The sequence below is a fragment of the Conger conger genome, chromosome 2 (assembly GCF_963514075.1).
Source record: "Conger conger chromosome 2, fConCon1.1, whole genome shotgun sequence".
Classification (NCBI taxonomy): Eukaryota; Metazoa; Chordata; class Actinopteri; order Anguilliformes; family Congridae; genus Conger; species Conger conger.
In genome coordinates this window covers 26600411-26888768 of record NC_083761.1, presented here as the reverse complement: position 1 = coordinate 26888768, position 288358 = coordinate 26600411, and the positions used below count along the sequence as shown (strand labels likewise).

The 288358-nt window shown below is 43.1% G+C and overlaps 2 protein-coding genes across 5 annotated transcripts; both read left to right on the top strand.

Moving 5' to 3' along the window:
- The first annotated feature begins 104957 nt into the window (after positions 1 to 104957).
- On the top strand, positions 104958 to 107400 carry LOC133111285 (piggyBac transposable element-derived protein 3-like). Of its 2 annotated transcripts, none has more exons than XM_061221488.1 (2): positions 104958 to 105004; positions 105704 to 107400. In XM_061221488.1, exon 2 carries the CDS (start codon positions 105918 to 105920, stop codon positions 107193 to 107195), a length of 1278 nt encoding a protein of 425 aa, XP_061077472.1. In that variant the 5' UTR covers positions 104958 to 105004; positions 105704 to 105917; the 3' UTR covers positions 107196 to 107400. The 2 variants fall into 2 exon arrangements, with proteins under 2 accessions (XP_061077472.1, XP_061077463.1); XM_061221479.1 differs by lacking the exon at positions 104958 to 105004 and adding an exon at positions 105363 to 105442.
- A 13808-nt stretch (positions 107401 to 121208) lies between these two features.
- Positions 121209 to 248754, top strand: LOC133121661 (thyroid hormone receptor alpha). 3 transcript variants are annotated; one of them, XM_061231020.1, is made up of 10 exons: positions 121209 to 121484; positions 186226 to 186298; positions 217591 to 217858; positions 227432 to 227493; positions 231814 to 231914; positions 232693 to 232840; positions 234685 to 234890; positions 244272 to 244418; positions 246878 to 247136; positions 247629 to 248754. In XM_061231020.1, exons 3-10 carry the CDS (start codon positions 217803 to 217805, stop codon positions 247877 to 247879), a joined length of 1230 nt encoding a protein of 409 aa, XP_061087004.1. In that variant the 5' UTR covers positions 121209 to 121484; positions 186226 to 186298; positions 217591 to 217802; the 3' UTR covers positions 247880 to 248754. The 3 variants fall into 3 exon arrangements, with proteins under 3 accessions (XP_061087004.1, XP_061087006.1, XP_061087005.1); XM_061231022.1 differs by lacking the exon at positions 121209 to 121484 and adding an exon at positions 149951 to 150057; XM_061231021.1 differs by lacking the exon at positions 121209 to 121484 and adding an exon at positions 174448 to 174497.
- The last annotated feature ends 39604 nt before the right edge of the window (positions 248755 to 288358 follow it).

Sequence of the window (288358 nt, the reverse complement as noted above, 5' to 3'; positions counted from 1 at the left end):
TGTATTACTAAATCTAAATCATTGAAACATGAGAGTACATGCATTGAAAGTATATATTTCTCCCATATGTTTGAACTTGGGGTGGCATGGATGGTGCAGTGGGATGGTGCACTGCCGCCTCACAGCAAGGTCCTGGGTTCGAAACCCGTTCGGCCTCTCTGTGTGGAGTTTGCATGTTCTTCCCGTGTCTGCGTGGGTTTCCTCTGGGTAGTCCGATTTCCTCCCACAATCTAAAGATATGCAGGTTAGGCTGATTGGAGAGTCTAAATTGCCCATGCCCTGCGATGGACTGGCGACCTGTCCAGGGTGTATTCCTGCCTTTCGCCCAATGTATGCTGGGATAGGCTCCAGCCCCCCATGCGACCCTGTTCAGGATAAGTGGGTTAGGATAATGAATGAATGAATTAATGAATGTTTGAACTTATAGATAGAATATAGATCATTATTCATGTTGTTTATTTTGTGCAGCCTTTTCTCCATTTTTATTAAGGGTGCCAATAATTCAGGAGCTCACTCTATATTGTCAGAAGATGGCAACACAAGGTGCAGTAGGGTGGATATTGCAGTTGGATTGGCTTTACCTGCACTCTAACTTCACTCCTCACACTTCTTTGCTGCAAAATCTGCCCAATCCACCTTGTAGATGTTCTAATGTCTCCTGCTGATGTTTATCCTAAAATATGGTTGTCAAATATTGAAATATAATTGGCTTACATAGAGGTGTTAATTTCCACTTACCTTGTTACAGTGTCTTGGGTGCTATGCTGTATTTATACAATATTTTCCACCTGTATGTTTAATTCTGTCTTTTTTCATATGCCTCTCTCTCCCAAATGGCTGGAAGATAATAACTGAGGAAACCAGTCAGCGTGGGCCCAGCCTGTTCCAGATGATCACACGCACTGCAGCAGCAGCAGACGTCACAGACAGCAGATCGATTACTCCTGCCTGCACAGTCTGCGGGCTCTATGCCCAGTGCCCTGGTGGGGTTCAGATCCAGCACTGCAACTGCCATCATGTCCTACCTGCACCAGGCAGCATAGTGAGGATCTCACACCCTTAATGACAAACACTCATGCACATGCACACACAACACACACAAGGTATAGATATATACATGTACACCCTTGCAGAAAACAAGCACACAGACATACAAGAATACATGTGCACTGATATGAGACCCACACACATCCTTCCAGGCACACTGAATACAATATGCACACCTGCATTGAAACACACAGACACATTTTTGTTAACCCCTATGATGCAGTTTGTCAATTATTTTAGTTGAATAATACATTTTGGTTTTGTCACATGTCAATTTTGTATCTAAGTTTTATTTCTGGTGGTGGTATGACTTATTGACATGCACCCATGTGTCTGGGATAGAGTGCAAAAGCATGAATCATAGCTTCTGTAAATTATGCGCAGCACACCAGAACCCACTGCAGTACATCTGAGGCATTAAATATCTGCAGTAACACATTTCTGTCAAGCCATCTGGATTTTCTCAAGACATCTATTGCGCACATATTGTATATTAAGCAATACTTACCCCAGCCTTTGACTCGTTAAAGAACTCTCTATTGTATAAATCCATCATTTCTGTGGACAAGGAAGGTACTTATTGCTGGCTCCTTTGTATTATGATGCCACACTTGAAATGAAAACAAGGCATGGACATGCTTGATGAGTGTGAAATCATCACTCATTAGATTAGAAACAGTTCATTCATGAATTATGTTCCTGAGTTGACAAATTAACATTGACCCAAAGTGGAAGTGACAAACGTATAGTATGAGTATGAGTACTCTACTGGCTTTATAAACCAGACATCGGAGCATATCCATTAAATCACTTGATGAATATTTGTGTAAAGCACTCATGTTAAGAAAAGAATCCTGAGATTTGTTCATGGAAAGAAATCTATCAGTATTGTAAAGGCCTCATTGAGAGCTGAGAACTTAAGTTCACAACAGAATAATCTGAAAGCATAACAGATGGAGTAAAGGGTAAATGTCTGAATGGGCATCTCAGCGATACCAACAGTGGGCTTACATGATCCTATTCATGTAACTTCCCATGAAGCTGCAATCTTTGTCCTTACACTCACACAAAGACACTGCCACGCAGGTCCGTATTCCCTTGACCTTGATAGACTGGAGGAGCAAACATGCCAGGGTTTATCTGAGGCAGGGGTAGACCTAAGGTGATTCTGCAACTCACCCCAGTGCAACCCCCCTTGAATACTAAGCAGAAATTTAATAAAAGGATGAGGGGAGGCATTTCAGCAAGAGGCGCTGAGAAATAAAGACCACATATCCCTGTCACCTCGCCTTCACTTCATTAAAGAGAAAAGACAACAAAAAACTTTGATGCATGGATTAAAGTCTGAAACTGAAGGTGGGGAGCTCAGAGAAATCGGTGGGTGCAGGGTGTAATGAAGGCAGTGCCAGCCAGGTGGCAAATTACTGTGGTATATGCTGTACTCATGGACTCCATCCATCCATCCATTATCTTAACCCGCTTATCCTGAACAGGGTCGCAGGGGGGCTGGAGCCTATCCCAGCATACATTGGGCGAAAGGCAGGAATACACCCCGGACAGGTCGCCAGTCCATCGCAGGGGCCACACACCATTCACTCACACACTCATACCTACGGGCAATTTAGACTCTCCAATCAGCCTAACCTGCATGTCTTTGGACTGTGGGAGGAAAACGGAGGAAACCCACATGAACACAGGTAGAACATGCAAATTCCACACAGAGAGGCCCCGGCCGACCGGGATTCGAACCCAGGACCTCCTTGCTGTGAGGCGGCAGTGCTACCCACTGCACCATCCATGCCGCCCCAAGTTCAAACATATGGGAGAAATATATACTTTTATTTCAATGCATGTACTCCCATGCCGCCCTGTACTCATGGACTTCCACACAAAAATATTTAAGCAACTGCAGGAGTCCCGGGAGAAGGAGGAACATGTCTGGACAACAGAAAAATGAATGATACATGTAATCATCTTAATGTGAATGTGTGTGGGGAGTGAGTGTCTGAATTTTCTGTGTTCACACAGCTGTTACCTGTTTTCTCCAGGGGCTTAGTAGGGAAAAACATGTTTCTAGAAAATCTGGTATCATGGGGTAAGTCTTACATTCTCCTTTTTTCAAAGCAGTTAGCCAATGCGTAAAATGCGTTTCAGCAATTCCTGAATCCAGTAGTTATAACATTGGTAATTATTATGAAATATATAAATTATCAATTAAATTGTCAAATTCAGTGATAGGCAGACCTGTTAGATCAACCTTTATCAAAATAAATAACTTGCAACCAGGATGCAATTTCAAATTCAAACCAAAAATGTAAAAGCCCGGTCTGTTGTAAAGTTTGGGATCTTAAAACAGGGTGTCAGCCTGAGATCTGCTAGTCCACCCCCCCCCCCCATTGAGAGACACACACACACATGGCTGACCCCGCCAGTTCTGTTTCCTATCTCTAGACCAGGTCTTTGAAGTTCCTTATGGCCCAATGGTGAAATAGTGACATTAAATCGGCCCATTAACAACTTGTTCATTGTCACGTTTCATGTCTGACACGCCATGTTTCATGTTTAGTCATTGTCTTAGTTACGTTATTGTCATGTCACGTATTATTTTAGTCAAGTCTTGCCACGTTTTTATATTTTATTTCTTGTTACGTTTCATTGTCATGTCATGTTATGTTTCATGTTTAGTTCTTGTATTTATTTCTTAGTCTTGCCATGTCATGTTATATAGTTTATTGTCATAATTTCACAAACTTGTTATGTCATGATTTATGTTTGTTTCATGTTATGTTCTGTTCATTGATTAGCATACACTTTTTCGTGTCTTTCTGCAAACCTTGCATTCCTGGTTTCTCTCTCTCCCTTTCTGTCACTCACACCCTAATCGTTTCAATTTCCATTGTCTTCTTACTAATCTACTAACTTTAGATCAGGATTGGGTAATACTAACATTCTAACCATGTGTTCATGTTACCTTACGTTTCTTGTGCATGTCATTTACTAATTTACTAACGCTAGGGCAGGATAGGTATGGACATTCCCTGAATAAAGCCCTGATGGGACTTTATTACACCCCTGTTTCTGAGTCGTGCATTTTGGGTCCAACCCCCCATGCATCTGTCTCATTCATCACAGTCTTTAATTTTATGTATTTGATTGCTATGTAGCATAACAAGCATAAACTGTTACTAACAGTTCCCGTTAGACAGTAAATCCTCAGCCAAAAATGAACCTGAACTTCACACCTGTTTGTCATTTCATTTATACCTCCCTGTTTCCCTTTGTTCCCTGCTAGGTTGTTATGTGTTGTTCCATTGTACCATTCATTCCAGTGTTTTTCGACCTGTTTCGTGTACCCCTACCTCCGCCTTTTGGACTATCCTTCCGTTTGTATTTGACACGCTGTTACCGGACCCTGATTGGACTTTTGTTTACTGGGTATTGGATTTCGTTTTGTACCTCTGCCTGCTCTGTTGTGAAAGTTTACTTTCTGTGTACAAGTTTTGCCTGTGACCTTCACTACTCTGTGGATTATCCCTGCTGTGTTTGGTAGCCCTGTGTATGAACTTTTGCCTGATCCTTTGACTACAAACTTGGTGATCTCTGAAATTCCTGTTTGCCTGTGTATGACTATTTAGCCTGTCTGGCCTGTCCTCCAATTAATAAAAACCTTTCAGTCTATTTCTTGGTTCCTTTGTTCTGAAGCCAGAAGGTGTCCTTCCACACCTCATACATATGTGACAACGTCTATTTGTTTTTCTGTTATTGAATCATATAAAAAAAGCTGGTGCCCACACAATGCTACTTTATAATTGCCCTTGCTTTTACCAAGTATATCCATCCATATATACTTTGCTCAGTTCATAAATTGTTATTGACCAAAATTTGAGAACTACAAGTTTTACTTTACAAAGGACCAAATTAGTACAGCCCCCTCCTTATCTGCTACTGCTGCAGTGGATTTCCGGTCACCAACTGATCTGGATTTCTGGTCAACAGGGTAAGCAATTTAAGGATCAGCTCCTCCCTCCTTCCTGGAGAAGTGCCACCTGAGACATTTCAACCCAGTTCTTTAAACATGGCAGCTTAAAGCCATGCATGGACATAAAACTGTACAGCAAATGCATCTCAGGGTAAAGTGACCTTCCCTGACCCCCTTCCTTGTTTCCTCTGTTATGTACTCGTTGCTCAGGGAAACAGAGAGGACTCCATCATAGAACAGTTTCGCCCACTACAGCAGTCAAAGAACAATCATTCAATGTCATCTAAGGCCTCACACAGACAAAACAAAGCTGTGTACGCAGAAAATTTACACCTAATAATTTCTAACGGCTGTAGTTGGCCAACTGTTATTCAGTCACCTCTTCATCATAATAGCCCCCATTATTTGCTGAACATTCACAACAGCAGTTGGATTTCAGCTAAGAATAAATATATGGGGGAAAAACACATACAATACCAATGGTAATTTAATGATTTTAGTCTTTTGAACAAACTGTAATGTTCCTGAGTTTTGTCTGTTAGTTTATTTGTGATTCTTGTAATTTATTATTTTTCATTCATATCTGATTATCGGTTTGTTCATCCATTCTGTCACGCCCCCCTGCTGCATTTTAACACTTTCCCCTTATGCCTCCCAACAGGATGATTGGTGGGCGTGGTCCCTCTACACGCGGCACCTGGAGTGAGTTTAATTCCGGGTTAAAGGAGCTCCAGTGTGGCTGCTTGGGGGGGCCGAATAGCATGTCGAGTACCGGTCGTTGGACTGACGGTGTTTTGTTATAGTTTTTGCACTCACAACATTGCTACTCCTACTACATGCAACACTACAGTCATACTAATCCTTCACACCCCATGATAATTTACTTTAAAATAAAGAAATCGTTATCTCGTAAGCCTGTTGTCGCGTGTCTCATTTTCCTGCTCACGACTTGAACGAGTCAGTCGTAACAGGAAAGTGGGGGCTCGTCCGGGATATGATGCACATTCCCTTTGCTTATTTAGATTATTTTTGTTTTGCGACCGTGAGTTTCGGATGTCTGACTTCCTACGGGTATCCGTGATTCTATACGTGGGAAGTAGAGTCCTTGTTCGATTTAACTGTCGCAAGAGACACGCACTTAAAAATAAATAAGGAATAACCTGAACTTTTGGACACTTGATGGTGAGTATCCAGGGTGCTGACATGCAAATTGTTTTGGAGCTGTGTTTATAAACCCCTGTTAGGTTGTAGCGACGTATCCTGTTTTAGGGTATCGTTGAGCACGGGTAACTTGTTTGTTGTTTTTGTGTGATTTCGCAGTTAATGGCATTTGTCCTGGGTTCACTTCCATTGTGTGGAACATGGTTTATCAATTGAACTGTGCGACATACGATTGGGTTATGTGATTAAATGATCCCGCTGCAACGTTACATGAAGACTAGGGTCGAGAAAATAGTTAGTTTGATTACTATCAGTTAGTTTGGGGTTGCTCCGGTTGCTGTGTCTTCACTACTCTGCATATCGCTCATCAGTCATACTTGTCCAAATACCGCGAATAAAAAGAGATTACGAAGTTGGTTTTGGTACGGTGGTTCAGCAATAAAATTAATAGTAAGAAAATAAACCGTTGTCTTAGTTCGTCTGTCACAATGGCTGGTGATCTCGACCTAATTGAAAGTGAGAAGGTAAAAACTTTTTTGAGGGAACCCTCGAATAGTATTTTTCTGTCCTTTAATGTGCTAGAACTGAGGCAGCTTGTGGTGTATTGGGATGGTAATCCCCACGGGCTGAGAAAAGCGGAGTTGCAACAAATGGTTCGACGATTAGCCATTTGTAATGACTTTCCATTTGAGGCTGTAGATGTACCGGTTGAGGGTACAGACATTCCGCCCAGTGACAAAAGCTGGGAATTGGCTTTACGCGAAATGGCGTTAAAAGAACGCGAAATGGCGTTAAAAAAAATGGCTTTAGAAAGGGAATTGACCTTAAAGGAAAAAATTGCAACCGAAAATTTGGAAATGGAATGGGATAAATTGCTTGAACGACGTCAATCCCGTGCAACTTTGTTGGCAAGGCCAGACTTGGATATAGCAATGGTGGGTTCCTTGTTGATGGAGGATGGTTCCATCTCACGTGGTCCGTTTATGCCTGACCTCACACGCAACTTGCGCTTACTCCCTAAATTTAGTGAGAAGGACCCTGACACCTTCTTTGTCCTATTTGAATGGTTGGCTACATCTCGTAGGTGGCCAGAGGAGGACCAAGTAGTCATGCTGCAGTCTGTACTGACAGGCAAGGCCCAAGAGGCATACTCTAGTCTTTCCCCAGAACAGACGCTGTCCTTCTCTGCTGTGAAAGCTGCTGTCCTCAAAGCCTATAAGCTTGTTCCAGAAGCTTACCGTCAAAGGTTTCATAGTTGGAGGCGGGCTGAAAAACAGTCGCATGTTGATTTTGCCCGAGAATTACTACTCCAATTTTCACGTTGGCGTACTGCAACCGGTGCCGACACATTTGAGAAACTCTGTGATCTGATAGCGCTGGAACAGTTTAAAAGTTCAGTTCCTGATTCTGTTGCAATTTATGTTACTGAACGACAAGCGCATACAGCGTCTGACGCTGCAGTGTTTGCGGACGAATTTATGTTGATTCGCCGCGGTGGGTTCGCTAATAGCCGTTCACGAAACGATGCATTTCAGAATTATTCTCCTCGTGCTCGCTCCTTTAAGCCCCTTGCTGGGGGTAGGGGTGGCCCAGGGAAAGATGTTGCTGGCACAAATGGGAAGCTTGATCCTACACAGGTTTGCTATACATGTCATCATCGAGGGCACTGGAAAGGTGAGTGTCCAAAATTTGGCCAGCCTGTTAAACCAGTGGGTTTGGCAGCAGCAACATACTGCCCTAAGCCTAACCTGTCAGAACCAAAACTTTCAGTTGGGACAAAACCGCAAGATAAGCTTGCAGACTCTGACTATTCACCATATACCTCTGGTGGTTTCATATCTTTGGTAGGTCAGACCGCAAAACAACCTATTAAAATATTGCGGGACACGGGAGCTTCACAGTCTCTAATATCCGCAGAGGTTTTGCCCTTCTCTGCTGATTCCTTCACTGGGAACAGCGTGCTTATCCGCAGTGTTACAGGTCATATAACTGTGCCTTTGCATATAGTCAGCCTTGAGTCTGAGTGGGTCCAAGGTAATGTGGCGCTTGGTGTTTGTCCTGAGATACCTGTTGATGGTGTTGCCCTATTACTTGGAAATGATTTGGCGGGATCGTCAAAGTTGGTTGACTCACCACCTCCAGTGGTATCTTCAGAACCCCTTGTATGGGGAATGCCCGATGAAATGGGGGTAAAGTTCCCCGAGGTGTTTGTTTCATGCGCAGTCACTCGGTCGATGACTCATGGAAAAGCCATGGCTGAACGTGACCGTGTGAAACGGGAGTCAGTCATTTTCTGATCTTGGGAACACGTTTTTCGCAAATCTTGAGTCTGGTGTACCCTTCAAGACCATCTGCTCTGTCGAAAATGGGTGTTTCGGAAAGACAATTTTGTTGGTGATGACATCATACAGGTTGTTGTCCCTACAAAATTTAGAAATGAGGTACTATACATTGCCCATAATGGTACTGCGGGTCATACTGGAGTGAAAAAAACATACAACCGTGTTTTGCGGAATTTTTTCTGGCCTCATTTGAAGCATGATGTGGCCCAGTATATAAAAACATGCCATATCTGTCAGCTCACGGGCAAACCAAACCAAATGATACCGGTTGCTCCCCTGTGTCCCATTCCGGTGGTAGCCAATCCTTTTGAGCATCTGATTGTGGACTGCGTAGGTCCACTTCCTCCGTCAAAAGCTGGGCGTTGTTATTTATTGACTGTTATGTGTCAGGCCACACGTTATCCCGAGGCATATCCTCTGCGTTCTATCACCACAAAGTCTGTACTGAAGGCTTTGACCACATTTATGTCCACCTTTGGTATTCCAATGGTCATTCAGTCTGACCAAGGGTCTGATTTTACATCTAAGCAGTTTGCTAAGGCTCTTAAACAACTGAGAACACCACATAATGTCTCGAGTGCACGCCATCCGCAAAGTCAAGGGGTTTTAGAGCGTTTTCATCAAACGCTAAAGTCACTTTTGCGTTCATATTGCACGGAACTCTGTCGTGACTGGGAAGAAGGCCTCCCTTGGCTGTTGTTGGCCATTAGAGAGGTTGCCCAAGAAAGCACAGGATTCAGTCCAAATAAGCTTGTGTTTGGTCATACTGTCCGCGGTCCAGTGGCAATAGTTGCGGATGAGTGGCGGACCAAAGAGCCCCCTGAGAATGTTTTGGATTATGTTAGTGGTTTTCGGCTACGTCTGTATCAAGCTCAGGCTGCAGCCCAGAAGGCACTGGGTAACGCCCAGTCAAAAATGAAACGTCTGTTTGACCGAGGTGCAAAACGTCGAAGTTTTAAGTCCGGTGATCAGGTACTGGCCTTGTTACCGGTCCTGGGAAGCCCTTTCCAGGCTAAATTTGCAGGTCCATATGTTGTGGACCGTTGTCTATCAGATTTGAACTATTTGATTCGCACTCCTGACCGTAGGAGGAGTGTTCAGCTTTGTCACGTTAATTTGCTGAAGCCCTATTACAGTTCCACTACTTTAGAAACTGTAGCCAATGGTGCTGCAAAACCTCCAGGTCTGCCTCCTGAAACTGGTGTAGTTTCCTCACCTGAAGTGTATGGTAAAACTGTTAATTTGCCTGTGCTGCCTGTTACCTTAAGTGTTGCAGGTCTCGTGTCTAAGTTTGTCCAAGACGGTAGAAGGGTGGAGGAGGACATCAGAATGCCAGCGGAGGGTGGTTTCAGGACCTCTTGTACTGCAATGCACTGTATTATATTGTTTATTTGACCCTGTTGGGTTTGAGGAGGGTCACCCTTGGGCGCCCCTTTTAAGGGGGGGGGTGTCACGCCCCCCTGCTGCATTTTAACACTTTCCCCTTATGCCTCCCAACAGGATGATTGGTGGGCGTGGTCCCTCTACACGCGGCACCTGGAGTGAGTTTAATTCCGGGTTAAAGGAGCTCCAGTGTGGCTGCTTGGGGGGGCCGAATAGCATGTCGAGTACCGGTCGTTGGACTGACGGTGTTTTGTTATAGTTTTTGCACTCACAACATTGCTACTCCTACTACATGCAACACTACAGTCATACTAATCCTTCACACCCCATGATAATTTACTTTAAAATAAAGAAATCGTTATCTCGTAAGCCTGTTGTCGCGTGTCTCATTTTCCTGCTCACGACTTGAACGAGTCAGTCGTAACAATTCATAGTTCATTGCATTCATCTTCCCCTTTGATGTCTGAGTCTTAATGTATTCTGAGCCCGAGTCCCTGTCTTCGTGATTCACTATTCAGGTGGTTTCGGAATTTTGATTTCGATACTGCTCTATAACTCCACCTCTCTGTTCTATCTCTAATTGCTTGCCTTGATTCAGTGAAGTATTCGCACCTGCTCTCCACTATCACTACATTCTTTGACTCCAATTGTCTACTCCCTAGTCCGGAGCCATTTGTATTACATTGTGAATCCAGTCCGTTTCCCCTTGTTATTGTATTACTACCCATTCATGTTTTTCACCTGATGTTTATGTTAGATCATCCTCACTCCCTCAAGGCAACACCCACTGGGTTAAACCTGAAGCCACTAGCCAGTCCAGATGAGAGAGAGCAATGTGGGAGAATATCTACCGTGCTGCATAAGTCACATGGCATCGCAGTGAAGGGAAGCTCCCTTAAGCCCTTAAGTATTGCCTATTTTCTTGACACAAGCTTAAAAATTGCATACCCAAAATAAAATGTGCAAAGTTCACTCATTATAAAAGTACCCAAATGGAACACAATATCTACAATACTTTTGTAATAGGTCTAGGATAGGAGTATAGGAGTTTTATACCAGACTGTCATCACAGTCTCTTCTGTAAGATTGTCCACAATTTTATTTTCAAAAAATATATTTTTTATATTTGACTCTGTAAAGCTGTTTACTGTAAAACTTCCAGTTAATGGTAGTCACAAATTAGCTGGGATGGAAATCATATCTTTTTGCAAATTAACACCAGTCTCTAGTCAACCCCCGAAGAGGAATAGAAAATAATGGAGTTCCAACCATGAATAGACCATACATATCTGGCTATCCAAACTACTGGTATACGACATGAAACTAAATTCAGTAGCCAACCGTATATGTGAGCTGATCATATTCTTGTTAATGGGTGTGATAGGATTTCAACTAGACAGCTAGCTATTTAGCCATTTCAGCTGGACAAGGCAGACCTAGCTAGATAAATAGCTTGTTAAAAACTAAGTATGGAGTTAGTGAACCAGAAAAAACATTTACACATTTTCCTAGCAATTTTGCAATGAAATGAATACTAATACATAACATTATAGACAGAGCATGAATGTGGAAGACGTCATAAAATATCTGTTTACTATCTATCATTAGTAGCCAAAAATATATAACCTACAACTTTTTCTGAGTTTTTAAGGCTGCTGGGTGTAACATTTGGGGGTTCTCACAACTTGCATAATGCTGGCTGATGTAATAACAGCTGGTGCATTTGGTCGCAGAAGCAAAGAAATGCCCCAGCGATTATTATTATTAGTTTTTGTCTATTTTCATTAGATAATGAATTCAAAGGCAAAGCTAATGATAACAAACTTAGCCAAACATACATAGTGTTAATAATGATCAAATAAATAAAACAACTTAACAAATAATTAAAATGACTTCAACAAATGAAATGGGTACCTACTGATTAACCTCAGGCTTTCACTTGATCAAAGTTACAATATGCGATTAGACAAAAACATTTATTGGCCATAAGGTCTGGGAATTATTTCTTGATGTCATGAAGGACCATGAACCAATAGCTCAGAGCAGGGTTTCTGGTACATTCAAACAGTGGCATTGGCACGCCGCTACAAGATCCTCACTGCTGCTGCTATCAAGTGCAATTATTATCAAATTTCTCATCAATAAACTGTGTCAAATAAACTATATGTTCAAACATTTGGAAAAATTATAGTGTTTCAATACATTTAGTCTCATGTTTCAATGTTTTTCAATTTTTCTTGACAATTATTGGTATCCCTAACCATTATTGTAAATAAAATCGAAGAAAGTTAAATTGGCAATACAATTTTAGTGAATCTCACCCAAAGGAACTATATTGTGCCAGTCCATCACTTCCTTATATCACTAGAGAAATGAGGTGACAAGAATGCTAAATTCCAAGTCTATGTCCACTTTTTGAAGCTGCAAACTTATATAGCATAAGAATAGTATTCCAGAAATTAGCCATAAATACAGTTTCCAGTTTATCTAATTTTACATAATACTAGTGTGCTGGCCTAGCCTAGCTAGGAGTCAGCTCGACAGCACCACCGAATGTGACTTTAATGTTAAGTCAGTATGGATATTCGAAAAACTTGCCCCACCTACACTCACAGAGGACTTTATTAGGAACATTTTTACTTTATTACACCTACTTATTCATGCGATTATCTAATCAGCCAATTTTGTGGCAGCAGTGCAATGCATACAATCATGTAGATACAGGTCAGGAGCTTTAGTTAATGTTGACATCAACCATCAGAATGGGGAAAGTCCAAGTGACTTTGATGGTGGAATGATTGTTGGTGGTTTGAGTATCTCAGAAACTGCTGATCTCCTTGGATTTTCACGCACAATAGTCTCAAGTCTGCAAAGAATGGTGCAAGAAAAAAAGAAAAGAAAAAAAACAGTGAGCAGCAGTTCTGCAGACAGAAACACCTTGTTAATGATAGACGTCAGAGGAGAATGGCCAGACTGGTCAAAGCTGAAATACCTAATAAAGTGCTTGGTGAGTGTATGTGTAGATGCAGATCTGAATGTATACAAAAATCAAAATACTTTCCTGCCTCTGGACTGCCGGCCTCTATGCTGTTTACAGCTACTAAGTTTTGAGAATGGGCAGCACAAGGCACATAATGGATTAATGGGTAAAAACTTTCCACTGTCTTACCTTGCTTGCTAACAAATCTAAAGATAAATGTTAACTGATCTACATGAGGTAGGTCAGGAGTTGAATCTACAATAACAGATAAATATTTTCCATCACAAAGCTCTTCTGCAATTACTTGTTTTTTCTCCCATTAACTCAATGAACTCTTCACATGTTGTTAACGATAAGTACGAGACGCTCCTTCCACTCCCTATTCTCGCTAGTTGTCCATTAGGCAATCGACTGCACAACCTGTCACTTGTTAATGAACAAACCTGACCACCTATTCCACAGTCTCATCTCGATGCGGAGTATTTTGCACGTCTGTTGTAAAACAAAGAGGCCCCTCTTTCAATGAGAATCGTTTTTATTTTGTCACTGGATATATTTCTTCCCACACTGCAGGATCCGTCAAAGTCTCACATGTGGAGTAGTCTTCATCCCTCTTCTGATGTATTGCACTCCGGTCAGGTTCATGTTTGACCGATTGGCAATCTTTTTCCACCACAGGCAATGTGAGAGGGCACAGCCAACTTCGCTCTGTGCCCAGGCTGGTAGTGCTAGCTTTACCCGCTGTGACGTAAGTAGGAGGCAGTGCTGCTCCACCACTATCACACATCTCAATGCTGCAGTCTTTCTGTGAACTTGGATTCACAATGCAGACATTAGCATCCAGGTCATCCCCAGGAGGCAGCACTGTAGTAGTACAGCAGTAACATTATCACCTTCCACCTGTTTTTTGGTGAAAAATGTTGAAATAGAGGGTATTTGTTGTACCAAAGCGGCATCTTTAGTTTCTTTTTCTTTTTTTAGTTTACACATTGCCAACTCGCTAAGCGCGTGTTTCTCTGAAATTGATATTTGATCTATAGCCGACGTCAATACGATATTATATGATTTTTGTTCATTGATTGATTGTGATAATTTACAAAACATCTGCTCCAGGGTACGTGCCCACTTTGCCCATGCTCTAATCTGTTTGACAGATTTTTTGGTTCATGATTTCAATTGTCCATTCTTGGACATTGAATTTGGATCATCGATGAATGGACTACTTTAAGTACACAGAAACATGGAGTATGAAGTGGTGGAAGGAGGAAAAAAGAAAAGGTAAAAAGGAAATTGAAAATGAAGATAAAGTGTTGAAAACACAGCTAAGGCTTGTTTAAGGTTGACTTTTCAGCAGGGTTATCCACCATATGCTGGGACTAGTGAATGATGGACCTGGTCTCTGAGCACAAACCTAGACTGCATGTGGAAATGTCCAACCCTCCACTGACAGTATTTCTGGTTCCTGCCTCCCCCTCAGGCGGAGATGACTGCCGCTGTCAGTGCACCCCTTTAAATATTAACTGTGCAGGTGGCTTTTATTCCCTTGCCACACATGACTCATCCGAGCCTGGTCCTCCTTAATGGTGGTGCACCTTTAGTAACTCCATACTAAACTTGGTGAAACCCAGTGTACTGATAACTGGAAAAGAAATATATTTGTTCAAAAATAAAATAACATTTTAAATATTTGACTTGGAAATTGTATATTTCTCCAGATATGCTAAATTTGACTACTAATCTATATGTCCCTGTCTCAGTTGGCTTGGAACTGCAGCACCCCCAAGTATAGTACAACGTTTTACACAGAAAACACTTTTTGTCAAATCCAACAGCCAGAGGGAAGTATTTTTAATGAATGTATTTGCAATACACATTTGAAATACAAAATAGTATGTTTGCAATTTGCATTTTATGGTGGAGGAAAAAATCTCCAAGTAATTTGTATCAAAATACTTTTTTGTATTTTTGCATTTTCAAAATACCAAAATTACTTTTCACGCCCATCCTCAAAACTGTTATTAGTCTCCTTTCCACTGAGGGCCAAACCTAGGACCTGAACTTAATTCCAGGGTTCCCCAGCCCTTTCCACTTTTCTGGGCTTGGCTTAAATAGGGGTCATCCAGGAACTCATGTCCGAGTACAAGCACTCTCATGGCCAGGGTCATGTACACTGAGCCAGTATAGAGGTAGTTGGAGGACTGAATTGCTTTTAGTCTGGAAAGGCATTCAGTTACCTCTTTAGCATTGTTGGGTGGTTCCCCTGGACCTTCCTTATTTTGGTTGCTAAAGCCCTCTTCAGTTTAGAGGAGCGAGTTTGCCTCTGGGGTTTAGCCTCATCGAGACTCATCCATTGAGGAATCTTGTTTTTCCCTGACAGTTATCTCTCAGGTCAATTTTCTGTTGGCGAATTGCTGGGGTTCCCCTTTTCAGTTATTTTTTCACATGAGACTCGCACGTTTCTTTGGGCATTCCGTGCTAGTTTGCACATACCCTGTTCGACTGATTTTGCGGTTTTGTTTCAGTCGGCATTTCACCAGGGAGTTTCTTTCCCGTTTTCAGTTTTTTTACCCCTCTCCTCTGACCGCACAGTGGTCGCACACATTCTTAAGGGGTTCCTAGATTATTTCAGTGGTTATCCGACTTATTGTTGGTAACTTCGTGATCCCGTCGCTCTTGGTCTCCCGCCCCTGCTCCCTCACACTAATGCTTTCTAACCAACCTGCATCACATTTAAAATGGAACTTTATTTAAAAATTAGGTTAACCCGTGCCCCATTAGCCAGTACAATTACAGGTTGTAAGTTAAAATCCTGTAACTGTCTGTTTGGAACACATGAGTTTACATTTGAAACTTCAACCCATGCACGCGCTGAAAAAACTGTCCTCCACTATTAACATATCCTACAGTAATGTATGCACAACAGCTGGATAAATACCCCCAGGATAAGCAATAAAAAAATAGCTTGACAGCGATATAGCCCATTCCTGTAGTGAAAACACTATATTCTGCGCAGATTTATGATTTGCCCACAACGCAAACACTCATTGGATGTTGACACACATCTGCATATTCCGTTACAAGTAGGCCAACGACCACTGGCGCTAACTGACAGTAGTTAAACTAACAGAGTTTCAAATAATCAATATGGCGGCCGGCTGTCTTGTGAAGTCACAAATTCTATGAATAGGCTATTCATTCTAAATTTGATAAGTATTGGGAGGCCTCTGCTGTTTTGCTGAATTCTAAAACAGCTGGAGCCTCCTGATACTTTTTAAAATTCTGGTGAGTAGGGCTGCGACATGGACTGAAGTAAAAACAATCCTGATCCGGATTCACTCTGAACTTCCAGCTAACTCGGTAATCCTGCTTCATGATATGTCACCCTGGTCCACTTCAAGCAATAAACTGAGCAAAAAGAATAAAATGGTCTATGGCAGACACCCTTTGGACATGGATGTTAAAATAGGCTATGTGACATGTATAGGAGGCATGCACTGCTCATGAGTGAGAACTAGCACTTGGACCAAATACTTGTAAGTTTAGAAATGTCAAATTATACTGCATGCCTTATGACATATATCAAATTATGATGTATTTTAATTTGAATAAATGTATTGGGACAATTTAAAAACTATCCATATAGTTATCCATATATATCTATATATATATTTTTTTTTACTTATAAAAAGAGTATGGGACTACCTGCTCTGACCAGCCTAAAACATTACATAAAAGGAAAACTATGAATAATTTGGAAATGCATGAACAATGTCGATGAGCTTTATGTCTGTTCTTTTAAGCTGTGTCCCAAATGATCTTTGTCCCAAATTATCTAACATTGTGTTCCTAAAACCAAGAGTAGACATTCAGAACTATTTATTGTTTAGCCAATCAATTTAACTGGACACATCTGGGCAACAGGAAACACCTGTCAGTCACATGTTCCAATACTTTTGCTCACCTACAAATTGGGTGGTCTGATACAAAAGGTGATATGTTCTAAGATGCTTAACAAATCTAGATAAAAATACCTATAAATAAAAGCTGAAATTCAGATCTTCTAAGACTGATGGTGAGGGCAGACTCAGAAACTGAATTGACAAAAAGTTTCCCAGATTACCTGAATTCACCCTATCTGACTTGTTATTTTAAGTTTCGCATTCTGGCCATTAAATTCTATGAAATGCCATGTATAACCTAAATTTGACTGAAATACACATACAAATGGGTAGAATAGCCCGTCCCAATTTACAGTATGTATTTCCTCCCTCTTTCTCCCCATAGCAGAGGTCATTTGACCACAAGCTGCTGTTCTAATGTGGGTTGTTTGAGTCCAGCAGTGTTAAGTGTTAACAGACAGCTATGGTAACAGAGTGTTAACAGAGCAGTGATTCCTAAACTCAGTCCTGGAATGCCCTTGTGTATGCTGGTTTTCGTTCCAACCACAATTGCACTTTTAAGAAGCTGTTATTTTTTAAAATTATGTGCTTTTCATGTTCAGAGGGACTACTTGCCCTCAGAAACAACAGAAAGTGGTTTATGTCAGATAGCTATGCATACCATAAAGAATACAATTCCCATGTTCATATTGTGCTAATCGTGCTATATTGCAAACAATGCATACATTTTGCAATACAATTGCATAAAAAATGGTAAATGATTTTTAACTGATCAAATTAAAGACTGAAGTGAATCAGTTGGCTCCTAATTGGTGAATGTGTTTACACCTGGCCACCAAACCTAACCATTTGGAAGATAATGAAGAAAGCAAAGCAAACAAAAACAAGACAAAGCTGAACTGTTTTGATACATTTAAGGAAAACAATTACAAATGAAATTAAATAAATGTTTAACGACATAATTATGAGCCTATTAGTTAACCTCAGTCTTTAATTTGTTACTTATTCTCATATAATTGTTTACAAAATGGTGAAATAGGCACAACATTAACTTGGTCATTGTATTCTTCATGGCATTACAAAGCTATTATTGGCCTAATGTGGTTTCAGGTAAATAATACATCTAAAGATGAAAAGCACCTAATTAAGAAAGATTAACAGGTTGTTAAAATTATTCAATGGCAATTGGGGTTGGAACAAAAACGAGCATACACACAGTGGTACTCCTGTACTGAGTTTGGGAACCACTGGATTAGACACATTTGCCACCTTGTGGTGGTTTTATGAACACCATGTTCCCAACCCCCAAGGTGAGTTTAACAGTTTTGAGCCTGTTCTAAACTTAGTTTCTTTTTCTTTTTTTGCTTGGGCATGCACGGTAAGGGATGGATCTCCAAGATTTTGATGCATGTTTGACATGTTGGACCCTTTGGTACCCACTTTTTGTTTTCAGCTATTCATCTTCAACAACTCCCTGGTCATTTTTTAAGATATCAAAAATGCTCTACTATTGTCCCCTCTCTGTACACTAATGTTCTTTTAACAAAGGGTTGTGCTTTTGACTGGATACATCGATGATGCCCTGTGCATATTATACTTTTTCTGATTGAGTTGAGTTGATATTTAGGCCTACTGTCTAATTGCTGTGTTTTGGTTTTAAGATTGCTTCATCTAATAAACATTTACTAAACATTAAGCCCTAGTAATAAAACATTCTCAATAATGAGCGTAATTTACCAATTTAACTTTCTATCATTGGCATGATTAATTCCATGAGAATTTAATTCTAGTTTATCAATCGTTTCCATCCCTTCAGCCTGCAAACCTGCAGGAATGTTCAATGATCATATATTAAATGCAGTTGACATTTGCCTGTTCCTCTTCCTCATGATAAATTAAAGAACATGTTTTACCCAGAATTGGCTTATGTTTACATTTGAAGCCACTGACCCACCTGAGATAAATGAACACAAATGAATTATCCCCCAACCCCTTTCTTTCGTGCTTCTTTTCCACGAATAAACAATTATTCTTCCTCACTAATCCAGCTGTCCTGGGTGAGGCCCAGAGTGCATGAAACCCCCTTCCCACACACACACAAATTGCGATGTCACCCCTCCCCCACACCTCTAGCTTCAGAGAGATCTCATTGCATCATAGAACTCTCACTCAGAGCTCTCCCACATATGCCTCATCTTGCCTAATTTGTAGGTTGTCTTCCTCCCCTCTGGCTGTAGACAATGTGGCAATGTGGAAAAGGCGCAGATACACACAAGTGGTGTAGATACACACTGAAAACGGAGATCAGTCCTGAAACCTTGCTAGTCCACCACCTTTGTTTTACTCTTCCTTCCCCAAACCTCTCCAACCCAGATTTGGCACTCCGTCATGATTGGACTCCTTCCCTCTCCCTGTCTGTATCACATCCACTGTTTACATTCAATAGAGATTTTGTTGACTTTATAAAATTACTGAGATTTTGCCAAAGCAACTTCAATAAACAGGAAACGACTAACATATGTCACCGGCCCATCCACACCCCACCCCCCTCTGCCTCAACCCCCTCTTCCTGTCCTCCTCTCATCCAAAATGTCATTTTAAACATGTAGTATATTGGATTCCCAGTTGAATTTGTGATGAGCCAAAATGTTACGCTACTTGTGGAAAAACACTGCATTTTCTCCACTGTTGGAGGAGGTCATCTCTACCTCCTGCTGAGCAGGAGATTTCATAAGTTATATCAACAAGCTCTGGGAAATAACTGCTCTCTTAGTGTCTGAAATAAAGTTTAGATTGATGATAGCAATTTTGTTCTGCACCTTTGTGTGGTTCTGCACAAAACAACATACACTCAGTGACCACTTTATTAGGTAGACCTGTACACCAGCTTGCAAATATTTAATCAGCCAATCTTGTGGCAGCAAGTGAATGCATAAAAGCATGCAGTGTGGTCAAGAGGTTCAGCTGTTTTTCAGACCAAATGGGGAAGAAATTAGATCTAAGTGACTTTGACTGTGGAATGATTTTTGGTGCCAGATGGGGTGGTTTGAGTATCTCAGAAACTGCTGATCTTCTGGGATGTTCACGCACTGCAGTCTCTAGAGTTTGCAGAGAATGGTGAGGGAAAAAAAACATCCAGTGAGTATGTAGAACGCTTACAGTAATATTTTAAGCACAGAGAGAGAGGCTTTTGTGCGCTGCACAATGGGTACAAATGTGTCTTGTCAATCATTAGTGATATCATCATCTGGATATTCCAATCTTGACCTAATTTCAGTTTCAGAATGTCAGCTGTCGCCATAGCATAGAAAGGTTTGCAAAGTTTACTTTTAATTCAAACAGTCTAATTTTGCCCTGTGGAAAATGCAACTTCAAGTTTCCAACTTCCATTGTACAATAACATGAGGTATGTGTAAAAGAGTATACATGACATCTCAATTCAGTAGTTGAGTTGTCATGAAATTCAACAGATATACTGTGAATGTGTAAAATGTGGGCAACCCTAGTCAAAAAGCCGCAAAAAACCATGAATGCACAATTTTCTCCGAAATAACTTGAAACTGACAAAAGTAATAGGCATCCACCATTGTTTATTCCATATTTAATAGAAATCAAACTTTGCTTTTGATTTTTATTTCAACATTATATTGTAAATATTCAGTCCCATCCAGTCCGGCGTCAAGAGTGGCCACTCCACTGAGACCGCCCTATTCACATTCACCAAGGCACTCCACTCTGCGAGAGCCGAATCCCTCTCGTCTGTCCTCATCTTCCTTGACCTGTCGGCCGCCTTTGATACAGTCCCGTAGGGCTCAGATCTTGGGCCTCTCCTCTTCTCTCTATACACCATGTCTCTTGGTTCTGTTATCTCTTCCCATGGCTTTTCTTACCACTCTGTCAATGACACTCAACTTTTTATTTCCTTCCCTCCCAATACGCAGGTCACCACAAAGATCTCTGCCTGCTTGGCTGATATCTCTGCGTGGATGACTTCCCACCACCTGAAGCTAAACCTTGGCAAGACTGAGCTTCTCTACATCCATGCTAAGTCCTCTCCGACAATCAACCTCTCACTGATTGTCAAAGACTTTGTAGCATCCTCCTCCTGTACGGCCAAGAATCTGGGGGTGACCCTTGATAACCACCTCACCCTCGCTCCACATATATCCTCCACTGCCAGAACCTCTTCCTCTATAATATACAACGTATCCATCATCTCCTGACAGAGAAAGCCACCCAGCTACTAGTCCAGGCGCTCGTCATCTCCTGCTGGGATTACTGCAACTCCCGGTCTCCCAGCTCGTGCCATCAAGTCCTTCAAGTTCGTCCAGAATGCTGCAGCCCGCCTGACCACCAGTCACCCCAGGTAGGCTCATGTCACCCCGCTCCTCTACCAACCACCACCTAAGGTAAACGTTACAATAAAGACTTATTTAAATTCAGCAACTTCACCATTTTAATAGCTAAAAATTAATTCAGTAGCATGATTATTAAAACAATGCACTTATAAGTATGATTGATTTCTTTAACAACCCTGATCGGAGAATGCAGTAAGTCTGGAGATAGGAAGCTCACTCCATATGTGCTGCCATTCATGCTTTGAAATGTTTTGCCGTTATGGCAGACATCCCAAGCTGACGAAACTGATTTCAGGGAGAGACTGTCATGGACGCAGCAAACCAACTGGGGACTGCTACCACCATCACTGCAATCTCATTTAAACAAAAACTGCTCCAATAAGCTCATTATCTCTTATTATTAGTATAACCCTATTTACCACAGCTCTTTAATAGGAGATCATTATGAACATAGGCCTATATCCTACCTATGCCTAGCATCTCTGTTCCTAAAATGTCAGTCACATTTCGTTGTCTGTGCACTTTGAGTATCGTTTCCCATGTATGCTAATGATAAGACTTTGATTTCCTTGTTTTCTAATAATGTAAGCACAATGCAACATTAAATAATAAAATGGCGGTGGCAATACATTACATTAATGGCATGCAAAGTGCATACCCATAGCCAGGGATAAGTCGTATTAATAAAATCGTAAATTCATAACCAATAACTAATGCAGCTTATTGGACAAGTGGTTAACCTTGCAGGACATTTGGTAAATCTATGGAAACATTTGCGAGAGGGAAAAATACAGTATCTGCACGGTTTGCTTAATTTTGCAATGTGCAGTTTAATTAATTACTGAAGGCAATGATTCCCTCCATGTCTGGGTCTGTCTTCCCAGTTCACCAGTCCATTGTAAAATCAATCAATACACAAACAAGCACAAAAAGGTTTTTAGCTATGGTGGTATATTCTTTACCACTGCAGTGGTAACTTTGAACTTTTACCGGCCACTACAGATAACATTACATATGACATTTGTTAACTAGCAGTGGTGTGAGGCTTACCTCAATATCTTTTACAGTCGTTTAGAGTCTTTTACAGTCATCCTTCTCTGTTGGGCAATTGAAAAGGCTTGGAGTTTGAGTAAGGTTGAAAACCTTTACAGAAAACCAATAAAACAAATAAATTCAGTAACTCATATCAGCTGCTTTCATTATTAACATTAAGTCTTTTTTACTCCACAAATAAATGAAAATATATACAACTAGTTATTATAATTTAATCACACATTTTCTGTCATTTAAACATCATTAACCAACTGCACCTCAAATATCCCTTCACATTTTAGATGGCATAATAATATCATTGAAACAGCAAACACCACAAATCTCAGTACTCTTAATACAACCCCATCTGCATCATATCTAAAATAATTTAGATTTTATTGGACGCAGTGCCTTAATAGCAAAACCCAGAAATAAAGTCCTGGCAACCTGCGCAGTGTGCACCGCCTTTATTTTTGCGATCAAGCGGCTACTTTGTTTCATGCTTAATTGCTTAATTACCTCCGCTGATCAATGTAGAAACGTGAATGATTATACTAAATGCAATGTAGGTTTTCTTTAGCATTGTCAAACGTTGCATTCATAAGGTTTTATATTTACAAGTGGAGGTATACCGTAACAGTTCTCAAATGTGCGGAAACATCAGCAGTTTCTTTAAAAAAAAAAAAAAGGGGAAATCACATTTTCTAAATTAACATCGTAAGGTTATACCAAATAATAACCAATACTTTACATTACATTACATTACATTACATGGAATTTAGCAGACGCTCTTATCCAGAGCGACGTACAATGAAGTGCAAATCAAACACAAGTATGAGTGCTAAGAGGACCTGAGAGGACAGTAAAGTTCCGAGTCCTAGTGTAAACATACAGATAATCAGAACCCTTGAAGAGTACAATCAACTTCCAAACTAGCATACCACAGTTGGCAGCTAGAATACCCTGAATACAACAATACAACAGCCAATAAAAAACAACAATATCTGTACAAGTAACAATATCTATACAATCTATACAAAAGTGCCATTACAGTCTAAGGCTAATCATGGTGGTGAGTTAGGGAGGGAAAGGTATAGCCGGAAGAGATGAGCCTTCAGTCTGCGCTTGAAGGAGGTCAGAGACTCTGCCGTTCTGACATCCACCGGGAGGTCATTCCATCACCGTGGGACCAGGACAGACAGCAGTCGTGAGCGTGAAGTGCAGGTGTGGCGAGGGGGAGGCGCCAGACGGCACGAAGTGGCAGAACGGAGGGGTCTTGTTGGTGTATAGGTCTTGATAAGGGATTGAATATATACAGGGGCTGATCCCTTAACTGCCTGATATGCGAGCACCAAAGTTTTAAATTTGATGCGAGCCATAACAGGCAGCCAGTGTAGGTTGCTGAGCAGGGGGGTGACATGTGAATGTCTGGGAACATTGAATACCAGACGGGCTGCAGCATTCTGGATCAGTTGTAGGGGTCTGATGGCAGATGCTGGAAGGCCAGCCAGCAGAGAATTTCAATAGTCCAGGCGGGTCAGGAGCATTGCTTGGACAAGGAGCTGAGTAGAGTAGGTGGTGAGAAAGGGTTGGATTCTCCGGATGTTGTACAGGAAGAACCTGCACGCCCGGGTCACCGTAGTGATGCTCTCGGAGAAGGACAGCCTGTTGTCCATCACCACTCCAAGGTTTCTTGCACTAGGGGATGAGGTCACTGTGGTATCCCCTAGTGGGATGAAAAAATCGGAGAAGGGAGAGGTTAGAGCAGGGATGAAGATTACCTCTGTCTTACCCGGGTTGAGCTTTAGATGGTGGTTGCCCATCCAGCTCTGGATGTCTCTCAGGCAGGCGGAGATACGGGTAGAGACCTGTGTGTCTGATGGGGGGAAGGAGAGAAAGAGTTGGGTGTCATCGGCATAACAATGATATGAGATGCCATGAGCAGAGATAACGGGGCCAAGGGATCTTGTGTAAATGGAGAAGAGGAGGGGTCCAAGGACTGAGCCCTGGGGGACTCCTGTAACAAGGGGGCGAGGGGTTGACACTCCTCCAGCCCAGGACACCTGGGAGGACCGGCCAGAGAGATAAAATTTAATCCACTCTAAGGCAGTGCCACAGATCCTTGTATATGCCAGGGAGGCTAATAGGATGGAGTGGTTGACCGTGCCGAACGCCGCAGAGAGGTCAAGAAGGATCAGGACAGAGGAGAGAGAGGTTGCTCGTGCAGCCTGAAGGGACTCATTGACGGAGAGGAGTGCGGTCTCCGTCGAGTGGTCAGGTCTGAAGCCAGACTGGTGGGGGTCCAGCAGTTTATTCTGTGAGAGGAAGGAAGACAGTTGGTTGGAGGCAGCTCATTCAATGGATTTGGATAGAAAAGGAAGGAGAGATACCGGACGGTAGTTTTGGGTTGTGGGAGTGGGTTTCTTTAGGAGTGGGGTGATGTAGCCCTCTTGAATGATGAGGGAAAGCAGCCAGAGGACAGAGAGGAGTTAACAAGGGAGGTGACAAAGGAAGGATGTCAGGCGTGATTGCCTGAAGGAGGTTTGAGGGGATTGGGTCCAGGGCACAAGTAGTAGGGCGGTGGGAGCGCAGGAGGTGAGACATCAGCATTTGTAAGGGGACAGAAAGAGGAGAAACAGGGGGCAGACACAGAAAGAGAGGCAGGTATGGTGGTGGAAGTGGTGGTGGTCGCGAAGGTGCTGCAGATATCTGCAACCTTCTCGTCAAAAAATACCGCAAAGTCATCAGCAGTGAGTGAGGACTGAGATGGTGGGGGAGATGTGCTGAGGAGAGAAGAGAAAATGGAGAACAGTTGACGGAGGTTAGAAGAGGAGCAGTTCCTCAGAAAGATCAGGTTGAGATCTTACCAATAGCATCTCTGAGGTAGTCTATGCGATGAGTTAAACCCTATCTCTGTGACTTGTTCCCTGCAGGAATATCTACTTCACTCATTCAAACAGGACCCGTTTGCTTGTTTAACTCTACTTTATTGTAAAGTTTGCCGTGCACCTGGTTCATTGGAAGCATGTGTAATTGATCAGACCTCTGACAAAATAAATTGAAAAGATTTAAACATAAGTACTCCTTATGGGGTGTGCTACCTTACTCATTTTTGAGTGACAGTGTCTTTGAGATGAAGATTTGAGATTTCGAATCTTACCCTTAACATGATCTGATTGGTTTTAGGATTGATGAAAGGGGAGCCATCAAAGCACGGATCAAAAAGCCTACTGGAGCCTGCATGTAACTGACAGAATGCAAGTAGAATTTGTAGCCTACAGTAGGCAACTTGTATTTCAATTCAGGGAGGCAATAAATAGCTAAATGGTGCTACGCAAGATTCTCACTCCTAGTCCGGGAGTCTGGGACCGAGTATTCGGGATGTCTGTTATGGGTTTATTCAGTGCAGTAATCCTGCTTTGTGAAATACCAGCAGTTCAGATTGTGAGCTAGCTAGCTACAGCAGATACTGTAGCTGAAATGCTATACATACATATAGCAACAACAGCAATAAGCCAACAGGGTCCACCAAGATGAGTGTTAACGTTATACTTCACCGACTGTGAGATGAACTAACATGATTTAGAAACGGAGGCGTTGAGTAGTTAAAAGTAGGCGAAGAATGGCTAGACATCAATGATTTTCAGGCATCCTCACCCATTAAAGTGTGTTCAGACCACTTCAGATGACAGGTAATGTCACCAGAAAAATCGGTAGTACATAAGAAGCAAGCTCAAAGGTTAGCTAGCTACATTAACATTACAGCAATCTAAAAAATCCACCACAAGCAACATCCCCACAAACAATTTCAAAAAACAAATCAAGCTGATGGTAATCGCCCACACGTCACAGCTATGCTCAGCAAAATCACAGTACCTAGCTAGCTGGTGAGTAAACATGTTTAAAAGTGAATAACTAAATCACTACCAGAATAAGTGAAATTGACTAAATGTGGTACCTTGCCTTTAGGTGAAATGTCCACAAAATCGCGACAACATCCTCGATCGTAAAGTTAGTTCTGTACTGTTTGTTTGAAGCACATGGCTATGTGCTTACAACGTGTCATTTGACGTGTGAGGTGGGGTTTGGAGTACAGTGTACAGTCTATGGTCTCTCCACACACACACACATACACACATTAATCTAATGAGTAGGGCTGCAATGATTAGTAGACATCTGTGATGACGTCAACCATGTAATTTCTTCATATTCATAACCAACAGGGCAGCCTGTAGCGTAGTGGTTAAGGTACATGACTGGAACCTGCAAGGTCGGCGGTTTGATCCCCGGTGTAGCCGCAATAAGATCCGCACCGCCGTTGGGCCCTTGAACAAGGCCCTTAACCCTGCATTGCTCCAGGGGAAGATTGTCTCGTGCTTAGTCTAATCAACTGTACGTCGCTCTGGATAAGAGCCAAATTCCAATAATGTAATGTAACACGTCGTATTATTTTAAACATGGCAGCTGAGAGTGTGGAAGAGAGTTGGGAATTCTACTCAATAATATTGTGCTTGCTTGCTGATACCCGAAACAGTAGATCACAGCAGCACGACAGCCATGCCCAAACACCTTAAAAGAAAGCATCCAGAAGCTGTGTATCTAGTTTGCAGTTGTTATGCATATGTAGCTTTGTAACCTTTTCAACATTGCTATTCTCAGACATGTCATTGAAAGAGCTGTATTAAATGATAGTGTGTTGATTGCGTGATTCCTGTGAAATTAACCTAAAACCCCATGCATCTCTGAAATCTAGCCAGAGCTCTCGTATTAATGTAAATACAGCCATGATAATTGTTGGACTTGTTATAACGCTACAGTTACACTAAGGTTACAAAGCCCTCTTTCCGCTGCTGAGTTATGATAGCTCCAGCCACTTAACGTTATGCATACCGGTAGCAATATTAGGCTACTGTGTAACTGTGCAAATTGAATCAATTGCTTAATTAATCTGTTTGATTAATTGACTAATTGATACCAAAATAATCGTTAGTTGCAGCCATACTAATGAGTAAGTTTGCTGAAGCAATTCTGATTTTGCAGTGTTTAATGTAATACTAATCTTTTCTAAATATTGATTTATCCGGCATAGGGGTCAACACCACCAGTAAGATTTTTTTCTTTTCTTTGCTGTCCCTGTTATATTTGCTTTTACTTTTCTTGACTTTAGCAATTCAATGACTGTGGATTCCGGGTTTTGTGAAAAAGGAGGCCAATTCTCCAATTACGGATAATGCATCCAATTACTCGTACAACACTCATATTCGTAAAAAAGTTAGTAATCGTGACGAGTACTCATCTGAAACGAATACTCAGCTCACCCCTATGCATTCTGGTTTGGGATTATGTGGCAGCTGGAGCCACAGGAAATATTGTGCGAGTGGAAGGAAGAATTGATTCCACCATCCATCCATCCATTATCTTAACCCGCTTTTCCTGAACAGGGTCACAGGGGGGCTGGAGCCTATTCCAGCATACATTGGGCGAAAGGCAGGAATACACCCTGGACAGGTCGGCAGTCCATCGCAGGGCACACCATTCACTAACACACTCATACCCACGGGCAATTTAGACTCTCCAGTCAGCCTAACCTGCATGTCTTTGGACTGTGGGAGGAAACCGGAGTACCCGGAGGAAACCCATGCGACACAGAGAGAATATGCAAACTCAACAGAGAGACCTCGGCTGACCGGGATTCGAACCCAGGACCTCCTTGCTGTGAGGTGGCTGTGCCACCCACTGCACCATCCGTGCCGCCCCTTGATTCCACCAAATATTAAGAAATTCAAGAGGTTGATGTTCAAAGGTCAGTCCAAACATTGAAGTTGAAGAGAGGTTGGGTATTCCAGCAAGACCATGATCCCCAAAGCATACCTGAAAATCAACCATGAAGTACCTCCAGGATTACTGAGCACCCTAACTAGCGAATAGGGTAGGTTAATGTGCATTCCGGTATCTGGTTTGCTGACGCACGTATTAATAATTTCTGGGGGCCTATAAATAGGCTGCAACAACTAGTTACAAGGAAATGCCTTACCTGTTGGGATTCTTCTTCCCTATTTTTGTGCAGGTTCATGTCTGGCTTCAAGGTATGTTGCAGTTTGCTCTGTTACTTGCAGCCACGTAATGTTCCATGTAAACCTGATGAAAATTGTTATTGTAGGTCACCATCGACAAAATGGTAGAGCTTGAGGCTCTGCACGTGCATAGCCTGTTGAGGTATTTCTTGTAATCTTTTAATCATTTAGCCATTTTCTGCCATTATAGGACATTGCTAGCTGCTGTTTTGCTGACATTAGTAATTCGCATTTATCACGTAGGCTCATTAAAGAGCTAAGGAACGTGGATAGCGGGGCTCCAATTCTATAAATATGCCGGTAACTGGCTATGTTGGGCATTTTCCCTGGGCTTCCGTATTTATTTGTAGTTTTAATATATCCGTACTACTGACAAACCAACTGTTGATCGAGTTGGGGCTTTGGGGCGGCTTACTGTTTACGTTGCAGTGCGTGGTTTGGGATCTGGTTTGGCGTGGAGGTCGCTACGGTGCCATTGGAAGTGGTGCCGTTCTTTTCACTGCATGTTATAGCGTGTGTGTAGAAATAGAATATTTGATTCACCGTGTCCGTATCTCACCGATTTACAGTGCGTGTGTGTGTATGTCTGCTGGCACCTTCACGAGTGGTGTTATACCAGGTCACACATACATGCTAGGAGGCCGAATAATATTTCTAGAGGGAGAATGGGGAAAAAATCCAAAAGCAAGAATTTAAAGACTCTTTGCTGGCTACAGGTGTTTACAAGCTGTTATAGTTGCCCAGGGTTCCTAAACTTTTGCACGGGGCCTTTTTCACCTTTTTATTATTTTTAAACTGTAAATGTAAAAAGTTATCTTGCTTTAAAATGTGAAGAAATGTGTCATATTTAATTGTACCATTTATAGGTCAGGTTTGTTGCTGTTCACTTAGATATTAATTCTAAAAGGCTTTTTTACCACGGGTGCCCACATTTTTGCACACTACTGTAACAGGTAGCCTGGTCATGCCATGTTATTTTCAGCATCTCAAAGGCCCAAACTGCTCTCATTTTACAAGCCCTATGTAAAACAAGATCCTATTGCCAATAAATTTGCATGCAATAGTGTGCCCCAGTACCTTAATTAGTTTAGTGTATTTCCCCTGACAGACAACAGTGTCTCCTCGGTTGGGTATGAGCTGTCCTGTCCTAGCTCCATCCTTGGTAATCCCACTCCCAAGGGACCCTCTGGGTTATTTTGGCACACATATTGTGTACAACTCTCTACAGTGGGCTGCTATTCTTGCTGGCATGACATGTAAAGCAAAGCTTCTTTGAGCACTCTGCATCCCCGCTGTCTCTGGGCAGCTTTGCATTCACCCTTGTGTTTCTGCTCATTTTTATTTAAGTATTCTAATCTGCATTTATTATTTTGCTATATCCACCTTCTTTTGCATTGTTGTTTCTTCAATTTCGTTTTTTTCTGGTTGACCCATAAGTATCGTAGTGCAAACACAAACACCTAACAAGCAATCATCAGACACCTGACTTCTATAAGCTCCTGGAGGAATGCACTGTAGTCTGTAACTGTGTGCACATGGCCATGCTTCAAACTCAAAAGTATTACTTTTCTAGTATTTTATGTTTTCTTTTGGCTCATTCCAATCACTTAACCTTTTTCTTGCTATGTTATTTACTACTACCTCCGCCCATCAGGAGAGGCAAGGAAAAGTGGTGAGAAAAATAAATGAAGACAAGGAAATTGAGAAAATGTGAATTAGGCAAATGGAATGTCCTTGCTCCTTCAAATGTCAGTTCAAAGCCACGTCAATTACAGATATGGCAGATACTTCCGCAAAGGACGCGCTGATGTTTTCTTGCTCAAGGGAAAGATTTGGAGTCCCTAACTTCTACTTCTAGCTCTAGGAATATTTAACAGGTTGGAATGTCCTTAAAGATGACATACCTTGATTGATTTCCAGGTCAGGAGCAAGTATAAGGAAAAAGAGGAGAAAATAAGCGATTGGAATGAGCCCATCATCTGCTCTGCATCTTGCACCGTGAACCTGCCAAAAGTACATAGGGGCGCCTCTCCCTGTGGAATGCATTCATGAACCCACCCAAACAAGGGAAGCCTGATGAAACCATGTCAGTCTATGGGGAGGTGCCAGGAGTCCTCTCCATTGGTCAGTATTGACCACATTGAATAGATCATGTGGCGGAGTTAAACTAGACCCCTGCTAATTGCAATACAGTCACTTACCAGTGCAAGTAGGCAAACTGAAGGGGTTGTGTTCACTTTGTCAGGGGTCACTACATCAATGCAGAACTGTTTGGTTCAGTGCCAGAGTGTTCTCATATTACCTGCCTGCTGTCTACAACACACATTCACGGAACAGCATGACAATGCTGACAGGCAATTAAAAACTGGAAGGAAAAAAATATCAAATTTGGAGAAAAGATCTCTGATCTTCTTGTACATGAACATGGACATGAGATGAATAGAAAGCATAGAATACTGGTGGGGGTAGGAAGTATATATTGTTGATGAGGTGATGCCACGGGTTTCAGTGATCCTGTATGAAATTTATGAGCAGATGCATGCATTATTATGAGTTTTCAGTCTCTGGGGTATTGTAAACTGCAGTTGCTACACTCAGGCTTGGATTATGTGCACAGTATGAGGACTTTGAGGTGAACCTGTGAATCTGTGCCCTCTTCAGCCCATCTTAGAAGGCTGCTTAGCTGTTTGGTTGTGTACATTCAGCAATGTGATTGCCTTTTATTTAAAACAGACAAGATACCGTCATATCCGTGCCCCTGTTTTTAGTTTGTTTCCCTGTTCCTCAATTTCCATGTATTTTCTAAGTCTGTGTTCCATTTCGTGTTTCTACATTTGCACTGAACCTGTTCCCTAATCACACTCCCCGTACCTGTTACATGTTTCCTAATGTGTAATCACACTCCACTGAATCCCATTGTGTCTCCTTACCTGTGTATATAGTCTGTCTGTTGTCTTCTGTGCATTGCCAGATTGTTATGTACCCTGCTTCATGCTTGCCATACTCTCCTGTGTTTTTGTTCTGTTACCTGCTTCTGTGTTCCTGGTTCCGTGTCCCATCCTGTCTCCAGCCCTCTACCTCTTTGCCCCTGACCAGCTCCTTCCCCACTCCTGCCCCATCGGACTGACTTTCTGGTATTGCTCACTCTTGATATCGTTCTGCCTGCTCTACATTGCCCTGTCTGCCCGGCTTCTGACCATCGCCTGTCCAATTGTTATGAACTGCCTTGTCCGTGTAGCTTCTGTTTGCTGGCTATTGACCTTGAACTGTTTGACTGTGTAACTAAGGCTACGTATTCTGCCATTTACAAGTCTGTGCTTGGTTTCAGCTTTGCCTGTCCTTGCACATGCACAATGAAATGGACAGAGACAGAGCCTGTTCTGTACACAGAGCAGAGCCACTCCTGCTGTACCTTCAGTGGTAGCTGATCCTCTGTGGTGGTTGACAGATACTGAAAACTTTCCCTTAAACTAATGAATTGGACTCAACCTGTTTTCAATGATTTTTATTTATTCTCTGCAAATTTAAAGATAGCCTAGACTTTATTGCAGGTTGTGCTGAAAGCTAACACAGTAGTTCCATATTTTCTCTTTTTTTTCTCTCAATTGAATGTATCTTTTAATCTCCTTAGCATGATGTGAAGAAAGAAGCTGTGTGTTTATTTGCTAATCGATTATTCAGATCATTGCGATACGTGTATCACTGTCACAGACACTGTGACATACAGAATTACAGCGAACACTTTTTGGAAATACGGTCATCTTGTGGTAGACTATCAAGTTAAGTCATGGATTTAACATATGCTTAAAGTGTGCTGTTAATTAAGTTTGTTCAAATTTGTGCTTTGTACATGCTCTTTTGCAATGGTTCTGGAGCCTGGGACAGATCCAGAGGCAGGACCTGGGAGGGAGCCAAAGATGGTGCCCTGGATGGGGTCCAGGGAGGCGTTGGGGACAGAGCCTTGGACGGATCTGGCAACGGGGACAGAGCTTGGTGCAGAGGCTGGAATGGAACTGAGGACAGGACCTGAGAGGGAGCTGGACAAGGAGCACTGGACGGGATGTAGAGGGATTTGGGGTTTCTACTCCTTCATTCAATATACATTGTTACTTTCATTTACCCAAGTGTCTACCTTTTTGGCAACTACCTGTATGTGTAAATCAAACATGTAGTTTGGAAAGACATCACATGCCACCATAATGAACAGCTAGAGCATCCATTTTAATTCATGCATAAATGAGGCAAAATCAGCGTATAGTGATCAATTAACTTGACAAAATAATACTTTTTAGTACCTAAGATCCAGACCATAATAGAATCTGTTTTGTTCAGGATTAAGGAATGTCTCCAAACTCAAATGTTTAGCTTTCAGGACATACTGATCTCTGATTTTGTTTTCAGGTTGGACATTATGATGTCATCATTCTCAAGTTTTACATTGTTCAAATTTGCAGCAGTCTGCCATGACATTGACGATGTCCGTGTCTCTGTCAATAAAGCTGGGGCCTTGGTTGTACAGAGATTTGTGTGTGCTCCAACGACCCCCTCCTCACCATCCCAACCCCCACCAAAATAAATGTTACAAAATACACCCCTGCAAAAATAATGATGGAGGAAATGGTTAAGGAAAATGTCAGGGGATTTGGATGGATGGATCTACAAAGAGAGTGAACTAATATATAAGGCAAAATACAACACTGAAAAAACGGTTAATAACACGGTGGGGCCCTCCTTCCACGGGGCTCACTGAGGAGGATCACAACAGGACAGAGGGATTTGGAGCCTGGGGAGATCTCAAGTGAAGCTGAGCAATCCTTCCTTTATGATGCCCACTCCTCTGCGGCTCAAGAATGCTAGTTGCTGTGAGGTGCACACAAGGAAAAAGGGAGCCAGATTGCTGGTGCAAGCTTCTTTGCGCCTTCATTTTGAGTCTTTTCCAGATACTCTCTCCCTGATTTATCTACTGCTATTAGCCCATTGCAGGGATTTACTGAGTGCCTCCACTGTACAGTAACTGGACTAGATCCAAGATAAGAGCTCTGGAATATAAAGCTCTTAAAAGCCATTGCAGGGGCTGCCCTCTGATTTATCTGAGAGCAACGTTAGAAATGCCCGAGTATAAGTTTAGAGAATATAAGCATGGGTTATGAAGCATGTCAGCCCCCACATTCTAAGAACTGGAGTTTTCTTGCTTTCTTTTTTTTTGGGCGGGGGGAGGGCTAGATTATGAGGCACAGTGAAGAACTAGCACCAGAACTGGACTGCTTTTTTTTTGCTTTGATCAAGTCTTGGACTGTTGATTGCTGGAGCAAGACCATCTTTTGGGGCCAGTGATGGGCAAAGCCTTCAGAAGGTTACAATGTATTGGCTAGGCCGCTGCCAATGAAAAGCATCATGAGTAAGGCATTAGGGGAAAGCAAAGTTACATTCCTCAGAATTCAATTAGGATGAGTGATGACGGAAAACCTGATGGCATGTCAAAGAATTCAGTGACGTGATGATTGTACCTAATATGTAATATGTTCCGCATATTGAAATCGAGAGATCATTCAGGCAGGATTTATGTGGCACCAGATTGTTCAAAGAGAATGACATGGTTCCTTTTTGGGGAAAATAAAAAATGATCAAACACTAATCCTGCAGTGATGCCTCCACAGAGTGAGATCAGAGGCTGAACTCTTCACCCACCTCCGCATGAAGCCTGATCCGAGCAGTAAGGCGATTGCCATCCAGCCTCTCCAACACACTGGAGATTAATGGGGGCTATGGATGGATATAGGGGAAAAGACATAGACCAATAGTCCATAAATATGCATAAATTGCTAAAGTATTCTGTAACAAAAAATATATGTCTTTGTACTATGAGGCCACAGTTTGACTTAAGTCAGTAGCATACATTCCACCAGACGATAAAAAAACATATTGGCACATTGCTGCTGACAACATGAAGGGATCTACCTGACAAATTCAACCAAATAAAAAAGTATCAAGACGTTTGTTGTATAACCAATCACCTATCCAATGACAACTGGAAAACAGTTTTAATATTGTTGATGAGATTTCCTATGAACAGTCAGTGGTCCCTTTATTAGGTAGACCTGTACACCAACTTATTAATGCAAATATTTAATCAGCCAATCATGTGGCAGCACACAAATAAAATCATGCTGACGTGGTCAAAAGGTTCACCTGTTTTTCAGACCGAATTTCAGAATGTGGAAGAAATGTGATCTAAGTGACTTGGACCGTCAAATGATTGTTGGTGCCAGACAGGGTGGTTTGAATCTCAGAAACAGCTGATCTCCTGGGATTTTCACGCACAACAGTATCTAGACATCCAGTGCACAGCAGTTCTGCGGGCAGAAATGTGTTGTTAATGAGAGCGGTCAGAAAAGAAGGGCCAGACTGGTTAAAGCTGACAGGAAGGTGACAGTAACGCAAATACACACTCATTACAACAGTGGTATGCAGAAGAGCATCTCTGAACACGTGCATCAAACCTCTAAGTGGATAGGTTAGAGCAGCAGAAGGCTTAATATGTCAAAAAAAATATGTCTAATAAAGTGCTCACTGAGTGTATATACCAGTATGACGTAACTAAGGTGAAACATCTAAAATTCAGAATTTCTATGAAGAAATATAAGTATTTTAATCAGTGAAACAGTGACACATTTTAGCTGTGCAACCCATTAGTTGAGCAGTGCTGTCAGATGCTGCTCAGGTGTCCAGACAAATTGCTCTTCTGACTTAGACATAGACAGTCCCATCAGCTGAAACCCAGCATAACCCTTAACATAGGGTCATTAAATTGTTGGAATGGTTCTATTCATTATTAGGTGCTGGTGAATATAAGCAAAACCAAGGCAGCCATGTTCTTGTGGAATTCCTTCTTTCTCTTTTTGCTGTGAAGCTAGAGGCTGCTGTGATTTTAACATACCACGCAATTATTGATGTTTGGATTCCATATGTGATTGCTATGTTAAAAATCTATAGAATTTATGACCAATGCAGCAATTCTTTATCTGTGGGTTAGACATTTTGTGCTCTGGAGAGAGTGTGCATTATTCACACTCGTGCGTCTCATTCTTGCCCACTGTGAGTGTGACTTGGGTCAGAAACAGCAAGCTGTTGACTCATTCCAATGAATTTATTGCTTGTAAACCCAAGGGTCTCTTGTAATAAAGAGGAAAGGTGTTTGTGGTTACTGGATGAAGGTCATTTGTCAAAACAGTCCTCCACATAGCGTCTCCTGGCTTCACTAATCCCCCTTTTCTCATCTGGTCTTCAACTTTTGAGACACCCCCCAGAAAAATAGTGTGATGAAATAAAGGCAGAGAGTCATAAATCTGGTGCTTTGTCACACTGTGTAGTTGTTCATGAGTATTGACAGGCATTCAAGATTTTGTTGCTCCTGGAGGAGTTATTTGCCCCCCTGTGACTCTTGGCTCCACTTTGTTTTCCCTTTGAGAGGAAGCTAAAGGAAGCTAAAGAAAAGCACACTCTGTCCTACTTTGTGTTCTTTTTAAGTCTCTCATTTCCATTCTGTCGGATGCATTTTTTCAGTGGGATATTATTTTAATCAAAGGCCTGCGGGTAGTTTCTGGACACCCTGGAAACCCATGAATAATTTTCCAGTTAATATTTACAATTATAGTGAGGTTTATTTATAATTCAAATGAAAACTATGTAATTTCCCTTCGCAAGTAAATAGTCTATTCAAAATGAAGTTTGATGGGACTAATAATTGAACTATATTTTTGCATTAAAAATCTATTTCCAGCAAGTGTCTGGGCGTGTGGTAAACCCCAAGTCAGTGCTTCATGTTTCTGTAACTTTGTTACAAGACTGCATGCAATGAACAGAGGCTATTCACTTTTTTTTCACTGCTCCTATTTGTGAGACTGAAGGACATTTTTGGGACAAAGGAAGCACAATTTAAAGTGGGTCTTCTTAATGCATCCCTTCCTCTGAAGCCATTCTTCAGTGTACCTTGTAGTTTCATGAAGAATGCTGCCATAGCTGTTCAGCTGAAAAGGTGGCTTTTGTTTACTTTCACAAAACGCATGGCCTTTGCAGGGAACAGGGAACAGCTTGACCTTGAATCTTTCAAACTCATTTTATGTCTTTCATATAAATTCTGATTTAAAAACGAACAAACGCACAACTTCCTGCTGGAATGCCTTCCCTGGGTTTTCTCTGTGTCCTCAGAAGCAGATGTGTATCATTTCTTCAACTACAAAGAGAGAGGGAGGAGACCCGGGAGAAGGGGGTAAGCCTGAAAGAGTGGTGTGGAAACGGAAAGGCTTAATGAAAATGAGAGACCAGGGAATAGTCATTATTTCAGACAGATTCCAGACGTGAGCACCATGTCAGAGAATTGCTTGATCCTCGCCATGAATGTTGAACACGACCACTGCCCTGGTCATGCAACGTCAAATCACTTCCACCTGCAGCGACTGACTGGTAAGGCAAACAAGATGCAGACTTTGATCTATGCAGCAAATTAAATAAAGCAGTTATCGTTATAGCCTAGGGTGAAGGCACAGGTGTTGTTACTGTTTTTGCAGTGCAGAATTACACCACAATATACACTCAGTGACCACTTTATTAGGAAGACCTGTGCGCCAGCTTGTTAATGCAAATATTTAATCAGCCAATCATGTGGCAGAAACTAAATGTATAAAAGTGGTCAAGAGGTTCAGCTGCTTTTCAGACCAAATATACATAAAATAGCGTAGAAATGTGATCTAAGTGACCTTGACCATGGCATGTTCGTGCCAGACATTTACATTTACATTTTAGTCATTTGGCAGACACTTTTAATCCAAAGTAACTTACAAGTGCATAGGTTCTTCCACAAGTTAAAGCATCACATCTATAACTAGTAAAATACACATGAAATGCTGTTCTAAACAACTTTTTTGGGTTACACAAGAAGGATATCGGAAAAGGGGGGGGGGGGGGGGGTGAAATCAGGAGGGAGGACTAAGGTACAGTTTGAAAAGGTGTGTTTTTAGTCTGCGTCAAAATAGGGGGAGGGATTCTGCTGTCCTGACAGTGGTAGGCAGGTCATTCCACCACTGAGGAACAAAAAGGAAAGCAGGTGTAAACGTGCAGCTCGACCGTCAGGTGCTCGAAGTGAGGGAACCATAAGGCGACCAGAGCTGGCAGAGCGGAGTGGTCTTGCTGGGGAGTAGGGAGTGATTAAGGATTGTATGTAAGGTGGGGCAGTCCCCTTAGCAGCCTGAAATGCCAACCCTAGACCCTTGAAGCGGATGCATGCGGCAATAGGAAGCCAGTGGAGGCCAATGAGGAGTGGGGTGACATGAGCCGACCTGGGCTGACTGGTGATCAGGTGGGCTGCAGCATTCTGGACCAGCTGGAGGGGCTTGATGGCACAAGCTGGGAGACCGGCTAGGAGGGATTTCCAGTAATCCTGGCGGGAAATGATGAGCGCCTGGACTAAGAGTTTGGGTGGCTTTCTCCGTCAGGAGATGACGGATACGGCGTATATTGTAGAGGATGAACCTGCAGGTTCTGGCAGTCGGAGGATGGCAGTGGAGGATGTTGGTGCCAGACAGGGTGGTTTGAGTATCTTCTGGGATTTTCAGGCACAAGAGTCTCTAGAGTTTGCAGAGAATGGTGCGAAAAACAGAATATATCCAGTGAGCAGCAGTTCTGCTGGCAAAAATGTGTTGTTAATGAGAGAGGTCAGAGGTCAGAGGAGAAGACTAGTCAAAGCTGACAGGAAGGTGACAGTAACGCATTATAGCAGTGTTACACAGAAGAATATCTCTCAACACACAACGTGTAACACCTCTAAGTGGATAGGCTACAGCAGCAGAAGACCAATAAGTCTAAAAAATACCTAATAAAGTGTCCACTGAGTTCATACATATGCCTGTGGGAGTTATGCTCATCTTTATCCTCATGAATGTGCGGGGGCTGCTATCTGCTCACAAATGCTTCCATGACATGTAAGGTCATGGTTATGACCATGTGAATGCGAGATTGTGTCTGTGTGTGGGCAAATTATTGACTGATACTGACTCTGTGTTCCATGCATTTTTTCCCCATGCACTTACACATGTTGACTAAGGACAATTACGTGTGTGTGTGTGTATCTATAGTGGACTCCAGAATTATTGGTACCTTAGATGTCATTTACATGGGGGACCCGCCCCAAATATATAAGAAAGCCTTCTCAGTCTGCTGCAATGTTCGGCCCCTATTCAAATTGGACCAGATGTGCCCCCTTTCCCTTCTCCCCCAAGCTAGGTTCAAGGCAAGCTAGTTGCTTTTACTTCCTGACGTTAACAATAAACGCAAACATGGTGCAAGAACATTATTAATCCAGTAGGCTACTGAAGCAGTTACTGATCTATAGCCTAATATACTGTCAATACAACACATATCAGCTTCATGGTTATTCACTTAAAAATATTAATAAATAAAATAAAACACTATTAAATGTAATTATCTGTGATATTTTCTTTGAAAACAGTAGCCTATTTTCTTCTTTTCTGATAGGCAAAGACTTCTGGGAAACCTGTTGTTGGTTGTTCTTGTCAAGTATTTTTTAATATATTATGATGATGCAGAATGATGTAGCTAACTTAGTTAGCGGTGAAATGTGAACGTCTAGCTAGTTTGCATTTCTACTATGGTTGGGATCCCTAACTACCTAACTAACGACAGAGAAAGAGGAATGGGTGCCGGAATAGGGGGGGCAAGGGGGCCATTGTCTTCCCCACTTTTACTTCCCTGTGTGCCCAGTAATTCCATGAAGTTGCAACACTTACTGTACAAAGATGTTGTGTGCATGTCTGTCCACTCTGAGATGAGATGAAAATGAAAATAATTCCAGTTAGTTTTTTGTCTTTTTGAGCCAGACTTGGTTAATGTTATCACACGGAGCTACCAGTAGCTATAGGCCTATTGCAATCACATGAAAAACATCAAACAAACCAGATCATAAGAAAGCTGAATAAAATGAAGCTGCTGTAAAATATTTCTCACCAAGTGAGGTTTGAGAGTAAGCAGGATATATGGTTTCTCAAGAAAAAAATCAGTAGTCAAATGCCGGCAAAAACATATGAAACATATAATATCTAAACAGGCTAAAGCTAAGTACCCAAAATAAAGTAATTATTCCAACCAGTCAGGTGTTTCTGTACCACACAAAAGTGAATTCAGGAGATTTAAGGAGAAATTAATGAAATAAATTAATTCAATTAATTGAATTAATCTTGCTGGATTACTGCGTTTAAACCACTTCTTCCCAGTTTCACTGAGGTTGCCATGGAATTTAAGCTCTTTCTTAGAATTACTGGGACTGGCATCTGCAGATAGATTGTTTTCAAAACTGAAACTAGGGTGTCTCGGTGGCGCAGCCTGTAGAGCACTGACCGCATGCTCATTGCAAGCCGCGACGTCAGCGGTTCGAATCCGACCGTCTGACAATTTGTCGCATGTCTTTCCCTCTCTCTCGCCCCCATTCTTCCTGTCTCTATATACTGTCCAATAAAGCTGAAAAAGGCCTAAAAAATATCTTAAAAAAAAAAACTGAAACTATTCAAGAACTAGGCCAGCATACCTTAGAATAGTGGTTCTCAAAATGTGGTCCGCAGACCCCGCAAAGGATTAAAAGTGGTCCAGGAGTTTATTTACAGATTTAAAAAAAACCTGGTACATAGATTTTGCCTAGTATACAGCCGTTCAGCTGTGCTAAAAGTCAACTATTATTTAGCCCTGATTTGGGGTGTTAGGTGGTCTGCAATTTGTTTTTGGTAGGCCACCAGAAAAAGTCTGAGAACTACTGACTTCAAAAAACACGTCAGAGTTGTCAGTAGACTACAGAAGGCCATCGAAAACCGCACTGATACTAAGAGACAAGAGGACAGGCTACAAGCAATTCTCAAGTGGGACTAGATTCAATTTATTTATATTTATCTTGATTGTATTGCTTTGCAGTACATTTATGTACTGTAGGCTAATAGCCAGAAAAAAAACGATTTATATCATGAAGACCGAGAGTGATTGAATTTATCTTATAGCCATGTTATCACTGTCGGTGTTAAATAGCAAGGCGACTAAGTAACTATGCCGAGCCGGGTTTCGCCCATGCACAATAACATGGAACAATGCACAACGACATCCCCCAATTTACAATTTACAAGCAAGTGAGCTAGCAAGAGTGATTGGGAAAAAAAGAATCCTTTGTCTATTTCGCTCAGTTGTACAGCTGAATGCCGCAGACGACATGTTTGAAACAAAACTACAGCAAGCTACTACAGAAGCTCTCTCTGTGCTAGGCAGGCAGCCAGGATGGGGCGTGATCTGATAGGCTCATATGGTAATGTGAGAAGCCACATTGCATGCAAAAAATTTATGTTATATTTCCATAGAGAATATCTTCCTCTTTTCAGACTTTCCCCATTGGCTTACAATGGGAAGGCGGGGTTGCAGTTCACTCTTTAGCAACTTGGAGATAGGGCTTCACTTTCAGAGGCTTGTTATTGCACTTCATCTGACCACATCGCTCTTGGGATAAGGTTAGAGAACACATTCAACCATTCCATACAGAACCTTTCCGAATCATTGATATCCTTGGGTTTGCGCTTATACACCCCCCTCTTCAGTTCAGACCACAGATAGTTGATGAGCTTTAGGATAATCTACCTATGACAAAGTCTCAGCTTCCTAGCAGGGACAAATGTCAAGTGTGTGGGACAGAGGAACCAAGCGCAGACTCAGGGACAATGTGAAAATGGCTGATCCAGGCAAGCAGAGGTCGAAAACTAGCAAACAGGTACAGTTGTGTTCAAATAAATAGCAGTGCGTTAAAGAAAAGTGAATAAAGTGCAAATATTTTTTCATAGCTTTTAGTTCAATATTTCAAATGTAGAGGAAACATTACACATTCAATTCCAAATCAAACCATTAGCAAATTTTATCATGTCTGTGTTACGCTTTTACAGGAAGCAAAGAAAAGGAAAATTAATCTGTTCAAAAAAATCAGTTTTTCTCTTCAAACTGTATGAACTGAAGAAATCTTTTCATCAATTACTGATTTAAAGTTTGCATTATTTAGTTGCATTGTTTACTAATTTAGTTGCATTGTTTTTGATAACTGCTGCGCATCTGTGCTGCATTGAGTCAACCAACTTCTGGCTCCTAGAAACAGGTATTTCAGCCCAGGATGAACAAACTACATTCCACAGTTCCTGTGAATTTTTAGGTTGTGCTTCAGAAACTGCATTTTTAATGTCACCCCACAAGTTTTCAATGGTTCTTGTGGTCGGGGGATTGAGCTGGCCACTCCATTACCTCAATCCTTTTTGTCTGGAACCAAGATTCTCGCTTACTCGTATGTTTGCAGTCGATGTCTTGTTGAAACACCCATTTCAGAAAACACCGTAGTATGAAAAACATCCCCATAACATTTTTGCGCCACCATGCTTCACTGTCTTCACTGTGTACTGTGGCTTGAATTCAGTATCTGGGGGTCATCTGATGTACTGTCGACTGTGTACTGTTGGTTGGCAAATTTTAACCGATTCTACACATGCCATTTTTTCAACAATGGTGCTTTACAGGGGCTTCTTGCTGATAGCTTAGCTTCGATCAAACGTCTTCTGTCTGTAACAGCACTTACAGATAATTGTAGATAATCTTTGATCTTTCTGGAGCTGATGAATGGCTGAATCTTTGCCATTTTGACTATTCTTCAATCCGTTTTAACAGTAGTTGCTTGTTTTCTTCTGCTGGTTTTGGGTTTTTGTTGCATTTGAGATCATTTTAGCTGAGCATTGTATAATTTGCTGCACTTCTTTATGTTTTCCCCTCTCCAATCAACTTTTTAATCAAATAACGTTTTTCTTCCGAACAGTGTTTGGAACAGCCCATCTTACTTAGCAATTCAGTAGGGAATATATTTTATAACAAATGTGTGAAACATTTGCTTCACTTCTTCCTTAATAAAGGACAATTAATGACACCTGTGTTTTCACAGAATGAATGAATTCCAACTCCACACTGCTATTAACACGCCCCTTTCAATTAATGAGTCAATTACTCAGAACAAGCAGCGTGCATGTCATGACAGTTGGGTCTGTTGTTTTTCTATTACACTACAAGTAAAGTATTTCCCATGCAGAAATATCACTACTACTAATAACAGTGGTTCATCAGGTTACTGATGTTGTACTGCTATTCTCTTGAACACAGCTGTATATCAAGGGACATCAAGAGCTTAAAGGTAAAACAGGCAGATTTCGGTAACAGGTAGGCAGTCCACACAGGAGAAAGTTCAAAAACAATCCAGAAGCAGAATACAAATAATCCAGGCAGGGGTCATGAACAGGAAATCCAAAACAGAACAATAAACACCACACAGGTAAAGGAAATGGATGCCGGAACCAGGGACAGGAAAATAACATGTAAAGAGTCAAGTACAGGATAAGTCGAACTAGCAACAAGAACGGAAAAGGATAGGCTTAATATATAAATACAAAACTAGCAAGCATACAACGAATAACAGGTAAAATGAATGACAAGAGACAGGAAGGAGTGGATTGCGGGGACACAGGTGAAAAGAATGAACAGGCAGAACAGAATGGACTACGGAAAGAGAACAAGGACATAAGACACAAAATGCAAAGGAAACAGAAAAATGTTAGGAAGGGGACCTGGGGTAGAGCCAGTGCAGGAGCCAGATTCTTGGCGTGAGATCGGGCATCAGGGACAGAGCCTGGAACGGATCCGAGGACGAAACCAAAATTGAAGCCTATTATTCCATGATTAATCTGATCATCATTCATCCATTAACCTCCAGTCTTGGAGTGAGGCACGGACATTAAAGACACACTGAAATGGAAGTTAGAGCAGCACTAGCTTCTGCGATATGAAACTGATCTTTTGAGGATAATTTTTGACAGGTCGCTTTTACAGACATCAAATGAGGAGGGGGAAATTCAAAAAGGAAAAAGAATTTAGATTTCAGCCTGTCTTTACGTTTACATACCTTGTTCATATTAAGTTTACATTTCGGTAAAGCTGCTCTGGTGCTCACCTTCTCTTGTTTAATAGTTCCAAGAGAATTATATCAGCTGACGCTGCCAAAAAACAGCAGAAATGCAAATATTGTGTATATATAACACAACACATATTTGGAGGTATGAGAAATGTGTATTGTCTAGCTAAGCAAGTTCATTCTGTGCATGCCAAAATGTTTTATTTTGATTAAATACTTGGGGCATGTAAACACACACCTTAATCCAGGGGTGTCAGCATGAGAGATACATTTCAAAGTCTTTCATTGACTAAAGAGTCCACACACCTTGTTCTCAAGGCCTTAATTGGCTGCTGATTGAAGGGAAACCACAAATACCAGCAGACACTGTGGCCCTCCAGGACAGGAGTTTGACACCCCTGCCTTAATCAAATCAATTTATTCAGTGTGAATGTTAATCAGTTGGTCAGGAATCTTCAATCGGAACAATGTATTCAGAATGAAGAACAATTCAGCATTATTCTGCGTATAAACATGGCTACTGTCCCAATACTTGAACATTTAACTCTCACAATAACTGTAAGTGTCTGCATGTGTATTCATGTGTGCCTGCTTGTATGTTGGTGAATGAACAGGACAGAGCCTTTGCATATCAGGCCCTTCTCTCTCAAAGTGCTAAAGCTAACAGGCTACATTGCATCCCTCCATGCAGCACCCAAAATTCTCCTTGACTTGGACTTGATTCTCGGTCAGCAGGGTTGTATGTTTGTCATGGACCATTCCTGGAGAAGCACAGCTGTGGCAGAAGTGGTTTTTTGGACGTGTCTATGTGGGCATATGCTTTGTGCCACTTTCTGGATCGCTCTGCTTGAAGTGCACACTTGAATAAGCTCAGTTTGGCACAGGAAGAAAGGCAGTGACAGAAGGACGATCGGGGAATGTGTATGTGTGTGTTGTGAGTCTGCATGCTTGCGCCTATGTATGTGTGTGCATGCGTGTTTGTAGGAGGGAGGGAAGAGCTGAATATTAATATAACCCTCTTCATTCTAACTAATTGCACTAAAGCATGGAGCAGGAGGTGGATTCAAAGTCTCAATCTCAATCTATGCATCTGCATGGGCGTGCACACACAAACAAATAAAAACCAACAAAACCCTACTGTCCCAGATGTTGTTGGTAAGGACACAGTACTCTACACTGAATGTATGTTGTGCATTTTATAGACACAGGCATCTGAGATTGCCTGTGAGGAAATGGTACTATCACATTGAATAGCCTGTGGCTGCATTACCTGATTAATTGCCAATCTGTTATGCTGGCTGAACAACTCTGGACTTACTCTGGATTCACTATCACATTTAAGAAATAGAAGCCAAATGTAAAATGGCCTGATTTGTACTAAATTTCTGGTCTTGCACACAGACATAAGAATACACAACGAGACTTAAGCTATATACAGAAAATAACTGCTTAAACCATATCTCTGTCTATATATTTATCAGAATCTCACCTCTCCACTGCCAAAATCCAGTCTCTGCTCCCTGCATATCACCTGCTGAGTTACAAACAAATTTACTCAACTAGCCATATTGTTTTTTACTGGAGGCAGGTCAAACTTTCAAATTGTAATGCAACCATGATGGGCATTTTCCAAAGCAAAATTGAAAATTTAGATGGTCGTATTGAAATATACACTCAGTGAACACTCTATTAGGTAGACCTGTACACCAACTTGTTAATGCAAATATTTAATCCGCCAATCATTTGGGAGTAACTACATGTATAAAAGCATGCAGACGTGTTTCAGCTGTTCAAATGTGATCTAAGTGACTTTGACCATGGAATGATTGTTGGTGCCAGACAGGGTGGTTTGAGTATCTCAGAAACTGCTGATCTCCTGGGATTTTCAAGGGCAACAGTCTCTAGAGTTTGCAGAGAATGGTGCAAAAAACAAAATCTGCTGAGCAGCAGGTCTGTGGGAAAAAACTGAGAGAGGTCAGAGGAGAAGGGTGAGACTGGTCGAAGCTGACAGGAAGGTGATAGTCACGCAAATAACCACGCATTACAACAGTGGTATGCCGATGAGCATCTCTGAACACACAATGTGTCACAAAGTGGATAGGCTACAACAGTAGAAGACTTAATAAGTCTAAAAAATAAGTCTAATAAATACCTAATAAAGCACTCACTGAGTGTATTTAAAATATGACTAAAATAAAGCTTTCCAGATATATACAGCACCTTGATATGTACTCTATTTCAGTTTTTAGCGAATAACATCACAAGTCATCATGCGCAGCCTTCTGCATAGCCTATGCACGACAATAGATTTTATATGCAACAGCACTGCAGTGACATCTGAGAGATAAATTAGGCAATAAGTTAATCTTATGGAAAAGCAATGTATTTGGCCACAATACGTAGCCTATGTTATAATGACAGATTTCCAGGCTTGATCGCTGGGCTATGAGTTCCAGTTAGCTGCGGCAGGTAGCAAGCTATGTGTGCGTGGGCAGCTACCTTTGTCACCTATGCTAGAAACTGCTACTGTAACCAGAAAACATAGCAGATGGGTATCTCTGATCCTGGTCCATGTTGACATGATAGCATCATGCAGTTGCTGTAGATTTGTCAACTGCACATTCATGCTGCTAATCTCCTGCTCCACCACATCCCAAAGTGGTCTATTGGATTAAGATTGGGTGACCGTGGAGGGTGTTGGAGTATACACTGAACTCAATGTCATTTTCGTGGCACCAGCATGAGATGATGTGTGCTATGTGACATTGCGTGTTATCCTGCTGGAGATAGCTATCAGAAGTTAGGTAGACTGTGGCCATAAAAGTATGCACATAGTAAGCAACAATACTCAGGTAGGCCGTGGCATTCAAGCAATGCACAAAGAAAACATGCGTTGTTATTTAAGTTACTGTCGCCTTCCTGTCAGCTTGAAACAGTCTGGTTACTCTCTTCTGACCTCTCACATTAACAAGGTGTTTTCGCCCACAGAACTGATGCTGAATGGACGTTTTTGTTTCTCGCACCATTCTTTGTAATCTTGAGAGAATGTTGTGCATGGATCAGCAGTTTCTGAGGTACACAAACCACTCCGTCTGGCACCAACAATCATTCCACAGTCAAAGTTACTTAGATCACATTTATTCCCCATTCTGATGTTTAGTCTGAACAACAAGTGAACCCCTTGACCTGCATGCTTTTATGCATTTAGTTGCTGCCACATGATTTCTTATTAGATATTTGCATTAACGACCTGCTGTACAGATGTACAAGTGTTATGTAGACAGTTTACGAAATAATATAACCTTTGTCTACAAAGGATAATTGGCAATGTTTAGTTGATGCAACTCAATTGCTTAGTGTCCCACTGGCAAGGGGGCCTCTTGCTGGCTAAAGGTGTAATTTAGCATAACCTGCATTATACCGTATTTAATTGATGAATATTAATGCATATCCTCCAAGGATGACTTTTTTTTTTCCCTAAAAACACTCATCGTCTAACTTGAATGAAACACGTTTATACCCAAGAACCCACAATGATCACCAGCAAATATACTCACAATGATCACCAGCTCTCAAGTTAAAATGAGGTTTTCCACTCATAGCTGTTTTTTCAGGACATGATAGCAGCAGGTATCTGCTCAGATCGTGATTCCCAGCTGGATCTGTGCCGAATCCGGCCCAGCAGTGTTGACTTCAGGCCAAATTCGCCGAATCACAAAATTAGAAACTTTTTTGTGACTGCTGTGTGTTACAAAATGAAACACAGCAGTGAGATGTTACACTTGAGACAGGCAAAATATTACCTCACATTTCCATCACCTCACTTAGCATTAGCAGCACAGCAGTTTGCACAGAACAGGAATTAAATATAATGGGTCCTAGATGATTTTAACAACCAATGCAGATTGTTAAATTAAATTTGTGTACTGTAGAAAAGGATTATCATGCATGAGTGTGTAGGTGTCTTTTCTCCTGCTCCTGTGCTGAAAATTAGAAAATGCCTGCAGCAGTGCAAATTTGGAACTTTTTTGGGTCACTAAATAATGGATAAACTTTTAGATATTAATTTCTTCCCTATGTATTTTGAAAGACACATTAAGTTCTGATTAAATTAAATGTACAAAAAAGAATTAATTTGTTTTTTAAAAACCTGTGTTAAATGTCACCCCATATGAGGTACCCCATGTTTATGAATAACAGAATTGTCTTGCATGACAATGTAAGCCTTCATTGTTGTGGAAAAGCTGCTGCTAACTTCAATGAATAACATAACCCTTACATCTAGTGGGAAGTCAGGTCTGCTTTGCTGTACCCTGTTGGGCTGCATGTTTCTCACAGAGGAGAGAAGGAACATTTGGGAAGCTGAGGAGTTCTGCGGACAAGATTGTCTCTACTTAAAATGTTTTAAATAAAAAATGAGCAAATTGCTTGATAGACTATGAAATTAATTTATAATTGGCAATACAAAGCTTTGCGTAACCAAGGGACCACTTGTATAAGCTGTAGGAGTTCCTGCTCAAAGGCTTGATTTGATGTTGGCAAGTTTGAACGGTGTGAAATTTGTCCATGTGTGTTCAGTTTATTTGTTATTGGTGTACATCAGCAAGGGGGAGGGAGGGAGAGTACAGTTTGTCCTTCTTTATGCTATTATAATGTTTGCCAACTGCTATATAGAATTGGAAAAGGAATGATGCATCAGAAATAATAAAAAACAAAAAAGTTAGTACATAGGAACTACAGTACATAGGAAATACAACACTGCTGAATTTGGATCAAAATGTACAGTACAGAATGTACAGTGCCCTTCATAACATTTGGGACATTTATTTATATGCCTCTGTACTCCATAATTTCAGTGGTTGAAGTGCACTTTGTCAGATTTTAATAAGGGCATTTATATACATTTTGGTTTCACCATGTAGAAATTACAGCAGTGTTTATACATAGTTTCACCATTTCAGGGCACCTTAATGTTTGGGACACAGCAATGTTATGTAAGTAAAATCAGACATGGTTAGTATTTAGTTGATTTCCTGATTTCTGTGACCTATCAACATTTTCAGGTTGTCCGACAAGAAATACTAAAACTGCATTTGAATGGATCCTCTATGGGGAATTGGGGGGGTTGGTATAGATTCAGCTGTACATTATGCGGATACAGTGTGGAACACATTTGTTGGCTAAATGGCTCTAAGTCATCAAGGGTCTAAGGTATCAATTAAGCGTTATGGAAGGAGAACCCATGGTCTATCGTGGTTATTGGCAGCGCTAGCGGGGTGGTTAGGCACGACGCGAAGCGAACTGAAGCGAACTGAAGAGGGGGGTATCCCAAGGATGTCAATGATTCTGAAAAGTTCTGCATGCAGCAATGGTCAAAAATCCCTCCAAATGTTCTCTAACCTCATCACACATTATAGGAAAAGACTCATGGCTGTCATCTTTGCCAGGGGTGTTTGCAAAATGTTTTTTTTAATTGAATCATTACTAAAGCACACAGCTTTACACAAATAACGCTTATGTCAATAAATGTATAATTATTTTTTAGTTTAGAGCATTTTCTGTGCATATTTATCAAGGTTGTCAATAATACTGGAGCCCACTGTATGTGCTCCAGGGCTGCCTTCTGTCAACGTGGAACGTAGAAGATTCTTTTCTCACTGAAAATATTTTCTGTTTCTGGCTGGATAAACACTCAGTGAGGCTTTTATTAGGTATTTATTCCATCCATCCATCCATTATCTGAACCCGCTTATCCTGAACCGGGTCGCAGGGGGGCTGGAGCCTATCCCAGCATACATTGGGCGAAAGGCAGGAATACACCCTGGACAGGTCGCCAGTCCATCGCAGGGCACACACACCATTCACTCACACACTCATACCTATGGGCAATTTAGACTCTCCAATCAGCCTAACCTGCATGTCTTTGGACTGTGGGAGGAAACCAGAGTACCCGGAGGAAACCCACGCAGACACAGGGAGAACATGCAAACTCTGCACAGAGAGGCCCTGGCCGACGGGGATTCGAACCCAGGACCTCCTTGCTGTGAGGTGGCAGTGCTACCCACTGCACCATCCGTGCCGCCTAGGTATTTATTAGACTTATTTATTTGATTTATTGGTCTTCTGCTGCTATAGCCTATCCACTCAGTTGTGTCCCCCCAATGTTACAATGAAACCTATGCCCTTTATGGTAATGCCTGTCCAGCTTCATACTACAGAGTACAGTATAGGATGACGACTGCAAGCAATTGAACAGCACCATGGAAAAAGGTTTGTGACCAAAGCAGTCTGAGAGGAACAACAGAGTATTGGATATATTTCCATCAGTTTTTAAGAATGGTAGGACATCACAGCGGAGAATCTCCATTCATAATTTGATTTAATCTACGCTGTAGGACTAGGTTTAATCTGAGTCTGTGAAAGTCACATGTTTAGCTCCATAATCTAATCCTCTTAACATGGCTGCCCGCCCAGTCCCCACATGCCAGTTAACATAGTCCTTCTTGTTTTTGTCCCTGAAATCTGCATTGGATTTAGTTAGGCAACATACGTTTGACAGACTCGTGACAGGTTTCAATTACATCTTAATGGAGGTCTGAACCTGAGATGTGTGATGAGTGCCAAACGTGGAAAAAATGACCCACTCCCAAATGTGTCAGGAACACTGCCAGGGAACACACAGCACTTCCTTACAAGACACATGGGAAACCCAGGGTGTGGCTCCTTCTCTCATTGGTGGGTAAGCAATTTTTTTAGTTCATCTCTGCTGCTGCCCATCATTTCCACTCTGCTCCCTTTCACAGAGACCGCTCTGCCCTTGTTTCAGCCCTTGTGTTTCTATTAGATGCACCTTGCCTGGAGAAAGCATACACAATCTAAGGAGCACACTGCTGAAAAGCTGCAAAAGAGTGAATGCTTAATTTTTCCCTGCCTCCCAGCCTTTTGAACAACTTGTGGATACACAGTAAATGTCCAGTGTTAATTATACTAAAGTAAGAGTAGAGTACATATTAGTCCCCTGCTGAAATAAACAGCCCAAGCTAGGTTTTGAAACAGCTGTTAGCTGGGTGATCAATTCAGACAAGATCCCAGTTCGACATGATTTAGCTGGTTGACCAGTTCAGAGTAGCTCCCAGCTTGTTTTGTTTTGACCAGCTAAAACTATGTATTGAAACAAGCTCAGACAAGATACCAGCACTAGCTGGTTGACCCCCCCATACCCAGCTGGACCAGCTTGGTCATGCTGGTTGACCAGCTCATACCCAGCTAGACCAGCCTATGACCAGCTTGACTGTGGCATGATTGTTGGTGCCATATGGGCTGGTTTGAGTATTTCTGTAACTGCTGATGTCCTGGGATTTTCACGCACAACAGTCCCTAGAGTTGGTTGGTAGAGAATGGTGCAAAAACCAGTGAGCAGCAGTTCTGCAGGCAGAAATGTTTTGTTAATGAGAAAGGTCAGAGGAGGAGAGTGTCACACTGGTCAAGGCTGACAGGAAGGTGACAGTAACCACGCATTACAACAGTGGTAAGAAGAGCATCTCTGAACACACATCAAACCTCGAAGTGGATAGGCTACAGCAGCAGAAGACGTAAAGAGTACGTTCAGTGATCGCGCACAAAGGCGTATTTCGACGCTTCATATCCTATTATTAAACATTAAAGTGTTCCCAAGACATAGTTTACACACATTGCATAGCTTTAAGTGTTTAAAGTCAAGCATCACTCGACAGGAGATAAAAAATGGCGCAGGCACTGTGACGTTAGTTATTCTGCTTATTATTACAACCATACGCCTTGCGCTCTGCCATTTTGCACTCAAATGTCCCCGCAATACCAGCGATAAAATAAGCGGCACCTGGCTCACAACGACTTGACATCACAATGAGCTTAACCTCCATCAAGAATTTGGCAATATGTCTGCTCACTGAAGTGTTAGGGGACTGATGTAGTCTGATAATGTAATGTTTCAGAACGGTGACCCCAGTACCACAGAGTAAAGTTCAAGGTCTTTGTTAGCTTCAAAGCAGGGAAGTTTGAGAACCAGCAAACAGCTGTAACATAGAATGTACAGTTCGGAAGAGATAATCCACGCAGGGGTCCGATAGCCAGGCAAACAGATACAACAAAGAAAATCCAAAGAGTAGTCGAGGTGACAGGCAGAGGGTCGAAAAACAACAAGGCAGTCCAACCTGGCAGATAAACAGAAACAAAACACAGTGGGTTGATAATGTACAGACTGGAAATCCAGGAAGCAGAAGCAGAAAAAAACTGGTCGATATGCAGGTAATCAGACAAGAAAAACCACTGGAAGGTATGGCTAAAGCACATGACAATCTGGCAACGAAAGACAGAAACAAATATGTTTAAATGCACAGCTAACAAGGGGAAAATAATAATCAGGAAGTGAAAACAGGTGAAACGAAAGAATAGGGATGACTGGGGAGACATACTGTCACGTTTCAGGTCTGTCTCGCCATGTTTTATGTTTATTCATGTTGTCTTAGTCACGTAGTGTCTTATCATGTATTATGTTAGTCTAGGTTCGTCATGTTGTTTAGTAATGTTTCGTTACGATTTATTTTCTTGTCATGTCTAGTTATGTTTTGTACGATTATATTACCTTGTTATGTTGAGTGGTTATCATCTTAGTTTCGCTTTGTGTTATGTTTTGATTTATATTTATTGTTACGTTAACTGGTCGTTGTTTATGCATACACTTTTACATGTCTTTCCGCAAACCTTGCGTTCCGCCTTTTCTCTCTCTCTCTTTCTGTCATTCACTCCCTAATTGTTTTCCATTTGTCTATTTACTAAAACTACTAACGCTAGATCAGGATTGGGTAGAAACTAACAAACTAATCATGTGTTCATGTTACCTTACGTTTCTCGTGCATGTCATTTACTAATTTACTAATGCTAGGGCAGGATAGGTTTATTACTAACGATTACTAATCTCCTTGTTAAACTTGTCATCCACCGCACCTGTTTTACATTTCCTTGCTACGCTCTAACTAATTGTCTACACCTGTCTACACCCGCATTTATAGCCCAGTCGCGCAACTGTTCTTCGCGAAATTGTCTGCCTCTGTTTACCACGCAACTCTTGAGCATTCTTTACTGTTTTGATTACACGTTACGATCCAAGCCTGTTCCCGACCATTGATTATTGATTTCTGTTTTGTGACCATCGTTTGTTTTTGACCACGTCCTCGCCTACCGTTTTTGTACTTCTGCTTCGCTGATTGTTTCATGGTTTTGACTCCCGCTTCGCCCACGACTACGCCTCTGCCTGCCGTCCGCCTGTTCATCTGCCCCGCTGACAGCTCTCCTGCTACCGGACCTCCCTGCACGTCTACCGACTACGAGCTTGCCTCTTCCCTCGGCACCGTGCTTCTTGTTTGTTTACTATTTGTTTGGCTGGATCTACGTGCATGGACTTTGCTTGTTTTGACTACGCTCCTGGGATTCGTCCCGAATAAAGCCCTGAGGGGTCTTTATATAACTATTGTTTCTGAGTCGTGCATTTTGGGTCCAACCCCCACGCACCCGTCTCACATACAGACTATAGAAAGGGCAGAGGGAAACAAAAGGCGAAAACGCTGGGGACTTGGACATAAAACAGAAAACACAGATCATGACAGTTTTTCATGTTGTCATGCGTGACTTATTAGGTTATGAGAATGGGAAAAGTTATTTTTATGATATATTGAACAGATCCAGGCATATGCTTATTTGAGGTACAGGTACGCTTTAGTAAGTCAAAGAAATAAGTCTAATAAATACCTAATAAAATGTTCACTGACTGTATATCATTTGGGGAAATACATTTTTGGGACCCAGATTGGTGTTTCAAACCCCAGTGTAGCCACAATAATATCTGCACAGCTGTTGGGCCCTTGAGCAACGCCCATAACCCGCATTGATCCAGAGGGGATTGTCCCCTTCTTAGTCTTATCAACTGTAAGTTTTTTACTCCTAAAATCTGGCTGAATTGCCATTTCTAGGTGGAAGGTTATAACTGGGAAATCGGCTAGAATAACTGCACAACTCCTGCTAATCTTCAGCTTCTCACTCTCTCTTCCTCTGAATTTGATATGCAAAGCTGTGAAACATGTTCCCAGCTAAGAGTGGAGCAGGAGGATGCCATTGAATAAATCTGCTTTGAGGAATTAAACATGAATTTGATGGTTGCTCTGTGTGATGAGCGGAGTAAATGCTAGTGCGATGGCACATGGATGCCTAAGGAAAGCAGGCGGTGGGATTGGGGGAGAGTGGACTGAGGTCAGCTAATGAGCATACGTGAAGGAATGACAATGCAAGGTGAATGGGTGATGCAAGGTGAACGTAAGTAAGAGAGAAAAAAATAGGGGATGGATGCAGATAGAGATCACAAGGGAGAAAAGGAGAATGGCATTGGAGAGAGAGAGAGAGAGAGAGAGAGAGAGAGAATACTAAATACTGCCTTGGCTCTTTTTTTCATTTCAATTGAATTTACTTGTGTTTCGCCTTATATTCCCCCAGTCTCTAGAACATTCTGTCAAAAGGTGGTGATAGAAGAAAGAAGGACAGGCCATCTTTTTAACTGCATGCTGATTGGCAGTAGTCTTAAAATTAAATTCCATTGTAATGGGCACTGCTCTGGTAGCGTGGGAATGATTGTAACTAGATAAATATTTGTCTTCTTTAAGGATCATGACAGCATAATAAGTGTAATAGAGGATGGAGGAATTGTACAATATAACCAGATGCACACATACAATCACAGGAACATATCCACTTACAGTACATAAACTACTCACTCAGACATTCACAGACATCCACTACAGCAAAGAAATGGTAACACATGGGCTAACATAAACACTTGGATGGAAATGCTGACATTGACAGTACAGTGTAGACTAACAAAGTGCTCTCTGTCACACAGAATAACACAAACAGATATCAGCACCCCACATATGCGGACCACACTCTCTCTCTTTATTCCTCTCTCTCACTCTCTCTCACACATATGCAGTGTGTGCAGATACATGTGCACACACATACAGTACATATGCACAGCTTGAGATTCTCTCACTGTAATGCACAAACATAAACAGAATGAACATTGACATTTATATTTCTGCCCAGGAAAACTCAAGCATGAGGTACGATCCCCCATCTATACTTCAAAGCATAATATGAGTAGAAATATGCCTATTGAATATTCCAATTTCATAAAATGTTGTTTTTCAAAATAATGTTTAGCATTTTCTACAGAATGGAAGTCTGAAGGCAGGGCACAGATGATATTTCACCCCACTGTATCTCCCATCATTTGGCACATATTCTTCTTGGATTATAAAGTGAGACAGGCCCTTTGGCTAACCAGAGCCCCACCATTGTTTCCTCTGATTAAATTTTGACCAGAATAAACATGTTTAAATCTTACCCTTGTTCAAGTTGGAGTACAATTACATACAATAGCAATAACAAAAAAATCGAATTTATCATGGCATCGTATACAATGTGTCACAGGTCATTGTACCTGTACACATTCATGTTGTCAATCACCCTGTACAACTGGTCATATAATTATGCCCTAGTTTAATTGGTTAAATATCCCTTGCCTCTCTACCTCAGCTGATGTGTGGTGATGATTCTGGCATAAAATGGCTGCCATGTATTTCCCCAGTGGACACTGTCTTGTTTGAGGTTCCAACTTCATATATATAAGCAGAAGTCGGTAGTAACATGTTACATTTACGTCATTACATTTGCTTTTACTATTTCAAATGGGGATACTTTTGACACCACAGGAATAAGCTAACAGTGTACTAACAACTACTGTATGACACCTTCCATACATTCACTCACTAATGGCAAAACATAATTTATGTTCCGCACACAGCATCATTTTTCAGTAACACCATGCCATTTTGAAACTCGGTAATCATTTCAGAGGTTTCATTTATAGATATGATATTTCAGCGGCAATGTAGCCAACTAACTACATTGCCAAGTAGCACTTGGTAATTTTAAGATTTGGTCGTTGATAATCCGCTCATCTTCTTGGCAATGACTTTATGTCCATAACAGCAGTTAGGATATAATGTTAGTGATCATGGTGCCACACCATTTATTAGCTGATGTTGGAAGTAGTAGCTAATTAAGCCTCTAGTAGGGAGGGCAACTGAAAAATGTATTTCCGGAAATCAATATGAATATTGTGATTCAAATATCAGTTTAACCTTAAATGATCGTGTTGTAGACAATAATTGTCCTTATGTCAACATTTTATGTGATAAATTGAATGTTTTCAAAAGGCACAAGTAGAATTCCATAAATGATAAGTGCCGGAGCCGACAGCACCGAAAAACAAACAGATTTCACTGAACATTCCATTGTTTACATTTATGGAGTTTGAAAACGATGATATAACGATGGCTCTTGCTGGTTGATTTTACATACTCCTGTGTGGCAGTTGGTGCCAGTTCGAACTCTCAGAATTCTGTCAGGGGCCTCATTACCTAACTGCTTGTCCTATCTTAACTTAAGTTTCAAAGACAAGAAAAATCCTGTCTTCCTATTACAGAAGCACTTCCTAAACTCATGGCTATGTCTTTCCTATCTCAGACCTCCTATCGTATCTTAACTTAAGAAATCCTAACTCTAACTGTAAATTAGATTTTTCAATCGGCAGTCGTCCTGTCATGCCTGTATCTTGTATCAGTAGGCTGCTCAAGATTAATATCAAGGGCTCTCAACATATTAACTGTCACTGCAAAAAAATGTACAAAAAAAACTTGGGCATATAATTTTAGCCAGGAGGAGTTGAAAGCTTCCCATTAATCGGGAGGTTTTCTTCTTAATTGACATCCCAGGTCAAAGAAAAGAGGTGGTGGATGCTATCACATCTATATGTGGAGTGTTGAGAACTGCGTATGCAGTAAAAAAAAAAAGGTTCACCATCACCAGCGGAGCAAAGAAGGGGGGCGCTTTATTTAAAAAGGATCAAGGGAAGAGAGGTGGAGGCCAGCCAGAAGTGAGGCCACTGACTACCTCGGAGGAAAGGATCCTTGCTGTGATGGTAAAGGTCTATACGGAAGGTAGGTTAACATGGAAATTAACATTAACTAGCTAGCTAAAACGAGAATGCTAAGTCAAGCAAGCTAGGCTTAACATAACAAAAATTGCCCTATAAGATGACAGTGAGTGTAGGCCTATAAACATACCAATTATAAGTGCCGTGTTATTTTTTGGAGGGGGGAAAGGGATTTTTTTTGGAATAAAGGGGCTTTCACCTACGCAGCTAGCATAGTGTAGCCTACGTGAATGGGTGTTCATTAATTTAGAACTCACAGCTAACAACAAAGTACGTCACTTTTGTACAAAGGATCTCCAATGGCTCTGAGGTCGGACTGCCAGAGCCAACTCCTGAACCGTGGACAGTGTCAGCTGAGCCAGAGGTCATCCTAATGCCGGTGTCAAATTGTGAGGACAATGGGACATTGCCACCAGCAATTGTGACGTCACTTCCAATCACAGGGTAAGTTGGTTTTGTCAATAATGACTAACTCTATATCTTTTGAAAATGTGTTGTTCATAAAGCAGGGTAAGAAATAAGCACCAGCCACCAGCCAAATGCTGGTAAAATATGAAAGTGGCCGGTAGATTTCAGACACAAAATAATTATTTGCTATTGAGTGGCTGGTAGATTTTTTTTTTTACATTACATTACATGTCATTTGGCTAACGCTTCTATCAAAAGCGACTTACAGTTGATTAGACTAAGCAGGAGACAATCCTTCCCTGGAGCAATGCATGGTTAAGGGCCTTGCTCAAGGGCCCGACGGCTGTGTGGATCTTATTGTGGCGACACGGGGGATCGATTTCCCACCCTGGCATAAAATGTTTTGGGCTATCTGCTCCAACTGCATTCGATTGGCTCTGTAGGCTTCTGCACAATAATGTTAAATATAGCCTAGGTCTATTCCCATAGTATCATGTTGCATTTGTTTCTGTTCTCTATCGCCTCTATCGCCTTATCGCCATCACTTACAGGACTCTCTATAAAATGCTAATTTGAAAATGCTAATGAAGGAACAGTTGGCAATAGAAAAGGAGAGACTAAAATTGGACAGGGCGAAATTTTTAATCATGAAGGCACATTGTAAAAGACAGGAAGCTAGAGGGTGTGACAATTTAGATTTATTTGAAATGTAGGATAATATATTTTGTTGTAGACATTGTATTTTATTGATAATTAATATATGTATGTCTTCATCCTGAATTCAATGTTTTAAATCAAATGAAAGTTCATTGTCCAATTTTCTAGTCTAATTTACTTCATAGAAACATATTTCACTAGATAATTAAGTTTCTGGTGTTCCTGCCAGTCTGTGGACAATCATTGTCTTCCTCATCCTCTTCAACTATGGCAGGGATGTTATCGGGGTCTGGAACATTTCGCCATTCTGCAAATATTGTGCAACACTGCAGTGGACATGAACATCGCCACCTTCTCTGGGGCATACTGCAGATATCCACACCTCATATCGTGGCATCTCCATCTACAATACAATCTACAAAAAAGGATTATTATTATTTGTAGTATTAATAGTGGTAGGGTTAGTAGTATTCTTAGTATAATTGGTATTTTCATCATCATCATTGCAATACTTTCAGGGCGTGTTTTATTATAAATTATTTGTGTAGTATTGGGGTATACTGGGCACTATACCCTCTTCTTCAGAGGCAATATGTCCACCTCCTCAGAAGTAACCTCTTCTACAATTAAGATTACACCATAAGTAGCAATGTGTCCGCAGTATTTGCCTCACCTTCCTTTCCAGATGCCATACAGTCTGCTACGGCACTTATGAGCCATATTATATCTCCTCTCTGCCTCTGTCCGTTCATCAGATAGGATTTCAGAGGGTATCCCGAATCCCCCAAAAGCCAGCCACTTGTTGTACCCTCACTTGTATGTATGTTTAATTTAAAATGGAGTAGAGCCAAAATAATGAAAGACTGCACTGTAGTCCCCCATTTCAGGACACCATCATTTTTGGGATATATTAAGGTTATGTAAAATAAAGTGGTTTACTACTTTGTCACATATCTTCTCTGGTGATGATTTTCCAGGTCTGTACTGCATCGTCAGATTCTACCTTTTCTGGTGGTTAGTTGCATTAAGTCCGATTCAGCATATGAAAGGCTTGTGCAAAGAATTTCATTGGGAAGTATTTAAAATTAAAATGTGCATTTCAGATGTCACATCCATAACACTGGAAAAATAAATATTTTCAAAATTGCTATTTTTATATTCAGCCAACATCCTACATTACTTGGATATCGAACGTTCCGCATTAGACTTATATACACTTTATTAGGAACACCTGGGGAAGAAACCATCATACATTTGATCTAGGATCAGTTCTGTAATGTGCGTATGTGTGATTCAGAGAAAATGAACACAAGCCCAAAAAAACGTGCGTTCACCACTCTCCCAGATATGAAATCTATAAATCCCAAATGATCTTGAAATTGTGCGCAGCTGAATGGTTTTAGATCTCTGCCTTTTTGTGTTCCACCAAACACAGATTATATGAAGCTACATATTATTACTTCTCAGGCAGCTTCAATATATTTGTATGAAATGTATCTGTATCTATGTTGCTGACTTAACTAATCATGACGAGTTTACCAAAATAGCTAACTCATTCTACAAGCAGTTGCCTTCCAGGATTTACTGAGGGAAGGAAAGTACAGGGCTGGAGGAACGCATTGGCAAATTATAGGAGACGTCGCTATCTGGAATCACACCGGACAGTGACAGAAATAGCCTATACGTTTTTAAGGAGGTGTCACAAACAAAGGGGTTATGTTGCCATTCGCCAAATCTTCTAATAAAGCAGTAAATGTAATGTAAAGAGAGGTCAACCATAGCAATGAAGCCTAATGCTGCTTCATTCACATATTGGAATGACTGAATTACCACCTGGGAACAGTTCACTTCCACCTCTGACATTAAACGTGAGACAAAAACGAAACTCATAAATCAAGTTTATCAGCCACATGCCACACCACTTCTATACCATGATGTTTGACCAGGTGTAAACTTAACATTGAAGTTGAACTTGCCATTATTGTTAGTTATTGAGCCTCACCAAAAATATCAGCTCGGTCTTGCACTCTTTCTGAACTAGGCTATGCCATGCCCCAGATATTCTAATAGACTAAAGCAATAAATGTACATGTAATGTAAAGAGAGGCCAGCCATTTAAACAGTCTAAGCAGGCTACGCCCTATTTATAGCAAACTTTTAGATTTGTAGGCTACGGCCTATTTATAGCAAACTTTTTAATGTGTTTTATGGAATTTATCCACTTAAGCATGAATTAATCAAGATAGCCGGAATTAAACATCACCAATTTTAATGTTGAATCCTGTTGTTTTATATAATAAATAATTATAATATTCAGTTGGCTTATTAAAACAATTTTGCCGCTCTAAATCAAAATAAAGTAAAAATTAATGCAATAATAAACGCACAAAACACGCTTTACAACCTTCGCATCAATACAAACAGCTGAGACCACTCGTGAAGTTAATTTGGCTCCTACCAAAAATATGACATCCGAAAACTTTGATAAAACACACATTTTCTGCGAATGCATTTCCAATTCATGGTCAAATTTGTTCGGCTCACGTTTGATAAATGAGGCCCAATGATCCCAAGCATATCTCGAAAACAAACATGAAGTACCACCTGGAGAGACAGACAAAGGTTTTGGAATGGCCACCACAGTCCCCAGACTTGAATATTATTGAAAATCTGTGGAAAAAATCTCAAACATGCTGTGCATGCCAGGAGGCCGAATAATATTTCTGAGCTAGAGGTGTTCTGCCAGGAAGAATGTGGGAAAATTCCAAAAGCAAGAATTGAAAGACTCTTAGCTGGCTACAGAAAGTGGTTGCAAGCTGTTATAGTTGGCTGAGGAGGAGTTACAAAGTACTAACTGACAGGGTTCCCAAACTTTTGCACAAGGCCATTTTTTATTTTATTTTGAAACTTTAATTGTTTAATTTTGTACCATTTAGAGGTTGTGTTCTGTTCACCTCTGTTCAAGGTTTTAATTGTAATTTTTGCCAGCTTGTTAATGCAAAAATCTAAAAAAAAGCGTGCAGACATGGTCAAGAGGCTCAGATTTTTCAGAACATACAGAAAAATGCTGTAAAATAATAATGCTTTCAAAAATAGAAATGTTAATAGTTTATCTTTATCAATTAACAAGATGCATGAACAGAAGAAGTGAATGAACAGAAAAACAGAACAGAAAAATCTAAATAAAATCAATATTTGGTGTGACCGCCCTTTAGCATCAATTCTAGGTATACTTGCACACAGTTTTTGAAGGAATTTGGCAGGTAAGTTGTTCCAGTTGGTCCAACTCGATGATGTTGCGATCAGGGCTCTGTGGGAGCCATACCATCACTTACAGGACTTGGCTGTATTTTTGGGGTCGTTGTCCTGCTGCAGAATACATTTCAGATGTCTCCCTGATGGTATTGCATGATGGAAAAGTATCTGCCTGTAGTTCTCAGCATTGAGGAGACCATTAATTCTGACCAAATCACCAACTCCATTTGCGGAAATGCAGCCCCAAACTTGCAAGGAACACCCACCATGCTTCACTGTTGCCTGGAGACAGTCATTCTTGTACCGCTCTCTCCAACAAACAAACTGCCTTCTGCTACAGCCAAATATTTCAAATTTTGACTCATCAGTCCAGAGAACCTGCTGCCATTTTTCTGCATCCCAGTTTCTGTGTTCTCGTGCATAGTTGAGCCGCTTGGCTTTGTTTCCATGTCGGAGTTATGGCTTTTTGGCCGCAATTGTTCCATGAAGACCACTTCTGACCAGACTTCCGCACAGTAGATGGGTGTACCTGGGTCCCACTGGTTTCTGCCAATTCTGAGCTGATGGCACTGCGGGACATCTTCCAATTTCGAAGGGAAGTAAACATGATGTTTCATCTGCTGCAATTTCCTTGGCCGACCACTGTGTACAGTCCTCAACATTGCCTGTTTCTTTGTACTTCTTCAACAGAGCTTGGACAGCACATCTGGAGACCCCTGTCAGCCTTGAAATTTCTGCCTGGGAGAGACCTCGCTGATGCAGTATAACTACCTTGTGTCTTGTTGCTGTGCTCAGTCTTGCCATGGTGTAGGTCTTCTGACATTAAACTGTCTTCAGCAACATCATCTTGGAAGCAGAGTTTGGCTGTTCCTCATCCAGTTTTAACCCTCTTGCACAGCTGTTTCTGTTTCAGTTAATGATTGTGTTTCAACCTACATATTAAATTGATGATCATTAGCTTCTGTTTGTCATAATTGGTTAATCACTCACTCAAAATCCCTGACTTTGTGCAAGTGTACCTAGAAGAATTGATGCTGGTTTGAAGGCAAAGTGTGGTCACACCAAATATTGATTTGATTTAGATTTTTCTTCTGTTCACTCACTTTGCATTTTGTTAATTGATAAAAATGAACTATTAACATTTCTATTTTTGAAAGCATTCTTACTTTACAGTATTTATTCACTCTTGCCTAAAACTTTTGCACAGTACTGTAGTCACTTCAGAAAGTGCTATCAATCACTGAAAATGTGTATGTGTATGTGTATGCATCGTTGAGAAAGGAGAGTAGCTGAATGAATGGGATTTATGTGAAGTTGATAAGGATGGAATAGTGTAGAACATCACTGTGTGTCAAACTTGAATAAACTGCTGTTCCAACGGCAATCAAAATATTCAACATTGAACAAATGTGACCCGTTCTATCATAATCAGTCGTAAGGCGCAAAGGCCAATTTTAATCTTAATTTTGTAGAACAATATTTTGGCTTTCATAATCTGCATGTCTTCATGCCAAATTGAGGGTAAAAATTTGATTTTTAATCTTCAGCTAGCATCTATAATTGGAATAGATAGGGTACAATTGCCTACCAAATTGGGAGAAAATGGGAAAAATTTTAAACAAATATAAAAAAAAATCAAAAGAGTGAATGTTCAGAGTAAAAATATAGTCTTCAAGGGTTCATATATATTTCATGACGAGTTATAGCACCAGAGTTTCGTTAGCCCTGTGTCGGTAGTCTCCCAGCCTCATGTAACTCTTGCAGTGAAACTTTGAAGCCGTTTTTCTCTAAATCATGGTTTAGTGGCACTCAAAATGCAACAGGATACAACTCCCTTGATATCTGGTGTAGATAGATAACTTTGGTATCGAAAGCTTACATTCACCTCTTTCGAGTACTTTCTAAAACTCTAAATACGTTTTGGGGTCAATGCGAATGATTTTGATAAGCCAGGTCACAAATAAGTAGCCGTTAGACAGTTAGACAGGATTTATGTACACAAAGCTTGCAGCGGGTGTTGGTGTGATTGCAGTCTGCCTGAAATTAACGTCTTATTTACGAAGCTCATTACATAATTAGCAGATATAACCACCTACGAATCGCCATGCAGTAATTAAACAATGCAGTTAAAACACATGTTTAGTGCATTGAATAGCTTCACTGCATGTGGCAAAATCCATGTATCAACTGCCATGGAAAACCATATCCAGTGCAGGATAAAATGTGTACATATTCCAGCTGTGGCAGGTATTGACATTTCCTTGACACATTTTATTTCTCCCAGAAGCACGATTATTGTATGGCTGGTTGTTTGTCACTGAATTCTTTCCTTGTTCCTTTTACCCATTTTTATTATTTTAGCAATGACAGTTGTGCACGCTCTGTTTCTAATAATATTCTGTTAAAGGCAAAAAGTATGTATTTCAATGATTGACAAAAGCGATTAAAAGCAGCATATCAATGCATTCAGCCTACTCATATTCTTTACTAGTGGGAACAATTTTTTAAACTTGTTACTGTCACTATGGTTGAGCACATTATTTCAGTTATCCCCCACTGCTTTGCATGAGATATTGCTTAATTTAATAAATTATACCCTGACAAACACCCAGCCTTAACTAATGCTTAGCTGCAATCATGAATTAATATTTAATATAAATAATCTGTTTGATGATTTCTTGGAGTTGGAATAATCCGATTTTTGTCGCAAATATTATTTCAGTGCAAAGTTATTTCAAGATTCGGAGCCTGTATCTCTGTTTAGCTTGCACCTCAGTTTATACCTTTAGAGGCGGAGAAATTTCATGCATACATAATCAGTCACACATAATATCTCCGCCCTTTATTTGCGCAATCCACCCTTAAAAGAATATGCATTAAGGAGAGAAGTGCATCTTGTGATGACTCATCTAGATCAGTGGTTCCCAAACTCAGTCCTGGGAGCCCCCTGTGTATGCTGGTTTTTGTTCCAACCATAATTGCAGACTTTTTAACAAACAGTTCATTTGGCTTAATTATGTGTTTAGAGGGGTTATGTTAGCCACATTATGTCAGATATAACTATGGATGCAATAGCAATTCAGATATAGCAATTCCCAAGTTCATATTCTGCTTATTGTGCTATTTTGCAAACAACTGCATAAAAAGTTAAATTAATTAAATTAAAGCCTGAGTTCAATCAATATCCTCCTAATTGATGGGAAAGCCATTAAAACTTACCATCAGGAAGATAATTTAAAAAATCAAGACAAAGAAAATGATAAAGAGCCAAACCTGTATGGAGTTAATTATTAATTAAATAAAACATTAACCTAAATAGGAGCATATTGATTAGCCTCAGTCTTTTATTTGATCAAAAAATGTATTTATGTTCATGTAATTGTTTCCAATATAGTGCAATAAGAACTTGGGAATGTTATAGCTCATGGCATGCATAGCTACAGTGGTGTGAAAAAGTCCAAGCCTACATGGCCCTGTGTGAAAAAGTGATTCCCCCCCCCTGTTAAAACATAACTTAACTGTGGTTTATCAAACCTGAGTTCAATTTCTCTAGCCACACCCAGGCCTGATTACTGCCACACCTGTTCTCAATCAAGAAATCACTTAAATAGGACCTGCCTGACAAAGTGAAGTAGACCAAATGATCCTCAAAAGCTAGACATCAAAGAAAGAAAGAAAGAAAGAAAGAAAGAAAGAAAGAAAGAAAAGAAAGAAAGAAAGAAAAGAAAGAAAGAAAGAAGAAAGAAAGAAAGAAAGAAAGAAAGAAAGAAGAAAGAAAGAAAGAAAGAAAGAAAGAAAGAAAGAAAGAAAGAAAGAAAGAAAGAAAGAAAGAAAGAAAGAAAGAAAGAAAGAAGAAAGAAAGAAAGAAAGAAGAAAGAAAGAAAGAAAGAAAGAAAGAGAAGAAAGAAAAAAGAAAGAAAGAAAGAAAGAAAGAAAGAAAGAAAGAAAGAAAGAAAGAAAGAAAGAAAGAAAGAAAGAAAGAAGAAAGAAAAAGAAGAAAGAAAGAAAGAAAGAAAGAAAGAAAGAAAGAAAGAAAGAAAGAAAGAAAGAAAGAAAGAAAGAAAGAAAGAAAGAAAGAAAGAAAGAAAGAAAGAAAGAAAGAAAGAAAGAAAGAAAGAAAGAAAGAAAGAAAGAAAGAAAGAAAGAAGAAAGAAAGAAAGAAAGAAAGAAGAGAAAGAAAGAAAGAAAGAAAGAAAGAAGAAAGAAAGAAAGAAGAAAGAAGAAAGAAAGAAAGAAAGAAAGAAAGAAAGAAAGAAAGAAAGAAAGAAAGAAAGAAAGAAAGAAAGAAAGAAAGAAAGAAAGAAAGAAAGAAAGAAAGAAGAAAGAAGAAGAAAGAAAGAAAGAAAGAAAGAAACTTCCCAGGAGTGGCCAGCTGACCAAAATTACCCCAAGAGCGCAGCGACGACTCATCCGAGAGGTCACAAGAGACCCCACAACAACATCCAAAGAACTGCAGGCCTCACTTGCTTCAGTTAACGTCAGTGTTCATGACTCCATTATAAGAAAGAGACTGGGCAAAAATGGCCTGCATGGCAGAGTTCCAAGACGAAAACCACTGCTGAGCAAAAAGAACATTAAGGCTCGTCTCAGTTTTGCCAGTAAACATCTTGATGTTCCCCAAGACTTTTGGGAAAATACTCTGTGGTCTGACGAGACAAAAGTTGACCTTTTTGGAAGGTGTGTGTCCCATTACATCTGGCGTAAAAGTAACACCGCATTTCAGAAAAAGAACATCATACCAACAGTAAAATATGGTGGTGGTAGTGTGATGATCTGGGGCTGTTTTGCTGCTTCAGGACCTGGAAGACTTGCCGTGATAAATGGAACCATGAATTCTGCTGTCTACCAAAAAAATCCTGAAGGAGAATATCCGGCCATCTCTTCGTGACCTCAAGCTGAAACGAACTTCGGGTTCTGCAGCAGGACAATGATCCAAAACACACCAGCAAGTCCACCTCTGAATGGCTGAAGAAAAACAAAATTTGGAGTGTCCTAGTCAAAGTCCTGACCTGAATCTTATTGAGATGCTGTGGCATGACCTTAAACAGGCGGTTCATGCTCGAAAACCCTCCAATGTGGCTGAATTACAACAATTCTGCAAAGATGAGTGGGCCAAAATTCCTCCACAGCGCTGTAAGAGACTCATTGCAAGTTATCGCAAACGCTTGATTGCAGTTGTTGCTGCTAAAGGTGGCCCAACCAGTTATTAGGTTTAGGGGGCAATCACTTTTTCACACAGGGCCATGTAGGTTTGGATTTTTTTTTCTCCCTTAATAATAAAAACCTTCATTTAAAAACCGCATTTTGTGTACTTGTGTTGTCTTTGACCTGAAACATTTAAGTGTGACAAACATGCAAAAAAAAAATAAGAAATCGGGAAGGGGGCAAACACTTTCACACCACTGTATTTCTTACACAATCCCTTTAAACCTGAAGCACCTAATTAAGCCAAATTAACTGGTTGTTCAAATTCTGAAATTGCAATTATGGTTGGAATGAAAACCAGCATACACATGGGGCCCCCAGGACCGAGTTTTGGAACCACTGATCTAGATGGCACGCATACTGCGGTTCCCTTGTGCCAGTTTAATACATACAATGCATGCTTCCTGGGCAAAATGCTTCATTATGGGCTCAGTAAATCTAGCCCCATGTTTCTTAACCCTGAGTTCAAGAAAGCCCTATGCATGCTTTTTGTTCTAAATGATCCATTGATTAATCAAGACTGATCCAGCTGTTAAAAGAATACTGATTTCAGCTTGGGATTGCTTGTGAGCTACTGTAGGTAACATTGCTCAATCCTAACTCAACTGTTACCATACTAAATTAAGGTGGAATGGTGCATGCTTGTTGCACCTGCTATACTATACCGTATACATCTATTTAATTTTACACACACTGCACAGCTAATAGGTCAGCATATACACAATGAATAGTATATTTGAACATAAAAAATACCATCACAGCATTGTCCTTTAGGTCTGTAGTTATGCCATAAATCCATTTGCTTCAATTTTAAATTGAGTTGAAATTTGTACTGTCAATCAATTCCTGGATGAAGAGCTGAGAGTACAATCCATCAAATACAATACAGCACACTAATGTCTAATGTACACACATGACTTTAATCAGATTTTTTCCTAATCTCACTCCTTGTTAGATTCACCAAATTGATTATGCACTGATTAGCTCCTTCCCTTGGGGGGTAGGTGAGTGTGCTTGATGGGGGGGCTGCCACCTGCTGGTGAAGTGTGACTGCGCAGCACTGCACACAGACCTGTGTTAACTAACTTGCCACCTTGAATTACTGATTCTGAAAACAGACACGCACTAAACTAGACCTTGGGGTCATTGGAATTATTGCATTGGTACTAGTGGAAATATCACAATACTGTTTAGAAATTAACCTTTATATATTTTTTACCGGTGATGGAAGTGATGAGCATGAGGTTTACCTACCTGTTTTATTAAAAGAGAACCAAGGCTGCTGAAAACGCTTTCCCCACTCTACTGACTGAAAAAAAAAAAAAACAAGAAAGTGCAGGCCATAAGTATTTGGACAGTGCTACAATTTCTGTTCTTTTGGCTCTGTACTCCAGCACATTGTATTTCAAATGAAACAATATGATGTTAATGTACAGATTGTCACCTTTAATTTGCACACTGTATATTGTTTTAAATGCCTGATATAATTTTTCACAAACCTCTTCACAAGCATTGTTTTGTGAAACTATACATTCATGAAAATTGGTGAATTCACAACTGCAATTGCACTTTTGATGTGAATTTGAACCTATGCATTTCCATTGCTATTTCACTGTAAGTGAAAGAAGTGTTCTGCATGGAAACCTAGGAAACCAGAAATGTCACCTTGGGGAAATAATTATGTTGTAAATTGAAAAGCATTCCCATTTAATATGTAGGTTGTTCTACTCCAATGAATTCTGGGAAATTAAATTAAATTATGTTAAATAGTGCTATGTGATAGTGTGAGTGACAGAAGCCACCATCTTCCCTTAGATGCCCCTGGAGGCCTGGACTGTTTTGAGTTATGCTTTTGTTGGGCAGGCCATGCAGGTGTAACAACGAAATGTCCAAGCTCTTATTGCTTGGTTTTCTCATTAGAGAGATATGAGCCTGTTTGCCTGATATATGTCTGAGCCACCTTGTGAGGTCTGGAATATTTCTGCAAAAGTAATGCCCATGAAGCTGAGCCACGAGGATTATGTTGGCCAATACGTCTGTGAGAAAGGAAAGTGACTTACTGTAGAGGTGGATATAAAAGCCCACCCAACCCCCTGGAGGAGCCTGCACAAATGGCTTCAGCTCCATAATTTTGATCCTTTTGTTCGCCGCTTCCTTATTTCGCGTTTCATGGGGTGTCCTCATCACCTCCCTGCTGCCTCCCCACACCGCTATCTTCCAGGGTGGCTTTGTGCCTTTTGCCTGCATCCCCAGCGGGGCTTGGGGCTGTATTTACTTTTTATAGCTTCTCTTCCCATGGGGAGCGTGGCTTTGCGAACATCCATAATGCACCATCAAGCTGGGCGCAGCTAATAACTGGTAAATGGCGGACGCCGGTGCCGGAAACACGGCGGATTGCGGCGTGCATTTCAAAGGTCCCTCTCTCATGCCACCCGCATCCATTTTGATCATGCTCCACAGGGATTTTGTATTCCCCGTCTCGTCTCATGCACTGTGAACCAGTCAGAATCTGCCTCAGTCGTTGAGCAATCTCGACTGTAATGAGATTTGAGGAACATCAAAGTTTTTTTTTCTCCTTTAAGGGCTAGGTTTGAAATGCAAATCTATTACTGCTATGGAAAAACCTGCCCTGAAAAAGAATATAATAAATAAGGTTGCGATGAATAAAGTGGGGATATTAATCAAAACACAGATCTTCAAGAAGAATGACGTTACCATGCTAAACAGTGATTTGCTGCACGCATACTGCTTGTCATGGAGACCTTCTACAGATTTGCTCGGGAATTTTTTTTTCACAATGAATCATAATTTCTCATCCACACTTAAACATCTGCTCCCTTCTTGGTAGATGGAGAAACTGTGTGGTGAAGCCCTTTCAGCAGCAAAATCATTATCCGTGGAATCCTGCCGCAAGATTACTTCCTTAAAAAGAGGCGATTTAGGGCCAACACCATTTCTCATAAGTGAAAAATGTAATCGATACTGTGAAGCATGGCATTTTGGTTATTGGTTTCATATGGAATGTGACCCCAATTCATTTGGAAGGTATCTTCCCCAGAGATCAGTGAAGATAACGCTGTGGTTACAACAGTTGCTGTCCTTTAGAATTTGTTTCATGGCTCTAATCTAGGGCAGCTATAGCAAGGTCTGATTTGCTGTCTGTACTTTTGACCCCAAATGGACTGGACTCTTGCTCCAGTGATCATGGGTATTCACCTGAAATGCTCCGATAATAATCCAGCTGTTTATGTGGAAGTCATTGAACATAAGTAAGGTAAGTCTCGCAGCATATTTTATTAACCAAACTGATATAGAATTAGACATGCCTGCTGATGCTGTCACATGAGTAGCCTGCGAATGCTTCAAAGCCCCCCAGATATTCATTATTTACAGTGAAGAACAGGGGCTTGTTTCACGTAGAAATCGCAATTGCAAGCCTCAAATGCATGTCGCAAGTGCATCCAATCAGTAAATGGGCTATCGTTCTCACCCGCCTGCTTCCTTTTGGTTTTCTATGTTTTGCATTGGTGCACAGCTCTTAAGCAAAGTGGCCTGGCCATGGGTGTCAGACGTCGATATTTCAAAGCCAGTATCCAAAAGGTGAAAAATTAATCTTGTAGTCAGATTAAAGAAATATCTAGTTATGTTGTAAAATAAAAATATAATTTTAATGGTTTGTTTTATTTGAAGTATTAGGCTACGTCTACCTGATACACCTAATATCATAGCCTACACTTTATAGTAACGTCAGGTGTTTTCTTATTTGTAATATCCTAATGAAACCTCACTGTCACCTAGACGCCATCCATTAGTAACACCACCTGTGACGAAGCGGTGACCCAAATCACAGTTGCTTCAAATGTAACTGCTGTGTGTGCTCCCAGTTTATTTAACCACAGCATGTAATAGCATACGCTGTAAGGGGCATCACATAGGATATGCCTTTTGTGATAGAGATTTTTACAGTTTGATGAGTGTCTTGCCTCCATTTTGTAGAGAACAGAAATCCAATTGTTTAAAAAAGAAAATCTAATTGTTTTGTTTGAGTCACACCTCAATCTGCAATGTGGCTGCAGGTTGAAAACTAACTAACTAACTCCCGAACTCTGCCCCTCTTGTTGATTGATCTGTAGGACTGTGTAGATCCAGTCGGCAAGAGTGGACATGCCCACAAAAAGTCATAATCCCTCCAGGTTCAAGACCCAAGGGGGTAAGTGTGGTGGTGTTTCCATAGGAAATAAACAAAACGGTCAGTTACAAGTCTGTAAACGAGTGCAAAATGTAGTCATCTGTATATTGAAATCAAAAATCAAAAATCAAAAATAAAAATTTATTTTAAAAAACATAAAAAATACGACGTTTTTAAAAGCGGGTGAAAATCAGATTATAATAATGCAAATTTCCTGGATAAATCCTTCATTATAATTTAAAAAATTGTCCTTTTAATCGTAGGCTTTGTTAATGTAACTGCACATTTAATGATGTTCTCACAGTACTTGGGAATCCTGTTTAGTCCCTTAAACTGCACAACCAGAGTGCATTTATTTCCATTCAATTATTTTTAAGAGTGAAAGCAATAAAACTAACGGTTCTATTTGTATACACTATTTTACGCTACCATTGTTTTAGCAACGGTTCCTTATTTTATAACATGTGCGGAGACAACAAGCATGGGAGGACCTCAACTTCTATGCATTTTAGAACTTCACAGACGACATGAATCAGGCTTTTAGGGGAGACATAGGGGTGTCAGGGTTGGAGGTAGTACTGGTTGTGGCCATCAGGGGGCTTATTACTTTCACCTGGTGGTCATTAGTGCTTACGTGATGTCTACCTCCTGAAGGTACTTAAAGCCCGCATTTCCCCTCAGTCTTCGCTTCGGTGTCACTGTTCGCTCTGCCACCTAAAGCCGGTATTTGGCACATGGTAGACTCAAAGCTACTAGTCGGGTATTGTGCTGGTTCGCTCGTATTCCAGAAAAGAAGGGTAAGGAAGGGGTCTGCGTGCGAAGTGTGTGTACACTGCGACCGCTTTCCGTTTGCTTCTTTTGGTTCTTTGTTTCTCTTTATTTTCGGCTCGTGTGAGTCCGTGGGTGAGGGACGTTGTCCCCGGTATTTTGTATTTTCATTTGTGTTATTTCGGAGCTGCGTCTCCTGTATCTTTATTTTTGTTTCGCCCAGTCTTTTATACTGGGTTGTACTTTTACTTTGGGTTTTCCCCGGTCCAGGAGAGAAGTGCTAGCATTTACGCAGTTATTTTTGGTTTGTGATTTTCGCCCTAGTTTTGTAGGGTAGTTTTATTTTCAGAGCCGTTATTTGGGGCTCTTCCTTTTATTTGTGCGGAGTTTTCTCCGTGTCTCAGAGCTGTCTCCCCTACCCCCCGGGGTCTTAGTGGCGGGCACGTTTGTGTGTCCGCTTACAAGGGATTACCCCTTAGTCGCACCTGGCTCTCCGCACCTCCTCAACCTTACAAGGGGATCCGAACAACGATTCCTTTTCGATTCCAGGGCCAAAGCTGCTAATTATATAACATTCAACTTAACGACTTAGCTGGTTTCTGCTGCCAAAACTAAGACCCCTTAGGCATTTGCTTCCTTTATTGCACCAAAGAAAATTACATTAACTCCCTTGTACAACTGGCTTTTCTTCGTGACCATGCTTTCTTTCAAAATGCACACACAACCAAAAACACCACTCACACACCCAGCGGCCTCACATACACACACGGACAAATCAGAACACTCAAAACAGAAACAATCCCCATGATTCCCACTCCTAAAGCTGCATACCCTCATTTCCCAGCAATGGCAATGATCCAGAGACCCAAATCCAAATAGATTTTTATTCCAAAAACATTTAGGAGAAACATCAATTAAGATCTAATCTAAAATATGGGCAAAAATTTGTTTAGTCCGAACTGTCCTTTTTTAAAAATCTGGGAATTTATCGGGGGAAATGATGAGCCTTGATTATAATGTAGTTCAAGTGGGATTTAATAAGATTAATTAATCTTTTTTCATTTGCTTTTGATCATTCTTTTGACGCGTTTGACGCTTTGCCAACTGCTCTACTGACACCCCCACCTTGTTCCAAATTGCATCTTTTAAAATTATGCAGTGGGCGGAGACTGGGAAAAAGATGGTGTTTCATTACCCTTTAACGAGGCGTATTCGCTCACAGAACTTCCGCTCTCTGATTGTTTTTTGTTTTTCTCATTCTCTGTAAACTCAAGAGACTGCTTTGCTTGAAAATCCCAGGAGATCAGCAGTGTTTCTGAGACACTCAAACCACCCTGTCCTAGCACCAATGATCATTCCACAGTCAGTCTAACAACAGTCACTCAGATCACATTTCTTCCCCATTCTGGTCTTTGGTCTGAACTATGACTGAACCTCTTGACCATGTCTGCTTTTATACATTGAGTTGCTGCCACATGATGATGAGATATTTCCATTAACAAGCAGGTGTACATGTGTATACATAGTATATATATGCCTAGCCATAACTATCAGGGTCACTAGCAGACACTGCATTGTGGTGGATATTGCAATTTCTGCTCTGTTCCAGCTTTCAAAGCTTCCCAAAACATTACCACAGTAGATAGAGGTTTGCTCACACTCCCCTGAGAAGCATGAAGCATGGTGTACCTCATTACCATAATGCCTATAGAACCAAACACTGTGTATGTGTGTGTATGTCTGGATGTGTGCACTTCTGCCTTTTAATTTAGCTGTACACATCTGGGTATGCAAGTTTGAGTTGTACACTTTGTATGACCCTTCTGTACATATGTTGCGTGAGTGACCTGGTGTTTTTTGTTTTTCAGCACATGTGTGTGAGGGGAGTGTAGAGGTTGCATGTGCTGCTGCAGCATCCCCTGGCTAAGCCTTTAGACATTTGCTGCACTTACCTTGACCCTCATACCCCACCCCCGACCTGCTGTGAGTGTTAGGGCCTTCCTATTGAGATGAGAGGAGACTGTACCTTATCATCAAGCACCGTGTACAGAGCTTGAAGTACAGTCCTGGCTGTGGGATTATCTCAGGCAGCCCACCTCTTTCAAAATTGAATCCTCACACCACACCTACTACAGGCTTCCCTGGGCAGGTTGACCCCAAGAAAACCAGAAGGTTCCACACATTTTTCAGCTTTTTCAGCTCAGTTATTCAAAAAGCATTGTACTTTCTGATAAAATAAAGTACAAAAAAGACCAACTGTCGGTAGCAGAGCAGTTGAGCAAGGCTTTAAAGCTGAGCAAAAGGTTGCATAAAATACCCGGACCCTTTCCTCAGCCCAAATGTTCATAAATGGTAAAGATGGCCACATAATGTCATGGTTCTGGTAGGGATTCGGCTAGGTTTTCCAGACATTACTTTTTTACTGCTAGATGACGCCATTGTCACATTCAGGCCTATCTTGGTAATTAATTCCACTTTGGCAATGAATGGCGGTTAGGTAATCAATGCCCTCGTGCTGACGAATGATTATAATTGCCTGCTGCGTGGGATCTGATTACGGATCAAGGCTAGCTACGTGCCTGTCTATTTAAGCCCTGTTTCTCTTTGAATCGGGGCTTGTTTGTTGCATTCATGATAGCATGTTATTTTAGTTTCATTTGTGCATTATGTGAGGGGAGATTGATGATTCTTCCTTACCTTTTGTGACGGAGTCTATGGGAGCTAAACACGTAGCTATTCTCCTTCAACTTAGGGTAGTGAGGAAAGTCTACCACATCTTCACTTTCACATTTTATTTTGGTGTACAAATGTTAGACATAGTACCATGGGAAGACGGGATTCCTCTGGGAGTTTGAGACCCCGTTCACAGATTCCTACGGTCTACACCAAGGGTTAGATTGTTGAGGTTATTGCACCCTTGCCGCACGCTTTCTCTCATTGGCTATTTGTCCATATAGTTTGATTCCACCTTGTTTAACAACTACCTTTGGGAAGTAAGGAGCTTTAGGCTAACTAAAATTGGATCCAGGAATACTGAGACCCGCAGGAAATTAAGATTCCCTACAGTTTTTATTAAGCGTAAGGGGAGGTCAATATTTTCTCTATCCGTGGGTGGATATTGGTCTTGGTGCCATTATGTGTCTTTTCAGTAGAGTGCGGTTTCCCAGTTTTGCAACCAGCTGACGTTTACTTTTGTATAGCGAGGTATTTTGTTTTGTTTTGCGAACTCATCGATAAGCTTGGGGTTTCATGACTGAGATCCCCATTGCTGTTTTGTGTACACTTCCTACCTCTGTGTTAGTATTCCTGCATCGTCAGTTGAATTAGAGGGTTAATGTGTTTCATGTATTCCCGTATCCTTTTTAAAAGTAACCCTGCGTCGTCAGGAGAATTAAATAGTAAATATTGTTGTTTATTATAATGTATGTCGGTAAGACTGCTTCCTCAATCAAATTAAATTGTAAATGTTGGTAGGACTGATTCCTCAGTCAAATTGAATTGTAAATGCTTCAGTGTATTCTAGTATTAGGGGCCGTGTTCCTGCTTTGTCAGTGGAGTAGGAGACGGGATGTCTTGTTTGTCTTTTGTATTCACTTTGCCATTCCCGGTTTTAGGTATGCTATATCGCAGTTTGGGGCCTGCATAGTTTTCCTCCCTGGCCCAGTTTGCATAGGCTACCTTTGTCATAGTTTTTCCTTGCATGTCTCAGATGAAAATTGTAGACAGGTTATTATGGGTTGTTTTCTTCGTTGGCTAATTGCCGGGGAGTTATTAAGTCCCTTTATTGTTTACCCCTTCCTCTTCTGGGGTGTGCGTCCCTGGTCTCTAGGGATGCCCCCAGAAAAAACTCAGTGGCTCTCTCACGTCTTGTAGAACCCTACTTGTCGTGTTTGGACCTCTGATCCCACTCCCTTACACAGAAGTCTATATATTGCAGGAGTCCTGATGAGCTACTGAGAACGGCATAGAAAATCTGCCATTGTTAGGACCATGCTCAAATGACAATGACAGCTCATCTCCACCCACATGCTTCGCAGAGAAGACAATAGATGAGCGTGGTAAAAATAGGTGTGGCAGTTGTGGCCTTGTGGCTCCTATGAGATAAGGCAGTATTATATTGTACACAGAGTAATCTGAGCCACCAATTTGTACTAACACAAAGCCACTGGCCAAATCTATTTTGAGCAGAAAAGAACTTTAACCAAACATAACAGAACATAATGATCCCCCAGTTCAACAGTTTAACAGAAACTACACATTTTCAGTTTTCCTTACTTAAAAATCACATTACTTTTGACTTCATAAAAAAGATTAATAGGATGTTAATAGTCGTTTCCTCTTCTGATGATTTTCCATCTGCTATGAGGTTATCTTCCAACATATACAGTGCTTCTGGTTTTAAACTTTCCACCATATGACTATGCACCAACATTTTATTATACACAAAAATACCTATCACAAACAGACAGTAGATTCTTAGTTATTTTTTGACTGCTTTTTAGCTGTGACCCTGGTGAGAATCTACTGTACAGTATACAGTATAACACTTTAAATGCAATGGGCCAGAATCACTAAGCCTTTTGTGGTGATTTTCAGGCGCAGAAATGACTCATTCTACCCTGGAAACATGCATTGCATGAATCAAACTGGCGCACCGGGCTGGGACCACAGCTATCTAGGTGAGTCATCGCAAGGCGCGCTTCTCTCCTTTATGCATATGCATTTAAGGGTGGATTGTGCAAATAAAGGGCAGAGATATTATAAATGCGGTTGATTTTTGTATTCCGTTGAATTAACTAGTTTACCCAATTAACGAGGATCAACCCGAGGCACAAGCAAGGCCGAGGCTCCGAAGATGCACTGAAAGATGCAACTCCCTAAAACGTAAAACAGATTATTAATAACAAATATTAATGAATGATTGCAGCCAAGCAATAATTAAGGCTGTTTGTCACAGAAAATATTTACAAAAACTGTATTAAATTAACCAATGTCATTCGAAGCAGTGGGAAGAAACTGAAATAACATGCTCAACTGTAGTGACAGTAACAAGTGTCTTAAGTTTACAAAAGTGTCGCCGCTGGTCAAAAAGTATGAGAAGACTAAATGCATTGACATCACTTTTTTCCATCATGGAAAGACCTTGTGTTTGTTTTGATTAGTTATCCTCCAAAACAAATGCGGAAAAGAAACGGGGAATTCAAGGGACTGCCAAAAAAGAGAAAATCACTCGTGACAAACACCCAGCCATACAAATAACTACACTTCTGGGAGAAATAAAAGATGTTCTGGAACCTCACACACAACTTTCTAATTCTATCCCACCGCAGCTGGATTATCTACACATTTCAGTCAGACAACTCACGATGAATTAAGCACATATTTATTGAGGTTTAATGTAAACGCAAACTTTGGCATGAAGGCTTTGGCGTGAAGGCTCTGCCTCTCATCACTCCCTGATGAGAGCAGAGCTCACAGGTGGATGCTGGGGTGGTGGTGGGGCTGCAAAAAAAGGCATAATTTAGGAATAAGCATGATAATCAGAGAAAATGCAGCTAGCAAATGCGGCAATAGCAGGCAATATGAGCAATGGCAGCATATGAGTGACAGCATTATACAAACAATGCAGCAGCATTCAGGCAGTGCTATGGCTTTAGCATGCAGAATGAACCAGGCAGCAGCACAAAATGAGCGACAGCCTGTTGATTTATATAGCCTCTCCCATTAGATGTAAGGATCATGTGAGGGGGCGGCGCTTCTCGAGTTATCTACCCAGACAAGCTCCGCAGGCTTTGCATCAATTTTGCCTGCGCAGGATAGCCTTTTACATGGCACCAGATACATGGCTATCGCCACATGCAGTGAAGATATTCAGTGCACTTAACAGGTGACCTTAATTTCAGGCAGACTGCGACCACACCAATATACCATTGTCAGGCTGCCTTTTGCGCTGCAAATTTCATGTACCTAAATCTGTGTCTTTGTGTCATAGACTAACTAAATGCTACCATAGAGGTCACTCTTAGACCAGGTGAAAATTTAAGTGTGTGAAGATAATGGTACTGTTCAATAAATGTTATAAGAAGGGTATACCTTTACTCACAATTTCAACAATACATACACACAGAAACTTTACATATAATAAATTAAGTACAGTATGTGAAGATTAAGATACTTGTCAGTATGCAGATGTGTCATAAATGTTATAACAGAAATATAAAGTAAAACCACTGTACACAGCCTTCTTCAGAAGTATATATTTTCTTTGTGAATATTTATTTCCAAGATCCACATATGCACTGTGACAATACTTGACCAAGGCACTATGTGGCTATTGTCCCTGTATAATATCCAGCAATTGTAATGACTTACTTAGCTGCTAACTGTATTTTAGTTTTAACGTTAAATGGTAGGCCTAATAAAGATTACATTATATTTACGCACATGGTTTAAAATATACTGATCTAAAATAATTTAAAATGACGTATTTAAAATATTGTTTATTGTTATCAGTAAACAACTTTGGTAAGGTATACCTTTCCACTCTTCGTAAAATGCTAAGAGACACCGTTATCAGGAAACGCGGTCCTCAGCCTTTTAACAACAAAGGAAAATGAAGTTACTCTGTAACTGAAATTCCAGCTCTAGTCTAAAGGGGCAGCACTGAGTACTGAAGTTACACAAAACACACAACCGATCCCCTCTTGGTCATTTTCATAACAATTCACTGAGGGGGGTCAACTAAAAAATTTAACATGATTTAAAGCATTTGCCAAGAGGGTCCCCTCTTTATGGATGTAGGTAGACACACACAGACACTCACCACTCACACACAGCGTAGCAAAGGGAATTGTTTCCCAGTTTGTAATCTGATCTCCCAGTTGCTACTCCTGAGATGTGAGGTCATCTTGTTTATAGGTTTTTTTCTTCATAGATGTTTTCGCAAAGCTATGAATGTACGCTACACCAACCTTTTATGCTTTCATCATAAAACACTGTAGCCTTCATGAAAGTGCTTCCAGTACAATACTATATAACATGTTTTTACAAGAAACAGAGGTGGTTAGTGGAAAGTCTTATGAAGACTTTCTTTATAAGTCTAGCAGCTACCATGGAGGCTTCAATAGGTCTGTGGGTAGTTATACAGGGATTTTCCATTCCAATCCATTTTTGGACCCCTAGATATTTCCCCTGCTTGGAAATGATGCAGATTCAATGTCATGAATCAAAAGAGTTGATTTGTAGTAAAATATTCTGTATGGTTTACACTTGATCAAGGAGTTTATGATTCAGAAGGATGACCTGTTTGATTTATTTTTTTGATTCTCAGTATTTCATTGCAAAATGGATTGGGAGTCAGTGTGAAGGGGTTAACATTTACTGTACTGTGAACGACTATGTTTGAACTCACTGACTCCCTAACTAATTAATGAGGAATGCCTTCTGTGTAAATAGGAAGTGAGTATGAGATTAAGGTGAACTGACACTAAATCATTTATATAACACACACACATGCACATATACGGTCCTCCAGGTTTTAAGCTGACTCTGTTTTGTCTAATGCATTTTCCTTCATCTTAATTTTTTATCGATTTATCAGCTCTGAATGATGAAATGTAAATCAATCTGAAGCCTGGAGAAATTTTGAATCTTTTCCAGGAAGCCCAGATTGAGGTGATTTATGAGGATGGAAAAGTGGAATGGTCAAGAGAAAAGCTCTATTCAGATCTGCTGAGTTCAAAGAGCCTTCATGCGTTCTATATTGTTTTTCATCCATTCCTTCCTTGACCTGTTGGCATACTTCTTTACATTTTTAGTCGCTCTCCCCATGACACCATAAATGTCCTATTGCCTCTATATCTGGTGTTATTCACTTTTATAGTGTTCCTGCAAATGTTGAAAAACAGCACTGTTGAATATAAAGATATATCTGAGAGCTATGTGCTGTTTTTCAAAATTAAGGCAGCCCCTCTTCTATTTCTTAAAACTGGTTTGAGCACCAGCTCTTGGGTAAACCAACACTGATTTATACACCGGACAAGGGAACTTTAAAGCGGCATGAGTTATAAGATCCAGTGACATGCCATTAAGTTCACTGAAGAACATTTTGAAGAAAATAGCTGAACTACAGCTCAACAAATAAGGATAAGTGAACAATCTGGCATCCCAGCTAACCAAAAAAAAAAAAAAAAGTTGTCATCATTGTCATATATAAATATAAATTTGAGGCCATGTGGTCACATGGTTTTTACAATGTCAAAATGAAGGATGTCAAAAGTTTGTGAGAACATACTTGCGCAACATGATTTGAATGTTGTGTGACTACTTTCTATGAAGTGATAAGGTTGTGACAACAAAAGTCGGTCTCTGGCTAGCTAGATAACTGTCAGGCTTTGGAACACTGGAACCAGTAGCGAACTCATGGTATTTCCAATAAAAGTCAGGTTCAACAGGCAGAGATCAGTGGCCAGCAAACAGGATAGTAGAAGATAACACAGTTCATAGTCAATAGTCCAGGCAGGGCCTCAGAACCTGGGTTGAAAAAGACACAGCAAAGGAAATCTGAAACGTAATCGCAGTTACAGGCAAAAGTTTGTACACGAGAAGGCAGTCCAAACAGGAAGGTAAACAAAAACTAAATCTAAATCACTTTGTCCAAACAAAGTGCAAGCACAGCATGTAAATTAATCAATCAATCAATTTTTTATTGTACAGTGCTTTTAACAAAGGGCTTTGTCACAAAGCAGCTTTACAGAGAACCAGCCCCCAAGACTATGCCTTGGGCAACAGTGGCAAGGAAAAACTCCCTGGCTAACAGGAAGAAACCTTGAGCAGAACCTGACTCAGTGGGGGAACCCATCTGAAGCTGGTTGACACCGGTTTATTGTAAAAGTGGTTGTAAATAAACAGATTAATTATAGTACATAAATGTCCAATCCAAATTAATTGAGTCCAAGCAGAGATGACTCCGGTGACATGGAGCGATGGCAGGAAGACCAATGGGTGGCACTGTCAGGCAAGGGGACAGGCTTGATGCTACAGCTGAATCAACAGTGGCAGGACATTGTTAGGGGGTTCAGATGGTAATTGTTCAATCGCAGCAGGAGGGAGAGGTGCCTGTGTGTGTTCAGGAAAACCCCAGCAGAATAAGGCTTTGGCAGCATAGCAAAGTAAAACAGAGGCAATAGCCAACACAGCCATGAGGGCCGGCTTGAGACAGTTGAACATGACCAGAAGGAAAATCCAAAAGGCGGTGGTAGGGGTACACAAAATAGGTCAAACCACAGGCAGATCAGCCAGAAGCACCACTGGTGAGAATGACAGGAGCACATTACAATCAGGCACTGAACTTACAAAACAGACAGGTTTAAATAGACAGATAATGAGGGGAAATGATAATCTGCTGTGCACGATAATCAGGGAATAAGAAACAGGTGAAATTCATGAATGAACACAAAATAGAACTACGGAAAGCAAAGTTGGAAACAAAAGGCGAAACGCTGGGGGCTTAGAATACAGAGACAGAAAATCACAGATCATGACAGATAACACAAGAAACGCTATATAACATTACATGAAGAAATGAAACCAAGTGGAAATGGAATATTGCTTTTGAAAAACCATTTACGTATATATCCTTCTCGCCAGCTGACCAATTGTGGGAATTGTTAATGACTTAACCTTAGTTGTCAAAGTAACACAACCTGTGGGGGTATGTTGGTAAGCAAATGTAACTCAGAACCTCAAGTTTAGAAACTCTCTTGGAGATCAAAAGCTACTTACAGTTAATTGGACTAAGCAATGTGCAGTTTGGGGCCTGGAGCAATGTGGGGTTTAGGGCCTTACTCAAGGGCCCAACAGCTGTGCGCATCTTATCGTGGCTACAGCAGAGATTGAACCGCCAACCTTGCAGGTCCCAGGAATATACCTTATATAGCATAATTATACAGCATAATTATACAGCTAATTAGCAGCTACCTGGGAATCCTTTAGAAGATGCCACCACTTCAGATTTTTAAAAGTACATTTTCGGTTCATTTCAAATAACTGTTGTAAGAGATCTAACATGACTTTTTTTACAATGTTGAATATTGACTGATTTGCTGGTAGGGTATGGTCAGAATTGTTTTCCACATAGGCCTGCTTCCTCATAGGTAGCTTAAGCTGCCTTTCCCTGAGTTACAATGCTGACATGCGTGGGGAAGAGAAGCGACAGATAAGAGGGCGATTTTCACTGCCGAAGATGAAAAGGCCAGGAAGTCTTGGCCAATTAGAGCCAGCTTGTTATGTGGTGACTCATGCAACAGTTTCTCTCTCCACCTGCAGAGAGCTACATCTACTTTCATTAGTTTCACAGAGCACAGCTTGCATTGACAAATGATGTTGTGATCTGTGTTGGGGGGGGTACCAAACGGGCAAAAGCCTGATGTGTGCTCAATGGTAAGGTCAGGACAGTGAATCATGGCTGTAAATTGGATGGTGGGTGCACCAGGCTCATCCAAAGTCTCATTTGGGTCATAAAGAGGTCACGACTGTGTAGCATGCCTGCTACATAGGTGTACGCCAGACATAGACTATGCATTTTATGTCCTTTTAAGGAGCAGCCAAATGTTCACACCAAAAACAATTCTCTGTTTCATTATATAGAGACACTCATGTACAGAAATAATATGTTCCTGATCCATTTTTAAAACTCTTTTAAAATAGTTGATAGACAGTGTGATTGCATTCAATTTATAGATAGATGGAACAAGATATAGATTTAACAAGATTTTATAGAGCTTTGAGCGACACCGTGAAAATGTAATCACAAAGGGTGCTGAATGAAATAAGACTTGGTTGAATTATTCAAGAATACTATTATTTCACATTTGGATTAATACTTTATTAGATCTCTAAATGAATGACAAGTGTGCATAAATTAATGATTGGGTCACAATTTGGGCAGCATCACAATGGGGGGATTTCAGGGAGGAATACAGTAAATACAGAGTAAGCATTTGGAAAGATAGGGTGGGTACAGTGTATGGTGTTTGCCAACACAGAGTACTGATATGGCAACAGGAAAATAAGAACAAGAAAGAGAATTTAGGCACAGCTATGGATATATTGGAAAAAACAGAACAGTATATAAGCACAGATACTTGAAAAGGTTCAAGAGTAACAGATGATCACAAACTGCATAGATGGTACTCCTTCCAAAAAGACAAATTGAGGACATGAATAGACCAAGATAGATAGATAGAACACTAGGCACTAGGGCTAGCACTAGCACGGGGACTCTACCAGACTCATTGGTGACTGTGTATATCTGTTTGTTTGAAAATATGTTTCCTCAGATTTCTCTGAACTCCAGAAGTCCCACATTCCATTCCATTTGGTCATAATATCAGAAAGAATATACTGTAGTGGATATATATGTATATACTGTGGTGCAACCTCGTGGAGTTGGCATGGAATGGCCCTTATGATTCCTGACACAGATGCAACCACCTGGGATTCGGATTTGGAAGGACTACATGTTATGTTGACAAAGGTTAAACGTTGCTGGTCAGACAAAACAGTGGCTTAATTATTTACATTTTAATAGCCTTGTGCTTCAGTTTTTTTAATTAAAAGCTACGTAAAAGCTATCTTGCTATTAATATCCAAAATAGAGGCATTAGCACTTCATATGGGGGCTATTAAATTAGTATCATTAAATATTTATGTGACAGGTAGTGGCTTAGATTGGAAGCTAATTTATTATGAAAAGCACATAGATAAGCGTGGGATGCATAGTGCAGAAGAAGACGATTTGGAAACAGGATATATTTGGCAGGAAATTACAAGTGTAATCACAGGGAAAACAAAATTCTCACTTGTAGCACGAGTAATATGCATGAGGTGAAAGCTGTCATTCAGCCTAATGCAGTTTGAACATTTCAGTTGCATTTCACGGCTGTTCCACTCCAGTGCATTTTCCCAAGACTGAAGTTAAATACAGTTCTCCCCACACTGATTGTACCCCCCTTTGTCTCTTTTCAGGGGTGCCTGCATTCGATCTGGCATAATTGGATGCTGTTGCACATCCTGACACTCCAGCAATTTGTGAGTGGATGAGGAGGACCGGAGAGATGGGTGACATTGTGAACAATTGCTGCTCTCCAATGTCAGTTGTTGTCAGGTGGTGACTGCAAATGTCACGCCTAGAATTTGATGCCTGTCTGCTTATATTTTTAGTCAGCTTATATTTTTCATTGACAACCTAGAAAAATCGAAGAGATAGATAACCTTTGGCAATTGGCTGTGCAACTGTCCTGATATCACTTCATGGTGGTTTTGCCTCTAGTCCTTAAAGGGCAATAATTTGTTTTATTAAGAAAAGAACATTCATGCATTTTAAAATGTAAGATATTTTCCTTGCAGTAAAAGTGATAGGAATGCCTGCCATATTGTGGAAAGGCTTGAATGGTTTGAGTATGAAAATGATGTGAATCATTGTGACGGAACCGAGCGGGTTACGAAACACAAAAGTTGTGGGTTTGGCCAAGGACGCAGAGGCAGTAGTAGTTTCGGACAATGCTTTAATAAGTAGGCTTGCAACATACAAGCAATTCTGGTCCAAAAGATGAAAACGCAAAAGTAGACAAAATTAAGTTTAGCAAACAAAATACAGAAATAATAATAAAGAACTACAGGCAGTTCCAAAGCAACCTATTGCCGGTTCTGCTGTAGCCTCAGTCAGTGAGGACTACAGCTCTCAGAGAAACAAGTCATGCTTCACAAGTGTGTCTCACTACACATCACCAGACCCTCCTCCCCTACAACAACCAGGGGGTAGACATATACCAGGTGGCCAGCACCATTATGAACACACAGAGGAACATTAAACAAACAATTACACAATGACAACAAATAACACTCTGAGACTAGACATATAAGTATTGCACCTGCCAACAACCATTACTATACAATATTCATATTACAACATTTACTGTATGAAAAGACATTCCTCAAAGTCGGCTTGATCAAGGCCTACTCTACCCGGAAAACCTCCCCATAATAAAACGTGATGTTGGTGCGGATCCAATCACGCACGGAACCAATAAACACAACTCTGTTTCTCATTGGCACCCTTTGCCCGCCGATACAGGAGCCAAACGAGACAGCAGCTGGTAAACATTTTCCTATTCTGTTAACTTACGCATTGCATGTACCTAAGCTAACAAAATAAATGTGCAACATGTATTGAAGTACTTTCATTGTTTTGTCGTTCTTTACAAAAGTTAAAATGTCCATGACGTTTGTCAAACTCGCAGAATAAAGTGCAGATGTTGTTGCGGTAACCGCATAGCTCTTGCCAGTAGCTTGTGCGTCTTCCCGTTGGCACAAGTCCATGCGTTTGTGTTATCAGTAAAGTGTATCGGGTCTTCACATATCCATTGGAGCAATCCCATAATTTGAGTATCGCGTAATATCAGTATATATGTAAGACCCTTCATGTATGTAGCGTGAAGGTGAGTCAGTGTAGCAGCTGAGTTGGGCATTTGTTCAAATTTTGTTCAAATTTTTATTAATGGATAACCCCTAGAGATGAGCCATCTCGTTTTCGAGGGGGTCCAACACAGAACATACAATACAATACAATACAATAGTAGAGTACAACAAACACAGTCACGTACACCATACATACACAGAGGCTCTCATTTACCGATCCAGCCCGCACATCGTTCCCATAAACCCGCAATACCACACAAAATAAGTAGGAGGTAGGTACAACAGAATGTGTCGATGACAATGATAGTAGTAGTAATAATAATAATAATGGTAATAATGATGATAATAATAATAGTAACAAAATAACCAACAAGCAAATACAGTGATGCAATGGTAAAGGAGCAGGAAGACAGTAGCATTAAAAGCAGCAACATGACGTTTTAAGAAAGGGCAATAATGAGTTCTTAAATATACTTAGTGAGATAATTGTTCTGATGTTGACGGGTAGATTGTTCCAGTCGGAGGGAGCTTTGAATTTGAAGGCGCGTCTGCCAATTTCTTTCTTGGTTTTGGGAACAGAGAAGAAAGGTTGCTGTATATGTCAGAGAGTATGAGGATATGTGGGTACTAGATAATGCTTTAGGTAAGAGGGATAGTTAAAGTGGATGCATTTGAAAATGCATTGAAGCCAATGGTAATGTCTTCGAGCATTGAGGGGTAACCAGTTCAGAGTTTCATACATAGAGCAATGATCAGTTTGATAGGGACACCTTAGAATAAATCAACAGAGACTATTGTAAATAGAAGATGTGTTTCGAAGGTGTTCTGATAAACAATGTCAGCATAATCCAATATTGGCAATAACAACTGTGTAACGATTCTGTTTCTCATCTCAAAAGTAAAGCAATTTATGCAGCGATACAGTATGCCCAAATTGCGACTTAGTTTGTTAGTTATAGTCTCAATATGTTGTTTAAAAGAAAGCACTGGGTCGATCCAAAGTCCAAGGTATTTATAAGAAGTCACATGTTCAAGAGGTGATCCATCATTAAAAGAAATAGTCAGGTCTGGGGCATCACTCAGACCGTGTCTGGTGCCAAGCAACATACTACATGACTTCCTTTTGTTGAGCAGTAGTTTGTTGAGTGAGAACCACTTCTGAACAGAGGCAAACTCACGTTGCAAGGATCTCTCAATTGCAGATCTGTTAGTGCTAGATGTGTAAATTGCAGTGTCGTCGGCATATAGTTGTACTTGACAGTCAGAGCAAATTTTAGGAAGGTCATTAATAAAAATGGAGAAAAGGAGTGGACCTAATGATGAGCCTTGTGGTACTCCCTTCTCGACAATTAAGTAATCGGATTGACTTCCATTGAGACTGACGCACTGGCGTCTATTGTGAAGATATGAGTTAAACCATAGTAGAGCAGTCTGAGAGACACCAATGGAATACAGTTTATCAAGAAGTAAATAGTGATCAACAATGTCGAATGCCTTGGTTAAGTCAAGAAAAATTACACCAGTGAGTTTGCCATTCTCAGAAGCAGTAAACACGTCGTTTGTAAATTTTAAGAGAGCTGTTGTTGTTGAGAAGTTAGGCCTGAAACCAGACTGGCATGGGGACAAGATGTTCAGATCAGTAACATAGCGTGATAATTGATTGAAGATTAGTTTCTCAAAGATTTTGGCTATAGAATTTATGATAGAAATAGGACGGTAGTTATTAATGTCATGGGGGTCACCTCCCTTATGAAGTGGAGTAACTATGGCACATTTCCAGGTGGAAGGGAGGGCACAGGTTGATAATGAGAGGTTAAATAAGTCACAGAGTGGATACATCAAGATATGAGCCGCTAACTTGATAAATTTAGTCTCAATGCCATCTGGTCCAGTTCCACAGTCATCTTTTAGTGCATTGATTGCACATTGGACTTCGACAGGTAGAATCTTTCGAAAGGAAAATGAACTTGTACAGGTAGAGCTACTAGAAGAATCACATGCCATGGGTGGGTCAAATACACAAGAGCTACCTATAGAGGAAAAATGCTGATTAAAAACATTTGAGATAGTGGAGGGATCGTGGATAATGTTGTTGTTGAATCGAATCTGGGTGCTGGTATTTTTGTTTGATTTATTGAGAATATTGTTCATAGTTTTCCAGAACTGTTTAGGATTATGCATATCATCAGATAGTTGTTTTTTGTAAAAGTCTGATTTAGCATTGCGTGTTTTTGTTGTACATATGTTCCTTAGAGATCTATATTTGTCCCAGTCAGCAGGATCCTTGGTTTCTCTGGAGATCCTCCAAGTTTTATCCCGTTGTTTAAAGAGACTAATCAGGTCAGAGCTGATCCAGGGTAAGTGTTTACCCTTGACCCTGATTTCCCTCCAGGGGGCATGTTTATCAATGACTCTAGCGAGTTCAGAATGTAAATAATTCCAGGCATCTTCAGCATAAGGTATAAGTGAAAACCTGTCCCAGTTTATTGAAATCAAATCATGTGTGAAATTATCAAAGTGAATGTTCTTGCATTGCCTAACTCTAATGCATTTTGGAGGAAGACTGAGAGATTTAATCTTCCATACACAGAAGATAGCTGAGTGATCACTAAAGCAGTCAGATAAAACACCAGAGTTTTTAATTCTGTCAGGATGCGTAACAAGGATCCAGTCTAGTAAAGACTTAGATCTGGTGTGGACTCTGGTAGGCTCATTGATCAACCGGGTCAGGTTTACACTTTTAAAAAGGGTTTTATCATTTGATGAAGAGAGGTCGAGCCAGTTGCTGTTGAAGTCGCCCATGATAATCATTTAGTTGAGTCGGGATGGACAGGTGGAGGTCTATAGATGCTACCAATGGTGAGATGTTTATTTTCATGGAGTTTTAACTTAACAAAAAGACATTCAAAAAATGACGGGATTACTTTAGGAATGGTAAGTTCAGATACAAAGTGCAGGGAAACATATATAGCCACACCTCCTTCTCTTGTACCCCTGTCTGTTCTGAATAGCATATAATTATCAAGTTTGATCTCATTGTCACATATCTTGCTGTGCAACCATGTTTCTGAGAAAGTAAGTACATCAGGTTTGTGCTGAGCAACCCAGACTCGAATTAAGTCAATTTTTGGGAGAAGGCTCCTTATATTCAAGTGCATAATTTTTAGACCTTTAGCTGTATCAATTATCGATCAAGGAGGTTGAAGGGTCTGAGAGAGGAAGGCAGGAGAGCCATAGCACGCACCACATACACACACACACACACACACACACACAAAGGATAGAGCAAATCAAGTGGCAACATAAAAACAAACAGCTCAGTCTGCATATCTCATGAACAAGAAAATAAATTAAGGGCCCCAAGACCTTTGAGAAATAATATAGGCCAAAGGAAATAGATAAATTATGAATTAAATAAGATAATAATAATAATAATAATAATAATAATAATAATAGAACATGGCCTGTGCATCCATCATCCAGAACATTCCAGGATAAACTTTGGATGCCTTCATATTTTTATATTATTCTGACAAGTTTTAATATTTGAGTCTTCATAACTAAGATAAATTAACAGTTACTCATTCTTTTTCTTCACTTCCCCATTTGTTTTTACTTCAGTCCTTTTACATTAAGCCTACGTTTTGCGGCATCTGCAACTGCTTTACGGCAAACAAACAGGCTCCGTGTGCAGGCTCGGTATAGTAGCTATGGCAGCGAAAGTTAACCGGCCTGTGATCAACAACATGCAACATAGACTATTACAAGTTGTTTGTAGTTCTTGGCATTACAAGGAGGAGCAGTCGAAATTACAGTCAATCCAAAAAGTACAAATGAGACGAGAGAAGACAAGTCCTCCCTCCTGATTTCCCCTGCCCCTCCTTTCTGATATCCCTATCCTTGTCTAACCATCCCCCCCCCCCCCCCCAAAAAAAAAACAGAACGTGCATTTCATGTGTATTTTGCTAGTTCCTGGATGTGATGCTCTGACTTATGGTAGAACCTATGCACTTGTAAGTCGCTTCGGATTAAAAGCGTCTGCCAAATGACTAAAATGTAAAATGAAGAGCAGAGAGAGAGAGAGAAGAAAAAAAATATATATATATTATCAGTATCGGTAGGCTATAGCACTACTTGGATATTATGGAGAATCAACGGAGAACTCGGCTAGAAAAACCTCAACCTCTTCAGGGGAGCGAAACAGTTTGGTCTTACCGTCGCGGACCACTTTCAGCGTGCAGGGAAAGATCATTGTGTATGTACAGTCCAGGTCTCGTAGCCTCTTCTTAAGTGGGTCAAACTGTCGGCGTTTCTGGACTAGTCCTGCGCTGAAGTCCGGGTAAATGTGGACTCGTGTTCCGTTGTACACAAGCTCCTTCTTTTCCCTGGAGAGCTTCATAATCTTCAACTTCTCCTGGAAATGGAGAAACTTCACCAGGATTGGTCTTGGTCCGGCTCTGGAGTTTTGCTTGAGGAAGGTTGGAGAACGATGGCAACGCTCAATGACCAGAGGAGTAGGGAAATTCGCCTCGCCCAGGAGCTGCGGGATCAGACGCTTCATGAAGCCGAGGATATCCTTACCCTCGGACTTCTCGGGGACAGAGATAAAGCGTAGGTTGGAGGCCCGGCTTCTGTTCTCAGGGTCCTCGGCACATTCTTTCAAGTGAGCATTGTCTTTTTCAAGCTGTTTAATGCGTTGGGTCGGGTCCTGTAGGTTATCCTCATTAAAACCAACTCTCTGCTCAAGTTCATCAACATGCTCACCCAGTGTGGCAAGAGAACCCTCAATTTTATTGAGGCTGGCCTTGATGGTATCATGTTTTAAGTCCATATGGGAAATCATTTCGATTTTCATTTGGCGCATACCTTCCAGAATGGTTTGGAGGGAGATTGGGTTTTGATCCATTTGATCCATTTGTAAGCCTACCAGGTTGTTCTTCTTAAAGGACGAATATTTGAGCAGGCAGACTGGAGCTTGTTGCAGGACTCACACCACGGCGACCATCTTGGACCATCTCCTGTGCGGCCCTCTGGACCGACACAATCATATGCTATGGTCTATGGGAGATCATCAAAAAACCAAATGAGGGAATATCTTTTGGAAGAATGGTATTCCATCCCTCCAGTAGAGTTCTAGAGACTTCTACTAGAATCTATGCCATGGCACACTGAAGCTGTTCTGGCAGCTTGTTGTGGCCCAACACCTTACTAAGAAATGTATTTTTATTTTCCAGAATCAACTTTGTGGTGGCACGGATGGTGCAGTGGGTAGCACTACCGCCTCACAGCAAGGTCCTGGGTTCGAATCCCCTGTGTGGAGTTTGCATGTTCTCCCCGTGTCTGCGTGGGTTTCCTTCGGGTACTCCGGTTTCCTCCCACAGTCCAAAGACATGCAGGTTAGGCTGATTGGAGAGTCTAAATTGCCCGTAGGTATGAGTGTGTGAGTGAATGGTGTGTGTGCCCTGCGATGGACTGGCGACCTGCCCAGGGTGTATTCCTGCCTTTCGCCCAATGTATGCTGGGATAGGCTCCAGCCCCCCTGCGACCCTGTTCAGGATAAGCGGGTTAAGATAATGGATGGATGGATGGAATCAACTTTGCATGGCGCATTAGTGCAGTCACCTGGCAAAGTGAATGGCGTACTGGCTATGGCTACTGAATAATTTTCCAAAGTTAAGCAGGGGGCACCTTGATTTGTTCATATCCAATCAAATGAACTGTTTTCAACCATTAAGATCCATGGATATTGTGCCAAAATGTTTATTATGGGCTAGTTTTTTAAATTCCCCATTAAACCTGTAGCTCAATATTTTAAAAGCGCTATTCTATAGCCTAACTAAGAAATACTGAGACGTTTTTGAAGTATTTCTTAAGTTTAACTAAAAATAAAACCAGGGAAGATAATATTTGCTGCTATTTGCAGCAGTGAATGACTCAGTATGAACTGTTGCTGTCACGTCCGTGCCCTTCTATTCGTTTTTCCCTTTTCTATGTTCTCTGCTTTTTATTCTCTCCTCATTACGTGTCTCCGCCCCCCACTCCTTATATGTATTTCCTTCCTGTCTTGTCCCAGCTGTTTCTCATTGTCTTTCATCATCTGTTCCCCAGCACCCACACACCTGTTTACCATTTAGTTTATTGGTTAGTATATGTAAGCCTGCCTGTTTTGTTCTTTTGTTGAGTTTGTCAGTTCTGTTTCCCTTGTGTTAGGTTTTGCTCTGTTCAGTTCTAGCCTCTGTTTTCCTGTCCCGTTATTCTGTTGGTGTTTTGTCATGTTGGTGTTCTGTTCTGGATTTCTTGTTTATGACCCCTGCCTGCTCTTTGGATTCTGTCTCTTTCTGGATCATGTTTTTGGGCTTTCGCCTGTTTGGACTGACTACTGACTGCCTGTTCATTGAATTATACTCTGTCTACCCCTTATCTGCCTATGTCATTAAACCTGCTATTTTCTTGTTACCCCTGAGTCTGCACTTGGTTCCTCTGTCCCCCAAACCTGACAGTTGCTCAAACAACCGTTGAGCACAACCGGATGACATTAGCGAGGATGATATGCTCAGAGATAACTAATGCACTAAATGCAGCTTGAATATACAGTACTGGCATAAATAAAACACTGTGCAGTTTAGTTCTCTGCTATTAACTTATATTACATTTATTACATATGACTGATTATGCCAAGAGAGAAAATGTAGCAAAATATCAGATTACTAGTCAAACAGAGTTTGCAAATGCAGTCTATTCGTAATGTGTTCCAGCAAGTGCTACCGTAGCTACCATTTTAAATAATGTTACTGTCACGTAATTTAAATGAAAAGATTGTTGAAATTGCGTTATGCCATTCTTCTCACTATAGGCGGGTGTAAGAAAAAGATTGAAATACCACCCAAGCGATTGCAGTCTACAGTGATAAAACAATTAAAACGGAAATAAATAGAGGAATTAAAATTATAAAGAAGAAAAAAAAACAGTGAACAATAAATACAATCCAACCAATGCATTTTCCTGATTGTGGGATTTAGCAATATCAAAGACAAAATGAACAACATAATATCAATGAAAACTGTTAACCCTATCCCCCTTGTGGTTGAGTCATCGACATCTCAAATCATTGTTGCATTCATATTTATATCATTTAGTCATAAAAAAACTGACTAAATAAAACTGCAAAAACGGGGATGCCAGATTGTTAAAAGACTTGCCGCTAGCGATAACAGTAGTTTAGATGCTTATCTGCCTCTTATTTGCAAAGCAGGGCAATAAAACCTCCCCCTTGCCACGCTCATGGTTTACATCCCTCCTCTCAGACAATAATAGGCATATTCTAACAATCCTTCATACCGTTTCTCTACATCAATAAAATCACGTTCCAATATAAGAACAAATGCACAATTCCATTCAATGTACTTCTTCATTTTTTTCTTCGTTTACTTTTATTCTACGTCCAACTGACATTTTCGGTTCGGTAGAAATATAAATTTGTTTCACAAATTATTTGATACAGTCATATTTCTGGAACCAAATATCCCACCTGGTTATGAAGCTTTGACTGTTGTCTGACTAATGTTGAAGTTTATTTCCAGTAGTTGGGTAGAGTAGGTGGTGAGGGTGAGGAATGGGTGGATATGTTGTAGAGGGACTTGCATGTCCTGCTCACTGCCATATTTTGTGCAGTGTTGCAAAGTTTGTCATCTAGTGTCACTACCTGCTATCCAGGGTGAGAGAGAGGTCACACAGGGGACAGATGTGCCAGGGATCACAGTCTTTGCCATCTAGTTAAGATTTAAGCGGAGATTTTGATCATGCTAGTAATGAAAATGTTAGTAATCGAAAAAGCGTACATGAACCCCCTCCTATGCATCAATCAAATGCATGGCAGGTGGTAGGGTGGGCTCATGCAACCTCACTAACCAATCAAATCTGTAAATATTGTACCTGGGGTGAAATGACTGTCAAGTCAGATAACCTGCTTACAATGGCTTAATTAAACCCCCCCAAAAGTGGTGATTAAGCACCAACAAGCCATGTGCCCAATTCCTCAAGGAAATTAAATTGGGATCAGAGATTTTGATGAAACACAGCTGGAGGCTTAGGCCAAATGTTCTGCAATGTTTGTTCACATAAAATGTCTCCACTGAGAGAGGTTACTTTTGTTTGTGCCTTGGGGAAAGGAGAATGAGGAACGTTTTAGTATACGTATGTATTCTTGTCTTCTGTGATGCATGACCTCCTCTGTGAATCGAGCTTGGATTCCATCCTTACTTTCCTTCTGGGTTGAGGGAAATCTTTCCAGATTTTTCCTGGGCAGACTAAGCTCTGAGTAGCCCAAGAGATGTTATCCCTAGCACTCCCCCAAGATTGTTATAAGTAATCCAGATACCCTCCTGGTCTTTCCACTTAACTACAGTTAATGCTCTGACTGCATAGAGGCAGATGGCAACAAGAGCATAAACATTCAAAACTGCAAGACAGTGCTCAAGAGGCCAGCGGTTTTACTTTAGCCCCACCTGCAAGGTGCTCATAGTCAGTTATTGATTCATGAAGTCATTATGAGAAAACAAAAAAAAGCTAAAGAGTAAGTGATTTGAACTAATTGGTTGGATATCAGGACATCCTTGGACACCTTTTCAAAACCCTGTTGATCTTCTAAATGAGTTAGTTGTTAGTTAGTTTTGCTCTTCAATCCCTCTCCCTCTCCTTCACTATCTCTTCACTGAAGGTACACTTTTGCCAATGTCCATGTTAACACAAAGGTTGTGTTTGGTACAGAAATCTGATTGCTCATAGCTATGATTTTTTTTTTTAAGAAATGAAAAGCTGCATATCAATCATTTCCTGATGTTACAAGGCCTTGCATAATGATTTAAAAGTACAAAAGGTAAGATTTTTGTGTTAAAACATTGTTACAAGACCATTTAAAAACCCTTCCTATCATTGAAAAAGATTCAGTGACATGTTGACTTGCCCCTTTAAATTCAGGTTTCAAAGAGTACATTTGTCGGGCCGTCACTCTGTATCAAAACATTGTACAGCTATACAACAATTCAAGCTCATTAGCTGAAAATTGGTTCTAACTGCCACAGCCAATGGCGTGGGGGCTAATTCTTATTGTTTGTGTAGCTGCCAAAATTGCACTCCAGGCAAGCGATCACTGAAACTCTGCATACTATGGCTTATTACCAAGCGAAGACTACATCTAGTTATAAAACAATTCCAGTTTGTTATCGGTAGCAACAAGCTAATTAGCTATAGCAAGCTTGATGAATTTAAAAATATCCACTTACGATAAAATATAGGCAATACAAACATAGTAGCGATTGCACAAGCGTTATGCTTCAAGTGAATATTTGATTGAGTTTCAGTGATCGCTTGTCTGGAGTGCAATTTGGGCAGCTACAGGTCCTTTTATCTCTTTACGTGTTCAATCATCCGTGTTTAATCATCCGTGTTTATTTCTCTCAAACTGTAAGTTACAGTTCAATTGTTTGTGGTAGACGTAGATCATATCTTAGTTATATATATATATATATATATATATATATATAGTACATGTATAGAAATTGACACTAACGCAATGCATATTTGGCTCATTGCCATTTGCTTCCCTCATTGTCTATCAAATGATTTAAGCTGTGTCAAACTGCGTGCTACCGTGCTCTGAGTGCACATACTTAGCACGCATCCATCTTGGAGTGCAAGTCCAAACCAAGTCTGGAAGTGTCAGCACAGATAAAGTACCTGGGTTCACACACCATTTGTTCAATATTTGGAGCGCATATCGTTGCATAGTCCGATGACAGGAAAAAAAATCCCAGAATTAATTTTGAGAAAACTGTCAAGACAAGAAATTTGTCTCATAATGGCGGATGACAGCAGCAAGATCGCAGACTCAAGTCCCTCTATATTATACTTGTAAGCAGTTCATATATTTTTCATGTTAACTTTTTGACAAGTTAAAAAATATGTGGCACGCCATTTAGTGTATTAATACAGAGCTAGCTGAATAATTTAGCTATTTTTAGCTGCCTTAGTAATGTCAGCTGTTAACAGTATTGCAATGCAATTTGCTGTAGCTAATGTTTGGACACAGTGTCGACTGCCAAATCTCAATGTGACTGTAAATCTCATTCTCAGAGTAGAGTGTGTTCCTATCTTGGGGCCACCCTTGTGTGTCAGCCCAGGGCCACCAAACCCCTTAATGTGGGCCTACTGTGCAGGCTCCGAGCCATCATCTGGTAATGACACAGCACAGAGTGAGCTACCATAAATCTAAGCTCTATGACTCAATCTGCGCGTGAAGTGAAAACTTTTACTACCTACTGTAGATCACACAGAAACCCAGTGGTGTAGTTTTTTTTGGGACCCCCCCTCTATAGAACCTTTTCAGCCCTACAAGGAAATGTTATGTTTTTTTATTTATTGATCATAGGCATCACTAAATGCATAATCTTAGAATTGGATATGCATACACTGATTTCAATGGATGATGCATCCCACTCAATATCTGAGAAATACTTATTTCCCCCCTTTAATATTTATGTCCCTACATTGAAGCTGGGTCAGATGGTCATTACAGAAATACACGGCGAAGACAGGACACAGCTTTTAGGGCCAAGCCGTTGGAAAATTGTTTCACATTTAACCGCATAATGGTGTGATTTTATTGGCCAGGTATACGGTGAGACATCCGTCGGTGGTGTACGGCATGCCCCGAGTGTCAAAAAGTAAATCCTGCGACCATTCCCAAAGCACCTGATATCCGGAGGCGGTCCCTCTCCACAATATATATGCCAAGGCTATTGCTGACTAGGTGCTGTTTCATTTTTTCTCCTGTGTCAAAATCCCAAGGAACAGGAACCTTCTTAGCTAAGCACTGAAATAGTGATATAAATCGTATCTACCGCCCTAAAACTGACAGTCTGGTGGAATGGTTCAATAAGGCGCTGAAGACAATGATTTGTAAGTTTGTTTTTATCGATATCCAAAATAGGGATAAACTAATTGGATCCCTGTTGTTTGCCGTAAGAGAGGTTCCCCAAGATCCAAGCCAAACTAAAAATCAAAATTACTTGCCATCTGGCAAGGGCCTTTTGACATGGCTTATAGGGGATGTAGACTATGAGGTCATTCTAATATGAAAGGGGCATGTCAGATCTGCCATCTCAATTTACTAAAGTTGTGGAGAGATAGATCGTACCTTACTAGCCACATCGGATTCCATGTCAGATGAGATTCCCAATCTGACTAAATCAAACCAAACTACAGCTTTTCAACTCCCCTTTTACAAATACCTCTCTCTCTTGGGTTCCCCATTCTCAGCCACCTACTGTGGAAAGTAGCACACCTTTTAAAAGCCTGGAATGATTTGCAATGTAGTCCAGGTGTGTGCCTACTTAACCAGTAGGTGTGGTCCTCGGATTTGTAATGTTTCTGTATTTGTTCTGTATGTTTTTCATGTTTATTCTTGTTTATCATTCAGTTCTCATAGTACCTGGTTTATGTTTTCCCATTACAGTTCTCTATTGTCCTCCCCTGTTATGTCTACGTCTGAATGTTTATCAGTCTAGTCACTCCCCTGTCTGCGTGCCCCACTATTCGGGTGGTTACGGTAGTTTTCGGGGTTCAACATTTTTTCTTAACTCGCGATTCTTACTTCCTGCCTTTTCTTGATAGTTAAATGTTGTAAAGCACGATTCTTACTAACTACTACTAATCTAGATTTTGTACAGTACTAATCCGATTAATACACTTACTGTCTGTCTAACTAACTAACTAACAATCACTTTTATTAGGTAGTTTAGAAATATTCACGTAACTAACTCACTAACGCTATCTCTTAGTATTTCTGCACTGTTCTATAACTCCGCCTCCCTATGCTATCCCTGATTACTCGTTTAGTTTCAGCAAAGTACGCACCTGTCTCTAACTATCACTACGTCTTCTAACTATGCAAATGTCTACTCCCTAATCCGGAGCCGTATGTTTTACATGTTTTGTTTCGTGCATCCAGTCCGCGTTTTCGTCTCCCTCCCGTTATTATGTTATTACCCTATTGTGTTTCCCCACCTGTTGTCCATTTGTTTAGCCCACCTTTTCCTCTACCCCGCCTAGATTGTCACCTTCCCTGTTGTATTTAAACCTCAGTCTCAGTATGCTTCGTTGTCAGAACGTTGATCTTGATAAGTGCCGATTGTTTGTAAGCCTTGTTATAGAGATTCTTGAAAGACACCCCTTTGCCTTGACTTCGACTTTGCTTTTGCCCTGCTGTACCTTCGCCCTGCTGTACCTTCGCTTGTTTTTTCGACCATTCTTTTGCTTTTCGTTTTTGGCTGTGTTTTGGATCTCTTGGCTTGTGACTACTGGACATTAAAACTACTCTTTTGGATTATCCTGTGGTCTGCGTCTGGGTTCCCTGCACCGTACATAACAGGATTGCCCTGCTTCCTTCTCGCAAACCACACCCTTGCCATAGACAGAACAGATAAGCAACTTTAAAATGCTGCCATTATGTACATTTTTTATTATTTGATTTAAATGATAAAGATGCCTAGCTTTAACATATGCTCACAGTTGTCTGTATGCTAGCTTACAAAGCAAAAATTGTTCAATTATGCTGCCACAATGAGTTTGTAGCCTAAATTACACTCACCGCTACATGTGAATTTGACAGTGTTACACCACTCACATCTGTTGCCTTGAGCTACTCAAGCAATCTGTAACTAGGTACAAAGCAAAAATAAATGTTTAACGAAATAATAAAACCACTTATTTTTCAGCTTCATATTATGTTGAATTAGTAAACCCTGCTGAACAAGTCTGCCTTTCTCGGTCTCAGTCTGACGACCAGGTCTCATCGGGGTTACAATATGTGCTAGAGTTATAGCTGAGCTGTTGTGGGCAGGACGGGTCGGGGCTTTGGATAGGCTGTACATCCGGAAGTATGCTACTGTGTACTTCTCAAAACAGAGCTGCACACAGTAACGATGTCCAAATTATTTACAAGAAATTGGATAACTTTATGCACATACTTGCAGCGGCGGTGAGAATCTTCTTGCTGCGGGCTGCCGCTACTGAATGAATGTAGTGGAAACACTGACTTGTTCCTTGCTACCTGGCTAGCTATAATCTGTAAATTATACAAATTGGATAAAGCTAATAAGCATCTTTTCCATAAGATTAAGTTATTGCCTTGTTTACCACAAAGAAAAAACTTCAGTGCTGTTGCATGTAAAACCAATTGTCTAAGCCTTGTGTTCCCTCCCCGGAACAAAAGGCTTAGCCTCCCCAAAGCTAAAATCCTAGCTACACCCCTGCAGAAACCCTTGCCAACAGCAATGGCTTCATAAAAAATATTGCAAGAATTGCAGGGTTATTCACATGGCACTTTTTTAAAGTGAGATCATAGGTAAGGAATGGAAGGGCTTGCTGGCATACATGGCTATCACTGACTCATACAAAAGGGACTAACAAATGTCCATCTCTGTTACTCTTTGGTTGTGTGAAGAATATTTTTATGTTAGTTCACCCTCTGACCACTGACCTATCCTGGGAGAGTAATACAGTGTGTTTGAAAAGTTATATTTATTGAAATTCCTTATGGGAAATATTATACACTGTACACAGTACAGATTGTCTTTGTCGCTCACTTCAGCTTGCCTTAAATTTCAGTTTGTCCAGGTTTATACTGTTACTTGCGCAACATTGTGTAAGTGTATATGTAATTGTGTAAGTATTAACTAAAACTCATGTTGCTGGACAGCATCTGTTCTTGAGATGTGACAGCTGGATTGCCAGTCAGACCGCATTTCCTAAACTCCCCACATAGGCGGGCCATGTGTGAAGATGTGAGTAAAACAGGAGGAACCCAAAGTGAAAGGCCTTGCATGCTAAGCTCAGAAACTGCATTGTACTGGTTTCGTTTCATGTACAGAAGAAATAGATGGCCCTGACTTGAGTGAATTAATGCAATGCTGTGTTATACAGTATACTAGTTTATTGTGAAATGGAAGACTATTATATCATGCAGCATGTATCTCCATTTTCGCTGTGAATTTAAAGAAAAATAATAGAATATACGATAATAGAAATAAAGTATCTTAAAGTATATTCTGCTTATTGTATCAATCTTTTAAAATGGAGGTCCATGCAGACATGACTTGTTATTTTGAGCATTATGATTACAGACTAATTTCAATGTGTGTTCTCATGCCTTTCAGTCTTTATTGAGTGAGTTTAGTTTTAGACAGAAGACTTTGTTGATGATGAGAGCTGAATCCTTGCTTCTCCGCAGTGGGGTTTCAGAATCTCTGAAGTGCCCGTCCTGGAGCAAGCCTCTATGGATCAAGAGGGGAGATGTTTGTCAAGAGTGAGATTAACTGCCGACTGCTGGCGTCTGACAGCTGCAGCCTGGCTGTGTGATTACTAGAGCAAAGTCGTGAAAACCCCCTTCCAATATGAAATGTTTTCCCCTGCACAGTTTCCTGTTGGACATTTTTCCTTCTGCTAAATTGAACCATTCTTGTTTTTATTCCTCAGAAGGAATAATAGCTGTGAGATTAAGAGGCTGGAGTGGCTCATTAGAGGCAGCATTGCAGTATCTATCACAATTGCAGGTTGAGTCTTTTCAAGAACCTATCAGGGGGTTGTTTGGTAGGCTGTTTGAGGACAGGTGGGAGTTTGTTGTCAAATTCAATTCTAATTAAATTTGACTTCTTGAAGTTAACACCTCAAATTCAGGCTACTTTATAGGAAGGGCACTGCAGTCAGTGCACCAAAGGCAATGACTCAGTTGTACTGCGCGAAGGAGGAGACCAAGATGGGTACTGTACATTTGCAGAGGAGCTGTACGTATCTCTCTTCCTGTGAGACTGCGGCTCCATGTGGAGGTTCATGACTAGGGGCTGCTGCATTATTGTATATTCACTCTGCAGTCAGTCAGCCACCCCGTTTAGCTGCTTGGACACAGTGGGAGGGTAATGAGAAAAAACCTCACATCACGGGACAAGCTTTTCCAGTACCTGCCAATTCTGCTGAGAAAAAAGGAGATGCATGGCTACTCCTGGGGAGAAAACAATACCCTGGTGAAATCTGATATCCTTTTGGGTTGCACATTTCACAGCCGTGCTGCTAATTTCATTGACGAACGCTCAAAGCAAAGGTTACAGTAGCAGCAGCCAGTCGGAAACGGAGCTTATGTATTTATGGGAGACGTTTGCCTGAGTAATGCAGTGATACTGTACTTCATGTTTTATATTTATACTGTGAAAATGTGCTATATACTGTACTCTGCTGTCTCATTCAGCCCAAATTGATGCTCTGTGATACCTCCTTCCTGCTGTAGAGCTGGAATCTAGTAGACATATTGTAAGGTGGAGTCAAATCTGGCGGGAACAGTAGTAATGCTTTCCTTTTGCATTTTCCACTGTCAGAGCTGTAGCTTGTGTTGCACTGCTTTCCATTTTTTTGATGATCTAAAAGCTTGCGTCTGCTAAAAGCTACTCCATTTTTCCCTGGGCTCAGGAAACAATGCTGATTTTGCCTGTAACATCTGTGTATGCTCATTATCACTACAATATTCAAATTTATTCTGTAAATGCAAACATGGCAATGCACTAGCTCTCGCAACAAGCCAGCCAGAAAATGTAAAAGAGCTGGATTTGGTCGATGGGCCATGGTTTGGAGACCTTTGAGTTTGAACACCCAATAATGAATGCACATACTGTACACTCAGCGACCACTTTATTAGGTAGACCTGTACACCATCTTGTTAATGCCAATATTTCATTAGCCAATCATGTAGCAGCAACTAAATGCATAAAAGCAGGCAGATGAGGTCAAGAGGTTCAATTGTTTTCAGACCAAATGTCAGTATGCAGAAGAAATGTGATCTCAGTGACTTTATTCATGGCATGATTATAAACTTACTAACTTGCTAGACTAGAAACTGCTCGACCAACGTTATCACGCACATGCAATTACCCTTGCAATGATACGAACCAAGCAATCAATTCAGTAAAGATCAACAGTCATTATCACTTACGTAAATTAAAAAATATGATTTCATAGTTTGGCTTTGTTACATATAAGTCAGTCCTATGTCTTCATATTATATGTTTTATATATATACATATTTTTCATCACAAAATGACTGTGGGTTTGGGGGAGGGGGGGCTTAGGGGGGGCTCAGCCTGTTTCAGGAGGAGCTCAACATGCTAGCCCCTCCCTCCCACCGCCACTGGTTACAGTACATGGCAAATTCAACTTCAGGTAAGTATTTTAATACCCTAACACTAAACCTTTTTAAATGTAGAAATAATGACCAAGAAAAGAGATATGCAAGGGTGGATTTCTTAATGAAGCAGCAAACTATCGAGAGCCATTTGTAAAATGTTTTGCATGTTTCAATAAAATTTTATTGTAAATGTAAATGTTAAATGTAAATCTAGATTTGAAAACAAAATACATTGAATGCCAAAGACGCTATGTGCAATGTCAGTATTTTGCATTGCAGATGGCAGTCTCAACCATATCCGCACAAATCTATACCATTAGTAACAGCAGCAGCTTAAAACACACATTTCTCTTGCAAAAGAGCTATTAATGGTTGCAAGTGAGAGTCACTATAGTATCTAGTGGGAAATGGATCAAGAGAATAAGCTGAAGAACTCATGCATAACAGTTTTGTTAACTCATGTCCTGTTATCATCTGATATATTGCACATTCATACTTGTTCTCAAATAAGAGGGATGAGCAATTAACATGGAGCTATTTCTATTCTATAATAAAGGATAGTTGCTGGCTTATGTATTAATTGCCACTTAATTCATTTATTATAATTCAGTATAATACCCTTGAGCGATGGTCTATTAATATGTAATAATGAAAGACTTTATATTTCCTTTCATTATATTTCCTTTTCTGTACTCATACTTGACTTCCCTGTTTTTTAGTTGCCTGGGGAGTATTACTCTAGAGAACTTTTTTTTTCTTTGCTGGAACTAGACTGTCAAGAGGTGAATTACAAATAATTATATTAACCAGTTGAGAAAAGCCCCTATGGTGAATATGTTTGTGAACACACCAAGGAGGATGGTGTCCAGGGTTTTTAAACAGGGGTGAGATGCAAGGGTTTGAAGATCGTACAGACTAACATGGCAATATGATTTACTACCCTCTGTTCTGTGAAACATCAGTGGCAAAAATATCTTGAATTATCACTTGAAGAGCTTGAAGAGTTTCATGAGGGTTTCCTGAGGGTTTCCTGAAAGCTGGTTTGGCCCACATAATATGTAGATGTGTTGTGAGATCTTCTGACATGTTTTGAGATTTCATCAATCTCTTGAATATGATAGTACTTACATTCAAGCAGAATGGTTAACACAGTATCCAAGAACAGAAAAGCTATGAAAAAACATCATACATGAAATAAATAGTCAGGTCTGCGGACCAGAGGAACCAAGCGCAATGTTCAAAAACCGGGTGGTCAGTCCAAACAGGGCAGATGTACAGAAATTGCAATCCAAAGAGAACAAAGAGCCACCAGGAGTCGACAAACAAAGACCAGAGTGAAAGCAGAGAAAAGGAAAAACAACAGGAAAAGGGGCATGGACATGACATAAATATATTACGACTACTAATATACTAGTCCAAATGGGAGGAAGCTGCAATCTCTTTCATATAGCGCCTTTATCCAAAGCGCTGTAGAATTGATATTCTCATTCACCCATATACACACACACCAACGGCGATTGGCTGCCATGCAAGGCACCATCCAGCTCATCCGGAGCAATTGGGGGTTAGGTATCTTGCTGAGGGACACACCCAGGGCGGGCTCGAACCGGCAACCCTCCGGCTGTTCTTACCTCCTGAGCCAATGTCACCCCCTACATACTTGACTTGCCTGTTTTTTAGTTGCCTGGGGAGTTGCTAATGAGATGACGAACACTTCCAACCCACTGCATTAGACAAATAAAGAACAGCTCAGCTCTCTCAATGCCTGAACTAAGGACCTCCAGCAGCCCTTCATGCTCATTCTAATCAGACTATAATGATACAGATATGCCATAAATCCATAATCTATATCCCTGTACAGGCTTCACATGTGTATGTGTGTTACACCTAGCTACTCTGTTTCAGGCGGCACGGTGGCATAGTGATTAGCACTGCTGTCTCGTAAAGGTTTGCATGTTGTATTCCATGGCCCAAGGATGGATCAAATGCAGGGGAGATCATATTTCTTCCCCATTCTGATATTTGGTCTGAAAAACTGCTGAACCTCTTTACCACATCTGCATGCTTTTATGCACTTAGTTGCTACAATATGATTGGCTGAATAATTACAGTATAAGCATTAACAAGCTGGTGTACAGGTCTACCTAATAAAGTGATCATTGAGTGTACACATATCTTGATATAATTCATTCAAAAGGAAACCCCAGCCATTGAAAGGAACTAATTGATATTCCCTAAGTACATATAATAACTTGCACACTAAACTCCGCTCTCTGGATGTAGATTGCCTTGAAGTCACCCTTTACCTTCCCTTAGGCTAATCATTCAGAAAGTTCTTAACTCTTTCCAACTAAATTACTCAAGTAGCTTGCCACTAGCTTGTAGTCTGATGGCATCAATATCACCGTTTATAATTTAAACACATATCCCCTTGGACTCTGGAAGATCTCATCTGAGGTTTCAGCACATGGAAGTAATTATAGGCCTGTGGTCATTGCAGATGGTTAAATTGAAACCATAAAGGGATTTGTGAAATTACTGCACTCTGAGTGGTAGTCATTGCCTCTTTATACACCTGAATAATTATTTCCTGCAGTCAAAAGTGATTAGTACATCAAGCAAATGGGTTGTTCAAACCCACCCTTTGTACATTGCCAAAAGGTAACTTCCAGTCCGTACACCAAAGACTCACAATACGCAATCAAATCAGTTTATGTTGAATATGCGGTTGCTACAATTATTTGAAAATCTGGTGTTTCATCGTATGATCAATTCCATTGCACAAAACAGAAAAAGCGTCAAAACAGAAGATCATGTTCACAGTAAAGGCAAATGTCATGCTCTACCAGTATCACAAGGCTCTGGCCAGTTAAGATGTGTTAAGACGTATCAATATTGTTCTAAATACTTGTCTAGAGGCGGTAGTGCATCTGCAGCACAGTTGTAAAAGAGCTTGCTGTGAGAAAAATAAAACTGAGTACGGTGAAGGTTTGGACTCATTCTAGGCACATGAGATACAAATAGGTATCACATACAGTTGTGTGCAAAAAACCCTGGTCAAAAAGCCTTTTACAATTAATATCTCAGTGAACAGAAACAAACCTGACCTCTAAATGGTACAATATTAAACATAGCACTTTTCTTCAAATTGTGAAGCAAGATTACTTTTTATTTTAATTTTTTACAGTTTGAAAATAATAAAAAAGGCCCTGTGAAAAAGTTTTGGAACCCAGTCAATTAGTACTTTGTAACTCCTCCTTGGGCTACTATAACAGCTTGTAAATGCTTCCTCTAGCCAGTGAAGTGTCTTTCAATTCTCGCTTGCTAGAATACCCAACCTCTCTTCAACTTCAATGTCTGGACTGACCTTTGAACATTAGCCTCGAGACAAAGGCTTGACCCTTTTTCACCAAACGTACCTTCTTTGGTGGTGGCAAAAAAGTTACATTTTTGGTTCGTCAGTCCAAAGCACATTGTTCCAGAAGGTTTTCAGATGCTTAATTTTGTGTTGAGGTCATTATATCTAGAAACTCTGCCATGTAGGTCTTTGTTGTTTAAGGTACGTTTTCTGCTACTCTTTTTTGCAATTATTTTGCAGTGATGTGTGGGTTCTTCTGAACATTTCTCACCAGGTCTCTGGCCATTCTATCTTTTCTATCTATCTTTCACGGTCTTCCACACCATGCCTTGACTTCAACTGTTCCATTTATCTTCCATTTTCTAATAATGTTTCTGAGAGTGGAAATAGGCAGTTTGAAACATTAAGCTTTATGTAGCCCTCTCTTTTTTGGTGGTAATGAGGTGGAAACACTGGATGTTTTTTGTGTTTCGCACCATTCTCTACAAACTAGAGACTGTTGTATGTGAAAATCCCAGGAGATCAACAGTGTCTGAGATACTCAATCCGCCCTGTGTGGCACGAACAATCATTCCACAGTCAAAGTCACTTAGATCACATGTCTTCCCCATTCTGACATTTGGTGTGAAAAACAGCTGAACCACTTGACCACGCCTGCATGCTTTTATGCATTTAGTTGCTGGCTGATTAAATATTTGTATTAACAAGCTGGTGTACAGGTCTACCTAATTCAGTAATTACTGAGTGTATGTCAGTGCGTGTATTGTAGTGTATTACTATTACAGAGAGTCTGCGTTCCCCAATGCTGAGTCCTGGCACTGGGTCAGTTAACGCTAGAAGGATATGGATATATCCTCCTGAGAACTGGCCCATTCATTTGTGTCCTTTATAATGGACATTTTGTTAACCTGTATTTTCCTTAAGTATTTGGAGTTACCCTATCAAACCCTATTTCATTCTGTAGAGGACATCCTGGGCTTTCCAGTGATGTGTCATGTGATGGGTTTGCATGCTGGCAACTTTACTTTTTTTCCAATCAAAATGGCCGCCATACCAACAACCACATTTTATGGAAAGAGGAGAGGTAAGTCAAATATTCTTTATCTACTGCTATTTTTACCATGATAATTATATATATTCTTGTTTATCAACATGTCAGTAACAATATTTTTACATCTGAAAACAGTTTTATAATTTCTGTTTTGAAATAACAGTCCTTTTATGAATGTCAACTGTAGTGGACACCGGGACCATTTCAGTGTATTTAATGACTGCACATTGTTGTAGCAGAAACAAGTGAAGCAGAGAGGATTCTATACCGGATAGTAGAGGGAGATTCAGATTTGGAGCTGTCAGATGAGGAAAAGGATAAGGATGAGGATGAGGATGAGTATCAGCCTGTGATAGGGGAAGATGGTGATGAAGGAGGAGAGGAAGAAGATGCAGGAGAATCTGATGAGACAGAGTCAGAGCCAGAGAGGGAGCTGGAAAGTCGTCGTGCTCTGTGGGCCAGGACTAACTTGTATGTTTTATTTAGTTTCAGGCTAATGTATTCAATTCTATTATCATGTTAGATTATTGTTGTATTTGTACTATGTGTTACTGCTGTTAAATATATGCAAATTGCCTAAAAATATGCTTATGAGGTTGGTTAATAGGGAGTCATATCACATCGATGACACTGAAATTACTGCATTAATCAAAATAGATGTGTAAAAGATTAACTGTTACTCCTTTTATAAACTGGAATTTATTTGTGTTTTTTTTACATTCATCATAATAGATTCACACCTGTGCTACCTGGGCTTCCTGTCTATCAAGATGACCCTAAAATCCGTGAATACTGGAGTCCAATCGAGTACTTTTCACAGTACATCAACAACAAAATCTTTGAAGATCTGGCAGCTTTTACTAATCAAAGACAGCTGCAAACTACAGGAGTGTCACTGAATACTACTGCCCAAGAAATCAAAATTCTCTTCGGCATATCAGTACACATGGCCTGCCTTGGCTATCCCAGAGTCAAAATGTTTTGGGCTAAAAAAACTAAAGTGCCAGTTATTAGCAGGAAAATGACAAGGGATAGGTTCTACAAGCTGAGAAGCTCACTCAAGATTGTCAATGACCTGGATGTAACTGAAGAGACAAAAGAGTCAGACATTCTTTGGAGAGTCAGACCATTGCTTGACCGTGTGAGGCAAGGTTGTCTCAGCCTTCCAAGGTGTGACAAGGTGTGCGTTGATGAGCAAATCATCCCGTTCACAGGCCGCTGCCCAGTCAGGCAGTATGTGCCAGGAAAGCCAAACCCTACTGGCCTAAAGGTTTTTGTGCTTGCCTCGCCAAACGGTCTGGTCCTGGATTTTGAGGTCTATCAGGGCAAGAACACATTCAGGGGCCAAAGACTGGGAGTTGGAGCTGCAGCAGTCTTGCGAATGGTCGAGTCTGTTCCTACAGGAACTTACGTGTTCTTTGATCGATATTTCACAACGATTGATCTCATGAACACTTTGCGCTCAAAGGGTCTTCCAGCAACTGGAACTATTATGAAGAACAGGGTTCCAAAGCAATGCCAGCTGCCAGGAGATAAGCAGCTGAGAAAAGAAGGGAGAGGAGCTTCAGTGACGGTGGTCCGGAAGGGGCCTGAGCTGGCAGTCACAAAATGGTTTGACAATAAACCAGTTCTGATGGCTTCCACTGTGTATGGGAGAGATCCAGAGGATATCTGTAGCAGATGGTCCAAAAAAGAAAAAGGTCACGTCCAGGTGAGACGGCCAGCAGTGATCAGGGAATATAATGACAACATGGGTGGCGTAGACCTGTGTGACCGAATGCTCAGCTTCTACCGCATGTCAACCAGGACCAAGAAGTGGACATCACGTGTGATCATGCATTTCTTTGATGTTGCCATCACAAACGCTTGGATCCAGTACAAGGCTGACAGTAAAGCGCTGAATCGACCAGCTAAGAACACCCAGCAGTACCTGGACTTCAAAATGCACCTGGCTGAAGAGCTGCTGGATAGTCCATCATTTGATGACAGCAGTGAAGACAGTGAGGAAGAGTATCAGCCACCAACCAAAACAAGGATCCCACAACCAGAGCCATCTGTACGCAGACTAGGAGCCAGGCACATGCCAGAGATGATGGACATCAAACATGCAGAAAGGTGCAGGAATAAGGGCTGCAATGGCAAGACATACATGAGGTGCATCAAATGCAAGATGTTTCTCTGCATCACCAAAAAGAAAACATGCTTCCAGGATTATCACCGCTAAAATATCCAGAGGAAGAAGAAATGTATAAATGCATAAATGTTCTATGTTTATGTTCTATGTTTATGTTCTTTTGTCCTTGCAAGCAACAAGCAACAGAAGAATGCTAAAGATGAAATGAATTTGATCAAATGAAATGTATTCTTGGGTTAATATCACTCTAAAGACAAAATCTGCTAATTTTTTTATTTTCTAAATTCAGTTGTATTTTCACACGGAAATCGTCCTGTTGTCCTCTACAGTGGACATGCTGTGAAATTAAAATTAAAAATATGTTCAAAAAAATTTAAATTGTAAGGTGTTTTTTTAGGCCCAAATAGATAGGAAATCACACAAAAAAAGAAATTGTAAGACACTTTTTTTCTTTGGTTCTCAGGAGGATATATATATATATATATATATATATATATATATATATATATATATATATATATACTGTATACTATATTAAGTATTTGTCCCGTTTTCTTCTATTATTGCACATTTGTCATACTGAACGATTTCAGATCGTTAGGTCAAAAGTCATGTTAGACGAAGGTAAACACAAAAGAATTTTTTAAAATTACTATTTCATTTATTTGATAAAAAAAGCATTCTCAATCACCCATATCACCCCTGTGAAAAAGTTATGGTCCCCTTAAACGACATTAGCTCAGGCAGTAAGAGCAGTTGTCTGGCAATCTGAGGGTTGCCAGTTTGATCCCCCGCCCGGGGTGTGTCGAAGTGTCCCTGAAAATGCTTCTGACAAGCTGGTTGTTGCCTTGCATGGCAGCCAATTCCTGCTGGTGTGTCAGTGTGTGTGTGAATGGGTGAATGAGAAGCATCAATTGTACAGCACTTTGGATAAAGGCGCTATATAAATGCCAGCCATTTACCATTTACCATTTAAACATAATAACTGGTTGCACCACCTTTAGCAGCAAAAATTGCAACCAAACGCTTCCTCTAATTTGATATCAGTCTTTTACTTTGCTGTGTAGGAATTTTAGCACTCTTCTCTGCAGAACTGATTTAATTCCTACAAACTAGTCGGTTTCCAAGCATGAACTGCTCGTTTCAGATTCTGCCACTCCATCTCTATTGGGTTATTTTCACCCATTCAGATTGTTCTTCTGCATAACCCAATTACACTTCAGCTTCAGCTCATGGACTGATGGCTAGACATTCTCTACAGTACAGCACATAACTCATGCTACCTTCAATAATTTCAATGACAAGTTGCCCAGGTCATCACACCATCACATTACCACCACCATGTTTGACTGTTGGATGATGTTCTTACTGTGAAATGCTGAATTTGCTTTATGCCAGACAAAGGGACTTGTGTCCACTTTTGACTCATCTATCCATAGAACGTTATACCAGAGGCTTGGGGATCATCCAGATACTTTTTTGCAGATATGAGATGAGCATTTATGTTTATGTTTTTATACTGTGGAGTCATGTATACTGGCCTCATTTGAGACTAGAGAGGTCTGCAGTTTTTCTGATATTTTTCTGGGATTGTTTGCATTTTACGGAAGAGATGTAATTTGAGATGAGATGGAATTTTGATGACATGAGATTTTGGCAGGCTGGGCAATCGAGGGAAGATTCCAAGTGTTAATGGCTTTCACTTGGTTTGTCCCAGAGCCTTTGGTGTTACCAAGTCAAAGTCTTCACTTGAACCCAATAGAGATGCTGTGGTAGGGCATGAGTTATTTGTTGACTAGCTGGCTACAGTAGTTCAACATCTGTGACACATTTTGACATTTGGTCATTGGTGATCAAACCAGGCCATTCGTTGTGTAAATGGGCAAGCTTGTCAAATATCAGATAACCCCACATACAGTTCCTCACCTGCGCCATATGCAGTACATGCTGCCTTTACAGTACATATGCTTTTCTATTTGCAAGAGAGCAACTGCATGCATACAAAGGTAGCTGTCTCCAAAGGCAGCCTACCTGGGGAACAAGGCAGCTGACCAAGTTCATAATGCAATATAGCGAATATGAGTGAACAAACAACTGTATTCTAAAGGGATTCTCAAGTGGAAGTGACAAGTGGAAGTGTGTAAGGGCATATCTTTAAAATATTGAAGCCCCATATCTTCTCCAGTGATACAGTGAAGAGCCCTAGAGCATCCAGTAATTCACCTCTTCTACTACTGAAGTACATTTATTTATAGGAAAATGTGTCCTCTTTCCATATTGCAGTTGAAATGCAATTGGATACGTAATCCATTTTGCAGATACGAGAACATTCAAGTTAGCAAAATCTAGTAAAATACATGTTGCCCACAATGCCTTGTTTAGCTCACTGAAACTACTATACCCCAAACAACAATGCACCGGGGAACACCCTACTCTTTGCAAAGAGTGTCAGGGGATCTTTAATGACCACAGGCGTCTCTTACAGCACAGTGTCCCCATCACTGTGCTGGGGCATTGGGCATAATTTTACCAGCGATGATGCCCAATGCCCCAGCAATTGATTGGCCCACCAACACTTCTTCCAGCAGCAACTTAGTTTTCCCAGGAGGTCTCCCATCCAAGTACTAACCAAGCCCAAACCTGCTTAACTTCAGCCATTTGGCAGGAGTTGGGTGCATGATGGTACGGATGCTGTCAATTGATGCATTTTTTTTATCTAGTTAATCATGTTAGGCCATTATTAATTATAATTCATCACAAATTTAAAACATACTAAAATTTAAACTACTTTTTTATTAAATGTAAAATATCTTTGTGATGAAGAATAACTTTCTTTCATTTATCTGGTTGCGCAGGCAGGCTAGTCATTCTGAAATCTTCTGCACAATATGTTCTGTTTAGGATGCTCAGTATTTCATGGGGCACTGTGGTGGCAGGTTTGGCCAGGTATTCCTGGGCCAGCATACCATGGGCACCTGCACATGCAGACCTCCATTGTAGTTGTTCTCTATGGTGATACTGGTCTGCTCTGAGACCAATGCCTCGTCATCAGACTCTGACTGATGCCATTAGGCGGAGGACCATTTTTGGTAGCTCTGTCTGGTTCCACTTCTCTAAAGGGTTGTGGAACTCTATCATTCAGGATCTCACCCATCCATGAGCTATGAGATGTTGCCGTTCTCCTTCCACTTAGCTTGATCCTTTGTGAATGCAGATTTTTTATGGTATTCCACACAAGCTGAGTCATGAATCTGGTAGCAACATCATGCAAGAAAGGTGGCAGAGTGCATGCAGCTCCAAAAAGTAGGACACATACTTCAGACATCAGTGACATACCTATAGCAAAGATAAACAGGAAACGTATTATCAGGACAGGCCTACATTTTTTTAAAGCGCAGAGACAATACCAGAAAACATAATACGGTCTTTTCATTGTCAGAAATGGGAAATTATCTTACAATGATGGTTCCAGCAGGTCAGCTGAGGTTAGCTTCTGCTATTGCTATTGTTGCCTTCAGTGGATCTTTGTTGCCTTGGACCTGCTTGATCATCTCTAGTGTGGAATTCCACTGATGGGGAACATCCTGGACTTGTGGCTCTTCCTCATGTCCATGAGAAGTTGGCTGAACTCTCAGCTCTGCTGCGTTTGCTAGACTGTGCTTGAAATGTCTGACTAGTTTACCACACTTGACCAAGAATTTAGCACAGAGAGACTCACTATCACAGAGCTCAAATGGAAGCTTTTGAGGTGCTGTGATCATATTGAGAGCCTAGTCTGTTCTTGTAGTGAAGTGTAGTGTTCTTGACTCATTTTCAACAATAAGAAACAACAGAGGGTAGGCATGAGTTCAGCTGCTACTGGATGGGGTGTGCTATAAAATAAGCCAACTGTAGACCTGCATTAACATTTTGGTGGTAAAACAAAATGTGCCGGAATCTCTGAGAAATTGTAGACACTTTACCTGTAGCCCTTTTTTTCTTAAAGAAGGTCTGACTGTAATATTATGATTTACGTAACCTCAGGTGAAGTGTGAATACGCAATTGGGTGGAATTGTTGTTGGTTTTGAAACCATTGGATGTAATGTGAAAACCAGACTATTTCGTATAACATTTTATAAATGTTGAAATTTATATTTTGTGTTTTTCAAAATCCTTTGTTGAGATTGAACATTGTTAGAATAACTGGCATTTTATTTGATTTACTAATTGATTGATTCAATATACAGTATTCAGTATTTTCTTACAAAATATATTTTGACTGGAAAGCAAAAGGCAATCCTGTTTTGTACTGTATGTGATGATATAAAACTACATATGCTTTGTATTATATTCAGTCTTTAATATTATATAAGATATTTGCAATAATTGGCCTTTTACTGCACAGCAGGATTGATCAACTTTAAGTGGAAATATATGACCTTCCATCATGTCATTGTGTTGCAAGAATAGTCCTACTCAGCCTTATATCAGCAATTTAGCCATTTTCTTCTTTCACTGTCTCTGTCTTGGAATGTAAAGTTTAATTGGCAACTTCATACACTGAAAGCCAGGTTTCTCTAAGCAGTAGATACAGAAATATCACTATATTTTTTCATCATGAAAGGAAGGCACTTGAGCTGAACATTGTATATCAAAAAATAAATGAGAGCTGATTCACAAGCTGTGTTATGATGTGTAGAAAAAACTGGTTTTAATTTAATTTGATGTACTTATGTAATTGAATTCACTGAAAATAAAATAATGTAATTACATTTAAAATGATTCTTTTTTCATTACTAGTACCGATATGTCCCATATGATTTATATTACGAGTAACTATTTATTTCAGTGGTCATGTACATAGATGTTTGGTATTTTGCATTGACATTTGTGGGGTTTTTCTTTCCAATTTGGAATAGCAAAGTTGTCTGTTTTTGACCATTGCTGCTATTCTCTATGTCAATCCAGGACAGAGCAGACAGGTGTGTTTCCTCTGAAACCTGTGACGTCTTGTCACTGCTTCTTATCACTCTGCAGTCCATCAGTAGACATAGACATTCAGCCAGATGCGAACATTGCATTGCACCTTACACAGGCAGAATGTGGGCACCCAATTGACCAGAGGGGGCTGCTGGACTAAGCCACTTGCTTTTAGGAGAGAAATGGGGTTTTCTTGAACATTTGACCTGGGAAACATTTAACTTGTATTTCAGTTCTTATCATCCAGGGTTCATAGTAGACATTCTGATTGTTGTACGTAGTGAAAAGAACATAAGCACTCATATAATTAAGGACTAACTGAAGAGCTTTTTTGGGGAAGGGTACAGATATCAAAACCAAGGGTGTCTAACATCGCAAAAGAGTGGGTGGCAGGTTTTTGTTCTAGCCCAATGCAGAAGTACCCGATTCAACTATTTATACTGAATAAATAAATATATTCCATCTGGTGAGTTGCGAACTGAACTGCTGCTGATTTCGATTTCGCATCTGGTAATTTCAGGACTCCATGCGTCACAGTCGGAGGAGAGCTGCTGCTCGGGGCGTCAGTCAAGTTCAAGCAGCTCATTGCGATTTTGGTTTAGCTTATTGCAAAGAACGTTTTAGGAAACACGCTGAAATGTTAAGGTACAGCTTCAGGTATAACTTACCTTACGACGTAGCGTTAAGAAGGCTTTGAGAAACGCAGCCCAGTTCAGCTTGGTAGGCGATATCATTCATGTGAATTAATTATTTAATTGTATGTTATAATAGTTTTTTCATTTGAGCAACAGTTCATACTGAGTCATTCACTGTTGTGAATGACTTGGTAGTCTGTTTTAAGTATTGAGCTACAGGTTTAATGAGGAATTAAAACAACAATAATAAACGTTTAGGCGATGTTTTATTGAAATTCTGGCAAATATGTTGGATGTATTTTCAAATGGATTTCTCTCATTTATTTAGAAATCACATAGATACAAGTCTGTATCTGCCGCAATATTACCCACTGATAATATTGTGAGCTTAATCCAGCCCATTTTCCACCTGTGCCATCTGATCTTTTCTCAGTGCGCCCCGAGATTAACTTCGGAAAACGGCAAGATTCAGTAGCCACGCTCCGTACACCACACACCTCGCCCGGTGACTGCGCCAATGTGCCGTTGATTCCGGAAAATATGACCCGTGGTGTCATTTATTCAGAGACATCAGGAAACCACAGCAACTAAACCACAAGGCATATACATTCAGTGAGCACTTTATTAGGTATTTATTAGACTTTATTAGATTTATTCGGTCTTCTGTTGCTGTAGCCTATCCACACGTTGTGTATTCAGAGATGCTCTTATAATGTTATAATGCATGGTTATTGCATTACTGTCACCTTCCTGTCAGCTTCAACCAGTCTGACCTTCCTCCACTGACCTCTCTCATTAACAACGCATTTTGTCCCACAGAAGGCTGTTCTCTGGATGATTTTTGTTCACTCCATTCTCTGCAAACTCTGGAGACTGTTGTGCATGAAAATTCAAGGATATCAGCTGCTTCTGAGACACTCAAACCACCCTACCCTGGCTGGCACTAACAATCATTCCACAGTCAAAGTTACTGAGTGTACGTATAGGTTTATAGAAAGTGTCATAACCCATAACCATTGATTCCAGTGCAACCCCACCCAGCTACACACCTGCAATTAGTCATTTAGTGTAATCAGTGTATTTAATTAATGTAAAACATCATACTATTTTTATCTGCCAAACTCTGCATGCCTGTTCTTGGTCAACTAAAAACAATTCAACTCTTTGCCCTAATTCTTTATTGTTTTTGATGTGAAGATTTCATCTTAATATTAATTTGTGGTTGCTTGTGAAAATCAGAAAATAGATATTTGAAAAAATAATTGCAATGTTCTTCTGATTACACTAGGGATATGTAATACCAGATATTGTTTGGTATAAGCATATTTGTCTGTGTATGGAGTTTATAATTAGCATGTGCAGAATAGGTTTGGTAGGATGCTAGAGTTTTGTTGTAAATTCTTCCCAGAGGAACAAGAATTTGAGTTACTGGAGCTATGTGATGGGATCATTGTCAATGGAAAGTGACAGGATAATCTACTGGGTGGTGTCACAGTCATGAATGTGATTTTGCCATTTGTCATTGTCTCCCAGTGTAATAAAAAAGTGTATAGTGACACTTTTGTGAAATATGCTATGTAAATAACATTTTATTGCTTGATTTAAATATTTTATATTTATAAAATATTATATTTTATATTTTTTATATATATGTGTATTCATATTATTTAACAGTTTATACACGTTGTATTTGAGTGAAGCTTTCATATGTATCTTCTGTTTTCCAAGGCTTTTCAATGGGCCAGCCATCTTATAATGTGAATTTTGAGGGTCATAAGGGATAGTGAAAGTAATTATATGAAATACTTTAAGAAGTACTCAGGAGGAAAATAACTTTCATTGGATAAAACAAAGATTGCACACGATGGTCATCTGAATTACATTTTGAGAAACTAGGCCAAAATAGTAATTTAATTTCTTGTGGACATTTTTGTTGTTGGTTTGTTAAAATTTCCTTTTGCTTGTGGTAGGCTGTTTTATGGCTCTCCAGCCTCGGTTCTCAGTGCTAATTGCATTATAGTTTACGAGATGTAGTCATTTGGGTTAAGTATTAACAGACTCCGTTTGACTGTTGACAAAACTTGTGGGATTCTGTGTTCCCTTAGGGGGAAGCGCAGTGGGAGAACAAATCCAAACATTTTCTCTATTATATGTTCTTTCCCCACTCTTTGTGTACTTTCTTGTTTTCATGGCCATAGGTGTCATATAGGAAATGGTTCAATAGTTTGCATTTCACATGTACTACACCTTCCTTTCTGCAGAGCACACAGCAAGCTAAAGCCTATTTTCTGTTAGAAGGTAGTGGAAAGTCAATTTCTCTACCTCAAGTCTTCACAACATAAAAAAAGGCAAAGTAGGCTCATAGTCCAAGATAATGCCTCTCTTAGCAAAGCTACAATATCTTTTTTAATCTCTCAAGGAAGCAGACAGTAGTCTTAAAAACTTGAAAGCAGTTCTATCCCCAAGCCCTCCATTTTTAGCACTCAAAAGTTGAAATATCTCATTTACACTCTCAGCATGCTCCTGGTCGCTCTGCATTTTGGGACATGCAGTTGTGTCAGAGATTTTTCTGAAAAATGTATCAAAGCTGTTATTGATCTGTGACATTGAGGAAATCTTCACAAACTGCACTTAAATATGCCCTCAGACAATTGCACTGTTGTTGCACCACCAGTAACATTATTCATGTCCAGGATCTCTCTATGCCTCCTGCTTGAGGATTGTGGAAAAACCCATCATTTTTTTGTTATGTAATTTCTGATGTAGTTGATGGAATTGTTGGTAGATCAGTCTCACTTTCAATAAAGTCAAGTTTCAATAATCATGTCATGTAGCCTTTATTTCTTCTGTGTCACTAATTTAGGTCCATAGCAGGAGCGGGTCTACAGATGGGCTGGGAGAGGCCTTGCCCACCCAGAGGAATCATCTGCCAATCCTATACTTGAAAAAGTAAAAAAGAAAATCACTGTTATAGCTATTTTTTGGGCATTTTATTAGTTTTCTATAATTTTGTCATTGGTCATCAAAAATGCACTGCTTTCCTATTGGCCATTTTGAAGGTCTGGGTGTGCACAGACGTAGTGACAGACGTAAGCTGCTTTGGGAGGCAGTTTAAACGCCTCTACGGTTTGCTCTAGTAACCTACCTATTTTCTATGCTAGATAATTTTGATGATGATGTAGGCCTATAGACACATGCATGTTACGTCCCTGGACATGCATGCGGCCGGCTTCTTCGGTTACAGCCGATTAATTGATTAATTGATTGGTAATTGTGTTCAGTTGCAGAAAAGGAATAAAAGGATTGAAGTTGCTGCAGTTTGAAGAAAGAGACTTGGGAATAATCAGTTTTGAAGGTACCTTTGGAAGTACTGTGGGTTTTCTTTTTTTTGGACCTATATTTTATAGTTTCAGTTAAGGGTTTTGTGTCTTGTTTTTTTTAATTCTTTTGTAAAGTGTTTTTTTTGTATTGTGATTTTGGACTTCGGTTTTATTAATTTGCTATAGGTTGCGGTCCAACTGTGCCCCCCATACTCCATGGAAGAGGTTGGGCTGTAACAGGCAGCACAGCCAGTAAAATTATGTCTTCAGCTGAAGAGCTTCATTTTGACTAAATTTGACAAAAACTAAGCTCCTTACCCTGCCAATTGAGTTGACATGCAATGATACGTGTAATGTGCAATTAGACAAACAGAAAGACAAAATGAACAATAATAACCCCCTTCTAGAGTTCTACATTCCTTCAGACACACAAACAAAACAAATAGAAAATGGTAAAGAAATATCTAAAAATTGAAAGTAATTTAAAAAATGTAATTGAATTTCATTGCAATCATATTAGGCCTTCACATTGTTCTGTCCTAGGCAGAACTATCCTAGTTCATCATACAGATGTTCATCATACAAGAACTGCTGCCTGTCCCTGTGCATTCTATTCTATTGGAGCCTACTGAAGATCCAAACCTTCCTCTCTAGTTCATCATACACATGCTCATCATAAAATCTAAATCTAAATTTGACAATTTAATTATTTTCTTTTTCACAGGGTAATGGCTCCTAAAAAAATGTGATGCTGTAATTGTTGCCCACCCAAATAATCCAAATGCCCACCCAAAGATGACATCCTAGTAATACCTCTGGTCCACAGAGGGCTTTTATGCTGCCCTCTTTGTAACTGACAAGAAGGAATCCATCCATCCATCCATTATCTGAACCCGCTTATCCTGAACAGGGTCGCAGGGGGGCTGGAGCCTATCCCAGCATACATTGGGCGAAAGGCAGGAATACACCCTGGACGGGTCGCCAGTCCATCGCAGGGCACACACACCATTCACTCACACACTCATACCTATGGGCAATATAGACTCTCCAATCAGCCTAACGTGCATGTCTTTGGACTGTGGGAGGAAACCGGAGTACCCGGAGGAAACCCACGCAGACACGGGGAGAACATGCAAACTCCGCACAGAGAGGCCCCGGCCGACGGGGATTCAAACCCAGGACCTCCTTGCTGTGAGGCGGCAGTGCTACCCACTGCACCATCCGTGCCGCCCACAAGAAGGAATGTTGAAGTGAAATAACAGTTAAATCTTAATTGGACTCATTAGACCTTCCAACACAAGGCGTTTGAAGGACCATACAAAACCAACAGTGTATTTGGGATTCACTGAGGTATGTGTTAAATGTATCCCACTTGTTTTTAATTGCTATGCAATGGATCAAGAGGATTCATACCATTCATGGCCTCTCATGATCAGCGCCTGCTTATCTGCCTGGAATGAATGGATTTTGACACATAATTTCAATTCTCCCTGGAAGCACTTTGATGTGACTAGGGGAATGCAAGGACTATTATTCCCTCTAATCTCTGTGCCCGATTATACTATAACAGTGAGAACAAGGTGAGCACAAGAGATCACATCTTTACATACACAAGGATGTGTTATCTGTCTGCCTGGTACAGGCACAACCTTGCTGGTTATTGGGTATTAATGTGGTGGAAGATTCATCTCAATATTATCAGTAGCTGCAGTTGTGTTTCAGGAAAGTAAACATTCCTAGAGATCAACAGAAAGATCAAATTAGTCAGCATGAACAGATGTTCAGAAGCTAAAAGACCCTTGGGTCAGAGGTTAATTTGCCTCTGCTCACTGAAGGCTGATTGTTTGTTTGTTTCATTAAGCCACAAAAGCATTTAAGGATATTATCCAGATTCCTGAAAATAAATAAATGGTTTTAAAACTTTCATGAACAATACTACATTCCAGTGTGGTTAGCAAATCAGCTGCCAATCATACTGGATGATGACAGGTCAACTCGGTCTATAGGACAAAATGATTTGAATGTATTCAGCATTGAGTAGCAATTAAACAAAGCCCAGTGTCCTGTGCATCATTTGACTGTACTGATATCCATTTCAAGTTTAATTACACCCTAGATCAAACTTTTTTAGCTGTAAACATGTTTGTATGCCTACATTTTAATCCAGGCCATTATTGCAACATTTTTTGTCTTAAGAAAAACAGGTCAAAGTGTGTTCTGCTGCCTGTTCCACTATAAAATCCACTCTGGCCCTGCCTGAATCATGACGTCCTCTTACTCTTTTCACGGTATGGTGATGTCATTGATAGTTGTCAATCAGATATCCAGTTGTTGACACCCACAGATTTGTCAGTTTAATTTAAGGGCTCGTCGGCAAACCAGCTGTTGTGGATGAATACGAAACAGAACACTTCTGGCACCTGATTGGCTAGATAATAATTTATTCGAATGAGATGGAAACATCACTTGAATGTGCAGAAAACATTTTTTCAAAATTGTGTAGAAGGTGGAGCTAGGCTGAAACAGCGAATGCTATTACTCTAAATCGCCGAATCATCTATCACCTAAAAGTAAGCCATTTTAAGCTTCCAGATTAATGCAATGTGAGGTCATGAGCGGTACCTTCGAAGACCACTGGGTGCATCAGCAGCACCTGTACCGTATACACCATCTCCAAAGCACAGAGAATGAAGACTTACAATGATGGCTTACAATAATGGTGTATAATGGGCCTCATTTATCAAACGTGAGCCAAATCAATTTGCCCGTAAATCATTCAGAAATGCATTTACACAAATAACGTGGGATTTATCTACGATGTCAGTTTTTTAGTAGGATCCGAACAGACTTCACAAGTGTTCTCAGCTGTTTGTATTGTGTGCTGAAATGAAAGCGCATGATTGTAAAGCTTGTTTTGTTCTTTTATTATTCCATTTATATTCATATTTTATTTTGATTTAGATTGCCAAAATAAATGAGGCCCAATATGTCTATATGCTCACACAGACATGCATACACATACACATACACATACACACACACACCCACACCCACACACACACACACGTACGCACACCAGACCTGGGTCAAATACATAATTGTTTTGGATTCAAGTACTTTTCAAGTATCTTCTCTGCTGCAATTGAGCAAACCATGAGGGCCCGAAAGCAGGGGCTGCACTTTTTGTCAGTTTTTCATAAGTTCCAATATACCAGACAAGCTCAGTCAAGTGTATAAAAGTATTTGAATCCAAAACAATTATGTAATTCACACACACACACACACACACTATGAACCCTTGTACCCACTGTACATCATCTCCAAAGATTAGAGAATGACGATAAATACTCATTGAGCACTTTATTAGGTATTTATTACTTATTTTTTTATGCTTCTACTGCTGTAACCTATCCACTTAGAGCTATGATGCAGTGTGTGCTCAGAGATGCTCTTCTGCATACCACTGTTGTAATGTGTGGTTATTTGCATTACTGTCACCTTCCTGTTAGCTTTGACCAGTCTGGCCATTCACCTCTGATGTCTCTCATTAACAAGGCAGTTCTGTCTGCAGATTAACTGAAGCTCCTGACCTGTATGTACATGATTGTACGCATTGCACTGCTGCCACAAAATTGGCTGATTAGATAATCGCATGAATAAGTAATGTGTAATAATATAAAAATGATCCTAATAAAGTGCTTGGTGAGTGTATGTCCAATAATGGCAATTAGAAAGAAGTAATGGAGTAATGCATTGGCATACTTGTTACTACAAGACTGGCAATGCTCTCAGAGAAGGGAACTTTGTGGGTGGTCACCAGTATTGGAAGATGTGGTAACACTTAACTTGAACGCCTCGCCATAAGCCTGACATAATACTGTCATATACATGACATAACAGCTGTCACAAGATGGCATAACAGATGATGTCAGGTTATGTCAAATGATATAAAACTGTCATACTTGTTGCTGTAAATTTTAAGACCTAACATCTGTTATAACATTTACAGATAAAAGTATGACAGTTTTGTATCTTTTGACATTGATTGATATTATCTGTTATGCCCTTTTGTGACAGCTGTCATGTCATGTCTATGGCAGTGTTGTCAGCCTTCTGGCGAGGGGTTCGAGTAAAGTGTTACCGAAGATGTTGATACAAGTCAGTGTTCAAATAAATGTAGTCATGAAAATGCATAGTAAGCTGAAATTAGAGTAAATCATGTATCATAAAAATATTTTTAATGCATTCACCCCAATCAATTTAGCTAGGTTTACACAAATGCAAAAGCATAAAAGCTCAGCATAATCATATTACAGTATATTGCAGATGTTTAGTATGGTGTGTGTGTGTACCTGTGCATTTTTACAGTAATTATATTTTTGGATGGGACAGGTGGATGGCGGAGAAGAGGATGCTAGTGTCCCCTCCTCAGATCTGCGCTGATTGAAGCTGCAGAAAAATGACTGCCTGATTAAATCTACACATTTATATTCCACATACACTTGTTTGATGGCTCTGTCAATCCTCATTATCCCCTCTGCTTTCATTCATTCAGCCAGGGTAAATAAATATTTACAGTGACAATACAGCCATCATCTAGTTTTCTGTACAAATATACACTTAATAAGAATAAGTTTAATTTTGTATAATCTGGTCATTTCGATTTTGTACTTCATGTTTCATAAAAACACTTGACGAGAAATATTTCATTCGTTGCTACCACTTCTTAACTCAAGTAATTTTCATTTAATTTAGATAATAATTGCACATTGGAGGTCGACATCGTTGTATTGTTGTGAATTTGTACGCTACATCTGTAGGCCTATTCGTTCTTCCATGTAGAAAGTCACAATATAGGGCGCAGTACGTGTGAAAAACTACCGTCATAGTTACAAATAACGGGAGAAATAAGGGAGAGCTCAGGTGATTTTGTGAATAGCCTAAACATTAAATATTTATTTTATGTGCTGAACACGAGTACAGTACACTCCAATTGTATTTTGTCATAAAGTCCTGATCTATAATAAAGTATTTTACAATGTCAGCCCTGTAGAGAGCAGTAGATAGTTTGATTAAATTCTTTTTATATAGGCCTCGAGCGGTGCGCGCCCACATACTGTACATACGCGAGGGGAGGGAGGAGCAATTGTAGTATTTCTGTTGATTTCACTCCCTGTCCTGGCAGCAGACGAACACGACCGGAGCACATTTTCCCCAATCACAAAGAGTAATTTAAATAATAAGCATACAGTGACTTAGTTTATGAGTTAGACGTGAACTCCATGAAATATTAGCTAATTTGACAGCACGCTGCGCCCTGCGGAGAATTTAGCTCGAATATCCTTGTGCAGAGTGTACAACTAGCTAGCTACTACACTGGTGCTGGATACGGAGACTGCTTGGACTTCTTTAATAAATTCTGTCTTAAAATAATTTCGACCCTCAAAGACCGAAGAACCATACAGTGAGTATTAATGAATTCATACGCGCAAATCCAGATGTTTACAGCGAAGGTTGCATTTTGCATGTATGCGTTTAGCTAATGTGTCCAAGCTAGCCAACGCCAGAATACTCCAGCTAGCTACGTGGTTTTGACAGATCAGTAACAGAAAGGTATTTCTTGCAGTTTGGCTTCTTGAGTTCGCTTGTGTAGATCATAACAAAAACATTATCAATTTGTATATTTGTTTGCCGTTCTCTCTGTGATTGTGCTGTTACTTTATATGTTTTGTTTTGATCAACATTATGCCGTGGACGCGGTCAGGGTTATTTTCTTTGCAATCACTGTGCAAGCTAGGAAGCTCACAACCAGCTCGATGTGACACAGCTTGCAAGCCATATAATGTATAGACACATAATTCTGAAGCAATAGTTCCGTAGTATAATATTTATCCAAAATGTAATATATAATTTCCCCCAAAATGTCTCGGATTCGATTTGTTAATGGACACATTCATTCTTTTCTAATGCAATATTCTCTGCATTGTACAGGTAAGTTTGTAAACAGAGTCAATGTATCTCCTTGGGTACTGTTATGTTCGATTCTATTTGGAACTCCTGCAGCATTTTCTACATTCATTAACGTGACGACAAATGTATCAATACGGTCTTGTAGTGTCTAGTTGGCTATATTGCTTCCATTGCGTTTGGGAATTTGGTGCATTGATGATGGCTCATTCGAAAACACGAAAAGCCCGTGCACTGCAAGCAGGTATTTGGATACTCTCCAGGTACTTCATAATTAGTTGTTTTTCAGAAATTTGTATAATTATTGTACCATATATATATATTCTGCTGAATTACTAGCTTTGTCGCCGGTGAGGATTTTAAACATGCGTCTCTGGTCTCACACAATGTGAGGGTAGACGGTGATAAGTTCTTTCATTTGATTTGGCACATACCATTAAATAATATTTCACTGTCGCGATGTGGACATGTCTGTACGATTTTAATGTCAGAGCTCGGGAAAAACCAAACCGAGAAGGGACAGGTGTATTCCGAGTCGAAGACATAGTGACTGACATAGTGTGTTTTATTTGTGCATTTACACCTTCATTTCGGCTGTGAAATTATTAAGCGCTGCATCAGCTGATAACCTTGATATATGCATAAATTATATAGCTTATTATTTTTAAAAACTGTGGTAGGTATTTTTCAACAACACTGTTGTTATTTGTTGTAGGTTTTTTTTTTTATAAATGCATGTTAATGTTAGCATTGCTTTTATTGTTGTTAGGACTGGTCATAAGGGATGTTGTGCTTGATATTAATTAATTTGTCTTGAATGAAAAACATGTATTTATCCAGTTGTAACCAAATATTGTTTTCTTTTAGACACTTACAACACTTACCAAAAAAGAAAGATTAAACCCCAGCAGTTAACAAACTCAACTTGGTATTTCAAAAGATTGATAAAGGCTAGCATTAACTGTGAGGCATTTAACTTCACATTGGCTATGCTCCAAAAGCAAACCCTACACTGAATTAATCATTATCCATTTGCTTATCGCATCGTGCTTAGTGGTCTGTACTCCTAGCTTTGTAGATTATTAAGCCTTGGCAAAAGCAGGTCTAATCACGCACTATAAATGTTCCTTCTTTTTTGGGCATGCACCATTACATGGCGCTGCAGTAGGGAGACAGGGATTCCCTGATCGCATAATGGAATGAATTGGGCTGATAGCGAGAGTGGCTACGTGCAAAGCAGCAGCCTTTCTGTAACAGGCAAATGAAAATAAGATTGAATGGGATACAAAAGGTGTCTCAGTCAGCAGGAGGTCCTGTGTCCTGGATACCACTGTCAGAGGTTGACTGGGGATCATCTAGCCCCCAGTCATGCTGGAACTCCGTCTGACCCTCCCTGCCTTTTCCGTTAAGGTTTTTTCAGATGACTGAGGCTTGTTTGGAGGGCAGAGGTGACCTTCCCTAGCCTTTCAAAGCAGCCTGCCACTCTGTCCCACTCTGGAGGGGCAACGCTGCTGGATACTCGAAAAATGTGAAAAAGAGTTCAGTTATATAACCAGGCTGTGCAGCTGATGTCCTGAACTGAATTCACTGTATTATGATGTCAGAGCCTGGAGAGAACAGGCCGGGTAGTTAACCCCATCTGTGCATTCCGGAACAGTCTGGCTGAATGTGCACTGTGGAGCAAGACTGGACTTTGTAAATGTTCAATTTCTTGCTCTCTTGTTTTCCTCCAGGAATGAACATACTCAGTCTTTTGTGGTCGTTTGATCTCTCATTTTTTAAAATTTGTCCTTTGATGTGTCCACTGTAACTATGAAGGCGCATAGTGCACCATGGGAGTTCGCAGTGCGTTGTTCATGTGGTGAGCCAAGCAGAATTGTGATTTTCCTCCCCCCCTTTTTTTCTGTCATCTTATGCCTCATTCTTTGCATTTTGTTCAGTTCATATTGTGTCAAGGTGAAACTGGCCAAGCGGCGCATATTTGTCACGTGTCGACTGCATTCCAGACCGAATCCCTGTACTTCATCAATAAAATGGCAGCTACTGGCAAAGCACAGGAGGCAGCAGTTTCATTCAGTGTTTGCCAGTATTTATAAAATAAGATTACTATGAGGTTAGCCAATGAATAGCTGACTGAACTCAAGACTGTTGCAACAGAGTTTTATCTCTGCAATTAGCGGGCCAAACGAGACAACAATAAAGCACTTTTCTAACTTTCCTAAACAATGCCGTCATTTTCTTTTGTTTCACACTCAGTGTAACTCTACTGAACTTTGTGCTTAACTGAGTGAGGAATTTCAAAGTGTTAATTGGTTTCAGCATGTGAGCAATGTCATGAGAAACCATTTCACCTCCGTCAGGACAGAATATGAACTGTGTAAAGATTTTCAGAAGTAATGCGACACAATTTTTTATTCCAGAAGTGTCCGACAAACTTAGCTGAGCTCTTTATGAATCTTCACCTTATCACCTGATCCATAACAGTACAGTATTTCCATTATAATTCAATGTAAAAGTTGTAAACTGTACAAACAAGTGAAAGTTGCCAATGATAAAGCATCCATACCTTAATAATTTAATAGAATAATGTCTATTTAGTGTTTCATTTGATGTTAACTTGCCGTTAAATGTCAGTAATCCATGCTTTATCTAACTTATTTATGATTTAAGACAAGCTGTGTGCTTATTGCATTTTTTGTAGCCTATATTTGAAAACTTTTTGGCAGCCTTAGCAGGAGCAGAAAGGTTTGAAGGGGAGGTAACCGAAAAGACAGGAAATCTTGCTTTAAAATGAGCAGGTTTTACGAGTTTCCCATTTGCATCCGACAGCCTCCGCTCCAGTGTTGAGGGTGGCAGAAAAAGCCTTTCGGAAGTGGTCTGCAAGGACATTAGCACCTATTGAAACAAAGTGGGGCCCAGGAGTCACAGCTCCAACGTAATAAGCTCAATTTCTCACTAATCTCATTTTGTGGATATAAATAAGACTTTTTCTCGCCAGGTTTTCATTTTGCTCGGGCGTAAATTGTTCTCTGTGACATCGAGTCATTTGAGTTCTATTAAGGCAAGCACCGGAGAACATCAGCATTGCATTAGATTCTTAATCAGTTCATTCGACATTTTCAAATAGCTCACCACTGAAAATAACACGCCGTCCCTACAATTAGTTTAGTTTTGTGTTTCCCGTTGCCTCTCCGTGTGAAGAAACCTTCAGCTTATTGATTTTGCATTAGTGCCCTGGGGGTCTGTGACAATTTGTTAACAAAACTGTTCTGTCAACAGTTCTCTTTGGAGTGGATTTTTTTTCCCCCGAACAGAAATAGAATATGTTACCATAAACGATTGGCCAAGTGGTGGGTGAGTTCCTGAGTGTGTCCTGGGGACGGTGCAGTTTGGGCACTGATAAGCTGGACGTTTTATGAAACCCGATGGTATTTATCGGTGTTAGGTTCGATCCCCAAAGTGGGACCCAACTGAAGCTCTGGTCTCTTTAAGATAACGAAACGGTGCGTGCCAGCATTTTAGCTCTTTTTTTCTGTTCAGGGTCTGTAGCCGTGTACGAGTGTTGGCATTCTCATGCTCTGTCATCGCACTCAGGGCTGGTTCTAGGCATTCGGTAGGGTTAGGCAATATAGGTGCCTGGTTGGGCTGCATCTGTATGTGGGGCGCTAACTATCTTGGGGGGTGGCAAAGAGAGGGGAAAAAAATGGAAATGGAACACACACACATACTCTCCTGTCCTTAATCGTTAACCACCCCCCCCCCCCAACTCCACTGCTTTCAGGGGGTCTTTTAGAACGGTTTCTGAGGTTTCTTCGCAGGTGGTAGCTAGCGATCCCAGCTGCAAGCAAGACTTTTTGAAAGCCTCCGCCGGTTTCCCAACGGCTTGTCCTCGCAAAGATCTAATAGAGGAAAAATAAATAGATGTAAAATGCATTTTATTGGATTTCAGAGTGAGGGACGGTTTTATGTGACCGCACTTCACTCTTATTAACAGTGCTGCTTCTAATATTACCTTTCTGGAGCAGGGGCAGGCTTTCCGCAGTTCTTTATTGGACATGGACACGCTTTGGCTCTTATTTATGGGCTTCAATTCACCAGTCCTGTTGCACTGTCTGTGGCAGAGTGGTTAGCAAGTGGGAACCCGCCTTACGCTTTCTTGGCATGGTGATATTGCGGTGAGGGTTGCTTTTGTTTGTTTAGCCAAATGAAAATAAAATTTCTCTATGGATCGGTGCATTTGTATTTCTTTAAAGGTTTTTATGAAAGATAGTTGATCTGGATGGTTTTCTCCTCCTGACATAGACCTGAAGAGCAGTAGTACAACATAAGAAATCTCATTTTCAAAGGAACATCGTAAACATAGTGATTTAAGGGTTTATAGACGATGTGTATGCATGCATCTATATACACTCCGTGATCACTTTATTAGGTAGAACTGTACACCAGCTTATTAATGCAAATATTTAATCAGCCAATCATGTGGCAGCAACTAAATGCATAAAAGCATGCCGACGTGGTCAAGAGGATCAGCTGTTTTTCAGACCAAATGTCAGAATGGGGAATAAATGTGATCGAAGTGACTTTGACCGTGGAATGATTGTTGGTGCCAGACAGGGTGGTTTGAGTATCTCATAAACTGCTGATCTCATGGGATTTTCACGCACAACAGTCTCTCGAGTTTGCAGAGAATGGTGCGAAAAACAAAAAACATCCATTGAGCAAAAATTCTGCGGGCAGAAACACGTTGTTAATGACAGAGGTCAGAGGTGAAGGGCTCCTCAAAGCTGACAGGAAGGTGACGGTAATGCAAATAACCTCGCATTACAACAGTGGTATGCAGAAGAGCATCTCTGAACACACAACGCGTCAAACCTGTTAAGTGCATAGGCTACAGCACCAGAAGACTTAATACGTCTAAAAAATAAGTCTAATAAATACCTAATAAAGTGCTCACTGAGTATTAATTGAACATATACAGAGAAACTAGACAGAACATTTGCCAATATGTCTGTATGTGAAAATACAATAAAATTTTTGAATGGTCAAAGTACAGTTTGTTCACCATATAAGACTGATTCTTAATAGTGTTCTGTCCTCTTCTTCAGTGATATTTTTATTTAACAGTTTTATGCTTTCAATGTCTTTATGAATTCATGTAGCCTAACCAAACATCCTACTTGAAATTCATGAGCTTTGACAGCCATGATTGTTTTATTTTAGCTTCCTTGAATTTTGATAGTAACCCCTTAAGGAGTAAGATCACAAATATGTGATTAGAATGAGATTTGAAGAGCATTTTTTATATTGCAGAGTCCTGCATAACTCCCACATAATGTTATTAACAATGAGCTCACAGGTGAGAAAAGCATGGAAGCAGAATCTAGTTTATCTGGTTCACGAGCCGACTGGTTATAGAAAGGTTCAGGAACACTCAAAGTTATATCCATGTGCTGCGTTCACATTTTCTCTAAAGAGGACTGCCCCTCAGCCTTCTGTGGCCATTAAAATTTATAACAAACCATTTCAGTTCTATGATAGTTTGATACACTGACAATTTTTATATTGGATAGAGCATAATCCCAATTTTTATTACTTAGGTAATACAGATGAAATTTGAATGACTGAATTAATTGAATTCTGGTGAAATAGTTTATGAATTCATTTATTATGGTCACCAGATCATGTACCCCGTTACCCAAAGCCTATATGTGCTTCAGGTTAGTTTGTATTTCCATCCATGAGGAAGGAATTCCCCAGGTAGAAAGTGGCTCTTTTCAGGTTTTTCCTTTGTTTCTCTTTCTCGGCCTGCTGTTCTGACTGTGGTCAGCCATTTTGAAAATGGAAGACACCAAGTACATTTGTACATGCAAGTTTTGATGAAATTGTACATACAAGTTTTGATTATTGCCAGCAATAACTTAATTTGGGAGTGATTTCGTACTAATGCATGTGTACTTCCTGTGAAGTTCAGATTATTATCAGTCTATATGTACTTCCCTCTTATTTTATTTGTTAATATGATTCCATATTGTTTATCATACTGTTTCCATGCATTCTTCTGTTTTGTTTTTGTTTTTACTGTACTGTGCTGCCTTTAATGGCTTAAATGTTTTTTGTAATCTTAAACTCTATTTCCAAGGGCAATTATGTAATGCCATTATTGATTATGCATTGGTTTAGAATCATATTTACCTGCAGCCTTGAAGCCTTTTAATGGATTTCAAGAAAAACCATTGGAGTGCATCAGCATGTCCACTGATTGTTCTCATATCAACTGAATCAGTGGAGAGGGCCATGAATATAGAAAATAAAAAAATGTGAACAAGGAGGATTAGGTAAGCTAGGCTGTGGTTACAAAACAAAATGTTGCTTTTGTAAAGCCTCATTACTCCAGCAGCTGCATTTCAGGGTTAAGAACTGAAATAAACAGACCATTTCAGTGTAGGTGCACTGTTCTAGTGCAATATTTGTCATTTTTAAATCTTATAGTAGATTCTTTTTATGGACAAAATCCAGGAGCTGAGGGTTTGGCACCATTGAATTCTCTTTTCTTTTGCTTTTAATTTTAAGCATGCTGCTTACACCAGAGGCCTATTTTTAACATATAATAGCTGAATTTACAAGGCCAAATAAGACCTCCTTGTTGGTACGGGTAAGCCCAAAATAGAAGCCTGTGGTATTGCATCAGAATAATTACACTTCAGTAGTCGTGCTGGAAATGGTGGAATGAAAAGACACAGGGAGAGAGGGAGAGTTTGTAGAGTTTGTAGTTATGTTAATCCTGGTGAGAAAATGGGGGCAGTATTTTTAAATGCCCTATTAAGTTTCCTGTGTGCTATGACTGGCATCCACTGGCCTGCCTGCTTGTGGCTTATGTATTCATTTACAGCAAACTGTCTCAAATGGCCTCTTCAGTGCAGCACATGTCCACTGAAGCTTTGCTCCATTTTACTGGTCATTTGAGGCCTCCACTCTATTAATTTGTGCTGCGAGTCAGAATCACTTGACACAGCCAGCCCAGTTTACACAAAACATTTTAAGAACACTGGGAAACATTCGCTTCCCATTTCATTGTGAATGAAAATATTTGCAAAATGATCTTAAAATGTCTGTTGTTACAAACATATTCTGTCAGTCAAAGGAGTATTTTCCAGCGAAATTGCATATGTTCATTTAGCATATACATATATTTTACACTGTTTTTTTTCTTTTTGATTCAAGTAAATAGTTTAGGTCGATCCAATAAAGCAGTGTTCTCAGTGTAAAAAAAAAACATGGAGGATACATATCAATGTCATTAACATACCGGTAGAAACTAAGGGCCAGTTTCATGGACACGGTCTAAGCTTAGCCCTGAACTGAATTGTGTTTTGTATGTATAATCTCCATTGAAAATGGATTTTTAGTAATCTGTGTCTGCGGAACTGACCGAAATGTTCATGCTTATATTAAGCTATATGTCATTATAATGAAAGTAATTGATTATATACAAAGTTAACGCATATACTGGCAAAATTTGTGCTATGACCTCTGAAGTGAAACATCAATGTTCTTTTTGAATGGCGGAACACACTGTGTGCCAAACGACCTTTGATTTTCGAAAACACTATTTGATGTTTCAAGTGCTGTAGTCATGAAAAATGTGCTGAGTCTATGGTGCCTTTTGTCAAGGCATATTGAAGAGACACATGTGTCTGCTGCCTACTAGCTCATGCGTCCTCGCAATTGTTTTGTTTTTTTAATTGTCACTAAATTGTATAGATCATTAAGCATGAATTAATTGCTTCCTTAATGCCAGACAAAACCTTGATTCATTCATTGAATCTTTGATGCAAAATATGAACTATTAAACCCCAGCCCCCACCAGACTCTTGAGGGCAAAGGCCCGGTACCCTATAGTTACCCTTTAACCTTGTACAGAAATTGTTGTACCTACGTTTTGTGTTTTTGGTATTGATGATTGTCTAATACATTTCTCTGGATTTCATGTTGAAATAACACCATTTCGTGGCAATACTCCAGCTTGAATTTGAATGTGTAAAACAAATTGAATCCGCTCTGGATAAGGGCTGGCTGAGACAATGAATTTGGAAGCAGTTGTTTTTGGGAGACTGCACTGGGAGTAGCTGGAGAATTCCCTCATCAGATTAGCACCACGCTAGTGAGCGCAGAGGGGCCCTGCATGGAGGAAACAGGAAACTCAACAGAACAACTTTTCCCCATTTGTTGATGCTTCTGGTGTCAATTTGACTCCATTAGTCAACACATTGCTATCCTCCTTGGAACACCTGTTGTATGTGTAACAGAGAATATGCACGTGCAAGTTTGTGTGGGTGTTCATGCATGCTTAAGTGTGAATTTGTTGGCAGGGTTGCAAAATCTGCTCACGTGGATGCGTTAGATCAAATCAACAAATCAGGAAGTTTAACGTAAACACTACACTCTGAAGTGTATGCAAACATTGATACAGGTTTCATTTTCAAATTAGTACATTTTTTCAGTAGAATGCCATTGATATCCAAAGCTGTAACATTATAGCATACTCGGGTGAGTACAGAAAGCATGCATACTGAATACTACTACAAGTAAGACAAGGCCTGCTGACAGCTGACGCAGTGATCATTTGAAAGGTGGCCAGTTGGACAGCTTAGGAGTATTTAACCCTCTGTTGGCCTTTTGTGAGCCCGCAATCTTAAACACAAATCCCTGTAGTGTTTTGCTTTTGGGTGTTATAGCTACAAGGGTCAAGACCCTTTGTCTGTAGCCATCTAATTACTCCTGTGTAGAACCTGACATACCTGTTTATGGAAATTCAGAGCAGGTGCAAATCATTCAAACTGTTTGCATGCGAATTCCAGTGGTTTGTCGTTTGAACTTTTCACAGAAGTCGCAACTTCGGCGTCATGCACAAAAGGTTTTTTTCCTTTTTACCAACCGCATGCTTCTTGCTCCTTAATTTAGCGTCTCTCTGCATCGTTTCTTAGTAAAGAGGCAATGCTCGGTCTCTTGCGTAACAAGCAGAAAGAAAAGGAGAAATGAGTCTACAAAAAATGGAGGGAGGCCAACCGCCCCCCCCCCCCTCCCTCCCTCCCCCAGAAACTGCGGTTAGCTCAGTGTTACAGAGTACGATGTTAGTGCGAATGGTGGCGCAGATCCTGCAACTGCCTTCCGGGGAGAGCCTGGCGTGGGGCCAGATGGCCAGCGCACCTTCGCTGGCTTCAGAGCGGGGCGTCGGGCCACCGCGTCCCGTCTGGCGGTCACGTGGCCGCACGGCCCCGGTCGCAGAAGTCTCCCTGCGAGAGCCGACCTGAGCGAGGAGACATCAGCCAGCTGGCCGGCAGGTCCATTAGTGCTCGGGCCTCAGAAAGCTGACTCATTGCTCCTGTTGCTTTGATAGGCATGCAGGGGCTGTGCGTCTGGCCCCGGGGGTCAAGTCCATGCTCCTGCAGATACATGCCTGTCAGCATGGCAGTATTATTGATGGATATCGGTATGAGGAACGCGTCACTTTTACCTCAATGGCTACTTTGACCCCGTGCGAGTACATAGTGTACTCAAGAAATATGTGTGGCAGCATTTGACCTCGAGCATGCATGCACGCAGACTGTCTTACCCCTCCCCCTTCTGTCTCTCTCGCTTTCTCTCTTCCTCGCTCTCTCACGCACACATGAAAATGCACACTCACCTCATTGTGCACTGACTGACTTGTGCGTTTACTGGAGGATCCTGCTTTCTACTTCTTTTTCTAAATGGAAAAAATAAGGTTGGAGATGGGACTTCTTTTGAAGTCAGGTTCTCTGAGCATTCCTTCTCAATCCTCAGGTTTAATACTGACCACAACACCACCCTCCCAACCCCTACCTTGGTCTGTAATGCTAGGGTTAGCAGGAAGGGTCGCTCTCATGCACTCAGTCAGACACAACCCCTTTTTTTACAGGCTAGTTTCATCCATTTCATGGTTTTATGAGACACAGATTGCACCAATAAAATGGAATGAGACAGAATGTATAGAGCTCAGTCTTCTTTTCCCTCGCAGGAGCATTGTGGGATACACAATAACCTTTTAACAAATAATCCCTCGTACATGGTGTACAGTCACGCTCCAGGCAGCTCGTGCAGTCATTTACAGACACAGGGCTAAGCCATATACTTTGTTTATGGAGATATCTGCCACTGTGGAAAAAGTCACTGGCCTTTGCATTTGCTGGTGTGGTATTTCTGTGGAATATGTTTTAAAATGAACATTTTTGAGCTCCTCTGTGTTGTGTTGGCTTAATGGATCATCTTAGCTGACATGAGTGAGCTCATGTTTATTGTTTGTCAAGATATCTGCATTCTTTTATGTTACTTGGACATTTTGATGTTAGCTGTGCCATATTCAGCTAACAGCTTGTGAATAATATGGAAACTTTAAAAGAAAAACGCAGGGTTTTTAGTAAAAGACCAATACTATTCATGTCTGGAATGTACCTTAAAATTCAAAGTGCTGTTTTTCTGGCAAGAAAAATTTTCAAAAATGTGCCATGGCAATCACCAACTAGATATGGATCGACGAGAGATGTAATCAATCTTTGATTCACGATCAGATCGACTATCGTTTCATCCCTAATTCACACAAAAAATATCAGTACCTCCCAGCCTTTTTATCAGCCCAAGACTATTTTAGCATCGTGTTAGAATTGTATGCTTTTCCAGGGCAGGATTTGGGCTTCAGATTTGGTGATTCCTGGTGAAAGCCAGGCTTTTGCTGTTCAGAACTGCTCCATACCTCCTACTCCTTCAGTGAGAGAAGCAACCCTGCTGTTCTAACATCGAAAAAAAGAAACAATGGCTGTGTTCGAAACCACATACTAGCATACTACTCATACTAAATTTCAGGCTGATTTTCATTGAAATGTAGTATGAGTAGCATGCCAAGTATGCGCTTTCAAACACCGCCAGGGTGAACCTCCCACACCCTATCCAGTCTTAGATTCTGTCACACACATCCCGCCCCGCTTCCCTGGATTCTCCATCTGGAACGATCGTGTGCCGGGGTCGGCCTCCTTCCCAGAGAGGAGCTGTCACCCCCCCCCCACACGTGTTCAGGCGCTCCAATTTAGCAGGGGTTAGGAGGCCGGAATCCAAATCGCATGCCCGAATTCTGGACAGCTGTGCGTCAGGGCCAGGTCGTCTGGGCGAATATGCCAACCGTTGCCAGTCTGCAGCCTCTTCCCTCGTCTGTCGATGCAGCGGAGGTCTAGGGTGCCCTGTGGCTGACTCCTGCCTGTGCTCAAAGGCAGAGTTTAACCTGCAGAAACAGGTTTGTTTCATTTTGTTTATAACAATACTAGGGATTATATTATTGGATATGCACAGTGGTGACAACTGTGGAGGCTAAGGAGGGATAATGGAGAAGTTTGAGCCAAGTAATAATTGATTGAGGATTAAAACTTCCAGGTACACTTGGAGTTGAATGAAAGAAAACAATCCGTTATTGTTAAAACCACTATGTTTCAGCTTATGGCCTTGGTCGTGTTCTATTGCTTCTACTGCCTGTTTTTTTGCCTTGGTAGTTTAGCGATGTGGCTCCAGAGCTCTCTGTTTTTCTTAGTCTTCATCGATTACCAGAGTGGTGCAAGAAGCTTTTAACAAAAGCATCTGTATTCATAACGACTGCGTATGGTCATACTGCTCATTTCATAATATCTCTGCAGAAAAGATTGCCAAGGAAATGATAGCTCAATTAATCAGAATTAAGCCTGTAGTTTAAAACGCTGTAAAAAATGATCTGTGTTCTTAACACTATAACAGCCACCCTAGTCTTCATATGTGCATTACTAGCCTAATAGTATGCCATTAAAATAGCAATGAAACTGCAACATGACTTAAGACCATGTTTTTGATGGTCACCATGCAAGTCCATTCAGCTGCATCGAAATAGCAATATGGCCAGAATGACCGGGACCACACCTCACTGAAAGACCTACCCGCTGATGCATGGTCGTTTGCCATTTTAACATTGACGGCATGGAAAGGAAACTGAGATAACTATGAATAAATAAGTACAGATGTGTACAGTCAATATGTATGATATATGCAGTTGTGGGGGCCCTGAGGTAGGCAGTCAGTATGAGGTAGTTGGAGGGGAGGAGAAGGGGGATGGGGGTTGACACTCGTGGTCAAAGTTCATTTGGCGTTGGGGAGTAGTGCGAACAGTGAGATTCAGTGTTCTGCAGGGTGACAGCTGTGGGGAAGAAGCTGTTCCTGAACCTGCTGGTGTGGGAATGATGGCTTGAGGTTCAGGTTGTTGTTAACGCCACCGCGGCGCCAGGTGCTGGAGCTCCTCCATGTACGCTGACGTGTCATTGTTGCTGATCCCGCCTATCGACATGGTTGGCCAGGAAGTCCAGGGTTCAGTTGCGGAGGGAGTTGCCGATGCTAAGCTCACCGTGTTTTGACCACCAGCTTGGAGGGGATGATGGTGTTGAATGCATAGGTGGTATTGTTGTCCAGGTGGGTCAGGGTGAAGAGTAGTGCCATCCTCTGTTGACCGGTTTTGGTGGTAGGCAAACTGGTGGGAATCCAGTGTGGGAGGTAGGCAGGATTTCAGGTGAGCCAGGACCAGCTTCTCGACGCAGTTCATGATGGTGGGGGTGAGTGCAGCAGTGCAGAAATAGTTCAGGCTCCCTCCAGACGATTATTTTGATACTGGCACGACGGTTGTGGACTTGAGGCATGTGGGAACAAACGCCTGGGCTAGTGACAGGTTGAAAATGTCAGAGAAGACCCCAGCCAGCAGGCCAGCGCAGACCCCAGCATGCGGCCAGGGATGCTATCAGGTCCAGCTGCTTTATGTGTATTCACCCTGCTCAGTACTGAATACACATCGGTGGTGGAGAGTGTGTGGTTGTTCGTCTGGATGGAGTTCAGCTTTGATGGCTGGTTCTCTGCTGTCTCGGTCGAAGCAAGCATGGAAGTGGTTTAACTTGTTCAGGAGGGAGGCGTCGCTGGTTGCGGGTGATGTGTTTTTGGGTTTGGCCTGGATTCCCTGCCACATGCGTAGGGGATTAGAGTTATTGTGGAAGTGCTCCTCAATCTGAAGTTTGTAGTGGTGTTTGGCTCTCCTGATGCCCCTCTTCAGGGTAGCCCTGGATCAGCTGTAGGCCTCCATGTCGCCAGATCTAAAGGTGGCATCACCTGCCTTCAGCAGTAGTTGGACCTCGCTGTTCATCCAAGGCTTCCGGTTGGGGAAAGTCCTTATCTGTTTTTGGGTGGTGATGTTGTCAACACATGTGCTGATGTAGTCCAGGAGAGAGGAAGCATACGTGTCAATGTCCATGTGGGAGTCTGGGGTGGCCTGAATGGCAAACATACTCCAGTCAGTGTGGTGAAGCTGCTGCTGTACTATGGAGTCTGCCCCCTCTTGCCACATCTTTTGGGCAAGAGGGGGCAGTAAGGCGACATGGCTCAGGCAGTAAGAGCAGTCGTCTGGCAGTTGGAGGGTTGCCGGTTCGATCCCCCGCCCGGGCTGTGTCGAAGTGTCCCTGAGCAAGACACCTAACCTCTAAATGCTCCTGACGAGCTGCTCGGTGCCTTGCATGGCAGCCAATCGTTGGTGTGTGAGTGTGAGTGTGTATATGAATCGGTGAATGAGAAGCATCAATTGTACAGCGCTTTGGATAAAGGCGCTATATAAATGCCAACCATTTACCATCTTTGTTGTCCTCACCAATGGTTTCAGACGTCTGATGAGTGGTGTGCATTTGGGGAGTAGGAACAATGAGAGGTGGTCAGATTGTCCCAACATAGTCCAAAGGGTTATCTCCTCTGGTTGGGCATTTTGGTGAAATTTGGGGAGAACCGTTTTTTAAATTAGAGTGGCACCATCAGGGTGTGCAGTTTGCTAAGGTCTACATTTGATCACCAAACATTCCAGATTGGCCGAGCAATGACTCACAGCTACAGTAGTGTTCATGCACCAGTCTTTCTTGGCACAAACGCGCAGTGCCCTGCCTTTGCTCTTTCCGGAGTCCTCTGCAGTTCTGTCTGCCTGAAAGACGTTGCGACCCTCTAGCTCAATGGCGCTATTCGGGATGTCGTTGTTAAGCCTTGCTTCCATGAAAATCATGACGCTGCAGACCGTAATACCTTTTTGTGAGGTGATCCGAAGTCGAAACGTCCATTTTGTTTGCCTGGGACCATACATTGGTGAGGAAGATGCTAGGTGGTGGTGGCTGATGGGGATGTAGCTAGCGTGGATGCCTCCCCGTATTTGTTTATGGTCTCTACACCGGTGACGAGCAATTCCGGTTGGAGGGGCTGGTTCAGTAGACCGCGGTGTCTTAGTGATTGCTTGGATGAGCTGAGGATTGTCAAATACACTGTCACTGCGTCAAGATCCTATGTCCAGTAGTTCTTGTTGGTTGGACGAAGTGTCTGCAAGGCTGTTCTGATTGAACAAACTTGAAACTAATAGGCAAATAACTACTAAATTGCAAAAAAATAGGGAAACGTTTTGCAAGCGCCGTCATCTTGGTCGTACGATTGTTACTGCATTTATCCTTATTTTTCTACAATTCCAGTATATTTCAGTTGACTTCTCGTGTAATTTGTATTTGAAAACCAAATACTGTGATGCCATCAATAATATAAAAAATACCATGATATGATATTTCAGCCTTATCACTCTGTGTTGTATCCTTTTCAATAGTGCATGCATTTACTCATTTACCATGTCTTCCAAGCGAATGGAAGAGCAAGAGGCACTGGCAATGCTCCAACATTTGGAGGAAATGGAGTCATATATCTGCATTTACTTCTTTCTATAAAATACCATTGTTCCTCTTTTCATGCATAGCACTTTTATTATGTAGTTCCCAGTACGAATATATCATTTTCATTATTTGCTGTAAATTGATCCACTGTGTAAATATGTATCTTTCAGTGTGTCCTATATCATGCCTAAACAGAACAAATGTGTTATTTTTGCAATGTTTTTGCATGCAATTACACCGTTTAACATGCAAACACTTAAGGCGTCACTTTGCCAATATACTGTAGGTGGAACAAAATCATGGCCATTATAGTGCTAAGAGACAGCGATGGTACTTATACTTTATTACTGGTACTGTTGAGATACAAATGTTCAAATGTGACTTTAGCAATTTGATAATTAAAAGACTAAGTGAGTGGTGCACTGCAGCCATTAACATTTAATTTAAATTGTGCTGTGGCTAAGTGTTATATTCTATGTCTGCTTGCTGGATGACTTTAGAAGATTTTTGTGATGTCCCTGGTACAATTACTATTCACAATTGATTGAATTAATACAAATAGCATACTGTAGCATCTATGCTGTTCCAACCTTTAAGTATCAATCCATAATCTTTTAATTTAAAAATAACACATTATCATTTTTGTTAATTTCTCCTTTATGCTGTATGCCTTTTTAAACTAGTCTGTGTCAGGTGCGACATTCCAGCCTTGTGTTAATTTGTAATGAGCTAGATAGCTAGAGATTTTAAAATAAAAAATTTGAATCATTTTGCTTTCAAATCCAACTCAACACAGTACAGCTTTCACTTATAAAGCTGTGTTTGTATTGAATACCTTTTTTTTTTTTTTTAATTAAATCCAGGGATTTGTCTTTATTCTGAGTCTGTTCTGTTGTCTCTCCAAGTTTATTTCCTGAACACAGGGCTAACATACGAGTTGACTAACATTTTATGAATACCACATTGCTGTTTCTCACATATTAACTTTTATTTTATTCTCACATCTGTTTTTTATGGTCGCCATGTTCTTGTGTTCTATTTTGATCTTTCCTACAGCAATCACAATGCTTGATGTCAAGACCGACTAAAATTTAGAGGCTCTCCTATTCCGTATGGCTAAATTGTCTTGGGGTTACTGTCATATCTGTTTGCATGGATTTATTTTCCGCGAGGGATTGAAATCGGCAAACATTCCTTCAACACCGCCCCCTTTTCTTTGTCCTCCTGCATGCATGTAGATGATAGAAAATGGATCCAGAGAATGCTACAGGCTCGCCGCCGTTATGGCTGTCTGCTGTTTATGTATTCCTTCTGTCGATGTTAAATAAATCACTCACACAGTTTCTCCCACACCCTTAGCTGAGCGGGGTTAGGTCCTCTTTGCATCAGATCCAGTGATTATGCGTCCAATAAAGCGAGGGGGGAAAAGAAGGGCTTGATGGGGCACTCGGCTCGTTTAACGGGATCGTCGTAAACCGTGCCAAGCATGCGGAGCAGCTCGCCCACATCGGGAAGGGCAACGCGCCCACCGACGCTCCGGAGGGCGAGGGATTTATGGTCCGAGCGGACCAGACCAGACCCCAGAGGTGCTGAAACTGATTTAAAAAAATTGAATAAATTGGGCGATTAGCTAAGCAGCGATAGCCACCGTAAATGCTCCGCCAAGCTGAATTTACGATAAGGTGGGATTTCTGTTCCTGTCTCCCCTCACTCCTGCGTACCAAGCATGTGTGTGGATTTCAGAAGCGTAGCATCTACATAAGCTATGCACAGAGAGCCAACAGAAATCTCTACAGACCCAAGCTTAAAACGGCATGTAAAACGTTTTTTTTTGTCCGGAGTTCTGGAGAGTAATGAAGAAGGAAAGGCAGCACATAGTCATAAAATAATTTTTTATTCTATGACTAAAAATGAAAAAATTATGGTCATGTCATGACCAAAGAAATAATAATAAAGCAAGGCTAGCCCAACAAACTCAAATAAACAGTCAGTGTATGCAGGACAGTTTGCACATTTTACCAATTTACTCATACCAGTTTTGGTCGTGCGGCCCGTTTCCTGTTGGGTTTTAACTGACCAGACTGGACCTGCTCTGGTCTCTCACTGCCCCAGATCTAAGCCCATGAATGACTGTTAACAATCTGAAATCCTGTGTGCTGGCAGTGGAAAATGTGTGCTGGCAGGGTACCTGAATGAGAGGTGGTACAGCCCCATTTACCAGCCAGCCTGGTCCAACTGTAACTGAGACCTGAAAGCCGATACAGCTGCACTCTATACAGGCACACAGTTCTAATGCAGCCACCATGTTTTCATGAAACTGGTACGTACATATTTATAGTGCAAGGGCGGCCATTTTTGTTCAGCCTAAAAGCACTGTGCATTATCAAGTACAGTATCAGGGGAAACAAGCATAGCAGTATACTTGTTCCATTTCAGAACAATGCATTTTGTTATTGCCCAGTTCTTCCAGAAATGTCTTTGTTTCCAAACCCCCAGAATTTCATTGACTTAATGAAATTCTTCCAAGTTGTAAAACGTCGAATATTTTTTAAACCGGAGCAGCCGAGCAAGCCATTTTTAAAATGTAGGAAGTACAGTAAATCTCCGCAGTCAGTGCCAGACCATCCTCGTTTGGTTTGTGCATCGCTAAGGAGGAGGATTTATTTTCTGTATTTGCATTAGCCCGTTTGGCGCGGCGTTGGTCTATTTGAGTCACCCCCTCGGAGGCTGCAGCTGCGGAGAGAGGGAAGCTTACGGGAGAGCAGCGCTCCATTTATCACATGAAAGAGTCAGTGTGTTCGTCGGTGTACTCGGCACGTGCTTGCGGTATCGCCATTCAGGACCGTCGCCCGCCTCGTCAGGCTCTTCTACGAGGCGGCTTTTGGCAACCGTGGAAGACCACGGGCTGTCCGCATGCTCCCTCCCACTTTACCCTTCACACTCACACTCGCACACACGCGTGCACGAGCGCGCCGCGGAGGCAGCTCTTGGCAGGCTGGCGCTTTCGCGGGGCGGCTCTGGGATAGGTTTGCGCTACGCTTGCCAGAGCAGCAGGAAGGCTGCAGGCAGGAAGCCCAGAAACTGACTGTCAAAGGCCCAAAAGCGCTTTGAGTAACCCCCCCGCAACCGCCCCCACCCTGCTCCAATCTCCCATCTTTGTTTGATTCCGTGCCGTCGATGAGCATGAGCACCAGAACCGATCACGGACTGGGCGTTCCCGGCTTTTCCCGCGGAGTGAGAGAAGGTGAAGTCGGAACCAGGTGTAGCGAGCGCAGGCATCCCCACTGCGGTGCCCTCAAGTGAAAGCGGTGCCCGTAAATCCCTGCCCTTGTTCTCTATGGTGCTGAGCCAGCGAGCGCATTTTTCCCAGGCAGCCGTGCCAAAGACGGGCCCCATTTTGGCTCCATCCCTGGTCAATCAATCTACATACTGACCCTAGCTGTTTCAGACCAGAAAGCCTCCATTATGGCTCCTGCAGTAAGTACGTGCAGAGTATATCTGTAGAGAACAGAAGGTCAGGAGATAAAAGATTGCAGCTAAATGAAGAAAACCAGACAGTCGAATGGAATATGACATCTCGTAAGACTGTTCGCCTGCCAGGGGGGTTTCCTTTTTTGTTCTTCCTCAGGTATCGATTATTTCATTCCTATCATGAATTGGATGTCAGCACGTATTTTGTCAGTAATCTGTATACTACTGGCTCAAGTTTAGCTTTCATTATTGCTGGTGAAAAGCTCTAGCATCTCCCGGACAAGTGTAAGCCTACTGCCTAGAAGGACCAACATGTGACCCTGGTGGTAAATACAACAGTTTGCCTGCAATAGCACTGTTCATCAGCTAAGTTCCCGGGAAAAATCCTTGTGTGTGTGTGTGTATTGGTGTGTGTATCGGTGTCTTGAGTATGTTTGTGTGTATGTGTGTGTCTGCATGTGTGTGTGTGTGTCTGCATGTGTATATGTGTGTGTCTGCATGTGTATGTGTGTGTCTGCACGTGTGTGTGTGTCTGCACGTGTGTGTGTGTGTCTGCATGTGTGTATGTATGTGTCTGCATGTGTGTATGTGTGTCTGCATGTGTGTATGTGTCTGCATGTGTGTGTGTCTGTGTGTGTATGTGTGTGTCTGCATGTGTATATGTGTGTGTGTGTCTCAGTTCACAGGGGCCGTACAGAGACCGAAGTAGATTAGTTCTTTTCAGGCCCAGCTCAGTTGCTTTCATGGCAATGTGAATGCTGCGGTCCAGGCGAGAATTATAGTGCCATATTAGGTTTTTAGCAGCGTTCCTGCGGTGTGCCTGATTGTTATTCACTGGCTGGGATTAGGACAAGCACTGAAGGGAAAGTGGCTGCCTTATGGATGAGAAGTATCCCTTAGCCAGATTTACCTATTCATTTTCTCTCTCTCCACCCCCGACGGTTAGAGCGCCGGCAGGTCGTAGACCTCCCTCCCTCCCTTCACGGGGTCCACGCCCGGCGCTGACAGCGACGCTCTGTTCCCTGGCCGCCATGATCCTGTCTGCTCCTCCCGAGCCGCGTCGCAGCTAAGCTCTTCCCACATGGCGGTGGGGGACACGAGGGGGTAGTCGCGAACGGGATCAGGTGGCAGCGTCGCTTTCGGAAAAAACAGCTGGTGTCTGTCCTTAATCTACAGGGACGAGCAGCGATATAGCTGCAGGCCTGAATCACGCATGCGCGCGGCCGTTAGCGTTAGCGGGCGTGCAGAGTCATTCTCACAGCGCGCTGAAAGGTGTTGCAGATTTCCTCCCCCCCTTGAAGCATGCTGTCAGCTATGTCGACCGATAAGGGGCGGTGCTCTGAAGTGTATACCCCCCAATGCAATGCAATGGCAAAGCCCGAGAAGCCTGGAAAAGATTTCTGTACCTCCCCATCACACACACACACACACACACACATACTCTCAAACATGCAGATAAACTTTGCGTTCCCTGACGAAAGAAGTAGCGCAATTGTGTGGCTTCTGCTATACTCCCGGCAACAGTGAGTCCAAGCCTGTCAGCTGGTTGCTGCCCAGATCGTTGCCATAACTAAACAAAGGAGTGAGATAATGGTGTTGACTTTACTCCTGAGATGGGCTGTTCTCCTTTTGCCGTGTTGCCAGCATACACAATGCCACAGGAAGCGCAGGGAGCCCGTTGCTGGAGTGACAGCCATCCTAGGGAGCGGTATTGCGACCGAGCTGCTGTTTTTTTTACTGCACCTTGCGCTTTTAACCCCTCACAGTGATGGGACAAACGAGATACTGCAGCCCAAAGATGAATACCCACTTCTTAAGATCCTAGATCTTAAGAAGATTCTTACAATTTACTGCAGTTTGAAAAGCCAGTTTTCAGTCTCATCGGCCTGCCCACATCACAGACCGAGCTCTGTAGCTTCAGACACTTTGAAGCCTTTTTGAAGAAACTGGGAATGTCTTCCAGCTAATTTTCACATGAGAATATTCAAGTACAAATGAATCTGGTTCTTATCCCAAACTTCTTTGTTGTTGTTCCCCCATTTGCCATGTGAATAGAAACAGCAGTGGGATATAAACAGCGCTCATCTTTTGCAGCTATAGCTGGAGAAGATGGCCGCGGCTGTTTGTCTGGTTAAAGGGGAGGCTGGGCACCTGGGCAGAATGGGCCCTGCTCTGTGGATGGAAGGTATAAATCTGTTCTGAACTGGGAAAAACGAGGCCCCCTTGGATCCGCCTTAGTTTTGCTTGGCTCTGTGACAACCGCCGCTAGAGTGTGGGAAGCAGAAGGCTTTAAAAAGAGAGGCCAGGACTGCGGACCCACCTCCGGTTTGGGCACTGCCGTGCCGGGTGCCTCAAATGTGCCCGTGCCAGCCTGAGGTGAAACCCTGGCAGCCTGTCGCACGGCCGGTCGTGGGAGAGCTGTCAAAATCCACCACCCTCCTGCAACGGGAAACCTTTCCCTCCCACCCCCCCCCCACCGCCAGCTACTTAAACATCTCTCCTTTTACCCCTTTACCCATTCATCCTTTCCCAGCAACACACCAGCAGTGTTCCAGGTGGGAGTCATTTTGGCAATTTAACTATGGCCCACTGGACTCTTCCGCCATGGAAAGATGTTCTCTCGGCCATTGAATAATGTCATCTGTTTGCAAGCAGCGGGATGGTGTTGTAATGCTTTGTAATGGATGTATGTACTTAAGAATATTTGTTCATCTGCCTGCATGCTGTTCCTCCCCTCCCCACCTCCCCGAAGGTGGTATTCATCCAAAACATTTTGTCCTTTGTAAACCTGTTTATCTTGTATCTCTTTGTCGAGACGGTACGCGAGTTAGGGAGGGAGAGCAGTGCGGCTCTACAGGGGAGATGAGAAGTATGCATCTTGGGTTTTATGTTAATGGATACTGGAGAGAAGGTGCGGAGGGAGAGGATAGGCACACAAAAAAAAACTCCCCGGTGTTAGCGCAGCCACGAGGACCAGTGTTTCCAACAGTGGTGTCCGGTGACAAAATGGGTGGACACGGAACTCGCTGAGCTGACCTAGATAGTTTAACCCGATACACGGCCTTTCCTCCCTGTCTGACGGTAACTCGAAGCTCCTGTTGGCCCTGGCTGCGCTGGAAACCAGGACCGCGGTGGGGCGGTCGCCACTAGATAGCCATGCTTTGTTCTTTCAGGTTGCCGCCCACAGACCTTGCTGACATCACCGAATGCCCTTCGTCGCATTGCATCTGTCTGACTGCGACGCTCACTGCGAAAAAGGTTTGCGGTGTACAGTGCTGTAGTCTGCTGGCACAGCGTGATGCATGCAATGGCACTATGCACTTGGATTACCACACAGACCCACAGGCCTGAATCTTCTACACACACTACTTTTACCTCACTCCAATATTGCACTAGCTAGAGTCATCACCTGCTCGGCAAATAGACTAGGTGAGAAATTCTGAAAGGCTATTATTGTACAATATGGTTGTAGAGCCTGAGACCCTTTGCTAGCATTACAAAGGAAAAATGGAAAATGGAGAACAGCTTTCCAATTAGTTTGTTTCCAACATGTTTTCTGAGGAGGACTGAGAGAAAGGGACAGAGAAAAAGGTATGGATGAGAGAAAGACATAGAGAGTGATACAGAAAGAGGGGAAAAAGACAGAGATAAGAGACAGATAGAAGGGGATGGAGAGAAGAGGTGCCTTCACTCTCCACACGTCAAGTCATATGGAAGATCAAGGCTGGCGTATTCTCTTCCTTTATCGATATCTCTGAATGTCATCAGAGCTTGGAAGAAAAAGAGGCAAAGCGGACGATTGCACTGGGAACAAAAGAAGGGAATAGCTCACAGGTTTTGTGTGCCGTAATGAAAAACAACAGATGGGAGAACTACACTACAGCATCTGCCAAATCAGATACTGGTTCATAAAATCCAAGCCATATAAATTTTTCCGCTGCATCTTGATCGCTTTAGATGATTTTCTCCGTGGAGTGCTTGGTCTTTTCCACTGCAAAAGCCTGCTGCAGGCATGCAGATCGAATCTGAAACTGATACTGCTCATTTGCTTGCAAGCGTAATCACAAAAAAACAACAACAAACGAATAGTACTGCGCAGAGATTTAAGAGTGTTTTAAAAGTAAAGTTCAAATCGTATTATTTGAAATGAGCAGAGGGGTCCGTGGCAGTCGTGAGGCACTGTCACAATAGCGTCATTGTTGAAACACGGCATCTGTTTCACAGATTGCAGAGCAGACCATATAGGTATCTTTTTCAGCTTGGTTATATTGATGTTTTCCAGGAATGCATTAGAGTGACTGACTCCTTAATGTTCAGCGACTTGCCACTTTCTCTATCACATTTCCTTTGTTAAGAGCGCTGTATCAAATAAGGCTGGCTCGTCTGCCAGGTGAAACGCCAGCCAGACGTCTGCTAAGCACTTTGGTTCCCTGTGGAACAGGCTGGGCTCCCAGTAGTAGACTTTGGATGTTATTGCAACCACAAGGTCTGGATGACTGCTTTGGCTGGGATTTTCTGACAGCCGGGAGTCAACCGGCATGGGCTAGGCTGTTCTTTCGTAACACTACGGAAAACAGTGGGACCTCACGCTTGACATTTGTTGGTGGGATTAAGGGCAGGAAAATCTTTCCTCCGCCCTCCGCCGTGGTGAAACTGGCTTGGGGGCTTGCTGCCTCCCCGCCCAGTCCCTCTTGCCGCCGGATTAGAGTTAATCCCGCCACGACTTCCCCTCGGTCCGGGGTCACAGGGAGAGTCACACAAGGACATGGCAGATTGCAGGTTGAGTCAGTGCGCACTCTGGAATGTTCTCGCACGCCCCCGGATTCTGACGGAACCCTCCATTCTGTTCAGGGCTCGAGGTACATCACCAGACTGAGCTACGCCGGGGGGCGGATGACAGGCAGTTTTACGGCACGTCAGCCTGTGAGATCTTGTACGTGTCAGTTCCCCGCTGGTCTCCTGCACAAGCCTTTGAGCTAACACCTGCACCGTACAGCCCCTTAGCATTGGTGCATGTAAAGGACCCTATCCCGCCTCTCCTTTCTCTGCCCTGACCTCGGACCGGGGCTCCCAAAACAAAACACACACACATTTGTTCAAATGATCAGGGTCTGAATGCGTGTCTGTTGTCATTGGACATTATTTCCACCTTTAATGGGATCTGAAGCAGTTTGGCCACTTTGCAAAGCTGTTAGGCAGCCATTGTTCTGCCATTGACCCCAGGCGCCTTGTTTAAGCAACACAAACTGGGACACAGCTTGACCTTTAGCACACTGAAGCAGCAGGCATTATATCTGAAGTAATACTGCAGGCCCAGGCCAGGGTTATTTATGCTCTCTTGGCAGGTCCTGGAGAGCTGTCTGTGAAGGCTGGCCCTCCAGACACTCCAGTATGTAGCCACGTAAGGTTACGTAAGTTCGGGTTGCCTTTTTTAACCCTCAAAAAGATTGTTAAAGGAATTGCCACTCTGTATTACCACATACCATACACTAACAATACTTATTTTACAAACATGTAGAACATGTAGTCAATACGTGTGCTGTTTATGTACACGTAGTGATTTTTTCTTACTTTGAATATTGGTGTGATTAATAAAATGAGGTTTGTGTGTGTGAGATTTGTGAGGTAAGATGATGTGCTGTTACAAAGAAATTTGTCTAGTTACATCGTTATGCCTGCTCACTGCACAGACGCAAGTGCTATGCTTAGCATGTCTGTTTTTTGTCCCCTTTTATGTGCGTATGCACGATCCATGAGTTCAGACAGAGGCTGGCCAGATTTCTCATGTTGACAGGAGTAAATGGACACATTAGTGCAGCAGCACAACAGGTGAGCTGCACAATTGTAAAGCTGCTGGCTGAGGCCTAACAGCCTTCAGCCGCTGTGAACCCGCTCCACCGCGGTACAGCTTCCCTGCGTCATAGAGTGCGCTCAAAACACGCACGTCTTCGGGGGGGTTTAGCCCTGCTGTGTGTAAGGAACCCTTAGGAATTGTTACCAAGGAAAACAGAAACTGCCCTGCTCCATTGGCTACTGCCTCTAAGGACACAGACAAGCGACTTCTCATACAGTAAGCACCGTGTAAATCCCTATTTACAAAGTTTTGTAGTATTTGTACATTCATGAAGTGAAAAAAAAGTTTTATATAAAATTTCTCATTTTAAATTTGCCCACAGTTGTATAAAATATGGTTTTGTATGAGTAGGCTTGTTATGGTGTTATTTTGACACCTGTGTATTGCCCTCTAAAACCCTGTTGATACCAGTGTCATGGGTGTAAAACTTCCCTTTAAAATGATCATTAGAAACCTGTTTTCTTTCATTTTCCTTGACTAACAAGGGTGCCAACAATCTGAATAATCCATTGGCAGGACACTGATCTTCACATCATGCTAGAGAAATTAAATTCAGTTTGGAAAAATCAGTTTTCATCACTAAGGAAAAATATACACCACTTTTAACTACCGCATTAACTTGCTATCAAACAGAATGTACACTCAAAATCTTAATCTGCGCATTGTAGATCTTTTCCATGAATATTCTCCCAGTGTAAGTGTGGAGAATGAAGAGCACACGTTACTACAAAAATACATAATGTTGATAAAATGTTGGTATGCAAATAGTGATATATGCAATTTTATAACATGCCTAATTGCCTGATTGAGAAGAACTGGCTATAAATAATGGTATTGAGTGGTATGTACATGCAGTATAATGTGCACATATTCATTTAATTATGTTGAAGCTCTGCAAATGCACATTTATTTATTTTAAAAAATCGTAATTAAGTGTGTGTGGTGTTGGCTCATGCCACCAATTAAACCAAACACCGCGATTAGGAGGGGTGACTCGACTAGTCAGAAAATTCTTCTGGGCTGAGCGAGGTGTCTTGAAAATGCACAATATACTCAACGCACAATTTCACGACAGCTCAACAACAAACAATAACGGCGAGTTAAAGTTCAAGATTATTTTAAGAACACATCACAGCATAGAAGACGTTAAATCCTAAATAAGTTTTAATATACATTTTAATGTTCGCAAAGACAAGTTACAAAGTAGCTGTAGCACACAGTCGTATAATTATAAACCAAAAATGAGATCATGTGTAGGCTACACAGTATTTTTGTCTATTCTCGGCCATCTCTTTAAATTGATTGAAATTCAGTTCTGTGGTCGTTTTAAGGGGCGTCAGTCTTACGTTTTGTGCACGTGCTTTTTGTTTACAATTGGTTGGTATTCATCAATATACACACGTGAATACAAAAAATGGTGTGTCTACTCCTGTTTGATAAATCCCATTGTGGTTTTTTTTATGATTACAACTGCTGTTCCACTACTACACACCAATATACAATACATGGTCAAACACATTGCATTTTCACTAAAGTAATATGTTAGGCGATTGTATACCGTGCTGAATGGCACACAGCCTTCAAGCTGCCACGTGATAGCCAAGGGCCCTGCCTCCATACAGTAGACACCGTGGCTTTCATTTCTTCTTGCCCCTTCTTGCCAAGCGCCTGTGTCTCTCGCAACCTGGCTCCGTTGGAGACTTGGAGTACGATCGGTTGCTCGCATTCTAGGATATAGTATACCTAATGATGCATGCATGCGTGAGCCTTTATGACTGGCTGGCTGCCTTCGAGAATAATCTACTTAATTAAGAACGAAGATCAATTAAGTAAAATACAAGAGGCATGAGCAGAAGTGAATGTGATACTTACACTTACATATCGGTGCAATGGAACAGCACATTGTCCTTTGTGTCGAACTCCTTACCTCTGGTGCTGCTGTGCACGGAATGGTGCATTCATTGTTTCCTGTTCTTCACTCTTGCATCTGTATAACGATGCTCACGTGCTACAACAACACCAGAACCACCTTTTTGGCAACTAGGGCTAAACTCGATCCAACCACAACAATGGCAGTTGGCTCAGGAGTCGCAGCAAGCATGTGTATGAGCAATATGAACTTATGAACTTGGCTGTGCCTGATGTCTAGAGAAGGTGACAACTGACATTAAATAAACTGGTGCACTCAGTGAATCACAATGATGAGCCATATCAACATGTCATGTTCCACACACATCTACAGTCGGCTCCAGAATTATTGGCATCCCTGACTAGCAATGCACAAAAAAATAGAACTATACGATTACTGAGAAACTGGACATGTAAGAAATACTGCACTTTATTTGTGTTTCAATGGACCAAACAAAAGCAAACATTCATTTAATAAAATATATATTTGGATGCAGCAAGTAATAAAGCAGGGGTGTAAATAATTATGGAACCTTGATTTGGTTAAATTAATGTTTGATTTTGGTTGGTTCCATTGAAACATTCATAAAGTATAGTATTTTTCACATGCTCAGCATTTTGAGCTAATATCAATAATCATATTGCTTATTTTCTGAAGTTTTTTTTTGTGCATTGCCAGACAGGGGTGCCAATAATTCTGGGGCCCACTGTATGTCATTGGAAATAAGTGACTTACTGATGACTATGAATTAATTTAGGCCTCTACAATCTTATGTGGGCCCCACTTAGTGTCGGTCGTTTGAAGCAGCGGGGCTAGGTAGGGGCAGCATGTTGAAGATGACATGTGTTGGATGGGAGTATTCCTTTCTTGGATCCACTGGCACAGGATAAGTAGTCAGCACTGTTCACATGTGTAGGAGGAGTCCTGCTGACAGAGCAGTGACACTGATATCTTGTACACGCTGATCTAGTGTCGGTATATGGCTCAGCACTGAAAATGTCAGTCACCTGGCCTGCCACCTGGAATATGCTGGCATACTGTTGAAAGATAATATTGCTAATACTATATTTTTTAGCTTTCTGGGTTCCACAATGTTCTGTCAATGATAGGTAGAATCAAAGCATGCGGAAACATGCCTTTGTGTCTCAGACTAGCGCTGCTCCTCTGAAGTGGAATGCAGAGTTGTTCTGAGTGTCAGACTGCTTTTTAAGCTCGGTTCCCCACTAGTCATTTCAGAGCAGAGCGCCGCTGAGGTCACATGCTTTTCCAACCTTGACACCATCTTGAGAGAAATTAATTTTGAGGTGAAACATTGAGCTTTGACTTTAGCTCATTCAGTTATAGAATTGAGCCTCTGGAAGACTCTCTGACATTTAAGCTTGGCTTGTTAAATTGACTAAGCCAAATGCATTTATGACATTTACGAAATTGTTCTTTCATATTTTCCTCTGGTTGTTCTGTTTTAATGAGCAGTTTCAGTTCTAAATCAGTTTCCAGATCCAGTCACTCACTAACCATTTTTGCAGCGTGGGAGGGAAGTAGATTTGTAATTAACAATGGAGAGACCATGCAAATGAAGGTGGTGTTAATTAGAGTAATTAGGAAAGAACATCCTTCAAAATATTCATGAACATACTCGAAATCAACAGACATTTTAAATCGGCAAAAACTGGTTTCGTTTCCCAGCACTAATCAGTTAACCTAATTCTGTCAAGAGAGGATTTATATGCTGGGGTGGGGTGGGGGGGATTTGTCCTTTCTTGCATTGTCTCAGTCTGATTTGGTTAAGGTGAGACGTTCAGCACATCTTGGCTGCAGGCATATATACTTCAGCGTGGCAGCCTCCTTGTTTCCCACAATGCTTTGCAGTAGCTAAACCTCAGACTATGTAGAAGGTTTTGGGGTGCCACGGAGGCTGCATCACGCTTGGGACGGAAGTGGTTTCACTCAGACAACAATCACGAGGACACTTTGTTCTCACGCACGTTTGCTTGTCTCTCATTCTCTTTTCTTTTTCATGTTTATCAGCTGTGTGAGTGCAGTTTTTGTTCTGGTTCAACCTGATGGCCTGAAGCAAAGGGTAAGGGTGGAATGCAGGTTTTCAGAGCATGTTCTCTGTAGCTAGGTATTGTGTAATACATTTTTTCTCTGATAATTTACTGAAGTTTGTACTGTAGTCTGGATTAGTCATCTTTAATGGCCTAGGTGCAGATTCAATAAATATTGAGGGGCATGGAGGTTGTTTAAAATAATATTATAATAAAATATTTAATCAGCCAATCATGTGGCAGCAACTAAATGCATAGAAGCATGCAGACGTGGCTCAGCTGTTGTTCAAACCAAATGTTAGAATTGGGAAGAAATGTGATCTAAGTGATTTTCACGCACAGCAGTCTCTAGAGTTTGCAGAGAATGTTGCGAAAAACAAAAAAACATCAAGTGAGAAGCAGGTCTGCAGGCAAAAACACACTGTTAATGAGCGAGATCAGGGGAGAATGGCCAGACTGGTCGAAGCTGGCAGGAAGGTCACAGTGACAGCAAATAACCACGCATTACAACAGTGATATGCAGAAGAGCGTCTCTGTGGATTGGCTACAGCAGCAGAAGACCAATAAGTAAAAAAATAGGTGTAATAAATACCTACAAAAGTGTATGTAGTAATGTATATGAAGGCATTGAATGAATTTTCCAGTCTTGTTTTGTGAAAATGTTTTGAAGGTTATATTGGGTTGTGGGAGAATGAGATCAGTGGTGTTGCTTGAGTGTTTCATTAGCATTGTGCAATGAGAACCTCTAAACTGCAGTTCAGAAAAGGCAACTGTAAAATTCATTTAATTGAGTACTGAGAACTGGTTTGAAACTTCAGTGTATAGCAGCTACGGTAGATTATACACTGCAGATGATTGGGAAAGCTCTTTGAAGATCAGATGGTGGTATCCACGTATTGCAGCTTTGCTCCCTGCAGCTGAAAACAGTGGCATGAATGGGGACCCTGCCAGTTAACTATCACTGCCCTGTTGAAAAAAACAGCTCAAGCTGGGTTTTGAAACAGATGGTAGCTGGTTGACCAGTTAAGACCAGTTCCATACTCGACATGGTTTGACGTTTGACCAACTCAATGTTTCAGAATATGTTTTGAAACAGCTAGTAGCTGGAATTTTCTGGTAGCTGGATTTTACTCCAGAGAGATACAGTTAAATAAAACAGTGTCCATGATTTTGTGAATATTCAGCCTAGAAACGTCTGATCAGCAGGAGCAGGAAACAATAAATGAACCGAAACTTAACATCTTTTCATTTCAACTGGGGAGTAAAAAATGTATGAGACACGCTTGTGTCCCACTGAAAGCGTGTTACCGTACTCTACTGGTTTGCACTTGACAGCTTGGCAAAGCGAAGTAGCTGCAAAATGGCTACTGTAAGAAGAACTGCTCTGTCTAAATGGCATTTTCAGAGGTTACAATTTCAGTGATTGTTGTTTTGTACTGCATGCAGTATGAGATGCAATTGAAAAAACTTTTCATGAATGAGTTTGTCAGGTGGGTATGGTAAGCTTTTCAATTATGTTTCTGACGACCTGTTTGCTTATAATGGTACTGTATTATTGAAAGCAGTTGGAAATGGGACACATTTATGGCACTTGTGGCTCTGAGGCTTTGTCAGTCTCACAGCTATGAACATTTAATCATTGGGGTGGTCATTATGGACTATAAATCAAATGGCTTGGCATTCGCATCTTAGTCTCCAGACTTCAAGATCCTTCAGATCCATTGGTCTGTTCTTGTGGACTGCCCCTTTCAATTCAAATCAGAAGCGGATCAAAGGATCTGAAGGGTCTTAAAAGATTTTGTTGAAAGGAATGGTCAATGATCCCCAGAGTGTGTTCATCAATCTCATGAAACACTTTTGTTGACGACTAAATGGTTGTATCCATTCGAAGGAAGTTGGGGTTTTGACACCTATCATTTTGGAAACTAAAATTGCTACAGTTTCTCTCTGAGCAATTATTTAAGTGTAAAATAATCATCTAAATACATTTTGTTCAAGCATGCTAAACATGTTAATGCATTATGTATATTTCCTGAGAATTTGGGTTGATAATGGTTAGATGCCTTGACACAGATCTCACTTCTTGTTAATTCTAGCGTAGATTCTTCTAGTGGTCGAGTTGCATATTGTTGTGTCACTGTTTCTAAAAATTATTTTAATGTTTGAGCAAGTGAATGAAAACTTTCTCTAGTGAATGAAACAGTGAATGAAAACTTTTGTGTTTTTAAAATAAACATCTTCTGCACTCTCAGGAGATCAGCAGTTTCTGAGATACTCAAACCTCCCTGTCTGGCACCAACCATTCCATGGTCAAAGTCACTTAGATCTCATTTCTTCCCCATTCTGATGCTTGATGTGAACATTAACTGAATCTTCTGGCCCATACCGGCGTGATTTTATGTATTGCACTGCTGCCAAAGATTGGCTGATTAGATAATCGTGTGAATATGTGTAAAGGTGTCCCTAATAAAGTGCTTAGTTAGTGTATGTCCACAATTACTGATCACCTACTGTTGTTCCACTGAAGTACCAAGCTGTATTTAGGCACATAGCTGCTGGGTTTTAGGCACATAGCTGCTGTAAGAGCTCATGAGGTTTTATGTGACTCTTCTCTGCTCTCTCAATTTGGCTGAGATTGGTCACAATGAGGCTTTATTGAAAAACTGATGTCACAGCCATTCTCAGCTGTAACTATAGCAGAATTATTTAATCGAATAGAAATTCTATTCAGCAAATTCTCTTCCTTAGCAGAAGATGTTTGCAGGTCAACTTGTGAAGGCCACTATTGCTGTCATTACCTTAACACTGTAAGGTACTATCACAGATCTTCGATCCCAACAATACCCAGCATCCCCAGAACAGGTCTATCTGTAGACTGATATGTACATCCGGCTGCTTTGGATGGTAGAGTTGAGACCTTTCTCAGAGGTCTGAAGCCACAGTGAGCCCATCTATGCTGGATGTCACAGAGCGATTAGGCGATTGATGTATTGATTGGGGTGCTGTTGGGTGGTGCCTGCATGCATAATGAAAGGGTCAAATCAGGTCACTTTAGCAGGTTGCAGCCCACTGAGCATGACATGGCATTTGTCTGAGTGGCGTGACCTGACTGTCACCCTGGGGCCTGGTCACCATGCATTTGAGAAGACTCTTTTTCATCCCTGTTCCTCCAGGTCATTGTGGTTAAGCAACGTCACAGAGAGAGTCAACCTCTGTTACCCTAATGCCACTTTAATGTGGGAAACCGTTTATAATGGACCTTTCTAATTGAGTGGAGTGGTGGCAATGCAGTGGCCAGTTAACCCCAAATTGAGAACTATTCCTAATGACTATTTTGGCAGACCAGGGTTGTCCTCTTGTGCACTTGCCTGGGGCAAGTAAAACCAGGTCTCTGTTCAGCCATTTGCCTGATCAGGGAAGTGAGGATTTAGGGATAATTCTCTGTTCTATTTTGTTCAAATCTCCATCTGGCCAGGCAAAGTGTAAGAGGTAAATGAATAGAGGTATGGCGTCACATTACCTCACATTAGTTGATATTGTATCTTAAGGGTGAGGCTAAACTAACTTTTTTGACCTGGCAAATGTAAAACAAATATAAAACAAATGTAAAAGAAAATGCTTTAGCATGTCATTGTCTACATTGTCTCACATCATTACCTGAGCTAACGCTAATATAATGTTAGTAACATTATATTACTTCACAAAATAACAATAACTAATCTAGCTACATGGTATGGTAACATGAGTTAGTAGTTTTTGTTTTAACCTGACCAAGAACTGCAGATAAAAATGAGCTCAATAGCTAACTGTGGCACATGTAGGTGAATGTAAAAATCTAAATTTTGATGCATTGGGGAAGGTATTGTTCCGTTAACTAAATTACGTAATGTTATTGAATCAGAAATACTTTTTTTCCAGTGAATGTATTGTCAATGTAATGACGGGCAAGCAATTCGCCATGTTGTCGTTTATGATTTTTGACTCTCTAGTGATCATAGTGACATAAGCACTATCACAAGTTGTAGCTAACTGTCACTACTATTAATGTAAATTGTTTGTTGTAGTCTCAATTACAAAACATATTGCTTACTCTAATGATTTCTACCATTGTTTCTATATATGAAACACCAGCTAATTATTGCCCTTAGTACACTAGTTATTACAGAGACTTTGTTTTGCTAATGAACTTTATATTAAAAGTAAACTTTTCCAATACTGGGTAAGTATGAGTCAGTATGACTTCTTATCAACTTGTTTGAACAAGTAAATACAGAAAAAAATCATAATGTTAAATCCTGCAGTACAGCCCTGAAAACAATGATAAGGCACCATTAACTTTGACATATGCTTTTATGATAATTGAGAGATGCAATGCTGTGTGATGAAAACAGTAAAGAAAAAAGCACTTTAACATATTACAGGGGAATTTCTCCAGGGAAGCCTGCATTCATTTATCAGTCCCTTACCAAACTAATAATATTCCAAAACAGTTTAGGCTTGACAGATAAAATGTGGTTTTCTGGAATGAGTGTTTGTCTGTGACTGAATGGCCATTTGCTTCAGAACTGATGATAGGCCATGTTTGAAAATAAGAACATTCTGTCATTTGTAAATGTATGTCACAGGTTATACTGTGCCAAACAGTTTATTAATTTGAAATTTGAATAGTCTATTGGTCTGCATTACCACATGTATAATAATAATAATAATAATAATAATAATAATAATAATAATAATAATATGTATAAAAATAATAGTACGTTTTCCTCCCACACTGTATAAAACTGAATCTGTGAAAATAATGGTCTCTTAATAAAGGAGCTTGGCACTAAAATGAAAGGATTTATCAGGAATTTCAGAGGTAATTTAACAGCAAAATGAATGATATCAGCATTTTTTTTGGTCTCAGGCTCTACCTTCTGAATATTTATGAGAGAATAAAACTTATTCTTGGATTCTTCTTGGTTTTGTATTAATGAAAAGCATTTGAATACTAATGCAAGTGATCGCTGGTCTCTCAGTTGAAGATTAAAAAAAGAAAACATTCAGCAGCCTCCTACATTCCATGGTTGGCATTCATTTCACCTTGGTAATATATTAATCCCCTGCACCAAATACATTTATTAATGCATTTTTTGGAGGGGACTTTGGGCGGCCTACAGTGATAGACGGAAATAGTGAGTGAAAATAGTTTAATGCAGCAGTCAAAAAATGAAGCAGATCCAGTCAGCCCGCTGTTACAGTATCGTCTAACGATGGCCCGATGAGCAGTTTCATGAAAGATCAGTCCAGGTGCGTTATTGCAGAAGTGCAGTCTCATTGTAGCTAATCAATTCCGGCAGGAACAGCAGTATTAAGAAACCTGCAGACATTCTTCTCTTCCCAGACAATCCTCATTCCAGTTTTCACATGGTAAACTAGCTTATTGCAAAATTGTGGTTTTCATCTACCAATAATCCCCCTAATGGGGAAAATGTGACATTTTCAAAATTATATTAATATAAATCTCAATAAGAGGCTCAGTCAGAGGCATCAACAAATACCTCTTTTTAGCCTGCATCTGTGTCCAGTTCAGTAGCAGCCTGTGAATTTGCTTCTTGGCATTCAGAAAAAGGGAATATTGTACCTTTGTAATGTGCGTTGAGTTGATATAAGAGACTTGGTTATGATAATCATGGACAGTGGCTCGTCTCGTGGTCGGTCATGTGGAAGATTTAAGTGGTTGGTGTCTATTTTTATCTGCGCCTTCTCACAGTGCTTTGTTATTAAAGACGAGATCAAATTATGCACACTTAATTGATAATATTCCAAATTCCTGCCTGCTGTGGTTCTTGCGTTGATTGCTATTCAGTAAGCCAAACAACCAGGTTCTTTTTGAAGGAAAATAAATAGTCACTGAAAACCACAAATGCCAGAAAGAACTGAATGTAAGTTGTGCTGAAGCTTTAAAATTGGCGCATGGATGTCCACAGCCACTCCCACAAATACAATGACACAGTGATTGAAGACCATTTTGATTGTAAGGAATTATTATCGGACTGCAGTTTCCAAAGACTAGCATCTGCAATCAGACAGTACCTATGTTTGAATTATAGGAGTGCTTATACTGACCGATAAAGGTGATAATGTGGTCTGTATTCAATCAGTATTTGTCCTTAACTAACTACATTTACATGGACACAATATTCTGGTTATTGCCATTATTATAAATAAGCTATTATACCGAATAAGCTGTTTACATGGCTACTAAGGAAAAAATGTTTTTTAAATATTCCTATTTATTTATATAAATGTGCGATCAATCTGCTTCTCTTTGCAGCAAGAAATGCATTCCTGCAGTTTTGCGCAGAGCGATATTGATATTTGCAATAGGCCCGCATTTGCTTGAGAGGTTGAGCCACTCAGAAAAATATTTTTTTTTCCTGTAGCGGGAAGAAACATGCAGTCGATAGATAGCCTAGTGCTGTTAAGACCTGTGACAAACCTACATTAGTAATTTTAATCATTTTTAATTTTAGTAATTTATGGTGTCCAACTGTGGTCATGTACACGGATGGTCGTATCACTAGCCTAGCTTGAACAGTTTTTATTTTATTTTACATAATGTTGATTATTACAATAAATGAAAAATACTGTTAGCAGCTTAGTTAGCAAAATATATTTTTAAAAGACTATTTAAAACCGATTTGAGCCAATAGGCCTATTGTACCACTTTGCTTGAGCAAACTGGGAAGCTTTTTAAAAGTTAGCTTAAAATCCGTGTGGCTCAACCTCTGAATTCAGCCAATGTATTCTTATCACAAGAAAATTGCTCCGCAGAACTACATGTAAACGGAATAGCTTCCATAGTTCGGTATCTCCATGATAACGTCCCCACTTACCACATCTTTAACATTGGCATGGCTAGATGTGGAGTGGTATGGATAACTTCATGTTCATGACTTTAGTGTTTAACACATTGTGACATGAGACATGCAGAATGCCTCACTGTTAAACGTATTAATAAGAAACGGTGCAGAGTGGCATTTTTATCTGCTGCTCTGTGTCTGGAATTCATATGGAAAGTGGGTCATTTCTCTCAGAGAGGAACTTGCTGGCCTGAATGTGTTTACTTTATACAATATGTTGTATGTACCGCACACATTCTAATGTTCGCGCGTGTGTTTATGTGTGCGTGTGTGTGTGCTGCACACATCAGAGTTTGGAAATAGCACCTTTCTCCTTTGAACATGAAAGGAAATTGCAGTATTACAAGGAACAGATTCAGGCACGCTGATCTGGAAGTTTGATTCCTCAACTTCCTGTTGTGATCTCAACCAGCAAAGAGCTGAGAGAGAGAGAAAGAGAGAGAGAAGTAGTAGTTGGAAGGGTCGGGGGTAGTTATATAGGGGGTTGGGGAAGGCACTCCCTTTTTTTTGTTGTCAACCGCAAATATTCTGATTCCTCCACTCTCCCGCCCGAAATGTGAGTACAGTAAGGAAACCAGGGAAAATATTTGGTGAAAAAAAGACTGCATGGATATTTGAAGAAGGATATGTGTATTTAGGTTTATTTAGGATGAGGGGTAAAGAAATAGGGTAAGAAAGAAAGAAAGAAAGATAAAAAAGCGAGAAAGAAAAAAGAAAGGCAGACCCAGACTACTGTTTAAGTTTAAACACTCTTGCAATCCACCCATATGGTCTGCAATGTATACCACTGAAAGGAGGTGAAAAATGTTCAACTGAATGTCTAATGTCTATCCTGACATTGGTTTAGTTGTCGAAGTTTCCACTTCCTTTATATACAGGACATAAAAGGAGAGGAAACCAGTTCACAATGCAAGTCATTCAGTTCAGTAGATGAAAAATTGAAAAGAAATGGTGCGCACACAAAACATGTGTGCCCCCATACACACACACACACAAACGCATGCATGCACACGTGCACACCCTTACACAGACATACATGCAAAAACACAAGCACACTAATATACACAGACATAGACACATGCACACCCTTACAAATATACATGCACAAACACGTGAACTTGCACATACATACACACAGGCATGCACATATAGTATATGCAGACTAAACGTGTGTTGCACAATCCATGGTAGCCACTCCTAGCACACCCCTGAACACCACTAATAGTGATGTTAGCATACCAGTGAAGTTCTAGCACAGCAGTGATCAGCACTGACACTCTTAACATGCAGGTGAACAGCACTGATAGTGTTAGCACACCAGTGGACAACATTCCAGAGCAGGGTATGAGACTAATCTGATGTATCAGCACTCTTGCACACCGTTGCATTGCACTGATTCTCCAATTAGGAGCCCCTACTCCTTAAAAAAGCTCATTTTAACCGTCGATGGTGAACCAAGATGAGACAGGGAACCTAAACCTGCCTATTCTGAAACTGATTGTATATGAAACAGCAGTATCCTTTCTGTCTGACCCGCAACAGAACCCCTCCCCCTACCCTTCCCCCATGTGCCTTTATTAGCAGTATATCTCCCTCCCTTTCCACACTTTTCGATTAGTCTTAAATGCCGAGGGAGCCATAAAACAGTACCGCGCTGAGAAAAACAGCTCAAGGTAGGTTTTGAAACTTCTGGTAGCTGGTTGACCTGCTCAGACCAGCTCCATACTCGACACGGTTTAACCGGCAAAAGCTATGTTTTGAAACAGCTGGTAGCTGGTCATAGCTGTATTTTGCACCAGGGTAAGTAAGGCAGAGTTTGGCAAAGCCAGAGGTAGATCGTAGAGCTTGCGCTGGTAGATCGAGGTTACCCGGGAGCCGAGCACACAGCAACGAGGTGGCGAGGCATCCATCCGCTCGCACAACAGTGCCTGCCACAAACCACCAAAGTGTTTTGGGCTGATCCGGGCACTCGCCCCCTTTCCTGCCGTGCAACCTCTTTCATTTGGGCCGACCTTCGACTCCCCCCCCGGCAGACCCACTTTCGGGCATCTCACGTTCTCCCTTTGTTGTCCCAGGACGACCAGTACAGTTAATCACCCCCCATCAGATGTTCCCGGTAAACATTCCCTGCGTGTGTGTGTGTTTTTCTGCGCTCGTTTTTGTTTTGTGTGTGTGTGTGGCACGGCGGTTTCATGTGTTAATAACGGCAGTCAAAATGTGTTTATGTGGGAGCTTTGGGGGCCAGGGGTGGGGAATCGAGGGGTTGGTTCAAGTTTATTGTCATTCTTCTCATTACAAGCGTAAGAAAAGGATGAAATTTAGTGCCCCCGGAAACCACACTGCAATATAAAAAACACATTAATTAGAAGGGGAACCATAAAAACAACAATAAAAGACACAATAAATATTAGATATAAAACATAATGGATGCACAGTACATGTAATCAGTCGCCCTTGCCTGCCATAGCCGGGCGTGGTCTCGGTAGCTGGGGCCCAGGATTGGCCTGAAGCGCGAAGCCTGCCTTAGCTGCAACGCTAACTCTCGCAGGCCTGATGCACCCAGAACAGGAGCAACCGCCACGCACATAAGAAGGCAGCACACAGCGGTGGGGGCTGTGTTTCACAGAACATACTGTACTCAGCAGGCACAGCAGCGCGCTATAAATAGAAGGCGCTGATAAAGGAGAGAAACGGGGCTTGGGGCACCTCGTCGGGCAGGTTTTTCGTTTGAGTCAGAGTTGGATTCCAGCGCGCTCTGTTTGTGTACATGTGAAGCTCCGGGCGAGACCGGTGTGATCGGTCTGCGTTTGCGAAACGGCATTTGATCTTGTAGGTTTTTTTTTTTTTTTTCGGTTTTTTTTTTTTCTGTTGCAACTGTAGCAGAATCGCCTCGTTGACCCCACCAGCCCCCACCGGCCTGGTCCGCAAGCTCCTCGCGAGATGCGTAATCGAGGAGGGAAGCTTAGAGGGGAAAGCCCGTGGTGAAGGCGTTGGTGGCTGTTGGGTTTCTGCGACGCCCCTGTGTTTTTTTTAAAAGGCGAGCAAGCGATGGTGGAGCGGTGGTGGAAGAGCTGGTGAGATGCTCCCCCAAAAGCACTGAGGAGTGAATGAAGGGAGAAACCCCGGGGAAAGTTTGGGTCGGGAAGACAATGGGAGGGTGGTCGCTGGAGTGGTGGGGCCAGGGCACAATCGCTCGACGCTTTCCTTTCCTTTTTCGCCACTTCTGGCCTAGCACACTATTCGTTGGAGAGGACCAGACCCTTGGCCGAAATCCAGACCCCTTTGACTGCGTTGTAATCCCATTGCACAATCTTCTTTTCCTCTCTTTTAGTCCCCCCTCTTTCTCCCTCACTCCCTCTACTGAGATGTTGTTTTTCAGGTGATGAATGGTTCTAGGACACACGCATGTGCACAAACACCCACACATATATGTGCATGCACACACACGCACATTCCAGAAAAACAACCCGACGCGCGCACACACACACACATACACTAACATACGTTCGACAAAAACAATTAAATCCGCACACACACACACACACACACACATATCTACAGACCTCTGCACTTTTTCTCAAGCCCGGCAGGCTTTTTTGGCTCACCGTAGCGTTCTCTGTGTTCCCCTCAGGAATTTTGGCCCAGGTTCAAAAATCCTAAATCAACCGCAGCCTGAGCACCCAGGGCCCCTCTACGGCTGTCACCCCACATGTCGACCGGTGCGGTGGGGGGACGGGGACGGGTGGGGGGTGGGATCGGGGGGGGGTGGGGGGTGGGATCGGGGGGGGCGAGGGGGTTGTGTGGAAGGGGTGCAACAGGGGCGGGATATGGCTGAAGGGGGGTGGTCCATCACAACCAACCAAACTCACAGAGACCAGCTACGACCCACCACTCCTCGGAAAAAGGGCCCTGGCCAGCGTTCTCGCTTTTACGGACTTTTAGCCGATCCATCTATCTTCTGGCCGACAATCGCTCCTTTCACCTTTCCACTCATGCGTCTTCCCCCTATTCGTTCTCTGTCTCTTGTCAGTGTGTCTCCCCCCGGCGTCCCCTCAGCTAACCCTTAGCCAGGGGCTCCCACGAGGGTTCGTCTTTGCCTGCTGCGCCCTCCGACCTTTCTGTGCCTCGCTCTCCGTCTTCAGCCGAGGAGGAGAGAGGCGGCAAAAAAAAAAACCAGGAAGAAAAACCCGAATGGAAAAATTTGTTACGCAGATGTCGTCCGAGGTCTCCTACTTTTTTTCTCCTTGCTCCCCCCCCCAGCCACCCCCCACCCTCCTCACCTCCCCGCCTAGCTTTCTTTCTGCTCCCACCTCTCCGTGACCTTCTCCGTTACCATTTCAATTTCTTTTCCCTCTTTTCCCTCCATCTGTCTTGTGCTCACCTCCTCTCTTTTTCCAGTGAGACAAGAACCCCATTCTTGGGGATACTGTGTAAACTAATGAAAGATTGAAGAAGGAAAAGGTGCATATAAGCTTGCGTGCATATAAGCTTGCCAGGATTTTTATTTTTCCATACTCCATGGATACAATTTCAGCGCATATTTAGATTTCTACAGTTGTTCCAGAATTACATCAGAAAAACAGACCTTAGAAATAGCCAGAGTTTGAGAGCTGCCAAAAACAAATCAAAGGTTAAACTTGTTCCAGATTGAAAAATTGAATGTAAATACATTCATTTGAGACATAGATGAACAGAAGAAAAGAACCCATCTATAATTTTATATAATTGGCACATGCACTCATTTTAAATGCATCATTTTAACCACATATGTTTCTATTGTCAGTTTCTTCAGTTTCAAGTTATATATATTTTTACATTTTACTACACACTCATATTAATTAAATTTCATTATAGACACTAAATGTTTCTTTCACCAAATAGGAGAGTGTCGTCCATTCATCTTTCAGTAATTACTCAGAGTATTCAGCTGGCATCTGTCATTTATATTTTCTTTTTAGGACTGATATTACAAGCTCCGACAGGTAAATTAATGTTTGTAATATCTGTAAATGACATAGCTCTTTAACTCATTTCTTGCAAAGCTTCCAAACCGGGATTTTGGAACGAAAAAAGTCAACAATGCTTTGCCTTCCAGCTGGCGCCTCTGTGGATCAGTACAGTATGTGCTGCTGTTGGAATATTTGTGCGGGGCAAGTACATAGCTTGTGCCTTGGACCACATTCATTGGAATTTCCTCATAACATAGTGGGCTGTGCCCATTGTGTGGAAAAGTTGATGCTTTCATTTTCTTTTGCAGACTGCCTTACCTTGTTGCGAGTGTCTGTTCAGTTGAAATATTCTGAAGTACTGATTTGGTTAGACCCATTCAGTCTGGTGCAAAATAACAGTGCTGAAAAAAGTACATTTCTACATAGAAACTATTAAAAAAACTTTACTTGTGCTTAATTGATTAATGGTTAAAGTCTTTAGAATGAAAGACTTAATTAGTTATTTATGTGTATTGCAAGAGTATAAGAAATGCACAAAAGTTTCACAGTGGGCTCCAGAATTATGGCACCCTTAATATAATTGGAGAAAAAAGGCTGCATATAAAAAACAAGATTGATAATGATGCATGTTTTCTGTTGAAACAGGCGGTTTTAGTTTTAGTAATTTAGTCATTTTAGTAATCAGATTCTATCTGAAAACCACAGCCTAACAATTAATTGTGTTGTAAATAAAATCAAACAGTGAAAAAAGTGAAATTGGCAAAACTATATTACTTTATTTTGTTAATAAGTTTTTTGTTTGTTAATAATCAGTCTAAAATATATTGTGCCATTCTATAATTTCCTCTTTCACTAGAGTATGAAAATGAGGTAACGAGCATGCAAAATCCCTTTGTCAACCATCAGCACGGGAAAAGCCAAATAATTGACAATTATAAAAAATATTATATAATTGCAATAATATAAACGTGTAAAACATACAGAATGGTTGCAAACTTGCCAGGAAGACGATGCAAGTGCATATTATCCCAGACAGTAAAGAAGATGGTGAGTAACCCAAGTTTCAGAACTGCATCAACATGTTTGGCGGCAAAATGGAATGCATACAAGGAGAAGCACCTCATACCTACTGTCACTATTTAAGATCAATGGTACAATGAATTGAATGAAGTACCAGGAAATCTTGGCAAAAAATCTGATCGCCTCTGCAAGGAGTCTTGTTCGCAGGTAGATCCAGCAGGACAATGACTCCAAGCATACATCAAAATCCACACAGAATTGGTTGAGTAAAAACAGCAACCATGTTCTGCAATGGCCATCTCGTGGAAAAGACTCATAGCTGTCACCTTTGCTATGGGTGTTTGCACAAAGTATTAAACTTACTAATATTGCGGAGTCTGTTTTTGGAGGAAATTTTAATTGAAAAATGTTAAATGTTTGGTTGATTCCATTGAATCATTCATAAAGTGTAATACCTTACGCATATTATAAATAAATAAATAATTATATTCTTAAGAATATTATTCAGAATATTTAATTCTGGAGCCCACTGTATATCTTCGGGATTAGCATTTTTCAGATTTATGTATAAAACTGCTCATTTTCAACCAAGATATTTTCAGTGCTTATTTGAACCGTTTTAGGATACTGTTAGTAAAATAAACCCCAGTCTTGAAGAATTTTGTCCAGAGTATGGTAACCACAAGCAGTGTATTTCAGGTTCAGTGTAATGAGTAAGAAGGTTTACTTTATGCACTTCCTTTTTACTTTCACCAGCTCAAGATCAGTGAGTTCACTGAACTTCTCTTTTCTTTTCCTCACCTGCTTTTAACTGCACTCTGTCCTGATACAGAGTGCAATAATGCATAACTGAACTGAACAAAAGAACAACATTGCTTGCGTACTACAGTACATCTCAACTTTGGACCCATTATAAAGAGAACCAAGCTGACTGTAGTTGAGCATTTAACATGAGCTCAATACAGGTCTCTCCTCAAGCAGAACAAACACCAATAGAATATTAATGTATTGTCACAGAATTGTATAACAGTCACTGCAGCTACACCTGTTGTCAATGTAAAAATTTGTCTTGTAGTTTAGCATAGTTTTATATGTGCGTATTGATACTTTTTCATATAAACTTCCATATAGTGAAAAAATAAAAAAACAGTCTGCAAGAAATGCATTTGCACCAGTTTCAATTTATTAGATGAGGTTAATTGTTAACAGTGAAAGTTGTTTTCTACCTCAAAGTTGAACCCAAAAGTTCAGTTCTCTTAAAGTTCTCAAAAACATAATTCTCATCTTATCTTTCTGCAAACATAGCAATAGTTTGCTTTATCTCCCACACGGCAATGAGAATAGTGTAGGATATTGTTGTGCGCTCATAGAGCATAGAGCAAATGTAGTAATTTATGCCCTCGCAACTGCTTACTGCATGATTTTCTTGGGTGGGGCGCGTGGGGTGGATTTGACCTCCGGCAGTGTGAGGGAGCGGCAGGCCCTAGGGCTCTGTGCTCTGATAGGCTGTAATGTGATGTCCTCAGCTGTCTCCTGTCCATTCCCAGTGAGCCTGTCACAGTCACCCTTGTCCTTTTATTTCAGAGGTGTCTGTTTACTCATCCAATCCGGTGTCCGGTTGCTACCGTGCAGCACCAGTGTTCCCCTCCCTCTACTAACAGCACCTCGCCCCCCCCCCCCCTCCTCAGTTGGTTGGCTGTACTTCACAGATGCGGTTTGGATCGCTTAGCATCCTGTCATCCCCCTGTAAAAAGAACAAAACAGTGTAACACCAGGCTTGTAATTCGCTTTGACCCAGTTCCCATTGGTGAGATATGGGCCTTGCTTTGCGCTTAGCTTTTACAGCATCACATAAATACTTCCATAAACAGCACGCGTAAGCATTAAAAGAATTCGGCTGAGTCAGTGCTTGAGTGGCGGCCCTGCAAGTGCACGCAGAGGGAAAGGCAAGCCGGAGTCTGCATATTCTCGTAAACACCCCGAAGTCGAGTTTCCGCCCATCCCAACGGCCCTTCGTCAGGGGACAGCATAGTTGTCCCTTCGCCGTGCCTGGTCTATGCGCCGGACGTAGGGAATCGCGAGGCGAGTTTTCCCTGCGGCACCGCGGTCGGAGTTGGACAGCCGCCGTGGGTGCTCGGCCAAAGCTAACCCGCAGACTTTTACATCTTGTTGCCTTGGCTGAAACTCGACTGAAATACGACTATTTTAACCACATTAATGCCGGATTTAAAACGAAAGTACGTTGCGGTCACAGATGTTCTTTCCCAGATCAACATCTGTGTTAGTCTGAACAATACAAAAGTGTGATATCACCAAGAAGCCAGAGGCCCATTCATAATCAGTAAGTGTAATGCTAATCTAACAAACCAACATCTGGTTCATAACAAAATACTCATTTTTAATGAGCTATAGAAAAAGGAAATCCAAAGAATGATTAGCTAAAGAGTGTCAGAGGAGCCAAATACTTTCCTCTGCACCATTTTAATTTGAAATAGTTCATTTAAAACAGTGGGGTTTAGTAATGATCCTGAACATCCATATTTTGAATGGTAGCGATGCCTTTACAACCTGCAACTCTTACAACGACAGTGCACCGACAATGAACAAACACCTGATTTTGAATGAAGATCGGAAACTTCTGGACGTCCTGTAGGAACCAGTGTTTTTAAGATGCCTATGTTTGAATTCAGTACTTTTGATATTACATTCCCTAGTAATGAGCAATCAGCATGACCTGTTTTTTTTGCAGGCATACCCAGAGAAACAATCAAGTACTCTTAAAAATCAGAGACACTTTGTTAGACTATTGCAGGTGTAACCCGGCATGGCAGCTGAAGCTATATCCTAAACAAACTGATTAATGTGCAGAGAAATGTTGAGTGCCAAGACATTTTGAGTGCCATTTTGAGACCGGCCATGCGCCGTGCCCATTTCCCCACCCCTTCATTCCAGCTGGACCAGTGGTGGGTGGCACTCACAGTTGGCACTGGGATTGGTCTCTTGGCCTGCCAGGGATATAAACACAGTACAGTAGTACTGGTGTTGTTCCCACCGTGCCACATCGCACGTGGTTCAAGTGGGGCCTAGTAATCATTGACAAGCTCTGGTTTTGATTAACTGCCACTGGCTGCTATGGTTACTGAGAAATCGGCTTTCTGATTTCCCTTATTAGCCCTGACAGGTCGATGGCATTGCATCCAGACCTGGTTCAGATGCATATTTGTTGATCTTGCCTGGTGCATTCAGACGCTTTGAGAGTACTTCATAGATATCAGTACACCAGGCAAGCTCAGTAAAGTGTAGAACGTATTTGAATCCAAAACAATGTATTTGATCCAGGTCTGATAGCATCACAATATTCATTCCCACACCACTGACAGACATTTGTAATTTCTGATGCTACCAGACAAACTGGAATCCTCTCAGGATAATACTGTTTCCTTCATCACCACATTTCCATATTTTTACTTAGCTGGATTTGTTTACCGCTCCATACAATTACGCAAATGAATGTAATGATATTTAATTTAATAACGTCGTTGTAATCTGCCAGTGCATGATACGGCATCAGAAGTAACTTTGCCAGATGTCTTCGCAATCAATATTGTTTGGCCCGTTACCCGTTCTTTCCAAAAATCATGTTCTCATGGTCCCATGAAAAGGGTTCATGCCAGTACACCGCTGACCCCATTAGGTTTTAAAGAGCTCTATCACATCATTAGGTTTTAAAGAGCTCTATCACATGCTTTTAGTGTCAAAAATGATGGTACAAGTCCATAAAGGGATCTATAAAGGCCACAAAATAAAAAGTGAACCACGAGAAAGAAAAAAACAACTATAAATGAGGACACAGTCAGGAGAAGCATGAAATGACTTTACACGCTTACGGTGAGCTCAGAAGGCAATATTTTCAGACGTTTAGCAATTTTCTGGGCGTCATCACACGCGGCCATCGAGACAGACTGTGCGTTGTGCTATAATTATAATATTGCATGCCAGTGACGGGATTCGCACTTGGGTTGCGTGCGCCAGGATTTGTGTCAGACTCCTGATTGCGGTGCTTTTCTAGTGGAGTCAGCGCACGGGACGAAGCACAGAGGAGGATAAGAGACCGCGAGTGTGTTTGTTTCGTACGGTGTGCGCATAAAACACCAGCTCAAACGCGTGCTAGAGGCAGGAGTTCTTAACAGAACCTGGCGGAAGATCTATTAGCCCTTGACAGTACGGCTGTAAAAACTTTTAACCGTGTTTCTGACACGTAACCACAGGCATTGCGGGAGACGCAGACGTGGAGGCGAGGCGAGCCAGCATACGCGATTTCTTCCTGCTCTGGAAGCCGAGCGATTAAAGAACGCGCCGTCATGTTCAGAGTCGTGAAAAAAAGCCCCTGCGGACCTGCGGTCGCAGACGCTTTCACGGCCACGTCAGATAGCGACCCGTCACCTAGGGCTTCCTGTTTCCCCCTCGTCCGCTTCAAAGCGACCTTGGCGTCCCCCTCCATCTTGAGCGGCGCGTGTGCCTCCGTGGCTGAGTCCGCAGCCTGCTTTCAGAGGGAGCGGCCGCCCACGTGCGCGACCGGGAGTATCTGGCACCGGGACCGTGGGACGCGGCCAATGTTGACGCTGCACTGTTTGTTCTCCTGCCAACCTACTCGGCTGCTGTTGCGGTTATCCAGTTTTTTTTTTTTTGTTGTTGTTTCTTTTTTAGGAAGGAGGCGGGGCTGGTGTTTTCAGGGGCGGGCTCTACTCTTCGAATACGCGCGCTCGGGTCGGGCCGTCCTCCCAGGTTTTCCGGGTTTTTCCGCCGCGAGGCAGGAGGTTTCCGGAACGATCCGCGGGCCGGTTCCCTCCGCGATTGGTGGCCCTGCGTTTCAGACAGGCCCTCTCTTGTCAGCTAACAAAGCGCACATTTTACAGGATTCGCTCCTCGCTCGTCTGCGCCTTTAAATCCACGTCTATCTTTGGACCTGCAATAGCGGAGGGGGTGAGTTCATCTGAGGACAGACCAGGTGTTTTTCTGAAGCTCCGTTCCTGGCTATTAGCGGTTGCCGGCGAGCACAAGATGTGAAGGAAGCCCGGCTATGGCTTTGTTGTACCGCCGTGGGAGCACTGAGTTCATATCTGTCTGACTTTGCTCTGAACCCAAAGTCCTGGATTAATTAAGCAACGAAAACGAATATGGAGAGGGCTGTTATTTTACCCTCACCTGCCCCTGCGAGCGAGCTTGGAATTCTTCAGCGGCTTTATGGAGGAGATTACACAAAGTTTCCCCCCTCGCAGAAAACATCCAGGAAGGCCCAAAAGCCTATAAGAAACGGCTGAAACCCCCATGAAATTCCTGCTGTAAACTGGCCAGTTCTGCAGCGTGTTTTTCTGGAGCTTATAGGGGTGAGCCCGTTCGTGTGCGGAAGGTGAACGCTCATCAGTTATTCATAGAGCTGCCCATTACAAGATTCTTGCTCCCTCCCCCCCTTTTCCCTCATTTTTTTAAGGGGCCGGCCATTGTAAAAAGTTTTAAGATTCAACGGTGGGTTTGTTGTGAAACCAGGCATTTCTACATCTGAGGGCCGAGTTAGGTTATTGGCTGGAGGGGGGCAATAAACCTGAAAATGTTTCCGTGTTACCGGCCTAGCTCCTCTATTGAGCCTCTGGCACACTGTTCAAAAACGTCTTTAACCTACATGCGAAAGAGGCCCGGCCAAAGCCTGGAAACAAAGGTGGTCTTGAGACGGGACACGATAAAAGCCCTCTGTTCGCGTGACAACCCCTCGCCCGGTGTCTCTCTTCCTCAGTGTTTACGGCAGAGCGCGGGGCCCAAACAAACGGCGCCGCTGTCCCCCGGCTTCTCCTCGCTCGCTCCGAGGGGCGGGGACCGTACCACCACAGAGCCAGGCGACGCGCTGTTGTACCAGGTCATGCTTAGCACATAGCTGCAGCTCGCGGGAAACAGAGGCACGATTGGATTCCTCACTAAGACAAATACGGGTGTGTCTGGTACAGTCCCCTCCGGTTCCCCCCCGAGAGGGGATTATTGCATGTTGACTTAATGGGGACATTAATCATCAGGCAATTTGGCGACTTGCCACCTACTTTTGTCTGATTTTTAAGGTAGAAAAAATAAGAACGAGTGTTTTTCATTGGAACTTGTAGGACGTGGAGTCTCGCTCTATTTAATATATACCACCCCCTCACTTGAAATCTCAACAGCTTTTTTTTTTTTGCTTTCTAGTCTTCTCTGTCTGTGGGGCACACAAAAATGACATCACAGAGGCTGTCTCTCTGTCTCCATATGTGCCCCCCCCCCAACTCCGTGGCTGTTTTTATTTCTGCAGGCTGGGTCATGTGGTCACCTCCAGGCTCCGCAGACAGGGAATGTCGCTGTGCTCCGCTCCGCTCTCCGACGTCTGCTCTGGCCACGTGACCGAACCGTCACATGGCGGGCGCGGGGCGTGCGCGCGCACAGAGAGACAGAGACAGAGAGAGACAGAGAGAGAGAGAGAGAGCGAGAGAGAGAGAGAGGCTACGCGTCTGGGGCAGGGGGGGAAAGGGAGGGGAGAGGGGCAGGCGGGAGGGGGGCGAGGGGAGGGGAGAGAGCGAGAGGGGAGGGACGATGAAAGAGACGGCAGGCTCTCCTGCCCCCCCCCCCCCCCCCGCTGTCAGCGGGAATCAAGGCTGGCCATGTGTGAACTGCGGTCTGGGGGCCTGGCTGTCTCCCCGGTTGTGCTTTCAGTCAGCCTGTGGGACACAGAGAGGGAGAGAGAGATAGAGAGAGAGGGCGGGAGAGAGAGAAAGAGGGGGAGAGAGAGAGCTCAGTTTGAGTGTGTTTGGGTCATTCAACCGTTAGAGAGAGAGACAGAAACAGAGAGAGAGTCTGTGAGAGAGGGAGGAGAGGGAGAGAGGGACAGTGAGAGAAAGTGTGAGAGAGAGGGAGAAAGAGAGAGAGAGCTCGGCCTGAGATGACTGTGTTTTGGTCATTCAGCCATTAGAGAGTGAGAGACAGAAACAGAGAGAGACAGTGAGAGAGAAAGAGTGAGAGAGTGAGAAAGGGAGAGTGAGCTTGGCCCGAGACGACTGCCTTTGGGTCATTCAGCCGTTAGCGAGAGAGAGAAACAGAGAGAGCAGGCTGGGAGAGAGGGAGAGAGAGGGACAGTGAGAGAGAAAGTGAGAGAGGGAGAAAGAGAGAGAGAGAGTGCGTTTGGGACATTCTGCCGTTCGCCTGGCGCCAGGTGGTAATTTATTTATCCGCTTTCAAATATAGAAGCGTGCGTGCGTGTGTGTCGTACGTGTGTGTGTGCGCGTGCGTGCGTGCGTGTGTGTCGTGTCCACCCACTGAACCCAGGCGCAGTGTGGAATGGCTGATTTTGCTTTTCGGCTTGGGTTACATCTGTGACCCCCCGCCGCCAGCCCTGGGGAAGGGAGGAAGGGGGCGGGGAGGGGGTTTTGAAAGAGAGAAGGAGGGAGCGAGAGAGGACTTTAAACGGAGAGGGAATATGAAAAAAAGAAAATGGGAGAGGGAGCGAGTGAGAGAGAAAGAGAGGTAGAGCACATGTGCGGATCGCCCTGCATCTGTTGTCGTGCCCTGACCCGGGATTGGGAAGGACGAGGGTGACATGCCAAACTGTGCCACCTCACTGACAGTTGGCAGCTGTCCCCTGCCCCAATCATACGGTGTGGGGGATGACCCAACCCCCAAGCAAAGATCTTAGTGAGGACCAGGACCATAATGCTAACGGCTAGTAGCTGGGGAGCGATTTTGTCCGTGTTTTAAATTTCCGCAAAAATGCAATAGATGGCCCCACCAACGGTGAACAATAGTAATAGACTTTCTTGACTCTTGGCATTCCTGTTTTCCTGACTCCTGTTACATGCTGTTTTGTACCTGTGTGTGCACGCCTGTGTCTGTATGTGGGAGTTTTTACTTGTGTGTGTGTGTGTGTGTGGTTATGTGTACAATGTGTGTGTGTGGGTGTACGTGAATGTGTATGTGTGGATATATATATGCTTGTGTGTGTGTGTGAGTTGGTGTGTCTGCATGTATGTGTGTGTACGGATCAGATTAGCTCTCTGTAAGCCCACAGAAATCAATGCCAGCACCAGAATGGAACAAAGTAACAAAGTACCCCAAGGCTGATGGGGAGGGGGAGCGGGTATCAAGTTCAAATAAAATAATTAGAACACACTGTTTTTGTCCTATATGCACTTTTGGAAATGGCTACGCTTCAGTAACACAAACCAATTTCCTGGATTTTAACCCTTGTCCACAAATTGTCCCCTATGTTTCTCTTGCTCCTCAGCTTGTTTTAATGTCTTTTAAGCCCCTGCGTTTCGTTCCTTTGATCGCGTTGCCCAATATGGACTTCTGAGGAGCTTTGATTTATTCACTGTTTGGACGTGATGTAATCCCTGAATCCTACATGCCACCAGCATTGCACAATTGCTCCTCTATAGAATGGGCGGGGATGAGGATGGGTGTGGACCTGACCTGGGGGCGACTGTTCTTCTCTATCACCGAACTTGACTTCGTATCTTTGGTCTAACTTAGCACAGCTGCCCGCCCAATAGGGCCTCTGCTTGTCGTCTTGGGGGCCGGGAGCATTTTTTTGTTTACTTTTTAACATGAAAAATGAAGTGAGCTGCATCTTCATCAAAGTAAACCCAAATATTGTCTGGCCATGACCTAGTTGGCTAGAGATGTAGTGAGTCAAATATGGGTCAAATAGGTAATTGTGTTGGATTCAAATACCGTTCTGTGCTTGATTGATCTTGCCTGATGCAATTGAGCCGATCAGAAAAAGCGGTTTCCACTTTTTTGAGAGTGCTTCATAGGTTCTAATACACCAGACAAGCTCAGTGAAGTGAAGAAAAGCATCTGAATCCAAAACAATTATGTATTTGACCCAGGTCGGACTTGAATGCAGGATCTTGATGTAGGGTCTGATTCATCGACATCAAAGCCTGCGCGTGAATGAGGGATTGGCTGGGGTTTTTAGCTTTGTTTAAGTGGATCAGGTCAGTTTGGCACGGCCGATACATTTCGCCCAGAGATCAGAGCGATTTGGCTCAGAGAGGCCTCCTTCGCGGCTCGGGGTGCCGGCTGTACTACGGAGACCGGGAGGGGAGGCGGGGGCACGGCGGTAACAGGAGAGCGTGGTGAGGGAGCAGCTGGGCCCGCCGCCGTGAGTGTCCCTGACATCCTGCCGGGGCGGCCATGTCACTGCCCACCCCTCCTCGGCCGCGTAAACAAAGGCTGGGATAGGTCCCTGGAAGGGCCTCAGCGGCGCATGTCCGCGATTGAGCGTGACACGCGGGCCACCGCGGCGCACGGCTCGCGCAAGGGGGGGCACGTTGCCACCTGTCCCGCGGGAGGTGGCTAACGCGGGCGGACTGGGCACCTGTCCCGTGGGAGGTGGCTAACGCGGGCGGACTGGGTGCGGGGGACTCTCGGCTGCCCTTCGTGGCGCAGCTCCATGGGAATGGCCGCTGTGATCGTACCCGTGCGCCGGCGCACTGGAGACTATGCGGGGCCGGTCGGAGGTCACGGGCCCGCAGAGCTGTTATGTTCCCGTCCTTTTGTTCCGTCCTTACTGTTATAATCAGGTTGGCGGTTTCTGCTTTAATAGCCTGTAAATGAGTAGTGAAAAATGGCAAGCGAGCGCAAGGTGGCCTCTAAAAGCGCTGCAAGGATACCCTGATAGCCTCCTTGAAGAGCTTTGGATTTGACCTGAAAAGTTGGGAAACTCTAGCTCAGGACTGACCTGCCTGGAGAAGAAATATCCAGGAAGGTGCAGTCCTCTATGAGAGCAGGAGAGGCTCCTGTGCTATGTTGAAGAGACAGTAGCGCAAATCTGCCAAGGAAAGACTTGTCCTACATCCTGAGCTCTACATCCTCCCTGACCTGTCACAGAGAATCCCGGGCTCAGATTGGTCTGTTCAGCCATCTGCGCGCTCATCAATACCCAGTAAAACGAGACTTGACACGGTCAACATCAGCTATGATGGACAAACAAAAAAGAGAAGAGAGAGCTAGTAAACAACAAAGTTTCAGGTTCTGTGTCTTTCAGATGAGCCGTTATACATATATATAGGTCTCACTGTGGTCATTAAATATCCCATGACACTCATCGCACAGAGTTAGGTGGTTCCCCGGTGTCTTGGTTAAATTTCCACCCTGGCTCTCGCAACCTTAATCATCCCCTGATTTAAGTGCCTAAAAATGTGTTCTCTCCCTCAGCACTTTAGCTGATGTGTGGTGAGCATTCTGCGGCAAAATGGCTGCCATGCATCACCCAGGTGGTTGAGCTGGGTTTCCCCCTCATCACTGTATAGTGTCTGAAAAAAGCACTATACAAATGCAATGAACTATCTATCTAACTGTCTGTCTATCTATCTGTGTATTTAACTATATATCTAAGTAAATGAGTGCATTTAGGACCTTTTTGCTGTAGCTGTGTAGTGGCGTCATTGGGGGACTGGGCATATAAAAGATTGCATGTTCAAATCCCATGTGCTCTTCTAGTTATACCTTCGACCATGGTACTTCTGTAATGCATCCAGCTATATAGATTTTCTTTTGAGGGATATATGGGAAATTGCACTGAATAATAGTTTTTGCGAAATGACAGAGGTGCCTCTGTAATTGGCTCTGGTAGATCTCTTTTTAGTACAGTTGGCAGTAGTGCTCAATGACCTCTCATTCAGCAGTGCCGCTCATTGTGAAACTAGTCTGCATTTACAGTTTAAGAAAAGAGCTTAACACACCCATCATTCAGAAATGGAAAGGTGCAACTGTTATCAGTGTTTGCTCAAGGCTGATAGCTGAACACACAACCGAAACCGCAATAGTCTCGATTTTATGCAATACCCACAAACTTGGCAAAGGCATTATGTTTTTCTCGCCTGTTGACTCCCACTTACTTCAGCAGAATTGTTTTCCTTTCTCTGCCTTGGCCAATTATGCAAGGGTTTAGCTGGAGCCTGAAACAAAGCTTGTTGCTCTGTATCAATTTTTTCCTCGGTAAAAGGGCAGTGGTCGCAAACCCGCCTGAATGTGTTTCTATTATCCAGTGCTCACTCTCCCAATTATGCACAGATTCTAAAGCCCTTCTCACCAAACCCCTGAAGCTGATTGATCCTTTTGTTGAAAAGTCACATAACGCAAGACTGTTTCGAACACCAAGTTAGCTCACCGTGTTCCGAACAGTGCAACGTTCATGGCGGATAACTTCCAGTTCAGCTTTGGTTTTTGTGTGTGTAAAGTATAATTCCTTCTGTTTTCATATCACATACACGATCCATTTCAGCACACAGTGACATGGTAATAGTGCTCCACTGTGACTTTGTGGTGGGGAAGCTGTTGCTAACGAGAGATGACGAACCGGGCGGGCTTATACATTGTGAGCTAACCCGGCCTTCCGAACACAGGGACGTTGTGCAGTTATTTGAAGTTTCCTCTATAATTATTGGTCAAATTCACATGATATACTCAATAAGCAACCATAATGATAAACCACCACATTCCTCAGGAGAAAAACTACCATTGAACAGACGTTAGCCTCTGGTGGAAGCGGCCACATCCTGTGTTCTGTTTGGAAACACGGTGAGTTTACATATCGCATTCACAGTCTTGTCATATATGTTTTAAGTTACAGGTTTCATGTTTTCAGATTTCCTCAAGTGAATATCCATACCAGCACAATAGTTTCTCAATCTGTACTGGCGTGCACTTAATGCAAGCTGAACACTAAAATGTACAGTGTTAATTAAACTCTAACAGAGCACATATGAGTTCAGTTGGGACCAGACCTGGGTCAAATACGTAATTGTTTTGGATTCAAATACTTTTTTATGGTTTACTGAGCTTGTCTCGTGTATTTTTATCTAAGAAATACTCTCAAAAGTGCAAACCTTGCCTTCTGGTACTCTCATTTGACTCAATTGCACCATGCGAGATGAGTAGAGCACAGAAAAGTATTCAAATCCAAAACAATTATGTCTTTTACCCAGGTCTGATTTCTTGTATACTCTGTAAGAGTCGATTTAACACTGAACATTTCAGTGTGTACAGTATTTTGGTTTTCACATGTCAGTGTTATATTAATTGTGCAGGGACAATAGTTTTTCATTTTCGCAGTCCTTGCTCCTCTTATGCATTTCTCAAACGAGGGTGTCCCCCCGCCCCCCGGACGAGTCTGTATGGAGCATTACCAGTTTGTCAGGGCGTTGAGATTTGCATTGCACCTTGCTTGCACTTGTCACATTTTTCATGCGTTTCAACCGAATCACACCCCAGCTATGTACTGTAATTTGCGCTTGGCATTCCTCCGAGCTGTGTGCACAGTGTGTCCTAAGTGCACATTGTACAGAGAGGCTTTTTCTCCTCCCCTTCGCGGACGCCCGGTCCCAGCAGTCTGGGCACAATCGTCGCATTTACGCGTGGCTGCCAGAGCCAGCTCTGGCGCCCGCTCGCTCACTCGCTCCTATCCCCCATGCAAATGAACTGCAGGCCGCTGGGGTGAACTGCTGTTCGCCCGCCCGGCCGCCCATAAATTTGCGTTTTCGACAAGCCTCTGCGCATTGTTCTCCCCCGCACTGCCCGGCCCAGCTGCACGGCTTGTCTTCAACGCGGCCTCTTGTCTCTCCTTTCCCCCTCCTCCTCCTCCCTCTCCGTTTCTGTTTCCACACGCTGCTGCAGTGGCCCTCGACGTGAATCGGGCCTTTGAGCGGGCGCTAAGCGGACCGGCGGGGGGAAAGGCGCCCGTCCGCGCCCGCGGGGTCGACGGGGGTGCGGCGTGCTCGTAGGCACGTGACCAGAGGTCCGCCGCTCCTCGAAGCCCGCTGTACCCCTCGCCCGTTCATAAACGCTGAAGAGCCGTGGTGTAAAACCCAGCTATGACCAGCGTGAAGTTACCTGCTCCCAGCTGTTTCAAAGCATAGCGTGAGCCGGGCCAACCATGTTGAGTATGGAGCTGGTCTGAAGTAGTCAACTAGCTACCAGCTGTTTCAAAACCTAGATTAAGCTGTTTTTCCAGCAGGGGGGTACAGTAATGAGTTTTGGAATTGCTGGGCAAGGTTAGGGGGTGAAAGTGTGTGGAGACATGGTACTCCCCGTTCCTCGTTAGCAGAAATATTTCCCATGAGCTGAGCACGTGCTCGTAAACGTACGCGATAACACGGTTAATAAAAGGAAGTGACATTGAAAATAAAAATCAAGGCCTGTATGCAGGAATGTCTCATTTTCCAACACATATGTTTTTGGAGTACCCCTCCCATTTTCTATGAACTCATTGTCCTACTCACTGTACAAAATGCCTATCTTGCTTTTGCTCTTCCTGGAACATGCTTTACTTCCCCTGCTCCACCATCAACACTTCATCTGCACTTCCTGCTGGATAGTGTGTTGGCATCCCTTAGGTGTCAGCATAAAAATCTGATGCCCCCAGAGTTTATTTCTTGCTCGCAAACAAAAACACAATACAGCACCCCTCCCGCACTAAGCAATATTGTCACTGCAGCCATTTTATGTCAGCTTTGCCCTGAAAAAGCAGCAAGGATCAGTCACTCACATGCACACACATGTACACTTTCACATATGCACACACACACACAGAAATAGCTATGTGCAGAAAATAGCCATTCAGACACACACGTGCACACACACACACGCACACACGGATACTGTGCAGTGCATTAATCATGTGCAGACTCCCTTGTTTACAGCTCAGCTGTACTCGGAGGTGGGGTGAAGCCATGGGTTCTATATTTGATCTGTACAGTGTGTATATAGAACAGGAACAGATGTACTGATAGCATAGTGCATGTTTACAGTATGTGAGCAGTGGACTGAGAGACACACAGCCAAGATGGTTCTCCAAGGTCAGTCCACGGTGGATTGGGGAAGGCAGGAAATCACATGGGACTTTGAGCATGTCTGTACGTGCATGCGTGTGTGTGTGTGTGTTAGCATCTCCGTTGTAAAGTGCTAGTAACTGTTACTGCCTGTGACAGGGTTGGAGATGGCAGATGGCAGCGTACAACAGACAGTGGGGTGAATTGGAGGGCAATACTGAGCTGGAGGCTTACCCTGACTGCCCTCCCTTCTTCGTCCCTGTCCCAGCCTTCTCTCTGTCTGTCTGTCTCCGCCATTGCTGCACGGTGATATTGAACTACTAGATTGGACGCTGCAGTCGACTATGAAATCAGTCTACTCTTGATTTCGAAGTACTGTCCAGGGCAGTCCTGGGTCGGTTACGTAACTTTTTTTTGGATTCAAATGCTTTTCTGTGCTCAATTGCTCTTGCCTGGTGCAAATGAGCCAAGGTGGAGTTTATTGCTTTACACCAGACTGGCTCAGTAAAGCATAGAAAAGTATTTGAATCCAAAACAATTAACATTAGCGACCCAGGTCTGGTCCAGGGTGACATGACAGTACATACACAGATATGACACTCTAGAAGACATTTAATGACAGCTTCTTTTAGAAAAAAAATTGAGAATCCAATGTAGCATATTTTTAAAAAAAGAAAAAAGAAATGCACATATGTGGCTCCGGCTCTAAACGCTGAGCTTCGTACATTGCAGGGTTTGGGTCAGCCATTTGCCGCATTGTGCAGCCTCCACATGTATGGTGCCCCCCCACTTCTTCCTTTCAAAATGCGTCTCTGCATTGGTTATCAGGGAGGCGAGCAGACTGCAGCGTTTCATGAGCGCAGCCCTCAGTGTCTCCCCGACTGTGGATGCTTCCCCGCCATGGTTTTTTTTCCGCCCACGCTTTTAAATCCCAGAGCCCCCGGGCAGGGAACATTAAAATTGAGCTTTGCTGTAATTAAATTCCACACTCAGCCGCTCCCACTTTCTTTTCCGTTCGTGACCGGCTCTCCTCCCCCCCCCCCCCCCCCCCCCCCCCCCACCGACGGAGAGGGGCAGTGGTTCCGCAGGTCTTCGACGGGATTTAGCCGAGGCTTGGCGTCCGCGGCGGGCGCGGGACAGTCGTTTATCGGGGAACGGCGAGACCGGGAAGCTATCCGGAACCGCCCCTACGCGAACCTGCGGCGTCTGTGGGCGGAACCCGTCCGGATGTGCTCTCGTCGGAACGACGCCGTACGAGAGGGCGGCGTTTCCATCTCCCACAATGCAGCAGCCCGCCGAGTCTTGATCTGTACCTTCTCATTCTTACGATTTAAGAGAATAATTGATCAAAGAGAGAGTCCTCTGCACCTGCGGAGGACCGTTACTCAGATATGCACTTTATAGCAGAACTCAAATGGCCTAAAAGCAATGTTTTATTCATGTGTTTTAATGATAGAAAGAGCTACAGAAAACAAATGAAGTTTTGGCTGGACATGCCGGACGTTTACAATAAGTATGGCGACCTGGCTCCCTTGTGGACTGTGTATACAATGCAATGAGAACCGACTATAAGGGCAAGTAGAATCAGAAAAGCCCATTAAAATATTCCACCACTAAAATACGGTGAAATCTCTCAGAATAAGTTAAACCCATGAAAAGGGGCTGAAATACAGTCCAAAAACGGGACCTCCGGTCACCCTACCAGTGAAGTGGCTTGTGTATGTGGTAACCCTTTGGTTTTGAGATGCAGTGAGACATTTTGTGCCATCGCAAACATGTCGCAAGCATATTTGCAAAACAGGGCCCCATTTTGTGCCTGCCAGTTCAGAGAATCAGACACCACAAAACCTTTCTGCAGAACTTCCTGCAGTGGACTGCGCTGCTGCAATGTGGTGCGACAGCTGGTGGCAACCCAACCCCCCCCCCCCGACCCCCCATTTGTGTGGTCTTCCTACTATGCTGCTTTCAGGGCCTATACGCCCACCCACTTACCATGTATACGGTCTCCGCAGTACAGCCGGAACCGTGACGGGAGGAGGCTAGGAGGAGCAGGACTTGATCCTCTTGTTTTTTCCTCATCCTTTACCGGCCTCGACAGCTTGACCTACATCCCCCACGTTGTCCGAGACCTGGCTTCTCCGCCGTGGACACAGGGGCCCTCTTGGGGTGTCCTCGGGTCTCGGCATTTACCCAAATATGTCATTGTTTTGGAATCAAATACTTTTCTGTGCTCAATTGATCTTGCCTACTGCAATTGAGCTAACCAAGGGGACCAGAAGGTGGGGGGTTTCACTTTTTGAGAATATATCGTATCCCTGGTTCCAGTACACCAGACCATTTCACAATCTTAGGAAAGTATTCGAATTCAAAACAATTACATATGTGACCCAGGTCTGCCGCACAGAAGCGGGATTATAAGGACCTGCCCATTCCTCCGACGGTGTGGCCCTGCGTTGAGAACGGGCCTGACGGCGAGTTATTCCTGCCGGGCGGCGAGATAAGTCATACCGCCGTACCACTGCACATCGACTCCCGGGCGGCGGCTGTGATTTCGCCTGTAAAGCGCCGCGGGAGGGGATCGGCTAGTTAGCCGCCGTTCTGTTTGGAAGAACCCGAAGCTGCTTTTGATTTGGCAGCTTGCGCGGTATCAAACATTCAGGAGGGCCGAGTGCTGGGATTGGGAGACTGCGGCTCCTCTCTTCGTTCGGTCCCTTTAATCATTTCCCGGCTCCGGATAACAAGCTGGCGGTGGACGGGGAGAGGACGGCCCGCTCCGCGAATTGGACCGCTTCTCGCACGGCGTACGGCGCTGAGCTCCGTGACCGCTGACCGGCTGTGGGAGGCCCCGGCCCTCAGAACCGCGTCTGGAATGCTGACCGTGTCGAAGAATCCGCCGATGGAGGTGGGAGAGTGAAAAGGAGTCCTTTATATTGCGGCCCAATTCCCTGGCAGATGTAGGAAGTGCTGAAATTGCACCCGTGTCTGCGTCCCGAACGAGTGCTGAGTAGAGTGTTAGAATTATGAAATAAAATCTAAACGGTTACACTCGCACTGGCTAGTGGTCTCAGACACATCGGGCCTCATGCAAAACATGCATGCGATCAGAACGATGGTTAACTGTGCTGGCGAATATATATTCCATAAATATTTCCATCATAATTTTTTCTTATATGAATTTGTTCTTTGGTACGAGCAACATCTACACTCAGTGACCACTTTATTACTTAGACCTATACACAAGCTTGTTAATGCAAATATTTAATCAGGCAATCATGTGTCAGCAGCTAAATGCATAAAAACAGACAGAAATGGTCAAGAGGTTCAGTTGTTTTTCAGACCAAATGTCAGAATGGGGAAAAAATTTGATCTAAGTGACTTTTACCGTGGAATGATTGTTAGTGCCAGAAGGGTGGTTTGACTATGTCAGGAACTGCTGAGTCGGATTTTCATGCACAACAGTCTCTAGAGTTTGAAGAGGTTCATCAGACAGTTCATAAATACAATTATTATATGAATATTATAATATTTTGTTTCCCTTATTTTTTATTTTGTCCCCCAGTTTCCTTTTTTAGTTCAGTTTTAGTTAGTTTTAAGCACTTTCAGTTTTCATTTCATGTAACCTTGTTGTGGAACACATAATTCAATTTGTTTATTGATAAAAGTGATTGATGATGCTGATTGGTAAGACCCACAAACGTGCAGCCAAACCCAATACTTAGCAATGGCAAATTTGTTGCTTTTGGATCACTTTGCCCATTGTGCTTTGGAGAGAGAACACATCTTCAGGAACTGGGCAGATATGTTTTCGGAGTGATAAATGGCTGATGTTTACACACAGCCCTGAAGGTGGCATGCCTTTTCTGGGATTTCTAGGGTGTTTTCTTATGCTCGTCAATATGAACAGTGACACGCATCAAATGGCAATGGATACGCATTAAAGTCCAAGGTCTGCACATGTTTCATGAATCCCACGTTGCTTTTTCTGTAGGAAATTGTAAGTTGAAAAGTACAAAGAATTAAAAAAACATTTTGTGAACGAGGCACATTCTGAATGGGACGAACGCTATCGAATGTGTTACCTGAGAAGACCTCTTTGATCGTGATGATGTCCATTCCATTTTGAATAAGAACAACTGGGGAGGGCAGGTAATACACTTTAATTTCACGAGAGCCCGCTCTCAGTAACGTTGGGATGGACTCTTGAACATGCATATGTGGTAGCTCCCTTTTAACTGTCTGTGTCCTTAGATTTACGTGGGCGTTGAAACAATAGACGAAGCAGGAGGTCCTGAACTTTCAAAAGCTCAAATCACTTAGGCTGCGTGCATATAGAAATGACTGCTTTGTCCCAGCTATTCTATTTTTTTTTTTGTTTTGTCTTTTGTAGTTTAAGAAGTGCAGGGGGTGGGAGGGGATTATGAACAGATAAAACAGGTTCAGTTCAGCACTGGTTCAGCTGGTGGGTACAAGAAGGTGGGGGGGGGGGGTGCAACTGGACTGGTATTGTTTGGGGGTGTGTGTGTGTGTGTGTGTGTGTGCATTTGTGAGACCGAGCATCTATTTTCCAAGTGGGTGCAGTCAGTACAGTAATGGCTAATGGATATGTCGGCTAAAATAGTGAATAATAAACGACTGCCTTGTGGCGTGGGGGTTGGGTGGTGCCGGGTGTTGATTCAAATCTTCTCTCTCTGACCCTGCCATCTCTGCCCATCTATTTCTTGTTCACCTTCAAAGTACTTTATTGGTACATGACATTATTTTCTTATTCAACAACACAAACAAACCATTTGAAAAACAAACTGCGATTCTTACTCAGTCGACAGCAGAATAAACAAAAAGAAATTAGGAGGCGTGTACAAGCTATCTTAAGTTCTTAATGAAAGACGGACATAAACAACAATGTTGTCATGCAGTTGAAACTTACTCCGCCGGTAAACATTGTTATAAAAATGGTATATGACCGTAATGTGACCTGACCGCTGTCTCTCCCGCTCTCAGTTTACTCATGTGCTAATGTACTTTTGAAGCTTCCAAAATCAGACCTTCGCCCTGTGCGACTGTGTAATGTAGTTCAGCAGTCAGCAGGGACTCTTAATTTAGCATGACGAAAGAACAACGTGACACACATTAGGAAGGAAACAGGTGTGAGCTTTGCATGGCCATGTGGTATACTCCTCCAGACAACATGGAAAATGACATCCACTGTCTACTGGGTGTCTACTGTGTGTCTGACTCTTTATAAATGGATGATCTTATTATTTTTGTCGAGCTCATCTTGGATAACCGTGAGGCTTAATTAGCAGACTTAAGTGCAGTCATGTTTGAGAACAATTCTCTAACAGCATGAATCCAAAACAATTTACGAAGGACGATCTGGTAAATGGCGCATGTCGCTTGATTGTATATTGCAATTGGGAAAAAAACTGCAGCAGTCTACCCTGATATGTACCGTAGGTTACATGTACTTACTGGTCCTTGTCAAGTTAGAAACAATTATACTAAAGCAAAAAAATGCCACACAGTAGGTTATTTTCCACCTGATTTTTGGCTTTTGCCTTTCTCAAGGGCGTGAATGGAACTCAGTCTCAAAAAGCAAACTCTTCTACCTGTTACGATTTTCAGCTTTGTTTAAAATGAAAAGGTGTCATGTGGTCAGGTGTGTCCCTTGACAAATACTAACTATCAGTATATCAGGTAACATCAATAGAATTATCATTTGCTTTTAGGGATGGAGAAATACCTTTTCATTAAAGCTGGTATTTACTGTAGAAATGAACAGGTTTTCCTTTACAATGTGCAAAAGTAAACACTCACATCCTTAAACAGTACAGTACACATGGACGGCTACACGAGTGGAGGCAGTGTTTTGTCTGCGGGGCAAGAGGAGAACTAGTTGAGCTCTTTCTTTTAACTTGTTAAACTGACCTCCAAGAGTGAATCCAGGGCAACTCACAGAAGTTCCAACTCCAAAGACAAACCTCTGGGATGAATCCAAGAAAGTGGATTTTTGGTGAAAGCAGTGAAGTGCCTATGTACATCTACTTGAGTGTGCATTTGTATTTTATGTGCCGTGTATGTGTGTGTGCATGCATGCGTGTTTGTGTCTACGTGCTGGAAACTAGTCATGGGGTTTTCCGGACGCTGTAGACCAGTGAAATCGAATCACAGTGTGTTCCCTGTCTATAAAGGAATGAGACAACAACATTGAAGAAAAAACAACAACTTTGAAATATAATTTTACTTCTCCTTTAAGGACTGTGATATAGGAAGGGAGCGTCCCCTCTGAAGGCCCCAAACAGGAAGTATGACCCCTAGTGAGGGCTGTCTCTGGCTGTGCCCGTATTTGGCCTGGCTTCTTAAGTGACTCCACTGAGACATTGCAGACAGGACTTTTAACAACATAAACTCATGCAACTTAACCTGTATAACAATTTAAGTTGCATAAATGTGCCAACGTAATCTGCATGCTGGAGCATAAACACGCAGGCCCTTAAACAGAGCAAGCCAAATAACAACTGTAAAGGAAAACACGTAAACACAGACACACACCAACATGCCCACATTCATTACTCTAGTTTATTTGTTCTGGTCTTAATCCAAGGGTGGCTCACTGTTATATACAATCAATACAAGACACAGTATATTTGAATAGGGAGGAAGTAAATAGGTGTTCAAGAACAAAATGAGTCTGACAGAATCAATTAGACTAATGTAGTTATTCAAGTGAAATTACTATGCACTATGCCTGGAGTAAATCTCAATTAAAAATAACAGTGGGCCTGTAGACACTATATACTTTTGCTGCATATACAGTATATGCAAACAGAAATACATACAGTGCACTCCGTAAATATTTGGACAGTGACACAATTTTTATTGTTTTGGCTCTGTACTCCAGCACATTGGATTTGAACTGAACAAATGAACGTGAGGTTAAAGTCTAGACTGTCAGCTTTAACTTGAGGGTATTCACATCCATGTCAAGTGGTCTTTGTAGGAATTGCAGCCCTTTTATACATAGTCCCTCATTTTAGGGGACTGGAGCCAAAAGAATAAAAATGTCTCACTTTCCAAATACTTATGGACCGCACTGTGAGTGTGTGCGCACATGCATGTTAGACCTTAGATGTACCCATATATAGGGCTGAAATGTACTGTGGTAAAAATAAAACTAATGCAACAGCTGTAGGAAGATGGGTTATGGAATCTGCCACTGAGAAGCTTACCTGACAACTGAGGAGGATTCAGAATGCATACCTTTTTGTCATTACAGCCGTGGTAAGCTATGGGGAGGGTGTGTTTCTCCTGGCATCTCTAAATAAATAGTAATAAAACTAAGGGTTCCGCTGGTGGCCACAGGCTGTGGCAATTGCTCTGGGCAGCTTCAGTGCAAAGCACAAAAAAATGATAAGGCAAACACAGTGACTGGGAAAGGTTCACAGCTTCTGCTCCTATGTTTCCTCTTTGTCGTGAAATGAGGGAAAAAATGCAGGCACCATAAAGCAGGCAGACATAACCAATATGAAAAAAGCCCCCAATCTTTGCCTCTGAGGACTGAGTTTTTTTGGAAGGAGTTTCAGAGCCCTTTTTTTTCTCCTCTCTTCATGCTGCGTCCCAGTGGAGCGCAGATTCAGGAATGTGGAAGGCAGCTAGCGCTATCCATCGGGAGGCTTTTTACAATCTTTTATTTGAGGATTGTCCCCATTATTATTTCAGGAAAATGTCCCAGATTTTTTTTTTTTTGTGTTCACTTCTCCTTTTTTGCTTTATGATGCTTGCAAAGGCAGGACATTCAATCTAATCATTGTGCGCTGAGATAATTTGCCAGCAGGATTTCTGTGACAAGACACAAAGAGACTCATTCACTGCACACTCACCAGCCTAACAGCGTAGGCACCGACCAAGATCCTAAAAATAAAGCAGAGAATTGCTTCAGATCCTGGCTAAATAAAATTCTCCTCTACGACCAAGCAGTTAAACAAATATAGATGGAATAATATTAAAGGCAGCCTGTTTGATTTAGCCTAATATGGCGTGAATTGCAAGGAGCGATAAGTCGCTCCGAAAACATACGCAAAGATGAAAGATGTGGATGAAAAATATGGTTTCCTTCTGAGGCGGGGGGGAGTACAAGGCAATCTATAGAGCTGCAGACTGATGTGTCCTGGCAGTTAAAGTCTGTATATGGATATTCTGTCAGTGTGCTGTTTTTATTAGGTGAACATATTATTAGTTTAATATACTTCGTATTATCCGTCTTCAGCCTGTTGTCACAGTTTTGCCATTGGGGTGTATGGGGGGGTGGGGGGGCTGTCTGTGTTGTGGGCCAAGAGAAACTGTGTAATCTGGCAAGCTAACCCCCCCCCCCCCCCTCCCATATGCGCAAACTTTCTGCCAGAGGGGAGTGGGAGATATTAATGTTCCTGGATCTTCGTGGCCAGAGAAACGGCGCTGCTCCCGAATTCTCGCTCTGACCCCTGACTTGGCTCGACACAACCACCGCGCGTGTCACCTTGTCTGCGAGCCACAAGGGCCTCTCTGACCTCTGACCCTGCTTGCTCAGACGCAAATTAGGCGTGTCCCGAAACACCGCCCGCCCCAACCCCTATGTTTGTACGTGGCATTAACAGGGATTCTGCTCTCGCGTACCGTCTTGACCCTTGCCTCCCCCCTCGGCTTCCTCACAGGGAACGTAATTACATTAACAGCTCCCTCTTCCAGCGAGTCTCGGTTTACACAGGCCCAGCGGAAAGGAAACGTTTAATTGTGTTTCCCCTGCTCCCCCATAAAGAAAGCAGAAAATTATGCAAAAAACAACAAAAGGGTCCGTTCAGAGCTGATTACGTAATGAGATTAGCCTTGTCAGCTAAGATCAAGGGGCTGGTCAGTCTCACCCAGCTCGCAGCCTCCAGTAAGCTTCCAGGAGCATCTGTTTCTGAGCCCACTGTTGCACTTCAGTCACCAGAAGCAGCCTTGATTGGCTACAAAGCTGCTTTCTTTCAGGGGTTGATGAAACAAAAGCATGGAAAGGTCATAGGGAGTAACACTTAAAAATTACCAAAGAGGCTGTAGATCGAAAACAAGCTAGTTAATAAGCATTTGAGATTTGGAATGTTCCAGATGGCTTTGTGTCAAAGAGGGGGCTGGTAACGAGCAGAGGGTGTTTTCTGGGCAACGTTTGCGCTAAACTCCCATTATTTAGTCACAAAAACCGATACGAGCGCAAGCGCACGGGTTGCAGAAACGCTTGCCCTGCAGATGCCTCGAATGCTTGGGTCGTAAAAGGGCCGCTTGTTTGGGGTCGGTGCGGGGAAAGCAGGAGATTTTACTGCTGAGCCATCGGTAGACCTTGCGGCTCTCAGGAAGACGGGGGTGAACGTTACCCTTTGTGCCGCCATGTTTCATGTTTGCTTTCCATGCGTTATATTCTCCCTGCCTCTCCACCCCTCCCTGAACAATCCTCTGTGTGTTCCTCACAGGCGGCCTGCAGTCCCAGCCAGCAGAGATCTGGGGAAATCATTAACCAGACGCTGAGAACAGGACACTAGTACAGTAAGTTCAACCATTTTCAATCTTTCCGCCCATGTACTCATATCCAGGAGAGGCCGGGGCAGCTGTCAGAGGAGAATGCCTCCCCTCCGTAACGTATAGCCTTCTCTGCAGGGAAATCTCTGCACTCCCCCCCGATCACATGCCAAATATTCCCAAATAGGGTCTGATTCCCAGCCAAGCTGCTGTGGAAATATGCATCTCCCTTCCATCTGTTTTTTTTTTATAATGCACTTGCAGTCTGGTACAGAAGGCCCTGATATTAATGGCTACAGTGCTGACCAGGCCACAGTCAGAATCCAGAGAAGCAAATTCCCGGGGTTCAAGTCGAAGTTCAAGTTCACGTGGAATCGGCCCGTAATTTTGTCAGGACCTCTTGTTATTTATTTTTTTCGGAAGGAATTAAAAAGGAGATCACTGCACATCTGGCAAATAGCATGCTGATCTGGTGTTTCTCAGAAGCGGGACTGGTAACTGAGATGAAGGGACCGGTCTGGAGCTCACAGATATTCAGCTTTATTGTGAACAAACGTTTCGACAACAGCCGTGTCTACCACTGCAGTCAAACCACACGTTCTTGACAAACCATTAGCCTTGTTTACAGTTTGTCCACCATAAAGCCCATTATCAGTGTGCTCCAGACTTATTCCTTCATCTTAGTTTTTCCGGGGCCTGCAGTCCCAGAAGGAAGAACGTCTCTGTGAGGCGCTGTTGAGCTCTCAGTCCTTTGGTTTCCTCCTTTTCACCCATTTCAGGCCAGCTGAATACAGAAACTGCAGACCTACACAGTACTCTACTATCGTTCCGCACAATAGTCTCCAGAGTGGAACGGCTGCCAAGCAACCTTTGGCCCGGTGACTCGCCTTTGCCAAGAAGGCAATCCTGGAGATAGCGTCTGCTCCCTTTCCCCAGCTCCTGTGGGCATCTCCTCTGCGCTGCAGCACGTTCTCTAGAGTTCTGCAGAGCAGCTGTGAGAACCGCCCCCCCCGTAATTAAAAAGTAATCCTGGCCTAAGTCCGAACGCATTAGCCGACGCCAGAAAAGGAAATGTTTTGTGCCGGCCAAGCGGAACATTGAATCGCAGGACAGATGTTTGGGAAATATGCCTTGGAGTAGTCCTCATGCTCTGCCCTGCAAAAACTCTGCAGGAGCCTATGTGTGTGGGGGGGTTGTAACTTTTCCAGAAGGGGCACAGAAAAGGGGCACGATAGATGCCGAGTTCTGTTGTCTACCCAGAAAAGCAGGGTCTTTTAGCTGGAGCCAACCTGATGGCAAGGGACCAAGCGGAGAGGTTTTTGAACAAACGTGGGGCGATACGGACGTGAATGGAATTCCGAGCGTCCGAGCTGGACGCAGAATGCGGGACAATGTTTTTAGGCCAGGGACCGGACAAATGGCAGTTTCCTCTGATCCTTTAGCCAGCGACAGGGGAGAAAAGCCCTCCTCTTCTCTGTGGCCATTCTTGTGAAATCCTGGCAAGGAAGAATAACTTCAGCGAAAGGCTGTAGCTGTTTCTCAACTGCCTCTCAAAGGATGAGAGGGTCCTGACCATCCAGACTGGGTGGCGCAGAGGCGTTTGGGCAGACTCTTCGCAGGGGGGGGGGGTATTTCTGGTAGTCATCGCAAGCAGTGTTCAAAGCTTGGGGTGCCAAAGGGAAGGGGCCTTGCGTGAAGGGACAGCCCTTATGGAGATGGAAGGTCCCCACTGTGTCGCCTGCAGCCGTTCTCAACACTTCATAAAGTCCGACCGGCTCGGGCATTCAGCCACACCTCTGCAGCAGATGGCTGCTGAAGGGGCTTTCTCTTGTCCTCTTGTTCTCCGCTGAGCCTAATACCAAGCGGATGTGGAGACTCAGCCGAGGACTCCCACCTCGCTCTCGGGACCCATCCCTTTTCCCGTTTTCTTGGACAGGGAAGCAAGGGCATGGTTCTGACTGTAGGCTCGACGCTTTTCCACCTGCTATCCGGATCATAGGATGGGATCACGGTCGCGACTCCAGCAGGAACCCCTGGGCCAATTATTGTTAATGGTAATGCTAATGTTGATGCTAATGTTGATCAGGAGGAGGGGAAGCTGAAGAAATGAGTCAGCATCTTTTCATCTCTTCAGAACACTGTTTCTTCGGGAACACAGCTCTTGGATGTGGAAGCTATTTCCTTAACCAGCTACCTGGATTTGATGCCTTTTTGTGATCCCTGTTAATAGGAGGATGTATGTTCTCTTTGCTTTATTGGTTGCTGTGTTGGGGGAGAAAATCTGTGAGACAGAGGCATTCATCAGGTTTGGGCAGATGTCATTGGGCTAAGGTGGAGCAGTTTCTGATAATCTGTGGCATGTGACAAGTGTCACGAATTTCCGGAGGTTTGGCCGCACCCCAGTGGATGAAGCCCATGGCTTTACCTTAGCCCGTTTCAGTCCAGCTGTGCTAGTGCCATTCTAAAACTCCACCATGAGCTAACTCCATCTACCTATCCTCTCCTGTGTTGCCCTACATTCTTCCGCCACCATACAAGGATAGCTGGTGGTTCTGCACAACCAATTGAGAGAGTTAAGCTGATTCATGTTCACTTTAACTTAAGCGCTTACTGTCATTTGCCTCATTGTTATTTGCCATAGAAATCTCTATCAGAATAGAACAGGTATAATCCCAACAGGTTTTGGCAGAGTGTAAAATAGGGGGGTCTTGAGTGCCTGATGAGCTTGTTTGGGGAGTGTTTTATGTGGTTTCTGTCGAGCATTATACAGACAGCTGTTCTTACAAATTAAAGCCATTTGTAAATCGTCACTGACTATTTTGACGAGAATTTTATTAAAGCTGTTTAATGCACACTTGCTGCAACTCATTGTTTACCAGTTGTTGCCTGCTGTTCAATATAAATACTTTCTGAATTTGCAGACGGATGAGGAAATTTTGGCCACGTAGAATTCCGGTGGACTAACATGAGGAGACTCACGTACGCTGCACAATTGGTGTCAACATGTGCGAAATGTGTACCTGAACTCTGTTACAGGTAAAAGTCGATTTAGCGCTGAACATTTAGCTGTGTAGGAAGCCACATGTGGTAGTCTAATTCTGGGGGGGGGTGATAGGAACCTTGAGCGCTCTCAGCCCTGGGTCTGCCTGATAAACAGGTCCAACTGCAGTGGGACAGTCACCTGGATGTCAACACTCATGTATGCTCTTATCTTTGACAAACGCCAGTCGCCTGGCTCCCTGCCAGGCCCAAAACACCCCCCCTTCCCCCGTTCAACAGCTGGCCTGATTAGATCCCCCAACGCCCTCCACGTTTATCTCAGCCTCTTCTCACATTGGGGGTTGTGCTTCTGTTGGAGGGGTGGTGTGGGGTGGGAGGGGGGTGGGTGGGGATACTGTGTCCCCAGCAGTAGCTCATGCAGTTTTAAGGCGCATATTATCGCATGCATATTATCGTGTATTATCACATGAGGAGACCACAGGCAAGTCTTACACTCAAACGCTCGCAAACGGGAAACCCCTTCCTCTCCCTGTCCCAGAGTGTGAGCCGAATTTGGCTTTGCGGCCTGGCGGAAACGTCGTCCAATTCGGTTCCTTTTATCCGTGTTATTGTTAGGAACGTTAGCCGTGATCGATGTGCCTGGTCAGCGGCCCTCTGCCCTCCCCATCCTTCTCTGGAGGCATCTCAGCCATGTTAACAGTGTACCGATTTAGCTTGGGTGGATATATCTGCAGGGCTCTGACATGCGGGGCCTGTGATTTGTGCCCCTGCAAAGCCGGCGCTGTGCTGCTGGTATGTTCCCATTAGCGGGTGACCGACATATGCCCGTGCTCTCTCAGAGCTCTGCCTCTGCAGTGCTTTCGACCTCCTTTGGAAAACAGCTTCCAAAACCCCTCCTCCTAATCCCACCCTGCACCCCTCCAGCACCCACACACACACACACACACACACGCAAGTGTCATGTGTAACCGTTGCGGCCCTGCCCCTTTCCTCCCTGCCCCCTTTCACATGCCCACACAGAACACACACTCGCCTGTGAAGACTTGCACTGTAACAGCAGCCAGAGCCTCTGCACACACACACACACACACACACAGACACACACACAAAAACACACAGAAATATGCACACGCCTGCACTCACACACGCGCGCGCGCACACTCACACACACACATAGACACACACACACATGAACGCAGACACACACAAGGTCTCTACAGAGACTGTTTCAGGGAACAGAATGTACCGTGTCTCACGGGCGTGGCGCGGCCCCTCCCAACAGGCTCTACCTGCCTGTGGAGCTCCCCTCCGGGTGGGTTGCTTTCACGGGCCATTGAGTCGCGTCCCATGCGTTCCCCGGCTCCTGCGTTAAGGAATGGCTTCCTGAACGGGACCAGAGGTGGAAAATGGAGACCGCGGGCCGCTCAGAGCTGGACTGCGAGCCAGGAACTTTTCTTTCCCTGAAGTTTCCACAAGTCATTTTTAGCAAAATAAGCGTGCCCCCCCTTCCTCCCCTCTTTCTGTGTGATAAATGACATTGCACACCGTGAATGGAGGCTGTATCATTAATCCCTCAACCAGAACACCCTGCTCAGGACCCCGGAGCGGCCATTTTGGAGTGAAGCTGAGGAATAAGTGCACATTCAAAGACTGTGTGCCACCACACCCCACTGCAGCCGCCATGTCTGTTTGTTTGATAACCTGCTGACAAAGAACTTTTCCTGTAAGTTACTATGGCGCTCTCAGCCCCTAAGCAATGGATGGAGGCTGATACTTATTAAAATTAATTTTGTTCCAACCATTCTGCTATTATTATAATTTTTTATTTTTCCCTGATGGGAATTTTTTGATGTAGAACATAATGAGAATGTAGAATTTCCCAAGTTAATATGCAATTTGTTCCTGTAACATATTGCAATAATAATAAAAATAATAATTATTTATTTATCTTTAATTAAAATAGCATTGTTCGTATGCAATTTTAAATACAATGTAGACTAAAGTGTACGCAAAGACAAGTATGAAGACAAGACTGAAAATATAATACACTTGTCAAAATAATGAAATGGCTTAGCGTTATGTTATTACAGTGGCTTCATTGCGAAAGTACATTAGAAAAGAATGAATCGTCAAAAGATGAATAAATGTTGAGCCCAAACTCGCCTTAAAGTGCTTGTTTGAAATGTTTCCTCATAAGTGCACAGCTTTCATTGAAATCTGACATCTGCTAACACTCTTTCTGGTGGAGGTGGAAAGTCCAGGGGTCAGAAAGTGAAAGTCCAGCCATGTTTTTCTTCCACCGATGAACTCAAACTGAAGTAGTTCTACCTCCTGGCTGAAAGATTGTGCTAATTAGCAAATCCAAGTGACTGGAACAAAATACTAGGGAAGACTTTCTGAACCTTTTCCACCTCTGGGTAGGGGTAAGACTGATCATCGGTTTTGCCTGATGAACCGTATGACTTCCGACTGCAGTTTCTGTGGTGGCTCCCACTTGCCTCTCTCTTCAGCGGATAAAGACCTTTGTTTCGTATATAAATCCTAGGTAAATGCCAGCCAGCTCTCTGCATACATCATGTTATTTGAAGAACATTTGGTGCTTGTGAAGGTTGGTGCGGCAAGCCGTGTTTGGTGGGAAGCTTCGAGAGGAGGCCCCACACTCAGCGATGTACTTCCCCTACGGTTCTGCGTAATTAAGGAAACGGCACCTTATAACCCTGCGTCAGTGACCGCTTCTCCTGGGAAAGCTTCTGACGGGGCCCCCTCCCCGGAGGCCTGGTAACAGAAAGGCCGACAGCGTTTGTTTTCATTTTCATTTTCAACAATGTCAAAATGCGGCCGGCCATGAATATTCATGCTGAGCTCGCAGATTGGAACAGCTTGTTCATGAGGTTGTCCAATAAACCACGTGTTCAAGAGATCCGGGCGTTAAAATAAGTCACGTGTCACAGTCGAGATCAATCCCGCTTTGCTCCGCGATGGCGAAAAAGCAGCGCTCTCTCAGGTCTGACCACTTTCTTCAGGCGAGGCACAAAACATCGGCCTGGCGATGGCTCGCAGCCAAAACGAGCTTTTAAAGATTTTTTTCTTCCGTTTCTCTTTTAAGAGCGGCTGAAATTTGCACATCAGGTGATTTATAGCAGGTGTTCGGGCCCCCGCCACTTCAGACGAAGCGGGGCCCCCTTGTTCTGCCGACTGCGTATTTCGGGGCGGCACCTCAAACGGAACCGGGGGAACTGGAAAACACGAGCGCGTTTACAGTAAGCAGCGTGCCTGGGCTGACGGTGCATTTTCTGCCGGCCCGGTGTAACAAAAGGTCCCACCCCGGAGGCGATGCGCCTAGCCGCCTAATTTCCCAGGCTCCTTTCAGACCGCAGCGCCAGACGCAGCGCGCTCGGAACCGGAGAGCCCGCGTGGCGGGAATCCCGTCCAGCCGGCTAATAGGCGGGATCGGTGGCTACAGGCGAAGCCCGCTTCATTCGCCGTGTTACCGATTCCCTGTCTCTAATTGTGTAATTACAGTAATCGCCACTCTTTCCCGCATGGGGCTTCGAGTACAGCCTTGCTGTCTCCCTCCTTCCTACCCCACCCCTCCCCCACCGCCCCCTCTCCTCCTCAACCCCCCCTCCCCCTCTTTCTTACGCTGTGTGAAATGAGAAACACATTTCCCCCATAATGACCCTAATCAATGGCTTCAGCTGCAGGCATACCTATGTGAGTCCAGACCTCGCTCCCCCCCCCCCCGATCGAAGGAAAACAAATTATGGTCCTGCATAGGAGCAGTTCCTGCTCGGAAGGATTAGGGTCATTACAGCGCTGCGGAGCACCCCAGGAGTGCCTTGTGGTGCATTATAGTCCTTAAACTTGAACCTTAAAGAAATGGCAAACCAGGAAAACAAACAGCTCGCTCATTAGAGTGTTTCCCCTATTACGCTTCCTTAAATTAGAGCCCAAAAGTAAAATATCAGTGTAGGCCAGGGTAAGATGGCTGTATGCATTCAGCACACATAGCGGCGGGTAATAGCTTTCCTGTTAGAGGGACTGAAACGTCCTTAATTGCTGTCAAGAGCAGTCGGATTTTACATTCCTCTCTATACGCATCGCTAAGTCTATTTTCGGGAGTTCTTTATGCAAAATATTCCAAGTGACACAGTCTTGGTGCCGAAAACCAGTTTAAGCAGCAGTTGGAGCTAAATAATCCATGGGATCTGACAGTTCCGATTCCCTAATGAGCACTGCAATACGCATTTCTTATTACTGTATTGTACAAAGAACATCTAAAAGTTTGACTCCCTATTGTAAGCTCTTGGGCATTTTCCAGGTCAGTGATGCAAGTTTATAGTTTTGTATCAAGGAGCCACCTAATGAGGTTAGAAAAAAAACATGCTCACAGCTCCATCTGGTAACCAGGATCTAGGTGTACATGACCCTGTGGAACACGGTCACAATGGTCAGTAACCCAGACCGTGACCAGGAGCAACCACAGACTGGGAGGACCCAGACCATGACCAGATGAATTATGACCAGAAATATTTCAGTTAGATCTCTGATTTGGGTGGTGGATCATTCTGTGTATGAACTGGTTTTCCTGAATGAATTTGTAAGGTCAAAGAACAAAGAGCATGGTCTGGGGCCTATTTTTTCATATATTAACCAAGTACAAATCAGTCTTTCATGGTTGGCCAGCCACTGAAATAACAGTTTTTTTGGACCCTTTATCTCACTAGACAAGCTTGAAGGATTAGGTTTGTGGTCCTAGGCTTTCATTCTTCCTTCCGTGTGTGTGTACGGGTGTGTATGCATGTGTGCGTGCATGTGTGGGTGTGTGTGTGTGTGTGTGTGTGTGTGTGTGCGTGTTTTTGAATGTGTTGCACATGTGTTTCTGTGCATGTGTTTGCATGCATGTATATATGTGTTTGTGTGTGGGTGCGTATATACAGTATCTGTGTGTGTGTGTGTGTGTGTGTTTGTGTATGTGAGGAACAATGTCAGGATAGGACTCCTTTCTCCCTGAGGCCCCCGGCCCCTAGCGTCAGTGCCAGAGCTCTCTCTCTGATGGACCGGCGTGGTTTCCTGCCTCTCCCCCGCACGTCACCTCGACCGGGGTGTGAAAGAACACCGGATTCCACCTCTCAGGACGACCCCTAGAGCACTCGGGCCGCGTGCCTGCATGCAGGTTTGAATGCTCCTTTATAAAGAGGCTGAGGCAGATGTGAACAGGGGGGCTGTTCCATTCGGGCAGAAGAAGGCTTTGCTTACGGGTCCTGAGACGTCTCTGTCTGCCACCTCTACCTGTCCTTCTTTTGGTATGTCCCATCAGCCGCGCCTGAGAAGAGAACACTCTGTTCTCTCTCGGTTCCCTCTCCCTCCCTTCTCTGTTTCTCTCTCTCTCTATCTCCCTCCCGCTCCGTCTCTCTCCCGCCAGCTCCCTCTCTCTCTCTCTCTCTCTGTCAGACCACAGTGATGCGTTTCCTCATCGCACATGCAAACGCTTTGTTGTGATTTGTCTGCCGATTAGCCGCGCGGAGCCCAAGGAGAGTAGCGGAGACTGGGGGCGTCATAGCACAGATATTATCGCTGCCCGTCTGAGAGAGCCGAGGAGGAAGTCGTGTGCACCCAGCCTACCGGAGCGCTCCGTGATAGGCCCGGGCCCCGACAACGAAACAGAAGAGAGGAGACGTATTAATCACTAATGGCGCAACGGACAATCAATCTCTCTTGTTATTGTTATGTCAGATGCCTCAGAAGGCCCACCTCCTCTCATTAGGATGAGAATAACAAAGCGAAAGGAAACCCAGTCTGAACAAATGGCTTTCTCTGGATAACCCTGCCCTTCCATAGCTAGCTCTATTCTGCACACGCCCCGTTATCGCTGTGACACAGTGACTTTCTCACGTGCTTTAAATCTGGCCGTTTCAGGTGAAGTGCGTTTTACGGACTGAGATGCGAACCGTTCCAGCTGACCTATGCGTGTTGGGGTAACGTTGGCTCAGGCGGTAAGAGCAGTCGTCTGGCAGTCGGAGGGTTGCCGGTCCGACCCCGCCCTGGGTGTGTCGAACCTGCAAATGCTCCTGATGAGCCGGTTGGTGCCTTGCGTGGCAGCCAATCACCGTTGGTGTATGAATGGGTGAATAAGAAGCATCAATTGTACAGCGCTTTGGATAAAGGCTCTGTATAAATGCACATCATTTACCATTCATCATTTACCTAACTGTCACAGCACAGTTTACTGGGGACAGGTGGGGAAAAATGGTCTTCTGGGAAGCCACACAGGTGAAGGGGCTTGATTTGTCGGTCTTGCCATGGGCGCTGAGAGCGGTCAGCACCGGTCAGCACCGCTGCCAGCAGCTCAAACCCTCCTCAAGCCCAGCTCATGAGCCCTGTCTCCCAGGGCCTTGCCCCCCCCCCCCCCCCCCGGTTCTTCCTGCTCTGCTCCGGCTCTGTGCTGATTAGTGGAAATTCACTTAATGGGTTTGATTTAGTGGCTCGAAAAGGCGCCGTCCATTCCGGCTCTCCCCACCATGGAGGAAGAGAAGCAAGGGGAGACTATTCACTCGCTTAATAGAAAATGCCGCCGATCGATACCCGGAGGAGGGGAAGCAGCAGCAGCAGCCTCTGCACCCGGCGATACTTCTACCCCCCCCACCACCCCCCACCCCCGCCCCCGCCTCACCACGCCCTTAATGCCTGACCCCGGCCCATTCCAGTTCAAACCTCAGCAATAAAAAACACAATGCACAGCCATCAGGCCACAAGCGTTGCTTGCGAGAAGCTCCCTGGAGTGAGCGAGTGATTAGAGCAACATCGCTGAGCTGTCAGTCCACTCAGGTTCACAAAGGCATCCTCTTCCTCTGCTGCTTCCTCCCCGTGTCGGGGGACGGGGGAGGTCCGCTGCGGAGGTAAAAAAAACCGGAGGCCCTCATCGGTCGGAGGCCCCCGGGTGACGTTCATCCACCTCGTCTGCCCTCCTGACCCCCACGATAAACCCCGTTCTTAATCCTGCAGCTCGCTTGCGCGCGGCGGAGAGGATGTCCCAGATTTGAGGCACTCTGCGTGGGCTTTACGTCGAGAGCGTCGCGGCTTCGCTCTGCGCTCAGACGGCTCCGGGGCAGCGAGACCGTTCAGACGAATGGTGAAATGAGGCCCTGCAAATGATCGCGGAGAAACCGCGGTCAGGGAATCGGGGAAAACGTTAATGAACAAGTATGAGAGAGCCTCATGTTAGTCTGCCAGACTAAATGCCACACTGTGGAAAACATGTTAGTTTACTGCACAAATTGACATGGCTATGCAGGATAGAGGATTAGATTATAAGACCCAAGTGCCCTAATGAGATTCCTGTTCATACGCATTATAGCCTACTAGTGATTTTTTCTAAATCATTGCTTGATGATTTGTTTTTGCTGGTTTTACCATTTTAATCTCAATGTTAATGTCACCATGATAAGAAATGCATCACAAGTAATCCCTTACCCTCAGTCCAGTAAGTAAGCAGAGTTTAGAGAGTAGGGTCCAGCAATATTGTGATCTCTTCAATATCAATATATTGATGGATAATGCCTAAATAATTGAATATATTCAATAGTTTGTGAACCTGGGCATGTGATCATATGCACACTGGATGGTTTGGTAGCAGTTCTCTTAATTATTATTTCTACTTTTGTGTTCCCACCACCACTTTTCAGTTACCAGAAATGCTAAAAAACTGTGTTGTGACATAGCATTTGATAATACAGGGGAAATCCTGACTCGGAGAATTAAATGCAGACTTCAGCACATTTTATACACTTTACACAAAAATGTATCCAGATTCAGACTTGGGTGCGACTTACGTTTGGCCACTCTCTGAATACTAACTGAATATTGAATATTGATCGAACATACCATCTGAATATCATCTGAATAAATCACACCCAACTGGTGGCCAATAAAACACTTTGCCTCTCAGTCCAACATCATGGTTAAGTTGTGCTTTGTCGTATATTACGGTACTTGTGATTGTTTTATTCTAAGTGCCTCCCAATCATTATCATTGATGTAGTTTGATGTAGCTAAAGTAAAATCCAATCTCTTGGTAACTAGTTTTATTGTCTTGGTGTTTATGGGTGGGTTATGCTTTTCAGATCATAAAATAAGCAAGAGAATAACATGCTGACATGCAATCTGAAGATGGACTATTATTGTTTTACTGGCAATGCCATTTAGATTACACAATGTATTCCTCATACTCCCAGAAGAGCATTCAGGTGTGGAGTCATGAGAAACATTAGTTTTTAAGCTTAGCTTTCTTTATACTCTGGTTTTTGGCTCGTAAGCAAGCGCTGGTTACTTGGTTAGCTAGCTAGCTAGCAATTTTTACATGTTGGACACATGCAAACATTGTTCCTGATGTACACCTGGATTGCATTAGGTTGGGACTGGGAGTGATACCGTAGCATTAACTTTACTATTTCTGATAGTTGTTCAGTGAAGGATTGTTGTGAAACAATGTTTATGCTGTATTTAATGAATTCAATATTAGTAGAATTGTCATACTGCTAATATTGATATGAGATTCCCGTAAAAAGATATCATATGAGCTTCATGTCGAAATATTGCTCGACCCTAGATGAGTGGTTTTTAACATATCCAATAAAAGTAAAAGACCACACCCCACACAATACTATTAGTTGTAGCCCTCAGGAGTAGGTCAGGGATTGTGGGATTGTGAGTGGGAGAATTCTAGGTAAGTCCTCCCTGTTATGTAGCGGCTTCTAGGGACCCAAGTGGTTTCCCACACACATTGCTCTTTGTGTTTATCGGTTAAACCAGCTGTCCAACTGCTCACTTTAATTCGTACTAACTTTCAAGTGATTTGTGACCTTGAAGGTTCAGACAAACTTGTTCAAAAATAATCCTCTGTCATCGACTTCCATACCCACCAGTGAGCGGAGAGCCTGACGGAATTTTGTTCACACATCGCTGGTGACAAGAATAGACCCTCTCTGACCCTTGTCAGCTTAGGGCCTCTGAACTGAACTGATATGAACTAAACTGAACTGAACCAAACAATGCTGATCATTCCTCAAGATGACCCAGCCAGGATTATTTCCAGACAAAAACTGACCTGTGACATCTTCTTTGAGCCATTCCTTTCTATCCCGGTATCGGCAAACAGGAGATAACACTGGTGGCTGTCTTGGATAGAGGTTATATATGTTAGGCCGATTTTTCATGGGTGAGAACTGGTGAGACGGTGACTTTCACGGCCATTCGTAAGTGGCTTTGGAACTTCTTGAGAAAACAGAAGGGGACGGTTCACAGGGTGATACGGAAAGTGAAACCAATGAAATGTCAGGGTCTGTATATATTTACAATTGTGAAAGATAAGGGCAATTAATATTGATAAGGATGACATATACAATAATATACATTTATATTAATAGAAATTAAATGTATGCTCAATGCCTGCTTATCTCTTCAGTTGGATTCAATTGCATTCTCTTCAATTGATTAACATGAGAAGATATTATGATAAAACAGAATAAATAGGAAATTTGTTATTTAGTATTGAATTTGTTTTTGTAGGGAGATCTAGCCGACTTCCCACCTAAAGTGCATTAATTGGCCCTGGATATTATTAAGAAAATATCTTAAATGCATCAAACTGAAACGGCCCATAATGACAGTGCTGGCTCTGTCTCAGAATGATATGACGCAACCCACATCCATTCACATGTGGCTGTGCTGCTGCCCGCAGCATGGTACATAACGTGACCTTTGAAGAGGCACACACAGTATTAGCAGGGTGACCAGGCGTCCAGTTTTTCAGCCTCTTTTCACACGACCATCTTCCTCTGAGAAAGTACAGATTTTCATGTATTTTAGTCGTGGCATACTTTAATGGGGATTTTGTGATTCTGCTCGCCGTTGTCTTAGGTTCTCATTGCATTGTATACACGGTCCTTGAGGAATTGTGGTCACCCACAGTATTAGCATTAATACTCATATTATCCCTCATTGACTCAGGTGGCCTCTCATCCCTTGCCACGCTCACGATATTATGTTGAGTCACGCCAATCTTTTATAGATAACACTGCCGATGGGAGATATTCAAATGCGCAGCGAAGTACGGTTTGATAAAACCTCGAGTGCCATTTGGGTGAGCTGAGAGCCATCAGGAAGAGGGAAGAGCACTTTGTGACTTCAGCAGTCGCCGGGCGGAATCCGTTGTCTGGAGAGAGAGCCCCCCGTGAGTTTTCTAAGCGACGCCTGTCAATCACGGCAGAGGTGATGGAAAGCGTGAGGCTTTCTGAGTGCGTGGTCACAGGTTCCATCCTGCGCGAGACATTGCAGTTGTACCCTTGAGCAAAACTACAACCTGAACTGACCCTGCTCACACTGTATGCGAGAAAACGTATTTCTGATGAGCAGTCACACTCGGGGAATGGTGATTTGTGGACCTTGTGTGGAGACGCGGATACATGATTGATGCGTGTGATAATGGGCCTGTAAGTTGCCCCATATGAGAGTGTGACAGACATGAAGAATGTAACGTGTGATCTGCGTGAGTCAGTCAGGCATATTACGGCGTGGGATGGTTCTCTAAATCGAGAGTAGATGCTGCTTTGATTTAATTAGGTGTTCTAGAACATCCTGTTCTTTGTGCGCGCATCCCCTGAATATCAAATGCATAGCAGGTTGAACACTGTGTCTCATGTTCTGTAGGAGCCGTCTCTCTGACAAAGCCTTCCCATTCGTCTTTTGGGATCACCCAGGGCTCCTGCTTTTTTCGAATTTTTCACAGGAAAGGCTAATTAACCGACACTCTCATCCGTGACGCGTTATGTCGGCCGGCTAATTTTTTTGGCCTATTGAAATATCTCTAACCGCGTTTTTTCCCAGAAAAGCTGATGTGAAAGATTGCATGCTGAGCTGCAGAGCTGTTTGTTTACGGTCAGCCGGGCGAGCGAGCTTTCAACCGAAAACTGGAAACGGAAACGGAGAGCGCGACTGCTCTGGCTTACCGTACAGGCGTGCGCGCAAGTGCCGCTGTGACTTCTGCGCACGCCAATCCGTCGTGAGGAGCCCCTGGGCCGAGGGCGGTGGTCACACCTGCCGAATGTGAAACACCTGGGGATGCGGGCATCTCGCGGAGCCCGGCTCCCAACGGTCCCCGAACAGGAAGCAGGGCTCTGATGTTCTATGTGGAAACCGCCAGGATTCGATGGCCCCCTTAGATGCATTCGCTATCTGAAAGATTGGATAGGGGAGGAGTGTGTGTTGTGTGTTTGTGGGAATGGATAGGGCTACTCGGCACGTGTTGTTGGCAGACTTGCAGGGGATCCGTTTGCTGGAATATCCTTTGAAAGGCAAGCAGAGCATAGGCTTAGATGACAGGGGCCGGGGTGGGGGGGGTGTGGGGGGGAGCAGGGAGCAGTGATAGGGGGTGGAAGGGTGGGGGGGGGGGCAGTGATAGGGGGTGGGGGGAGGTGAAATGGAGGGTCAAGGCGGAAACAAATTGTTGTTACTGTGGTTTGTCCGGTAAGTGTTCCCAGGAGTCTGTGTCATAATTAACCGTTAATTGTCAGGCAGCTTTACGTTTGACAGCCCAGGGGAGAGAAACGGCACTGTTTGCATCAGCCAACCCTGCCAGACTTGTCACATTATTGCTGCATAATGGAAGATTTATCAGTACATCTGGATTTTAATGAGCACATTCAAATTCCCAGGCAGTGGCCATTTGCATTGATGGTTTTGTAAATGTCGGTTCCGGAGCCACGTGCGGGGAAAAAAGCCCCCACCGGGGGGGGTGGTTTTGGGGTCTGTTGGGGGGCGCGCCGTTCCATTGCGTCTGTTCTAAGGACAACAATAGTATAGAGGTACGCACATCGACCTGGGTGCAAGGCAATATGGTGTGAATGAGATTAAAGAGCAGAACTCAATATAATTATTTCTTTGTATCAAGCAACGTTCTTGAGGGCTTTTGGAGGAGCGAGCCGAGCGCACTTCCATGTCGGTCTCGTTGGCCCGCGGCTGAAGGCGGGAGATATGCGGGACAAAGGTCACATGCTTCCCTTACCCCGGGCGGACTGAGACGCCGGTTCTGCGGTTGCGCTCCCGTGTCGTAGGGGTCAAGCCAGGTCAGGGTGGAAGTCACAGGCTGTGCCGGAGATATAAATACCTGCCCTGTTTGGATTGGAGGCAACACGCCCCCCCCTGGGAGAAGGCTCTTTAAAGGGCGTCAAAACATTGGCTGGCCGGCCGGCTGGCCCAACCCCCACCCCAGCTGGAGCGAGTACCCCCCCCACCTACCCCCCCGCCTGCTGCTCCCCGTGATATCTCCCCTGTTACCAATTCTCCCTCCATCACTTCCTAGGTCAAGGTGATTAGGCAGCGTTTCGGGAGGAGGGGCTTTTAATATGGCTGAGGGGGCGCGTAAAAGTGAGGAAGCGCGTTGGGTGCAAATGTGGTGTGACTACGCGGCCATTTGCATGGGGCGGCTCCAATTGGCTGTGGTGATGACTGTGGCGGCCGTGTTATATACCCTTGCGGGCTGTAGTCAAGAAATAAATATTGTATTGTATCAGATTCACATTCAGAATTTCTCTTCCGCCCTCCTCTTTCCAGCTTGCACCATCTTGCACCATCTCTCTCTCTCTCTCTCTCTCATGCTGAACCAGCTCTTTCCAATGCAGCAATTAAACACTAGATAAGATCATGCAATGATTAAGTGATATGGCTTGGAAAAGATGACATGGAGACATAATTCACACAGCGCGCTCACCAGACAGTGTTTCCTGATGACATAGAGGGGGAGTGAGCGCAAGAGCCAGGTCCTGCACCCGCCATGGTGCCTGACTCTTTTCTCCTCTTCCCTGCCTCTTCCCCCGCTTTGCGTCGCCCGTGTTCGAAACAAGATCCAAAGGCAGCGTTTCCAAAGGCGCTATTTCATTATCTTAATGAAGATAATGTTTCAGGAAGTGAAAGTTAAAGCGCTCCTTCTGCAGATGTGGATTTCTGTATCCACGCGCTGGACGTAATTGCAGGACAACATGAACGCAACAAGAATATCGTGCTTCATATAGGTTCAGACTCGTACTTTTCCGTTGGAATTAGCTTGCTACGTAATTCACTTCATGCCCAAGCCAGTGCTTTTATGTCATCAGATTTCTTAACTTCTTAGCATAGTATTCCAGCACACACCGAGTTACAGTGTCTCCTCCCTCAACCCCCCCCCCCCCCCCCCGCCCAAACCCAACCTCCTGGCTCGGATGAGCCGTATTTCAAAGATTATCGGGCGTAAATCTCCTCTAATAACAAGACTAAGCCGCATACAGACGTAAGGAGATAGGGTCCAAATGCATCCAGCACATCATGGCGGGCAGTTTTTTACTGAATTATATCATCTTACGTTATCTTTTTGTCTTAGGCAGGGTTTATCGTGTCATTATCCCGGACTAATGAAAGTCTGAATAAAGACAAATGTCTCCCCCCAAACCATATGTGCAGGGACTTTCAACTTCTATGATGGAAAATAAATAAAAATCCTGCTCACTTTCTTACACTCATTATTATATTGTTCCCTGTGTCATTCTACTGCAGGCTTGGGTCAAATGGGTAATTGTTTTGGATTCTCTACTGGAACCTATGAAATACTCTAAAAGTGCAAAGCCAACCTTCTAGTCTTCTTGGTTGGCGCAGTTGCACCAGCCAAGATCGAGCGAGCGCAGAATAGTTTTTTAACTATTACGTATTTCAGCCAGGTCTGTTCTACTGGAACCTGCAGTCTCCTTCCTGGTCCAAGGGAAACAAGCAGAGATGAGCATTAGAGTATTTTGCCAGGCTTGAAGAACTCAAGTGATTTGTCAGACAGGTCACCAGACAGGGATGTGTCACAGTGTTTCAGGGCTCCGTAGGGGAGGCTACAAGGCAAGCTAAGGCTGAACAATGAGCCTCCACGGCCTGAAAGATCTCTGTTTTGGAACAGTGTGAAGTGTCTAGACGCCCACTTTAAAAAGCGCGAGCTCGCCTGCATTCTGACCATTACACAACATTTTATTCTGCAGATTTTATTCCGAAGTACACATAAGTACATATCAATAACGGGCATAGTCCGAGCGTCATCACAGCAAGAGAGGCCTCAGCCGTTGCATAACGGGTCGGTAAATCGTGAAATTATTTTGCGGAATCCGCGCGAGAGGCATCCTCCGGCGCTGCTGCAGCCCCTGCCGGCTGGGCCGGATTACCGAGCCGTCCCATACCGCTGAGTCCGTCTGCGCAGGATTGGCTACGGCGTGGGTAGGATGCCAACATTCGACAGACCTGCTCACCACAGGGCAGCGGTACTGCAGCACATGTGCCCCGCACGAGACCATGTTCGAGGTGTGTTTCTCCTGCGGGAAGTCGGGTATTTCGTAAGCTGTAAATAACACGGCGGCTATAGCGTTGGCCTCTTAGCCCTGCAGACGTTAGCCGGATCGCGTCTCCCGGGCTAAGCAGCGGGGTGGCTTTTAATGGGATCTCCGCCTAGCCTCCCTTCCGTGCTGCGGATGCACCCCTCCCCTCTCCGTGCTGCTCCCGCACCCTCCCCTCCCCTCTCTGTACTGCAGACATGTTTCGGCAGAGTGCTCGCGTGACCCAGCCTACGAAGTCCCGTCCCTACGCCTCGTGGTATAATTACCTATCATGACGCTCGACACGTCAGGATACATTATTACGTGATGAAGATATGCAAGGACGATGTGCTTGTAGTCGAGCTGAGCGGATCGTATTCTAACAACGGCTCACCGATCAAGACCCTCTTCACATTTTACCTCTCTCTGGCTTCTTGGGATCGGGCAACTCAATCTGTGCCCCTTGATCTCCATCCCACCTCCACTCTACCCAAACCAAAGCAATCTATGCCGTTGGAGGAAAGCACCCTGGCCAACATGACAAATTGATTTAATAGAATTGAGCCATAGGAAGGGTGTTCGCCTCTCCCTGTGGAATTTTTTTTAGCTTATATCTAAGATTACAGTAGACCTGAAAGCTGAACTTAGGCTCACCTTTCTTACTGTGTTTGTGAGGGGGAGATAGAGTGTGTGCTCAGGCAGTAGGTGTGTATGGGTGTGTGCCAGTGGGGAGGCTTTTCAGGGCTCGAAACTATTTTCTTTAGTTCAAAAATGTAGAGCACAGTTCAAAAATTTTGAAGCACACTAATGCTTCCCAATAGTAGATGCGCTAAATTCTATTCCCAGTTAGCACGCATTTTTCAGGAACAAATGCTCCTAAAATGGGAGCACTGTACAGTTCAGTTTTCTTTTCTGTCCGTATGTGTTCATCAGACAGAAACGTAATTGTTTTCCATTCAAATACTTTGTTGTGCTCGAGTGATTTTGCCTGGTGCAATTGAGCCGACCGAGATGGCCAGAGGACGAGGTTTGCCCCTTTTTGAGAGTATTTCATAGGTTCCAATACACCAGACAAGCTCAGTGAAGCGTTGAAAAGTACTTTAATACAAAGTAATTATGTATTTCACCCATGTCCGGTGTTCATATCGATCGGTGAGAAAGTGGGGATGGGTTTTAGTGCACGTGCACGCTATAGAGTATATGCGTCCGAGGGCAGAAAGCCACTGATTCAGTGCAGGTAGGTACTCACTTAGTCAGGAAGGCTGAATTTTAGGCTGTAGTAACCCACGTGACTCTGCTCACAAGCGCATTACAGATCCAGCAAGACCGTGGGGGGGGTATTTTATCTGAGTAAATCTTTGCGAGAGATATGAACATGTCGCGTCAGTGTTTTTATTCTTGGGTTTGTCTTGGGTTTGAATCAACGACATAGAAAAACAAACAGAAAATGTATTATTGAACTTATTTCAAGCCAAAAAGCAGCTGGCAAGTACATTATATATTATTTCAGGATGGTTTTCTTTCTTTTTATGCAGGGAGACTTATTGCGACTCTCAAATACATTGAAATGGCCAACAATAAAACCAGAGTTGTGTTTGAAAACCATGCAGAAAGTAGACAAAATTTGAAAAAAACACAGGTATCAGAGTCAACAGTAAATGTAAAAAACGTATTAAATACAGGGTCAATGATGAATAATAACTGACCAAATGGTAGAAGGTGTTTTCTGTTGTGTATAATTGAATATCTCAAACCCTAATTGGTCTAGATACATGGAAATGGTATCTACCTGTAGCTACAGCTGTCTGTCAAAGTTACCAACAAAATAATGGAAGTAGTATTTTTTTCTTTTTTCAGTTTCCATTGGTAGATGTATAGTAAATCCCACCTCCATTTGAATCCCTATTTCTCAGCCTTTGTTTACTGAAGTAATAAGGCAATGTGACCTACGGCACTGCGATAATCTTAACCTTTAAACGCATTTGACTGTTTAAAGATTAGTTAAGTCTTGTTTGTTTTATCACTGTTTGCTTAAGAGGAGTGCCATGCTGGGACTCACAGGGTTAAAATGAGTATCTGCTCGGGTATCGGTGCTCTCTAGCCCCTGAAAGAGATCCGGGATCAGCTTCCTAAGCCCTAATCCTCAACCCCAACCATTATGTGAAAGGAGGCTGTAAACTGATCCGAGTTCAGCGCTTGGAGCGCAATCCTTCCCCTCCTTCACTGAGGGAAAGAGAGCATTCCCAGGGTCCTAGTAAGTGCAACTTTACACACAGAGACGGAACCACGATAAAAGACAGGAAAAAAAGCTTCTCAATGATCCGCTTTTTTTTGTACAGTGGCAGTGCAGAAGCTGAGTAGCAGGTTCAGAAGAATAGCCTCTGTGAAATGGGCCCGCGAGCCAGTAATTGACTTCCATCGGAGCCCTACACAGAGAGCCGCTCCTCACCAGTCAACACACACAAAAGGCCTTAATTCTGCCTTTGAAGTCCCAGGTCTCAGCCATAGTCTCAATAGTGCCATTTAATGCTGGACCATCCATCAGAGATTATCACTGGAAGGAGCCGGAGCGCGCCTGAATACAGAACCCCGACAAACAAAGTCTGCAGCTACCGTTCAATTAGCATTCTTTATGGCCTCACGGACCCACCTCTCTCCCTCAGCACGGGCAACGGCAGGGTCAAAAGCTCCCCCCCCTTCTCCCCCTGACGCCTTCTTCTGGAGGGCGGGCAGGTTTCAGAAACCAAATGGTGGCGCCTGTCCCGGCGCGCAGTCAAAGCCCCATTTTTCCTCTGCGTGGTAAAGAGGAGTGGAGACGTCTTTGCGTGGCGGATTGGCTACGTGTGCGGCCGGCCGGCGATTATAAAGCGCGAGCGTCGTCTGTTCGTTTGTTCTATACATAGGGCCGGGCTTCCGGTCCCGCATGCGAGAGCCCGTCTCACCACAGGCCTTGTGGGAATCGTAGTCCGTTTCCACAGAGCTCCTCCCATGCTTTAGAACAGAACCCGCTGGCCACATAACAAAGGAGACTAGTAGTTTGGCTCTGATTTTTTGATGGACGATTTTAACCACTCCTTCATTTGAGTTATTCTGATGGCAAGCAATCAAAAGCATATGTATACATGCAAACATGCCTACATAGTTATTGAGGTTTATAACCCAAAGGACCAGGTACAAAATAGAAATATGTCCATGTCGAAAAATAGACAAACCCCCACGGTGTATGTTCGTAGGGTATCTGCAGCGAAGCTTTGCACACAGTTCAAAGCTTCCAGAACAAACAAACGCACACCCAAAAGCCTGCAGTTGGAGTGCAACACATGTCGATGACAAGCACCAATACCACACACGCACACACACATACACTCACTGAGCACTTTATTAGGAACACCTCTTCACCTACTTATTCGTGCGAGTATCTAATCAGCCAATCATGTGGCAACACTGCAATGCATAAAGTCATGGAGATACGGGTCAGGAGCTTCAGTTAATGTTCACATCAACCATCAGAATGGGGGAAAAATGTGATCTCAGTGATTTCAACCATGACATGATTGTTGGGGGCAGATAGGGTGGTTTGAGTATCTCAGAAACTGCTGATCTCCTGGGATTTTCATGCACACTAGTCTCGAGTTTGCACAGAGTGGTGCAAAAAACTTTAAAAAATCCAGTGAGCAGCAGTTCATGAAACGCCTTGTTAATGAGAGATGTCAGAGGAGAATGGCCAGACTGGTCAAAGCTGACAGGAAGGTGACAGTAACGCACATAACCACACATTGCAACAGTGGTATGCAGAAGAGCATCTCTGAACACACAACCCATCAAACCTCTTAAGTGGATAGACTACTGCAGAAGACTTAATAAGTCTAAAAAATAAGTGTAATAAAAACCTAATAAAGTGCTCACTGAGTGTATGTGCATGCCAAACACAGACACACAAACATGCACACACACAAGCACGAACACACATACATAAACACACACCAGCACGAACACACATACATAAACACGGACAAACAAAAGCACACACACACTCGCACACGCACAGTAATGAATGCGAACAGGGAGAGGCAAGCAGAGCTAAGGAATAGAGGGGCTGGGGAGGGGCTTTCAACTGGGGGAAGGAACGAGAAATAATAACAAGAAACATGAGGTGGGGGAGGAACTGTTTTACTTTGTTTTTCGGGCAGTTTGCCACGGAAATACATTTCTCATTCCTCTCGGGCCCCTGCACCACGTCTCGACTTCCTCTCTTCTGTCTAATTCCCTTATCTGTCTCATCACCGCATCGCACCTCTCTGTCTGAGGGGAGGGTGGTTTCAAGGGCATTTGTCTTGGAGGGAGGGTGGCGTAGGGGTTGGCAATAATCAGTTCCAGGACCACCCAGGTGCCAGGATTCGGTCTGCCAGGGTCCGGACTCGTGCCAAAAAAATCACCTTCCACCGACATTGCCTGCCAAGCCCAGCACCTTCTCCGCTTTCACCCCGCGCAACATCCGCCTTGGCCAACCTCATTAAGGGGGTGGGGGGGGGGGGGGGGGGGGGTAGGGCACGATGACCAGCTGCTGGGAAGGCTGCCTGAACGCTTTGATGTTTTTCCTTAACCCCCTCCACTGCTTTTGCAACTCATTACCGTGGCCACGTGTTCAGTGGTGTCGGAACAGGCTGTCAGGGTGGTGAGCTACACTGGGGAATGGGCTGTCAGGTTGGTCAGTTACACGGGGGAATGGGCTGTCAGGTTGGTCAGTTACACAGGGGAATGGGCTGTCAGGTTGGTCAGTTACACTGGGGGAATGAGCTGTCAGGTTGGCCAGTTACACTGGGGAATGGGCTGTCAGGTTGGTCAGTTACACTGAGTGAATGAGCTGTCGGGTAGGTCAGTTACACAGGGGAATGAGCTGTCAGGTTGGTCAGTTACACTGAGTGAATGAGCTGTCGGGTAGGTCAGTTACACTGGGGAATGAGCTGTCAGGTTGGTCAATTACACTGGGGGAATGAACTGTCGGGTAGGTCAGTTACACAGGGGAATGAGCTGTCAGGTTGGTCAGTTACACTGGGGGAATGAGCTGTCAGGTTGGTCAGTTACACTGGGGGAATGAGCTGTCAGGTTGGTCAGGTACAGTGGGGGAATGAGCTGTCAGATTGGTCAGTTACACTGGTGGAATGAGCTGTCAGGTTGGTCAGTTACAGTGGGGGAATGTGTTCTCTGGTTGGTCAGTTACACTGGGTGAATGAGCTGTCAGGTTGGTCAGTTACACTGGGGGAATGTGTTCTCTGGTTGGTCAGTTACACTGGGTGAATGAGCTGTCAGGTTGGTCAGTTACAGTGGGGGAATGAGCTGTCAGGTAGGTCAGTTACACTGGGGGAATAAGCAGTCAGGTATGTCAGTTACACTGGGGGAATGGGCTGTCTGCTTGGTCAGTTACACTGAGTGAATGAGCTGTCAGGTAGGTCAGTTACACTAGGTGGGAAGGCAGGAGGCAGTATCGTTTAGACTGGGAGAGTTTTTGTTGACGTTACGTCTAGCAGAGCCTAGGAAGGGAGGAGCTGGAGATGCCTAGAAAAAAATCTACAACCTCCACGACCCCCGAGTGGTGGAGTTGGGTTATTTTTTCAGAGTAGACGGGGGTGGACAGTGAGAGCAACGTGCCGTAAGAGAGCGAGCAGCTGACATTCTCTTGCTTGGGACTCCTGCCCAGCTAAACTCTGTGAACCGTTCCAGTTTGTTGATGGTTTTTTTTTTTCCTTCTTATAAATATGCCAGTATTTATTTATGTGATTTGATCCGCCGGGGAGTTTACGCACTTGGCTGGGTTTGTTATGTTAGTGCTGCAGCCGGCGCTTGGCTCGGTCTTCTGTTTGTACACCGAGCGGAGGAACAATTGGCGGCGTTTTGCTGCGCCCGCTGATAACTTGAAGGAGCCGCCGCGCTCTGCGTTTTCCGTCGCGGAGCACGCTCTGTAAAACCCTGGCTTCTGGAGAGGGCGCGCGTGTGTACGAGCTGTGTGGGTATTTGTATTTCGGTTTTGGTAGTGGAATCGAGCGCAGGAAAAACCGGGGGCGCATTCCCGTAGACGTTGGTTTTCTGTAAGGGGAAAAAGGACTGGTCTGGCTCAGTACTGGTTGGTGAGTGAGTGAGTGAGTGGAAGGTCCTGTTAAATGAAACCATAGCGGCGGGGGTTGGGGGGGTTGTGGGGGTTAGGGGAGGTTGCGGTGACGGCACTCACTCCTATCTATCCCACGGCAGTGCGTCTCCTCGTTCGGCTAGCGGAGCTGGGGTTAGCGGGAGGGCAGAGCGGACTGCCAGGGGCACGTAGGCGCAGCCCAGTTGGCATGGAGGCCCGCGGTCCCGTGCCTGCGTTCAGGACGGCGGTAAAGTCAGGCGTCGTGCCCAGGTGCCGCGCCCAGCCGCCGTCTCGTGGCGCGGCGAGCCAAGGGGCTGCCCCCGCCGGTGATGTCACCGCGCGTAAAACACGCCCTCCCCCCGCGGCAGGGATTCCCCACGGCTGGTTTCCGTGGGGACGCTTGGGTTGGCAGCCGCATTCACAAAAGCGTACCTGGCGGGCTGAAACTCTGCCAGACCTCACCTAGGCACCGTCACGCGCTGGGAAACCAGAGCGCTTCGTCTCTGCCTCCGCTACGCTGCGGTGAGCCGTCAGCCCCGGAAAGAAAACATTTGAGATACTGATTTTCATATCCAGCATGGAGCCCCCAGACCCAGAAATAAATATTTTTTAAATATTAAGACGATTGTTTGGTCGCTTGCTTCCCCGCTATTTTTGCGAAGGCAAAATGTTTGGTCGTCCTCTTCACCAGCCAATCGGCGCTGAGAGTTTTTGCACCCAGCCCCCCCCCCCCTCCCGTCTCTGTTGGATTCTCTGCAGGAAAGCACGGAGGAGATAGCCAACAAATAACACGCTTGGCTGGGCGACTCGAGCGTGAGACCGATAATCAGATGCAACATGAGCAACTGTTTTGAAAATCCCAACATTCCACTTCGGGCTTACATTACATTTGCACATTACAAGCATTTAACAGATGCGCTTATCCAGAACTTTTTTGCATTTTCTTTTTTATCTGCACTGTTTTGCATTTTTAGTATCCGTTTATGCAGTGAGCAATTTAGGTAACTTCAAAGGGCACGACAACAGCGTCCTACCTGGGAATCAAACAGGCAACCCAATGGTTCTATGCCCAGTTCCTTGGCCATTATAAAATATAAAACACTGCCGCCTACAAAAGCCCTTGCGTTATGGTACTGGCCAAAAGCTGAGCGAGCACTCCATCTGTCCGCAAGGTTTTCGCATTCCGCAGAGCACTCGGGAGATGAGACAGGAAGTTCCCATCCGTGTTGGTAGTTGGTGTCTGAGAGAGCTTTGCCGTATGTTATTTTCGCAAGTACGGTCCGTGTTCTTTTTTCCCGAGGGAAACGCGCGGCCCCCGGGAGCACAGACAGGGGCGGCTCTGAGTTCCTGTCACAGTTGGAAATCTCAAAATGTGAAGTCATTCCTATGCTGTCTGCAATTATGCATTTTCGATTACAGTGCGGACATAAATAACGAAGGACCAAGTGGTCATCTCAAAAAAAAAAAAAGGGAAGAAAACACTTAACAGAACCTTGGTCTATCTGTTTATTAAGGTGGACTGGGAAATTGGTCTTCCACGGTTTCTTCGGCTGAGATGCGCCTCTTTCCGCTGAAGGAGGCGGGAGGCATGACCGAGACCGATTTCCTCTGGTTTTCTCGACGCGGTTTCCCCCCGCGCCGCCGTCGCCGGAGAGAGACGGACGAGGTCCCGTTCCACCTTAACAGACGAGCGAGGCTGGAAAAAGAGAGGGAAAAAAGGAGCCTAATTTGTTTTTCAAACGCAGTCACATTCTTGGCAGCGTCGAAGCTTGCCTTTGCCAAAGCAGGGCGGAGTGAGCAGGGAAAGAGCCTCGACTTGACTGAGTGTTGCTGACTGTGCTGAGTGAGCAGTGGGTGCCGGTCCCCCCCCCCCCCCCCACCCGCCCGGCTATCTGCCCCCAATCCACCCTCCCCCGTTTACCCCCTACAACCGCAGTACCCTGACCGCTCCTTTCCTCCTGACCCCCCCAGGGTTATTTTTTTTCTGGCCCGGGTCTGCACAGGAAGAGCCTCCTGAATTTCCCCCATCAGATGTTGCAAAGCAGTGCTGAATGAGAGGTAGGACGGGAGGTGGAATGTGGTTTTCGACGGTACCCCCGTGGCCACGGCCGCCGTTCTGCAGAGTGGGCTATAGCGGCATGGCTTCGGAGGGGCGGGGAGGGTATGTGTATTATATTGGGAGCAGGGGAGTAGACCGCATGGCACTTCATCATTTGTACAAGGAATTGGGAATGGGGGGGGTGTCTGAAGTAGGCCGGCGGGGCTTGAGAGAGGGAGGAACCAGAAAGAAGGAGGGGGGAGAACAAACGGAGGTAAAGGAAAAGGGAGAGTCGAGAGAGGCGAAACGGAGGAAAGAATTCGCTCCAACCCCGGAGGAAATGGCGCGATATCCCCTGGCCCCCCGGGTCGCCAAAAAGTGTCCTTACCTCGGTAACCGGCTGAGCCTTACCTCGCCTTCCGAGCTAATGGCCTGGTTAGCTCCCATAAACCCCTAGCAATGGGGGGGTGAGGGCGGAGTCTTGTTTGACAGACAGGTCTGTGCACGCCAGCTGGCTACAGCGCTTGTGACCGGGGGCGATATTTAGCACCTATTAATAACCGGCTGACTCTAATCAGGGTGCGCTGCGGCTGAAACGGCAGCGGTGTACACAGAGCAGGGAATGTTCTCTCCGCTCGCCGCCTTATGTAAACAGCCACAGTGAGATAGGAGAGAATGGGGAGGGGTGAGGGGTGGGGGGGGGGGCAGGGATATGTTCCCTGGCAGCAGTCCATGACCTTTGGAGTTATGAAGGCTGGTAGACTGAAGATGAACCCTGCGGGGGCCACAGTGCGCGGGGCTCACAGGTAGTGCCACGCTGGCGGTGCCAGAATGACGCCTCTTCACCATTTGCCATGGCAGCTAGGGCCCCTCTGGGGAAAGAGGGGGGGGGTGCTGGCCCAAATGCAGGAAGGAGGCCATCGTCCACTTCGACGAGTTGAATGTGGCATGACAAATCTAGCGACTTGTAGGAAATCTTCTTCTCTACAAGTGGACAACGGTGTCCGTTTAGCAAATGGGTTTTACTGTAGCAGAATCACACATAGGGCCATATTTTCCGGCCAGCATCTGGCGGGTTGTGAGCTGTCGATTTAGAATTTTCCAAACGATTGGGATGCCTCTGGTAATTTCGGGACTCTCAGTGCGGCGAAGTGGGAGGAGAGCCGCTGCTCGGGGTGTGTCAGTCAAGTTCAAGCAGCTCGTTTCCATTTTCGTGAAGCTTATTGCAATTTTCCTGTCAGACAGGTCCGCATTTCACCCTATTGCCACCAACCTGCTTAACCCAGGTCTAAGGTACGAGTTGCAGCCCATACTGTTTATGGCTATTGTAATTGTAGACTGTGATCCCTATGGTATTTTGTTATTTTTCTTACAGCCGTCTGTAATGATAAGAATAAGAACAATCTTTTCATTTTAGTTACGAACTGCAATCGCCAGGAATGCCCTAGAACTGTAGCAGTGGTCTATATTCATTGAAAAGACATGAATCTTCTTTCTGAATGACAAAAATTTGTTCTAATATGTATATCTTTTTTTAATGAAGCAAAAACCTAAATTGTTGTTCCACGGTCTACCCTACTGTTACTACTATGTCACTGAGCAGTCTTATGTATCTTGCACAGAACTAAACTGCTCAGTGTTTCCAGCATGCCCGTGCTGTACATGCAAGTTGCATTTAGTGCATTTGTTATTTCCTAGTATATATTCCAGTTGTGTTCAATATCAAAGAGACCAATAAACAACAAAACTGTGTTGTTGTTATTTTTTGGCTATGTAGATAGGTAGCCTGAAAATCAAGTTCAAATTTTGGGTCATGCAAATAACCATGGAGAAAGTTGCATACGCAACGTGTGCAAACCCCCAATTCCCGTTTATCACTCTAAAGAAAATTGCTCAGTTCAGTTTAGTAAGCGATATCATTCATGCAAATTAATGATTTATCGTACATGATAATTGTTTTCTTTCGTTTGAGCAACAGTTCATACTGAGTCATTCTGCAAATGGTTTAGTAGCCTGTGTTATGATCTTCTCTGGTTTTATTTCGTTTAGTAAAACTTAAGAAATACTTGAAAAACTTGTCAGTATTTATTACGTATAGAATAGTGCGTTTTAAGTACTCAGTTACAGGTTTAATGGGGAATTAAAACAGTAATAAACATTCAGGCAATGTTTTATTGAAATTCTGTCAGAAGAAAATACGTTGGATGGATTTTCAAATGGATTTCTCTTATTTATGAGATTAGTTAGAAGTCAGTTTTTTTAAACAAAAATAAAAAAAGTCTGTACATGCCACAAAATAACTTTTTGGGAGAAACAAAGGTACCTGCCTTATCGTCATCTTCCATTGTATTCGTAGAGACTCGGGAAATTGCCAGTCCAACCTATGCAATATGCATGGACCTTAATGGTTATTAAAAGATAATATATGAGTATAATCCAGCCTATTTTCCACCTGCACCTTCTGACCTTTGATCTGTGCGCCCCTCGCTAGACAATGGCAAGATTCAGAAGCCACGGCCAGTACGCCACGCGTCGCCAGGTGACTGTGCCAATACGCTGTGCGTGCGGGGGTGGGTAATTCCAGTGCTCGAGGGCAGCGGAGTTGTCTGTTCTTAGTTTTGTCTTTCTGAACCTCTTGTGATTATTGTAATACGGTGATCATTTGGATTATAAGTAGACAAAGGAGATGGGAGTTGCCGACATGAACTCGAAATACCGGGATTCAAAATCCCAGTCAAATATCAGTCACCCTGGTCGATAACAGCAGAATTTCCCCTTCTGTCTGTTTTTCGAAGAGCTCTATGAAAAAGAGCAGCCAGACCCCATCTGCCTCGCAAAGAAGAATGTAGCTCAAGAGAAGGATGTTTTATTCATGCGACGTCTACCCAATCTGCACCGAAGCCTTTGCCAACTATTCCTTTTCCATACAAGCACACAATTAAAGCCGTCGAAGATTGCAGAATTGGGCACAGATCTAAGAGACCCAGTTATGAGTTTGGGGCTGACTGATGAAAACTGAGGATGGGTGGAGTGGGGTTGGGGACTAAGTACCACGTGGCAGGTCCCCCTGGTTCCAAGTTTGTTGGAAAACTCCCTCTCCCCCTCCAATTTTCAGGGCCCTTGCTGGAACCCTCCCTCATTAAAATCCTACCTTAACCCCAGAATCTACCTCGCCCCCCAATACACACACTGCTGTCATCAAAAACCCGACCCCAACTCTGCCCTGTGGCCTAACTCTGCCCCACCCACCCCATTCACCCATATATTTCCCCGCTGTAATGAAAAACAATCGGGCTAAAAAGGCAACGGGCGACCTAAATCAAACCCAGAACAGAACAGAGCCTGTACACACCATCCCCCTCTCCCACTCCCCCTCGAAACCCTTGTGTATTTCATGCTTTCATTCCCTTTCACTTAAAACTTTTCAAACGCTCATAATCGCTGCTCTTTGCCCCCTCCCCCACTTCGCCCTCGGCCTCCATCTCAGTTACTGAAGACTGGCTGTGTGTAGCAGCAGATGTCAGGATTAGCTCGCCGAACTCCCCCGTCTGGAGACGCGCCCCTTCCGTGCCACGCCCTCGTCACGTTTATGTCATCGGTGTCCGGCCATTCATTTTTTCTAAGCTGTTTTCTTTTTATACCGACATTAAAACCTAAAAGTTATTATTTGTGTCAGGCAGCCAATCGCTCGGCGCGTCTCTGAACGCCCACCAAATCGGGCCCCTCCTTTTTGGCCGGCTTGATCACGGCTGCGCACCTGCACGGGGTTCCCCGCGATCTGGCTCCGTGGAGGTTGAGGAAACAAGAGCTCGCCGAGCACCAATGCCAGATCTATAAACATGCATCATGTGCGGTAACAAGCCCACAGAGGACTGTTTATTAAGGGGGAAAGGACACCGCTGCTGACAGACCTCCGGTCTTTTATTTCTCACTGAGGCTGTGCCCCGTTTGGTGCCTTGCTGTGACGTGCTCTGTGTGTCTGGAGTTCCTCAGACTAAAGATGTATGACAGAACTCTAATATTAACTTTCTATTCGGACTGTAAGTAGTCTTTATTGCTACTTCCAAACCAAACTGGGACATCAGTCCCCGCAAGATTGTAGTTTCTGTATTTAAACACAGCATATGGTGATGCGAGGGAAGAAACAAACCTTTTCCATTTCATCATTTTCACACGATGCAACTTTAATATATGTATGCGATCATTCCGGAATAATCATAGCTTTGCTTAACAATTGATGAAACAAACATTGCAGACATATACTGTAAAAGAATGAATTTATGGGAGCCCCATTAAAGCCCCCATAAATATGTAAATAAAGCCCTTTTAAATCAGTATTAGTTCATTATTTAGCGCAGTTGCCAGTGTAACCAATGAACATATTAAAATGTGCGGCAGTTAAAAGTCAGGTGGCGAGATGGTGAAGGTGATTAATCTTTCTATACATATAAATATGAGCAATGCAGTGCTTGTCAGAGTTAATTTTATCTTTTTGTTAACATGCCCAGGGAATAATGAGTCAGGATATTATGCTCAATATTGAGGTACAAGGGATGCAATTGGCCCAGTTAAATGCTAGCATGTGCCTTTCATAAAGCTTTCATAACAAGATTGGCACAGTTTAGATGTACTGTACTACTGTACACACTGTACTCTGTGGTCACCCTCCATTTTGTTTGCTGCTCGATCTGAGCTAGTGTGGATACTCACCTCAGCTTTGAGGAGGCACAGGGGGAGGAGTGGCTTTCTTGTCTCTTATTTTCAGGGTTATGTTTACAAGTGGGAGAGGGGCGCTCAGAGACGTTCAAAGTAATTTGCGGTTGCATTCCCAACCAATGTTTCTGAAGTGACTGGCAGCGGTGCGACGGTCAGCATGACCGTGACCGATTTGGGTCAGAATCGCAGTCGGAAAAAGGGCTGCCGTGCCCAGGAGTGGCAAATCTAAACTGAAAAACGCAGTCTGTTCATTTGAAAAATGCAAAGCCAGGTAACAGCATAAGGTAGCATAATGTGGTGATCTGACCCTGACAATCTGTGAAATATGATTAAATATTTACATATATTCCATAGCAGTGTATTATGAAAATATCTTGCAAAAACAGAAAATTTGTATATTTGCCCACATTTGTCATTTGTATATTTTTTACATGTTGCAATAACTTTATCTTGTATTTAGTATTATCTGTTATTTGTATTATTTGTATCTCTCTCATGGGGGCTCTGTCAGAGGGGACTGTCAAGTGTAAATAGGTTAAATTGTCGGGGAGATTAGACGGAAGAATTTAGGGGTGGAGTGAGGTTAACAGAGTAGGAAGTCTGGCTAGGACTTTTAGCTTCTGAGTCATTAGCCCACTTCTGAGTATGCCTAAACCGGCTTGACCCCATCACGCAGTCTTACTCCTATAAGTACATACTGTACTTTAGCTTGTGGATCGTGCATTTTGCAGCCAATCAGCACGCAGAGCTCTCTAGCTCAACTCAGCCGTCTCCCTCGCCTGGCATTGTGTCGGCCGTGGTTTTCGGGTGCAGTTAATCCATGCGTTGTGTCTGGGAACTCAGTCGGCCATTTTGTGTAAAGGGCCCACGCCCGCGGCCGCACGGCGACGGTTCTTCACACGGGCATGAGGCACGGTGCGCATTCGCTCGAAACGACGCTCGCATTAACTCCGGCCCCGTCCCGCCATTCCCGCGTAATCGTCAGACAGTTGTAACATTCACAGCGAAGCGGAATTGGCTGACCGGAGCGAATGACCTTGGTGTTGTTTTTTTTGTTTTGTTCCAGGTACATTCGCAATCTGTCCGCATCGCTGGGGATCGAAGGTCACGTGTCCACCTGTCGCATGTCACTGGAAAAGGTTGGCCGTGGAGACCTGGACCGGTGCGACCTTGTGATGGCTGACTGAACCATCACAGACCTGCGAATGCCAAGTGTGCATCCGAGGGTGGGGCCCGCCTCAGTCTCGCATGATTGGCCGCTGGATGGAATTGAGGTGAATGGAACACATGCCCGAGGAGCAGGACCCTAACCCATCAGAGGGAGAAGAGAAACGGTCAGTCCCGCCCACTGCCGCCTTTCCAGATGCACTAGATAAATGCAGTACTTCGTGTTCTGTGCTGTGTTATGGTTTGTGTGCTTGTATTAAAAATCATTATCCTGGGTCTGTAAGACATATTTGTACCAGTGGTCAGTCATACGCAGGGCTTTGTCTGTCCGGTGTTGTGAATCTTCTCAACAAAGTAAGAATTTCAGGTGGAGTTCACCTCAAGTGTTGTTCATAAAAGTCAGAAGACTCCCATTTGAGAAACCGTGGCTCGGTCTTGCTTCAAAGTTCCTCTGCTACGATGGAGTCCTTCTGCGATTTCTTTGTTTGTTCTGCGATTTCTTTGTTTAGAACAACGTGTACTACATGTGCATTCGTTCTTTCCACTCTGCTCTATTTGTCTTCTGTTCTTTCACTATCTCCCTCCCTTCTCCCCTCCTGCAGTCTCCTCCCTTCCGATGAAGCGTCTCCCCTTACCCCCTAGCTCCATCTTCTCTTCTCATCTTCTTCACTTCTTCCTCCTATCGTTCCGCTTCTCTCCTCTGTCAGCTTTTGCTCCACTGCCTTGCCTCCCAAGTAAACCCCCCCCCCCACAGCGCTGTCAGTTGAGTCCCCTCCCACTGCGACGGCTATATCTTCAGCTCTCTCTGCAGTAAGCCAGGGGTCATGGGAGTCGTCTACATTTCCCACATAAAGCAGGCCCCCCCGGGAGCTGTTTAAAACCTAACCATCTACCCACTTTGCTTCTTCTGCTCCTTCAGAACCACATCAGAGCATGTCCCCCTCCCCCCACCCCCTCTCCACCACATCTTTAATGGAGGTTGTTGCCTTCTTCTCAGACCGTAATTCGGAAATAAATCGCGCCCCTGACCATTTTCCCGAGGTCCGGAAAGCGTGGGCGGGGGAGCCTCGATCGATCGTCATCCTATCACGACCCGGATGCAAAAACCCGCCCCCCGTCGAGGGTTGAGGTACACGTCGTGACCGAGGGTGGCCAATGGGTGTGCCTCTTCCGAAGTCTCGGGGGCACGGCCCGATGCGCGGACCTACGGGGGCATCGCTGGAGAGGCGTCTTTGCGCACGTCACCAGAGAGGGTCCTTGGCAGCAGTCCGGCAGGGCCGGCCACCTCCCTTTGGAATGCAGCGTCAAATTCCCCCCGACTGATCCCCGGTGCAGATTAGCGGGTGAAAATGAAAGCAAAGCTGCGGAAGCCCGGCTTGATTACGCGGCAGCGACGGACACCTGTCAGTAGATTAGCGGCTCGCTGGCGGGGGCGGCGGACTGGAACCACGCGTCTAAATAGAGCCCGCTGTTGTTCTTGGCTAATTAAAGACGAGGGGCCCTTGGTATTAAGTGAAATCAGATTGGACACTCCGAGCGGTTTGCACGCCCAGCCGGCTCTCCTCTCTCATCAGTCATTGGCCGGCTGTGGCGCTCCCTCCCGCCCAACAGCAGGTGTAATTAAAGCCCCCATTTCCCAGATTAATTTGTTTGTCACTCCGCTTGCTTTTGCTCTCGCCAGGCCCCTGTGGTTTTACTATATCAGCTGGTTGATAAATGTCCCCAGCCCTTGCATAATTTAGATCTGTAACATAGGCAGTCGGGAGTATTGCTGCTGTACTGTTGGAGGTTGCAGTTGTAGGCTTAGCAAAAAAAGAGAGCCAGTGGTAGCTTGCTTTTAGTGCGAGGTGGAGTTAAAAGGTGTTTGGCCTGGAGGATGGTGTTCCTCCGCCCGCACAATGAGCAAGCATCATCATCAACTTCCATCATCAACTTCCATGGGGAGTCAGGATGGAGATGGTGTGGGTGTGTCATACCTGGCAACCTGCACTCATTTCTGTGCCAACAATGCAAGTTTTGGTCCTATTAATGCAGGTACAGGATGCGAGTTAAAACTATGCAGAGATGAACATTACTGCATGTTCTTTTCTTTCTTGTTTTTGTTTAAGGAACAATTAGCATGATTAATGAATTGATAAATAATTCATGGTACAAAAATCACCTTTGGTTTTTCACATTGCCGAAATATCTTGACATCTTGCGGGAGAGACAGACGTGGTGGTTACAGATATCGGTTGTTAATGTTAATTTACCGACTAGGCTAACGCCGATCCTGCTAAATTAGCTGATGTTAAGGTTAGCCATTTGCGATGTTTCTAGGACTACACGCACAACTAGCTAGTTTAGTAGTTAAAACTGCAGTAATTAACCGGAGGTATGTTGTGGTGTTATCCAGATGATAACATCACATGTTTGCACATTATTTCCATGATGAGTGTTCCATATTATACTGTTTCAGTGGGCAGTTGTGAGACACTCTCATATGAATAAATATAACATTATTATATTAACAATAGTAGTTATAATAATAATAGCATGTGTTATATATTTAACTATAATTAAATGACATATGTATTTAGTTATAACTGAACTCATACACAAAAGGAAGACAAAGAACATTGTTGAATGTTCCTGGGGGGGTATTTTGTGCGTAAGGATAATCTCAGCTCCGTGGTTATCTATTCAGTCCAAAATACTGTGCTTTGAAGCATCGAATGTGTGCCATGTCATTCCCTGTCATTCGTTTTCTTCATTAAAAAAGGGTCTCAATAATGTAGGCCTATTGTCTATTGCTTTCTAAATATATATTGTTAGAATCATGAGTTTTACCGTATGTAGAAATAGAGTGGTGTCAAGAAAGGAAGGATTCCAAGCTTTCATAGACTTGATCGGGTGAACCAATAAAATCGGCTTACATGCACACATAAACCAAAAATAAATATTCTGCAAGGTTGGCAGGTATGGTGCGTATGTGTGTGTGTGAGTGTGCGTATGTGTGTGTGTGTTGGGGGTGTTGGGGGAGCTAGGGAAGTAGTAGGTGAGGTGAGGTGCTCATGGAACTGAGTGCTGTAGGACTCTTAAGAACAAGGACAGGAGATTTCAGATATCTGGGGCGTTATGGGGGTTTACGGAGTTTACAAAGGAACACACATCTTAACAAGTATTTTAGTCTTTATTTAAAATCTTATCTTAATGTAAATCTTATTTGTGTTTTGCTAAGACACAATATCGCCAATGAGACAGTTTTAGTAATTTCAGGATTCGCCAATGGGGTAAGATCATTTCACATAGCAAGCAAAGCAAAAAGCAAGCAAAAAGCAATTTGTAACAAGAAAATATTTCCTACTTGGAATAAAAGAATACTAAGTTTCATTACGAGACTAAAACACTTGTTGAGACACACTTTTTTGCAGTGCTTGCTGGGAAGATCAGAGCTGGGCGCCACATCTTGGGAGGCCAAAGACAGTTTCGAGAGGTTTGAAGAGGGGTCGGTTATGTCAGGTCAGCGGAGGCCGTCTGGGGTACGTGACGACAGTGTCGGTTGCTGTGGTTGCAGTGCGCCGGCCGAGGCGGGGATTAGGGTTAGGAGACAGATCCCTGCGTAGACGGCCCCCCTGCCCAACTGTTTGTCACTGCCTACCAGCTTTAGCAACCTAGCAGGGCTGACTGCTGACCATCACAATAAGCTGGGGACAAATGTTTGCATTTCTCCCCCTCCCTTCTCCACCACGAGTCCCAGTTGCCTCTTCCACATCTTCACCAATCCTTCCTCTACCTTCTCTTCCAGTTTAATAGAAGTGACATAGGATTACCTATAGCCATGGTGTTATGGCCCGACCATTGCACTTCTCACTAATCGTTTCTTAGGATGTTGGACATTCTCCAATGGAGGCGTTTAGTTATTTTACGCGAATTGTCTTTTTGGATGAGCACATCAGGCAAATGCCTGAAATGTAAATGCAAATGTTCCTCGTCACTCATCAAAGGGCTGCTCTCCGCGGAACTTGGAGCGCTCCCTCGTACGGTTCCAGCCCGCTCGCCAAGGTTTGAAAGTTCACTCGAAAAAACTGGGGAGGTCTGGCTCCAATCCCTACACTGGCCATTTCGAAAAGGAAATGACACGATTGAACAATCCTGATACTCCTAATCACGGATCTTCCTTCCAGCCATTTTTCATTATCCGGAATCGGTTTGTGATGGCAACGCCAGCGACGGAAATACTTGGACAGGTTTTTGCAGCAAGATTGCTCATGGTCTGCGCTCCGGGATAGTGAGCGAAAAGGCGGGTCTTACACTTGCTGACTGAAACCCTCCCCGCCGGCCAATTACGCATCTCCTGGCAGAACTCCCAGCCCCGGTTGGAAGTGGTACAGTCCAAACTCAATGACCTCATCTTCGACACAGTTTGTGAAGGAAAGGTTTAAGCAGTCATTCATGTGGAAAAGGTCTTTCTTAGCCATGAAACACTTTGTCCTTTTCTCGTTTCCATAGGATTTTGGCATGATATTTGTAAACAGATGGGTTTTATTTATATCAATTTTCTCATCTGGATGAATACACTGTACAACATATACAATATCTGGTTGTATATACAATATATAGAATATACTGTGTGTGTTCTGTATGTATATATATATATATATATATATATATATATATATATATATATATATGGCTTGAGCTGGTGCCAAAAGTCTGGTAAGGAAACTCCGTTATAGCTTTTCACATTTCATGCCCTGCCATGCACATTGTGCGGCATATCCATTTTCAGGGGGCATGCCATCATGCTCGAATCAAGTAATGACACACCGTTAAAAGCATGCAGAGTTTTAACTACGGTTAAACTAGCTCTGTTGGGTCACCGTTACCCGTGTGCAGTTCACAAGCAACAGTGGGGGTGTGGGGGGGGGGGGGGGGGGCGGGGTGGACGGAGTATGGTTTGGGTGGGTGCCGTTCCACCCGGCCTCCCGCCGGGATATCTGTAAACCGATCCGTGTGGCTGGGCCACACGGCCTCGCTAGCTGCCAAGGAGCAAGGACAAGTGCACTGCAGAAATAGCTGCTACTCCCCTGCTATTTTCACTGTTTTCAGGGACGACTTCCACAGTGCCACCAAGTGGAAAAGGCTCAGCGTTGTATTTTTGGGGGATTCAGGACTCCGTGTTAGATCGGGCAGGGATGAGGGGGGCGGCGTGTTGAGGAGGAGGCTTATTACAACTGACTTTTAACATCGTATCGTGTCAGCAAAGTGCCTCTTTGCTTCTGTTTGGGGAAATCTGCTCTGCGGGGCACCTTGCAGCTGTTTTTTTTTTATGTATCTACCCATATACTTTGCCAGTGCGTTTTAGGCTGCTGCTAAAATAAGACAGGCGCACAGGAAAAGGAGAGAGAGCTTTGGCAATGACAGAAAAAATGTAGTGATTATCAAACAGAGGATTTGGGGAAGGGAGGCACGGGGTGATTTGCATGTGGCAGGCCTCCAGCTGCTACTGTAACAAAAACAAAAGGCTCTGTTGGGACCTCTCTTGTTTTGATCTTAATTAGGGCATCTGTGAAAAAGATACATTTTCACCTTCGCCCAGCCCTTACTCATTTTGACATTTTGGGCTATGATTTATGTTGATGATTTATGAGAGATGATTCATATAAGATACGCTGTGTTTGTTTGAAAATAGCACAGTGTTTAGCGTGTACACAAGGGGCGTTCCTGCCTGTTACCTGCAGCTGGTGTCCACATGTCTCTTCTGGGGCTGTCACTCACAGAGGGGAAAATGACAGGGAGAAAAGAGAGGTGGAGAGACACTGCTAGCAGATAGAAAGGTGGAGGAGGGATAATATGGTGAAAGAAGAAGAGGAGAAGGATGGAGGTGCTGACAGTTAAGGAGGGAAGGGAATAGGAGGGATCCAGACCCTGCTGTAAAATCAAGCTATGACCTGCTGGAAATTGTCAGCTACCAGCTGTTTCAAACATAGCTTGTGCAGGTCAAACCATGTTGAGTATGCAGCTGGTCTGAACTGATCAACCAGTTACCAGCTGCTTCAAAAACTAGCTTGAGCTAATTTTTTTCAGCAGGGGAGAGCACTGGTTGGGAGACGGGGAGCGTCAGAGCCCAAACTCAAGGGTCAGTTGGCGGTAGACTGGCGACCACCAGACTTAGCCACCGATGCCACCAATATGTGGTCAGATCCCTTCCATGGCCTCCTCAGTCACCAGATATAAAAACACTTCATGGAAAGTTCTGGACCACAGCGAGTGAAATAGATTTCCACTTCAGTTATCCTGACTGGAGGGTTTCCTTCCCCCAATATTCCTCTGCACACAGCTCACAGCTTGCGTGACAGCATTCCAAGGAAGATTGAAGCTATTCTGAAGGCCCAAGTGGCCCGACTCAACTCAACATTCATATATTGTTAGATGTTTCCATTATTGTGTCCAAATTCTGGTTTGCATGTATTGTGTGTGCTCATGTGGAGGGTGATATTTTTCCCCTCAATGCTCACAATTATTCTGCCCAGCGAAACATCTGTGCTTTGTCATTTGCTGATTGGCAAAATAAAGTGATGGATTTATTTTGATGAATTGTGTTGCTTTCATCCACCCACAGTCTGAACATTGACTGGATCTTGATTATGTTGTTTACTTTCTAGCAATCAGTCCTGATATTTACCCTCTTTATAGCAAAACCAACGTGAAGAGTGGCAGGTGTTCTCAAACCATCTCTGCAAACTCATTGTCTGGTTGGCTTGACTGCATTACACTGTAAGGATGTTGGTCTATCTGTTTTCATCAACATTGCTGTTATCAACATCCCTGTTTTTTGTTTTTTTTATCTTTCTATCCTTCTCCAATAGTGGCTGAAATGTTTACATCCGGCTTGTTTGTTGTTTTTTCATGCACGTTGGTAGAGTTGAAAGGTACAGTAGCCTTTTTATTTGTTGTCTATGAAATGCACTACACAGATGCAAGGTTATGCAGAGCATAAAATGAGACTGTTGCAGGTTTTACAACCATTGGTGCATACATTGAATCCCCCCCACCCCCCACCCCGACAGCTCTGAGTTTTATTAGATTAAACTTGTACTTTGAACACAAAACGGTCTACTTAACATTCCCGCTTTACAGTTCTGCAGCCCCGATGCCAGCCACGCCCGTTGTTTTGAGCCGCTGCCTTATGCGGAGTGCACCTTAATGCCAAAGTCTTGTAGAGTGTGAAATAATTGATACTCCGGCGGGAAGGGCAGAGCTTTTTAACTTGACAGAAGCCGAACGCAGCTCCTTTTTTTAAACAGCGTTTGGAAGACGAGGACATGGCTGACTTTGCTTTAGAGCAAGCAGGTCCGTTTGACCTTAGTGGAAAGCACTGTCTTGTGAAGCGTATTCAGTGCATTTCTGCACCAATAACCTGGAGCTACGCTAACTGTCCTCCACTGCCACCTGTCATCCCTTCAACCTCCTGTACTGTACATCAGCAGGATGTGGATATCTGTTTGTAGGAGGTTTAGAGGGTGAGTGGGAGAGTGAGATAGAGAGAGAAAGAGAAGTGCTGGCAGTGTTCTGTAATTATTTTGTCTGTTATTGCTGATGATATTTGACTGTTATAGGACATGCTAATAAAGCACCTTGAAATTTAAATGAACTGAAAGCAGGGAGAGCTGGGGTTAAACAAGCTCTCTCTCTATTCTCTTCCCAGTCTGCTTCGTTAACTGTAATTAGATTCAGCGGCAGCTCTCTGTCGGTCAACGAAAGCATGACTGATTTTTAATTGACCCAGTGAGTTGTCCTCTCTCGCACTCTCCCTTTTTCTCTCTCTCTCCCACTGCCTCTCTCTCTCTGCTGCTGCCTCTCTGTCTCTCTCGCTGTGTTTTCTCCCTCTGCCGCTCTGTCTCTCTCTCTCTCTCTCCCCCGCCCACTCCCCCCCGCCCTGTCTCCCCAGTGCCACTGGCTCTGTCTGTGTGTGGGGGAGGGGGCAGCTCTGTCAGAGGCATGAGCCTGTCTGTCAGCTGACAGCTTCATCGATATCGCTCTGAGCCTCTGAATATCTGATGGCTGCATAACGAGGCCTGAGTGCTGGGCAGAAATTTGTGAGGATGACAGGATAACGGCAGCCGCAGACGACGCACCATCTTTCCAGTAGAACCACTGCTGCTGTAGTCTTCTGAACAATAAACCAGCACTCTCAACGTGCTCTGCGCATGCTCTTGTAGCCAAAGGCATCAGAAGTATAACTGAGTGAAAGAAAATAAAGTCAGCAACTGCGGTTTTAGCAGTTTGCAGCGGTAATTGGTCAAATTAGTTTGACCTCTTACAGGCCCATACGCATTAGCATGTTAATGTTTCGCAATTTCATCCGATGCTTATGCAAAATCATACGTAATGTCACCTGGGAAATCATTTCAGAACAGCTCGGAAAAATGGCACCTTCACTCTAAAATATGCAACCAAAATGAAATTTATTTTTATTTTACTTGAATCAGTATGGAACCCAAGTCGAAAGCTCCAAGATCATATGAAAGTGAAAACTATGCATATGGGCCTTCCATTAGTGACCAGTGGCCTCCAGGCTCCACTGGGCTCAGTCCATCTCTGACTGATGTTCAACTGCAGATCCAAGTTCACAAAAATCCACCTGTTTTAGACCAGAAATTCCCAGACCTGGATCAGATATGTGATTCTTTTGGATTCCAATACTTTTCTTTGCTCAATTGATGTTGCCTGGTGCAAGTGAGCCAACCAAGAGGACCAGAATGCAGGATTTGCACTTTTTGAAAGTATTTCATAGGTTTCAATATCCCAGACAAGCTCAGCAAAGCATAGGAAAGTATTTGAAGCCAAAACAATTACATAAGGTATTTGACCCAGGTCTGGTACCCAATCACAGCATCGGCAAGGAGGTTACTGAGTAATCGTTTTTAGTAAAGGGACACGGGGTGAATTTGTGGAGACGGCTGCATGTTAAGGAGTTAAGCCCCAAACGGGCCCATTCATCAAAGCCTGTCGTGCCTGACAGTGTCCTGTAAGCAAAGATACCAGAAAGCTGGGAATATAAAGGGGTTTGCAGCGAACGCCCTGGTGGGGAGACAGAGGGAAAAGCTTGTTTCTCGGCTGCTGTTCCTGACAGCTTTTCCCAGCGCACTGTGTCGCGGCGCCTTTTTCTGCTGACATTTATAGAGGCTTTCGTTGGATCCGAATCCCCTCGTTGCGTGAGGAGAGCTTCTTCAGAATTTAAGGGTCTCAGACTGGCAGCTCTAAGCTCATTTTTCGGACACGCTGTTACATAAGGCGCTCTTCCACCGTATCTCAGAGGACCCCTCAGCCAGTTCCTTCTAGCGACTGTGCTCATGGACGCCCGGGTCCATGGTAACAGCTGTGTTAGAATCGCTACCCCCGCCTACTTTTTGTCATTTCCCCCCATCCCTTTTGTTCGTGAAAATTTTAGTAGCGCTGGCTACTGACGTAATGCTGTTGGGAAGCACTTAGAGCCTACTGTTTTACTTTTTAAAGAATGTTTTACTTTGTTAAAAAAGCTTGAAACGCTTGCAAGAGGAGAAAGAGGTTTTGCCACCTTTGGTGCATTGCAGTGTATGTACTGTGTGCACATACCCGCTTGCATGTGGGTGGCTCCATATGCAAGTCACTGTATGTGTTTACGTGTCATGTTACACTTTGGTCTTGGACTAATCTGTCTCTCTCTCTCTCTCTCTTTCTCTCGCTCTCGCTCTCGCTCTCTCTATCCCCCCCAGGTGGCTCGATGGCCCGAAAAGGAAGAGAAAGAACAGCCAATGTTCGGTGAAGAGCATGTCCGGTAAGGAGCTGTGGGTATTGAGGAAACTTGCAGATCTGGGTCAAATAATTACAGAATTGTGTTGGATTCAAATACTTTTATACGCTTTACTGAGCGTGTCCGGTGTATTGGAACCGATGAAATACTCTCTAAATAAAAATTAAATGCAAACCCCTGCCTTCTGGTCCTCTTGGTTGGCTCCGGCAAGATCAATCGAGCGTAGAAAAGTATTTGAATTCAAAACAATTCCATATTTGACCCAGGTCTTTCAAGACTGCACCAAGGCTGTACCCTAGCATAGCATCTTCAAACCAGAGAACGCTCCACAAGCCACAGTGACACATAACACTGACTCATTATAGCAAGGTAGTGGTGTGCCTTAGCTTTGATCTTATTCATTCTGAAAGCAGCCTGGCCTTACAGTCGCCAAACCGGCTATCTGCCATCCCTGCAGTTTCTTGGGTGCAGGCACACCTCAGGCCTAATCTCTCAGCCTCCGTTTGTTGACTGCCGAACGACGTTGACCAGGGCCGAGCGCTCCCACGTCAGCTTCCTGAAACGGCCCGGTTAACCGGCAGGTCCGTATCTTGAAGGTTTTTTACGATGGCTGAAAGACGCAAGCGGGAACACGGGCCGGAGGACCTCAGGTTGCCCCGTGGCTGTCTGGGCCGGGGACGGGAGAGGTGGAGGCTGTGATTTACCGCCGCCGCATTCACTCGGGGTATTTATCACACAAAGGGGGGAAAAAGAAACCTTTTTTGGGGATGGCTTTCATCCTTCAAATGAAAAATCCCACGCCGGCTTTCTTCTCCGGGGCAGAATGCTCGGAATGAGCAGCCGCTTCATACGTAAGGATTTGTGGAGAGGGGATTGAAAGAATCGGAGGGACACGGAGTCCACTTGGAAGCCGTAAAACATATGGGTTCGTCATCTGCTGAGCGCAGATGTGGACAGATGTAGAAGCACACCGGCTGCCAAGGCCCGTTTGGGGCCGATTAGCCCCGGAATGGTTCAACTTGTGCAGGGAAGGTTGACATCTTTTGGGAGTGCTCTTTTTATGAGTCACCTAGCCTTGGGTTTTTGGGATGAACGGTATTTCAGACATTGATTTTATTATCGAATCCAGACCGTGCCAGTGGAAGCTATGGCTATTAGCTCCATATGACAAATGCACATCACCCAGCGTATGGGGTGGTTCAGTTGATTAGAGGTCTGCCTTTCATTGTTGTGTGGAACCCTTGCTGGTCAATAAAGCGTAGACTGCATGCTGCAGCAGCTTATGAATGGTCTTCCTCCGATTCCACTCTGTGCAAGCTTAGCTATTGTCTGCAATGTGAGAAGCCATGTTTGAGAGAAGAATCACATGTCTACACCAGGGATCATCAAATCTGGCCCATGAATCCAAATCCACCCCTGATTTTCTTTTCTCCCAGGTAATTAACTAAACAACAAGTGCTACAGATTGTCTAGACTGTCTTCACACCTGACTCCCAGGTAAAGGGAGGGTGGAAAAACCAGCAGTTCACGACCTTCAAGGACCTCCCTGGTCTACACTTTTCCAAATCGGCAGTGGGGTTCTCACAGCGTGGCTGTGGTTGCAGATAATTGGACTTTCCAAATTAGGGTGGGGATTGGATATCTACAGTGCCACTATGAATGAAAAAAAAGTATTATCACCCAGTCATTATAGGCTGATAAGTGCAGGAAGCTAATTTTGGACTGGCTGTCCTATTTTCTAGCTTTTCGGGGCTTGTTGTAGAAGCTGTGCTTACTAGCTGCAGGTTTGCGGCGGGAAAGAAAATCACGCGAATTAACTGCTCCTGTCCCTCCATACAAGCAGAGCTTAAGATGGAGGCTGAATTTCTTTGTCTGGGGATAGAGTGCTTTCGTGCGGCACAGCAAGTAGCATGTGAGCTCGGAAAGGAAAAGCCCGTTGGAGAAGCTGTCAACACGGGAACTGGCTAGGCAGGGCGGTCGGCATGTCGACGGAGCTTCATGTATTGGCCCGGTCCCAAACTTACGCATGAAACCTTCACATTTTCCTTGACGCTGGATAATATGCAATTTCCTGTGTCTTTAAGCCCCTTTGCTCAAGTTAAACGAACTAACAAGCGTCTGGAGAAAGCACAGGCTGTTCTGTGCCTCCTTGTCGGCTAAATATAGGAGAGACTTAGTACTCAAATTTCCCCAAATAGAACAGACTTGATCACCTTTGAGTGGCTGTTCCACCAGGGCTGTTTGAGGCTCCTGACTGAGGTTTGAGGCAGCTGACCTGACCGAATGTGAACCGCGACCGCAGTCGCTTTTGTCTGCAAGGGTTAATGAGGTATAAACGGCGGTGTACATGCGAGCAGGACAGGCGTGGGGGGGGGGGGGTTTCGGCCTTGCTCAACTGGTTTATTTTGACACAAGATGAGCCCTGCTCTCTGTGTGAGGACACTCAGCCTCATTTCCCCCCAAGAAATGTACACAAAATCCCCCTGATATTACATCTAATCCTATGGTATACCCTCATCTCCCAAGGGATGTGCTTGCATAGGCTGGGAAGGTTTCTTTTATGAATGTCTAAAGCCACTCGTAATTAGCTTACTGAGGCAGCTTCAAAGCCATTTTGAATAGATAGTCTATGTGTGTGTGTGTGTGCGTGCATGCGTGTATGTCTCGGTTTCTGTGTTTGCGCAACATGGGCTTTGTGTGTGTGTGTTCCTGTCTGTGTATGTGAATATGCATGTATACACACATATGTATATGCCCATATGTCGTGTGTGTCGATGTGTGCGTGCCTGTTGCACACAGTATGTGCGCTCATGCATTGAAATGCATGTGTGTAAATGCGCATACATGTGTATGTGAGCATGTGCATTTGTGTGTGTGTAACGTACATTTATCTAATATGTCTGCATGTGCATGCCAGAATGGCTCTCTCTCTTTCTGGCACCCCTTTGCAGTGGAGTATTGAATCTTTGATGAACTGATGTGCCGGGAAATGGAAATGACACCATCAGCATTTGCTAACCCCCACCCCCACACTCACAGGTTTTTCTTGGCAAAATAGAAGCCCCCTCCTGAAATCATCTTTTTGTCCTGGACCACCTAACCGCTTTCCAAGGCTCCAGATTGGCATAATGTGAAGGAAGGATTAAATCAATTTTCACACGCGGCAGAAAATGTGCTCCTCACCTGAAAAGGGAGCCTCTCGTGATACAATATACGTAGTCTATGCGTGTATGACAGTCCTGGAGAAAGGGAGCCTGCCACCATGATGATTGCCGTCATTTGGGTTATCGGCAGGGGGTTTTTTCTGTCACAGTTTTGCTTGTCGTGAGGCTTGTAGTTTCAGATTCATTGAGTGGCTATGGCTAGGCTTTGCATACGTGTATGCTATGTTCCACTGTAGTTTACACTTCAGTGCTCTGTGGTGGTTACCATGTGTAAGAGCCGCATACCAGAATAACATATGTTGTGAATTAATCAAAGTACTTCTACTGGCTGCATATTATACACAGAACTTGAGCACCTTTTATAAAATGGCTATTGTGAACAGTACAGAAAATAACCACATGAATCATGTCACAATCACTCAGGAAGAATTATGTTAAGTGAAAGCATGCTGGCACAATGTGATCGAGGTCAGATGCTCATGTTCTTTTTTTATTGTGTATGTGTCCACAGTTTTGTATGTGCCTGGGTGTATGTTATATTTATATTTGTGGGCTTGTATGAATACATTCCAGGGTGGGCGTGTGTGTCTGTGTGTGTGTAAGTGAGAGTGTGTGTGTGTGTGTGTGTGTGTGTGCGTGCGTGTGTGTGCACTTGTCTACCTATCTAACAGGGGACCATGGTGTCATTGCACATCTACCTAGAGGGGACATAGAAACCAAAAGGGGACATTTTTTATGATTTTATGATTTTATGCTTTAAATATTGTTACAATGATGAGTTCAGCCCCCCACTAAAGTTTTATGTGTGTATGTGTGTGTGTGGGTGTGTGTGTGTGTGTGTGTGTGTGTCAGACCTGGGTCAAATACCTAATTGTTTTGGATTCAAATACTTTTCTATGCTCAATTGATCCTGCCTAGTGCAATTGAGCCAACCAAGAGGACCTGAAGGTGTGGTTTGCACTTTTTGAGAGTATTTCCGGCTCCAATACACCAGACAAGCTCAGTAAAGCCAAAACAATTACATATTTGACTCAGGTCTGGTGTGTGTGTGTGTGTGTGTACATATATGGGGGTTGATATGTAAGGCAGTGTTGGTGCTGTGCCTCTTCAGGGCCTTCTCTCTTCTCCCCACACACATCCTTGTTGTCTCCCCACCTAACGCCGAGTCTCTCTTTTCAAGGGTACATCCCCAGCTACCTGGAGAAGGATGAGCCCTGTGTCGTGTGCGGAGACAAGGCCACCGGCTACCACTACCGCTGCATCACCTGCGAGGGGTGCAAGGTAAGCAGCTGCCATAGGTGTAGGCCCAGGGGTAGACGCAGGACAGACCCCGCCCGCCCTATTTTTTTTTTTTTTTTTACAGGAGTTCAAGCCACACATTTCCCAGAGACACTCCCTGTCATAAAGGTATTATCTTACCTAAGAGGCAGGTGACTCCAGGGCAAGCCCACCAAGTCTTTCCATAAACAGACAAACGCGGTGCCGTGTTTGTCCTCCCAGTCGTCGAGACCAGCTGGCGTCTCACGAAGAGTCGGGGAGAGATTCGCCGTCCGAGTGACAGCCTCTCGATACGTTCAATTGAGCCGCTTGTTCCCCTGATTTTCTGATCTACTGTAACCCCCCCCCCCCCTTCCTCCGCCTCCACTCACCCGCTCATGTGACTGTCAGCCTGAGATGGCTGGCCTTCTTTCATTTCCTTGCTTTTATTCTCTTCTCTTTTTCAGTGTTATTGAGGTCAGCTCACTCACCGTGTGACAAAGGTTCACCCATGATACTGCAGCACATTCTTAAGCAAGAAGAACAAACAAGCGAAAATCATAGTCCATATTTTAGTGAAGTATGCTTATATTGGCCACAGTTGCACTTCCCATCCTTTCTCTTTCTTTCTGTCTCTCTCTGAAGCACTATATGATATAGGAAAACTAGGACATGAACTGCCACACATTTGATGCAGTCTCTCGCTTGGAGATGACATTAAAATGCAATAAGCAATAAACATAAGTAAGCAACATTCTGTGATATTTTAATTACAATTTGTCCTCAATCTTTTCTGCCTCAGGGGTTCTTCCGACGCACCATCCAGAAGAACCTGCACCCCTCCTACTCCTGCAAGTACGATGGGTGCTGCATCATCGACAAGATCACCCGTAATCAGTGCCAACTGTGTCGCTTCAAAAAGTGCATCTCTGTGGGCATGGCCATGGACCGTGAGTGTGCTCCACCGAACAGACACTACCCAAAGGCATGATAAGATCCACATAGCAAGGCCCTTAACCCCACATTTGCTGCCCGGGCACTGCACAGTAGTTGCCCACTGCTCCTAAGTAACTACGATGGGCCAATTACCGCACAGGGTTCAGTAAAGTGTATCTTAAAAAAATACAAATGTCAAAGATACGAAGGAAAAGGCTGAACTCTCATAGGAAATATAACTTGCAAATATTGTCACTTTGTGAATTTGTGTGGATAATTATTGTCACTGAGAATTTGTATGGATAATTATCATCACTTTGTGAATTTATGCGGATAATTATTGCCACTTTGTGACTTTGTATGGATAAGCAGCAGAATATAATGCAAGCTGAAATATTTTGCAGTAAATTCTCTTGCAGCGGTGTGTGCACTTGATCATAAAATGGTGTATATCATAGCACATTGATTTTCTATAAATCAGTTTATGTATATATTATACTTTATATTTTTGATATAGTACCATAAGACTTAGAAAAAAATGAACACTATAAAAAATACTTCTGTTGCTTAAAACCACATACCATTGCAGCACGATGCAGACAAATGCAAACATAACGCACAGCATGATGCATTCACGTAATACGTGCCTGTGAATGCTGCTACAGAAATACTGGCCTGTATGCACTTATAGTGCACACAATACACACACAATCTGCCTGTTTGCTGGGTCACACCGCACTCGTGCTCTGAAGCAGGTCAGACAAGAAACAGCTGGGAGTCCTGCACAACATCTGGACACAAACTGCGGCCCACCTGAGCCACGACAGCACTCTCTCTCTCTCTCTCTCTCTCTCCATCTCTCCATCAAATTCAACATTTTCTCACATTGCATATGCCTTCTCGATGCTGTTTTTCTGTGCTTTTAATTTTTTATCTGGGGTCAAGATATGTATCCTCATTTCCGGAGCCAAATAGCAAGCCAGTTTGATTCGATTTTTTTTGTCTCATTTGTGAATAACATTTGGTTCGTGTTTTGTTATGATTCGGTCAACTCCTGTTGGTTGGGTTGGTGGCTTCGTGAGGCTGTGTGATATTAGCAGGGGTTAGTGAATGGGGCCTCAGGAATGAGGGGACTCTTTTCTGGGCTCAGTTCTAGGCATTGTAATGGGATGTGTGAGGATTTTGATGGCTCATTAAGCAAATAACTAAAGGTATTCTCCACTTGATGCTTTGCTGTTATTTTCATACGTGCATGCAGGACATAATACCAGACTCCACAATTTGCTGCCATGTAGTGCAATTAATTCAATTACCAATTTTAACATTTTGAGCCAAATCCTAATTAGCATGTCTTGCAGTAGCACACAGTAGCATGCCATGTGTGCTTTTTTTTTCAGTTCATTTACAGGCAGTTTGAAGCTCCCTGTGGAGCTTCAAAGTCTAGATTCTGCTGCAGCCTCTGTTTGTTGGGTGTTAGAAAAATCATTTCTTTGTCAAGCAAAAGGTTGTCAGGGGCTGCCAATTCCTACACATTTCTTTTCAAATGTATGGCCAGTCAGTAATGTGAGTGTGGTATAACACACAATATATATTTTTAAAGACTAAGCAACAAGATGTCAAAAAAGTCCCTTTGAGCACAAAACGTCTTGAGCACAAAATAAATAACACTACTCACAGTACTCCTAATTAAAGCGTGGCGCAGTAATCCTTCTCTCTCCCCACAACCACAACCATATACTCTCTCTGTACATCGCATCAATCTTTTTTTCTTCTGTCTCTCCCCATCTCCTTCCTGCTTCCTGCTTCTCTCTCTTGTCTTCTGTAACTGTATTCCCCCCTCCTTCTCTCTCTCCCCCAGTGGTGCTGGATGACTCAAAGCGAGTGGCCAAGCGGCGTCTGATCGAGGAGAACCGTGAGCGCCGGAAGAAGGAGGAGATGGTGAAGACCCTGCAGAACCGGCCTGAGCCCACCAACTCCGAGTGGGAGCTGATCCGCATGGTGACGGAGGCCCACCGCCACACCAACGCCCAGGGCTCCCACTGGAAACAGAAGCGCAAGTTCCTGGTAAGGGGCCATGGCGTCTGTCTGTCCTTCCTCCGCATGTCTGCCTCTCTGTCCTCCTGTTTGGTATGTCGGTCGTCCGCAGGCCTGTTTGTCCGTCTGTCTGTCCTCCTTATATTTGTATGTCTGTCCTCCACAGACCTGTAGACCTGTCTGTCTGTCCTCCACAGGTCTGTCTGTCCGTCTCAGGTGTGTCTGTCTGTCCTCCACAGGCCTGTCTGTCCCCACAGACCTGTCTGTCTGTCCTCCACAGGTCTATTCGACTGTCGTCTACATGCCTGTCTGTCTGTCCTCCACGGACCTGTCTGATCAGGGTGAATGGCAGTTGCAGTACTGGAAAAGTGGGGTTGCACAAATCTGAGAGTTAAACTGATGTGATAAAAACTGGTGTGTAAAAGCAAGCCATTTCTGAGCATGGAGCTAAAAATATTTTATGCAATGTAATTTCACACACAAAAAATGAGTGGTACAAGCACTTTATTACCAGGATCTCCTCTTTTGTCTAACCACAGCTGAAGTGTTTTACAATTTCCGAAAGCGAGTACAATGGCGGGCCTAGTTTTAATTCACCATCAGCAGAACATTATAATTGTTGATGCCCAACATAGTAGAACAGTTTACACTTCAGTGAAGCAGCAACTTAATTGTTGAAGGACTTTGTGTTGCGGTTTGCGGTAGAAGCTAGAGACAAGGGTATTTGTTGTGCGACCTTTGAGCGTAGATTTACTGAGGATATCATTAATTAGCATCAGGGACGCAGTAAATTATATACCTGCCTGTTTTCCATTTAGTGGAAACGTGAGTATCTGGTTACGTAAATGAACACAGCCGCAACTAGTTCATTTCACTAGGGCACCGCAAGGGCTTTTTCAGCCTGTGAGGAAACCACAAGTTAAATGGAAAGTGTACATTTTCCAAAGAGGAATTTGAGGTCTTGGTTTGGACTTCAGCCTTCACTGAATATGAAGAGCATCACTAAAAATGAGGTGCATCATTTGGAGAGCTGACTGAAAAAAAAAGATCAATGTTCAAATTACTTCCCTGTTGACAATGGTTTTATTTTTGGATCGACCAAAAATATATTGATTTTTAATATATATTTCTGCTCCAAATTAGTAAAAAAAAAAGGTGAATTGGATTGGATGCAGCTATGTTACTTAGTTCAGACTGCAGCTACATCATTGCATGTGAACTCCGACCATCTTCCCCTCCCCCACCCCCAGTTTATTTTGGAATGCACCTGCTTTTCAAAATAGTCCAAATGAAATGATGGTTGTGAAGAAAACCTATTGAATTGAGAATGTTGATGGATGAGTAGGGAGGCTGGACTAATATTGGAACTATGTAGTATTTGATGGCAAGAGCTTGAAGAAGATGTCAAGATGGCACCTTTTCTGCTTTTTTAAAGCATACATTGTTAATTATCCTAACTAGCATGTTAGCTAGCTTGCTTGTTTCATATATGTGTAATAAATTATAAATTGTAATTTCTATAAGATATATATAATTATATTATGTATAAAATCTTCTCGGTCTCAGTCGTCAAAGTTTTTCAGTCCCAGGTGAATAATTGTGAAAATATATTGTTTGTGTCTTGACAGCACTTTAACAACATTAAAATTTTAATGAATATACCATAAGGGTATATGGATAGGAGCTAATATTACTTTCATGTTTGGGCTGGAATTGTTATTGATTCTTTTTTTCAATAGTTTTTAGACGCTAGGTCCAACTGTTTCTTTTGTCTTCACCCTTCATTTAAAAGTTGATCTGTATAAAATACATTCTAAATACGCTAATAATATACTGTTGCTGTAGATGTGTGGTTTTCTAACATCTGGACACATTTTTTTTATTTTGTGCTTCTGTGAAGGAATCAATATTATATTTCAAATCTTAAAGTTCCACACAATGGATCCACAAACAGCAAAAGATTAACCAGAAAAGGTTGGCACAAGCACCTCTGGGCAGACAGGAGAGATGGATACAGGGAGATAGCACCAGTGTTTTATTCAGTCTCAGGGGAGCAGGGAAGAGAGAGAGAGAGCGCAAACTCCAAATAAACAAATGGGTCTTCGCCCGTCACCCTCCTGGGATCGGGGTCAAAACAACAAAGTAAAATAATAGCGATAAACAAACGGTAGCTTTCGCTCTGCATCTTCTGCTCTGTCTCACAACAGCTCTCTCGTCCGTAGTTTCCCGATCTCAGACGCCTACTGCGGGAAAGAGCACAGATTTAGCAGCCTGGACTAATGAATCATATAGCCCAGGTGTGTGTCTACTTAACCAGTAGACGTGGTCTTCAGATTGCCCTGTCTCTTTGCCGCAAACCAAGCCCCACCTACCACATATGTCTACAATGTCACTCTGAGATAAAGGACGTGGGGCTGGCTCTGTTAAAATTGTTGCACTTGCAAGTGCCATTGCACTGTCCTACAGAACACACTGGTGTCACTGATATTTGCAGACACGTTCTTGCAGTCCAACAGAACTTCTACAGAACTCCCAAATTTGTAAAATCATCAAGATACACAGGAACGGGCATTGAGTCAGTTCGCCCATTTAACCATCGTAAAAAAGTACACTTGCCACCTTAGTAGATATTGAATGTCGCACTTCTACAGATGGTAGGAGTCCTGCACAGCATTCTCATTATGTGGCGTTTCCCACCAGCATAGTGTTTCAGTGCTACCCCATCCCCCCCACCATGGAACGAGGGCTATTTTCTGCAGACATATGAAGAAGGGTAGTATTCACAGGTAGTATTTTTCTACTTATTGCAGTACTTGCATAGCCTCTGTTTCTCTGAGGATGTCCCTGACTAGGATTGCATCTTTACAGGCAGCTAGCTCTCAGACTAGCCTTCATTTAGTCTACCTTAATTTATTTGATATTACAGTTTTTACAGTAGCTAACAAAAATTTTTTGAGAGCAACTTTACATTTTCAGAACTCTTCTTCGGTTAGCACTACAGCACGGTATGTGGACCAAACTGAATACGTTTTTCATTGCTTTGTCTAAAAATGCATGCAATGGATACAAAAATCTTCTAAACCCTCTAAACCACACAAAAAAACTGTAGATTTCTACAGCTACTAATACAGTCAAGTTCAAAACCTAACATATAAGCTAAAATTCAAGTGGTTAGCAATTTACTAAGCCACAAACGCAATATTGAAAACCATTCAAACCCTAAAAGTTTTGTTAATAGTTATAGAATAAAAGCACTGATTGAAGTTGATGCAGATTGTGTTTCTGATTGTGTTATTGAATAGAACAATCACACCTGATTCAGGTGGAGACCTACCCAGGTGTTGAGGTAATATCAGTTTCATCTTTGGAATGATTTTGTTCAAGATGGATCCAGGTAGACATACAAAAGTGTAAGAAAGAGGAAGACAAATGGCTGGACGACAGAGGGGTAGAGGGAGCGGAGTATGAATGTGTTGTGCCAGTCAATGTAGAGGATGGATGACGGATGCCTGGCTATATCAGCTGATGATTCCTGGGAGGGATCAGGCATGCACAGAGGCTTTTCCCCCAGTGTACAGCTGATGTGATGTTGACAAGAACACGAGGCCAAATGAAGTAGATGAAAACCAGCATTACTATCCCTGCAACTTCATTTTTTCCCTGTAAACCACATCCATGTTTGCCAATGAAACCTTTACTGCAGCATTTCTATGACTTGTCACTATTGCATATACTGTAGTACATTCCATACTGTAAAAATTCTATTGCAGATGCTGTTCTGCTTTATAATGGAATGTTTGTTAAAATAAAAATAAACGTCGCTACACTATGAATCAAATAACAAAATAATACTTTAACTAATTACAAAAAGAAAAGAAAAACTAGAGAGCACAAAATGATATACTACTTCAAAGATTGTCAAAAATAGTGTGCCTACTGTAATGCCACCAGTTTGCTCATTGATTAACAATTTATTCTTGTTTGAAGAAGTGCTGGTGTTTTGGTGCTGAGAGTTGTATGAACTGTTTTGAAAAAGTCAACTATCAAACTGTAACATGCACCTATCCACTATTTTGTTTGTTCCTCTTACTAGTCAGCTCTGCAACCACCTGTATGCTTCATTGTTCCTGCCAAGTTTCTTAGTTTTGTCAATTCAGGTCCTTCCTTTATTTCAGTACTTTGGTGGCATGTCTTCTCCAATACAGTACATGAAATACATCCTTAGTGTCTAATTAGTGTGGATGCTGACAAACCTCATTCTCTTTTAGATAATCAACAGCTAATGATAACATTACATTAATACTCTCACAGCAATGGAGGAGTGGTTCCATTCCCTGGTTCCCTGGTTGTTTTGTGAAATCCTGTACCTTGAAGCCATGAGGTGTGCTTGTTTGTGACCTGTCACCTGGGTGTTCCAGCAGAGGATAATGAGATGCAAACACCAGAGGCATCACCTACTGACAGAGGAAGCTAGCAAGAGGCATGCCCCTAGGAAGCATGTGTTCCCTAACAAGATGTTTCCTAGCAACAGGTGAAATATGCCCAAGAAGGGGAGTTCTCAGCCAAACAGATATTTCTGTCGGTGCATCAGCACAACAAGTGCTTAATTGGCTGACAGATTGCGCTAGTATAATATGTCGACAGGTTAAAGACCTGTTGCCATGTCACATTGACCCTGGTATAGGTAGTGAGCAAAACGTTCGCAAATATCCAATAAGTAATTCAGCAGTGAATGGTTATGGTTGTTCCATAATGCCGTGGGGAACATTTCCTGGTTTACTCATACCAAAGGCAAGGCAAACACCAGTCACGTACAGAGATGCTCTTCTGCATACCACTGTTGTAATGCGTGTTTATTTGTGTCACTGACACCTTCCTGTCAGCTTTGACCAGTCTGTCCCTTCTCCTCTGAATTCTCTGATTAACAACGCGCTTTTGCCCGTAAAACTGCTGTTCACTGGATGTTTTTTGTTTTTTGCATCATTCTCTGCAAACTCTCGAGATTTCACGCACTCCGAAGATCAGATTCTCAAACCAGCCAGACGGGCACCAACAATCATTCCATGGTGAAAGTCACTTAGATCACATTTCTTCTCTATTCTGACATTTTGTCAGAAAAATAGGTGAACCTGTTCACCACGTCTGCATGCTGTTAAGCATTTAGTTGCTGCCACATGATTGGCCGGGTAAATATTTGCATTAACAAGTTGGTGTACACGTCTACCTAATAAAGTGCTCACTGAGTGTAAAGTACATTGCAGCCCGTAACTATTTGGACTGAAAATTAAAGCCTGCACTTTAACTTTAATTCTGGAGTACAGAGCCAAAGCAACAACAAAAAATGGGTCACTGTCCAAATGGTTACAGACTATACTGTATTCATTTTTGCCAGTACAGTACAGCATTATTATGACATTAGTGCCAATGAATGCTGATTAAGGGCACACCCCACTCAACTGGTGTGCTAATTGTGTCAGTGGACTAAAACAGTCCAATTTCAGCATTTACACATGAGTCAGATGCCAGGCTAATGTTTATATATCCAATTCAGGTTCACATACAGATGCACGGCACAAATAACCAGTAAAAATATGGAACTCCATTGGAAGTGGAATACTTTTAGGTGCGCAACATGCTGGTATTTGTTCAAACGCCGAACTCCCTAAAGCTTAGTTTCAGTTTTCTGACAGGTATATAAACTATGCCGGTTCACTCCTGCACTTTAGCACATGCAATCTGTGGCTGTAGCTGGTGTTTATACAAATGTCAGATCAAGATTCAATTGAGCTAATGAAATAATTAAGATCAGAAGTCGGCACGAAATGCCGAAACGGATTGGCCCTTGTTGTGCAACGGGACAATGAGAGTTTATCTCACCTATTTAAAAATGTTTTTTTCCCTGCATGTCTTTCAATAGGATAATGCTGTGTCCTCAGGACACATTACCTATACAACACAGCCTTCCTTGTCATTAGATCTGAACCAAATCAGGCTCTTGGATATTTGGGAATATTCTGGAATGAAATATTTTTAAGGAAAACATTTTTGTATTTTGTTCTGGCCACTTGTGGTGTATAAACAACATATGAAGTGTTTTTACGCTGGTGTAACTGGTTTGTATGATAAAAATTATGATATGGTTAAGAAGCATGAACATTGAAAAAATCTTTTAAAAAAATTATAATGTCATTATAATTATAATGTCATGAACATGCTGTGCCATTAGCATACTTTCACAGAATTAAATAATGTGCATAGTTAACTAGCTACCATTAAGTCCCCAGTCTTATTATTCTTAATTGTGTAAAAGTTTTGTTGATCTTGTCACTGATAGAAGAGAGCTTTCATTTGAGTACACATAGAGTTAACTGCACCAACCAGGTTCACTAACAGTGAAGTTTTGGCCAAGCCCAGTATGAAAGACTCTTATTTTTTTTTCAATAAATCCTCATTTGAAAGAGCTTTTCTTTTGGGGATTTGTTAAAAAAATGTTTAGATGCCTGAAATCCAATTGTAAAATACATAAGAGAGTTTTGATTGTGTTACCATGCCAATACCTTTGAAATGCTATCTACAACTGAATGTATTTGCAACTGCCGTCTTGAATTCATCTGTGAGTGGAAGCGAGGGGGGGGTTGGCTTAGGTATGTGGTCCTGGGGGAACAGTTCTTTACACATGGTTTTGCAGCGCAGACCACAAAGAATGCCACGGTTGCAGTGCAGGGGCAAAATTCACTTTACAGCCTGTGCTTGAAAAGCATTAGCATTGTCCATAGGCGCTCGTATATACTTTTTATAAAGGCTTCAACAATCCAATCTAACACCCGTGATCGTACAAATTAAACAGTCAATTTGGACGTAATCACAAACATGTTCTCACAAAGAATTAAAACATTAAAAAGTGATGTCTCACCTTCAACTTTTCTCACCCGTATAAATTGAAACGCTTGCAAAACCTCATACCCTTTGCTGTGACTCCTACCTCCCTCCTTCTCTCGCTTTCAGTCACACACATACGCACACACACACGCACACAGAAACATATACACTCTCACAACCACACCTAGAGATACGCATTCTCTTTCACCTTTTTTGCTCTCCCTCATTCATCACATATCACAAGGGCACACAGACACAAATGCACATACACAGACAATGGGAGCTGCAGCAACTGTAATGGTCGCAGTGAGAAACTGCTTTCCTACACAATACATGGCGTCTACCTGCTTGTTTAAATGTTACTGGCCATTATGAGTGTTATCTACGCACTAAAAATCCTAAACTAAGCATTTATGTCAGGTTATTTCAGCCAGTATAGAAATAGGGATACCATAAATTGCTGCTTGCACTTTACAGTCCAGGACTACCGTAAAAAGTACAATAAATACCTCAGGCGACTTAGATAACTTGGAACTCTGAGATAGATTATAACAATACAGATAGGCCTTAATGCCCAGGTGAGCCTCTTGTGTGGTCTTGTTGCAAATAGTAGCCCAGCAGTTATTTTAAAAATGGGAAGTTTCTTTAAAGGGAGGGGTGGTCAGTTCCAGATATGATGTTTATTGCATGGGGAACTCAGAAGTTAGCTGTAGCATCTGTGTTTGTGACTCCTCCACCCACTGTCCATAGCATACTGTGCTTCTCAAGTTGGGCGGCCAGAGCTGTGTGCCCGATGTTATGAGACCAAGAGAGGAAGCCAGATGCAACAGATGTGAAAGCAGTCTGCTTAAGCCCAAGAGCTGTTTAGCACAGGATGAGCTGATGAGGACAGGGGAGGGGGCGGGGGTGTAGCCGGAATAGCAGCCCACTCACACAGAAACTCCCATATGCACATTGTCAGCCCAGGCAAACGCTCACTCAAAATGGTGGAACTGTATGAATGTTCAAAATGCAATGCCACTGCCAAATGCATGCACTCACTCATACACACACTCGCACATACAGTGCAGTACAGTTATAATTTTTACAAATATTAATGTTTACCATGCAACAAAATTTCATACCCACTATTGAATTAGCTTAGAAAGACTCTATCTTTGACTCCTATCTTATCATCGATTCCACAGGGTATTATTCAGTGCAGCATCTCCCTCGCATCCCCAGAAAACAGAGGAAGAACAGGAATTTTGTAGTGAAAGCATTTGCTTGACCTTGTTGTTTCACCTAGTTGGAATAGATGACTGATAAAGCGCCCTCACACTCACACATATAGATGTGTGATGTTCTCTGCTACACGCCCCTGTCTCGGCTGTAAATCATCATTCATACCCATGGCTGCAGAAGTGATTGTAAAACAAAATCAGAGGACACAAAACCTGGCCTGCCAATCACAGGAGAACCTCTGAGTCTTTCTTTGCGGCTTTCTTCAGCAGCTACGTCTTATCCCTCATTGGTTCCTCCGATCCCAGACTGGCTTTATGCCCTGCTCTGCCTCACTCCCTAAAATGTTCTCAATCTTTCTTGCTACTCCCCCATTTCCTTATAAATTGGCACTGCTTTCAGTTGTACTGGATGAAAAAGGAATTCGACTCAGCTGGCACAACTGAGTTTTTGAATGAGGAAAGTAGATGTAATCAGCGCAGGCTTTTAGCAGTAATATCTCTCCGTCTTCTAATCAAATTATCCCAAATTGCTGTGATTCTAGAACTACTTTAGCACTGAGGCGCTGAAGTTTTTTTTTTTTCAACTTCAGCCCATGATGGTTATGTGATACCTTCATTTACCTCAGCCATTATTTGCTTAGCGGAAGGAAAAAATGGCTCATTTGTGTAAAATGGCAACGTTTTCTGTTACGAATAAGTATGTAAATGTTTTCAAGCCACATCTCCAGTCAGGCAAGGGCATTGTGCCGTGCCTCCAGGAACTCATGGTCAGGCCCTCACAGTCACAGACGTGGCCCATTCATCTGTTATTTTCACTCTGCTTTTGCTGTCTTGTCTTTTATAATGATTATCTGGTAGCCTCATGGATGTTTCAGTACACCTACACATATAAATGCACCTGTGCTTTTCTTTCTCTCTCTCCCAGTGAGCAAAAGGCAGAATATAAACATCTTGAGGAGTGGAAATGTAGGCTTCGAGACGTTTCGATGGAAACGTAGCCAAATGTAGCCAGGTTTTGGCCTGAATGCCTAGACAGCATTTCACTGACTTTTCACCACAAAAATGTTCATCAGTCTCTCTTTAGCTGGTTGAACAGTTCCGACCAGCTCCAGTTTGACTAGCTCAAGCTATGTTTTAAAACAAACAAGCTACTGGCACTAGCTAGCCGCTCATACCCAGGTAGACCAGCTTTATGACCAGCTTGACCTGCTCAGTTTTCAAACTGATCGAGAGGCAATAGCTGGATTGTACAGCAGGATTTCTTGCACTTTCTCTCACTCTTTCTGACTCTCTCCCTCTCACTCTATAGCCAGAGGACATTGGCCAGTCCCCGGTGGCGCCCACCTCAGATGGGGACAAGGTGGACCTGGAGGCCTTCAGCGAGTTCACCAAGATCATCACACCGGCCATCACCCGCGTTGTCGACTTTGCCAAAAAACTGCCCATGTTCTCCGAGGTACGTCTGCGTTCACCTTGGTTCCAAGTCTGCATATGAGATTCTTCCCTGTGTCAGAGCCACTGGCCCAGTTACAATGATATACAGGTATCACATCAGAATGGGAGGCATTTTACTCGTGACCAGCTACATTCTAAATCTCATTAAACAGCTGTTGTTAAAATTTGAGGACTGACTGCCCTGGTCGCACAGTGGGTTCCAGAATTATACACATCTTTAATAATAATGGCCTTTCATGCTTATTAAGACTTCTGCTGCTGTAGCCTATCCACATGCTCATCTGCATACCACTGTTGTAATGCGTGGTCATTTGTGCTTCTGTCACTTTCCTGTCAGCTTTAACTAGTCTGGCCCTTCTCCGTTGACCTCTCTCATCAACAAGGTGTTTCCGTCCACAGAACTACCGCTCACTGGATGTTTTTTTTTTTTTTGCACCAAACTCTAGAGGATGTTGTGCGTGGAAATCCCAGGAGATCAGCAGTTACACAAATACTCAAACCAGCTCGTCTGGCACCAACAATCATGCCACGGTCGAAATCACTGAAATCACATTTTCCCCCCATTCTGATTGTTGATGTGAACATTAACTGAAGCTCCTGACCCATATCTGCATGATTTTATGCATTGCACACAATTGGCTATTCTCCTGTATAAGTAGGTGTACAGCTATTCCTAACAAAGTGCCGAGTGAGTGTATATTTTATGTTCAAACATACGGGAAAACAATATACTTTTACTTCAATACATTTACTCTCATGTTTCAATCTAATTTCTTCTTTGAAAACCACAGGTACCAAAATGATTAGCGGCCCTTACAATTATTGTAAATTAAATCAAACAAAGTGAGCTGGCAATACAATTTTAATTTAATTTAGTTAATCTCAGTGTAAAGGAACTCTATTGTGTCATTCCATCACTTCCTGTTTCACTAGAGTATAGAAATTAGGTAATAATTATGCTAAATCTCTTTGTCAACCATCAGCATGGGAAAAGCCAAAGAACTGTTCATTTAGTAGGGACAGGCGGTAATTGACTCACACAAGTCTGGTAATGAGTACAAAAAAAGACATAAGCAGTTAAACATACTACTTAGCACTGGAAGGGCAATAATAAAAAGGCGTAAAACATATGGAATGGTTGCAGGTTCTAGTTTTTTTCGGAACTGTAAAAGTAAAGTATTGCTATTGGAATTTGGTGAATTAAACTGGAAGGCTGTTCAACAAGCAATGTTTGGTGATTAAGTACGGTGACAGGTGAACCAATTGCCTCCGACATTTGCTCAGGAGGTAAGGGTGGTCGTCTGGTAGTAAGAAGGTTGCCAGTTCGATTACCCCGACCCTTATCCCAAATTGTTCCCGACAAGCTGGTCGCAATATGGGGTGTGAGTGTGCGTGTGCATGGGTGAGAGGCATTAATTGTAAAGCACTTTGGAAAAGGTAAAGTCCTATATAAATGCTGTCCATGCCTGTACTCCCTACATCTAAAAACAATCCCAAAACGGATCTGGTGCTTTTCTGTGGCACTGGTTGTCTCAGTGGTGTAATTGTAATTTGGATTTGAGGTGGCTATTGCCTCCATATGTATGTGAGTTAGGTGTATAAAGCAGTTGGCCCTCTTCCTTCTCATGTACATTTTTTGAGGTTATCTCATTGTTCCTTCTGTACTGTTTTTTGACTGTGTTTCTCTGCTCTCTCCATGTTGTGTGATATGTGCTGTTTTAATGGTTGTATGTGTACTTGCGCTCACTCTTGTCATGAATATCAGTTCCACATCACTAAGCTAGCGTGAACATGCTCAAATATGTGGTTATGCTCATCTTTATTCCAGCAAGTATCTGTAAGCAAAATGGCCTAATGAGGGTGCTGTGATTTTGGGTACTATTATCATCATAATTGCTTTTCGTAATTTTTGTCACCATAATTATTGTGCTTATTTCGGATGAGAACGTTGCTTGGCATTTTTGAATGGAACTAGTCATGTGAATAGGGTTCATGGCTAGATAGATACATACAGTGAATTCCATGAGTATTTCGACAGTGGTACAATTTATATTGTTTCCGATCTGTTTTCTGGCACTGATTTGAAGTGAAACTATGAATATGTCAATGGGTTACAGTAAAGTGCAGACTGTTGCCTTTAATTTGCCTTTAATTACTTTTGGTGGGATGTATTCCTACACAAATCACCCAATATGGATGTAAATACCTTCAAATTTAAGGTGACAGTCTGCACTTTAACATATTGTTTCATTTCCAATCCAATGTGTTGTAGTACAGAGCCAAAAGAACAGAAATTGTACCACTGTCCAAAAACTTACGGACTGCTCTGTATAATATATAATGAAAAACAGTATAGCAAACCTCGAGGGGCCAGTGTGCACGCGTGTTTGTGCGCATGCGTGCGCATGTGTGTGTGTGCATGTCTCACTCTTGTACCCCCCCCCCCCCCCCCCCCCTTAGCTGCCTTGTGAAGACCAGATCATCCTCCTGAAAGGCTGCTGCATGGAGATCATGTCCTTGCGGGCAGCCGTGCGCTACGACCCCGAGAGCGAGACGCTCACCCTGAGCGGTGAGATGGCTGTCAAGCGTGAGCAGCTGAAGAACGGTGGCCTTGGGGTGGTCTCCGACGCCATCTTCGACCTGGGCAAGAGCCTGGCACAGTTCAACCTGGACGACACCGAGGTGGCGCTTCTACAGGCTGTGCTCCTCATGAGCTCAGGTGAGCCCACTTGGCCCGTTGGGTAGGTCAAGGCCCGTCAGGGGAAGGAGGCCCTGCTGAAAAAAAGATCACGCTACGTTTTGAAACATCTGGTAGCTGGTTGACCAGCTCAGACCAGCTCCCAGCTTGATATGGTTTGACCAGCTCAAGCTATGTTTTGAGACAGCTGGTAGCTGATTGATCAGCTCATACCCAGCTAGACCAGCTTATGACCAGCTTGACCAGCTCAATGTTCAAGCTGGCATTTACTGAGCTTGTCTGGTGTACTGGAACCTTTGGAATACTCTCAAAAAGTGCAAGCCAGATCCTTGTCTGGTCCTCTTGGTTGGCTCATTTGCACCAGGCAAGATTAATGGAGCAAGTATTTGAATCCAAAACAATTATGTATTTGACCAAGGTTTGACAGCTTTCATCATTAGTTAACACAAATGCTGCCAGTGCTAATGACTACACAGCCGCCACTCACCATCTCCCGTTCTCTGTCCACCTCAGATCGTTCAGGCCTCACCTGCGTGGAGAAGATCGAGAAGTGCCAGGAGACGTACCTGCTGGCATTCGAACACTACATCAACTACCGCAAGCACAACATTCCTCACTTCTGGCCCAAGCTGCTGATGAAGGTGACGGACCTGCGCATGATCGGCGCGTGCCACGCCAGCCGCTTCCTGCACATGAAGGTGGAGTGTCCCACCGAACTCTTCCCCCCGCTCTTCTTGGAGGTCTTCGAAGACCAGGAGGTCTGAAGCAGACCGGGGGGGACAGCAGGAGCGAATGGGGGAAAACAGGAGGCAGGACGCGCCTCCTCGAACGTTGGACGTCAAAACACACCAGCAGCAGCAGTCTTCACGAAAAGAGATGTATCTTTTTTTTCAGCCCCCTTGTCTTTTGAATCAGCTGGATGGCCCTTCTGTCTCAGAGTTCGAACTCGGTGCAGTAATGAGAGAGCGTGTCCTTTTCCGACCTGCGGACGAAAAACACGCTTGCATGGGTTTTTTGGAACACCTGCCTCCTCAGTTTGACTCTTTTTCCTCACAGCTATAGTCCATCTTCACTTTGTCCCCACATGTGTCCTCACTGCCATGAGATGGCGATACTTGTAGCTCTGCACCTGTTTCACAGGTGGCGCCGGCACGTTCTAAACTGGCCGCGTTCCAGTTTTAAATCTCAGTGTTAATGTATGACATTAATGCTGTGAAACAGAGGTCCCCGCAAAAAAAAAAAAACACACGCTTTCACACAAGCCGTTGTTGTATCAGACCGAGAGGTCCCCACGAAAACACACACAAGCCTTTCTTGTGTCAGGCTGAGAGGTCCCCGCAAAAACACACACGCTTGCACACAAGCCTTTGTTGTATCAGACCCTGTTGTCTGAATGATAACTGAAAGCACTTAACTACGGAAGTTGTTGACTCAGGGGATGGTGCAGCGAGGCTGGCTAATTTAGCTATTTTTCTCCATTAAATTAGGCTGTCTTGGTTATGCAGAACGTCTGCGTACTATGTTTCAGAGAAGACCTCTATAAAGCATTCAGGACATTTATGAATTAGGTCACCCGCAGCCCCTTTTGGCTACGGGAACAGCTGCATCCCAGTCCTCTGACTGGGCCAGCTGTTGATGATTTGCCCACTACGTTTTGTGAGCGGGACCACATCATTGGCCCGGACATTCTCTACCCGCCCCCCCCCCCCCCCAACCCCCCTCCCTGTCTCTCTCTCGCTGTGCAGAGTTGCCTCGTCATTGCCTGCACTGCATCTGCCAGCAACGGCGCCCCTCCAGAATGACAATTGAGCCCTTCCTCTCGCGGGGAAAGTCACTGCAGCGAAAGGAACGGGTAGGGGCGGGGCGAAAGCTCCGGGAGAGGGACTCCGCAAAGAGAGGAAAAGAGAACCCCAAGAGCCTGAGACAGTGGGTCGACCGCCAGGGCCGATCCGACGACACACACTTTCTGGAGTGCCTTTGCACAGCAGTCTGCCAGAACCCAACCCCAATCAACCCCCCACCCACCCCCCTTCCTCCGACAAGTATCGGAACAGCACTGAGACCACCATCTCATGCAGGGAGGGCCCTTGGCCCGCACCCTCAAAGCACCTACCTTCAGCCGTTACACTGTGTTCTTGTCTCTTGGTTTTGTTCTCAATGGGGGTGGACAGGGCCGTGTTGTCCACGTTTACAGTGCATTCCGCAACCTCCCCACCCCCCCTCCCACCCCCACACACTCAGACACCTCAGAAACGTTCGAACACCGTGCTTATGCCGGAGCACGTAGCCTCAAGGGGAGGGAGTCCTCCAGAGCTCTCCCTCCCCCAACCGATTGGTCAGTTCAGTTCAGACCCTCCTACTCAGTAAAAAGACCCTGCTTCGGAGTGGACGAAACTCCAGGGAGACGGGGACGTGTTCCCTTTACCCTGACCTCTCCGATTGGGCAAGGGCTGTCACGGTGGCCGTCATTTACCTCGGTGTGGGTGCCTAAGGCTGTGGTTGTCGGGGACTGCCCCTGTACTGACAGGCTCTACCTCACCTCTGGTCACAGGGCAGCTGTCCACAGCCACCCCACCCACACACACTCACTCGTACAGTATATACACTCAGTGCAGTGCACACAGACTACCCAGTCCGTCACACAGTCCGGTCGTAATACCACTGAAGACAGGAGGGCCCACCGTTCACTGTTGTGATCTTCTTGGGTTTTTGTCTTTTTTTTTTTTATCAGAACTGTTTTTTGGTTTTTTAGGGGGGTGGGGGAGGGGGTGCGGCTCGATGGGGCTGGACTATGACTTTGTTTGGGTTTGGCTTTTTTGTTTTAATGTGGGACCAAGTGTCACATTGGAATCCCTTTCTGTCAAGACAGAGGAAAAGGAATGGTGGATGCACATCAGCGGACTGTGATAACAGTGAGACGTGATACTGAAACCCCGAGGTGGCCAGGCCTTGACCAGCGGGGTTTTAAGCACTGTTTTTGAGGAAAAAACATAAAAGACAACCTCATTTTGAATGCCAAGCAGTCATTGGTCGAAGGAAGTGGCAGGAGGGATGCGTTTTCAGCAAATGGAAAATCGGGGCGGGGAATTAGCCTAGAAGCAGCGGCGGGGGGGTGGGGGGGGGGGAGAGCGGGCACTGCGGCATCTGCGAAAAAAAGGCCAAGCTACACTGCCATGCGAACCATCTGAAGATAGTTAGCTGTTCTAGTGCAAATGAGAAATCGACGACGCGACCTGACCGCTGGCCCCTGGAGCCTTCCGATTGGAGAATCCCCCCCCCCTCCTTTCCCACTGTGTAAGGCCTCCCAGCATGCCCCAGTCTGCCGGTTAAAGCCCCTCCCCCCAGGAGTAAACTCCCGACTCTCAGTTCAATGTGCCCAGTCGTCCATGCCATTGGCATTTTTTGCACTAAAGCAGCAGATCCTTACCCAGTCCCATGGCATGCACTCACTCTAAAGACTCCTGAACCGCTCTGTCAAACAGAGTCCGCCCAGGAGTGATAAAGTCCAACTGTCACATTGTCAGTATTAAAAAAAAAAAGCAACATATGACAGTGATAGTCCTTTAGTTGAAGATGAAAAACGGTGGACCCCTGGGGGGGGCAGGGGGGGGTCGGTTGTGTAAGGGGGGGGCTCGTACCCTTCTGCATGCCCTGTCCTCCTTTCAGCACTGTGTATCAGCCCTGCTGCGTTTCCCCCAGATCCCCCCCCACGACCCCCCCCTCCCCCCTCCCTCTTTAGGGCGACACCGAAAAAAGGGGACAGGCCGCAGCCTTGTGAGACAAGGCCGGCCGGCTAAGCTGGACGTCTGAGAGCCACTGAACGAATGTGAACAGGACGGAGAGGTGGCAGTGGGAAGGGGGGCGGGAAGGTCCAAAAGCCGCTCACCCTGCCGGTGACGTCAGACGGGGGAGTTAAAGGGAAAGGACACGGACCCAGGAGGCTTGTTTTACAAGCGACCGGAAGATGGGAGCGGAAGGCAGGACGCGGAGAACGGCGAACGGATCCGGCTTTTTTCGGCGCATCGGAGCAAACCCACCCCGGTGAGCAAAGCGTGTGCGGCAGACCAACGCGGCTGAGGATCAAACGTAAAACACGCGGAAGAGTGGCGCCTCCTTGCTTCCGCCCCCTTTTTCTCCACCCAGGAGCCGTTCTTTCCGGAATATAAATACAGCGCCATCCCCCCTCCAAACCCCTCGACTCCCTAGTCTTTCTCCAGAGGGAAACGAAAAAATTTCAACTCTTATTTGAGGAAAAAAATTGATTTGGCATTCCACTGATGCGGGTACGGAATAACACCTTCCTACGGAGAATGAAAAACGACAATGATAAAAACAAAAGTGAAAAATATGAAAAAAACCCAACAAAGCAAAGTTTCTCGCGAAGGCTTTGTCCTGCCTTTTGTGAGCGGACTGGGTGTTTGTGTGTGACACTAGGGGTTACAAGCTGCTTTACCTTCGAAATCTAATCTTATTTTATTTGAGAAAAAAAAGATGATAAAGAAAGAATTAAACACCTGAAAACAACATTTAAAAAAAAGATGACTTTGAAGACTCCAGAACAAAATTGAAAGGTTGGAGCTTGTTTTTTTTTTGTTGTTTTTTTTTGTTTTTTTTTAGTTTCATTTTATCTCAATGTGTTTTTTTTCCCGTTGACGCTTAACTGCTCTGTGTTAAAAAAAAGAAACAAAAGAAAACAAAAAAAAAAACAGCCGTAGTCACTTTTTGACCATGCGTGCAGTGTAACCTAGACAGAAATTTCACTTCTCTTCACCTCACCTCTAGTTTGTATTGATAAGCCAACTGCTCTGTTGTCTGTGTGTCTGTCCTATCGTCCGTCCCTTATATCAGGAGGAATTTGCAACAAACGTAAACAGGAATATTTTCTCTTTTTTTCCATTTTGTTTAATTTTTTTAAAAAAGACTGCAAAAAATAATAATGCAACAGAAACTGAAAATACAAAAAAAAAATAAACCTGACTGAGACACAAATCCGCTCATACCTCACACAACAGAAAACTCAAACGGACTTCGGAAGACTGGTGAAATGCAGGCACGTGTGTGCGTGTGTACACGCATGTATAGAAATGTACATTGAGGTATACATGCATGTACTCATGTATGCATTTTAGGCGATAGCATGATAATCGTCCTCTAAGCTTTGGGGTTGATAAATTGCAGTGCTTTCCTCGTCTTTGAGGAACGCAAACTTACGTGATGTTGACAAACAGTGTCAAGGCTGAGAATCAGATTCAGTCAAGTTTAGTGGAACAAATTTGGTTTGCCTCCCTTTGGTTTCAACAAGATGTCAGGGCTTCAGTGAAATCAAAGAGTGTGCCTCAAAGCTTAAGGACATTATTTCTGTGATGGCCAGGTGCTTCATGGTATTGAATGTAGCTGACAGTACTGGGCTGGAGACAAGCCCGGAACCCACAACCTCACTTGGGGTCACCAGCAGAGTACAGTGGACAGTGGTTTCAAACCAACGTTACACATGACAAACTGAGGATATTGCCCCCTGCAAGGTGCAATACTTTGTTCTGTTCTGACCTTTTTTTGTGTTTTTCTGTTTGATTGTTTTTATTTTTATTTTATTTTGGCCATAACCAAGGACAAAAAAGACAAAAAAATGTAAGAAAAATCTGTGTGCGTATGTGCACACCTATGTATGTACGTATGTTTGTACGTATACGTGTGTGAGTGTGTATATATATGTATACACAACATACACAGCATACACATGAACACGCTTGCATACTCATGGTTGAAGCTAGAGAATCACCTTATTGACTCATCCCACCATCCTGTACAGTAAAATGTATACCTATACGAATGCTTAGTACATCTGTATGTGCGCATGTGTAAACACTATTCATGTTTGAAAGTGCCCCATGAGGTTAACGGTCAGTCCCTGCCTGTCCTCCCTGGGAAAGAGTGTCACGATTACGCCCCCTTCACATGTGTCTTTCACCAAAAAGGGGGCCGTACCGTTTCCAGGAGGAACGACGCCATGGATTATGGGCAGGCAGAGAGGGGGGCAAGCGTGGAGGGCGGGTTTGGGGCGGGTGGGGTGGGAGGGTTTAGGGTGTCGCGGCGTTGCCGCGGAAACGGGGGTGAGTACGCGTGGTGACAGAGTGGTTGGGAAGCTTAAACATGTCCCTAGAGCACCTTTCTGCTGCCAGTTGTGTCTCCAGGGTTGGAGACCGTTGGTCTAGCCGGGGGGGGGGGGGGGGGGGGGGGGACACATGGGGAGGGGAGCACGATTGGTGGCAGTTTTTCTGGTATGTTTTCTCCCTGATGCCAAATGTAGAGTTTGTTAATGAAAAAAAAGAAAAGAAAATGCCAGTAGCAAGATGTCTATGCAATCCCTTTCAACGCCCGTCAATGGCAACCGTAGCCCCCCCCCCCCCCCCCCCGTTTCCTGAAACGGTGGACCATTCCAGCAGTCAAAACTTTGGTGACAAAAACACTCGATCCTTGCCTGGATTTTCCTCATTTTACAGTATGCATGATTCCCAGTGTTCATTTGAATTCTCTCCCCCCAACGCCACCCCTCCTATCCCCCCCCCCCCCCCCCCCCCGGGAGCAAAGACCCTTGCTACTCTCAGTGTTGGTTGCAGAAGGAGTTTTAGCAGCTGGTGGGGAGATTGCTCATGGGAACGCTCTCTTGCGCGTTCAGCTCAGCGCCCGGACCCAGAACCACTTCAAAAGCAAAAACGTGTCGAGAGGTGGGAGGGCGGGGCTGATAAACCTCTTCGCGGTCAAGGGAGGTGCAGGGTGCTGAGTTGAACGCCAGAGATCTGGCCCGTCGGGTCTGTGAATTCATTCATCGGCTGTTGAAGACTGCTCAGAACGACTGTGATTGTGCACATGTGTCTGTCTGCGCGTGTCACAGAGCCAAAACTCTCATGACTTTCTTGGTGCTACCTTGTATCGCTCAGTAACTGCAGTGACCTGAATTGTAAAGGTTCAAAGAGCCCTATTTTTTATCATTCTTATGGAATGCTAATGAAAAAAAAAAAAACTTCTTTAGTGAGATTGTAAATATTGAATCTATTGGGTAAATGAATATCTGTAAATGCTAATTTAAGATAGAGTTATTGGTTAATGGGTGGATAATGTGTTTGGTTGTAAAGTATGCATTGTGAGGAAACTTTAGTTTCTCTTGGAGGCCTTATCTTACCTCCTGAATCTCATAATCATGAACAGAATCACCTATTAATTAATGAACAAACAAATAAACAAATCACCCTCAGACAGCTGTTCCTCCATGCCCACTGAGACCTTATTCCTGAAGCTCAACTCTGCAGCAGAGAGAGAATTGCTAGATATAGGTTACCAGATGGTACAAAGTTCTGTTCGATTTATGTAACAACTATCGCATCCAAAGTAGTGTCCTGAATGGACTTGCACACAGGGAATAGTGGCCTGACGTCAACCTAAGACGCAAACGCTTGCAAGATTCAATTCGATTTGAATTCGAACGAAAGATTCTGATTCGGTTCTACAATCTGTGGCCACGTGAGTCGTTTAACTGCTGTTTCAATACTTCCCTGCCCGCGATCAGCAGTCATGTTATGCAAACTGTTTCTGGTTCAGTCGACAGAAACGGCAAAAAGAATACGAAAGAGCAAAGATGTCAGAACAATTGTGACAGTAAAGTGCAATATGTTGAGAATGGATGGTGCTGTGAGTTCAGTTGTTTTGTAGGCCATGCTGGATGCTGGGTCTGATAGACCAGGGACTGTGCATGCATTGCAGCACTGCTAATTGTGTGAGTGCAAAACCCTTCCTTTAGGGACTTTTTTTACCAAGGATATTTATAAAGAGTATATGTCCATGTGGCGAATTGAAAAATGCACCCACCCATGAGAGTGTCAGTGGCCGAACGCAGACAGACACACGTGCAGACACAACACGTGCACACTCGTGTAACGAGACTGGAAGAGAAAGTTATTGAAGGAATATCTCAGGTAAAAAAAAAAAAGTTTGTTTAAATAAATAATGAAAGAAATATGTAGATACAACTATTGTTAACTCATGGTTTCTTCGCTTCTGGATGGAAGCTGTGCTCTGTTCTTTTGGTATGTGCTTTCTCCCTTTTTTCCCTCTTTCTCTGTCTGTTCTTCCTTTCTTGAGTTGTGATTGGTTCGGGGGGATGTGTGGCAGTATGGTGCACTGCACCTGGTTTTCTGGCCTTTCCAAGGGAATTGAAAGCAGAGGCCGTCGTGTGTTCCCGCCTGCAGTTCGTCCGCTTAATGTCGGCTGAGCGAGAACCTTTTTTTTTTTTCTTCTCATGTGCAGTTCAGCTGTGAGGAACATCACATGTTAGCCCCCTGCCCCCATTCATGAAGATCCAAAATTCCCCTAAGGTCAAGACTGTGATCTCATACTGCCACACCATCCCTAATGCTCGTGAGTTCAAATTAAAGCAAAGGAAATGGTCATATACTTATATATATAAATATATTATATATATATTTAAAAAGTGTAATTGTATCAACACACAATAAAGGGACAGTGGATTTCCTTTTATAACTTCTGTCTTTGACAGTTCCCTTTTCCTCTGCTGAGCTTGTGTGATGCTCTGTATCCAGTGACAGCAGAGGTGCCCAGGTCTGGCCCGTGTGATTGGTTGTTCTGTGCTTGTGGGTTTGACCAGTGTCGCCCGAGGAGCCAATCAGGAGAGCTCCTTTTCCCTCATCTCATTTTGTCGAAAAACCGAGTGTCCTCTTTTTGTTCTCTTCTCTCTTGCATGGTGAAAGTTGTGGATGGGCAGTCAACAACCCCCGTCATTGCGGTGGGATTGCGTGTGTGTGTGTGCGTCCCCGTGTTTGTTTGTGTATGTCTGTGTGTCGGTGTGTATGCGAATGCTTGTAGGGCTTGATCTGGGCCAGCCTGCTTCTTTCACAAGCACCTTTTGAGGCCATGCGATGAGACAGATCGCCCCAATAGCAGGGACTTGCAATAGAGCTAATAGTCTAGGGCTGCCTTTCTTCCTCCCTTGTTTTGAAGAATGTAACCAATAATGAGTAGAAAGGGCCGGAGGTAGGGGAAAAAAGGGGGGGGGGGGTGGAGAGAGGATGTATGTGTGTGGGGGGGATTGGGGGGTTGTGGCGCAGTAGTAATTCATGACCGCAGTCTAAAATGCACATGGGGTTTCGATTTATAATGGAGCTGGAATGGCTTTCACCTTGCAAATGGAAACCAGACTGCTGATAGCGTAATACCTGTTTGCGTTTTCTCCTTCATCGCCAGAGCTTTTCACAGTTGCACGTGCTGTTGTTCGGCTGTGCTGACACACTGCCATGTTTGTTATGGAGACGAACGATTGAGGGGGGAAAGCGGGCTGGCTCCATTTCTATCACAGCCTTGCGGGGTTTTCTGAAAAGACGGTAGAGATCGGCAGAGGCCCGCGGCACGTTTGGGGAAAAAATGCGGCTGTTCTCCTGGGCGACCAAACTGCTGCCGGCCAGATTTCCCAGGGAACCAGGGGGAGACGACCTGTTTTTAGGTCCTCCTCCCTTTCACTGTTATCTTGGCATTTTCAGGGGTGTAAATCCTTCGGAAGGCTGTGGAATTTGTTTCTTTGGGCTGAAAAGGAGGATTGTTGGATCCAGTGACACCAGCCATGTCCTTGGGAGACATTTGTGTGTTTGTGTGTGTGCGTGTGTTTAGAAGAGGGAAATAAGGGGAGCATTTGTACTAGCATTTGTATCCATGTAGTAGTGTAGATCTCTGATCGGCTCCTTAGTTAGAGGTGCTCAATATCCTCTTTATAGAGAGTGGTGCTTTGAGAATGGTGTGGAGGTACAAAAAGTAGTCGGGGGGTCAAAGGACTCCCTTGTTCTGCCTTACTGTAGTCAAAAGTGGCACAATGTGGAGACTGAGTCATACTTCGTGCCCTGTACTATGGCCTGAAGACAGCTCCGGGCAGGGCTTGATGTGCCTGTTTGTATTAAGATCAATAAGTGGCTATTAGTAATAAAGATAGTGATAATTGTAATAGTAATTCTAGAGATATCTGAGATCGTCCTGTTTGAATCTGTCCAATGACCTGCCGATAACGGGAGGAGCCTTAGCGGGAATACGGGAGGGGCTTTCAAGTGATTTTTATGCTGCTTGTACTACCTATGCGCGTACATTTGTTCAAGGAGATTATTTTTATACAGAGCATAGAGAGGGGACATACTATGCCTAGACAGCGAGGAATGTAAGCATATTGAAAAAAGTCTATCAAACGAGGAGGGAGTAGACACAAAATGTATTTTGTTGACAGATATATAAGTACATAGAGGAGTGTTATATTTGAATAAATAGATCTATATCTATGAGTACATATGCAATGTTTGTCGGGTTGAAAAACGGGTCTGTTAGGCTGGAGTTTCTCAGGATTGATTGTGAGGCCTCAAAGGGTGCTTTCAACCTCCTGTTCCCGTGCGGAGTCTTCAAAATGTAAAAAAGACATTTCTCCAGACAACAGGGTGGCGGCTTCTGGCAGGGCGTACCTTCTGAGCACAGTACAAATGCACGGCTGTGCCTTCCATTTGTGACAGCGGTAGGGCAAAAAGATAAATTTACGATCGGGGGGGCGGGCAAAATGAAACTATTGAGTACTACCATAGGCATGCCTCCACTCACCAAAGGCAGTGGGGCAAACTTGTTTATTACAAAGTGCTGACAGAAGGATCCATGCCAGAACGCCTGCCACTTTGTATTCGCTATTCTTTTGCACTGGGAACAGACCTCTGGCTGTCTTGGTTGTAGACTTGTGTTATTATTGCTGAGCTGTTGCCTGAAGTCTTTACCTGTCCAATCCACTGTCCACTCCAGAGAGAGGCCACATGCACCCATAGGATTCTACGGGCCATGCATGCAACCTTCAAAAACGCACCCGATTCAGACCTGGAATATATATGACCAAATTCAGCCCGTATTGAAACGAAATAAGAAAAATCTCTTGCTACATCCGTGGGCAGGTGTTGTCTTTCTCTGGTTGAAGCCATGCTTGTGTCACTTATTGTAATTTTTATGGGGATTTTTATTGTCTTTTTGTCCTATTTTTAAAGACAATATCCAAACCGTACGTTAGCCAACTGATCTATGTGTTTGTGGTTACAAAAAAAAAACGAGTCAAATACAGATTACAAAAATTCTCTGACAACCAGCAGTAAATCTGTCCAAAAAAACCACGGAAAGAATGACAGGAAGCAAAAACGCTGTAACTACTATTACTACTATAACTAATACTACTACTATTACAACTACTATTCAGATTTTTAAAGATTCACTTTTGTATCACTCTTCAAATCTGAGCTCCTTGCTTCACTGTGATTGCAGAGGCTCCTGGGAAAAGAAGGCATGTGCTGTATCGATGCTCAGGGGTCGACCACCTGTCCTATGGTCAGGTTAGAAGTGAAATAGCAGCCACATGGGAGAGAATGTAGGAGCCAAGCCCGTGATACGGCATCTCGTGGGCATCTGCTTTGTAACGAGCAATAGAACATCACCCCGGGTAACACAACCTCAGTATTCAACAGGGCCTGTGGGATCTAGCGAGCTCTGACTGTGAGATTTTTAGGGGGAGGTATTGCGAGGATGGTACTGTGTAGTCGACGGAAAAAATCTGGATCGCCTTCCTCTGGGCAGATCTTTCAAAAATATGGGATCACAGTGTCATAGAAACTTTTTTTTTCTGTCTCAACAGAAGTTACAAGGCCGTAGTCTTGATCTGGTCTAAGATAGCAGGAATTCATAAGGGGGAGTGTACAGCCAGCACGTCAAGGAGAAAGATGGGTCCTGGAGTCAAGCCAAGATACAGACACAAACACATACACACACACATACACACACACACACACACATTAGTGTTTATTCACACTGTTACAAGGAAGCAGCAAGCAGAGGAACAGTAGTCAGGGTTCAGGTAGAGGAAGGGCAGGGATAGCGTACAGAAAGTCTGTAGGGAAACTCTGGGCAAAATATTTTCACACACACACACACACACACACACACACACTCATGTACGAACCTCCGAATATCTACTGTGATCTCCTCTCGCACCACCCACCCCCATCTCCAACGTAACCCCACCCTCCTGGCAGCACACTGCCACCCCCTCCTCTTCCTCCCGCCCTTTTCCAGTGGGTGGTGTGATGTCAGGTTTTTCTGGTGGGCTGCTGACAACAGGTCCAGACAATCAGCGTGTTTGTAAATGTCAATGTGTGATTTTCAAATCTTTGTTTATGGTCAGGATTTTAAAGGAAGATATTTTTATGGTAATTGTCGCTGGTCTATTTTACTATATATTTATGTAATAAATATGTGACTAAATTTATTTCCTCGCCTCCCTTGTCTGCTTTTGCCTTTGATCTTCCTTGCTTTCCATCAATCACTCTTTTTTTTCTCTTTGAGACCTTGCGCAATGTTTGGGGGGAAGAGGCCACAAATGGATAATTGTGGAATCCCCGAGAAATGCACTTTGTATTCATGTTGTTTTGCCAAAGCTACTTGTACTTTACAAATGTGTGATTTGTTGCAGTAAGGAGAAAAACACGAACAGCAAAAGCAAAAACCTAAAAAAAAGATAAATGCAAATAATAAAAAACAGCTTCCCTTTGCGCTGAATGAGAATTCCAGGCCTGGTTGTCTGGCCCAGGTTCTTCCCAGCACTCACTCCGGCCACTGGGACAATTTTGTGATTGGGTGATGTTGCAATGAAGCCGCCCCTTCCATCCTATACTGTAAACAGTTCATTGAAGCATGTTGAGCTTGTTTCGCTATGACTTCAGCACTGCTGGCACTGTGGTTTCCTGACTGACTGATGGACTTCCAGATGTCCTGCAGAGATACATGTCTCCAACTCATTAAAAACACAGCGAGCAGATCAAAGACCAAGTACATGCTATCCAAGCATATGTGATACACATTGATGTAAGAAAAGTGTCAAGGCCCAAGCTAAGATCAGTTTTCCATTTTATTAATTGTTTTATTGGGAACTGCTGTGCTGTTTATATTGCATAATTTCTTAGAGCTATACCATATTACACAGCTTCACAGTCATGATTTGTTTTGATTCACAAATAACACCTATTCAAGAAAGAACACAGTTGGGCATAATTTACTCCTTCCTGAGAGAACTGTTTTTCAGTTCAAAGAACAAAGGTTGCCAGGGAAGCTCAGTGCCCATAAAGCTACATGTAAAGGTTAAATGGGTCGTTAGACATGCTGCCAAACATTCATTTATTGTGGTCGCTGCCTTATTAGCAACATTTTCATTGAGATGTAGCGTCCAATGCGCATTCACGAGAATATTGCATCACCTTGGTGCATAGAAACGCATTTTATCCATACGCATGTATCTTTTACAATCCTGGTTACAATCCTGGTTAAAGGCCTGGTTCATATCAAAAGAAAATTGGAAAAATGGCATATCAGAGAACCTTAATACGCCCTGTTCTGGAAAGAAAATGGATGTTCATAGCAAAGAAGAAATAGGTCATGGCACTAAAGCACTTACAGAATTTCTGTGATTTTGCAATGACAAAAGGCTGGGAACAATTTCACCTCGGAGCACCATATTTATGCTCGTTACAGTTGGCTGTGGAAGTTAGCAAGTTTGCTTCAATGCAGAGATTCAGAAAGAAAAATGTTGTGTGTGTGTTTCTACTACCCATGAACATGAATGCTGTTATTTTGGCTCTGGACTCCCACACATTGGATTTTAAATGAAACAATCAAGATGACTAAAAGTGCAGACTGTCACCTTCAATGTGAGGGTCTTTATTGGGTGATCCACATAGGAATTACATATTTTTATTAATGATGTTCCAAACAGTTTGTTTCAGTAACTGTGCTAATAATAAATCAAGGAGATTAGAACAAATTCTGAACCTGGATTTTCCACCTCTGCCTGGCTGTGTTAGGCTGTTATTTTCTTTGTCGCAGAAACGCAGAGAGGTTCCGCAGGTGAAAATAGTGTCTGACGTGTGACTGTGTCACACTGAAAAAGGTTGCCCTGACAGCCTGAGGTCAATACAAAGCAGATCCCCCTGGTGGCAGAAAGATGACACTGCCACTACTGCAGCAGTCTGAAGGCCCTGCTGCATGCGGCCAGGGAAGGAGACTGAATCCAGCCTGTCTGGTACACAAAGTCCTTGTGCTGAGATCTAGAAATACTGGTCCTGCACTCAAAGTAGATTTGCCCCACCAGTTCTGTCTGCAAAGCTGGTTTTGAATGTGTTTAGTATGTTCTGACTTCGTGTGAATAATAGCTGCATGGAAAGTACACACGTTCTTTTAGTGTTTTCGGTTCATGCAGGTCATTAGGGAAATCTAAATGGGTCTTGTGAGGATTTTCCCTATGCTGAGGACGCTCCCCTCTGCAGTGAGCTTGCTGTGCTTGTGGGAGGAGGCTGTTGTGGAGGCTGTGATGTCATAAAGGCAGTTTTCTATGCAACCAATCATTACCCTGCTTTCCAGACCTAAACCTCACCCACCCTTCTTAAACCCCCCCCCCCCCACCACCTCTCTCTCGCTCGCTCGCTCGCTCTCTCGCTCGCCCGCTCTGATTCTCCGTGTCCAGCTGTAGCAGGAATTTTCCACTCAGCAGCAAACTGACAGGCAAATATTGCTGCTAGCAACACATTCATATTAAAGCACCCACCCTAGCACTGAAATGTGCACATGTAACCATTGTGTAGAAATGCAACATGCCCACGCTTTCTGACCCTCACTGTGACTGCGTTCTCGGCCTAACAAATCAAAATGCTTCAATCAAACAAAAAACAAAAAAATCAAAAGTCACTCCACCGACAAAAGTGCTGCACAAGGCATTCAAAGTGGATACACTTGCATGTTGTCAAACTAGCAAAATAAGCTTGAATTATTAAGAATGAAGCACAAGCAGGCACCTGTCAGTAAGGTCTGCACGGAAAAGCATAAAGCAGTCGCTTGGGACAAGCTTTTGTGTCCTGTCTCAGTCACGCTGCACGACATAAGAAAAGAACTAGGTCGAGACAGTGGTCTCTCTCTCTCTCTCTCTCTCTCTCTCTCTCTGCCCCTCCCCACTCTCTCTCTCTCTCTCTCTCTCAGATTAACATGCATACAAATGTGTTACGAAAGCAGTCCCCCTCCCTCACTCTGCCGTGTCCTTGATTCCACTCCGCAGGGTCAGGTGAGGACACGGGGAGAGAAAGGGGGCCTCATTCAGGCCACGCCCCCTCTCATCCCTTTGAAAACACACATGACAAACACTGCACTGGGAAGAATAGCAGCAGGGTGATTATAGAATTCCTTGGCAGGGGAGAAGTGGGCAAGGGTCGGCTGGTTTGGGTTGGGAAGAGAAAGGCTATAGGGTTCGGCTGCCCTGCATTAAAATAGTGCAGTGTAAAAAAAATAACAATTCGATATTTATCTCCCTGGCAGAAAAAGAGAGAGGAAGAGAATGGGGAGGGGGGCAGGAGGGAGGGTTAAACGTGAAGAACCATTACAGATGGACCTAATTACAAAACTAAGAAATTAACAAACATTAGAATCCACAGAGCTCCATTGATCAGATTTACACAGCTGTACAAAGTAGAGTAAGAATGAGTTAATTGCCTTAATGGCCATGAGACCTAACTGTGATATTTATGAATGGGAAATTGGGAGAATAAGCGTGGGTGGTGTGGGGGCACAGGAGGCCAAAGGAGCTGAGGTGTAGAGAAAATCTGGGCCTGACAAATGTAGATGACGGGAGCCTTGCAGGGAGAGCGAGGAACACAGCATCTTGGAAAGTCACCTGCATCATTTCCTTTGCCACACACAACGCATCTTCCTCTTTTCAGGGCATTAAAGGCCATTCCCAGTTCCTCATGAGTTTTAGCACTGACACAGTATAGTCGATTAAGCGGTTAACCGAAATGGACACTTGACTGAAACAGCTAATGTCTTAACCGCTTATCTAACTAATGTTTTTAAGACTATTCTCAGCACTAAATAACATAGAATAGCCAAATTAACATGATTGCGGCACCACTAACTGGAAAGCGCAGTGGAGTAGGCTATGGCCAGCAACATTTTGAAGAGGATAATCTATAAAACCTTTGTGTAAAATATGTTGCATAAATCTTAGGTTCAAAACCGCAAACCTGGGACTTGCCCTTTTTCACTAAAACTTAGGTTGTGTCCTACAGTTAAATTACCCTGAAATGATGCCCCTGTTGTGCAGTAACATACCTAATTAATGTGCTTATACTGAATTTTATTGTTTTGGCCAGCCTATTGGTATATGCTTGTCCAGCCTATTAAGGAAAAAATATTTTTTAAATCGGTTAATCGATAAATTTCACTCGTTAACCGAACCATGCAAATAGTGAAACTGCCCATCCCTAAAAACATACATTTCCAGGGCATACAGTTCATCCCTGTGAATCATTTATAAAGCTTTTTAGTGGTGCAATTCAGGTCAGACACATTTTTTATGGCTTTACCAGCAGTCCATCACCTGTAATATATGTGCTAAATGCTATTTGAACCTGTTCGCTGAGGTTGTTGACTATCTGACAAATAACCAGAATATAGTATCCAGCTATATTTAAAAGAATGGGCGCAGCAAACGCCATGGCATGATGATAACTTCAGCCGGATATCCATCTCCCAAAGAAGGTGCCAGTTTCATTACACTTTCATTTTCTTCATTTACCCAGAGGAATACAGCTACCTGCTTAACAGACAACCAATGTAATATTAAATTCTTCTTTCGTTTGCGTGCATGGTCGCTCTCCAATATTGACCACTTATATCCCAGCCAGGGCCATCTCAGCAACATTTCTGGTTATATAAGGTCACTGATAACCGGAGAAGTACTGTGCTGTGGAGTGGAAGTTACTTTATTAGGCATACAGTATATAGGAGAGCCTTAGGCTGGAAGCCTGCTGGTTTACTTTTCAGAACATTATGTAAATGTAATTGTGAATTTGAAGCACAGACCTAGATTGCTCTGCAAAAATACATATATAATTTAATCATTTCAAAACTGAATAAAATGATATATACTGCATGCTATCTACATTTATACTGCATATAACATTGTGCTCCAGTACATCTTTTCTCCAGCCCATTGGAATTGAAATTAAACAATGAATATGAGGTTAAATTTCAGAATGCCATTTTTAATTTAAGGGTATTTAGAGCCATATCGAATGATCCACATATAATTTACAGCCCTTTTTATACATAGTCCCACATTTTAACAGAGCAAAAGTAATTGGACAATTTCAAATAAACAAACATAAAACATTTAGTACTTGATTGCAAATCCTTAATTTGAAGACTGCCTGAAGTCTGGGACTCGGCTGGATATCTTCCCTGCTGATGCTCTGACAGACCTGTACTGCAGCAAACTTCAGTTCCTGTTTGTTTAGGGGCATTTTTGCCTTCAGTCTAGTCTTCAGCAAGTGAATGTATGCTCAATTTGATTCAGGTCAGGTGATTGACTTCAGAAATCTTCCTGCTGATGCCATCAGTCATATCATCAATGAAGACAATTAAGCTAGCCAGGACCAGTGGCAGCCCAAGTCATAACACTACCTCAATCATTTTTTAATATTTGGTGGGATGCTTTGAATCATGAGCAGTTTCTTTCTTTTTCCACACTTTTCTCTTTCTATCACCTTGGTGCAGGTTAATACTCATATCATCTGTCCATACGAGTTTGTCTCAGAACTCAATTTTTATTTTGTTGTACTTAGTTGTGAGTCTCACCCGGCTATTCTGTTTTTGAGGCTTAGCAGTAGTTTGCATCCTGCTGTGAACCCCCTGAGGCTATGCTGGTGCAGTCTTCTCTTTATGTTAGTCTTCTGTGTATCTCTGCCTGGATAGAGTTCTCTTTTTATTTTACTTGCCATCTCCAATCCCACCTGAATTTGCGATATCCAATTCACAAACTACATAAAAGCATATATCACATATAGCCCCAACTGCCGGCTCAGGAGTGAAGCTAATCTGTGGTTCTCCCTCGAAATATGGCCTGGCCAGCCAAATGCTTCTTTTCACAGCACAGGCGTGAGCTGCCCATGCACAGGGTAGGGGTGGAGGAGACCCATTCATATGCTTGTAAAGAGAGCTAACCACAGGTGCCCGGACAGCCAGCAGGAGTTGCCTGAGCAATGAACAATGCTGACTGTGTCTACCAACTGTATCCCATATATCCATGAACAATGCAGTGCCAAATATCCACACTCCTGTGGGGCTTCCGGCCACAGCCAGCATTGTCACTGGATAATGTTCTTCATCTGTTTGACAGTTGAAAAGGGGTTTTTATTTCCCAATACAAAGTTTTTTTGGTCATCTATTACAGTGGTCTTCTGTGGTTCCAGGTTGTTTGCTATTGTTGAAATCACTAGTGCATTCTTGCTTCTTAACAATGTAGCAAACCGTTATTGTGGCTCACCCAAAGTTTTGCCTTTGTCTGACAAAGGCGATATTTATTCTGATTTTTCCACCCCACGATGACCTGCTTTACTGCCGTTGAAACGTCTTTGATCCTCATATGAGAAACAACTGCAAAAGACTCCAAATGTAAATTCCACATCAAGAATCAACTCTAGTTGTTTTGCTAGCTTCCTTGTGCATTAACTAATAAACAGCTGAGCAGTCAAAAGTCCAATTACTTATAGAACTATGGATAAAAACTGATACGGGGATCACCCGATATGGAGGTAAAGCTGCCATTTAACCTCATATGCATTGTTTCATTTCAAATCCAATGTGCTGGGATATAGAGTCAAAACATGCTTGTGAAGTATTCCATGCTTTTTAGTAGACTGTGTGCTATTTGTCTGCAAAACAAGCATGGAAATGTAGCCAGCCATAATTGAATCTTCATTTAGGCACATTCCCAATTATCACTGATTTTATTACTTCTTTGCATTTATTTCATGTTCACTGACATCTTTGTCTGAGGCAACTGTCATTGCTGACTGACCTTACACATTTGGGCATCTACAGGAACAATTCATTCAATTTCCCAAATAGTATTTTCACCTACAATTTTCCCCTCATAATTTTCATGCTTCATCCAATGTTCCACACTGCTGACTGACCTTTTGAACCCCATATACACTCATGGAACACCTACGTAATCATCAATTATCTAATCAGCCAATTGTGTGGCAGCAGAGCAATGCATAAAATCATGCTGACGTGGGTCAGGAGCTTCAGTTAAGTTCAGTTCACATCAAGCATCAGATTGGGGAAAAAATGTGATCTCAGTGATTTCATTACATTACATTACATTACATTATTGGCATTTGGCAGACGCTCTTATCCAGAGCGACGTACAACAAAGTGCATACCCATAACCAGGGATAAGTTCGCTGAAAGACCCTAGAGGGAAGTACAATTTCAACTGCTACCTGTACAACAGCAATTTCAACCAATGATTGTTGGTGCCAGGTTTGAGTATTTCTGTAACTGTTTATCTCCTAGGAATTTCACACACAGCAGTCAGAGTTTACTCTGGTGCGAAAAACAGAAAACATCCAGTCAGTGGTAGTTCTGCAGACGGAAACACCTTGTTGATGAGAGGTCAACGGAGAATGGCCAGACTGGTTTGAGCTGACAGAAAGGCTATACTAACTCAGAAACCACTCACAATTGTGGTGAGCAGAAAACGAACCTTGAGGCGGATGGGCTACAACAGCAGAGGCCCTACCCAGTGTTCCTAGTAAATTGCTCAGTGAGTCTATATTCAGCTCACTTGCAGTACTCTAAAAATATTGACTAATGCTTGAATGTGACAGAGAGTATTGTCATGAGGGTGATAGTGTACAATTGTTACAGTAAATATTTCCTGGAGCTGGCTTGAATTTGGGGAAAAATTGCTGGATTTCCACATAAGTGTTCCCAGTCTTGAACAAGACTTTGTCCTCTTACTCCAGCTTCAGTGTGGTGTTACCATTTGTTTCACAGCAGGGGGGTAAATATGTAGATATTTATAACCTAAACAAAACAACAGACTTGTGATATTGTGAAATACTACATGTGCATTTATTAGGCATTGGATTTTTAAAATTTTTGCTTTTACTAATGTGGCACTCCAAGGTGTACAAACATCGTGTACATGTACATACAGACTACTCTGTACTTATACAGATACACTCAGTGACCACTTTAGTAGGTAGACCTGTACACCGGTTTGTTGCAAATATGCAAATATCTAACCAGCCAATCATGTGGCAGCAACTCATAAAAGCATGCAGACATGGTCAAGGGGTTCAGTTTTTGTTCAGGCCAAAATCAGAATCAGAATGAATGGGGAACTTAGTTACTTTGAATGTAACTAAGTTACATACTTAGAATACTTTGAATCCTACCTCACTGGTCGCTCCTTCCAGGTTGCCTGGGCTGGTACGGTATCGACACCTCGGCCCCTTGCCACAGGAGTTCCCCAGGGCTCAGTCCTAGGCCCGCTTCTTTTTTTTCTTTACACTCATTCCCTTGGCCCTGTGATCACTGCACATGGGCTATCCTACCACTGCTATGCGGACGATACCCAACTCAAAACCATCTCGTTCCCACCATCTGATACACAGGTTTCAGCCCATATCTCTGCTTGCCTGAGTGACATCCAGAGCTGGATGGAGAACCACCATCTAAAGCTCACCCAGGTAAGACTGAAATGATATTCATCCCTGCTAATACCTCTCCCCATCTGGATCTCTCCATTTCCCTCGGGGATACCACACTCACGCCATGACCCAGTGCAAGGAACCTCGGCATGGTGATGGACAGCAGACTGTCCCTTTCCGAGAACATTGCGGCGGTGACCCGGTCATGCAGGTTCTTCCTATACAACATACGGAGAAACCGCCCCTTTCTCACCCCCTACTCGACCCAGCTCCTGGTCCAAGCAATGGTTCTGTCCCGCCTGGACTACTGCAATTCCCTCTTGGCTGGCCTCCCAGCGTCCGCCAACAGACCCCTCCAACTTATCCAGAATGTAGCAGCTCGTCTGGTCTTCAACATTCCCAAATACTCACACGTCACCCCCCTGCTTACTTCCCTCCACTGGCTGCCTGTCATGGCTCGCATCAAATTCAAAACATTGGTGCTAGCCTTCCAAGCAGTTAAGGGGTCTTCCCCAGCTTACCTCCAAAAAATCATCAGACCCTACACCCCTGCCAGACCTCTTCATTCAGCCTCCACAGGCCGCTTGGCACCCCCCCCCTCTCTGAACCTCCACCTCACGCTCACGACTACTGTCTGTTCTGGCTCCACAGTGGTGGAACGAACTCCCTGTTGAGGTCAGAACTGTAGAATCTCTCCCCACCTTCAAGCGCAAACTGAAGACACACCTCTTCAAGCAGCACCTCTCCCCGTCCTTCCCTACCTCCCTGTGAACCTTAATTGTTGTCTTTGTGATTTACTTTGTGTATCGGTATTTTTAGTTGGCTAGGTAAGCAGTGTTTGGATTGTTAAGTTTGGTCACTTTTGCTTTGTTTGTTTATTTGTTCGTGAAATTTTTTTTTAAAAAAATTCAAATTGGTCCTTATCTTTGTTGTACAGGTAGCAGTGAAATTGTACTTCCCTCTAGGGTCTTTCAGCGCACTTATCCCTGGTTATGGGTATGCACTTTGTTGTATGTCGCTCTGGATAAGAGCGTCTGCCAAATGCCATTAATGTAATGTAATGTAATGAATGTGGAATTATTCTTGGTGCCAGACGAGGTAGTGTGAGTATCTCAGAAACTGCTGATCTCCTTGGATTTTCACACACACACAGTCTCTATAATTTACACGGAATAGTGTGAAAAACAAAAAACTTGAAACAGTGGCAGTCCTGTGGGCGGAAACTCCATGTTTAATGAGTGATGTCGGAGTAGAATGGGCAGACTGGTTCAAGCTGACAGGAAGACGACAAGAGGCATGCCAAGGCAGTTGCAATAGTTTCAAATGAAATGGGCCCCGATATAGTTGGGTCATCTCCAGCAATTCCGTGACTGTGGAAAGCGGAGGTTTGTTTCTCAGTCATTTGTTTAAAAACAAATTTAGCCCAAAATCGAAAATGGCTACCATTGGCCAACTTGGAAATTCAATTTTAAATGCTTTGGCCCACAATGCTGCACAGTACATGGTTTCTGGGACTTTTTGGGTCAAGGAATTTTTAATTTATATCATTTTGATGACTTCACTTTCAAATCCAAGATGGCCGCTGATTTTCAGCTCCGAAAGGTCCGTTTTTCAAGGTAATCGTAGAGCCTTGATATTAGGCTCTAATAAAAGCTCTGATCATGCTGAGTTGAGTTATAAACAGTAACACAACATGTACCTACACAGAGGTAATCTCACAGGTTTAAAAAAAGTCAATGTTTGTGATTGATGAGAAACAAACGTTTACTCTCTATGGGCACTAATTTCTGAATGAATTCAATTGAATTGAATGATAAAGGTATTTATTGGAATACATTGGCATACATTACATGTCATTTGGCAGACGCTTTTATCTAAAGTGACTAACAGTTGATTTAGACTAAGCAGGAGACAATCCTCCCCTGGAGGTTAAGGGCCCAACAGCTGTGTGGATCACAGTCCAGTGCTATCGGACACTGTTTTGGAAAGTCGACAGTGATAAACGCAACTAGCCTGCCATCTTTCGTAGTGGTCGCATACAAAAATGTTCGCTGAACAGGTGACTTTATGAAATTTTGACTTTGGTGTGCTACACAACACTATTTATATTTTTTCTTCTTTTTAAGTTTTAACTTTCGCTAATCAACTATATTGTGAGCAAGCAAATAATTTGGCTACGTAACTACTTGGCTATATTACTAATATATGATAGTCCACCACAAATGATGCAAATGTAACTTAGAGTTAAAAATAAAGGTTTAGCTAAACACGGATGATTGAACACATCAAGAGATAAAAGAAACATGTAGCTGCCCAAATTGCGCTCCAGACAAGCGATCACTGAAACTCTGTATACTATTGCTCATCTAGTTACTAAACAATACCAGTTCACTATCAGTAACAACAAGTAAATGAGCTATTACTAGTTTGCTTCCCGAATTTACAAATATCTACCTGAAGTACAACGCTTGTGCAATCCCTACTTTGTTCGTATTGCCTATATTCTAACATAAGTGGATATTTGTAAATACATCAAGCTAACTACAGCTAATTTGCTTGTTGCTGCCGATAACAAACTGGTATTGTTTTATAACTAGATATGTAGTCTTTGCTTGGATAATAAGCAATAGTAAACAGAGTTTCAGTGATCGCTTGTCTGGAGTGCAATTTGGGTACCTACACGAACAATCAAAATAAGCCCCACGCCATTGGCTGTGGCAGTTAGAACCAATTTTCAACCAATGAGCTTGAATGTTGTACAGCTGTACATTGTTTTGATACAGAGTGACGGCTCGACAAATGTATACTTTGAAACCCGAATTTAAGGACTATAAACACAGGCAGAGAGTCAAAATGTCAGTGAGCCTTTTTCAATGATAGGAAGGGTTTTAAAATGGTCTTGTAACAATGTTTTAACACAAAAATCTTACCAATTGTACCTTTAACAAGGTATTTAAACTGAATTTGCAACTTCACAATGATTAGGACATGGACAGCTACTCTTTATCTGAATCTGTTGATTCTCCACACACCTCTAATCATCGCTACTACTCTCATGAAGTGTGAGCTGCTGGGGCAAAGGGGGAAGGGTGTGATTGGTTGGCACTTCCCATTGAAGAGTTCCCAGCCATGACCAATGGGAGAGGGATGCTCGAGAAGATTGTACTGGAGCTGGCAATACGCAATATAGTTTGTCCTTTCCACATGAAGATCCAACAAGTCGTCATCAGGTGGCAGACGGGTTGTAGACTTCTTCTTCAGTTTGTGCCACTTGGAAGCTCTGTCCTGCCTGCACGTAACATCTGCACCCTCAGTATAGACGACGGAGAGGACAAATGCCTTCATATCAGTCTTCTAAGTCAAGATTCTCACTCACTCCTCCCAGGAGCTCTCTTGCCTCAGGATCAGTCATCAGCTTCTCCAAAACCTTCTTCTGCCCGTACCCATAGAACCCTGAGGTGTGGTTGAATGTCACATGGAGAGGAATGATGATGTCTCCAGCATCGACTGAGAGGATGGTACGGGAGTTGATGAATGCATGCTTGAGTTTAATCAGCCGATCGCCTCAGAGTTGTTGAGAGACATTAGCCGCTTGGACAAACATGTTTGTGTTCTCACAGTCTAGTACAACTGTTTCAGTGTAGCTCCTGGTCCACAGCATTTGCAAAAAATATAGGCCATTAAAACATGGCAACCAAATTGTCAATTTCATAAATTTTTGTATTTTGATATCCTGTACAGGTTTGTGTGGTGAAAATCAGCCTTATGATAGCAATGGTTACCAGCAAAACATGCATTTAAATTGAAGTAGGCTGCGAGGACATTTCAAGGTAGTATTGATGTATTTAATCAATAAATCTGTCTTCAAGATCATAATTAATCTGCCAATAGCCTAAGTGTTACGCCATTGTACATGCCAAATTTAGAAATTTTCCTAAATTGAATTTGCTCAAATGTTTCTTTCTAAAGCATGTTTCATGAAAAGTGAGTGTTGTGCCTCCTTTGTCTATGTCAGGGGTCACCAACCCTGTTTCTGGAGATCTACTGTCCTGTTGGTTTTCACTGCAACCTCAGCAAAGCACATGTCTTTCAACAGCTAACGATCCTGTTAACCTGCTCATTAGTAGAAGCAGGTGAGCCAAATTTAGGTTGCAATGAAAACCTATAGGACGGTAGATCTCCAGGAACAGGGTTGGTGACCACTGGTCTATGTTGACGCATAGTCTACACAAAATCAACATGTAATGTTTATTTTTTGAGACACAGTTTGAAAAATTTCTGTTGTGAATGCTTGAAAGAAGAAACACAAAGCTTTCAGGATTTTCTTTTTGTTGTTCTGTGAATAAGGTTAAGAATTTACTTCTTAAGCTTTTGTTGGAGTTCCAGTGTGCTGTAACCCCATAATATATAACATTACATTACATTAATGGCATTTGGCAGACACTCTTATCCAGTGGCGGCAGCTATTTAGGATGGGCCCCGGTGCAAGATGTTTTTATGGGCCCTTCCTCTGACAAAAAATGCCAACCATGATGCAGGTTGGGCATGCAAACCTACGCACGCCCACATACAAACACACAGCACCATTAGACAGATATTTTAAAGACAATACTTTGGATTGTATTTGGCTCTTTGGTTATTGGGACACAGGCTACATTGTTTGTGATACTTTAGAACATTTGTATTAATCAAGTCAGAACCATGGACCAATGTGGATGGTCATAGAATCAAATCAACAAGTCAACAAAGCAACTAACGATAGTTGGGTTGTTTACATAACTAAAGCTTAGGCCTACACTACTCGTGTCAGTATCAGAGGAAAAGCACAACACAATAAATTCACTGAATGTATTGTTCACTGTGTTCTTATGCCTAATTCACTGAATGCATTTTTTACAATAAAATATGAATGAAGGCGGCACGGATGGTGCAGTGGGTAGCACTGCCGCCTCACAGCAAGGAGGTCCTGGGTTCGAATCCCCGTCGGCCGGGGCCTCTCTGTGCGGAGTTTGCATGTTCTCCCCGTGTCTGCGTGGGTTTCCTCCGGGTACTCCGGTTTCCTCCCACAGTCCAAAGACATGCACGTTAGGCTGATTGGAGAGTCTAAATTGACCGTAGGTATGAGTGTATGAGTGTGTGAGTGAATGGTGTGTGTACCCTGAGATAGACTGGCGACCTGTCCAGGGTGTATTCCTGCCTTTCGCCCAATGTATGCTGGGATAGGCTCCAGCCCCCCTGCGACCCTGATCAGGATAAGCGGGTTCAGATAATGGATGGATGGATGGATGGAAATATGAATGAATATATGAAAATCATTTATTTTCTTAGATTTTGTTTTATCTTTCAACTTGTCCTTATTATTTAAAAAATTAACAGTGTATTTATATTTATTGCAGGTGCTTATTCTTATTATGGATGTATTTCCTTTGTTAAGGGATACAATTTATACTTTCTATATCATAAGGTTTTTTAAAACAGCCCCCTGACTTAACATTGGTGGAAAGCTAAGTTTACAACAGAAAACCAGTCCAACAATTGAACAAACAAATCAAATTCACGGTAACTGCTGGGAGAAATAGCAGCTTGAAGTACATTAACAGACTTACGACTAATGTAATTAATGATTACAAGATTGAGCAATGTAAGAATGAAGTTCTCAGATGTTACTGTGTTCAGCAACAGGAATCTAGGGGGTGGAAATATAGGTTGAGACGTTTTGACATATAGGTGAACTAGGTTAACCCCAATACAGCTCAGGGTTTACCTGGATATAGCATGGCTACATCCAAGTTGCGAGAAAACTTTCACTTTTCAGCCAAATGTAGCCAAATTTTCAGCAGGCTAATGTTTTAGCCTGCTAAAGGCTAAAGTACAGCAGGCTAACGTTTTATATCTAGCTTGCTGTCCTACCTGCAAGCTTTCACTGCCGTTGGGTGCAATGATTGCGATGGGCAAATGCTACTGGGAACAGGGTAGCAGTTCAGCGATTATTTTTCCAAAAAGCCATCCAGTTTAGGTAGTACCTTTTTCTCCTGGTCCTTTTTTATCCTTTCTTCTCTGTGACCCACTTTTGTGCTTCAACGGCATTTTCACACTAGGCAGCTAAATGGCGCTCAATATTTTACACACTAGACTAGCTAATATCAACACGTGAGCAAGACCGTTCACATTGGAAAACAGCAAACACATTTCCCAGCAGCACTCATGTCATATCAGAAAATAACAGCAACACCAAATGAATTAGCCTGCAACAAGTTATTTCATTGAATAGTTTATACATTATAGCCTTTTTCTCTGTAAAATAGACACACAGTATAAATGTAGCATAACATATTGTACAAGGCAATATCCATGTAATTCTTATAACCATGACTGAGACAAGCAACTGCAACTGCACCTCCTGCACCACCTTATCCAGAGCGATGTACCATTGATTAGATTAAGCAGGAGACAATCTAGAGTTGTCCCGGAGCAATGCAGAGTTAAGGGCCTTGTTCAAGGGCCCAACGGCTGCGTGGATCTTATTGTGGCCAGTCTGGGGATTGAACCACCGGCCTTGCGGGTCCCAGTTATGTACCTTACCCACTATGCTACAGGCCGACATACATACAGGCAAATGGACAGCACGGAATGGGGACGAGATGGCCACATTGATTTTTTAAATGGGCTTCAGAACGTCTCTGCAATCACACACAAACTGTACACACATGCGCACACAGACACGCATACATTACTGTGTAAAAGTCTATCATATCAGTAGAAAAGAACAAAATGGCTATTTTCCAAATAATAATGTTACAGTGAATTTTTTATATAGTGGGTGTGTCCGCGCTTGCCGACTGAATCTCTAATCTTACCCATCAATCAATAAGAGAGGCGGAGTTGGGGAGTTCATAACTATGTTTATGCAGGTTTTCAATGCAGGATTAGGGCGTGGCTCAAACAAAACTTTTCAGTCAGGTTGCTCTTTTTTTGCACAAAATTGAGTAGCTTTTGCGCCTCCTTACTCCTGAACTTCTTGTTCTTGGATTGCAGCAATCCTGCAGATCTTCAAAATTTTCAACTCACTTGTACTAAATATCATCAAGACAGAATTAATTGAAATATGAATTTCTCTTGATTTGGAGAGCAATAGAACACTTGACAATTGTTTGGCTAGATCAATGGCAATGAAGTAGTCAAAACTGAATGAAGCATGCTTCAACTGCAATGTCTACTGTGGTATTTCACACATTAGTATGATATGGGCACTACCTTGTGGTGTAAATGAAGAACTGCAGCAAGGACTCCCAAGAGTCCACTGCTCCAACTGAAATTTCTGTCATGTTCACAATTTTTGAGAAACCAGACATCGAAGGGCTTTAAGAAATGTAAATGTTTTAGGAGAAAAGTAACCACTTAACTTTTGTTATTTTTTTCATGTTTGTTCATATTATATCTACATCATATAATAAGAACTATGCTACCATAGGTTGAAAAACTGTTATTTAACAAGCACAAATACGTTGAGGCACACGGTACACTGGTTTAAATCAGACAACAGAAAAGCACACTTGAGCATGAGGTGAATTACATAGCAAGCTAATTCCAATCGAAATGTAAGACTCTGAACCTATTTGAAGCGCAATATTCTTGTCTCATTCATGTCGTCCTGCAATTCCACACAGGGTGAACCGGCACAATTGTAACACTTTTCAAATTTAACCAAAAAGAGCATATACGGGTCTGCTTGAATAAGGCATGTTAGGTTTGGGGCGGTCACAAATGGTTAATGTAAAATGTAATGGTTCATGTTGTCCGATGTTACAATTGTGACGTTTGTGTGTGACATTTGCCGGAAGAACTTCTCACGTATCCTGGGGGAAGCTGGGGACATGGAGTCCGAGTGGGCCATGTTCAAAGCCTCCAGGGAGGCCGTCAAGCTGAAGAAGGAGGCCTTTCGGGCTTGGCTGGCCCGGGGGTCCCCTGAAGCAGCAGACAGGTACCGGGTGGCCAGAAGGGCTGCGGCTTCGGCAGTCGCTGAAGCAAAAACCCGGGTATGGGAGGAGTTCGGGGAGGCTATGGAGAAGGACTTTCGGTTGGCCTCGAGGAAGTTCTGGCAAACCATCCGACGACTCAGAAAGGGAAAGCAGGGCTTGTCTCAGGCTGTTTTCAGCAGGGGAGGAGAACTGCTGACCCGGACTGGGGATATTGTCGGGCGGTGGAAAGAGCACTTCGAGGAGCTCCTGAACCCGAACAACATGTCCTCTGTGGAAGAGGCAGAGCCTGAAGACTCGGGGGAATCTGCACCTATATCCCTGGCGGAAGTTGCTGAGGTAGTCAAAAAGCTCCTCAGTGGCAAGTCGCTGGGTGTAGATGAGATTCACTCTGAGATGCTGAAGGCTCTGGACATTGCTGGGCTGTCTTGGCTGACACGCCTCTTCAGTGTCGCGTGGAGGTCGGGGACAGTACCTGTAGAGTGGCAGACCGGGGTGGTGGTCCCCATTTTCAAGAAGGGAGACCAGAGGGTGTGCTCCAATTACCGGGGTATCACACTCCTCAGCCTCCCTGGGAAAGCTTACTCTAGGGTACTGGAAAGGAGGCTCCGACCTACGGTCGAACCTCGGATTCAGGAGGAGCAATGTGGCTTCTGTCCTGGCCGTGGAACAGTGGACCAGCTCTTTACCTTGGCAGGGTTGCTGGAGGGGTCATGGGAGTTTGCCCATCCAGTCCACATGTGCTTTGTGGACTTGGAAAAGGCTTTCGACCGTGTCCCCCGGGGAACCCTGTGGGGTGTACTGCGGGAGTATGGGGTACCGGGGCCGTTGTTACGAGCCATCAGGTCCCTGTATAACCAAAGTGAGAGCTGTGTCCGCATTCTCGGCACAAAGTCAAGCACGTTTCCGGTGGGTGTTGGACTCCGCCAAGGTTGCCCCTTGTCACCGGTCCTGTTTGTGGTATTCATGGACAGGATCTCAAGGCGCAGCCGAGGTGAGGAGAGTGTCCGGTTTGGTGACCTCAGAATCGCATCTCTGCTTTTTGCGGATGATGTGGTTCTGCTGGCTTCATCGGACCGTGACCTTCAGCACGCACTGGAGCGGTTTGCAGCCGAGTGTGAAGTGCCGGGATGAGAGTCAGCACCTCCAAGTCCGAGGCCATGGTTCTCTGCCGGAAAACGGTGGATTGCTCCCTCCGGGTTGGGAACGAGTCTTTGCCCCAAGTGGGGTCTTGTTCACGAGTGAGGGTAGAAGGGAGCGTGAGATCGACAGGCGGATCGGTGCAGCGTCAGCAGTAATGCGGGCGTTGCACCGGACCGTTGTGGTGAAGAGGGAGCTGAGCCGGAAGGCAAAGCTCTCGATTAACTGGTCAATCTACGTCCCAACCCTCACCTATGGTCACAAGCTTTGGGTAGTGACCGAAAGAAGGAGATTGCGTATACAAGCGGCCGAAATGAGCTTCCTCCGTAGGGTGGCCGGGCTCAGCCTTAGAGATAGGGTGAGGAGCTCGGACATCCGGAGGGAGCTCGGAGTAGAGCCGCTGCTCCTTCGCGTCGAAAGGAGCCAATTGAGGTGGTTCAGGCATCTGATCAGGATGCCTCCCGGGCGCCTCCCTTTGGAGGTTTTCCGGGCTCGTCCAACTGGGCGGAGACCCCGAGGGAGACCCAGAGCCCGCTGGAGAGATTATATATCTCTCCTGGCCAGGGAATGCCTCGGGATCCCCCAGGAGGAGCTAGAATGCGTTGCTGGGGAGAGGGACGCCTGGAATACCCGGCTTTGCCTACTGCCCCCGCGACCCGACTCCGGATAAGCGGGTGATGATGGATGGATGGATGGATGGATTTGTAACAGATGTGTTTGTAACTGATTTTACAATTGTTACAATTGTAACAACCAAAAATAACTGCAAAAATCTTTAATCTGCATTATTTTCCAGGGCAAAAAAACACTTGGCTCAAAAGATCATATTCTGCATGAATAACCTACGACCAATTAGGAATTCCATTTATTTTACTGCGGCGTTGTAGTTTCTCATTTTTGTCTCTTTGTCTGCATTTTGTAAGCAAGACAAAAAATCTGTTACACATAAATCAAGGTTAAAACTATTTATAGAATAGAAACAAAATAAAATCATGATTTGTTTCAAAACCAACCGCATGCTAGCAAATCTAGCACAGATTAACACATATAGTACTAAATTGGACAATGATGTAATAAAATACCTATTCTTAATATTCTTAATGAGCACTTCATATCTTCAGGCTTGTTATTTCAAAGGGTTGCTCAAAGATAAATTATTTAAAGTTGCCCTGACTTTACTGCAAATTTACACCTTGATTAGAATTTTAGTCCCATTGCAGTTAGTGAGGTATGCACAGCTCTCAAAAAGATCAAAACAAAGAAATCAGCTGGTCCTGATAGTTTAGACCCTTATTTTCTTTTAAACAGCAGCGATGAGATCACTGCTGAAAATTGGGAAATTGCCTGAATCCGAGGTGGGATTTGAACCCTGGCCACTCCTTGTCCAAATTTTTTGAACAAATGCGTTACCAGTCAGCTAAAGACGAACTCGCCCCTAGCCAAGGGCAACAACGTTCTGGCCCCTGCCTGCCTGCTCACCTCCTGTGCCGTGTCATCTTCGTTGGTTCCTGCCAACCTCGCCTGCCTGGTTGCTGGTCTGGGGATTCTCATCTCCAGCTCACTCTGTTCATTCCTTAATAAATGCCTCCAGTGAGGTTGTTTTATTGGTTTTTATAATTTAAAATCTTTTTTCTTTTTTAAAACACACTCAAAAACACAAAAGAATATTTTTAACAAAAACAAGCACTACTTTCAAAGGAAGACAACACTTCTAAATTAAATTAAACATAACTTCAAACAAAGGTGTGCAAACAGATGTTTAAACAAAACAAAACAAGTCTCTAGAAATCATATCAAAACAAAAGGAAAGCAACAAAGTGAGTTTTTAAGAAAACCCAAAGCGGGCAAGGCTGTTTAAAAATGGGGTCCATCTTGCTTGGGTTCAGCAGGTGTTGAGGACCTCTTGCCCCTCTTGGGGGGGTGGACTATATAACCAGTTCTTTCCAGTGGTCCACCCCCCATTTCTCTCTCGCCAGGGTCTTGTTGACATGAAAGTCCAGGATCACGCCGTCTTGGAGGAGGTTTTGTATCCTCCTCCGGAGAGTGATCAGGTCTACAGTTGTTTTTTGGTAGACCTTGATGTTCCTCGTCTCCCACAGGACCTGCTTTACGATGTTAATGATCCTCCACTGACGCTGGAGCACGGTGGTCTTGCATCCCCCCGGCGGACCATAGAGGATGCCCTCAGCCATCAGGGAGGACCTCGGCAGGAACCTGCTCAGGGAGACAGAGGAACAAACAAGGCCCCAGACCCGCTGTGTTCTGAGTCAGTGCATCCGTGGGGGCAGCGTTCAGTCAGGGCTAAGTGCCGGCGATACATAAAGGTTCTTGTGGGGAGACACCTATGGGCTGTCATCCAGGCAATGTCTTTTTGTTTGTTAGTTAAACACTTATGTGTTACATTTGCCCAGATAACTTGCGGGTCCAGGTCTGGCCCCCTCCTCGGGAGCGTTACAATTTGGCCAGATCTTAAATGAGCCATGATCATTTTGTAGCTCCACGAGGTTAGGCCAGCCCTGGGCAGACCTGTCCTGTAGGCAAAGTCCTTCAGGGCTCGGTAGACATAGGGGGGGTCCCAGCTATAGGGTATGGTGAGGTCCAGCACACCCAAGCCCATTGCTCTGAGGAAGGGGGTGGCATAGTACCTGGCAAAGGTACCAGAGGCCTTACCCACCTTCCCTGCGTTCTGGACAAGAGTGGCCAGACCCTGCACCATAATGATGGTTACAATGTCTGGGACCCAATGTCGCCCCCCATTCCGCTCCTCCTTGAGGAGGGTGACACGTTTCAGTTTTTCCATAGTGCTCCCCCAGACAAAGGGGAAAGCCATCCGGGTGATTAACTTCCCGGTGGCTTTGTCTGGGGGAAACACCCTCCCCACATAGAGCAGAATGGGTAGGACAGTTGCCTTCAGGACAAGGATCTTGCCCGCCATGGTCAAGGGCCGTACACTCCAGCTCCTGATTTGATTTTATTTTGTGGCGGAGGGCTCCCTCCCAGCTGGTTCTCCCTCCTCCGTCAGCCTGGAAGGTCACCCCCAGGAGCTTGATGGTATTCCTACGCACAGGGAAGGAAACGGTCAGCTCCTCACTCCAATGTGGAGACAGAAACATTTCACTCTTGTCCCTGTTGACCAGGGCGCCAGTGGCCACACAGAAGTCGTCCAACACCTTGGTGTCACAAGCGATAGAACGACTATCTGTGGCGACGATGGCAATGTCGTCCATGTACGCCATCACCTTTAGCCGTTCCCCCCCGGCTCCAGGTAGTGGGTAGCCCACCACCCCTGGATTGGCCCTAAGGGCCTGGAGGAACGGTTCCAGGTAGATGACATACAGGAGAGATGCTAGAGGGCACCCCTGCCTAACGCCAGACCTGACATCGAACGGGGCAGAGGGCTGCCGATTGACAACCACTCTGCCCGTTATGTCTGTCAGACAGATTTTTTTCCAGCGCAGGAGGGGGCCAGGAATGTTCATTTTCTCTAGCACTCTCTCCAAGCACACATGACTCACCCGGTCAAATGCCTTCTCTTGATGGAGGCTGAGAAGGCACAAGAGGGACCTCCGCTCCCCGGAGTGGATGATTAGATCCCTCACGAGGAGCAGGTTGTCATTTATGGACCTCCCCTGCACACTGCAGGTCTGGTCCGGTCCGATCACCGATGTTATCAGGCCTTGGAACCTCCCCATCAGCGCCTTCGCCATGATCTTATAATCGACTGAGAGGAGGTTGATCGGCCGCCAGTTGCGGAGGTCCTTCAGGTCCCCCTTCTTTGGGACAAGAGCTACTGAGCTCTGTCTCAGTGAGGCGCCTAACTGCCCCTCCCTGTACGCAGCCCTGAACACTTCCGCCACGTCCCCCCCGCCACTTCCGCCACTTCCCCCCCTTTCTTATTTAAGAATTGCGTTTTAGTGCAATATGATCAATCCAGCCTTTGCATCACATTTATTAGGACCAATATCCCAAATTTTTGTTTTTTGTTTTTAGTTTTTATTTGTTACCGTTTTGTATTTGTGTAAGCCTGCTACACAGCTAGCCAACTATGTGTACTTCGATCAGTGAGGCTGCAGTATTATGATTAATAAAGCGTTTAGCTTGTGAGCTAGCCATCAGAGTGTATTCAGATTATTTTGAAACATATAATGCAAAAGAACCGCGCAGATCTGTCTATTTGAAGGACAAACTATGTCTGGACATCTTTGAGGTACTTAATTTCCCAGAATCCAATGCACTGTCTGTATGGAGACCGTAGATGTAAACACGTTTGGTTCAACCAGGGATTACCCCTGCAATTTCCCCATCGAAATCCATTAAAATGTACCATTTTTACAATTTAATACAAAATTGTTATTAGTTTTACTAATTATTAAATAAAATGTGACTACTTTTAAATTAGAAAATTTCTTCACACTGAACTAATTACTCTCCAGAGTAATTCCTATTCATTAGGGGGTGATTTGAATACTTCTAAGAATCAGTTTAAAAAAAGATTTCCAGTACAAGCAATTGGATCATTCAGTGATAATCAGAGAATTTGCCTATTTAATTTCTTTACTTATTTTAAATGACTGCAGCAGCTGTACATCAGTAAGGAACGTGTAACATAAACTTCATACTGTAGCCTGATTGTTACTTAATTCAACAATACAATAATAGTATTATAATTACATCAAAACCGAGACCTGTATACATTTTACAATTGGTTACCCAGTGTGTCCCTTCAACAAATTTCAGCATGCAACGTGCGGTAGACCAATCTGATTTCTGATTTAGAATAGCTGATAATTTGTCTATTAATGCAAGCAACACTGGCAAGCCATTTGCCATGTCTGTGGCTCACAAATCAGAGTTGCTGCCTCTCCCTTTTTGCCCTTTCCCTTGTGCATAAGTAAAAAGACAGATTCGTTTTCTGTCTCTGGCTTTCCATCATATTTATATATCCTATCGAAGCAGTCTCTGAGATCGCTGTAAATTTAAATAACGGAAAAATGTTTTCGCAATCCAACCAGCAGAAATCATTGCCTACACAGCTGGCTTTTAAAAAATTAATCACTAGGTTCTTTTAAATAACGATGTCAAAAAGCTGGCATTTGGAGGAGAGGAGGTAAAACGAGCCTGGCCTGGGGATATTATGGAATTGTAACATCAACACACGGATAACCGACAACAGGAAGGAATTTGTTTAATCATGGAAGTCTATTGGACCTGTTGCTTTACTGTAAGTTCTACTTTGACATGTTTTACTTGGAAACCTGCTGGAAACTATGGTGGAAGCACATGACAATCTGGCAAAGACAGGTTTATATAGACTGATAACGAGGGGCAATAACAATCATGTGTGCATGATAACAAGGAAGTGAAAACAGGTGACACTAATTAATGGGAATGAATGAACCGTAAGACAGACTACAGGAAGCACAGAGGGTAACAAAAGGTGACTGGGGATTTAGAACTAAAACAAATAACAGAAAACACAGATCATGACAATATTTATCTTAGAATTGAATCTCATAATATTAGATCAGAGAGAATTAAGGCATCAGAAGTTCAACAAGGAACAAGCCCAAATGATAAAATAGGCGAAAGGGGCATGGGCTTGTGATAATGAAAAGGCAAAGTTTAGTTTGTGATATAAAAAACTACAGGAACCGGGCATTTGCACATCAAAAATGGAACAAGATTTGATTGCAGGAGCTTTGGTACGTTAAGGAAAACAAATGGTGGCTGGTGGTGATACTGGATGGATGGATACTGGATATGCCATTCAAATATATGCCATTCGTTGATTGATTTTATCCAAGCACCTTACGATACCATGAGCACATAGATTTTTCAGTATAGCTGGCACCAGTGGGAATTGAATCCATAACCATGACAGTGTTATGGACCAGTTGAGCGACAGGACTACAATGTAGTCCCACTGTAGAGTGTCTTACAAGGTGAAACTGGGTTTCTATTTTAGGAACAAATCTTGTTTTGTTGGAAAATCTTGTTGGAAAAATTTCATTCAAGCTTTCAGTTATTGATTATGGTGAGACTACATGCATACTAATAGAATCATCACTAAATATATTAGATTCTGTAGCCGTACGGTTTTTTGTAAAGATTATTGGTCAGGGAATGATCTGTAAGGTCATCTCAGACTACACTCCTTCATAATAATAGATGATTTTAAAAATATAATCTTTGCCTTAATATTCATGCTTTGGATCCAAACGATTTGATTTGTATTATTAATTTTGTTTCGACTATGGGGCATGTTAAAACTGCTCTGGGACACGTTGAAACGGCATCCGCAATGTCGGAAAACAGACTGGAAAGATGTTTTCTTTTAATAGAAGTCAATGGTTAGTGAATCAAACATTTCTTACCTTTTAGATTTTTCATCTTGTAATTGGTCAGCAGAATTGGTTTATATTTTATCTATACTAACCGCATATGGCAACATTAATATGTAAGGAATATCTGGGAAGAAATGGATAAGAGCGAGTGCTAATTGGGACATACAGTCCCCTCCAAAAGTATTGGAACAGCAAGGCCAATTCCTTTGTTTTTGCAAGACACTGAATACATGTGGGGTTGAGATACAAATAAGAACAAAAGACAAGAGTTCCAAATTTCAGCTTCTATTCCCTGGTATTTACACCTAGATGTGTTAAACTACTTAGAACATAGCACCTTTGGTAACAGACCACCCAATTTTTAGGTTAGATTCTAAGCCATTTAACAAATCTAGATACAAATACCTGGAAATAAAAGCTGAAATTTGGATCTGTCATCTCATGTACATCTTTTGACCTCAAACACTTCAGTCTTCAGTCTATAGCAAAAACAAAGGAATTGACCTTGCTGTTCCAATACTTTTGGAGAGGACCTTATCTGCTCTGACTCAGGTCTTGCACAGTGACTATATCTGCCTTGACTCGGGTCTGACACAGTGACTCTATCTGCTCTGATCCTAGATTAATTTCAGGGCAACTTCACCCTGGAGCTGTGTATCAAGGTGCACCCAATGCATTTCATACTGTGTAAACAGTAGGAAAAAGGCACAACTTCACTAACACAATGGCTAAATTCAGGCAAACAAGACAGGGTAAATTTAAAACAATGTTAAGAACGATAACATCAACAACTGCATAGCATGAAAATTCATAGCCACGGTGGGCTATCAGTAAAGTGACAGGAGAACGAGAGAGCAGGGAGGTTTTGCATCTGACTCACCCTATTTGTAGAGGAATAACAATCCCCAGTCTTTCATGGTGGCAAAGCCCGGTCAAAAAAAAAAAAAAAGGGTCATATAATTTTCCACTGGACTTTAGGTTGTCCAAAACAGAGGACTCAATTGATATTTTCCCCAATTGGCTAAGCCTCTCCTGCCCAGATGTGTTCCTTCTGTAAGTTTTTATCTTTTTTAAACAGGAAATGGAGCGCTCTGTAACCAGTATTGTATGCATGAGCTGAAGCAGTTTCAAGACCTTGGATAGTGTGGTCTGTAGATCGTCTTGAATAAGCAACTCCAACAGCTCTCCTGGTGTCTTGTGGAACAACTTGTTGTTGATTGTGTGCAACTCATTTCTCACCCTCTGTGCATTAAAGAATGGGTAGGCTGGGGAACGCAGTGGGACTGTATCTGGCTATGATTAGACAAGGAACAGACAGATATAATAACAAAACACAACTAGGGCTACTACCTTTATAACAATGGTTTAATAACATAGTGTAATTAAATAGAGAATGTCTGTGTTGGCTTTTTGTCAGTTAGATGACATGTAAATGATATGCACAATCAGCATAATAGTATCATATTAAAGCTACTGGAATCTGACACAGAATCATGCAGGGATGCTCGATAACTAGCCTCCTGTTGCAAGATTCAAGTACTTTGCCATCAGCCTGCTGGGAAATGTACACTAAACTGGAAAGAACTGCCTACACTGAGGGAGGGAAAATATTGATTTAAGAAATAGCTTACTTTTGGATTAACAAATCACAGGAGGGTTTCAAATTAGAAAACCAATTCCACCAATCACCACAATCAAAACTTTTACATTGGCAGTTGCTAGAATAGCGGTTTTCATTGAATGAATGAATATTACATATAAAATCATTCAAACATACTGAAAACATTCAGTATCTATTAACTTGATCCCTTCTGGCAAAGTTGTGTTCTTGCCCAGTCAGCTAGCCAACTAGCTAGCTTGTCCAGTCAACCATTCAATGACATTCCCCCTTTCCCCAACTGTCTCCTCTCTGTCTCCAGTGTCTGTGACTAGATTTTGCACTTGCAATGCTCATTAGCTGAATATTCCCCTGATTTTGACATGTCTAAGTTGGACACATTTAATCAAATAACAATGTTCTAAGGCAATACATTATATATTAATACTACAGATGTTGACCCAGAGAGGCCCAAGTCTGCAAAAGAGACCAAATAATGAGTTAATTATCACATTAGCTGTTAACCCCCCCGGGGATCATGGATCACTGTCACTCCACACCTGCCTGAAGCCAGAAGATAAAGTGCACAATAATATTCAAACAAAGGTCATATGCTTCTGATTAGCCTACTGAAGGTTCGATCCATGTGTAAATACAAGCCAGCTAACTGTACCTCATGAAACCAGCAATGATCTAGGCCAGAAAGCAGAAGAACATAGAACACTGGCCAGGACTGCAAACAGAAGGAGAAAAGCTGCCAGATGATAGAGAGGAGTATGGCCAAGATGGATGGGAGGAGGAAATATCCTGAACCTCATTTTCAGAGTGAATCAGGAAGTTAAGTCAGCAACATTGCTTGCTCAATTTCAAACAAATACAAAGCTTGGATGAAGAACAATACAAATAAACTGCCAATTGCATCATAATGTTTATAGCTCATATTAAACTTTTAAAGTTTAGGATCTCATTTTCAGTTAAACTCACCTTTGAGGGTGTACATCGGAGGGCACAAATGTAACTATACCTCTGTAATTCAATATATATTTTGGCACAATGAAGATGTCCCCCAAAGAGGGGGAATGGTGGTGTGCCATTTAAATTTATTGCACTATTATTTCAGGCCTTTGGGTCAGAACCAGGTATATAGATAATAGGAATCCAATAAGTGAATTTATTAAAGATCTGCAAATCAGTTTTTTGTACTTATTGTTGCTTAATTGGAAATGGTTTGTGTTGTAATTAAGCCCATTGTTTTAAGAACACAGGACATTCTAAGCTATGAACGGCTTTCATATAAAAAGTCTATGCAATACAGTCTACATTTTATTGTACTCAGTGTAGCTTTGGTGTCACTTTCTCATTTGAAAAAAGGGTCTTGGAACTGTACAGATCTTGGGATCTCCACGCCTTAAAATAGCATGTTGGAATCTTCACTGTGGCTTGTAAGCACGGCGGATGCCTGTGCAATGGAGGGAGAATTAGAAGACAATTACAGATGCTTTCCAGCAGCCATGGAATTAGTCCAGTTGTAGGGAGGCAGCTGGTGGGAAACACAATACATCCAATGTGTGATTTCAACTTCAAGGGAATATTCCCCTTTGTTGTCTTGGAACTGTTGGATGCAAGCTAACAAGTTGGCAGTGCCCTTGGTAAGAATAGTAATGGAGGAATTATCACCGTCTCTGTGCATTTAAGAGCAGTCTCAGAGAATAGGGTTGCTCTGCCTAGAGAGGCTCCTCTCCCTGGCTCAGACTACATGCTGGGGCCTGGTGTGGGCCAAGCAGAGCTTGCCTGGTGTATTGGATCCTGTGAAATATTCTCAATACTCTCAAAGTGCAAACCCTACTTTCTGCTTCCCTTGGTTGGCGGCTCAATTGCACCAGGCAATATCAATAGAGCCCAGAAAAGTATATGAATCCAGTCAATTGACTGTTCTTGCTCAGTAGCTCTAGATGAGAGGAGAATACCCTGCAATTCTGAACATTGTCAAGGGGAACAGTTACAATGCATTCACCTCATCAAAAACATTGTGCAACTCTTTCCAGGCAGCAAATTACATATTTGACCTCCCTTCTCATTACATAACATTACATTTTATTTAGCAGACACTTTCATCCAAAGTGACGGACAAAACAATGCATTCATTCATTCATTCATTCAGTCATTATCCTAACCCGCTTATCCTGAACAGGGTCGCAGGGGTGCTGGAGCCTATCCCAGCATACATTAGGCAAAAGGCAGGAATACACCCTGGACAGGTCGCCAGTCTATCACAGGGCACACACACCATTCACTCACACACTCATACCTACGGGCAATTTAGACTCTCCAATCAGCCTAACCTGCATGTCTTTGGACTGTGGGAGGAAACCGGGGTACCCGGAGGAAACCCACGCAGACACGGGGAGAACATGCAAACTCTGCACAGAGAGGCCCCGGCCGAAGGGGATTCAAACCCAGGACCTCCTTGCTGTGAGGCAGCAGTGCTACCCACTGCACCATCCATGCCACCCCACAAAACTATGCATATCAAGATTATGCAAACAGCAGTCCAGTATTACCATTTAATTGTACCCACAAACTCTCCTCCTCTAATCTACCTTCTCTTTCCAAGTTCTCTCTCTTTACAGATATCTACATTTGTCAACTTCGCACACAGATCTCGGCTAAAGATTTTAGTCGCCTTAAACAAAATATGTTGTTGTAGCCCCAAAGTATTCCAACATAAATCACACCCACCACTTTACTTGAATTGTGTGGCCCCAAGATGATTGCGGCCCTGGACAACTGCATAGTGTTTAATGCCAGCATACATCTCTGTGCCGACCAACCTGAATGAACCTTCTGCCGCTGTAAGATCTCTCTTCAATCTGGATGATACAGTCCAGCTCACTCAGATCAGCTTGTGAGAAGTCTTGGTGTAGAGCTGAGCAATATAGACCTTAGTCATTTGATAATTATAATTTCATTTTTTAGCACAATAGCAATCGTGTAGTATTGCCTTTCTTTATGTCTTTTTTTATTACATCTGATGTGGAAGTAAATATCCAAACTTCAGAAGCAATATGAAATAATTCCAAAAATAAATCACCTCTGATATCTTTTAGATGTTTATAAGACAGACAATCAGTGACCAGGCCTTGCAGCTTCCAAATGATACTCTACAATAACAAATCACTTGTTTACATAGAAGCTGTGCAACCTTACTCTTGATTGTCTGTCTTCAATATCCAATTGATATCGGATGTGATTTTGTTTTCTCCAGAATCATTTCATGGAAACACTTAAAGAGAAGCAATGCAGCACATGGTATAATGGCAATGACTATTATTGCGCTCAAAAAATATTATCAAACAATTATATCGACCTGCCCGAGATGACTCTCCTTCTCTTCCCAAGTACCAACAGTGAGAAAGGCATGCAGAATTTTTTCGATATATAAAACAATTTCTATATATAAGTCCCTTCCTCACTGGCTGCTCTGCACAGCTCCTTGTCCAGGCCCTGATTCTCTCTCACCAGAACTATTGCAATGTCTGCATGTCTCCTTGCCTGTGCCACTAAAGCACTGCCGCTA

What these genes read in the sequence shown, in the direction of transcription:
- LOC133111285 (XM_061221488.1), top strand. Translation starts at nt 105,918, where the DNA reads ATGGCCTGCCTTGGCTATCCCAGAGTCAAAATGTTTTGGGCTAAAAAA.
- LOC133121661 (XM_061231020.1), top strand. Translation starts at nt 217,803, where the DNA reads ATGGAACACATGCCCGAGGAGCAGGACCCTAACCCATCAGAGGGAGAA. An exon ending in TTCGGTGAAGAGCATGTCCG is followed by an intron (nt 227,494 to 231,813) that starts GTAAGGAGCTGT and finishes TCTCTTTTCAAG; the next exon opens with GGTACATCCCCAGCTACCTG. An exon ending in TGTGCTCCTCATGAGCTCAG is followed by an intron (nt 247,137 to 247,628) that starts GTGAGCCCACTT and finishes TGTCCACCTCAG; the next exon opens with ATCGTTCAGGCCTCACCTGC.